Here is a 288,358-nt window from a genome sequence, read left to right on the forward strand (position 1 = left end):
CATTTGGATCTGACGCGAGGCGTGCAACACCCACCCCCCGAGTGCAGCCACTGTGCTCCGTGGGACTGAGGCCAGCAGTGCCCCTGGCTGGGAGGCAGAGCAGGCTGCCCTGCCTGCCTGCACCAGCTTTATAGAATCATAGAATCATTCCAGCTCCAAGAGACCCTCAAGATGATCGAGTCCAACCAAAACCTAACTCTAGTACTAAACCATGTCCCTAAGAACCTCATCTCTATGTCTTTTAAACACCTCCAGGGGTGGTGACTCCACCACTTCCCTGGGCAGCCTGTTCCAACGCCTGACAACCCTTCCTGTGAAGAAATTTTTCCTAATATACAATCTAAACTTCCCCTGGCACAACTTGAGCCCATTTCCTCTTGTCCTATCACTTGTTAGCTGGGAAAAGAGACCAACACCCTTCATGCTACAACCTCCTTTCAGGTAGTTGTAGACAGCAATAAGGTCTCCCCTCAGCTTCCTTTTCTCCAGGCTAAACAGCCCCAGTTCCCTCAGCCGCTCCTCATCAGACTTGTGCTCCAGACCCCTCACCAGCTTTGTTGCCCTTCTCTGAATTCTCTCCAGCACCTCAATGTCTTTCTTGTAGTGAGGGACCCAAAACTGAACACAGGATTTGAAGTGCGGCCTCACCAGTGCTGAGTACAGGAGTACAATCACTTCCCTGTCCTGCTGGCCACACTATTCCTCATGCAAGCCAGGATGCTGTTGGCCTTTTTGGCCACCTGGGCACACTGCTGGCTCATGTTCAGATGCTGTCAATCAACACCCCCAGATCCTTTTCCCCCAGGCAGCTTTCCAGCCACTCTTCCCTGACCCTGTAGCTCTGCCTGGGGTTGTTATGACCCAAGTGCAGGACCTGGCACTTGGCCTTGTTGAACCTCATACAACTGGCATCAGCCCGTTGATCCAGCCGGTCCAGATCCCTCTCTACGGCCATCCTACCCTCCGGCAGATCAACACTCCCACCCAGTTTTGTGTTATCTGCAAATTTACTGAGGGTGCACTCAACCCCCTCATCCAGATCATTGGTAAAGATATTAAACAGAACTGGCCCCAATACTGAGCCCTGGGGAACACCACTCATGACCAGCCACCAACTGTACTTGACTCCATTCACCACAGCTCTCGGGCCCGGCCCTCCAGCCAGGTCTTTACCCAGCAAAAGTATGCCCAACCAGGCCATCAGCAGCCAGCTTCTCCAGAAGAACGCCGTGGGAAACAGTGCCAAAGGCTTTACTGAAGCCTTAGCGCACAACACCACCTTTGTACTCCCAGTGCAGGACAGCTCCCCCGGGAAAACGTCCCTTGCTCGGAACGCGAAGGGAAAACCCGCTCTCAAAGCCCCGGCAGCCGCTGCGCCGCTCCCCTCAGCCCCGCCCACCGGGACTACCGCTCCCGGCGTGCACCGCGTCCTCCCAGCACCACCCGCTTCCGGCGCCGGGTGAGCGGTGGCGGCGCGCGGGCGGTCATGGCGGACACTCCCGAGGCGGCCGCGGCCGGGGCGAAGCAGAAAGAGAAACAAAAACACAAGAACAAAAAGAAAGCAGCGACAGGTGGGGGGCGAGGGTCAGGGTCCGTGCAGGGGTGGCAGCCGAGAAGCCCTCGAGCTGAGGGTTTTCCCCTCCCCTGTGGCCGCGGGCCTGCTGCTCCGTCCCGGCCCGGCCCATGGGTTCCCTCCGGCTGCCTGAAACCAGCGGCGGCCGAGGAGCTTGGCCGCGGTTTGGTGTAAGCGGAGAGGCAGCGTGGGGAGGGCAGGTTGTGTCCCGGCCTGCAGGGCCGGGGTAGGGGAGGGACGGGTGTTGGGTGCGCCGTGTCCGGCCTGGCAGTGCACTGGGTGCTCCCCTCAGCCTGGGGTGTCTTGTTCTTGTGTTATAGCCTATTCAGGACGCGTGTTCTAGTCGTGGAATATTTTTTTTTTTAATAGCTTAAAGAATTAACTTCTCTAATGTCAGAAGAGATACTAAACAGGTTCAACGGAGTATTAAACAAAACTTTGTGTCCCTGCTTTCAGTTATTGTATCTTTTGTTGTGAAATGGAGAGAAGTAACAGTCACTGATGAAAGCGCAGGAAAAAACAGCTTATTTTTTTCTTTTTCTTTTTTTTTAATACTTATAACAGTTGATGAATCTGAACTTCTCACTGTGCCAGATGGATGGAAAGAGCCAGCCTTTACAAGAGAAGATAATCCCAAAGGGCTGCTGGAAGAAAGCAGTTTTGCAACGTTATTCCCCAAGTATAGAGAAGCGTACTTGAAAGAGTGCTGGCCCCTTGTCCAGAAAGCCTTGGATGAACATGTATGCATACTTCCTGATTGTGATATTATGTTTTATCTTTTAGGAGATACAGGTGTTACTTAAGCTTATAAAAGTAGTGCATGTTTCTTTTCTGATGCTGTATTTGTGTATATTTCTGCTGTGCTTGTGTTTAGAATTGGTAGTGTCTTTATTTATCAGCGTTGAAGTCAGTGGGAGTCTGTGTAGCCAGACTTGCAGTTCTTCACCAATATTGTCAGCAAAGCTCTTTGCAGCAGCAGCGTCTCGTCATCCAGACACTGACAACTTTGTTGTGCCAGAATTCAAGGAGATGAGGGAGGTGGTCTTTCGGGCCCTGTGACACATATATTCAGTCTTTTTTGTTTGTGTCTCTGTGTGAGTTTCATGAAGCTGAAAGTTACTTTACAAATTTTGGAAAATGGATCTATATTCAGTGTGTAGTGTTCTGTTTCTTAACTTCTTACTGCCAAAGATGAATTCTGAGGCTCTTATCTAGAGATTGCTTTACTATTTCTTTTCAAATATTGCAGTATGTGAATGCAACACTGGATCTAATTGAAGGAAGCATGACTGTCACTACCACTAAGAAGACTTTTGATCCATATGCAATCATCAGGGCTAGAGATTTAATAAAACTTCTGGCAAGAAGCGTTCCATTTGAACAGGTCTGTATTAAATCCTGGAAGTTTGTATCAAATTCTATCAGAATACTTACAGTACGTTTTCAAAATGTGGGATTTTCAAGTTAGTCAAGTAAAATAAAGTATATTTTTAAGTAAATATATCTGAAAGTGAAGTGAGAATAATAAACTGCAGTATTCTCTTTACCCTTCTGAATAGTACATTTGCATTCAGATTATATTGCTTGCTTCTTGTCTCTTTAGGCAGTTCGTATCCTTCAGGATGATGTTGCATGTGACATCATTAAAATAGGCTCTCTGGTGAGGAAGAGAGACACTTTTATAAAAAGAAGAGGACGACTTCTTGGGCCAAAAGGATCTACTCTGAAGGTATTTCCGATAGGTGCAGTAACCAGAAAATTCTTAGACCTAAATTTGTGCCAGGTCTTCAGTTTACACTTATTTCTTTTTTTTTTTTTTTTTGGTGTAGGCCCTGGAATTGCTAACAAACTGTTATATTATGGTGCAAGGCAACACTGTTTCAGCTCTTGGACCCTTTAGTGGGCTAAAAGAGGTAAGGGAAGGCAGATAAGCAGTTTGGGTGGCGTTCGTCTGTGCCCAGCTCGAGGGCAGACAAGAGGCAAGATCTGGCAACCTCAAGAGTATCTCACTGGCTTTTCAGCTGTGTGTTAGTAAGCTACAGTTACACAAATGTCCATAGTCTTTGCTGGTTAATTTTGTTTAGACTCTCAGATATTTCTGTCTTGGAAGTAAAAAAGTATTTATGAAGTACACTTTTTTTTTTTAAGCAAGAATTTTTGTAATTTCAGTTAAGAGGTGTAAGAGTAGAAATACTGTGGAATTAATGATTTATAACCTGAAGGAACATATAATGGTTTTAGTAACTATGTAGGAGCAGAATGCTTGTTAAAAGCAAGAGTTTCTCGTGACACCATCAAATCCACGGTAATATGGAAGTAATGTTTGTGAGGCATGCTGGAGCATGTTAGAAACCTGAGAGTTATTGATATTTGTGAAGTGCTCTGCCTTCTAGTTAGTCATGTGTATTAGTGTTTTAAATCTGCCTGCTTTGAGGACGGGGGAGGAGGAAGCATGGTAGTATACCTGGTATTCGAATTGATTGGAATATGAAATACTTGCTGAGTTTTCTGTTGTCTTTTTTTTTTGTTGTTAATTAAATACAGGTTAGAAAAGTTGTTCTGGACACCATGAAGAATATACATCCCATATATAATATTAAGGTTAGCATGGTCCACTGTGCATCTTTATTTACAAGAAAATACTGTTTCTTCTCAGAGAGCTGTATGTTAATAATTTACGTTTTGAAAATTTGTGTAGTGTACTTTTTTTTTAAAAAAAAATCTGACTTTGATATTCTCTATTTTACCAGGATATAGAGCCATAATATCCTTAACATTATCTGAGAAAACATCAAAGGAAAATGTAAAAACTTTCCTCCATTCAGTTCTTTGCTTGATATTTGCTCATTTAAACTGGGGCACCTTGTCCAGTGCTTTCTGTCCCCCTTTTGAGACATGTCTATCTGTCTGGTTTGCTGTTTGTAACTAAACCCCTCTACTCGAAGTGAGAGATGGAAGGTTCAGATGTGGCGTATTCACTGCGAGAAAGTTTACTAAATCTTGTAGTTTGGAGCTCTTGGCTACAACTGTAATACTGTTTTTTTAATAACTTATTTGTGACACTCTGAAACTACTGAAGACTTTGATGATCAAGAGGGAATTAGCAAAAGATCCTGAACTGAGATCACAAAGTTGGGAAAGATTTTTGCCCAAATTCAAGCGGAAGAACTTGAAAAAACGGAAGGAGCCAAAGAAGAAAAATACTAAGAAGGAGTACACACCGTTCCCACCTCCGCAGCCAGAAAGCCAGGTCAGCTGAAACTTTATTTGGTTATGCAGGAATATAGCATGACTTGAAATCTCATTCTTGCTAGCAAGAGATTGGGAGGCCTTTTCTGTCAAGTTTTGATTTCCTGATGCTATACATCTGGCTTAAATAGCATAATAATCTAAAGCTTCCCGGTATTTGTCTTGCGCAGATTGATAAAGAATTGGCAAGTGGTGAATACTTCTTGAAAGAAAGACAGAAGAAACGAAAGCGAATGGAAGAGATAAAGGTAAAGTTGTTCTAACCCACTGTTCAGTTAAAAAGCATTTGGCTGCTGACTTGGATTTTTTTTTTGTCCCTTTTGGCCTGCTCTACTGATAATTCACATTTTTATTGATAACTTTAGGCAAAGCAAGCAGATGCAACCAAGAAAAGACAAGAAGAAAGAAATAAAGCTTTTATCCCACCAAAGGAAAAGCCAATTGTGAAAACAAAGAAAGGTAACCATTTTTTTTTCCTGTTCTAAAACCTGCTGTTAATTCCTAGGCTGACTGGTTTTTCAGAGATACAGCTGTAGAAAATAAGGTCATACAAAAAAATCCTAGTGGCTAAATCCATGCCCAGAGTTGCCAGGGACAGTAGAAAGATCATGCAGCCCATAGCTCTGTACCAATAAAATGACAGTGCTCTGTAGAACACTTTCCTGATGGAGATACTGGTGACAGCCGTCTCAATTGGTTGTTCTGACTACAGCAATTTTTGGGTTTCAGTCTTTTAGTGAAGCTGCCATAACTTTAGCATTCAAACGGCTTTTCTGTTAAGAAAAAGAAACCCAAAAGTTAATACTTAAAAACTTAGGTCACAAGCAAGTACTGGTATAAGATGTGGATGGACCACAAGACAGGGACTGGGTGAGCAACGTCCCTCCCACTGTGCGGTTCATGTTTGTGACCACCTGAGGAACCTGAACATGCATAAGTCTATGGGACCTGATGAGATGCACCCCAGAGTCCTGAGGGAATTGGCTGCTGTAGTTGCCAAGCCACTCTCCATGATATTTGAGAGGTCACGGCAGTCAGGTGAAGTCCCTGGGGACTGGAAAAAGGGAAACGTCACACCTATTTTTCAAAAGGGTAGAAAGGAGCACCCCGGGAACTACCAACCTGTCAGCCTCACCTCTGTGCCTGGAAAGATTATGGAGCAGATCCTTCTAGAACAGGGGTGTCAAACTTGTTTTCACCGGGGGCCACATCAGCCTCGCAGTTGCTGTCAAAGGGCAGAATGTAATTTTACGCCTGTATAAATGTAACTACTTACACAGTCCTAAAATTACATTTGACTCTGACAGCAGCTGCGAGGCTGATGTGGCCGCCAGTGAAAATGTGTTTGACACCCCTGTCCTAGGAGCTGTGCTGAGGCACATGGAGGACAGGGAGGTGATTCAGGACAGCCAGCATGGCTTCACCAAGTTCTGCCTGACCAACCTAATGGCCTTCTACAATGAGGTAACTACGTCAGTGGACAAAGGAAGGACAGCACATGTCATCTATCTGGACTTCTGTAAAGTCTTTGACACTGCCTCTTACAACATCCTTCTCTCTAAATTAGAGAGGTATGGTTTTGATGGGTGGACTGTTTATTGGATGAGAAACTGGCCAGATGGTCACACCCAGAGGGTAGCGATCAATGTCACAGTATCTGGATGGACACCAGTGACAACTGGTGTCCCACAGGGATCCGTATTAGGACCAGTACTGTTTAATGTCTTCATCAGTGACATAGACAGTGGGATCACGTGCACCCTCAGCAAGTTTGCAGATGACACCAAGCTGAGTGGTGCAGTTGACACACGTGAGGAACAAGATGCCGTCCAGAGGGACCTGGACAAGCTTGAGAAGTGGGCCCATGTGAACCTCATGAGGCTTAACAAGGCCAAGTGCAAGGTCCTGCACATGGGTTGGGGCAACCCTCATTATCAATACAGGCTGGGGGATGGAGGGATTGAGAGCAGCCCTGTGGAGAGGGACTTGGGGTACTGGTGAATGAAAGATTGGACCCGAGCCAGCAGTGGGTGCTTGCAGCCCAGAAGGCCAATCGTATCTTGGGCTGCATCAAAAGGAGCGTGGCCAGCAGGTCGAGGGAGGTGATTGTGCCCCTTCTGCCTCTCTGGTGAGACCCCACCTGGAGTCCTGTGTGGGGCTCTGGAGCCCTCAGTACAGGAAAGACATGGACCTGTTGGAGAGGGGCCAGAGGAGGCCACCGAGATGATCAGGAGGCTGGAACACCTCTCCTATGAGGACATGTTTCTCAAAATCACATGTTCGTTGATATAGTACTTTTTTGTGATGGCAGTAAATTTTCAATAATCTTGCTATTTACTGTACTGTATCTCAAATACTGTTCTAGCTGCTGTGTGTTTTCACCTGAAATCCTTCAGTCTTCCAAGAATAAATGACAACAATAGTTTGTATGTAGAGAAGGAATGAGATCCAAAGAGAACAGCTGGTACCCAGCTGTAGGAATTAACTGTGTGAGGTAGGAGAGTTAGATCCAAACTTGTGACTTGTCCCATAAGACAAAATACCATCACCTAGAGGAACATAAGAGTAGGTAATTCGTGTTTTTCAGTATTAAGTGTTTAACTTAAGTACTTTGGCACTACCTGTAGAAGTCTCTTATAAAGGTCTTCATGTAGGAGTCAAATATCTGTATCACAGTCTCCCAACCCACCCTTCCTCATCCTTTTTCCAGCAGCTGCTGTTAATGGATGGCCAGGGTGAGAGTGTAAGGATGGGACAGGCACATTTGGGATTTTACCACCTTAGTTACTTGCAGAAAGACAAAATACTATGAAAGCTGCTCTGGCTATACAAACTCAGTAATTAATTTCTTCTCTTCTTACGTGAGATCAACCAAACCAATAGGGTCTATGTCTAAGAGAGTGTGTATGTATTAATTTTGGAGGAGTACATCTGTGGTCTGAGGAGTGGATGATAATGGTTTGTGTATATGCAGAGTGCGGCATCTGTGTTCAAATGCAGTTTTACAGGGTTTTTTATATGAATGTTGTCATTTGACTTCTGCTGAAAGAGCTTTGTGGATAATACGAGTTTCAACAAAAATTATTTTTAGAATAGTTTATAAAATTAGTGAACATAAAACAAGTCTTAACTAATGCCACAGAATGCGGTTTACTCTGTTTACATATGAAGTCATCTTGTTGGTAGTTAAAATTTAGAATAAGTAAAATTCATGTCTGTTACCTGTGTATTTTTTACTATGTAGCCTCCACTGAGAAAAAAATTGATATTGAAGGCATCAAGGAAAAGGTAAAGAATGCAAAGAAGAAGAAATTAGGAGCACTTCCTGTGGAACAAGTCAAGTTAAAAATGGCAGCAGATGAAAAGAAAAAAAAGAAAAAGTAGTAATTCATCACCCAAGATGCTCATTTGTCTTCTACATTAATGAACATTTTCATACTTGGAAGATTTGAGGCTTCTTGGTGTCACTGTAACGTGGACAAGAGAAGACTGGGTAGAAAGATTTTTTTCTCTTTTCATAAGTACATTTTAATAGGTGGACCTGAAGCAGCTGTGCAAAATTGTGAAAGTTGGTGAAGAAAATTTGTGCTGCTGTGTTGTTTGAGAAAGTAAGAGCCTGTACTTGGATAATATCTGTCTGCCTAAAGAGGTTTCATAATAGAAACATTTAGGAGTATGCAAGATGTTAAACATTAGCATCAGAGAACTCAGTGGGAGTTTAAGGTAATTCTGTGAAAGACAACCAGACCACATGCAGCCTCACTTGTGATAACTTTTGCAAAATGGGCAAGATTTATTACTATATTATGCTTTTGTTTCTGTAAAAGCTGATTATTTTTGTGTGTCTTGTCTTGGTGTTAATAAACTATTTTAATACATTGTTCTTAAGTCTTCTAATTACTCATCTGCTGCACAACCTGCATGTTCTTTTCAGTGGCTGAGGCCACTGAGGCATCTCCTGTGTGATCTGATGAGATCCAGGTGGTGACAATTGCCACTTACTTCTTCTGGCCCAGGGCTAAGGGGGGGCTCCCCATCTTCACTCTCCTCCAGTTCTTCAAGAAGGGGGAGAGACATGAGGGTTGGCCTGGGTATACGGTGGGGCCCTGGGTACATGGTGGCCTGGCCACAGGTGGCCGAGCAGCTCATCAACCCGTTCAAGGAGGACTTTGAGATCAAAGTGCTGATTGACCGCAACTTCTGGGTAGCCATGGGGGGGAAATGAGCTGTCCGGGAGGGAGCCAGGCGTCCAGGAGGGACCTGGGTGTCTGGGGGTACCCAGGCATCCAGGAGAGACCCAGGCGTTTTGGAGGGTGAGAAGGGAACCAGTGTGGGGGAACCAAAGTTCAAGGTCACAGTTGTGGGGGGAAAGGTAAAAGCCAAGACATTGGCGGAGGGACAGGAGAATGGATTTGATGTGACACCAGGTGGAACAAAAATGTGACGGAACCAAAATTCAGGGTCACGGGGGTGGGGGAAAGGTAAAGAAAGGGACACTGGGGGAAGAAATTCGATGTTACACAGGGTGGAACCAAAGTTCTGGGTCAGGGGGGTGGAGGGGGAAGTAATAAAGGGGACACCGGGGGGGGAGGAATTTGATGTGACACGGGGCGGAACCGAGATTGGGCAGAACTAAAGTTCGGGGTCACGGGGGTAGGGGGGAACAGTAAAACAGAGGACACGGGGGGGATTCGATGTGACACAGGGCGGGACCAAAGTTCAGGGTCACGGGGATGGGGGGAAGGTAATAGAGGGCACACCGGGGAAGGGATTCGATGTGACACGGGGGGACCCAAAGTTGGGCGGAACTAAAGTTCAGGGTCACGGGGGCGGCGGGGGGGAAGGCAATAGAGGGAACAGCAGGGGAAGGTATTTGATGTGGTCGGAATTAAAGTTGCGCGGAACCAAAGTTCAGGGTCACGGGGGTGGGAAGGTAAAGGAGTGGGCCCCCCGGGGCGGGGGCGAAGCCGGTGGGTGTAACTGGTTTGTGCGGGACTGCGCCCTCCTGTGAGCTGGCGGGTGTTGTTCTCGGGGCAGGTTTGGTTGGTGAGGGTGCACTGCAACGTGCGTGTTCCCCCAGAAACCCAGATCTCAGGTGGCACTGCTGTGCGGGCGCTAGGGACAGCCCGCTGTCTCGGGGACAATAAAACATTCTTCGTGCCGTGTGCGCGCGTGTGTTCCTCCTTTGAAATAAAGACGCGCTGCCCAGTGTTTCTGCATCAGGTATCGCGCCTGCTGGGGTGAGTCCTCCCCGCGGGTCGCGGTCGGTTCCGTCACGTCGCCGAAAAGAAACATTATTTAGGAGCCAGCAATGACTACATGCAATTGCAGCCATTACTTAACGAATGCGACTTAACGCGCGTCCCGAGCCCCGGAAAGGCAAAAGCGCCGAACCCACGCAGCCACGGAGCCCGCGGGCGGAGCCACGGCGCCTAACCGCGAGGAAGGGGCGGGGCCAAGGGGCGGGGCCAGATTGCAGGGGCGGGGCCATGGGGCAGAGCTACAGGGGGGCGGAGTCACGGGGGGGCGGAGTCACGGGGGCGGGGAGTCACGGGGGCGCGGAGTCACCGGGGGCGCGGAGTCACCGAAGGGGCGCGGAGTCACCGAGGGGGGGCGGAGTCACCGAGGGGGGGCGGAGTCACGGGGGGGCGCGGAGTCACGGGGGGGCGGAGTCACGGGGGGGCGGAGTCACGGGGGCGCGGAGTCACCGGGGGCGCGGAGTCACCGAGGGGGGCGGAGTCACCGGGGGGGCGGAGTCACAGGGGGGCGGGGTCACCGGGGGTGCAGGGCTGCAGTGCAGGGGCAGCCCAGGCTTTTCTGGAAGATGCTGCAGGAGTTGGTTGTTCTCAGCCTTTGGTGAAAAGATGAAAACTATACTTCAACGTGGGACTCTCTGCACACTTTCCCCAGCTTCCTCCCTTTAGCCCCAGACACCATCACATTCCCATCAATACTGAGCACATGGGAAGAGAAATAAAGCCCCAAAAAATAACTTCTAGGAATCTGTACCACACCACAGGAATCATGCTGGAAGTGACAGTGACAACAACAGTCAGTAACAGGCTTTATTCAGGGGAGAAATGTCATCCAAAACAGGAACACTCATGCAATTCAAGGCCTTGGGCCAGATCATGTTCTTCCTCCTCTTCTATTGTGCAGATGCACCTTGCCATCTCTTCTCTCGCAAGTCTCTTACCATTCTCAAAATGATCACCACTCCAGAACTGGAGTCCTGCCTTGCAGCACATGGGAAACTCCGCTCTGGGCCCTCCCTTTTCAAGCCACCGGCCGCAGGGGAGCGGTTCCGGTGCCTCAACAGACAGACTTCTTTGGAGGAGACCTTGCCTGGCTTCCAGCTGCTGTTCGGTTGGTGCAAAAGTCATTGTGGTGTTGGACTGTGCTTTTTCAATCATTAGAACTAGGCTCAAGCACATCTTTATTAATCAAAATAGGAACCGTTACAATCAACACAGTTTTGCCAACGAGAAACAACTTTGATTATTCCTGTAGCATAAAAACCCATGCTTGGGGATTCTCTCAATCAGGATTGCTTTGCATCTGGAGAACTGGAAGGGTCGTAGACTTCTTCAAGTCCACCATTATGAATACCAGAAAAGCGAGAATAAGAATTTTAACTTTGATTCCAAGTTTTCAGTCCTAACTTGTATGCAAAGTTTACCAAATTCATAACTATTTGCTACCTGTCTAAAATCTGCTACTACTACTTGAATGACATGACAGCTTTGAGACCTGGAATACTTTCTGATAACTTAAAACTTTCTTTTAAAATTTATTAATAGTTTACAATCATAGAAACATAAACATTTAAACCAAGACTCTTTAAAACAGTTTGCAGAAATCCTACCATCTATGTGAATAAAAAGGGTGTATGTCTGTGTGTTTGGTTTATGAGTAACAAGGTGGACGAATTATTTATATCAGCCTTTTAAGTATAAAATAATCTAGAAGCAGTTCATGCAATATGGACGCAAAGGAGTGCAAGTTCCTTTGGGGTCTCCTGCTACCTTGGATCTCTACTGAGCATCACATGTGGGTCACTGAACACATGATAACACCATTGCCAGATGCTATCAGAGAGCACCAGCCTCAGTTCCTCCAAACAATTACTTATGTAAACATAAATATGCAAGTCGTTACCGTTTCTATACAGTACAGATACAGGTCACAACTTCTCAGCTGTGCAAGTAGTCAATCTGTATACCTGGAAGGATAATGTTCACATCAGAGTTCCATATATTTCTGTGTACAAGGGCACTAACAAAACCTCCTCATTTTCGCCAGTTTGCTCTGATATTTCACAGAGTGCCCGCTGTGCCCTATCACACAAATGTCCGGCAGGTAGGACTCGCTGGGCTGCAGGCCTTTGGTTGTCTCTGTGGTCACTGCTTTCTGGGCGTTCCGACTGTGGAAATATTTACAGAGAACCTTTTCCCATTTTTTCCTTGTATCCGGACCCAAGCACTGGTTCTGCTCTGTTTTCTTCTGCTCTTCATTGTGATTGTCACCCACTTCCCTTTTGCAGATGCAGAATTTGTTTCCATCCTGGGCCCCCAGCCATGCCACCGTGACTGAAGAACATGAGTGGAGTTTGTCAAAGGCTTTGATTCGTGTATTTTTAGGAAGGGAAGGAAACAACTGCTTGTTGGGCTTTGTGGTAGACAGGATCTTCAGCATAGAAACACCTTTTTTGCTTCCTTTCAGCCTAACGAGATACTTAGCTTTTGCTTTTCCTCAAAGCTGGAACTGCCGCACACCCTCCACATTACAGACAAGAGTTTTCCATCTCTTCTCACTTGGATCTGAACAGCATCAAGGCATGAATGAACGGAGAAGGTGACTTTTTCGTGAGATGAAACAGGAGCAAACCATAGAAATTTAGCTTCCTTTCTCTTGATGAACACATCTGTAACTTTGCTATGCTTCAGTTCAACTGTTTTCTGTTTAGCCTCCTCCTTTGTTCTGGCAAAGGTGCCAATATACGTGGTGCTCATGTTGGTGTTTGCCGCAAACATATCAAAGTAGTGCTGTGTGTCGGGCTTCAGGTCAGACACTGTGAAGATGTTCTTGTTCCCGATACAAACTTCATGCAGGTCAACTCTCGGCTTTGAGGATCATTGCCCCTCAAACTTCGATGATTATTTTATTAATATGTAGACTTTAATTGTGCTTTTTAAGTTTAAGACCCACAGCTGAGGCATCTATATAGCTTTAGCATCAAATCCCTATCTGTACTAAAACTTTTAACAGACTTCAGGGAGTCTTGTCTTTCTGTTGTTATGCAGCGCAAAGGCTTTGGATTGTGTTTAGTCTTTTTGTCTTGTTATGGTTGACAGGTCTCAGAGATTGTTGGCTGGGCATTTATTTACTTGAACTGGAAAATCAAGAAAGCCTACTCATATTCCTGAATGCAAGTCAAACCAAAGGATTTGTCTGATTAAGAGTCCGTATCTGACTGGTAACTGGCTGCATGACTCAATGTTAGTACTTTTTGCATCTGTTTTCTCAGATAATATGACTATACAGTTATAAAACTTGTAAAGAATAGAAAACAAAGAGGATTTGGAAGGGTGAAAAAGGGTTTTTTTCGTATTTTCAGAACAGCTTGAACTATTGCAAATTACCTCCTTAAACTGACGTTAGAGTTTACAGACCTGCAAAAAAGTACCCCGAAGGCTGTATTTATATATCAGTGTTTCACAGTTATCATATGGAATTCATGGGCATTTATGTCATAAGATAAACATTGACAACTCAAAGTGGTTTGATTATCAGGAGTTAAATATCTGGATTTTTTAATGTCCTTAAAATGAGACGCAGTAGTTGTTTAGCTTTGACTTTTTGACTTCCAGGCTTTTTTTGTTTGAAGGATAGCGTGTTGTAAAGTTTTGTGATTTTTCCCCTTAAGCCCCAGTGATTTACGGAGTTTTCAATGAAGCTTTTTCTATGGTATTTCCTTAGAGCTGCTGAAGTATACAGTTGGATGACAGTGCTGTGAACGTTTTGAACTTTAAGGGCTCTGTGTTCGTTCTGTTTACTCTCCTGGAGACCAAGCATTGATTAAACTAAGCAGGGGAGAATTCCTGCTGAGCTCGTTTTTGCCCCTGGACACAGCAGCGTGTGCTCTTTTCTCTCCTGCATTTCTCTTTGCAGTGGTAGGATCTAACTGCACATGCGTGCCGTGGGGCAGACACCGTGCTGGGGTGGCAGCCCTGGGCAATAGAGCATACTCAGAATTAGTCCTGCTGCCCGTGTGCCTCTTGCTATCCCATTTTCGGATGGAAAAGATGAGGGGTAATGGGTACAAGTTACTCCTGGGGATATTCTGACTGGACACAAGAGAGAAATTTTTCACAGTGAGAACAATCAGCCATTGGGATAATCTCCCCAGGGAAGTGGTGGATTCCCCAACAAGGGACGTTTTTAAGATTCAGCTGGACAGGGTGCTGGGTCATCTTGTCTATAATGTGCTTTTGCCAAGAAAGGTTGGACCAGATGATCCTTGTGGTCCCTTCCAACCTGGTGTTCTTGATTCTATGGTACATGAAGCCTGAGGCTTTGGTCTTGCACAAAAGAGAGTGGCGAAAAGACAAGGGAGGAGGAAAACAGCCTCTCTCTTTAACAGATAGACCTATGGCCTTGCTTTTGCAATGTGTTTTCGGGGGGTTTTCTTGTCTGTTTTGGTTTTGTTTGTTTGTGGCTTTTGTTTGTTTGTTTTAAACAACCTAATCTACCTAGTTTGGAAGACAGAACTGAGCTTGGCTCTCTCACAAGTAGGCCAGCATGGGTACAGGGACCCTGGTCACTGAAAAGTGGAAAAGAAACTGCTCATCTCCTGTCTGTGAGTGTGATGTCTTGGCTACAGAAGCTCTGGTAGCCAAGAAGCTAAATGTAAAGATATATGAAGAGCAAAGATATATCAAGGTCAAAATTCAGAATTTTGTCCCCAGCTATATTTGCATTTTGAAAAAAGATTTGTTCATGGAATGCTGTGGTTCTGAGATGAGTCTACTGCAAGCAGTTAACTAACTGGAAGAGTAACATGAGAAACTTTGGGTCCCAGTTCCAGTGTTTTCAGTTCAGAACCCTCCAAGCAGTGGGGTTGGGACTGGGTATGCAGAAACACTGACAGCTACCACAGGGGCAAGACTGCAGAAACAAGTGGCGAGGGGAACTTCCCAGCTTCCCGTACAGCACTGTGTGCCTGTGCCGTGCAGTGGGGCAGGGTGCAGAGGCATCTAAACCCGTGTCTGAATAAATACAGATCGCTATGGTCCAGATGTGCGCTTGTGCAGCTCTGCTCCTTCCAGCCTCCTGCTGCTTTCTGCCTGCTCCAGATGTGCAGGTTCTGGGAGACTCAGCCCCTGGCAGCTGTTGAGCCAAAGGCACAACTATGGCCACAGCAGGATTTTATTTGGAGCTTTATGCCATCTTTCCCAGCATTGTGTTTCTCAGCATTGTACAGGTTGGAGCTGAATGTGGAGGTTTTCTTTTGCACCAGTGGTTAAGCTTTAGATCATGTAGCAAATACACAATTGCTGTACATGGGAAGCAGGTAATAATGATTTATTGTTTGAAACAGCATCCAAAAACTCTATGCTCAGAAAAAAAACAAACCAAAACAAAATCAAACAAAACATAAAATCAAAACCAAAATCACAAAAATACCCAAACAAACAAACCAAACCAAACCAAAAAAAAAACAAGAAAAAAGAAAAAAACCAAAAACATATAAAAGAAACAAACCACAAAATATTTCAGTGATAAATAATCATGTGTAAACACAATATCTTGGCACAGGTGATGCGTTTAAAACCAAATTCCAAGGGAAAAGAAGTACCAGTGGCCCCAGTACCCTGCAAGACTGGGAAACACACTGCCTGCCCCAGGATGCAAATGTCAGAGCTCACAGGGGTCCAAAAATTCTTTTAAAAAAAATGCTTAAATGAAAAACCTCTCCAGGCTACTCTGCATCTTGCTGGAAGAGTGACTGAGGAAAGAGTGCAATGGGAACGAGAGGTGCATGACATGCCTGGGGCCTCAGCCACCGCTGCAGCCCTTCCTGAGCAAGTGTGGCAGGCACCTCGGTGTGCTGCCTGGGCAGCATGCTCCCGTACCCACCGGATCCCGTTCACGCCGCTCGGCTTTGAAAACATACACGGATAATTTAAAACCAGTTACTTTACTGGGCAATGAGAAAGTTCTCCTAGCTGCCGCCTGCAACCAAGATGGTATGTCTGTACTTCTAAATCACCTATGGATGCAAACGCTGTCTCTACCAATCTTTTTGTTGACAGTAACTTATCTGCAGGGAAGGGATGAGTTGACTCAAGTGCTCTCGTGGTCTTCTGCATGCGTGTCACTCACTGGCAGATGCTACAGGCCAGCGTTTTGGTAGGAGCCAGGTGGCCAGAATTGTCAGGGTAAGGAGTAACAGCCTTAAAACAATAACGGTGATGCAGTACTTGTCACAAGCAGATCTGTCCCACTCTGGGTACCAGTTAGAATCACCTATGAACAAAACAAGTTACTTGTTTTCAAGTATAACTGCACCAAGGGCAACAAATGGAAGCAGTAATTCTGGTGGTACTTACTAACAACTTTGTCACGTTCTGCATTTTCTGGAGAGAGAAAAGAAGTGCACGTAAGCAGACTTACACGTTGTAAACAATTTGAGTCTAAGCAAAAGGGAATGAAGTGTGAGCCTCAGGATGGGCTCACAAATGCAGCTATAGAAGCTGTGTTTCTTTCCAGGAAGACGCAAAGACCCATTGACTTTGGGAGAGCCCTGCAGTGGTTCTCAGGGCTTTGCTGGGGAGTGCTTGATCACATCGTGTTGATTTGGCCTCAAGTTGTACCAGGGGAGGTTTAGATTGGATATTGGGAAACATTTCTTCATGGAAAGGGTTGTCAGGCATTGGAACAGGCTGCCCAGGGAAGTGGTTGAGTCACCATCCCTGGAGGTGTTTAAAAGACGTATAGACGAGGTTCTTAAGGACATGGTTTAGTGCCAGAGTTTGGTTAATGGTCGGACTCAATGATCTTGAGGATCTCCTCCAACCAAAATGATCCTACGATTTTATGATGCTATGACTTCTCCTCCCACCAGTGGCTGGCGTGGAGAGGACTCACTCCCCCAGGCGTCCTTCCCAAGATCACTTTGGCTTTTGCCCAGTGCTTTGCATTTAAGATCCTTGGCCTGTAGCTAACATTAAACAGTCCCGTGTGTCAGGGACTCTCTCTTGTTCCTGCATTGCTGGTGTTTTAACACCACATTCCTGCTCCATTAGTTGACCTGGGGTGAAGTGCTAGGGAGAAGTGTGACCATACCCTCAGCCCCCCCAGGGATGTCCACAGCACAGTCCCCTCATCTTATTATGGGAATTACAGAAGGTGTCCTCCCTGCCTGACTCCATCCAGCCACTGCAAAGCCAAGTGCAGGAGAATCAGGTGGGCTGCCAGGGGCTCAGGCTGAGCACCATGTCCCTGTGAAGGGCTTTCACATGTCAGCCTGGCTCTCTCCTGGTGCTTAGGGGAAAGCAGATGGCCTGGCTGATGTTCATTGGAGTGAGCAGCTTTGGCAGGGCCATGGCAGCTCTCTTTTCCTGCAGTGCACAGCATGGGCAAGGCTGGCTTGGACCTGCACCAGCTCACACTGCAGATCATGCACCAGGTAGCAAACTGGAACCCCTGGGAGGGGACGTGTATTCCCTTCTGCGCTTCCCATTTCTGCTAGCAGTAACTTCTGGCAGAGATAATGACACCTTAAACTGCAGCCACTATATCTCCTGTATCATACCCTCCAGCACCCAAAGAGCAAACCCCAACCCATCACTCCCTGAGATAGAAAACAGGCTCTTTGTGGCCTCCTCCCCTCTCTTTGTGCATCACTGCTCACTTGGCTTCTGACTGTGGTTTTTCAGACTATATTTAGGAACAAGAGAGTGCTGTGCCTGCCACCTGCCAGTATCTTTAGTGTGCTTTTTCCCTTTCTACAGGTACTTGGGGAGGAGGGCTGGTTGTCTTCTACTTACTACACAACTGGCTGGCACACTGCTCGCCGTTGCAGTTGCTGCACGCTGCTCCCGTCTTGTATGGGTGCCCTGGGTAATTCCCACTGCAAAGGAAAGTAACACTGCTCTCAAACCGCCCTTGGGATGAGAACCTTAATACCTACTGCTAATAAGCTTTTAACCTGGGTTCTGCTTCACTTGCGTTTATAAGGAGATGGGTTTTGGACAGTCCCTGTCTGAGTGCCCTGTGCCCAAGATAGGCAGCAAAGCCGGAGAGGTTGAGTGTAATGGGGCACCCTGTTTAGAAACCTGGAGACAGCAATATTGCTAACCTGGGAATTAAAATAGTCTCAACTCTGGATAATTTGTGTGTGCGGAGACTGTGGGCTCTCAAAACACACATGAATAGACGGACTGATCTAATAAAGTTGCATGCTGTGGGAAGGAAGGGGTAGGACCCAAACTCTGTGAAATATTTGTAGTGAAAAACCTTACGCTGGCCCGTAGTTGCAGATGAAGTGTGCTGCATTGGTCACAGAGAAGTATGCCACCTTGGGACAGAAGTGGACAGCACAGCCAACCTTGTAGCTTGTAGCCCAAACAATCTGCAAAAACAGATGGGTATGCTGGTGACAAAAGCTTTGCTTTAGCATCTGAAGTGTTAGAGAGAAAACCTTCTCTCCTCTGTTTCACAATAACAAATTGGCTGAGGAATACTCCTTTGGCAAGCTTCATGGGGGAAGGCATCAGTGATGGATCTTGAAATCATAGTTTGTTCTGAGAAACGCTGTATTGTTTTGCCCATTTTACCAGATAATTGTAAAAATGACTCTGAAAGAAGGAATAACTGGCTGTAACAGGTAGTTTTCCTTTCTTGCAAAGATGAAGTTCATCTCCTTTGCTTCAAGGTAATCTATTAGCTTTCTGTCTTTTCTGCTGGGGGAGATCAGATCAAATCTGTGCAGAAACAGCTGAATGATCTGCTACAGCTCCAAAGAGGGCTGATTTCCCCTGTGCTAAATCCAGCAGGGAAACATGGGCAGATTGCTGGAAGGCACTGGTGTTTTGGAAGGAGCAGGGAGAAGGAGCATGTCTGGGCTATTTTCCTGCTTTTTAGCATCACAGACATGACTAAGATAATCTAGAGGCAAGCGCATGACACCATCTACTGATTCTCTGTCTACCACTCGGTTCGATCCTGCATCCTATATCCAGCTCAGAGACTGCAGTGCCGTCCAATGCTGCAGTCCTGGAAAAACAAACCCTGTGACAGAGGGGAGATTGGTGCACAGTGGTGCCTGAGGGTGATACAACAGCCGTGATGACTAACTATGTGAGAGATGTAGAGAGATCCTGGCAGCACAGGAGATGAAGAAACACACTTGTACCTCCACCACCTCAAAGGTGAGGCCTGGCCCTTTCTATTTGTGCCAGTTTGGTGCCAGTTCTGGGAAAAGGGGACAATTCTCAGGCTCCTGAGGGTGTTCTCAGTGCAGCAGCAAGGCAGAGGCTCTTTCCTGATGCCAGCCATAGACAACTGGATCCTGAAGGACAGTAAAGGACCAAATCACAGGATCTTCACCATCCCAGGTGGCCACTGGCTGAGGCATATGCTGGGGATGTGGTTCTAGTATCTACAGTAATCAGTAGTTGTACCCAGAGGGAAACTTCTCCATGGCTGGGAAGAGAGAAAAGGAACAAGGGATTCCCTGAAGGTGTTCCCCTTTCATCCCAAAGATGGCTCCCAAAGCTGGCAGCTATACAACTTCTAGCTACAGTCACTACCACTGCTGACTCCAAGTGAGAATAATCTTATTTTCTCATTCTTCCCCATGCAGCTGCCTGGGCTGCTCCTCTACAAACAGTATGGTAAACACCACTGCACCTTAATGCCTGGTGAGGTGTGTTTCACTGCAATTTCCAGATGCTGACTCTTGCCATGTCCTTGTGAGCAAGATCAAAAAGCAACACGCTATCCCCCTCATGGCTCCTGCATCCAAGTATCTTCTCTGCGTACAAGTACCTGCATGTGTTGTTCAGATACCACATCAGCTTCAGCTCATCTCTTCAAGTCCTAAATGCATGTGTATATCTCCACAGAAAATATTAAATAGCCTTAGGCTAAAACCTGATCGCTAGAGCCACTGTTACAAGCCATCCTGCTCTCCCATAGCTGTGGCTATTGACTAGTGCACGGCAGTGGCACTCCTCTCCCTCACTTTTGCCTCTTTGGGAATTGTGGATGGGAAAAATTGCACACGTGATGCTTGCAGAGCTGCAGCCACCTCTTTACATGCCGGTATTTCCTCAGCCCTTGGCATGTGGATGCTGCCTGCCAGAGCTAGAGCCTCGTCCCACCACGCACGGCAGCTCATAGCCATTGCCTTGCCTGGTTTATGGCCATGACTTGGCTAAATCTGACTGCACGATGGCTGTCTTGTTTTCTTCCTGGAAGCAAATTGCAAGTGGCATAAAAATAATAATGCAGTGACTCTTTTCCTCCCTCAAATGGGAACATGAGAGCATCTTGTGCACACAGGCATAAAATAAGACTGCAGCACTTGAAAACCAGTTCATTGAATTGTCAACAGAAATCTAGAGTTTCTGTGTCAAAATGGTAATACCAGTTCATGGTTTAGATGGAGAAATGCAATGCCTACCTGTGTATAGTGGCCGCATACTCCTCTGCACTTCTTGGTGGCATAATCATAGGCGCTGACCTCTTTGTGCCAAGTGGCGATGGCTCCTTGCACAGTAAAAATGGAAAGTGAGCCAGTCCAGAGGTTTTCTCCAACAGCAGTAAATTTGGGGTGAGCCTGCCCTGGTTCTCTGAGGTACGTGTTATGTTTAAACAGGCATTTCTTTGCCCAAGCTTTCGCTGTCTTTGCCAAATCTGGATCCCAGCTCTGCAAAATAAAGGCAACTAAAAATCACTTTGGTATCTTAGCAATGCAGTTATTTAGAGCAATTTTCAGGAGAAGCTGGATCTCAGTATTGTATGTGCTTCAGGTTTGTTTGCTTTTTGCTCCTGCTGAGATATACAGAGTTACATGGTAAATGGACTTGTAGGATCATTTCTGATTTGAAATTAGTTACTCATAAAACTTGAGGAAGCTTTTGAGGTGGTTGGTGATCTTGGCTGACTGGCTGGTTGAACACAGAGAGCTGTATGTCAGTCAAAAATAGTGTTTGGGGTGCAATGTGCATTTCCAGGCTGTGCCAGCCATGAGAGAACGTTAATGTAATTTAAACAGTGAATTTACAGGAAATCTGGAGACTGGAGGGCATGCTTACCTTACCAATCAGACTGGAGTCTTGGGCAGCCTCATGCATGAAGGCCACTGTTTGCAGGTCAGCTCAGAAGCACGCTGGGATTTTTGGGACAGTTTAAACTCAGCCCCTGTGGCAGATGCACTCACTCATTCACGACTGCCCCTTGGTTTGCATCTTTATGTTTAGCGGCTTCAAATGCTAGTATTGAGTTTGCATGTATGGAATCACTCACTTGCTATTCAATCCTACAGAAAGTGGTTATTTAAGCAACTGAGTTGTATAAACGTCTTTTGTTTGCACTGGAGGTGGTGTCTGGTTTTGCTGGATTTTCTTGGGCACACGATGTGATTGAGCAAATACAATATTGTACCTTCCAGAAAATGCAGTACCAGGAGTGTATGGCTCTAGTTCTAATTACACTTTGTGCCATATAAATTAAGTTGTTCAGCACTGCTGAACTACTTTGGATTAGACTTTAAAAAAACAAACAACTTTTTTTTTATTCGTCCTTTTCTATATGGATTAAAATATCTCAGTTGCATCTGCAAACATAGAATCACTAGAGAAATTGTTCTGAACGGATCAGTAATAGTGACTAAGGAAAAGGTGGTTCTTAGTTTTTATGGCTATGCTTTACATAATATAACTTTTTTTGTACCTTAGATAAATCTGAAACAATTTGTGTCTTGTTTGTGTTACCAATAACTAATTAAAAATTGCAAGATCATACCACAATACATCTACAGAGATCTGAAAAGATTTTTGTAACCTATGTCTTTCATTTCTTCCTATGGCTAACATTTGGCGAGGCGGAGGGAGAGGTGTGTATTTGCCCACAAAAACTAACACATAAATAATTTGCCTAGGAACACAGTGTATCCAATATTAAATGTAAACTTGGGGCAGGGCATCTTATTTCAAGTGAGCAGCTGATATTTCCTTAGGTGATAACTTTTAAGGACAATGAACAAAATTGGGCATTGTACAGAAGTTATCTTCCAGTCCCAGCATTACTGCAAGTTAAGAGAGAGGCTGCAGTTCACATCTTGGCAATGCTCCGAGGTCACAAGGAGAAGACCCTGCTGAAGCATGTATGACAGTGGTGGGTGCACCTCAGTGTTTTTCACATTCTGCTTTTTGAGAGTCTGCACCCCTCTTTTCTCCTTCATCCTATAATAGTATTAACAACAAGTCTAAAGTTCCATAAAGCTATACATAATAATAAGCTTAAAGGTAATAAGTTTAAAGGTACTTTCGTTTTTTTGTGTGACTGCTTGAACTGGCTGACTGGTGTAAAAGCAATGTGCAGAAATTGATATTTCAGAATGATCTTTAGTATAACTACAATTATACTCCTTATTTTCTTATGAAACTGCATTTATGCAAATAGGTTGGACTAAACTGCAGAGGGAAAATGTGCAAGACAGGGAGGTTTGCAGATAGATATCATTGCTTTTTGAGAAAAGAGCAATTACACTTTTTTTTTTTACCCATAAACTATTTCTCAGTTTTGGTTTTATAACTGAGTTAGAGAGGGAAAATTGATCACATGATTTGTGAAAAGTGAAGTGAGGCAGCAGTAAGTCAAAGGAGATTGTTGTGAAGCCCTGATTAAGCTGGTGAGACTCTTTCTGCTGGTTTTGAAGAACCTTAGAACAGACCTAAGTGATGCTTTGAGTGAATGGGAAAGGGGTAACATTTGTCAGGTAAAAAAATGTTAGATCAACATTGTCATTTTCTAATAAATGTATTACAAATATAGTTGCTTGGTCTTTGTTACTTGCAGCTAAAGAAGTTGTTGTCTTGTATTTTTATTCAAAAATTCTTTTTCCAAGAGGTGGAAATGCCCTGAGTTCATAGCCTTCATTTTTATTTATCTTGGTGGACAGTTATCTACAGTAAGCAGAAGTTCCCTGTGAAATAAGGAAGTAATCTCCTTTTCCTCATTTTTGAAGTGATAAAGGCCATTCAAAAATGAAGAAATATGCTGTTTTCAGTTCCAATGCTTCTACTTGCATAATAGATACCATCAGGTATTGTACTTCATCCTCTTTTTCCTGAGAGAGATCTAGGGGTTTTGCAGTGTTTTAAAAGGAAGTTATGATTAGTTTAGGGTTTTTGAGGTTAGTTTTTTTTGTTGTCGTTTTGGTTTGGTTTGTTGGGGTTTTTTTGTAATAAACTTTATTTGTTTCTTAACCCATTTTTTCTTCCTCCTTGCCCCAGATTTCAGTTCTTTAACTTTTCAAAAGAAAAAATTAGGCGCAAAATTATCCTAATTTTGGAAGATGCATACTGTTTTTTTAATACATCATAGCAAGATTTGGTTAGCGTGGGGCCAGTGAAGCAATCTAAAAAGCAGTGTCTGGAGCAATATGCAGTGGAAGTACAGTATCCACACTGGAAAGGCTTCCTAACACCAAGCTGAAGAAAGCTGAAGTAAAAGACACATCTAGAAGAGAAACTAAATGGTTTCCTGTCAGGTTGAGCTTGCTCATTGCTCACCTACCCTTCCCTGATCACAGAATCGCAGAATCACAGAATGTTAGGGATTGGAAGGGACCTCGAAAGATCATCTAGTCCAATCCTCCTGCCGGAGCAGGAACACCCAGATGAGGTTACACAGGAAGGTGTCCTGGGCGCTTCTTTTTTAGTGTTTGACAACTAGAAATACAAAATGCACTTTTTAATTTTTTTTGAACTTTCGTTGAGGTGTTGCTAACTATGGATGTGGTTATGTCCTCTTCTGGTGGTGACCATGCAAGATGGTAAGAAAGAGGAGCAAAAGGAGAGAGATGAGAATTAGGACAATTGCTGTGGTCCGTCTGATAGATCTGTGGAGATTATCGCAGGAGGAAACATGGTATCTCAAATATGATAGAAGGTGCAAGAGGCAGCTCCTAAGCTACTGGAACAGAACATCTCACAAATCAGAGATGGGCTTCTCAGCCATAAGCCCAGCTTTGTGCACGCATTTACAGCTTCCTCCTTGATGGGTTTTCCACATGCCACCCCACCGGTGAAATGTGAGGTGGCCGCTTCAGGGATTTGGGTATCATAGAATCATAGAATGTCCTGAGTTGGAAGGGACCCACAAGGATCATCGAGTCCAACTCCTGTCCCTGCACAGGACAACGCCACAGTTCACTCCATGTGTCTGAGGGCACTGTCTAGTCTGTTCTTGAACACTGTCAGGCTTGGGGCCGTGACACCTCCCTGGGGAGCCAGGCTGCCTTTTGCACAGTGGCTGCAGATATTATTGGCCCCTGATGCGACTGGGGAGAAGGCAGGAGGGCAGAGCGGTGCAGGACCTGATGCCTCCAGCACTCGCTCCGGCTGCACTTGTTGCTTTTTGGCTTCCCCTGCAGCCCCAGCACCTGCAACCAGCTGCTCTGTTGGCTCAGTGCCTGAGAGCCTTGCAAAGAAAGCTTAGAGAAAGCTCTCCAGCGTTGTTTGGCAACGGTCTCTGCTTTTGCTGACTTAAGTATGAAAGGTTGTGCTTGGGTCTGCACATAAATTACACCCTGGGCTGTTGAGCTGTGGTGCCTTGGAACGAGGAGGCTTTTCACAGCACAAAACGACAGCGTTAGGTTGAGCATTGAAATCTTGGGTTTCAAATGAGGAAATTAAGCCAGGCAAAAATATACACAGACCCGATTGCATAAAGCCATCTGATAATCAGAGCCTTTTTCTCTGCTTTAAAAAGAAGTCGGTCTTATGACTCCAGGAAGTTAGTTTCTTTTTTCTTCTTTTTTGGCATTTGATCACAAACAATCTTTGAGAATCGTAAACACAATGCTAAACACTTGCACATAAGTCGTGAACATCCCCTTACCATGTAGAGCATGTTGCTGGCTGGTGGATTCACTCCAGACCGGAATCTGTTATGAGTTTTCACACATTCCTCAATAAACTTTGGATCTCCAACATCGGGCAGTGTTGATGGTTGGTAGGAATCAGAGGAACAACAGAACTGCAGTAACACCAGCACACAAGCAAAAAATACGCTCCTCATGATTCTCAGCCTCTCGTCTTCCAGCTTGAAGAGCAGAGTGTTTCGGCTGTACAAAGTGGTTTTGGCTCCACCAGCAGCGTTTTGCTTGGAAGGCTTGTGGGCTGGACTTATCTTAGCCATGGTAACAGAATATGGCTTTAGTCACAGGAAATGAGTCATAATGCAGGAGCGTTGCTCTGAGAATGAGGAAATTAAGCTACAAGTTCACCTCAGAGCTGTGGCAGCTTTGTCTCATTTTTTCTTCTTTAGTTGTGATGGGCAACCTTTTCCTGTCCTGTCCTCTGGGCTTTTTTTTTTTTTTTTCCTTTGGTCCCCATCATCCCATCGATAGCAATCACTATGTATTAAAGTTTGGATAAATTTTCTGCTTTTCTTGAAAATAGCATCACTGTTACCCTGAGCCAAAGTGCTGTGAGAAGCAATTGATTTGAACTATGGCCTTTACTACAGTATGAACAGTCATTTTGGTTGTACATCGAGTTATTGGAGGGTTAAGTTTGGCTGAGAAATGCAATTTAAATATACTGCAGTTATGGATGGGTTTCTCCCGTGATCATATGCTTGTGATATGCGTTGCTATCAATTTCTCCTTCCAAGCTTTAGAAATTCGTAATTAATTCCGTGCAACCCAAGCCCCCAACAGAGCTGGGTGCTATGAAGGTTGGTGCTGTCTCATGCCAGGTGCCCAGCACCTACGCAGCCAGGAGTTGGGAGCTGATGTCCCATGCATCTTGTCTTGGACGTCTGACACTCCTTGCTCAGACCCACCACCATCACCACCTTCTTCTTCACACTGCCATTAACTATCACCTGTCCATCAAGCTCAGACCCTTTCCCACAGTCCCAACCTGGACATCTCTGTGGGAATGAGGTTGGGTTTCTTCTCACTCCAGGTCTCGTTTTAGGAATCTGCATCCTTTGAACACCTGGGTTCCCAGTTGTCACTTCTGCACATGCAGTCCTGTAGTGTTGGGGCTGGTGGCAAGGCCACATTCCGGTTTCTGGTCTGGGTCACATTGTGAGCCTGCAACACTAGCCCTACCACACACACCTTTGGGTCACACACCCACAGCTATTCAAGGGGAGACTGCTTACAGGCGAAAAGTGTCTCTGAGGAAATCGTGGATGAGAAACACTATGTTCACAACTTCACTACAGACCATTTTTTAGAGCAGAATAATGTGGTGGGTTAACCCCTGCCAGCAGCTAAGCACCCACGCAGCCGCTCACTCACTCCCCTTTCCCCAGCAGGAGGAAACAGGACTAAGAAAAGTGAGCAAATTCATGGGTCAGGAAAAAGACAGCTTAATATCTGTGGAAAGAAGGGAAAACAAACAAAACCCCAGTGAATGTCTGATGCCCAGACAGTCTCTGAGCAATGACCACCCTGGAAGGGAGCCCCCCCCACCTTTCTTCTTCCTCTACCCTTTTCTTTTCTTTTCTTTTTTTTTTCTGAACACAATGTTATATGGTATGGAATATCCCTTTGGACAATTTGGGTCAGCTGTCCCAGCTGTGTCCACTTGCCCATCCCCAGCCTACTTGCTGTTGCTACATATAAAAGATGGCACCAGACAAGAATTAACAATTGTGAAATTCAATATATACCTTCTTACATGGTGACATTTTGCAGCATATGACAAAAGCCCAGACTTTTGGGGCTCATTTTTTTTCTGTGGGAAGCCATGCTCCTTCAGATCTGCAATGTGGCTCAGAATTTGAGTCACGGTGTTTTCCAAACATCAGGACTAAGATAAAACAGGAGAAACAGCTTTAAATATTGATAGGGCAGTTATGCATTGCTAATATCAGACAGTATCTCTTAGCTTGAAAGATGTGTTTATTTCCCTTACTAACAAGTGTATATAGGAACAGCAGGATTTGAGGGCGAAATGTCTCTAAAAACAAACTGAATCCATTAACAAATTGGGGTTTTTTTAATGAGGCTGAGATCTTCCATTTCTGAACTTGAATCTGTGCTGGGCCCATTTAATCTTCTCTCTCCTGTTTTTCCTCCCTGCTTCCCCACCCCTCTTGCTCCATCAGCTTTCCCTGCTATTCTTCTAGCTACGGAGGACAAAGCTTAACTCTGAGAGAACAGAATAGTACAGCTGACAATACAGTAACTTTAATGGAGACTAATACACATAGGCTAACTCTAGTAAAGGACAAGCTTTACTCTTTCTGTTCTTAAAAAATAGTACATACTTTGGAGTTAATTCTCCATTACCTGTGGAAAATGATGTCTGGGGTAAATAAAGGTTAATGGAGATGAGCTAATGCTTCTTTTGGATACCGTGTGCCACTTCAGAAATGTTTTGTGATGCTCCAGTTTTCCAGCAGGCTTGTTAGAATATATAGTAATATATAGTCTACGTGGTTGCTCTAGCAATCTACCCCTGTGCTAGAGCTAAGATGCTCTTTCAGATGTAGAAGCGTGTTGCAGCTACTGCCAATAAATTATACGAACTCTATGCACAGTCACTTACGTCTTGCCTTGAGTGAAGAAGGTGCCCTTTCTATGCTGGATAAACATCACAAGGATAATGGAGAGATGACCAAGTGATTTTTTAAATATGTACAATTCTCTGAGAGTAACACAGTGGTAGGATCACTATCAGTATCTTAATTTATCATTTCTCATAAAAAAAGATGTGTGGATACCGCTGTTGTACTAAAAAAGCAGCACCAATACTGAATATCAGAAGCAGTGGCCTTAAAATTGAAACACTAAGACAGTATTGGTCACAAGAGGGACGCGGATGCTCAGCAGGCGGCGTGGGAGGCCTGGGGGGACGGGGCCGTGGTGGCTGGGGCTGGTTATCCCAGTCCGGGTGCCAGTAGGTATAATCTAAAAAACAGTGAAGAAACAGCTGTTAAGACCCATCAAACTTAACCACACTTAGAGGAAAGCAACTAAGAACAATTTGATACATACCTATCAGCCTCTCACGTTCTGTATTTTCTGTAAAGAGATCAGAAGAGGAAATAAATGTGAATATCATTCAGTGGTGGTTCTTAATGTAAAGAGGTAAACCATGGCTGCTGCCTGGCTGATTGCACAATGCAATCAGATCCCCCGCATCCTGCAAGGAGGAAGCCGACCAACAAGAGCAGGTTCCTAACTGGTGTGGGGCTCATATTTTTTATTCAATTAAAAGAGAAACAGAAAAGAAGCAGCTGTATTAGGAAGAATTTGTGTCATGGGGGAGGGAATAGCAATAAAAAACAAAACATAGAATTTATTTAAAATGGATAGACAAACCAAAGTTAAGTAGTTACAGACAGACAAATATAACCATTAAATTTATCACAGAAGTACACCTTTACTAAGAGCTTTGATGCATTTGCAGAATTGCCTACATGCATCCTATTGGAATTGCTGATTTGCCCTGTAGAATATGGTAAAAGAGATTGTAGGATCTAGCACTTAATTTTTAAAAGCTGTCTTCTTCCTCTCCCTCCCCCTAGTCTTTGAGAGGTTTCTATTTTTCCTGTGATGCATCAGTCTGAGACTTCAAGATGAGTCAGCCAGGATATCACAGAAGGAAATAAGAATACCAAATGCTCAATTATTTCTACAGCTGAAGTTATCTAGATCTTGCCTAGTAGAGATCATCCCCATTAAACCTCTGTATAAAATTCATATTTGATTTAAGACATTGTTGCATGTACTTTAATGTCTATTTCTGCCTAATTTGGGACTAGGTGTTGTGACATAAAGGTCCACAGCTCCAAACTGCTGTGGAAAAACAAGCTCTCATAGCTGTATTTAAAAAAATTGCAGAAGTTAGAAATAAGTGTGCTTTTCAGTGTAGTTGTCTTATTGGTTCAGAACTACAGTTTTCTGGAAAATGTGATAGAACATGTAAGCAAGCAAGGAAACAGAAATTAAATATATCATTTCTGCTAGAAAAGAAGAACTGGACGAGGAATTTTTGTTGTGGCTAAAGTTTTACATTTGACTTCCTGATCAGATAAAAGGCAGAAAGTAGTCTAAGTGATACTTCTCTTCATCGGAAACTCTGGCTTCTACCTCTGAGAACCTTCAACACCGAAGTATTTCAATTAATTCCTTCTTATAATATCATTACCAGAGTTTGGTACTGTTGCTGCGTGGTGGGCTACAAACCAACTATGTACTTAGTGCAAATTGACTTGCTGTTATATTTCCACTGATGACTACATCACTTTTATTTCTATGCAATTTGCTTAGTTCATCACTTTGGTCTTACCACAGAGCTTGTCTACACACTTCTCATTACTGCATCCACTACATGGTTGTCCTGCTTTATATGGTTTTCTTGGGTAATTTCCCCTGCAAAGCAGAAGAACAATATTTTATTAGCTCAGTTGTTTGAAAAGCAATTTAAATACATGCTTTCATCAGATTGTTAGAATAATTTATCATGGGAAGCTATTGTGGGGGGGATCCCTTTATCCAAAAACTGATCATCGCAATTGTTTGAAATTTCTTTCAGATCAGATTAAAGCTCTCACTGGCATGAGGTGCAGCTGCCTGGTGACTCTCACCATTTCAAATTAATTAGACTTCTCAGACAATACTGTATTATTCAGTGTAAGCATACAAGAATTTGCCTCTAGTCTCTCATTAGTCACCTGTATTTTAAAAATGAATCTGTAAAAGGTAAATCCAGAAATTGCAAGGTATGAGATAACTAGAGAACTGTCTTCCTTCTATTTCTTCAATTAAAATGTATTGTTTGAAGTTCGGGTGGGGCCACAGAAAGATGTAATCTTTCTCAAGCAGAAATCTTGCACCTTCCCCACTTTTTCTGCAGAGACTGAAATCAAACTAGATCTTATTCCACTGCTCTTGGTTATGCTGAGTACTCTCGGCGAGGATTGGTTTGTGTGCTCTTTTAGGAAGGGACTTTCTGCAGCTCTGACTATGTCCAGCAGCTTCTGCTTTCAACGGCTGGGGGAAGTTTCCCTTGGACTAGTGACATGTAGACAGAGCTGCTTCTGAAATTTTTTATAACTGCCCAAATAATTGTTGATATCTGATAACCAGGTAAATTATAGGATATTTTAAAACAAAACAAACAAGCAAACAAAAAAGCCCCCACAAACACACAGATAAAAAAGCCCTAAACCCCAAATACCATAACTAACTTACGCTGGCCCATAGTTGCAAACAAAATGTGCTGCTTTGAGGAGTCCTGGAAAATTTTCAACCTCATCGCAGAAGTGAACTGCACAGCCAACTTTGTAACTCTCTGCCCAAACAACCTGAAGGGCAAAGGGAATTATGTGATGCACCTGTTCAAGGACTGAAAAAGCAACTGCATTAAGGGAGAAAGGAGAAGAGAAGGATCTTATGCAAGTTTAAAACAGCCAACACAGCAGCAACATCAACAACCCAATGGGCAGTTCAGACAAATGACTGATTGATAGGTGGTTTTGCATTTATTATCTGGCTACCCTGGAAACATGAAATTGTCAGGGAGATAATCCCTTTCCAACATTACTGCAACTAAGATTCGGGCATCCCTGGGGCTTGGAACATTTATTTCCAATCGCATGCAGCGATAAACTGGGGGGTGAAAACCCCTGCTGTAATTGCTATTCCAAAGCAATCTGTTCCAAACTTGGATTTTCTGTGAAACCATTGCATTATAAACCATTGGGCATGTAAGGCTCACCTGGGTGTAGTGACCACAGACGCCACTACAGCGACGGGTGTTGAAATCATAGCTGCTGAATTCATTAAACCAGTCACTGAGAGCTGCGTCCACAGAGAAGATGGTGGCTGTGCCAGTCCAGATGTTTTCTCCAACAGGAGAAAAGGTGGGATGCACCTTCCCCTGCACTTTAAGGTAGATATTGTGCTTAAACTTGCACTTTTTCGCCCATGCTTTGGCAGTCTTAGCTAAAGCAGCATCCCATGACTGTTGAAAAGGAAAAAGACATAATAGAACACGCACTGCAGTGACTTAGCTGAATTACAATGTTTTAAGCAGAAACTTGTAAGGATTCTTTCCCTCTTTGTTGCTTCCTATCCGTTTCTTTCTCTGACTTGACATTTCTACTCCCACAGCAATTTTTTTTCTTCTTTCTCCCTTAGATATTGCAGGACAGGTAGTATGTATCTGCTGTCTTGTGGTATCTGACTTGTTTAAATATTTATAGCTGGATTGCTGTCTTCAAGATGCTGTGCCTGAGAGGAGGTAACTGGGCGAAATCCCCAGCCTTAGAGGGGCTTGAGGGACTTTATGCCCAGGAGCTGTTGGCTGTCCAGGGATTTGCACTTCTCAATTTTCACTAGACTAGATAGGAATTCCGTTCTGCTGGCCAGGATGGAGAAGCAAAGAGTCACAGCTGCTCCCTTCCCCAGCCCCTTCTGCCTCTTTTCTCTTCTCCCTCCTCAGCGTGTGGCTAAAGCAGATAAAAGGTTCATTCATCTCTGCTGGGCTGAGGTGGAACCATTCTCATCCTGAGAGGCACAAGTGATGCTTTTGAGAAACCAGTCTGTGAGACTTGCAGAAAGATTTTATGCCACTGAATGACCAGGCAATAAATTTCAGTACAGAGAAATGTAAGTTAAGGGATGTGAGAAAAAAAAAAAAAAAAGAAAAAGAAAAGAAAAAAAATACTTTATTTTCATAATGACAGGCTTGGAGATGGCTATTATCACTTGTGAATCAATGTTTAGTAGCAGTCTAAAAAGCTAATAAAGTGTGGGGAATTCCTTGAGAAGGAATGGAGAATAAAACCGTATCTATAATTACACCATTGTAGAAGTCCCGTTAAATGGTGTGTGCAGGGCCCCACCTTAAGAAGGGAACACTAGAACTGGAAAGGACAGAGACAACATGAAGATGATGATCCTCAACTATGGAGGACTTTCATAAAGCAACAGAGAGTGCTCTGCAGCTTTGATCAGAGACAACTGGACATCTTCTGTGAAGTAGGTAAATAAGCAGTAATTACTTGCTCCTTCCAATACAGAGACCAGAGACTATCAAACGAAGCTAGGAATTAACAGGTACAAATTAAAAGCAAGGAGGTACTTTCACATGACTTGTGGTTTGGCTGTGCAGCTCTTGCTAGACGATGCTAGGGATGATAAAATCTTGCATGAGCTCAAGGCTGTAAAAAATCATGCAAGAAAAATCCATCAAGAACTTTTTAATACAATGCGACACCTCTGATTCAAGAGGTTTCTGTATATTTGTTGTGCTCTTATTCCAGGCTTGCTGGATGTATGGTCTGAGCAGGTAACATTGCTCTCGTGAGCTAGCATTTTAAATTACACACTGTTTTTTAACATGGCAATAAATTAAAATCTTCCTTTCACAGAAGTGATTCATTTTGTGCATGCGGTTATGCTTTTAACTTCCTTCCCAGCTACACCGTGCTGCTGGAGGGCTCAGAGTAACGACACAAAATGATGGGGGTTACCTCCCTCAGCTCTCTATCTCCCTTTTCCCTTATGTATACCACCGAGCAAGCTGAGACCTATCCATGGCCTCTTCTGATAACCATTATATTTATGGGAAGCTCTGCTTTCCAGCCCAGGCATTAGTATCCCTACTCCCCAAATCCTGCTACAGCAAATGAAGATCAGGTATTTAAACGGATGTCCTGGCAAATCCCTTTATTCAACACATGTTCTAGACTGGAAGAAACAAGGGGAAATGATAGATTTTCAATGAATCCTGTTGTGCACATTGCCTGTTCAGGAGTTTTTTAACACCAAACACCCTCCCTGTATGAAATCTGGACTAACATAAAATAGACTACTATCTCTCTTAGAAAGAGGTAAATGAAATGCTGAGAATTTAACACTATTTTTTGCAATACAGCCCTTTGCTCTGGTTAAAGTTTAGAGTAGCAATCCATGCCTAAACAAGGAATTCCCTTCAAATTATTAAAACTGAACAATACTGTAAAAATTAAAGTCTTTTCTATTTCCTACGAAGAACTAACATATATAATACAAAATCATTGACAGAAAGGGAAAGAAAAGCACAAAGCAAATGAATAATAAGATGGGCTAAATCAGCAGCACAATCTATATTAATTTTCAAACAGATCACGAACGCCTCCTTACCATGCGAAACATATTGCTGGCTGGTGGATTCACTTGGGATCGAAACTTGTTGTGAGCTCTCACACAGTCTTGAATGAACTTTGCATCTTCAATGTCAGGCAAGGGATATTGTGGATAGGCGTAACAGCAAGTGAAGAGATCCAGCAAGAACAACGCAGCAAAGAGAAATGTGATTTTCATAATTCTTCAATGCTTTCAGTACATTTTTTAAAAAGTTTTTAAAAGAGAAATCTCTTAGGTGGAGATAACACTGGCAAGCAGTTCTTTAGAGGTTGTCATTTGGGTGTGGAAGCACTTGAAATTGTCAAAGCAAGAGGAAGTGAAATTGCTTCATAAGGTACAGTTCTATGTGACGTCACAGCTGGTAAACCATGAAACTGGCACCTGCCATGCATATTAGCAAGGAACAACACTCTGGGTATAATTCTGCCTTCTCTTTGAGTGTGCTCCATTCTGGTTGACTGCCAAACCATTCTGCGGTTCTAGGTCTTATCTGAAGAGATGCTGCAGGACAGCTTTCTTAAAACTTGCACCAACCAAAATACAAATCCGCTGTTCAGCAGATTTTTCTATGGTATAGCTTAGTCACACCAGCTCAGTTACAATTATGTTGCAATACCTTGTTTCCATTTCAGAATTACTCTAGGAATAAACAGATTTGAGGAAACTCCATATATTGAAATTTGACCTCACCACAAGCAAAAAAAAAGTTACTGAACGAGCAGCTTGCTGCAGAACAGACCTTCTGACCTGGTTTCGTGTGTAACAAAAGTATGCAAGAGCATGAGAACAACTATAAGTTTTAAGAGCTATGGTCTTGTGACGGAGGTTTAGGTAGGTTTACATGGGTCTTATTCCCCGCTCAGTTTTGCAGGTTAGGCCTTCTCCTGCTGAACACTTGTGGGAAGTACCATTCTCATGTTGCCTTCCCTGTTTGCATATGGCTTTTCCCTCTTAAGTAATACCTTTGATTTGCTTCAGAGTCTTGTAACAATCTGTACACCTGAGATAGGCTGAAGGAGCTGTAACCCTCCAACACCATCACAGCTATACCTATCTAGGCTATTAACAAGAAACATGTTTCTCTGTGTGCATGTGTTTATGGATGTCTATACATTACTAACACTCCACACCCTCCTCTTAGCCCTGCCAGCATTTTTTGACCTATTTCATGACTGTAGGGGCAGCTGTAGAAGGCAACAAAATTGGTGCAGGGTCCTTCTGGTGTTTCGGATCTTTTGGGAAAGAAACAAAAAGTGGGCCTCCAGTTATTCTTGTTGGACAGGCTTAACACAGCTCTTACCAATAAACAGCCCTCAGAGGCAGAAGAGACCTGGACAGAGAGGGAACAGAACAAGTATTATCTTTTCTTCCCCTTTCATTTTATAATTGTTTCCCGTGCTTTGAAACTCTTCTAGTAAAATCACCAATTTTTTCTCTGATAAATTATTTGTTTAAAAAGACCAAGACAAAGTGGGCAGTAGGAGGAGACTGGCCACTTTCTCTTTTTCCATAGGCACAGCAATCTGGGGACAAGATGCTTCTGATCCTGTCATGTCCTTAACGAAAAGATGCATGAGGCACTGGCAGTCATCTCAAACTCGGTCACCTCCTTTGGCAAGTGAAGGAGGTGAAGCTCCCACCCTGACACAACCCCAGCCTTTGGCTTTTACCTTTTCCTCTGTCGGTGGTTGGCCATGGCTCCATCTGCCTCCAAAACATGTATGTGATGGTCACGACCTCACCTACATTTACTAGATCCACCTGATGACTCTGCTTCCTGATGTACCAATAACAATGCCAAGGTCCCTTGTCCAGCAAATGTAGTTTCTGTTCTCTTCCGCTGCCATGTCTCATCCCAGAAGCTGTGTGTGAGTATTGGCAAAGGTGATAGTCCCCTGAGCTGTGGTGGGACATTTTAAAATGTATGGGAGGATGGTCTCTTGCTGGCATTGATGACTGCTGGTCAGGCTGGGATGGTGAAAGGGATCTTGGGAAGGAGGTTTCTTCCTGTGGGTGCTACTACCTTCTGTCCTACCACAGGACTGAGGTTGGTCTCTCCCATCAGCTGCCAGCTCCTGGGCTACAAAGTGCCTTCCACTCCACCATGTGCACTCCTGAAGCCCACAAAGGCCCATCCAGGTGCCACTGGCAGTGTGGCGTGTGTGGAGCACCAGGTAATGGAGCTCTCCTTAGATCAAATCACAACCGATTAGATCATGATGGTGAACAGCCCCATCCTGTGCTACTTATCTGAATGTAGAAGGCCTGTCCACTGATTTCCTTCCTTTGAAAGTCATCTTGCCTCTTTTCTAAACCAAGGCCAACTGGGTTGGGTTTACTGCCAGTTATTACCTTTCTCCAGCTGAATTTGACCTAGAAACTAGAAAATAAGTATGTTTACTCTCTTTTTTTTTTTTTCTAATAATGCCCATGTAATCTATGAGAAACCAAAGCCTTTGATCAGCTAGACAATGTAAAACCATGATTATGTTACAACTACATGCAATTTGCACAAAAAATATAATTACACTAAACCTGCACCATTAATTTAACAATGTGGTGAGCTGGCAGTTATATAGGTGTACAGCTTACATTCTGTGCTTGGAAACTGAATTGAGACCTTTATGAAGGAGGAAATTTTGACATATCCAGGATAGTCCAGGTTATGAGATGCTTTTCTGCAGAGATGACTCTGGCTCCATCTAGTGATTCTATCCATAATTAAAGCAGAAGTCCAGCCTGCTCACAAACATGTATAACTGATTTTTTCACAAAAAGGAAGTTATAATCCTTTGCCAGCATTAATCAGTGGATCTTGTAAAGCAGATGCAAATTAAGCTTTGGGATTTCGATATTATGTATTCGTCTGGACAATACAAGCATTGCCTGTTCCTGCACAGATCTCAAGTAAATTTTAGCACAATAAGCTGGGTATGGCTGGGAAGCTGTACAGCCCAATGATTTTGAAAAAAATCCCCATGTTTACATCGCCCTTTCTCACTTCTCACTTCCTGTTTTCCATTTAACATGAGATTCCTAGTTTTTCCCCAATGTACGATTCAGTCAGAGGACTAAAAGGCTGGTGGACTACAAACAATTACAGAAATCCAAGATGCCTGGGAATCTGTAAAATCACATTTAATATTGTCCTCAAATCAAGTTCCCTACAGACTATTGTTATTTGTGTTGGGGAAAGAATCTGCTTGTCCTTGACTTACTAGGTTGAGCTGAACAAACGGGTGGATCTGCTGGGGGAGTGTTTCTTGTTCTGTCCATGGGATAAGGCAGCTGCAAGATCACTTGGCCTTCCGGGCCTGTGAATAAACTAGTGTTCTGACATGCACGGCTACTTCTATTACACAATCTCACCTCAGGGCAGAAAACAAATTAAATGAAAGGATGGTGGTGGTACTGGATTTCCACAAGATTTATTTTGTATTAAAAACTAAATAACCTTGTAATTATTTTGTAATAATGAAGTTGTAAACAGCCTCACAATTAAGAGGGGAGGCCATCGGTGTGGAGTTGGACTGCAGCTAGTTTTACTGTAGTTTTGGTTAGGGGAATTGGTACAGTGCTGCTTACTGCAACTGTGCCCTTGGCCTAACTGAGCAAAATCATGCTGCACTGCTTGCTGTGTTCTCTGAACAAAGTACCAGGATGCCATACGGACTAAAGCACAAGGTTCTGGTGGCTGTTCTTTCCCCTGTAGTGACTACCCCCTGCCTGTCAAGTGGAATCATGTCTTTATCACACTTTATCACATCTACTTCACCCCCCAAGGACAGCCTTTTTCACACCCTCCCCTCAACCAGAGGGTGAGCGAAGTGTGAAACACTCACCAACCACCCAAAGCAGGTTCCTCTCTTTGGTGATAGCTCTGCTGAAGATTGTGAAGGAGAGATGGACAGGCAGTGGCAATGCTGTGGAAGACAGCAGCCTCTTGAACCATATAAATACCTGAAGGGAGGGTGTACGAAAGACAGAGCCAGGCTCTTTTCAGTGGAGCCCAGTGACAGGACAAGTGGCCACCATGGACACAAACCAGGAGGTTCCCTCTGAACATCAGGGAATACTTTTTTTACTGTGAAGGTAACCAAACACCAATATAGGTTGCCCAGGGAGGTTGTGGAGTCTCCATCCTTGGATGTATTCAGAAGCTGTTTGGAGATAGTCCTGGGCAACCAGGTCCAGGTGGTGCCGCTTGAGCGGGAGGTTAGACCAGATGCCCTCCACGGATCCCTTCCAACAACCTCAATAATTGTGATTCCTTGATGGGGCCAAAGTTTCAGCAGGTTGTGCAGGACAAAGGATTTAGCATCATGTCAACAACACAGATGTAGGAAGCTTGTTATAGAGTACAAATATGTGGCTAGCTGGACAGGATCTCTGGTTATCTTACTTGCCCTTCATACATGATTGAGATTTCCTGAACTTAAATTACTATCATTTACCACATTTGTGTCTTTTTAAATTCAAGGCATTTGAAAAATGAGAAGGCTTTTCTGCTGTCCATTGTAAGCCTGTTTTCACAGGATAACACGAGAAATGGTTAGTAGCAGCAGCATGGAAGTGTTAAAGTTCAAGAACTGCTACAATACTACTGGAATATTATGGAATAATGCACAGGAATCTCTAAGAGAAGATACAACAGACCATTACAGTCCACATCTATGCTGTTTTTAAAAAGGGGATCTTGGAATGAACTATCTTCTCAGCCATTCCTAGATTTCCTCCCCAAGACACCGAATTCGGGGAAATGGGGCAAACTATATGTATTTTGTGTGGACACCACAAGAACAAGCACAGAGGGCAGAAACCTTATAGCACAAATTCAGGAAAGCAGAATGAAAAAATATTTTAATGGAGAGAACACAACTTCATTTATTGCAACAAGATCTGATGGCATCACTATCTGCACATCATTCAGTGTTGCAAACTCTGCACTACTTAGCTCAGGAAAAACACTATATCTCAGATGAAAAGCTTCTATCAGCCTGGCATAAATGTGGCCAGTAGGTTTTAGCTTTGGGAGACTGCAGAGCTCTTTTTCAACTTTGACTTCTCTCCAAAGCACACTCTGGTTGTCACAGTCCTAACTGTAGTGGAGGTACCAAATGACAAGAAGGACAGTTATGCTCAGGCATAGGAATTACTGTGTTAGATATGAATTTCTTCCAGGCTATCTCACAGCTCCAAGTAGAAAAACTTCAGTTTTAATAACTGAATGTAAAAAGGCAGCATCTTAAAATTATGCAATATTAACACACTAAAACTTGAACGAGCTTTATTGTATTTAAATGTTGTATTTCGGGTACTAAGGAAACTTTTTTTTCCTTATAGGCATCTAAAATTTAGCTCCGAAGTAAGCTTTCCAACCCTAAAATGGCATCTAAATAATGATTTTATCTTCAGACATGGTGAATATCAGCAACTTCCAGGTAAACAAACAGGAATAGCTGCTGCTCAGGAACTGACATGCTGCACAATTTTGTATGTAAGAGCCACCTATTTATGGTTTTAGGTATATAATATTAGGCTTCTAGATTTGAGAATGTAATCTAAGTTTTAAATAATAAAACCTGTATTTAAAAAGTCTGTTCTGTGTTTTAGTAATTTTAGAATAGAAAACTTACCGAAGAAATAGCTGTCACAGGCCTAATTTTAAATTAATCTACAATAAAAGTCTATCTTGTCTTGAGACCTCTAAGTTATTTTTATATAAACAATGGAATTATCAGTATAGATTTAGATAATAAATTGGAATGTTTCAGACCTAAATTGTCAATCACACACAGAGAAAGTATAAGACAAATCAGTTCCTAAAGTTAAAATCACAGTAGCTTCCTTTAAGCTCAATTTGCGTCCTAATCATTAAGAAAATAGCAGAATTTGCGGGTTTTTTTATTTGTTCATTTGCAATAATGGTGAAACATTACCTAGCAATAATGAACTTTCATACAGTCATATTGGCATTCACTAGAAAAGACTAAGATACAATCAGGAAAAAATCTAGTTTTTTATACTGGTACGAAAAAAAGCTTCAGATTCTTGTAAAAATTTCGTGTGTCTTTTGGAAAAAGTGAAATTAAAGTATATTAATTGAAGACTTCATGTCTTGCATATAGAAGAGTAAAATCTGTATTGATAAAATGGACTTGAGCAAGTTTCAAGATAAAATTCTGAAAATTTATTATTAAAACTTTAGAACACTTACAAAACAGGAAATATACTATGTGTAAGTAACGGTACATATTCAAACAAGGAATAAAAAACCTTAAAATTAAGCACAAGGTTTAGAGGGACTTCGAAACAAAATACTTAACAATAAATCTAAAGCTTCACATTTTGAATGAGGAACAATAAATGCATTAGATTACAAATACCAAGTTGCACTAACTTAACAAACATCAAAACTTCTGAAGAGCCATCTCTCTGTAAAATCTTCTTACTTTATGCATTTTATTCAGAACATTCTGTCACTCTAGGAAACAGGACTGAGTAGATAATACGCTAGCTTTCTCTCAGCATCTCAATTAAGCAATTGTGATTTCAAATATTGGCTTAGTATGAATAGTAGCAGTTGTTTAATTGACACATACTTTTGTCATTGAATTCCAGGAACAGAGTATGTCATGGTTTGGGGAAATTTGGTATTTAAAAACCAGGCTCCAAACCTTACCAAATACTACCTTTACCTTAATATTTTCCCAATATGGGTTTTATGCAGATATAATTTAACTTTCTTTGGCATGTTGGCTTTCTCTAAGGGGCATAAAATAATATCAACAAAATTACTGTCAAAGGAAGTCGTCTTTAAAGTCATGTCAGTGTGAGTTTTCTGCTTAATTCATTAGCAAGTATCTTTAGAGGACAGTATGTATTTCAAATCCCCTTACGTGGCCACATGGATGTTTGTAAAGTGTTTTTTGATAAAGTAAACGGCTACGAAAGCAAGAAACATCAGCGATATTCTCAAAACTACAACAGCAATACAAGCCTCATCGCACACAACTGTGAATGCCCAAGGGGGGTACCATCTTGAATAATCTATAAATAAGCATATAAGATTATTAGGAATACATACATTTAAAGGAACTGAGGGATATAAGTAGCAGTGTAAAATTGTAATACGTACAGATAATTTTATCACGTTCTGGATTTCCTGGAAAAAGGGAAAAATAAACACTTTTACCAGCCAGCCATGATTTATCTCTCCTTAAATCTTTACTAGCTAGCTAAAACAAACTTATCAGATTTATAGCCAACAAAATTTGAAAAACTCTGAGAATTCCCATTGATAAGCCTTACAAATAAAACAAAAGCTAAAATGTTTTGATAAAAATTTAAAAAAATACTTCATCATCTTAATGTCTCCATAAAGCTATTATTGTATATAACAGTGACATGAACGGGGGAGAGGGACATATTATATAGCCCCTTTATTTTCAGTTTGAAACCTCTATCCTTTGTCTTTCTCAAAATTAAAAATACTGTTTGATATTCAAAATATATGCATGAGCTAGTAAATACTATCAAATTCAATTTTATGGATTGGAATTGGAGAGACTATTTCCTAAATGGACCCAGTATTCCTCGTATCTGTTTTTCAGGAGTGTCTGTTACCTAAAAATTATGACCTACGCGATTGCTGAATGTTTTTAAAGCTATACTAGTATATATATTGAGCAAATATAATAACCAACTGTTGAACAGAAACCACAAGTCTTACTCCCAGTTTATTCAAGGAAACTTAAAAAAATGTTAGAACTCTAGCCATAGAAATCTTCTATTATAGCTTGTGACCTCCCAGCAGGTGGAAGATTTCTGTTCTGGAGCTTTCTGAAGAAAGATGACCTACTGTCTCTTGAAGTTTCCCTCCATCAAAACATGATGCATACTTAGCAATTCATGGCTCTAATTCATTTTCTTGACAAGAACAGAGTTAAAAGAAATACCCCCTTTAACGAATGAATCCTATTCACCATGGGGAAAATGCAGCTGGAGAATTAAATCAGTATGCAATCTCTCTTCCCATAGACTAACCAGGTGAAAAAGACAATGCGCCCCTGATAATAATTCCATTTATAACTATAGCATGAATTACGGACCCAGAATGACTTCCCCACAGTTACTGTGACTGCTTACAGAGTATATCAGCATCAGTGATACTGATGCTCAGATGTAATTTTGCTGTGGCTGTGCGAAAGTCACAAAAGACTCAGTAACTGCAATCTAAATGTTTTAGTTTAAATACACTGATTAGTAGCTCTGCAGGTTCTGAAGGCCTATGAGACTACTCAAGAGTTGCTGCTAAATGCTACTTTGACAAGTTTGTATATAGATGCTGGTTTCTTTGGTATGATTAAGTCAGCAGAGTATCAGAGTGCAGTAGAAACGATACTACAGGTAACTACAACCTGTCTATAATCAAAGACTTCATAATGATCACTGAGGCCCAGATTCAATAAAACATGGACTATCTGTTTGTTTCCTGGATGTACATGGTCTTAAGTACAGTCTTAAATTACTTGTGAATTGGGCCTGAGAGAGCACCACCGAGGAATAAAACAAAGCTTGTAACATTCTTGATCAACTAGGTGGTTGGATTATTTCCTTCTATATATTGCATTTTATATTTGCTTTTACTTACTACACAGGTTATTTTTACAGGTGTCCCCTTTTCCACAATTACTGCATGATCTTCCCTCTATATATGGATTTCTTGGAAAATCGTAACTATGAATGAAAAGTTTCACATATAATTTTCAATTATTTGTTAAATATATTAAAACATTTGATGAAGTAAATACACTGAAAATACAATAAATTGCTGACAATTCATTAAAAGCATCAGAATAATTTTCCTTCATTTTCATTCTTCTGTCCCAGTGAAACAAAGTAACCTTTAAAAGGTAGTATTTTTCTTATGGGAAAATACTTGGGCTTTTTATTCAAATTTTACCTTGGTATATGGACTACTAAAACACAATGTTCTGGATGGAGCTTGATTTTAACTGAGGAAAAATGAGGATTTTAAGGTGGATAATTTAAAAGGCGACACACTCCAAAATAGCTTAAAGCAAACTATTTAGCAAAAAATAAATCTTCTGAGCTACTTACTCTTGAATTATAACTGTGAGAAACAAGACCTTCAGTCCACAAAACGCAAAAGTCTTAAGAGCAAGTATGCGGTCTTAGTGAAGGCAGTTGGATCCTTACATGCTTAAGTATCTCATCCAAGCAGAGCGGAACTGTGTAAGTATTCAGATCAGCCCACAGTAGTTACCACTACACATGCTTAGAAAGGCTCCTTATACATGTAACTGCTGAGAACGATAATGCAGATACCATCATCCTGGCTGCCTATATACTATACTACTAGGTAATGGGAAACACAGTACCCAGTCTGTGCTGCACCCATTAAAAAAGACGAAGTGATGCTGTTTCCCAGCCTAATCTGGGGAACGAGGGCAGATTTAGTCCCCTTAAAGGACTCTGGGCTATTATAGTTACATTTGTCACTCTACTCACCTCCACAGTGGGTACTCCTCAAAGGAGATAATTTACACCAAGACCTGTGATATTTTTTCCAGGATTCTAAGTCTGTATTCACATTCTCTATCATCTACATTTAAAACCAAGAGCTACCCACCAGACATATAGACCTAAGAGTTGGTATAATATTGATGTACAAGATGGAGGGAGAACACCCCCAAACATTACCTGTGACTTACTTGCTACTATTCTTCCTTGAAGTACCTTTCATATACATTTGCCCACAGGTATACTGTTGGCCTAAGTTTTATCCCAGCAGCATCTACAGTGGCATAGTACAACCACATGCCTGGACATGCAGTTCAGGCAGTAATAAACCAGAAGGAGGATCTTCTGATCCCAAGAACTGAACATGAGTTTTGAACATGTCAGAGGAGAGCAGGTGAGAGAGTTGTTTATATGTATATATAAATATCCCAGAAATAAAAAGTTACAGGTTAAATAACTTACCTTTGGGATGATTGCCCATATATACATTCACAGCATGGGTAATTCTAAACAGTAGCCCAGACGGTTACCTTAAAAAGCGTCTCAGAATCCAAGACAAGGAAGACTGAAGGACAAAGCATTGCTTCTAGAAGCTTTGGCAAGAGCATAATGCCTTATAAGGGTATGAGTGGACCCACTGGGTGACTGAGCACATTTCAGTTGCAGGAGTGCAATACAAAGAAGCCACAGGTGTTGCCTGAGTTGCAATTCATCAAGTCTTTCTTGGTATCAAAGGCTTCCACTGTGAGTGATAATTATACTATTACTTCATGCAGTTCATAGTCCACTGTGAAATCCTCTTTGAGAGGACTGATAGAAGTCTCAGCGACAGATCCAGAAAGATGAAAGGTCTTGACTTGTTCTCTGAGAGGCCTCGTTATTACAAGTAAATCTCTCTATCTGTCAATCTACAGACTGGTTAACACCTAGGTTGTAGGGAGCTGCCTCACTGAGAAGGCGGAAGGAATGGGAAAAAAAGGCACTAATTAACTTCTGGAGGGAGGAAAAAAGTCACTCCCACAAGGAACTTCTGTTGGCTTCTGAAGACTACGCTATTTAAATGGAGCAAAATATATGGGAGGCTATCATACGGGCTTTAATTTCACTTGTCTTGCTGGTTTAGGCCATAGAAACAAAAAGACTATCTCCATGAAAAGTGACATTATTGTATTTTACGCTTTACTCTTTAAGAGTAATCATTTAATTTAATTATTCATTACTACTTTTCTATTTGCTTCTGACAGCTAGTGAGTACGGAGCTGACATTTTCCATGGTTTTATAGGTGATTGCCTTTTCCCCCATGTATCACTTCATCTTTACCTACAGTGATTTTCATCTACCACTTTACTGACCAGCCACTTGAGGTCCTCTAACATTGTAACTCTCACAGCTTCTTCAGGAAAAACTGAGTCCTAAAAATGAAAGATACAGTCACCTATCAGGGACTGGATGTCGCCTATCTTTCTAAAGAGGTGGTAGAGACGAGGCAGGTCATATTAATGCAAAGGTACAATACCAAAAAGGTAATGAGATGTTATCTGTATTCCCAAAAGCATAAAAGTATCATGGATTATTATTTTTTTCTTATAACAGAAGACCTGAAAGGCATTGACTGAAGCTGGGACGAGGAGGTCGTTTTTCCACACCTGCTGAAAGCTACAGCAGCACATCTCTTGTTTCAGGGGTGTCATGATCTGCCAAACATTGGCTGTTCCTGCCGAACTGGAAAATATTGGCTGTTCCTGCCAATACCCAGGACCTTAAAGAATCCTCTACTGATGTGAAAAGGTGAAGTGACAGCATTTGGATTGACAGCACTTAAGACTTACAAAATACACGTACTATCTGTACGACAGACCGATAGGGATATGAAAGAAGGTATCTTGCTGTTTCAAGGCATTTTATTCCTTTTAACAGTGTTGGGGTAACCTCAAACACTACAAATCCTAACCTGAAACTGTAAATGCAGCTGTTCTAATGCTGGAAGATGTGAATGTGTCACCATCAACTCACAACAGAAAACAGTTATAAAGTCCTTTGCTCTAAAATAAGTGGAAACTTACAGCTCCAAAACCAGGAGAGGTTTTCCCTTCTGCTAGGCTTAAGACAAAGATCCCTAAGAGTTTCTGTTTTACACAGAAGCGCAAACGAAAGCAACAGTCTGAGTAGAACTGAATAAATCTTCTCAATGACATCTACACTTCATCTGTGATGGTATTTGGTATTTCTAACCACTTTGTAATACAGTCATCCTCCTAATTCTGATATACAACTTCCAAATGTGTGAGAGAAAATTGAGCATGAAGACTTTCAGCTGGGCTATCTGATTTGCGTGAATTAAACTAGTTTCCCTAGAAGTCAATGTATGATTAATTACTCTGGACATCTCAGACATGGATGGTCTCAGCAGCAGACCTTCAGAAAAAGTCTATAGAAAGACTACACTGTAAAACTGCTACACTGAATAAAGTAATTTTGGCAAGGTTGTCCTTAAACTGGTGCATCCTCAACTCTGAAAAGAAACTGCTATCTAGCAGGTAACTGAGCACTAAGGGTCCAAACATCAAGACGGAGTCATGAAGGTCAAGTTGCAAGAGGCTGTACCAGCATCTGGAGTGTGGTGGCAAGGTTAAGGTTTACTTATTTTGCAGACAGTTTAGGAAGGGAAATGGCTGTTAGAAAATGGTCTGTCTGCTCTAACTCCACTTTTTTCTGTGGTGACGTAGAGAATGGCATTCTTGGTATCAAGCCATGGACAGAAGAGCAATGGCATGTTAGACCTCACCTTAGACAGCCATTCAGTTTAGCTACCAGTTCTCCAGCACACCAAACCAACACGGTACCTTGTTGCAGAGTAGAAAAGTCTCAAGTGACGAGGCTTTACAGACCACTGTTGATGTTAATTAATCATTATTCTGCACTGGCAAATGGAAACATTTTAGTTCAGATTTTAAAAAGAAAACAACGACAAAGTTCCACACTCCAGCAAGTTTCCCAATAACAATTTAAGTACAAGCCCGTTTTTTTGGTACAGGAAGAAAGATGAATTTTTTAGTTCAGGCTAATTGAACTCCCTAATAGTGGCCCAGGTTTGCTAGAAAAAAAACCCAACCAACCAATCAACCAGAAAAAATAGCTGTCATGCAAGCTCACAAGCTATGTATGTTTTAAAATGACAAACACCGCTTATGCACATATGCACATGCTTTGTTATGGACTGTGCATTATTATGAGACAAAATGTATTATTTTAAAACTACCTGCCTCCGGGTTTTCAAACTCTTCCTGCTTTAGGAACAGCACTACCTGGGGCAGGTGATTTTTCAGAATATCGATTTAAATGAAAAATCACAAGTTGCAGTTAGCTTTTTCTTGCATCGATCATTTACTGTTTTCTAATGCTTAAATAATGTTTGGTATAATCACAGATATTAAAAGGGAAGAAATGATAATGTGATTTTATTTTACTCAGTTACACAGGAAGGAATAGCAACTGATCTAACAACTGTGCTATTATTCTATCATTTCTAAGGAATAAAAAAATAAATACTGTGTAAAAAGCTGAAGTGCAGTTAAAAATGTATAAAACTTTAAGAGGTTTTCTAGCTCTGGCTGAAGTTGCCTGCAGCAACTTTATAATTTCACAGAATCACAGAAACACAGAATGTTAGGGATTGGAAGAGACCTCGAAAGATCATCTAGTCCAATCCGCCTGCCAGGGCAGGAACACCTAGGTGAGGTTACACAGGAAGGCGTCCAGGCGGGTTTTGAATGTCTCCAGAGAAGGAGAATCCACAACCTCCCTGGGCAGCCTGTTCCAGTGTTCCGTCACCCTCACTGAGAAGAAGTTTCTTCTCAAATTTAAGTGGAACCTCTTGTGTTCCAGCTTGAACCCATTATCCCTTGTCTTACTGTTGGTTGTCACCGAGAAGAGCCTGGCTCCATCCTCGTGACACCCACCCTTTATATATTTATAAACATTAATGAGGTCACCCCTCAGTCTCCTCTTCTCCAAGCTAAAGAGACCCAGCTCCCTCAGCCTTTCCTCATAAGGGAGATGCTCCACTCCCTTCATCATCTTTGTTGCCCTGCGCTGGACTCTCTCCAGCAGTTCCCTATCCTTCTTGAACTGAGGGGCCCAGAACTGGACACAATATTCCAGATGAGGTCTCACCAGGGCAGAGTAGAGGGGAAGGAGAACCTCTCTCGACCTACTAACCACCCCTCTTCTAATACACGCCAGGATGCCATTGGCCTTCTTGGCCACAAGGGGCACAGTGCTGGCTCATGTTCATCCTGCTGTCCACCAGGACCCCCAGGTCCCTTTCCCCTACACTGCTCTCTAATAGGTCATTCCCCAACCTATACCGGAACCTGGGGTTGTTCCTGCCCAGATGCAAGACTCTACATTTTCCCTTGTTATATTTCATTAAATTTTCCCCGCCCAACTCTCTAGCCTGTCCAGATCTCGCTGGATGGCAGCACAGCCCTCTGGCGTGTCAGCCACTCCTCCCAGCTTGGTGTCATCAGCAAACTTGCTGATAGTACACTCAATTCCCTCATCCAAGTCGTTGATGAATACATTGAATAGTATTGGTCCCAGAACTGACCCTTGAGGCACTCCACTAGATACAGGCCTCCAACCAGACTCTGCCCCATTGACCACGACTCTCTGGCTTCTCTCCTTCAGCCAGTTTGCAGTCCACCTCACTAGCCGATCATCCAGTCCACACTTCCTCAGTTTTGCCGTGAGGATGCTGTGGGAGACGGTGTCAAATGCTTTGCTGAAGTCAAGGTAGACCACATCCACTGCTCTGCCATCGTCAATCCACCTTGTTATGTCTTCATAAAAGGCTATGAGGTTGGTCAAACACAACTTCCCCTTGGTGAAGCCATGTTGACTGTCCCTGATGACCCTCTTATCATTGATATGTCTTAAGATGGCACCAAGGATAAGGTGTTCCATCACTTTCCCAGGGATGGAGGTGAGGCTGACCGGTCTATAGTTGCCCGGGTCCTCCTTCTTGCCCTTTTTGAAGACCGGAGTGACATTTGCTTTCTTCTGTTTCATATGAAAAATAAACGAATGACGTGGAGCATGAGCTATGTTTGGTATTTGTTTGCTTAAGATTGGCCCAGAATGTGACTTAGCAGTAAAGTGATTAAAAAACGAAACAAGTACGTGTTCTAATGCTCATGGGTCTCTTGATAACTGAATTAGACAATTGTCATTTTCTCCGATTGCATTTATAAAACTACCAATAAATAAAGAACCCAATCTACTTTCAATGAAACATCATTACAAATGCTTTCATTTTTTTAAACATTTAAACTAGCAACTTACCGTGGTGAATAGTTGCAAATAAAAATTACTGCATCTCGTATTCCTAAAACTTCCTTACATAGAGTAGCAGCACAACCGACTTTATATGAAATGTCCCAAACGACCTAAAAAAAATCGGTTTCAAAATAAATTTAAAACTGCACTCAACAGTAACCTGGTCTAATATCTAGAAAGTTTCCTTATTTTCAGAGATCCTACATATTATTTCCATTTTGCAACATATGATCTTTTTACACATTTAAAAAAATTGCTGGTGACCAAGCCTTTTAAGATGAACTTCTAAATATTCACCCCTCGAGATAAAGTGACCTGTGCTGCACGTTTCCAGAATCTTCTACAGAACAATTTCAGTAGGAGTCACTGACTTTATGATCCAGGGAGAGAGTTCAAGGAACAAAATGGAAATTAGTGGCAACTACCCAACAGCTTGTAACTCAGGTCTATATGAACGGCTCCTCCTGTGTGCTGATTACTACTGTAGACTTCAGTCTGAAAGCTTCAGCATCGCATATTTCAGACTGACAAGCATTATTTGACATGGTTTAGTATCACAGTTTAGGCATCTGCTTTTTCTTGGGAGATTTTTCCTGTACCTTCTGCATATGACTAACCAAACTGTACTGAATTTAGGTAAAAATGTTTAATTGCATACCTAGAACATCTTGTTGATTATACATTCCAGAACTGGAAAACTTAAAGACACACTGGATTATTCCTGGTATTGCCCCAGTACAAAGGGTACAGGCCCCAGACTGACAAACTGATTTGAACATCCCCAAAAGTTCCATCTCCTCAGTTGTAACTGCAAGACGCAGTTATGTTCAGCAGACATAACCTCTCTTAGAAAAGGATGTTAATGTTTAATGTGGTGTTATCTGAATCCTCAATTAAGGACTCATTTAGGAGCCTTTATGTAACAGTTTCACATGCTTTTTGGAGATTCCCACTATTCTGAGATTTCTGCCTAGTGGCTCTCTTAGTAGGTCTGCACAGCCTACCTAGTTAAGATTTGCAAATATTAGCCATTTTCAGTTTTGTGTCTGAGCCTTCAAGACCATGATGGTTCCTGGATCATGCAGGGACTTTGCTTATCAATTTTGATGACATATGTACTTTTACATGTTCATTGCTGTTTAACCCATGTGCTTGGTTTTTCTATTGATTAGTTTCCCTTGTAATCTTGCCTCAAATGCATGAACGTTTTGATACGACTTAACTGTGTAACAAGTAAGCAAGCAATCTTAATCAGGGGAAAGAAAGCTTAGAAGTGAACATCATTCCAAGAGAAATGTGCAAAAACTTACAGAATTTTATGTAGGCAAGGTTGAACAGCAAATTTTAAAATGCTAGGAAGTGTCTTGCTATGGAACTTCTTATAATTTATTGTGCCAGAGAAAAAAGGAAAAATATGTCCCTGAGATATTGTCTTTAGATTTACTGCCCAATAAACAGCAGAACTTAAATCTTCCAGCCTTCATTTTGAGGTTGTTACAGGCAGAACCAAGGGCAGGAAACAAGACTTAACACTTGAGGAGAAATAAATGAGAAAAGACATAACAAGAGGTGCAAAAAGCCCCAAACAGAAAATACTTTGTAAATGACTCTGGGAACTTGAACTATTTTCATTTCACAATCCAAAGTCCACTCAAAAAGAACTTCACAGCTACTGTTTTGTCTGGTAACAGTTTCACTGTAAGTATCCTGCACAGTATTTTGCACAGAAAGTAGTCTAAGTATCTTTGAATACTGAGATTAAAGAGTCACTTTTACTAAACAAGATCTGACTTGACATTAAAATTATCTTCTCAGATTAGTGAAATATTATGTGTTGGGCCATAGATGAAACTAATTCTACTGCAAAGCTTACTTTTAAATCATGAAGATGAATAAATTCATTTAAAATATTAAGTGTTCAAATAAAAGCTTTCTCAGCAGAATTAAGTTTTTCAGAACTATCACTGAGAAATCGGAAATATATCATAAATTGCCTCTTTTGGTGTTGATGCTCTTTTTTCTCCCTTTTTTACAAGATTTGAAAAGAATATAATTTACTTCGGCTAGATTTTCTCCTGTTAAAATTTCTACTAAGGAGTTTCCACATGCATTCTGCAACTACCATGATTATTTCGAAGAGCATCTCCAAACCTACAGAATGCAGAACTGTGTGGTTCTAGAGAACTTGAAATGATTCTTTTATGAAGTTCATGTAGTACTGATACAATGAAACAAGGAGCAAGGCTTTCAGTGAGGCCAATATTGTGGACAAGAAGAATGGATTATTATACAAGAGGTGGACGGGTGCAGGAGTAACCAGCAGTATAACCATCACTTGCGATTACAAAAGACAGGAAGCTCTCAGTCACTAAAAACTATATATACAACTCTCTATTATTTACAGCCCCTACAGATTCATCTGATAAGCACTATACAGGACATTTTATCGAAGATAACTCTTACCTGAAAGTAATGACCACAAACCTTACTACATTTCTGCGTCGAGAAATTATAGTATTTGACCTCATCATAGAACAATTTAATGGCATTAGCAACATGGAATATTTTACGATTTCCAAGCCAAAGAGTCTCTCCAACAGATGTGAAGTTAGGATGGCACTGATGTTTCTTATCTAAGTACGTGTTATGCTGAACAGTGCATTTTTTCCCCCATGCCCTTGCAGTCCTTGCCAAAGCTGCATCCCAGGTCTGCAAAACATGAAAGGCGAAACAGTTGTGCAATGTTAAGTTACAACCGGATCTTAAATAATCAGATACAACCAGTCAGGCAATAAGGTATAGATAGATATCATACACTGGAGTTGCATGAAAACATACTTTCCCTTATTTAGGCAAGCACTCGTTATATTTTCACTGACTTTTCCTGTTACAGCACAGAAATATGAAAAAATTTCATGAGAGAAGTTTTTTCCCCCTTCACTGTTGAAAATTAACTTTGTAAGAGCACTTGCTAGCAATTGAAAAGATTTCTGAAATGCACTTTTATCTTCAGATAAGAAATTAGTGTCACATTAATTAAACATGAAACTTTTTTTGTATTTCTTGTTGTTGATCAAGTCCTTCAGGATTTCTGTTAGGTACATAAAAATTAATCCAAACTAAAAATGCACAGATACTGTAGATTCAGCTGTATAAATATTTTAAGCATTTTCAAGACAGACTCTGGAAACGAATCTTACTTCTTATACAGTAAAGCTTTAAATACACATCAGAGCATTTTACAAAGACAGCTTCATGAAGTAAACATGTCAATGTTTGGCCAGTAACTCAATCTGCTACCTCTTACTTCTTTGCAGTCTGTCACCATTAACACTTCTGAATCCTGAACATGAACGATTTTTGGTATTTGTCTTCCAGTCATGATTGTTTTTCATCAAGTTTCTTCTATCATTAAAGTACCTAGTTTTATCTCCTATGTAAAAGATGCAGTGCTTTAGTGTCTAGGTTTATTGGTGTTCGTACATGTCACTTCAGTCTTAGTCTCTATGTGGATCTTACACTAACTCCACTGGCTGCTGATACCATTTTCTCCCCAAAGGCCTTTAGTATTTTTCTAATGATATTTCTACATGCATACCTTGATTCATATTTTTCCTGGTTTTCTTATTTCTGAGTACTAAAACTCTGTACAGTGTCTTTGACAAGCTTCTTCACTTCCACCCCCTTATCTGCCATTCTGGCTTCAAAACCACCCAAGCAAATGGCATTTTTGCCATCAGTATCCAAATATGTACATGATCCAGAGCATCCTTTAGCTGCTCATGCTCACATTCTCCTCTTGTGGTACAAAGTGGACTAAACATCAAAGATCCACTTTTTCTGCGCCTTCTTCAGTTTTGTTTAACCCTTTCCAGAAAAAAATTTCAAGTGCAACTTGTTTTGGTTATGACAAGCAAAAGATTCTTCCTTGCTACAGAAATCCCCTTCAGCCTCAGTATTGCAGTTTATGCCCTTGCTTTTTATAGAAAGCTTAACTCTTCTGGATCAGTCCTGCTGCTGAATCATTGCTTCTCCCCAAATTCCTTGGGGTGAAATGCAAGCATCAATGGGCTGACACTAACTGTATGAGGTTCAACAAGGCCAAGTGCCAGGTCCTGCACTTGGGTCACAACAACCCCAGGCAGCGCTACAGGCTTGGGGAAGAGTGGCTGGAAAACTGCTTGGTGGAAAAGGATCCAAGGATGTTGGTCGACAGCCAGCTGAACATGACCCAGCAGTATGCCCAGGTGGCCAAAAAGCCCAACAGCATCCTGGCTTGTATCAGCAATAGTGTGGCCAGCAGGACTAGGGAAGTGATCGTCCCCCTGTACTCATCACTGCTGAGGCTGCACCTCGAATCCTGTGTTCAGTTTTGGGCCTCTCACTACAGGAAAGACATTGAGGTGCTGGAGAGAGTTCAGAGAAGGGCAATGAAGCTGGTGAGGGGTCTGGAGCACAAGTCTGATGAGGAGCGGCTGAGGGAACTGGGGCTGTTCAGCCTGGAGAAAAGGAGGCTGAGGGGAGACCTGATCGCTGTCTGCAACTGCCTGAAAGGAGGTTGTAGCATGGAGGGGGTTGGTCTTTTCTCCCAAGTAGCAAGATGAAAACAAATGACCTCAAGTTGTGCCAGAGGAGGTTTAGATTGGACATTAGGAAAAAATTCTTCATGGAAAGGTTGTCAGGCATTGGAACAGGCTGCCCAAGGAAGTGGTGGAGTCACCATCCCTGGAGGTGTTTAGAAGAGACGCAGATGAGGTGCTTAGGGACATGGTTTAGTGGTGGACTTGACAGTGCTACGTTAACATTTGGACTCAATGACTTTAAAGGTTTTTTCCAGCCAGAACAACTCTCGTCTCCAGTTGGCCTGTCCAATGTCCTCCTCCCGCCCACCTGGTGTTTCTAGACTCACCTGCCTACAACTGACTCAACCCACTGCAGCACTTGCCGTCAAACAAACTTTACATTTGACCCCCAACCAGCGATGCCATCCTGGTCGCCCCACCCAGGGCGCCCCGGCCTGCTGTCCCATGCCCCCCGGCAGGGCTCCGGTGCCACCCATGCAGCCCAGTTCCTGTCCCTCCCTCCCTACCATGTAGCGCATGTTGCTGGCAGGCGGCTGCACTCCGGAGCGGAGCTTGTTGTGCGTGCTCACGCACTGCTCGATGAACTTCTTATCCGTGATTTTCGGTAAGGGGGGCAACGGCTTGCTTGCAGCCCCCAGCACCGGCCACAAGGCCAGCGCCGCCACCCACAGCCTCATGGCCTCAGCGGCGGGGACCTGAGGGGTTTCCCGCCCGCCCCGGCCTGTTCCAGAACCTTCTCCGCCAGCGAACCGAGCCCTGCGGCGGCGCGGTGCGAGGAGCCCGCTGGGGGGCGCTGCGCCGCCGGGCGGGGAGCGGCAGCCGCGCGGGCGCCTCTCCCTCCCGCCGGGCGGCGGCTCGTTGGCAGGGAAGCGGCGGCCATGGTGCTGTCGGCGGTGCAGCAGGCGGTGGTCTCGGTGGTGCTGGTGCTCTGCGTCTTCGTCGCCATGCCCAGGATCTTCGGGGGAGGGGGCGGGCGGGCCGGCCGGTCTCCGCGGGGCGGCAAGGCCGGCCCCGGCCATTACGATCCCCGCCAGCACCGCAGAGGTAGGAGCCGTGGCGGGGCCCGAGGCCGCGCCGCCGTTCGGGGTTCCCGGCGGGGGCTGCTCGGAGCTGGCCCTGGCTCGGGCGGGCTTGAGGGCAGCCCACAGGAACGGAGCGGGCTGGGGTGCGGTTGGCGGGGGGCGCGGGTGTTAGTGCTGGAGTGTGTGCTCTGAGCTCCTCGCCTGAACCTTCCCCCTCCCCCGCCCTTGTATATTCTGCTTCTCTAGTTCGTTACTGTTTTGATTTCTATCAGTGTTCTCGTAAGAAAATTACTTTTGAATGCAGGTAACACCCTGTTATTGGAAGCGTATCTTAAGGGGGCAGTTTAGTGAGTCGTGCCTGCAGGGGCACAGTGAGTTACTCCAACAGATGAGTAGCTGTGAGGTGTCACAGAGAGGAAAAAATACACTGCGCCTATTAGAACTGCAACGAGGAAGCCAAGTGTTACTGCTAGGAAGCGGTAGCACAGAATCATATGGGAATTGTCAGGTAGTGTATTGGAAAAAGTCCAAGATGCTCTGCCCTGGTGAGACCACATCTGGAATATTGTGTCCAGTTCTGGGCCCCCCAGTTCAAGAAGGACAGGGAACTGCTGGAGAGAGTCCAGCGCAGGGCAACAAAGATGATGAAGGGAGTGGAGCATCTCCCTTATGAGGAAAGGCTGAGGGAGCTGGGTCTCTTTAGCTTGGAGAAGAGGAGACTGAGGGGTGACCTCATTAATGTTTATAAATATATGAAGGGCGAGTGTCACGGGGATGGAGCCAGGCTCTTCTCAGTGACCACCAATGATAAGACAAGGGGCAGTGGGTACAAACTGTAGCACAGGAGGTTCTACTTAAATGTGAGAAGAAACTTCTTCTCAGTGGGGGTAACAGAACACTGGAACAGGCTGCCCAGGGAGGTTGTGGAGTCTCCTTGTCTGGAGACATTCGAAACCTGCCTGGACACGTTCCTGTGTAACCTCATCTAGGTGTTCCAGCGGTGGGATTGGACCAGATGATCCTTCGAGGTTCCTTCCAATCCCTAACATTCTGTGATTCTGTGAATCACTGAATGGGCTAGAGAGCTTACTGCCTATTAAAGCTGGAGTAGTGTAAATGCATGTATGTTAAGCTATGTCAGTGTAGTCAGCAGAGGATGTAGCTCAAAGTTCAAAGGTCCACTTCCTTCTGGAAAATAAGAGAAAGCCTGCTTTCTTAAGGTAGCGCTGTGATTCCTTGATGGTGCTTTCCAAGGCATTGTAAACCAAGACAGTTGCTGTAATCCTCCAAATTATGTGTCTGTGCTTCTCCCTGGGAGTACGTTTCAAAGGCAGAAAAAGTGAGGCTTGAGCTGCTACCATGTTCTTCCCAGCTGATGTCAAACTTACTGTGCTTCATAAGCTCTAACCTGGCCTGTTTTGCTTGATTAACTTATATGGCAGCTGTCATTTTGTATAGATCAAATTCTTTTAAAACCAAAGCTTAAAAAAAGTAATCCTTTGCATGCCTCTGATTCTACTGATGTATTTTACTGCGTAAAATAAATTTCAGGCAGATTTGCTGTTCTCACCTGTCTGGGTTCTTCTTTTTTCCTGTTTGGCCAGTAACTCACTGCAGTTTCTTTTGTGGGATAAACTTGGTGCAGGACCCTGGACTCTGTTAAGGTTCCTCTGTACTAGGAAGCTGTTGTTTCCCTTGACTGCATTCTTATTTGTATAAGCTGTGGAAGTTTTTCCATCTGTGATATTAGTAAATCTCCTCATTTACATTAAAAACAAAGAACTGAAAGTAAGGAAAAAAAAGAGTGAGTGCAGACTTAAAACTTAGTAATCAATGGGAAACATTCTGAAAGGAGGAAGACTGTATGTGAGCTAAAATGCGATTTCCAGGTTAGTTAGTGCCATTTCAGTAAGTCTAAACGTGCTTGTCTTGAAAGGAGAATGTCTGCCTGAACTTCCATTAAATGATTAAGGTAGCTTGATTTCTGCCTGTATCAGCTAGAGCATTTATTTTTTGCAAAACTGTCCAGTTGCGTTTCGAGTTTCATGGGCAAGCACACAGATAAAAGGTCTACTCCAAATGCACTTTTCAAACTGATTGATAACATGTGGAAGAAGTCGCAGTAACGCCTGACACAACTGCAGAGCTCATAGCAAATGCTGCTATAGTCAGGGTAATCCACGAAAATCTGAAAAACTTTTCTGGCTAACCTGTTTTAGACAATTTAAAACACTGTTCAAGATCTCTTATCACAAAGTACCAACTTAGGTTAGCAGAATTACATTCTGTTTTCTCTTGTATTTGGAAGAAGCAGTAGCCAAATAGTTGGTTCACTGGGAGTTGTAACTTATGTTAATTTTTTCCTCTACCTGATTGTGGCTGTCTCTTGCACACTCCAGGTATCTTACTATAAATTCTTGAAATGCCATTATTTCAGTATTAATTGACAAGGAGTGATTTGTGTAATGGTCTTTTGTTTGGGAGTTTCGGTAGAATGTGAATCTTGTTTTATCCATACTCAGTTCTGATATATTAAATTATGATTAACTAGGTGTTCAAAGGGATTTGAAAGTATAAGTGTAGGCAGTCGGTTGAGATGTCACTGTAAAACTTCACAGCCTTCCAGTCACCCGCTGTCCGTCTCTGCATTCTTTAGCTGATAGCACTGTTTCTCATGTGCATGTCCCATGAACCCCAGATTTAACTACTAAATAACCTAATTCCTAAGTCAGGCAGTGACACTGGCTGTTCTTTCACCTGCTCCCTGTTCTGGCAGGCAAATTACATGCAAAAATACTTCAGACTTCCAAGGTTGCATCTCTTCGCTATTGTGTAATCTTTTCCTGCTAAGTTTTTGATTTGCAGAGGTACAGCACTTCTAAGCCTGTGGGAATATCCACATAACACAGAATTTACTGTCAAAATAACAAAAGCAGCAACACAGCATGTGTAATTCAATATTTTTTTTTCCTGGGACTAGACAATTAAGTTCCTACTTAACTCCTTTCTTTGTTACAGAGGAAAAATAGTAATTTCTAGCTGCTCTCAGCATTATCAATTGTTTCTCAGAGTATGCTTCAAGGCTTAAGTTGTTTCTTGTTACATCCACTTTTCTGTGGTTTGCTGTGGGTGTGCCAATGTCACTGTGAAAGAAGAAACTTAAAGAAACATAGATACTTAGTTTGAGAGTCTTTGCTACCTAGATTTAACTTTGAATTCTGTTAATGGAAGAGGGATTTTTAATTATTTTTTGTAACTTTATCTGGATGCAGGGCTGACCACAGCATCATAGAACAGTGATGAACAATGACAAGACAAAAACAATTTCATTCCAGTTGTGAAACTAGTTGGACTCTTAATTTCCTTTCTAACTTTGTCTTCTTTCTCTGAATTGAATTTTTTAAGGTAGTCCTCAGACAGTTCCTCAAGTTCACCTGAATCCAGGAAATTCTGACAGTTATACTTATCAGAATATTCAGCAGATGAGAAATGCAATGGAAAAAGAGATAAAGAATGAGAGAACAAAGGGAAATGGTAGAGAGTTAGCCTTCACCCTCATGCCGTTGTATGCTCTTGGAGTGGGAGTGTTTGCAGCATACAAATTTCTTAAGGTAAGCCATAAGAAAAGCATTAAATTATTGAAATTAGAAGGAAGTGTAACTTGTTTTTTGTATTTTTTTTTCTTCTTCCAATTCTGAGCCCATGTATGTGGTTGTCCAAAACCCATTTCTTGCTTGGTTTGACTTTGAATGTGAGCTCCAAAACTAAAATTATAGCATATTTGATTCTTCCTTATGAAGGCTTCTGACTTATCTTTTTTTAGGCACTTAAATAAATTAGTATCTTACACTCCTCCTCACCTTGCCCCCACCCTCGAATAAGAATCTGAGAACCTAAAGAGTGCTGTTACCTGAGGCTGTAACTTAAGCCTCACAGGTATTTCTCTTCCTTTTCATTCTTCAGAATGAGATTGAGTATGTGAAGGAGATGGATGATTCCTGCAGAGTAATAGTATTAGGTGAGCAATTAGATAGAAGAGCGAGTAGTCTAGACCTTTTATTTGGACTTCTTACTTGGTCATGCAGATGCAGCTGCAACATAGACTTATCCATGAAATGTGATACTTTTCTACAATTAGTAAATTAAACAACAATTTTAAAATATCAGTCTCGACATGTCTCATTTGTAGTAAGAGATATTATAGCACTTGCAATGCTGAGAGTGCACCTGGAACATTGTTGCTTGCCTTCAGGGAAAAAACCCTTAAAGCTGAACAGCACAGGAGACAGCATTTTCATTTCCATAATCAGTTTCATATTGTCTCCTCCGTGAGAAAAATACAACAGCTTAGCAAGATGAACATAAAGGCTGAGCAGTTTGGTTTTATAAATAGATTTAATTAGGTTGTAAATGAGATTTGAACATCATAAACCTAATATTTTGTGTGTTACAACATTTTACACTTCTGCTTGCGGTACTGAAATGTAAATATTTTTATAATACCATCTTTATTACTTTAAGAAAGAAGTTTTACCTCCTAGTTAATGGTAGGAGACTGGATCAAGTAACCTAGGAGGTTCCTTCTGTCCATTTTTGAAAACTGAAGTCGAAATAGCAACTACTTTTTCTTACAACTTTTGTCAGTCAGGTTGTCATGGATTAAAAGCAGAAGTGTTAGTTTAAGATAGGAAGAAGGCATGGCAGAAAAAAGGTTCCCTTAATGCAGCACATTTTTGTGGTTGCTGTTTAATTTTGGTAAATTTCTAAATGCATTTTTTTTAATACGCAAATAACAATGAAGTTTTTTAATGTGATTGTGTTTGGTAAAGATGAAGTCACATGAAGAAAGTGTCTCCAAAAAGGAAAAAAGTACAGAAGACAAGGCAAAGGAAACAGGTAAGATACCCCTTGAGAACGCATATGTTCACCAAAAATGTGTATTTCCTGCGGGAACAAGCTACGCATTTTTGATGATGCAATCTAGCTAAATGAGAACAATCTTTTAAGTTACTTATGTGCAGTTAGGAACCTACAGAAAAACACTTTGTTATTTTATATATTTGAAACGCTTGAAAACTCCAGATGGTAATATTCTTTAAAACAGCCACAGTAATAATAGTATGTTTCTCTGCCTTTTAATGTCTGATGTTTTTGTCACCTAAGACCCATTCAGTTTTCTTCAGTACAATAGGATGTTTAAAATGGACGTGATACTCTTTAGAATTAATACACTATTTAAAAAGGATATAATGATCTGCTTTAGAATTAAACTGTATTGATGGTGGAACAGTATGGATAAACAATTGTAGAGACTGCTGAATTTCTGGGCCAAATTAGAGAGCTGTCAAAAACATTCACTGTTTATAGAAGAGATACAATAAACAGTACCATCTTTTTCTTTATGATACACAGTACTCTTGACTGTCTGATTGAGTCTATTCTGCATGTGCCAAGAAGTGGGCTTTCCTTTGGAGAAAAAGTTATGGCACATCAAAGTTGAGCTGTTTTCATACTTTTTTGCCCCTTGTATAGATACATTTTTAGTTAATTGAACAACTAGCAGCCTCTTTTAGTGCCTGTCTACACCAGATCTGTAATCAGGTTCAGCAAAGATTTGCTACAGTGCCTGCTCACCATCCTTGCATGTTGCATTCTTCTTTCTTCAATTCAAAGTTTAATAGTACTTCTGGAGGAGTTACTCCTCTCAACTGTACTGCATGAAGCATTGGATATATTTGCAAGGTGTGAGTGGGCAAATTCATTACAGTATGCTAATTAGAAATACACTACTTATACCTCAGGAAGTCTTGTAACTTCACAGTTTTTGATTCTGGAAAGGTGGGAGCCATGTTCTCGCGCAGTTTTTACCAAAGTGTGCTCTGTTTGGGCACTGTTGGAGACAGGTTATTGGATGAGAAGGACTTTTGGTCATACGTAGTAAGGCTTCTGTTCTTACCCCCACCATTGGCTTTTCATATTCTAGAATTTTATAGAGAAAAAAACTTCCTATTTTTGAATCTGCTCAACCAAAAATAAAAATTAATATCCTTTTGGTATTGTAAATACATTTCTTATAATGTTCTGTCTCTCCTGCCCCCTGCTCCCCACTTCCCTCCTTTTTTTTTTGCTTTTGTTTTTTTGTTAGAGCATCAGCTTTTAGAACTGGAACAGCACCTTGCACAGACAGAGAAAATGTTGAATTCTTTATTGACTCAGTTGGATCCACTATCAAACTGGTGAGTTTTTCTAAAACATCTGTTACTGTTTTCTGTAAACTGAATTTCTCCAAAATGTTAACAAAGAGTTCTTAAAATGTTCCTTATATATAGGTAGGGAACAGTGTTTAGGAAACTTCTTTAATTACTTTTTGTTTCTGTAGCGTTTTGCAGGTAATACCTCTTCAGCAATTTGCAGTCTTTTCCACAGGCACCTCCTATCTCTCGTTGACCCAACATATGCAAAAGCTCAGATTTACAATCAAGTTACTATGGCTTAATGATTAATTAGATTTCTGGTAGCAGAAGGAGTTTCTTACTTTTGATACAACTAGAAGACAAAACTAGTTATGAAGGTATAGCAGCTTATTTTTGTGTCTGGAAATGAACCTGTTAAGGGTGTCAAACTGATTTTCACTGGGGACCACATCAGCCTCGCGGTTGCCTTCCAAGCGCCGAATGTAATTTTAGGACTGTATAAATGTAAAATTATATTTGGCCCTTGGAAGGCAACCGCGAGGCTGATGTGGTCCCTGGTGAAAATGAGTTTGACACCCCTGTGTTAAGTGATTGTGTGTGTATCAGGGAAATATGACTTCTCTGTAGTAGTATAACAAGAGAATAAGTAATATAACCTCCTTGTAGTTTTAGAGAAGTTCTTTTCTTAAGAAGCTAAGGCCTTACCCATCTACTGGAAATAAAAATATCCATGCAGTCTGTTTTATGTAGACTGACATCCTTCATGAAGCCTAGTTTAAAACATGCAGAATTTCATGATTGTTCCTCTAGTGTACTGAACTTAATATGTGCTGGAACTATTAAGCACAAATTCACCGACCTATTTGCCTAACCAATTTCTAGTAGTGATGAGGAGGAGAGAGAGTAAACAAAATCTGAAATAAATGAGAAAATCCTCTGAACTGTAACATTCTATGTTAGGCATTGTTTACTTTCGATAATAGTTTCTTTCAGTAGTCATTATTCAACATTGGCCATTGGGGTTCCAATGTTAGAATTCAGTGACTAGATTATTCAGGAGGTGTATGTGATGGGTTGCCCACTTCTCAAGAGACAGTTCTCAAAGAAAAACTTGACGTAAACGTTTTGCTAACTTCACCATGGTATTTATCCATGGAAGGAAATGTTACAATCTTATGCATGATTATGAAGCACTCACTTCCAAGGAAATCTTTCAGCAGTTGACATCTGTCTTTTTTTCTAGTGTTAATGCTTTAGCTTGTGAGCAGAAAGATGAAATAATGACACAGCTTCAATCAATTAGACGACTGATGAAAGAAAGTGGATTGGATAAATCAGAAAACAAGATGAAAGGTACTTGGATTTCCAGCAGGATAGATAACAAAGTAGTTTATATTTTAGAAGATTAAACAGGTCTTACTATGGTAATGTTCATCTCCAACATCTTGGGTAATGTCTGTGGAATTAATTTTATCCTGGAGGAGTACCATTCTTCCTGTTTGAGGTAAATCTAATTTCAAATTTTTGATACGTCATAATTTTTTTTAAGAATAGGTGCTAGAAGACATTGAATTAGGATAGACCACACAGCCACGTTCTGCTTTGTTAAAACTGGCTTCTTGAATGTGAGTTCCTGAGTGGTCTGTTGGTATTGGACTAACTTCAGTCTGAGGAATCCCAGATGGGGACCTCTGAGGCTGTTGAGTAATGTTTGCATAATACACTAAACAGCAAATTGTATGTTGGTTTCAACTGGAGACTTCCAAGAGCTGCATAGTAGCCCAAGAGAAATCTTAAGTGTTAAGAATGTTTAATTAGAAATTTGGGGAGTTTTTGCAGTAGTTGAGTCTTAATAAAAGAGAGAAAACAAAAAAATATATATATATTCTTCTTATAAACTGACCCTGAAATTTGGAGCCTTTCTAGTAATTTAAACTTTGATTTTGATTTTTTTTTCTGTATTATAAGGTGCTAGCCACATTTGTACCGAAAAACTTGAAGATCTCATTCAGTCATTTGCTGAACATTCTCAAGAGAAAGAAATGGATGGCAGAGAAGATGATAGTAATGAAGATTTGCTTGAAGATGTTGATAATGATGACAAAATAGAAGAGCATGAATTATGTGATGAATGTGAAATACTTCAGTTTGGGCCAGATGAGATAGAAGACCAAGAAATGATAAAGAAAGATGCCATTGAATCCGAAGAGATAGGACTGAGGAGACGTAATAGATATGAATGAAATCTACATATGTAAAACTTTCAAAAGTTTATGAAATATTTTTTTCTAATGTTGTATGCACTTTAAACTGTTTTGAATGATGTGCACTGCTATATGCTTTAAAAAGATGGGTGAAATACTGTCTGTGCTCTTATCTGATGGTTCTGTAACTGACTTCAGTGGCAGCAGAATTTTACTCGGGATGTTTACATATTGTTTTCTATTTATTTTTTTCCTATAAAAATACTAGTGCACTCTGTATATAATGCACTGTAATTATATCTGATGCTTCACTAAAATATTAGAATATCTTGTAATTAAGACTATAAGGAATAGATGTTTCGTAAATGTTTTGTAACTAGTAAGCACGGTGCCACTTGAACCGTGACTTTCTTGAGTTAATTAAAGAGCATGCACTGATGAATTTAGCTCTTTGTGGAAAACTTACTTCTGGGAGGAATGAAAAGCAGTGTGGGTTAAGTCTTAGAGATGCATTCATAGTCAAGTTTCTTTGTTTGGAGAGAGAAATTTTGTGACACGATTTTAAAGTAATTATGTCCAAGTTTGCTGTCTCCTCAGGAATACTTGTATAGTTTTGTGTGTCAATTTAAACCTTAATGCATTACAATGGATGACTTGATTTCTTCCCGACCTGTCACTGGTTAAAATCAGCAGCTGCCTAATAATTGATTGATACCCATTAGTACTATATCCCTGTTTCATATTTATTTTAACACAATAGAACCTGGACTTTTGGTTCATTGTAGTACACTTTTTCTTACATTGGTATCAACAGATGTATGGCTATATATCATTGAAGAACTGTGGGGCTTGTGGGTTTCTTTTTTCAATACATTATGCCAACCTCATAGAGGCTTTTGTAGGTCAGTGTTAAGAAAACCTTTTTTATTTTTTACTTTGCCAGACTCATTTTGTCCATACCTTTATTTTCTACTTATTTTTTGTTCACTTAAGGCACATGCCTTTGGAACTGACACCCTTTAATGACAGCAATTACATTAGAGGTAGATCTGACAGAACAATGCTGTTAAATTTTCTGTTTTATAATTGTACAGCTTTTAAGTAGGCCAGTTACAATGCCTGAACTCTTTTGCCATCTTTGTTCCTACAGGAAAATAACACGTAGATTTGTTTTTCTGGGGGAAATGTACTGTAGTTAAAGGGACCAAAACTATTACTGTGTCACTCACTGAAACGGAATGAATTGTTCATTCATGTGTAGAAACATGGTACATCTTTGGTTCTAAAAATGGATCACACAGGCTTGGGAGGAGCAGCATATAGAAATGCATCCTTAGTATCAGTGTATTAGTTTTACAGTAAGTGAGATTTTGCCTAACTGTGGAAAACTAACTGATCAAAAAGTCAGGGTTTTATAAGAGGTGACAGATTTTTTTCCCAAGACAGATAAATCAGAACTGGTACTTGGACACAATTTGATTTTTAAAAATAAGTAGGTCTGAAGTAGGTCTGGTCATTCAGGACAACTGGAACTGTTTAAAAAGAATAGCAATTTCATAGAGGCTGTAGTCTGAGATGACTAGTAAGGGTTAATAAAGTGAACAGAAACTAATTTTCAAGCCTTTGATCAGAAAGAATGAAGGAATAGGAACCAAGTGTGCTGCACTGCCACAGTGTTTGCTGTTTGTGGCTCCATCGCTCGCTCCGGTGTGGGTGCAGTCCCGGAATCATAGACTGTCCTGAGTTGGAAGGGACCCACAAAGATCATCGAGTCCAACTCCTGTCCCTGCATATGACAACCCCACAGTTCACACCATGTGTCTGAGGACATTGTCCAGTCTCTTCTTGAACACTGTCAGGCTTGGGGCCGTGACACCTCCCTGGGGAGCCTGTTCCCGTGCTCCACCACCCTCTGGGTGAAGAACCTTTTCCTAATGTCCAACCTCAACCTCCCCTGGCACATCTTCCTGCTGTTCCCTCGGGTTCTGTCATTGGTGCCCAGAGGGACCTGTCTTCCAGGCGCTGCCACCATTGCTGGTGACATTCTTACCCACAGGACTTCACTGCCTCACCAGCGCTGTGGCTTTCCTGTTCGCTAGCCTTTGGATGCTGCTGCTACCTGAAGCCTTTTAGCTACTTCTGGCTAATTGCTGTATTTCTCACCCAGCGCTGCAGACATTCACCGGGAGCCCTTTCGCTGCTATTTTGAAGTCTCCGATGTCAGCAGGCTGGGTTTGTCTGGAACACGAACCTGTGCGACGCCGAAGCGCCCCGGTGCTCCCAGCAGGTGTGCTCGGGGCCCGCAGAGCACCGGCTGCCGGGGCACGGCTGGCGGACTGGCAGGCGGGCGCGGGGCGGGATGCTCGGGCAGCCGCACCCCCGGCAGGGCACTTCCTCAGGAGGAGCGGGGAACTCGCCTTCCCCGCTCAGCTGAGGCGGAATCTTGCGAAACTTCGGTGCGAAGCCTGGCTCAGATTGGCCCCTCCGCGCCGCTGTAGGGCAGGCGGAGGCAGGGGCGGCGCCGCGGGGCGCAGGCGCGGGCGGGAGCGGCTCCTGCCCGTCGGGCCGCGGGCAGGTAGGGCGCGGGCTGCGCGGCGGGGCGCGGTTGCCATGGAGACGCGCGGGGCCCGGTTGCCATGGAGACGCGCGGGGCCGGGCCCTCCGGTGGGACCCCCTGGGCCCTGCCCCAGTGAGCTCCCGGGAAAACGCAGCGTTTCCGTGGCAATGTCGGAGCCCATCATGTTTATTCCATCTCTTACAGCGTTAATGTTTGTGATAAAGTTATTTCAGTGTGTAAACTCTTAGATACAACACCACTCACTTTTTCCTGTGCCTTCAATTGGGAGGATGCTACATTTCGGTAAGAGCATGAAGTCGTGTGAAGACAGGAGGGAGACCTTATTGCTGTCTACAACTACCTGAAAGGAGGTTGTAGTATGGAGGGTGTTGGTCTCTTCTCCCAAGTAACAAGTGATAGGACAAAAGAAAATGGCCTCACGTTGGACCAGGGGAGGTTTAGATTGGATATTGGGAAAAGTTTCTTCACAGGCTGTCAGGCATTAGAACAGGCTGCGCAGGGCAGCGGTGGAGTCACCATCCCTGGAGGTGTTTAAAAGATGTAGAGAAGAGGCTTTTAAGGACATGGTTTGGTGCTAGAATTAGGTTATGGTTGGACTCAATGATCTTAAGGGTCTCTTCCAACCAAAATGATTCTGTGATTCTTCATTTTAAGCGCTCCAGGGAAGGGGATATGGCTGGGAGGCTGGCGGGTTGGCAAGCTGCTCTGTGGCCAACTCCGAGTAGGCCCTGCAGTTGTGCCGCTGCTTGGTCAAGGAAAGGACACTTGGGAGTTAAAACACATAGTAGATAGAAATGGGGTCAACTTTCGTGGATGGTGATTTGAAAACTGAGCGTCTGACTCCTGGGAACTAAAAGATAGGCTTTTGGTTCAAACCTGTCTGGGCGGAAAGAGAAACCAGCAGAGCAGAAGATGGCATTACTGATAACAAGTCACTGTGGAGCTCTCAAGGCCTGCTGTGTGCCAGGAGGGCTCTTACGTCTCCCTGAAAACGTTTAATCCCAGGGCATGGTGCAGCTGAGAGCCAGGCAGCAGCTGAGAGTGAGGAGTAAAAAAGGCTGGATGTTTTCAAGGGGTAGCAAATCAGTAATGCTGGTATGAGAAGGTATGAAGAAAAAGCATGAGGGAAAGAGGGAGTTAAACTTGAGGCAAAGAGGTGAATTTGAACAGGTATCTGGTTAAGTATTAGTAAGGAAATACTGAAATTAAGAGGTAGTGAAATAGGGAACCCAGCAACATTTCATAGATTGCTGAAGTCAGTACCCACATTACTGGTCATAGTCACATTCTTTCTAATGCAATATTTATTTACAGAACTACTTATATAAAAGATACATTATTTTATTTGTAGCTTTTTTTCCCCAGCTTATTCTGAAGGTTGTCATTGAATTTGCATGGATTTGGAAGTTAGAGGAGTTGCTGCGTCCCATCGAAGGCAGGCTCAGCTGTCATCGATGGGGAATAAACGTCAGGTATGTTAATGGAAAGCTTGTGGTTGTTTTCCTTCTGTATTTTGACATTTTTACAAGTATCTTAATCATACTTCAGAAGGATTTTAGTTTGAGGTTATAATGCATTCTGTAGAGAAGGAAACTTTTGAAGAAATTATTTTTGTCAGAAAGTGATAGTTTAGTACAACAGCTTCTCAAGTGAAGGAGAAAATTTCCAGTAAAAACAGCTGTCCCAAAATAACTGATGTTCTGGGCACTTAGCTAGGATGTGAAGGGCTTGGGAACAAACTAGTGCTTGCAATTAAGTGCAACAGAGACTTGAACCTGTTCTGTGTGCTGCTGGCTCAGACTGTTGGTGAAACTGGTAACAGGTTTTTCCATGTTTTTGTTTTACAAGACAGCAAGAAAGTGAAGCAACTCCTAAACCATAATTTCCAAAGACATGATTTCAAATTAATGTGTAAAATGAATCTCAGCGCTCTGCATTCATTAGGAATATCTGGAAAACAGAATTCCCCTTCATAATAATGTTTTAAGTTAGGTGTGCAACCTTCACAGGATCACTGTAGCGGAAACTTTGAGGTTAACTTTTGAAAGCCTGATGAGTAAAAGCACGATCTTGGGTTCTGAAGGCCATTGTTGTTATTATAGCTAAGATAAATATTGACATTTTTAATAACAGTTGATTTTTCTCACAGAAATTGTGTACTTTAGGCCCATGATGTAAAGTTAATTGGTACTCTTCCCTCAGCCCCCAAGCACCCATTTAACTTCCTTATTTGTTGGATGACCGCATGAGGAATTCTTGGAGTTTGACTGCCAAGTTGCTGTTTTCCTTGTTTGTTTGATTTGGAATGAAAAAAGGACCTTTTGTAAACAATATCACATCAGTTTTATAATGTTACCTTTTAGCCCGTCTCTTAAGAATTAAATACCTGTATACAACAAGCGCATTTGGAGTATTTAGTATATAGGTCAGGGGTGTCAAACTCATTTTCATCAGAGGCCACATCGGCCTCGTGATTGCCTTCAAAGAGACGAATGTAATTTTAGGACTGTATAAATGTAGAAGTAGTGAAAATGAGTTTGACACCCCTGGCTTAGGTTGTAAAAGAAAATAAATGTCCATTGCTCTGTAATCTCTCACCTCTTTTTTTCTTCTCTTTCTTGTGCCTCTCAGTTTTGAAATTTAGACTCCCTAGTCCATCAGATTCTCGGTGGCTTGCAAAAATAAAACATGGATTAAAATTAGGTTGATACTATGTGCTTCATCTCATAAATGTGGACAGTTTTCAGGATGATTTTTTGCTTGCTTTCTTCATGATCGTATGACTTCTGGAAAAGGAATTACATTAAGACTTTAACGTTTAGAATGTGGTATGTTCTTTACCTTATCACGGTTGAAGTAGTACAGAAAAAATGGATGTTTGTGATTTAATGCGCTACATTTAAGTTTTAAGAGTAAGACTGAAGTGTGTTAGATCTCTTAACGGCTTTTAACATATTTGACCACAAGGTGGTGGTATTTAGTATGTGCGACCTTTCCGGAGGGAAACTTTTTTTTTTCTTTTTCTAAACCTGGACAGCCGTTTTTGAGGGCACTAGAGGGTAGTGTTGCTGAACTGTGAGCTGCGTTTTCAGGAGCAGGCGACAAGTGTGTGTGGCAGGAAGGGAATGACAGTTTTGTGACTGCTCTGAAGTCGTGAGAGGTGTTAGGGCACCGCTGAGATAGGATGTCTGCACAGTTCAGACTGTGATGCTGAGATGCTGAGCTGAAGAGGGTGAAAACAAAGATGCTGGCCCTGGTTCAGAACATCCCCAAACAACATTTTGTTCCAGATTGGGAGGCCAGATGGGGGAATTGTTCCAAAGTGCTTTCCCCAGACCAACTGTCTTCCCTAGGGATTTGCTGTTGGCTCTTTTCGGTAGGCCGTAGAGGGGGTAGGTTGAGCTTTGGCTGGAATTTTTTCTTCTTGCTATGCTTTTGCTCAGTTGATTTTGGAGATCTGTGTGGTATACAGCCACGCAAAATTGTGTGAGTACACAAGCTGCCTAGTCATCATCATGTGCTGCTGTACTAAAGCTCATGATACAGTTACAGCAAATCTCAGGGCTTTTTTGGGGTCTGAGTAGCTCCACGTGAGCCAGCTGTCTGTCGCTGTTGTTTTGGTTTGAGGGTTGTCTGAGGGGGTGATTCTCAACAAACAAGGGCCATGTGACCAAAACCCTTGTGAGCAGGGATTCTACAAAGTCTCAGGGACATGGATTATTTTTAGTGCATTATTAACAGCGGACATGGATACTATCTGGATTATGGTTTCTTCATGGCTGGAAATCTTCCTGTCGTGGTCAATAATCAGTCTTTCAGTCTTATGATCTGTAAGAGTCAACTTTCAATGAAAAACTTTTGTTTTGTCCTTTTGTTAGTAGCATTGCAGTCAAATATGTCAAACACATACTTTGAGTCATTGATTTTAAATATTCCAGGGAAGTTGAAAGGGAAAACTGTGTATTTTAATCCTGATCCCTGTAGGTATGTAATAATGTGTCATTCTTTTAGGGTTGGAGACCAGATACACGGGCTAGTCATGGTCCTCGCCCACCAGAGTAAGTCTTCTTCTATTTCTGATCAGTTTGTATAACTGTGCATTATTAATGCAATGCAATCACATCTGTATTGGTATGCAACTTGGTGTTCCAAGAAATTTATCATCATAGGCTTGTTTTCTGTGATTTTATATTTAGAATAGAATTTTTGATGCATTATTTACATTGAAATTAAGTTGATTTACATTTGGTTGAGCTTAATGGTAGAGCTGTATTCAGGGCTTATACCTAGTCTTTCTGGAATATTTTTAATATAGTAGTCTGCAAAAAGAGAAAAACTTTTTCTTTTTTTTTTTTTTTTGCTTTAACTATTAGCCTTCTTTGCAGGTATTACAATAAAAATGATAGAGAAACTGTTGCGAAGGGGTTTTACAAGCAAAGGGAAATTTTGTACAGTGTCTGTAAAATTTAAAACCTTGTAGTTACTTCTGCAGATAGGCAACGTCTGCTATTCTAAGGATTATGTTTGACAGTTTAGTTTGTTGGGTTTTTTGTTAACTGAAATGCCTTAAAGCCAATATATCTCTACATTATTTTACAAGTATGTGTGACCATGGCTTTGGATTGTTCATAATGAAATCAAAGAATATAAATTTCTGTGTACCATCAGTCATTCTTTAATAAAAAAGGACTGAAAATTAAGGACCTCTCTAATTCTAAGAAGTAATCTTGTTATAACAAGATTCCGGAGTATACTTGGAGTAAAGGCAGAAGACATGGAGATGCTTTGATGAATTGGGAGATGTTTTCATTTTGTTAGCACAGTGGAAGCCAAATGTACTTCAGTATTTCATTCTGCTTAATCTCTTCCAAGAAGTTGGGAAGGTTTGCATCCCAAGGAGCTGTTCCTTCCCTGTTGCCTCTCTGGCAACTCTTTATAGAGGGATTTTGCCACAGATCTGCTGTGGAAAACAGGACTAAGGAGTCCCTGATTTATGATCTTGTTGCAGCAGCTCCTGCTGGAGAGTGAAGAGAAGCTGGAGTGGCCGTGCTGGGAGTGAAAAAGGGCCTTGCAGAGGCCCTTTTCAGCTGCCGGGGTGCTCTACGCTTGGGGAAAAGCTCGCTGGCCGGTTTCTGAGCTGAAGCACAAGAGACTATTAGAGGTTTGCCAAGTAGGCTGTCTCCAATTGCAGGGAAACTGTTCCTAGCAGGGAAATTTTTGTGAAGGAGCTGATAATAATAACTAATAGTCAGTTTGCTTTTACTGTAATTTAAAAATAAGAGGAAGTATTACTATTAAATTCCTTTCGACTTCCTGCAGGGTGCCATGCCTAGATCTGGGCAAGCTGGGAGATTCTGATGAAGAGGTAATTATAAATTAATTCTGTCCCGAATAGTTTTTAGAATTCATGTAGTTCAGGAGTTTATAAAAATACCACTGTAAATATAAACCGATTACGATTACTTGTCTTTTTTCTTCTTTTTCTGTAATTTTAGGATGGAGACTCTTATATACCGTACAGTGGAAGTTATCCTCCTACATGCACTCTAGATTCATCTTCAGATTGGAGAAGGTCATTGCAGACACCACATGCACAGCATCGTCAGGCTCAACAGGTCAGTCTGTTTTTACAAATAAGAAGTAATTTAGAAAACCATACTTAGCATTATTATACAAGTTCTCTTTATTTCTTTTGGTTAAACTCATATTTCAAAGTTCTATTGGTCCAGAATAGTTTTGTTGAAGTACTTTTTACTGAGAAACCTCTAGAATATTTTAAAAATCCTATTTTCTTAAATACCTTAGCTCTTTTTTGTTGGTTGATACACTCATCTACTTCATCATACTTATTTTTGAAGAGGTATATTAATAGCTAGCTTTATCAACAATTTGTCGAAGCAACTGAAAAATGTAATACTTTTGAGGTAGTGCGTGACTTTGGTTTATCTTTCTAAACAAAATGGAACTTAGAGAAATAATAAAGATAAGATCAATAGTAGTCAGTAAGCATCTGAAGAAAAAACCATAAATTTACAAACAGTAAGTATTATTCGTATGGAAAGATAGTTACTCATGGTGAAAAGGAGACTTTTGGAGTTACGTGACACTATTTGATAGGGTTTTCCTTAAGTCTCTTGTCTTTGAAACAGAACTGTGATGTTAACTTTCAGAATTAGGTTCAATTTGTCAGAACACTTCTATTGTAAAATTTTTTTATCACATATCAGCTGTTTTTTTCCCTATATGACTTAAGAAACTTGATCATCACTGATCTTAGGTGACTTATAAAGAAAATCACTAGTCCAGATGCCAACATTCTGGTTTATATTACAGTACACCACTGTTAAAGATCTATATTCTCTATAATAAGTTTAAGAATGAATTTAATTACTCAGTTATTTCAATTATTCTATGAATGTAGGAAAACATTTCCTTTGAACTCTTATATCTGAATTAAATTTGAAAAAGTGAATGTGACCATTTTTATTTGATCATTGGTACATATTTAATTTCTCTTTTCCTTTAGTTTAAAAAGGTATCTATAAAATCTTGTCGGAAGAAAATAGAGGTAAAGTAGCTGAAAAAACATACACTGACAAAATAACATTAGCAACTCAGTAGTAGAGTAGTATAGTATATGATCTGAAAATGTAATGTTTTAACTTATTTTGTGTGACAGGAACTAGCTTAATGGAGAGACTATTTTAAATGTGCTGTCATTCCATCAGTAGTTTGAGTGTTTAAAATGTGATAATTAAAGGGAAAATGCTGAAGCACTGCAAACAGGAGTCTTCTGTTTGTAGTCTCTATATATTTGAGAGATTAGATAGCTGGAGCTTTAAACTAATTCAGGAATGCTACCTACACAATTATTTTCTTTCATAATTGTGCACCATACATAATAATGGTAAAAATCTTACTAGTACATTTTTATTTGGTTAGGGTGCAGGAAATATCCTAACTTATCAATGTTATCTCTTTTTGGAAGAATTAGAAAATACGCTGTTTAAAAATCCATTCTTGTAAAAATATTTAACTTATGTAAACCTAAGAAGTACGCTGAGTGTTTTTAAAACAGAAACGTAGCTAGAAAAAAACCCCAACAATTATTAATTTGTACATAACCTATGCCCCTTGAAACAAATAATATAGTGACTTGTGTGGCAGGACTCCAAATTGGCTGGAGCGCAAGAAGAATCTGCCAAGAACATAATTTTGTGTTCCCTATATAACCAAATGGTTTATCAACTTGGAAAAAAATGGGCATTTAAATAAAAACTGAAATGGTTAAGTGTTTTATTTTTTTTAAAGCAATGGACAAAGAATGTAGTACTTCTCAGAATGTCTATGTGCTCAACATAGGTATTTATGCATGTCTTAAGATACAACTGTGACCATGTAACTGCAGAAAGGTTATTTTCCTCTGCACTGCATTGTAAGCATGCACTGCAACTGTACTTGAGTTGCTATACTCTTTTTAGGTCTCTGCCTACAATTTCATCACTTGCTTTACCATTTTGTTGAAATATAACGTTCTTACATATAGTTCTGTCCGGCTGCAGGAAGGCTAATGAAAGGTTGGTGTGGCTCTGTCTGTTTCTCGAGGTCTTTCTCTCTTTCTTCTCTGCTTTCCTTTATATCATTTTACTACCTTTCTGTCTTCATTATGTCTTGAATGCTGAAGTGCTGAATGTGCAGGATTATATCTTCTGTTCACTTACCCTCTTTTGCTCTCCCTCTCTCTCTTTTTGCCTGACTTTTTTCCCCCTTACTTTTTGTGGAGAAGATTTTGAAGCAGTTCTAAAATATTTTAATGTATTCCTCTGAGTGGCCTTTATTTCTGCATTGCTTGCTTCTGGGGTCCTGACTGAACATTCCTTTAGCAAGACATATTCCAGCTTCTTCAGTAAAAGACTGTGTAAGTAAATCTTCCCAAAATAGGTCACTTTGGAAGAATAATTTAAATACAGTCCCTGTCATTCAGGACTTAACCAGTGAAGGGATGTGGATCCTCTTTTGCATGAGAAAGCTGCCCTTTCAAGAACATAAATATTTTGGGATTCTGAGAACCGATTTTCTAGAATGGGACTGTTACACTGTTGTTGAAAGATGAGGTGTGTCAAGTAGAGATGCTAGACAAAGCGATCTTAATTTTGTTAGCATTGAAGGAATATCACTTAAACATTGAAGATGTTAGTTATTCAGGAAGAGAAAGAAGAAAGGGATGTGAAGTTAGGAAGGTACTTAGGTGGCTCCACAGCCTTTTCCACTGATATTGTTCTAGGGAAGGAAGTCTCAGTACGAATACTCATCTGCCATCCACGAATATTAGAACTTCTGATTGAAAAAAATCCATCAGCCCATTTTCAGCCATCCGAAATAAAATGTCAGAATTTCCATCTTATAGGACAGAACCCCTCTATCTTGGCTTCTCTCCTTAAAAGGGATGTAAAACCATTTGGCTGTGTACTTTTTAGATTAAAAGATGGCAACATATGAAGGACTCAGTGAAAATTAAGCCTGGATATACAGTCATATTTGCATTATTTTCTTAATGTGAAGCATAGTGTCAAGAAGTTTCAGAAGTTACACTGGATGGGAATTATAATAGTGCTGCTACCATTCAATAGATCAACCAGAGGCTTTTATATTGATTATTCTTTGCTTTAGCATTCTGTTTTGGAGCAGAAGACAATACCAGAAAATCTGCCATCCCCAGCAGACAGATATAAACTGAAGTATCGTCAGTATGAAGCAGATATGAAGGAAGAATATAAGCAGTATTCTCAGAGAATTGCAGAAAAGAAAAAAGAACACCACCAGTGTCCAGAAGCTTCAATAAAGGTAGCTGGCAAATAAGTAATTGCATTTTTAAATAGCAAATGTATGCTGGTATTTAGTTACAGTCTTTGGAGAGGTTTGCATGTGTGGGTAATTAATTTCTTCCATGTTTTTATCATAAAGAAATAAAAATGTGTGATTTTGGCATCTAATTATGAATAGAAACTAAAATATAGGAAGCTTGTTTCAGTTGTTTCAGAATGAAAAACTGAGGTCCTCTGAGAATCTAAATATGCTTGTATTCTATGATAAGATATGTAACTTTTGTCCTCATAGTGCATCTCTATCCTGAGCATGAAGAATAGCATAGAATCATAGAATAGTTTGGGTTGGAAGGGACCTTCAAAGTTCATCTAGTCCAAACCCCATGCAATGCGCAGGGACGTCTTCAACTAGATCAAGTTGCTTAGAGCCCTGTCCGGCCTGGCCTTGAATGTTTCCAGGTATGGGGCATCTACCACCTCTCTGGGCAACCTGGGCCAGAATTCTACCACCCTCACTGTAAAAAAATATTTCTTCCTCATGTCTGGCCTGAATCTCCCCACTTTTTAGTTTAAAACCATTACCCCTTGTCCTATTGCAACAAGCCCTGCTAAAAAGTCTGTCCTCATCTTTCTTATAGGCCTCTTTCAAGTACTGAAAGGCCTTAATAAGGTCTCCCTAGAGCGTTTTCTTCTCCAGGCTGAACAACCCCAACTCTCTCAGCCTGTTCTCACAGCAGAGCTGTTCCAGCCCTCTGATCACTTCTGTAGCCTCCTTTGGCCCCTCTCCAACAGGTCCATGTCTTTCCTGGACTGAGGGTTCCAAAGTCCGATGCAGGACCCCAGATGGGGTCTCACCAGAGCAGAGTAGAGGGGCAGAATCACCTCCCTTGACCTGCTGGCCACGCTGCTTTTGATGCAGCCCAAGATACAATTGGCCTTCTGAGCTGCAAGCGCACACTGCCAACTCATGTCTCGTCTCTCATCCACCAGTACCCCCAAGTCCTTTTCCACAAGGCTGCTCTCAATTGCTTCATCTCCCAGCCTGTATTGATCCTGGGGGTTGCCCCAACTGAGCTGCAGGAGCTTGCACTTGGCCTTATTGAACCTCATGAGGTTCATATGGGCCCACTTCTCGAGCTTGTCCAGGTCCCTCTGGATGGCATCCCATCCCTCAGGTGTGTCAACTGCACCACTCAGCTTGGTGTCATCTGCAAACTTGCTGAGGATGCATGTTATCCCACTGTCTATGTCATTGATGAAGGTATTAAACAGTACTGGGTTCCAGTGTGGACCCATAAGGGACACCACTTGTTACCGGTGTCCATCCAGATATTGCGTCTTTGACTGCTACTCTCTGGATGCCACCATTCAACCAGTTCCTCATCCATTGAACAGTCCACCCATCAAATCCGTGCCTCTCCAATTTAGAGAGAAGGATGTTGTGGGAAACTGTCTCAAAGGCTTTACAGAAGTCCAGTGAGATGACATCCATAGCCCTTCCTTTGTCCACTGACATAGTTACTCCACCGTAGAAGGCCGCTAGGTTGGTCAGGCAGGACTTGCCCTTGGTGAAGCCATGCTGGCTGTCCCGAATCACCTCCCTGTCCTCCATGTGCCTCAGCACAGCTTCTAGGAGGATCTGTTCCATGATGTTCCCAGGCACAGAGGTGAGGCTGATAAGTTGGTGGTTCCTGAGGTCCTCCTTTATACCCTTTTTAAAAATGGTTGTGATGTTTCCATTTTTCCAGTCACTGGGGGCTTCAGCTGACTGCCATGGCTTTTCACATATCATGGAGAGTGGCTTGGCAACTACATCAGCCAATTCCCTCAGGACTCTGGGATGCATCTCATCAGGTCCCATGGACTTAAGATGTTCAGGTTCTGTAAGTCATCATGAACCAGATCCTCACAGTGGGAGGGACTTTGCTGCCCCAGTCCCTGTCTTGCAGTTCATTTCCCACTTGAGAAGTGTGGGAAGAGAGCTTGCCTGTGAAGACGAGGCAAAGAACCTGTTGAGTACCCCAGCCTTCTCCTCGTCTCTTGTTAGCAGTTTACCAGTCTTGCTCATTGGGAGTGGGGGGGGTGGGCACACGTCCTTTGACCTTCCTTTGCTGGTTGACATACCTGTAGAAGCCCTTATTCTTTGTGTCCCTTGCCAAGTTCAGCTCCGGCTGTGCCTTGGCCTTCCTGACCCCATCTCTGCACAATTGGGCAGTGTCCCTGTACTCTTCCCAGGATCCCTGTCCCTGCTTCCACTGCCTGTGCATTTCCTTCTTGTCCTTTAGTTTGACCAGCAGATCTTGACTCAGCCGTACTAGCCTCTTGCCCTCCTTACCTGATTTCTTACGCCTGGGGGTTGAGAGCTCTTGTGCTCGCTTGAAAGCATCCTTAAAGATCTATCTGCCAGTTCTGTTCTGCTCTTTTGTGCCTGAGGGCAGTTTCCCAGGGGGTCCTGTTGACTAACTCCTTGAAGAGCTAGAGTTTAGCTTTCCTAAAATTCAGGGTTCTGACTTTACTCTTTGCCTGTCCCACACCCATCAGGATTGTGAATTCCACGAGCATGTGACCAGTGCAGCCCAGGCTGCCTCCAATCTTGACATCACCAATTAGTTCTCTTACACTGGTGACCATCAGGTCCAGTATCGCATCCCCCCTGGCAGGGGTGTCTATTACCTGGCTTAAGTATTTATCCTCAATGCACTCCAGGAGTCTCTTGGGTTGTCTACAGCTCGCTGTGCTACTTTGCCGGCAGGTGTTGGGGTGGTTGGAATTCCCTATCAGGACAAGAGCCTGTGAGTGTGATGCTTCCTGTAGCTGGAGTAACAAGGCTTCATCAATAGTCTCCCCCTGATTGATAAGGAAGGCTGATAGCATGTTTCATAGGGAAGAGTTTGCAGCCTAAGAAGATGAGAGACGGCGGGAAGATCTTGGTAAAATTTTATTTCCAAATACAGAAATGCATTCAAGCTCTTTTATTTTTTAAATATAGAAGTATATTAATTATTATTCTATTCAATTATGACTGTATATAGGACTTAAAAAAGGAGAAGCGAAAGATGTTATCTGTACCTTAGAGAACTATTAACACTGAAAATGGAAGGGAATATGGGGTTAAAATAATGAAAGATGTTATCTGTACTTTTTTCTTTGACATTGTGTGAGATCCAGTACAATTGGGCTGCAAAGTTGGACTGCAAGCTCCATTAATTCCGCCAAGTTTCTTTTGTGTTTTTAAATTAAAACTAAGATGCAAACAAGGGAAGATCAGTGGAGAGAAACTGGAAAACAAAGGGATGAAAAAAAGCAATTTTCCTTTTGTTCTGGAAGAGAGAGTGGAGAAGGCTGGCTGCCCAGAGCAGGATACATCATTTTAGGTGTAAGAGAACAGGAAAAAAACGTAAGCAACAGCTGTGAGGTCTGGCTGAATGCCAGACTGTGCTGAGAGTAGGTGACCATTTAAGAATCTTAATGAAAAGTTAAGTATGCAGATGTTGAGGGAACATATTGTGCTCATTGCTTTTCAGAGGAAAGGTTTGTGATGAATAACAATGAGTTTACAGATTTTACTTGCTTAATGTTCAGTAGACTGAAAAGGGAAGGGCTTACATAAGTCAAAGATTATGTTTCACATATTCTATTTATTGTTTTACATGTACTGATAGTTTTAAAGGGGCTTTCTTTGCTTGTAGTCACACTTCTAGTGTTCAGATAAAACTTGGAGAACCTGCAAGTACTTTTAAGAGAACATTCTGTGAGTAAAAGAATTGAGTGAAAAAATAATTCTGTTATTTTGTAAAGCTTATTTTTATGTGTGGTGGCAGTTAAGATTGTCAGTTCTGGAGATTTGTTGTTGTATTACTTTTTTTTTTTTTTTTTAAATGATTCTGCTCTTATGGACCAGTCTGACGCCATCATGTCATTTTGTTTTCCAAGGGCTGGCTCCTTTGTATGCTGTACTGCAAGGCCATCAAAAGGGTATTTACAGGAGCAGCCAAATTAATCTGAAACTGAAGAGATAGGTGGCAAGAGTATACTGGGAGAGAAAAAGCAGGACTGGCTTATTCTGGTGATTCTGGGTTCCAGAAAGAAACTTGCTAAGCATTAAAAGCCATGTGTGTCAGTTCTTAGGAGAGATCTTAATATAATGTTTAGTAGAACAATTTTCTGTGTTAGATAGTGTCACTACCTGATTAAATTAATACATCAAAACCTCTTTAGATTTCAAGATACTTATTATTTTATCTGATTAGTGGAACGTGCAATAACTTTTCTTCTCTGAAAAGAAGCTGCTCCTAGAGGAGCATAGCTAACAAAACCTACTCTTGATTTTTTTTCCCATGTTCCTTCTTTCCTGACTTCTGTAAACATAGTCTCCTTTGTCAGTTTTCTTCATATCCTCCATGTAGGAGATATTTCTGTAATACCCTCAGACTGATTTACAAGTCTGTTTAGACCCAGTTCAGCAGTATGCTTTGGCTTTTTCCTGTCTGGACTGTACTTAACTTATTTGCTGGTCAAAAAGCAGCATCTCTGCAGTGGTGAAATTTGAGCTACATGCTTAATGGCAAATCCACTGCTTTCTCCTGGCTGTTTTTCAGCAGAATACAGAAATGATGAGCTCTTGTCTTCTTTGGAAAGGTACTAACAGTCTGCCTTCTCTGACTTACTACTGATATTTCACAAAGCTTGTAGGAACACAGTATTTTTGAGATTTTATTTCAATATGGTTGAAAGCTGGTAAGTATTCAAGTTACAAGGAAATACAAGATAGTGAGATTTTTAAGTTCAGTTTCTGTTGAAAGCTAGGCTTAAAAAAAATCTTTACTTTTTCTAAATAGCATGAAGTATTAATAGAAGTAGATACTTAAAAGCCTTTTTCTTTCTTCTTTATTTTTAAAGTAAATCATTGAGGAAAATGTGTGCAGTTTCGTTTGTTTATTTTTCTTACAATTAATTAAATTTGATTTATGAAAAGAATGTATTTTTGTGTAGGGTACCCAGCTTGAAGATGGACATAATGATGGTCTTACAGCTCTTGATGAGAAAGCTCTCCTGCAACAGTGCTACACAAGCAAGCCCTATAATACGCAGCACAACATAATGAAATCAGAAGCTGTAAGTATTTTGGCTGGTATTATGCTGTTAACTGTCTAGACTTGCAGAATGACTTCCCAGATGTTCAACTGAAGTTAGGCCTTCGGTGATTTGGTTCTAGTTTTTAATTGCACCCATTGGAATCATGGGAGTTTAAATGTTTGTTTCAATGCAAGCTGAACTAAGCAATCCAGTGAGCATTTTTTTAATCTTATTTGCGATGCTTGTATTTTATGTAGTAATGTATATAAATGAGAATGCAAATTATGAATAATAAACAGAAATATATGCATAAAACTAAGATTAACCGAGTGAGTTGAGTGAACCTGAGTATAGCGTTACATATCCTCTGGTCTCTAGCTTGTACCTGAGCCTTTATTCCATGATCCATAGATTCTATGGTTCTGTCAGCTCTTCCTCTTACTCATTTCTAGAATAAACAGGCTGGTTTCCCTCATTATGTCCTCAAATGGAGTATGTGATGAGAACTGGCTGTGTAAGCTGCATGGGCTCTGATGCTGGTATTAGATCAGGTCAGCCGTGTCTTTGGCTGAGTCTTCAAGCTCCAAGGATGAAGCTTCTACAGCATCTCTAGGCATCATCTTCCTGTGATATACTACTCTCCTTGTGAAGAAGTTCTTCCTATTACCGATACCAAGCCTCCCAAGGCTCAGGTTGAAACCTTGGCCTCCTGTTATACTGTTGGCCACTGTCAAAAAAAATTGGTTCTGTTTTCTTTGTAACTTCCCTTTGGCTGTACGATGTTTTCAGAATGCCCCGTAGCTGCTACTTCTGAAAACTAAACAAACCCAAGCTCCCTTAGCCTCTCCTTTCAGTTGGTTTGGCTCTGATCCTCTGTGAGATCCTTTCCAGATTCCCTTCATCCCTTTTGATTTTGGGAAGGAGGGAAACCTCAAAACCAGAAACAAGTATGGCCTCACTTCCCTTATATAGGCGTACCCAATATGATTCTTGAATTTCTTAAATAGACATGATTTTTACTCTTGTTAGGACTGAACAATAAGAGTCTTGCCCATCTAAGGCTAAGCCTTGAATTTAGGATTATTTACAATTATGGAGAACCTTGAGATTGGCTATTGCATGATTAAGTATTTGTACATACAGAATGATTGCTTTCAAAACTGGGTTTTGAAGGTATGGTTGAGCAGAGTTAGCAATCTAACTTTCTCATGGAATACTAAGCCATGATAAATTTTATGAGATTGTAAAAGTAAACAATAATTTTAATTCATTTTGTTTGCTCATCACTATGCACTGAATTTTGCATCATTGCAAATATTTATTTGATTTCTAGTCTCGTCAAAGTGAATATGGATGTTGTACAACTGAGGTCACTATTCATTTTCATGATAAGAAAATCTTTTAAGAAAGAACTCGAAGAACTTGTGAAGAACTTGAAGAACTTTCTGTTTGTTATTTTTAGGATAAGTTTAAAAATCTATAGTATAGGGTGAAGACAATGGAAAAAAAAGGTTTTGAAGTATCATTACAGTAACTACATAATGCTAAAAGAAATAAGCTGAAAACACTGAGGAAGGTAGCAGTGCAGGACCACAAAATAACAGGTACACTGCAGCTGGCATGCTTTGAAAGGAAGCCAGCAGGCATCTGAGCAAGGTGTCACAGAGACCTTTAGAAGCACTTTTGTTATTGATTAGCACTGATGGTTGCACAGGCTGGCTGTTTCTTTCTAGGAGTATCTCTTGGATTCTCTCAGGTTCAAGCTTCTGATAGTGCTAGAAATGATGCAAAAAAATCAGTAGTAGTAACTACATACATATTAATTCCATTTGGCATACATTGCCTCAATTGCAGGCATTTGATTTTAAGGCATTTAAAAAATTTGCTTAAGAATACACAATGTTAAAATTTTCTTGTACCGTAATCACTACAAAAAACTCCAATGTTAAAACAGAATTTCTCTTTATTTTTCTGTAGTCTGGAATGAAAGTTCCCTTATTCAGGACAGGTTATAGTACATGTGCGATTGCCAATAGATACTGTATCTAATAAAATTAGGGTTTTTGGAAAAAAGGTTAGTTTTCTCTGAATAATCGTATTTTGTGAACCAAGTTGCTACTTTTTAAGCAGTGAGAGTTGCTGCAAGTTCAATGTTTGCATGAGCAGTTTTGTAAATTCATAGTAAAGCTTTTGTCCAAGAGCTGAATGGAAGATGTTCCATGGAAGAGTACATTTAGTGACCTAGTATTCAACTGAAATTCAAGGTGTAAGGTTTCTTTTTTAAAAAAAAGTCAGGTTCTTTTCAGCATGCTAGCTAGTTTGGCTCTGTATGACAGGGTCCATGGGATATGTTGTGTTTTAACAAACACTGCTCTGTATTATCAGTATGTCCTCCTTTACATAATGCTTTTTGATACATCTATTGTGATGGTTAGTGGGCAAAGATTCAGTAATTCGGAATAAAGCATCTGTAGTTCTGATAGGCAGAAAATGAAACATGAAAGCAAACTAAAAAGCCCCGTGTCTCCTGTAATTCAGAAATCTTTTAAGGCTTAAAATCCATTTCGAATAAACACCAACTAGTCTGATGTTACATTATTTATTTGTGGTTTTTTGGTCATGTTGTTTGTTTTTCTGTGGTGTTTTTATTTTGTTGGGTTTTGTTTGATTTTTTTTTTCTTTTTTTTGACGCTAGTGCCAATCACTATTTAGTTGAAGGTTATGAATTATACCCATAACATCTCTGTGGAATTAGGGATTATCCCTTACAGTTACCTGGTGTCTGGGAACCAACTTTCAGTTCTTCTTCAGCCATGGGAAAGCTTGCTCTATCTAGAATTTGGTTTGCGCACAAGAATTGTGTGGGAAAAATAACCAATCAGAAAAATATCTTAATTCTTCAGTTTTAGAATACATACAGAGTTGTCAAAAAGGTTGCATAAACCCCCTCAGTAACAATAATCTCTGTTTTCTTGGGGAAAAACAATCTCTGTTTTTTTTGGGGAAAAAAGATAATTTTCAGTGCAGTGAAAAAGTTCAGGAATCTGGAAGATAAAACAAAGAGAGGTGCTGAGGCCTTCTTGTTTCCAGTGGCTTCCAGGTTGTCCTGGGACATCTTCTTGTGCTTTGGTTTCTCTTTCTGTGAAACAAATGGTGGTCAACACCTGAGCACTTTACAGCGAATGGCACAAAGTTATGGTTGAGAGTTGATCTCATAAAAAGAATAATAAGATCATTTTAAATCCCCTTCCCCCTTAGGATGATCTTTCCTGAAGGGTTTCTCAAATTGGTCTGTCTCAGCAGAAAATTATTGTGGCATGCAGCAAATAATAATTGTGCATTGAGACTAAGTCTTAAAGTAATTTTTTTGACTAAATATTGCTGGAGGTAAAGTTTCATTCTCTGAGTTAGAATCTCTGTCAACCATGAAACCTGAAATAGTGTGAGTTTCTTCAGGCTCTATCGTACTTACAGAATTTATCGGAAACAATGCAGAGATAAGGATGCTCTCTGTCAACAGAAATACTAGAATTCTCATATTTATTGACGACTAATATGCATAGACAATTTTAGTGTGTAGCAGAGAACATTATTTGCCTATTTGTTATGCAAACAGAACTCTCTTCAAAAAGATGGAGGAAAAAAAAGAATTAACTGTGACATAGGTAAGATTGTGACCTCTGAGTGTTGTCTTAAGGGGCAATTTATTATAAGTGTCTGGTGTTATATATTTAACTTGCTCTCAGTCAGTTTTTCATTGCAGGAGGATGTTGCTGCAGAGAGGAGAAAACAGGCTGTAGTAGAACAAGTGATGGTGGATCAGTTATCCAGGTAAGTGAATTTATAATGTAAAATTTCAGTTTTCCCTACAGAAGAATTTAGATCTGTGAGTGTGTGGCTTTTGCCTAGGATAGGTTTTGATCATCTCGTTCCAAGTCTTGTGCAGTCTTATGTGGTGTTATTATTTGCAAAAATTCTTTAAATGAAAAGTCTTTTTAAATTTAAATTTAAAGATCAGTTTAAAGTGCTAGGTGTAAGGTCATTTTTTTTGTGAGAATAATTTTGAATTTTGTACTTGGACCTAATTTAAGGGTTTTACAATAGCACTAATTCTCAGAAATAACCCTCTTGCACCTCAGCAAAATATATGGATAGCTCATGTTACAAATTACACTTCTTCAGTATTTATTTTATTTTCTGAGAATCTTAGTTTTATTAATATTGACACAGCATCCCTCTGGAGTAAATGAGTCTCATACCAATGTTGGACAGGTAGAAAAAAAAGGCACAGTGATGAATCAAGTTGATCAAGATTGTACAGGAAGGCTCTTCTAACTTCATTGCTGTCTCTTTAGCTCTGAGAAGGCATTGCTTCTATGTAGAAAGATCCCTTTTTATGTTAAGGGGGAACAGAAGTAACTTATAGGTAAAGATTAGTATAGTAAAAACATCTTTCCTTATTATTATTCGTGTATACTTGTTCTCATTTTTAACCAGTTGTCTGGTTATGGCAGTATAGGATGGTGTAACCTAGTTTAATATAGTTTAATGTTACCTTACGCTTGCTAAACATCTGTGGGTAGCTCTACAGTATGTTGCATTCTGTACTTAGTTTACAATCTCTGCAGTCATCTCTACCCATATTATAGCCCATCAGATCTTAAGACTTTGAGGTCGAAATGTTGTTACACTTCACCATTTTATTTCTTCTTGATTTCCATTTAACTTCAGTTTAAATGACCTCTATTGTTGAAAAGTCTATTAATGCTTTTACACGCTATTTAAAAGATATCAGGAAAATTGCATGAAGGAAACAAGATTGTACTGAAACACAATGTTAAATTCCAAGTGTCATTGTAGCAGGATTAAAAATACAGAGTGTTCAGTGCAGAAACCCCCAGTTTTCAAAGAAATACTTGTCCCATGTCATACCTCTACAAAAGTGTAAGGAAAGCAGATGATTATGGAAATTATCTTAAAAATGTGCTGGTTGTGTTGAAGTGTTTGAATCCTACTGATGTTGGATTAAACATACAGGTTTGTGCATCTTGGATCATGGATGCTTATTCTGTGCTTAACCTCCTTCAGCTACTTTGCCTTATTTTTTCCATGTATTCCTTCTCCAACTGTACCCTTCTGTTGACAATGTCAAAATAATATTCAGTAGTGCTACAGCTGCATCAAGATGAACTTCTAATTTTAAAAAAATCTCTGTTTATGTTCCAAATATATCTGTGCCAGTACTGCCAAACAAATAGGTATCAGAGAGCAGGATGGTAATTGGGGAAGATTAGTTCAAAACTATTGCATGAAAAAAATCTGTTGAAGGAAACACAAAGGTGTTTTGATGATTTGTTTTGTTTTGTTTTGTTTTTAGTAGAGCCCATTTTGCAGCTCAGTGTAACTGATGTGTACAAAGATGGATCTGCATAGGTTAGAGAGCAAGTTAATAAAACTGTATTAGCCATGCCAAATTATTTTTCCTTCTGATTATGAACCATTTCCGAAGATTTATTTGATATATATAAAATATATGTCTATGTAATATAGATATATCAAATATACTTTGAATAATACATATGTATATTATAAAGTTACTACATAGTAGTGCACTGCTGGACTATTTTTGCATGCATTTGATTTCGAGTAGTTCACTTCAGGATTTTTAAAAACAAACAAAAAAATAAGCCCACAATTTTATGCAAGCTTAATGGATAACTCCAAGATTTTATCGTTATGTTATTCTTGGGTGTTTTCTTTCCTGATTAAGAATATGTATGATCTGAAATTCAAACATACTAATAGTCAGAGGGCTTCTCCCTGCTCTTCCTGGCCAGAGCTGTTATAAGTGACCCAGAGCAATCCACGCGTGCTGATGTTTACAAGGAAGCTCATGGACTTCTGGGACTTGGGACAGCACCAATGCGTTTTAGGAAAAGAACTCTGCATGAAACGAAGTAAGTTTTCTCTAGCGGTCATTTATTTTTTGGAAATACATTTTCTGCTGTATTTTTTATTGTTTTGGGCCCCGCAAAGTCTGTTTGCCTTTCCAGATGTTTTATTTCTGGCTTGAATCCTCCACCAGCTTCATGTGAGGCCTTTTTTGTAGCCTCACAATGCTTATAATTGCCCAGTGGGACCTTTTTATGTGGATCTCTGTGTATAATGATTGATTCATAGAGTTTATAAAACCTGGGAGAACATTCTTAAGCTTATATTGATATCGTTCATCACAGGGTTTTACCAGCCTTTACTGAGCTATTGAATTCTTGCAATCTTGTCATGTCCTTTTAGAGATTCCTATCCTGAGGTGTATAAAATTGCATAAATATGCATCTGTAAATGCTAATGTAGATCTTCACAATATAATCATACTTTTCTTTCATGTTTTGATTTCTTCCGCAATAATTGACCACATTGGTGTTTAAATGTCATTCCTGGCCTGTAAGCATTGAAGTAGTAACTCCAAGGGCTTAAGAAAAACTGAGAAAATGCTGTGATCTATAGAATGAAAGGAATCTGCAGGTCTGAGTTTTGTTCTGTTATTCTTTCTCAACATGCAGGCAAACATCTCTGCTTTGTGCATTTTAACATCCCTCTTTAAAGTCTTTCTCAACAAATTTCATCTTTGTATTCTTACAAAATTAGAAGGCCAACAAAACCAGTTTCGATCTCTTACACACACCACATGGACAAATCTCCATTTCTGGAACCAGTAATATGGGCCAATGTGAAATATCTAGGTGCGTAAAGAAGCCCCATCTTGGGTATTTTTGCAAGAAAACACATTGATTGGTGGATGTAGGATAAGTGGTAGAGGTTTAATTCTTGATATAAGTATGTAAACAAAATATCCCATTCATATCTAAGCCTTCTGCGAACATACTCTCATATTATGTAATTACAGAATACCTTGCACATTACAACTCTGAGTTGCTTTTTAACTCAACTACGAGGGATCATCTCCTCAGCCAGTTGCCAAGGATACCGTATTTGACATTTTTTGCTGTTTTGAAGCAGTTGATTTTTATGTAATGTTTCTCTGTGAGCATATAGGTATCATTAACGTGCTGCATTATTTTCACAGAATAAGGACCAAATCAGGATTAACTGAAAATATGCTCTCTAACAAGCTACGCTTTGATTGTAGAATTATATCGAGGTAATCGCTAGTTTTGTGAAGCTTTTCAGTTCTATGAATTTATGGATGATGATCTTTACCTTCTTGAAATAGTTAATGGCATTGAACATTTCTGTTCCCTATGTTTAGAAAAAAGTATGTGCTGTGTGGATGTATATATATGTATAATACAGGTTTTGGCATGGCTGATGGATAGTGGCCTCACAGTCCCATTGTACAGCGTTAAGATACATCGGGAATGTTACTTTACCATCATACCCATAGGTCCATGCAGGACAGTTACCACAAGGGCTGTGTAAAATAGTGCTCTTAGCCATTACACCTCAGTTGATTAAAAATTAGCCATGTTTTAGCTCGTGGCAACAACCACTGTGGATGGCAAGGATGGCTTAGTGTCTCGTTTGTAGCTCCTTATGTGTTAAACTTGCATTTTTAGGGCATCTTTGAACCTGTTCTGAATTTGAGTAGTGGTGATATGAACATATTCTTCAGCTCAGAAGGTGGCACTTTTCTGAAGCAGTAAGCTGCTTACTTGTTAGACATAGCTGAGGATTCAGCCACATAGATTCATACAGCATAATGAATGCAGTAGTCCTGGTGGAAGCAATCCTTTAGTTAATGAGTGAAAATTACATGGGTATACCAAAACATGAAGTCTTGAAAGGTGTTTTTAACATTATGGAGAATAGAATATTGCAGAAAACTATGTGTCCAAATCCAGAAGTTGAATTCCATTTAGAGAAAGTGGTCGGATACCTCTTCAAAGACAAAGATTGTGCAATATGCAACATTGGAAATAGAATGCATATTCCAAAATAGAAATGTTATTTTTGTTTGGGTTGAATTGGATTTATACAGATGCAAAACCATAAAGGTGCTTTTCAATTTTCTTCCCAGAAATGGTCGTGATGCTTGTAGAGAGTTGATGGGATTTTTTTTTGCATGCGACAGATCCCTTACTGTGTATGAATTTCGACAGTTTGGAAAAAATAGGTAGGATAAGTTACTTTTTAAAAAGGTTTTAGAAAACATTTTCCACTGTATCTAAGATACTTAAATAAATTTAATTGTTTTAATATAGGTTTTTAATTATTTCACAGAACAAATGCCTTGCCTTTCATTCAGAAGGGAGTTTATCAACATCAACGTGGACAAAAGAAGGGAAAAGCTTATGATCTTAGTGATTTCTGTATTGTAAGTGGCATTCTGTTGAATATAAGTCATTTTTCTTGGTGGTTTGGAAGTAACATTTAGATATTCCAGTTGAAAACTGTGATATAGTTTTCAGGGAAGACCAGAAGTCTTTCCCTTTGATAATGTTTTCGAATTAAAGATTTTTCAGGAGTCTGAATTATTTTGCTGTTCCACACTTTAGAGATTCCATTTTTGGGTTCAGATTAAGCTGTAGTTTGTAATTTTCCCACTAGAGGACACAAGACTGCAGACAGTGTAGACCTTTTTGAAGGTAAAACAAACAGTTTGGGAAGAAGAGTCCTGAAGATGAAGTAGACCAAAGTACTTGTTAAAAATTAATAATCTTTTGCAAGGTCTGCTGGCATTTTTGACACAAGACAACGATTACATATTTTTCTAAACGTGAGGAAATTGCAGGTTAATTGGTTTCAACATGAAGTTTGAAAATGTTTACCACCAGCTGTTCAGAGAGAGTTTTTGAAACAATGGCAAAATTCATCTACCAGCTAATCTGATGAGTGACTACAAATCATATTGCATCTTCTATACTGCTCTACTTCTGTACTGGGTTAAGTGTTCCTGGTTTATAAATACTTGAGCAATTTTTCAAGTACAGAGTGTTTTCAATGAGTTCTTCATATCCTCCTGCAAATCTTAAATTTAGAGCAACAACCATGTTTCAATTAAGTATTGAAAGTAAAAAAGACAATATTAGTTTTTTGAGTGTTTTGTCTAATCACCTGCCTAATCCTAACTGTTTACATGTGGCTACGATATCAGAGTTTCCAGGGTGAAACAGATGATTTTATGGTATGGAGGTTGAAGCTAGTTTTCAGTTTGGTGTTTTGTTGTTTTTTTTTTTTGTAATTGTCATGTGTATCTTTGCAACCTGCAGATGGAAATGCGTTCTGAATAAAGATGTGTCTTAAAGCCATCCAGAAAATGTACTGCTACTGAGTTTGATAGCTCTTTGGAATGATGTCCTATCTGTGAATCTCCATAACTGCAAACTGAGTTTTTGTGCTGACATTAAGACACAGAAATCTTTCACAAAGTCCAAATGATTGAAACACTTGCACCACAATACAGTGTCTCTGTCTCCTTCCTAATACATGAGTTTTGGAGGCTTTATAACCTAAGCCTGCATAGATATTACAGTTGGAGCTACTGCTTTTTTTGATTCTTCTCAGAATTCTTTGTTTTCAGTTTGCTGCTTTTCTTTCTCTGCCCGTACCTCTTCTCCCAAACCAAAAAAGCATCTTTAATTTTGCAGAATACATGAGGTGTGTCCTCTGTCCCCAGCTTGGAGGGAAAGGGAATTTGTAATACTCAAAATAGACTATACTGGGTAATAGAGCTCTATACTACTAATAACATGGCTTTATTCAGTATTTGTTAATGAAATCTAGTAATTTTAAAGAATAACTTTATAGTTAAACATTGCAAGAATGATTTGAACTTTGGGAAGGCTACTTTTTAGATGTTTGTTTATCTCAAGTATGATTTTAGGTTATTGAAAATACCTGTGGAGGGCTTTTTCTAGCCTGAGAGAACTTTGCTCTCGTGGAATCAATGTAGCACCTTCTGTGATGCTCTTCTGTGGTCCAGTGAGTTTTGGATCCCATAAGGATGAAGGGAGAAGAAAAATTGAAAAGTAGAGCCTGGCTGAGGGAACAACAATCTATAGTCTCATGTTTCTCAGCTGTAGATTAGGCAACAGTTGGCCCTTTTACTAGACAAACCTCTACATAGAGGATAATGTGTCATCTTGGACCCTGCAGCTTTTTATTTAGTACTAGAAATGCTCTGTTAAGACGATTAACCTTAGCTACATCTCTTCATCATTTCATACCAAGGCTTTTAACAATCATGCTTCTTGAAAGTCTTGCAGAATGTATTTTACAAAATACACAATTATTTGTAGTTCATTGTATCCTTTACCAACAGGGAGCTAACCTAACTTTCCAAAGTGTCGATCATAATCTTCCAGAAAGTGTTAAGTGGAACCCAGTTCTCACCCTTCGTGTGATAAGCATTGATGAAGCAGCTATGGATTTTCTAAAGTAAGTGCAGCTGGTTTTCAAATTACTTTTTCTTCCTTAAGCAAAAAAAGATTTTTTTTCAATAAGAGCTTCTAACATCTTATTAGTTATACTGCTAAAAAACAATATCTGTGTTTAGACTGTTGTTAGGAGAAATTAGTAACAGATCTGGGTGGATGTTCTGTATTTCAGTAACCTTCTAGAATGATAAGGAATAATTTTATAATAAGAGTTAAATAGATTGTGAGTGTCTTATTTACTTTTTCTTTTTTGTAAAGAGCATATACTGAAACTTTTCTTAGGTGATGTAAAACCTTGTATCAGTCATGATAATCTAAGTGTTAGAACACAGGCAGGGGGAGGTTTCTCTTTCTGTTTTTTCTTTTTCATTTTATTTTTCCTTCCTCTTTCTACCCCTCCATTATTTCAGATATTGCCACATGTTGAAGACTTCAGGCACTGGGAAAGAATTTCTGCACTTATTATTTCAAAATAGATTTTAGTAAATTATGTTGTTCCGTAGTCTGAAAGACAGGAATTTCTAAGAACTTTTTCAAATGGTTAGGTGAATGGTTAACCTTTGAGTATGTGTTATTTTTAAGGTAATATTCTCATCTCAGTATCTGTACAGAAGTGAACAGTCTAGGGAATAAAGTGTCTTTCTCTGGGATTTCTGGCTTTATTGTGAGTACGCTGGTTCTTAGCACAAATAAAATCTTGATATAAAATTTATCGCACTTCTGTGTTGCCTGAACACGGAAGTTACTGAAGAGTGTTGGAAAAAGTTTGATTACTCAAATTCTGGTGAGTAGTATTTGCCAATAGCAGATGTTACAAGGTAGAAATTTTCATAAACTTACAGAATCATAGAAAGGGACCTCAAGAGGGTTTCTGGTCCATCCCCCTGCTCAGAGCAGGAATTTACTACAGCAGGTTACTCAGGGCTGCAACTAGTTGGGTTTTTTAATATCTCCAAAGATGGAGACTCTGCAACCTCTGTGAGCAGCCTGTTGTGGTGGTTGATCAGTCTCACAGTACAAAAGTGTTACCTGATGTTCAGAGGGAACCTCCTGTGTTTCAATTTGTGCCTGTTGCGTCCGATCCTGTCACTGGGCTCAGCTGAGCAGAGCCTGTCACAGTCTTCTCTACTCCCTCCCACCAGGTGTTTATGCACACTGATAAGATCCCTCAAGCCTTCTCTTCTCCAGGCTAAACATTTCCAGCTGTCCCAGCCTCTCTTCATGTATCAGTTGCTTCAATCCCTTCTTGACTAGGAACAGCAATAACAGAATCTCAATTAATTATGTTCACTATCTGAAGACTACTTTTGTTAGCACAACTTAACTGACTATTACTTTTCTTTCTGCAAGAGTTTAGACACATGAAGTTTGTTCTCAGTTACAGTAATACTCAACTGAAGGTCCCTGTACTCTGAAAGCTTTGCAAAGGAGCCGTAGTGAGCTAACAGTACATAAAACAGCAAATTCAAATGTAATTGGCTATAGAAATATATAGTTGTATGATACTTAGTGCTAATTGTTCCCTCTCTGCAAGGTTTCCATGAAATAAAACACAATATAGTTTACTTTCAGATAGTTTATTTAAGACGTTTTATATCTCAGAAGCCTATCGTTCTGGTAAACAGCTTTTTCCTTCATTTGTTGCTAAACTTATACCTGTGAAATTTGGAGTTGATCCAATGTTATCTCTGAAGGCTCCAGAAGGAAGACCTGCTCACTGAGTTATAAATTTTGATTTTCTGCTACCTGTGGTGGAACAGATTGTTTCTCTTTTATACTCTCTCTCTGTCTTCTGAAATTTAGTCACTAATAGAAAGTTGGAAGTCTGTCTTTTTCTTCCGAAAGAGGGTGTTATTGAACCTAGTATTCTCTGGTGCAAAACTCTTGAATCGAGTCCTCTTACCTCCATTACTGTACTCGCAGAGAATCCTGCTCAGGTACTGTCCAAAAGGTCTTGTGCAGGTTTTCAGGAGCAGCTCTGCCCTGCTGTCACATGCCGTGAATCTTTAGTTTTACATGTGTGTTAGAGAGAGTATGCTGTCCTCTATAGGTCGTTGTTGACTTTCTAGTTTAGGTGGTTTGACATAGACAAGCCGTTAGGGACTTCAGAATGGGAGATACCCGAAGTGATGATGAAAAGACTTAATAGACAGCAGAGAGGTAAGTCTGGCCTCAGAGAGCAGAAGGAGGAGTACTCCATGGAAAAGCACCGGTGAGCAAGCAGCACAAAGTTGAGAGTAGTGCTTTTCCTTTCGCTTTCCTATTGTGATTATAGGTCTTTTTTTTTTTTCTCCCCTGTTAGGTTCTTCCACAGTATTTTTTTCTCAACTTTTATAATAATTTCTGAGGGGAGTTCCCTTCTCAGAAAGGAGTCGCTTGCCAGACAAAACACAAAAATTTAACCATAATTCCTAGATCATACCTAGGATATGCTGATCCAGTTTTTGATCTATACCCTTGCTATTTCTCTTCCAAAGAGAAATTTGTAGCTACTTCATGTTATTGTTCTATTAGTAACTAAGTGTAGTTGATTTAACAACTCTTCCAGTGGCCTGACCTGAAGATTAGGACTGTCTTGAAATAAATTTCTGGTGATTTTATGCACAGGAGAAATTATCCATGATTAATGGCCTAGTAGAGAAGCTGCTAATGGAATATTGTCAGAAAGGAATTTCTGCATTATCTGCAGCTGTTCAAGGACTTTCGTGTGTGCCATCTCAAACTCAAGCAATTGGATACTGTGCTTATAAGGGTAGTATAAAAATGAAATATAATGTTTAATGTATTTTTACTACAGCTTTTTTGTAGTATTTCATGTAATTTCACCAATCAACACTAATTTTGATTAATTTAGAGCTTCGTCTATGGAATTCAAGCAAGAGTGTTCCAAGCAAGTGGGCGACAACAACAAACTTTTCAAGAAGATTCAAGGTTTGTGTCTACCAGAATCCATTTAATTTTAATTTCTTTATCTTTACAGATCAATGCAAAGAAAAATAATGATGTTATAAACATTTTATTTATATAAGTGATTTTTTTAAAGTTAGATATTTATCAGAATATTATTAGAATCTGATACCAGCATAAATCAATCATAAGAATACTGTCTCCTCTCTTTCTTTAAATAAACACTCTCATTAAAGGTTGTGGAGACAGTACAGAATAATTGTGAATGTAATCAATAAAATGTTAATCTCCATGTTGATGTAATATGAAAAAAATGCTGATCCTATATTAATCTGGCATTAAATTTAAAAAGTTATTGGAAAAATGTACAAACACAATCTCATTTCTTCAGTTATCTTGTGCTAGATACTTCTTTTGGCCATTATTTCTATACATTGATAAGGTTTTTTTAATAGTCTTTAATATTATGCTTATTAAAATGTGAGTGTAATTGAGTAGTACGTTCTGGAATATGTAAATAAATTTACCAGCTTCCTACCTACAGTCTTTAGGACAAAGGCATAGCTTTGTGTTTAAAATTATGGAAAGATTTTTATGCAGTGCTGTGTATTATCTTTGTAACCTGTGGCCAAAAAAACTGTCGAACTGAACAGCTTCCAGTGTGTAGAATATCCACTATTTACTGTCATTAGCTGAACCTGTTTAAAGTAGGCACTCTTTGGTCACTAAAATCTTCTTGGGCATTTACTTTTAGAGAAATTGTTGGAATAATAAATTAGGGATATTTTTTAATCTTCTAGTTATTCAATTTTTCCCCTCACATAATAGACACAAATTGATTTCTCAGTTATCTGACTACATCTGAGGTTTGCTGGTGTGGCCTGAAAGAAGTTTGCAGGTATACATTTCAAGGCATCTTTTAACATACGTCTGAGTTTAAACTTCACTGGAAAAAAACTTAGTTCACTCTCCCCCCCATCTTACTTTATAATTGTAGATACAACTAATTTGAAAATATTCTTATTTTCCTTCTGTGATCTCTTTAAAAGTTTCGTTAGATGTTGCTGTTGCTTTATGTGATTTATACTTGAATGTTGAGTAACTGATAGTTTCATTTTGAACTGACATTCTCTGATCAAGGATAAGGGAGGCTGGATGCGTGGATGTGTCATTTTAACCAGCAGTATCATAAGTAGTTGCGGTTTTCTTCACTTTTATGTCAGCTCCATAGCAAGTGGCCAACTTCAGGTAAACATTGTGTCCTTTATTTCTCTAAATCCTCAGGTATACTCAGAGAGGCCCTAAGTAAAAGAGGAGTTCGGGTTATAACTGGCTTAGGAAAGTATTTCCGACAAGTAGACAAGAACAGAAATGGTTTTCTGTCTCAGGCAGACTTTAAAGAAGCTCTAAAAGTGTTCCATTTGGAAATACCTGAAGGGGTAAGTCTAGCTGAAACTGTAATCATCGGTATTATCTTACTTAAAATAACGGAATCACTTCTTTGCTTAGTTCAATAGCTGTTTTTTGCAAGGTGTTTGGGGGTTTTTGTGTGTTTGTTGTTGTTGTTGGTTGGTTTTGTGGGGTTTTGTGTGGTTTTTTTTTCCTTGTGTTATGTTGGCATTTCTGCATTCAATTCTATGTGAAATTCTTAAAAATAAAAATATAATAAATTTAGAAACATGCAATCTCTTTACAGCATGAAGAAACAAGTGAGATTGCAATATTTTTTCTCTTTTTTTGCCTTTAAAAATAATTTAGATGATGCTATTTATTTGTTTTCTTTATTGTACGTACTATGTTTTAAAAATAGCCCAGATCTATCAGAGCTACAAATAATGTGAATTATGGTCATCAGTGACCGATGATGGCTTGCATTATTTTGATAAATCTTTGGGTCAGTTTGGATTTGGAAGTTGTTTTTTGTGAGAATACTGTAATTTCCTATTATAGCCATTGTTTTATTCTAGGACAGAGTGAAAAACTTTGGCAAAATGTTTTTACATTGCAGGACTTTGAATCCTTATGGCTTATTCTTGATGATGGCAAAACTGATAAGGTTGACTACGGAGAATTTACTCGTGCCATATTTGGAGAAATGAATGAATATAGGAAAGCATTTGTAAGAAAAGTAGGTTTTATTGCAGATATTCTAAGTGTAAATATTTTGCAGTCTGACTGTGGAGTTATTCATCACCCTTTGGTTGTTGTTGTTTTTGGTTGTTGTTTTTCTTAAATTTTACATCTGGTAATTGATTTCTTAAGCTTTCACATCGGTTTATTAAAATAAATGTAAATTAGAGGACTGCATGCGGTTCCATTGTTGAATTAGTTAATTTTGAACTCTGCAACCTAGAATTAATCCTTTATTTTTATGGGTTTGTGCGTATGTGTGCTATTCTTACAGTTCAGTCCAGTGTATAAAGTGTCTGGCACCCTGAAACTATCTCTTCCAGAAGTCTGTTTCCTTATTTTGGCAGGTCACTATATCTATGTGTGGATTTTTTTTCCCTTGGTGTCTGAAATAGGAGGCAATAATACTTGCCTCCTTTGAGACTTAGAGTCATTGTATTTGTGAGACTTCTTATATTTGAAATGCCTTTTGTTCTATGTCTATAACGTAAAGTGGAACCATTTGCAGTATGAAACGCTGATTAAAAACCATATGATGGAGTAGCGACCGGATATCAAGATAAAGAAAAATGACGTATACTTTCATACTTTTAATCATGGAGGATCTGGCTCCCTTAGCCTTCTGTGTCAAGCATGTGTGCTTGAGTAAACTGGAATGGAAATGAAGCTGCCGTTAGCAGTGCTGAGGAGCCTGTGCCGAGGCCTCTGTCAGACTGACGCGCGAATCTCAGTAACTGGGTGAAGCAGCTTAACTTCTGATTGTAAGGATGAGCTGGAAATTTTGGAGAGAAGACAATTTTTATTTTTTGAGTTGGTGGGGGGACCATGTTTGGTGTGAAAGCTGTTGAGATTAAGTAATAGTGAACATCCATAATCCAGAATCTGGTATCTGGTGCCTTACATAAAACAGGTAAGTTGATGCAATCCATTGCACAAGATCTAAAACTATGTCCAAGGTACTTAAGTATATATCATCTTCACATCTCTCCACTTGTTTGTGGTTTCTTTTTCCTTTATATGCTTACATGAAATTCTTTTTCCCTTACAGGCTTATATGAAACTAGATTTCAACAAAACAGGGAGCGTGCCTATGGTAGACATCAGAAAATGTTACTGTGCAAAGAAACATCCTCTAGTATTGGCAGGTAATTCACTTGGACAAAACAAAACAAATGTGTAACTACTGAAGTCATCTTGTTAGCAGAGATACCAGATCCAGAAACTGCAAATACAAACTGTTTTCATATTGGCTTAGGCTTGAGCTGTTAAGGAATTTTTTTTTGTCCTCTGGTGGTCTGTAATGTGTCTATCTGGAACATGACTATAAATAGTAGTGGAGTTCATGTACACCATTTTATACTTACTCTTTATCTAGCTGCAAATACTGCATATATGAGAGGAGTTCCTTTCCTTACCTGTGTAGGACTACTTTTAAACGGTTATTTCTCAGCTTTGGTGTGCAAGTTATCCGTGACACGTATGATATTAGTAATTTTCACTTAGGAGGATACTCTTGTTTTCATATTGCTGTTTTCCATCAAGGTTTCCAAATGACACTGAAATGTACTCAGCACTTGAAGTTCCTTCTGAATAAATTATTCATTTATTTCTGGGACAGGATTATCATCCTTTACAGACGAAATGTTAGTATCTTCGTTATTTTTTCAGGATTCTCAGAAATGTTTAAACTCTACCATTGAAAATGTAGGAGTTTAAATAATTGTGTGTCAGTTTCTAAAATAACATCTGCGTGTACCAAACTAATCATTGTGAGAGTCTCCACAGTGTCCTGACCCTTTCTGTCTTACCTGCAGAATAGAGGACTTTTTTTTGTATTGCCAGTGATTTTAGTGGTAACACATGAAGACACATAGTAGTATAGGGATGTTGCACATACATTTTTTTCCAGTGTTATAATGCTATATTTTTTTCCATTTTTTTCTCAATGCTATGAAGTCCTCTTGAGTATAGTCTTTATGAAGTCACTAGAGTGTATGTGTCAACTGCAGAACACTTTTCAAATGCAAACTTGCATCTTAGGGTTCTCTTAGAGCTTTGAAGTTGTATTACATTAAATGTAGGCTTTATTACAAGATAACTTCTGAATTACCAAAATTTAGTTTATAAATATGTTATTTAGTTTTTGCAGTCTTTAAAAAAAAAAACAACCCTCTTCCTGATCTCATAATTCATTGAAATTGATTGTGGCCTCATGATTCTCTTGATATGTAATGCTACCATATGCTATTAAAGTAAGATGATTTCTGCAGCTGGTATTAAGTGAACCAATGACTTCATTCTGAAATCAGAATATTGAATTTGATCAAGAAAAAAATATTTGCAAGCTAAAATTCAGAAGTTTCTTGCCTGAAATACATTAAATGCTATATGCCTACTGTTCTTGAAAATGTATTTAATGCAAAAAATACACTTTCACAGGCAAAGCTACAGAAGAAGAAATTCAGTCGTCATTTCTAGAAACATTAGGAGAGTCCTGCAGCAATCCCAATGAAGTGTCCTATTCTGAGTTTGAAGGTTACTATGAAGGATTAAGTATTGGAATCATGGATGATGATGATTTTGTTAATATCTTAAGGAATCCTTGGGGAATTTAGTGTGGAAGATAACAAAAATGAAGAGGAGACATTTTTGAAACAAGGAATGAGCTAGGCAAGGGAGGATTTAATGTTAATATGCCTTACTTCACAATTAGTGTCTTAAACTGATTTCAGGGACTGAAAATTTTAGATGATTTCAGAATAATACATGGCTAATTTCATAAAATGTCTGTTGAGCAATGTTAACCACTTCTAGCTGTTCATTCCTTTTCACTTGAAATAATAAAGGCTGTTCCCCTTGCCAAAAGGCATCATTTACTTGATATTAGAATAAAGTGGCCTATTTTAAAATAAGAGAATTCAAATACTAAAATGCATGAAGGAGTATATGCAAGAGAAAATTTAGTTTTATGATGCATTGTGAAAAGCTTCAGATTTGACTGTATAAATATAAATGGTAGCTTTTCTTCAGAGTTTTCTTGTTATAAAAGCAATATGTTTATTCTTATAACGTTCTTTGTCCTGTTTCTTGTGCTGGTACTTAGCCTGAAAGAGGCCAGGTCATCCTTTTCCAATTTGTAGGATGTCTGCAGTACTGAAAATGCAGAAATGTTCACACCAATTAGCCCTTTGGCCTGTTGACCATCTTGACTGATATTTTTCATCTTGGTCAGGCATCCAAAGCTGAGCATCGAATCCCAAATAAGCACACACATGTTTTGTAATGCACGTCTTCCTTTCATATATTTTACCAACTGGTTTTCAAAGCAAATAATTTATATTTAAATATTGGGGGTTTGTACGTGCTATTGCTGCTATTTTTTTTACCTAAAACTTGACAATTATATTCTTTGTGAAACTGCGTTTCCTATCTACTCCAAACATACAAAACAGAAAAGTTTAAAAAAAACCACCTCTGTGACAGCAAAAATTGAACTATGAATTAAAATTATCCTTGCTACTTCAAATGTTCAGTCAGATATGCTTTTCAGTGTAATACATCTTGTTAATTCTGTAAAATTCTTTGTGTTAAGAAATAAAAACAATCATTAATTTTAAATATATAGATATAGTCAGTCTTTGCTTTCAATATACCTGTCACCAAAATTAAATGTATGTTGAACTGCATTTCTTAAACATATGCAAGTAAAATGTATTAGTTTCCTCTGTGCTTGGTTTTGAATTTATAGTCTGCAGTTAACAAAACCTTCCTCTGAGACAGAATTTGTGTTTCACAGGAATTTAAGGGCATTTCTGAAATTAATCCTGAAATGAGGGACTGTAGTCCCTCTGGGGCCGACTGGTTATTCTGGATATAGCACTTTGTTCTAATAGCTTGTGCGTTGTTGTCTTTTGATTGTTTCTGCCTTGTCCTCACTTGTAACTAGAATTGCAGTTTCTGCTCTAAATCCTCAAGTGAAGGATTTTGGGGCTGCGAAAGTCTGCGTGTATTGGTTTATGGAGAAAGGCAAACTCTGTCAATGCTTATTGTAAGCAAGAATTCTGATGTGGCTCACTATGATTTTCTTACAACCCATTCCTTCTGGAATTTCTCTTGCTGGAAAGGTTTTAATTAGTGCTCTTGGAATTGGTGATTCTCAGAAGGGCAACTTAAGCTGTTTTTACAAGGAAATGCTCATTAATGTGTCTGTTCAAATAACTGAAAACTACCAAGTGGCATTTTTATTAGTTTTTCAAAGAATCACCTACCCTGTTTAGAATTATTCACTTAGGAGAATTGCACCAATGTATAAAATAATAGTTCAATTTAATAAATGTGATTGTGAAATGAGGTGTTGACATATTTCTTTTTGCAATGCTTAATATTTTTTTGTGAAGCTTTTAAGAAGATTATTCTACATTATCCAATGGAATGGAAAAATTGCTGACAAGTGGATGTATCCTTAGTGGGCCTGCTTGTCAGCAGAGGCTGCATAGGTCACATCTACAAATTAAGCGTTCTTTATTTTGCTCTTTATCACTAAAATTATGTGCTGTTATAAGAACATCATTTCCATAGCTTTGGTAGTCATGCATTATTTTTTTCTTAATCTGGAGACAGATCCTTAGCAGGAAAGAAAGGTCAGAAATTTCCTGAAAATACAAGTAGGTAGTCTGGTAATTATGTAAAACCTGCTAGGTGTATGATTTCTATTAACTACAAGGTCAGTTATGCACCGGTGGCTGCCTCAAAACATCAAGTATGATGCCTATGATGAATTTTTAATGGAGTTCACAAAAGCAGTTTTCCATCCGCCTGTCTAAACTTAAGATGGTAACAAAGAATTCAAAGTAACTTTAGCCAACAGCTGCCCCACTGTGCTTACAGTTAGTGCAAACCCACAGAATCTGTATTCAAATCAGGGTCTGTAGTGTCTGACTGCTTTTCATTAACAGTGGTCTTAATGCCCTGATTAATTGCATTTCGATTTGCTCTTCTTGTAAACGTTTGATGAATCTTTTTCTTTGATAAATGCTGTGTAGCTTCAAAACTTTCTGGAGGTGTCTACTGGGGCTTGCTGCCTTTAAATGTGTTTCAAACAAAACTTTTTTCTACATTTGCAAACTTTCCCTGAGCTGCCAGTTTTCTGCTTTAGGATGTGTTCTCAGAGAAGCTGGCTGGTTTCTTTCCTGAAACTTGCAGCTTAATAAAACCAGTTGTCTTCACACTGCCCTGACTTACACTTCTGCTGAAAAGTCTTAGCAGCCTGCCCTGATTGAGACCATCAGAAGTGCATTGTGCTACAAACATATTTTGTCCTGTTAGATGCGCACACTCCCAGAAGACAAGTGGAGATTAATGCAGTGATGTAACTCCTCGTTCTCGAGGTCTATGACCACTTCATCAAATGCACAGGCCATGTTAGCTGGAATGTTTAAGAGCATTTTTAAGCAGCAAAATACAGACAGATGTGCAAACCTTTGGTAGATTCACTTTGTCAGCTAATGGAAATACAGAAATCCTCACCTGGGATGATCTTGTTGCTGAGAAGAGGTAATAGTGCCCATTCACACCCACAAACTCATTTCTAGAAGAGTCACTGCCAGCCGATTGAATTTTGTGGATCTCTGGGGCCAGAAAAACAAAAATATTAAAAAAATATCTACCATTGTGTGTTTGTATGGAGGTGCTGTTTAGTTTTGGGGTTGGTTTGTGGTTTTTTGGTCTTATTTTTTTTCTTTTGGGTTTGGTTATTTGGTTTGTTGGTTGGGGTGCTTTTATTTCAGGTTGTGTGGGGTATTCTTGTTTGTTTGGTTTTTTGTTTGGTTGGTTTGGGGTTTTTGTTGTTGTTTTTAATTTTGACTTTTTTTTGGAGTATGCTATCTGTAGATAGTAAAAGAGCAAGCCTAGGACTGATTTCTGATGTGTTGGTCTGTTAAGTCCATAGAAAAACAAAGCAGGTAAGTTTCTGCCAAAACAGGGAAGACAGAAAATCACATGCCTTTTTTTTTTTTTTTTTTTTCCCCTGGATATAACTAAACATTTATCCTTTCTGTCCTTCAAACTCAGCAGCTTAGAGGTTGAGATAATTCTGTACTTGCTTTTCATGTTGTTAACCATCTTGTCTTCAAGAAGCTGAGTCAGAAGGACTCTGTTGTAATCATGAGGCATCTCCAGTGATGAAAGAAGCAAGTAGTATTTCCTTCCAGACCTATTGAGGCTATTTTCACCACAGAGGACTTTTCAAAATATTAAGTGAACTGGAAGGTACTTAGGAAAGAAATGTGGTAGACAGTGCCTACATGATGACCCCATGAAATATTTTGCTTTGTGCTTCCTATACCTTTGTTGCACCCCTTTTTGATTGTGGGGAACTAGAGGCTTAAAGATGATAGTACTCTTCAGAAAAGAGAAAAAAAATGATTCTGTTTATCACAGATTTATTAATGTTTATTATAACATCTGTTGTGTTTACCTGGAATTTATAGTATCTGGGAACCTGTTTTCTGGCTTTTTTTTTTTTCTCTCCTCACTCACATGTTACAGTTTGGATAGAATTAGTTGGATTTGTGCATGGAAACTTCTGTGTTTGTTGCTACTGGCAGAATTCTGTGTGTCTGGCATCCCCAGAGAAGCAGCTTCAAAATAAGAAAAGTAATAACCATTTCTTTATGCCTTTTTTTTTTTTTTTCCAGGATGTATTCTCATGAAAACTGTTTAGTCTTTTAGGATCTTTTGCTGGCTTGTGTGGTTTTTAGCTCTTATCTTCTGACCTTTTGCTGTCATTTCCCCTCCTTGTTTTAGGAGAAAAGAAGAACATGTGAGACTCTGGAAAAGGTAGAAAAAAAGGTATTTAGAAGGTGTGCTGTCTAGGTATCAAACTAGTGAGGATTCTCCCTGTGGAAACTTGACACTGCTTTCGAACTGCCCTTTGAGTAGTCTCAGAGAACCTATTTGGTGGACAAAGACCTGAGAGGTTCTCCTCTCAGGGAGCCCCTCACAAGCTCTGCTGAGATGGACCAACCTCATGGCTGGGAGAGGCGAAGGTGCCTGCGTTGTTCCCAGAGCTGGTGTCTGCTGGGCTCTGGGGTAACTGCTGTAATGATGGGCTCCTTCCATAGCCCTTGTTGGGAGACGCTTGGGAGATCTTGCAGTTACCTATCAGTGTGCCAAGCTAGGGCACAAGGACTGTCTGTCTCGTGGAAAAGCTGCTCTTCATAGCAATTTTTCAAGACCCTTTGCAGCAGGGATTTGTGGGTCTTCTTCCCCATCTTTTCCCCATATTTCTATTTTACGCCATTTCTCACATTTGGTTGTAAGTTGGGAGGGAAACTTGGCAGGAACTGATTAATTCAGGTTCAAAAGGGCTCTATTCTATAGACACCTCCTGGTTTTTCCTATCCAATTTGTAGGATGATTGTTGGTAATTCTGCTCATGTTCTTATTTTGCGTTTTGGCCAAGGTCCTCACAAAACTGGCTTGGTAAGGAGCATGCCATGGATGATACCTGCTTTACACTTCATGTGGGGAAGCCCCAGGCTGTTATAGGGAAGCGCTGGATAAAATCAGTGGAAGCTAGAATAGCAGCTTTGGGGATGGATCTTAAAGCGATATTGCCTTGTCTTACACCCTCTTGTCAAGTAAGTGAACACTTAATGACTCTGACTAATTCTGGAATGATTTGTCTTGGCATGAATTAAATCCTGCACTGGTAAAATTATTCGCATGAAGTAATTTCTTTTGACAATAGTATTTGCCTTGCAGATGCTAGTGATTAACCGCAGGTTTCAGTTGTGAACACTGCCGTTGTTTTCATCCACTCGACATTCTCGAATTCTTTTCCTTTCTCAGTGTTTCCTGACCAAAGGGAAAAGAAAGAGAGGTCACATCAATGCTACAATTTAACTTTAGGTTTTTTTCCTTTAAAACCAGCATTTTTGAAGTGCCCAATATAGCAACACGGTTTAAACCAAGTTATAACATTCTGCTTTTTATGGGTTTAATATGCTTTTGAGAAATATTTGTTCTAGGTATTATTGTTCCATAGATCCAAGTAACCACAGGGAAATAAGCACTGAGAAAAGTTTGTTTGTTTATTCATTAAAACCAAGACAGCAAGAAGGGAATCAGTTGTCAATGCCAGATAATTAACTTTCCATATTCCTGATGTTTCTTTTCTGATACCTTACCCCTTATTTCAGACTACATGATTTCTAAGTTCTCTTTCCAATTTTATCTTGATATGCTTCCAAACTCTCTTCTTTTGGGAACATCCTTCTTGGAAATTAGCTTCTTCAGTAACAGCCATAATGCTAAAGACTCTTCTGAAATAAATCAAAATATGAAGTAACATCCAGCATCAAAAGTCCCTGGAGGAGAGAATAGGAGATGGGACAGACAAAAGCAACTAGTATCTGTGATGACATCACTACTCATTAATATCTTTTGTTCATTCATATCTTTTGACTCTTCCTTCTGGAACACCGGCCATGAAGAAAAGCCTACCCAGTCGTATAGGTCCGTGTGAAAACTCTGTATGTCTTTCACATACAGTCAGAAGAAATCAGTCTGGAAAAGATTTCATGAGCTTATCTACTCCATTATCCTACATTACCTGGGAAAAAAAGTGTGCTTCCTCTCTTCTCGTCTGTGATGGAGACTCAACCATATTGCCAGGTAATCTGTTCTATTGCTTCACTGCACTTCATGTTGGAAGTTGTTCCCTACTGATTAACCTGAATCTTTCTTGCTACAGTTTAAGCCGATGACTCTTTCCACTATCCCATCCTTTCCTTATGCAATAGCTTTGAAAACTATTACTACATCCCCTTTGATCTGAAGTCTGCTAAATACAACTGTTTAGGAAAATTACATTAACTGGGCATGTTTAGTCCATTCTCCTTATTCCCCTGTAAGTTCCAGTTGGTGCTTTTCTTATGTTGAATGTGATGCCCTACGCTAGGCATGATGCTCTGGTTAAATTCTTGCCAGTGAGGTACTTGTTTTACAGATTTTGTCAGTGTGTTTCTCTGGTATCTTTCTGGTTGGTTGTTTTTTCTGGGTGGAAACCTTATGTTTTAAGTATTGCTGAGGTTGTGATGAGTTTTAACCTACAAATTTCCTTCTCGAGAACTGCTTTTTCCTGCATCATTTCCCTTGAGGAACAGTGAAGCTCTGCCACACCATGAGATATGGGGAGATGTTCCTGCTGGAAAACCCGGCCTTGAGTGTCTCAGTTGTGTGGGAGCTTTGTGCTTATGTTTCTTTTCAGATTACTAACATGCTCTCATCAGCTTTACCTGAGACTAGAAGTATTATTTCTTCTTCCTAGCTGTGCTTCATAGGATGTATGTCAGTGAAATTCACAGCTTCAGCATGGAATTTATATAATGGAAAATAGAATAGACCCAAACAGTGCTTTTTAAAATTATTAGTATTTTTTTAAAAGCAGGGGGAGGGTAAAAGGAAGCTGAACCCAAATGTAAGGGGTTTAACAGCAGCTCTTTTCAGACACTGTATGTACATGGTCTCTTATGCAATTAATAAATGTAATGTAATATAATAATATATGCAGGTATTTATTAGAATAGGTTTTATTATTGCTTATTTTTGTTGTCATACAGAAAATCTTTAGTCTCAGCTGAAACATATCTTTATTAGATTTTGATATGTGTACTAATCCCTGCTTCTGTCTGATGTGTAGAAGTGCTGGTAACCACCTTCAGTCTACAGTTATTTTACTGTAATTCCGAAGCCAAACCTTGCCTCTCTTCAACAATGTTCAAGTTGTAAGACTTCAATTATTCCCTGCTGTTCTGTTTTTCCTTCTTTTACTTAAATTAGGCTGTCTCTAACCTGGTGAACTGAAAGGTTTTGTTCAGTAAACATAGCGAAATAGTGCTGTTACCAGCTGAGATTTTTCTTCAGCCCCCTTGTTAACTTACTACTGTATTAATTTCTGCTCCCTCCTCCCCAGTGAATTAACTACCATGTATAATACATAAAATTATGAGCTACCTGTTGCCATGAAGGAGCCGACTATAAGCTTGCTTTAGACACTAGTCAGGATTATGTCAAGATCACTAACTTGTTAGAATTCGTTTTGTCTTAATTGCATTTTTCTCTCACTAAAACGAAAGCAGTAGTAAAAACAAGTAGCTGTATTAGTTCTGAATAATCATGGACTTCAAGCTGTTCCTTTGCACTTTTACTTCAAAGACAGTCTTTTTGATAACTTGTTAGATTGACTTGTGCTCTTGGGCTGTAGAGAGTATTTGATGGCAGCAGTTAATGTAGGCTGTGCATTCATAACTCATATCTATGAGCAGTTTAAAGGTAGAAGAAGATGGTTCTGAGACTTAAGAAACCTACCCAGAATGATAACAACACAGCAGTGCTCAGTTTAGACTGAGTTTTAATTGCCAGGTCCTAACATCTAACCTGACAGAAAATGTTCAGAAGCATCAAACAAAAATTGGAATGATAGATGTCTATTTAGTGATCTAACAAAATGTAATTGGAGTCTGGTGACCTAACTTTGTGCTACTGGAAGTGCCCTATGCCAGTTCTGTACTGTGAAGCTGAATGTCCTGTTGCCAAAACAGCACACGATGATGTTTGTCCTTCAGGAGAGATGATTAACCACAAGCCTTTTTGCCTGCCTGTATTCTTGAACACGTTTTGCCTAAAGGAAGGTCCGGGTGGCTGTAGGATGGGACCTGACACATGGAACCTCCAAAGCAATTTTCAAAATTAATATTCAAAGCCTAAGAAGAGTTATTAAAAAATGTAAATGAACCTGATAAGTAGTCATCTTTTTTTTTTTTTTCTTTCACCAAGATTGGTGTAATATTCACATTAATTATGATACTGTGTGATTTTTAAACTAGAAATTCCTTTTCTGGAGGAGGAGTAGCAATCTTCCAGTCACAGTAGTGGAAGAAGCTTAAAGGTACGCTTGAGATAACAGCTCTGCTCTCAGAGCATCTCTTTTTGCATTTTGTCTTCCACTGTGCCTCTCCTTTTGATGCTGAAACTTTTTGAGCTGGACATTTGTCAGTTAGCGTTTCATTAATGTGTTTTCTAGCTTTGAAGCTCCTGAAAACTGATTGAGCCACGGGCTGAGCTGGGCACTATGCAAACTATTACTTTGGGATATAATCCTTGCCTCAGAAAATGTAAAATCTGAGTTGTAAAAGGTATAAGAGAGAGAAGAGAGAAGGATGGGAGACAGGGAATGTTATGTTAATGATACAAGCAGCTAACATTTACTGTAACCACAAACATCTCAGGTTGCTTCTTGCTTAACAAATATCAATGATAATGATTTGTAGAATGGAAAGATTATAGAAAAGTCAGAGCAAATCTTCATCTCTGCACAGGTTAGCAGGAATGCTCAGGCAGAACTCTAGATGGGTACGAGTTTAAAATACGAGGATTTTCTTTGTTTAGGCAACTTCTGAAGAGAAGATCTTTAGAATCCATTCCTTTTTAGACAAGTCTTTTGAATCTCCCATGTGATACTTCTTGGCTGCATAAAGTTACATAAAACATAATTATTGCATGATATGGGAATGCTTCTCCCATTTTGACAGTCAACATTTACTAAAAAAATGTCATAGGAAAGATTTTGTTGTTGTTGGTTTTGTGTGTGTATTGTTGTCGTTAACCTCCATATTGAGAAAAAGCAGATGAGAACCTGAGTGAAACGGAGTGGCAGTAAGGGATGTCCTGCGTGCCTTGCCAGGAGCTGTCTTGCAGGCTTAAATGGTGTTCCTCGCTACAGCAATGGCAGATTGACTTCTCTCTCTCTGCCAGTCCTGCTAACTGCCGAATTGCCAGCTAAGGAGAAGGCTGAAGGGTACAAAACTGACACCTTGAATTCCCACTGGAGGCTTGCAGTAAGCTCGTGCCCACGCTGCAGGGCGCTCGCTATGATCTTGAAGTGAAAATATCTTCTTAAGGGAGGTATAAAATTCTCAGGTCATTTTAGCTTGCATGCTTTCAGGGTGTTGGGGCATGAAGGTGTTACCGCAACCCAGTCTCAAGAAACAGAGCCACAGGCAGTTGTGGCAAGGTCTCAGTTAGTCACTGATAGGAGTGTGCTATTTAACTTTAAGCAGATGCTTTAGGCACCTCTGTGCTGCTACAATCTTTAGGCTGTCTGCTTATTCTGCAGAAAAAGAAGGGTCTCCCAGACCTTTAAAGGCATGTGTCTTTCTCTTGATGAATATGTAAAAGCATAGGGAAATTACCATAGCTAAACTGACTAGCAAAAGTTAGGAGGGTATTCACTCTTGCTACAGGACACCGATGTTAAAAGTCAATCCCTACTGTAGTTTCTGCAGTTTGGCAGATCAGATCAGTCCAGGACCCAACAACTATCTCTGTTCCAAGTTCCTAATGCAAGAAGTACACAAGCCCTTAGACAAGATGATGAGGTTCTTAAGGACATGGTTTAGAGGTGGACTTGACAGTGCTAAGTTAACGGCTGGACTCGATGATCTTGAACATATTTTCCAACCAAAATGGTTCTATGATTCCAAGGCTGCCCTGTTTCCTCTGGTCCAGACACATCTCTCCATAGTTCCATTTACATCCTGTGTGCACGGGACAGGTATGGGACAGGTACGTGGCCAGCGGTTGGTGTCTTGTTGGCTGTGTGGTACCTGCTTTCCCAAACCCAGGTGTGCTCAGCGAGAGTGGCCCTTAGCAGCATCTGCAGCAACAGCAACCCCTGAGCCCACACCTTCCCCCTGCTGCTCCAAACTAGCCCTTTTCTTCCTTTTAGGAAGGTATAGAGCAACTAGAGCACTGCAGTTCAAAAAACTGGGAAAACATCTCAAGGGTATAAAATGTTGATGAAATGTTTACAAGATTAGCATGGACATGGCATGTTCTTTGACAACTAAGTGTAACAGTCAATGTGATGAAAGTGGTTTTAACTCTGCACTTAAGTATATAAGCTGACTTTTTCAAAGACAGGCGGAGACTCCAAAAATCAACTTGCAGTTTTTCAACTTTATATTATTTTCCTTATACTGAGATGGGCTACTAACTGAGAGTTAGTTAGGCTGTTTCTGCCAAGACTTCTCTACCTCAGCATGACCTTGCATGGATCTTTAAGGTTCCCTGGCACCCTGCCTCTAAGGAGGAAATGCTGACGATGCTGCCAGCAATGGATCTGGTATTTCCCATCTGGCTATCCCCTGTCAGGTAGGGTAACGGTCCAGTTTACAGGTTATAGCAGAAATCCGTGCCAGCACCTCTAACTTTTGCAAGCAAGACTTAAGCACAAGCAGAGGAGATATGCAGTGTTTATCTCTTGAGAATACTGTTCTGTTTCCATGGCAGTAGACAACTCAGTCCAGATTCTGGGCAATCTTGTCTGCAAAGTAGCATGAAAAAAAATTAGGAGAGAAAAACTTGACTGCAGCTGAATGGAGGCAGTCAAAATTAATCAAGCTTGCATACACTGAGATTGAGTCTGCCGTATGAGAATGCATACACTGAGATTGAGTCTGCTGTATGAGACTGCAGACACTATGACAAAACCTCTTTGCTTCCTGCATAGCTAAGGCATCTGATTTAAAATCTGCCTGTGTCAGTCAGTGAGACTCTGCGGGAGACTTCTGCCACTTGCACTCTCAGAGTTTCCTTTCTAACAGGTAAGCTATAGCTGCTCACAATGGGCAGACAAAACCATTGCAAAACATAGTTATTAAACTTGGAATCAATAGCAGAGAATGAACTATTGTGACAAAATCTCTTCCACTGACCGACAGAAGGGTCAACTAAATGGCCGCTGATTCATGAATGCCTCAAAGATCATCAGTGCAAACACCTTCAGAAGATGACCTATTAAAGCAGATCCCTTGCCTTCTTGGGGTAGATATGTTATGGTCTCTTACTAAAAAATAATGAAAATAATGGAGTTTGTTAGCCACAGAAATGAGGAAAATGATAGATATGGTAGGCTCCCAATTAAACTTTGGTGGAGCACAGAAACTAGGTTGAATAATGCCAGAATCATCTGAAAACCCTTATAGTCCTTTTAGTATGTTTTCATTGATTTTGATGGCATGTGAGGGAGGGTTTACTGATTTCCCCGGATAAATCACCATCATATGTGGGTCATATCTCAGAATTGAAGTGATTTTAGGAGAAGATCAGTAAAAGCGAGCATTAAGTGAAACATGCAACTACTCCCAGAAAATTTTAGTAAGCGGACCCTTATTTTAAAAATGTAGACTAGCTGTTCAATAACAGTTGGAATACTGATTGAGGTAGTAGACAGAGTGTGTCCTGGATGATAGATAATATAATTTACCAAAACAAAAATGTAAAGGTGTCTTTTTTTCCCTTGGGTTTCAGATTAAGTCTAACTCAATTTGATAACTTCAGAGACTTAGAAACTGAAGATTGCTTTACGTTTCTTTGTAAGGTTGTTTAGTGGTACTTGTACAGCGCCCCTGTAAATTGGCTGTTCATACAGTCTTTGTAATGAAATAAAAGTCACAGATGTTTCAGAGAAAACTATGTTATAGATCTGGGTTGTATGTTTGTTTGTTTGTTTTGTGGTTTTTTTGTTTTGTTTTGTTTTTTCCTGAAGAGATTGCTAAAATAGATAATAAGGCACCTCTTCCATTTAGATAGATTTAGTTATTTCAGGGCATACTCTTCGGTAGCTGAAGAAAACTCTTTGTCCTGTATCTGTTGATTATTTGTATTATGGGAGTGCTTAAGACTTGCAACAAGATGAGGGCCTCATTATGCTGACACTAACTTTTATTATTGACGTATTGTCAGAAAACTTCAGTCAAAATAAATGAGATGGATAAAGAATAGAAAATTGCAGAAATGTTGGGAGCAGCATTTCCCAAAACGTTCATGAACCTTGTGTTCCTGTGCCAGGAAGCAGAAGCAAGGCCAGAGGAGGCTGGCTCGTCTCTGCTGGCTCAGGTAGCCATGTCGTAAGAGAAGACACGTGGCTTGGGCATTTCCCCATTTTTCCATCTCTCTGCACTTTCTGGTTACAAGTGGAAAGATTTACACTTTTTGAATGATGGAAGCTTATACCCAAGAGCTGTAACTAGTTTGGAGGTACTGTGTTTATTTCCCTGTCCCTCTGGACTCTGTATGGTTGACTAAGTCATTCCAAGACCTTTTTTTTTTTCAGTTTCTGTGTGTATGTAAAGAACCTGGAAGAAGCCCAGTCCATCTATTTACATTCTTCTTGAACTAAAGAGTAAATGCCTGTTGAGGAGCTCAGTACCATTCTCACTCTTTAATCCGTTTTCTTTACAAAGCCACTGTCTTGCTGGCAGGTGACAGTCACTCAGAAGTGGCAAGTTGTGAATGAGAAAAACACATCACTGACCTGTAACTGGAATTGAAGCAAATTTTCAGGATAGATCAAAAATGCATTCCAACTACCTCAGAACTGGGCACTAAAAATCTAAGTATGGACAGAGGCTGAGGCGATGCCTCCTTTTATAAGGGGAATGTAATATCTTGTATCTCTTGAGAAATGTGCATCCCACAAATGTGAATCAGTACTGACAAAGCTACTTGAATGAATTACAGATGGAACAGGTGAGTAATCCTTCTTTCCACCATCTTGCATTGCTAATACCTCTGGCATTAGTAACTGGGGTGAAGCCCAAGGGCACCCCTGGGTCATTAATGAAATAAGCAGTGGCTAGAAGAAGATGCTGGGGTGGCTGACATTTGGGCAAAGGATGTATGGGATCCACTCCTGATTTAGAGGAGAAGTGGAATCGAAAGCAAAGGGTGACGGTTTCTAAGGGTTTGCCCCCTGTGAGAACAGGTACTTCGGGTCTGGAAGTTTATGAGGCTGGTTGGAGGAGGTGACTGACTGGAACGGTTCCACTTGCATTATATGTGTGTTCTTGTAGCATCGTGCGCAGAACAATCCTGAGCTGGGGAATTTTCACTTTATTTATTTCAACCACGCGGGAGGCAAGCGCCGAGGCTCTGGGAGGCGGGGGGCCGCTCACAGCAGGGCAGAGACAGCTGCAAGGGGATGGGGCTGGCACCGGGCAGCCCACAGCCACCTCCCTGCAGGCACCTTCCAGTCCCGCTGCCCAAACCTGTCTGTTTGCACCCAATATGCTTAGTCAGTATGATCGCATTTGAAGGAATGCCTTTTGCCACTGAGGCAATGCTAAGCAGGTTGCTCAACATGGCAGCACTAAGGAGAGCTTTGGAAAACAGGGAAAAGTGGAAGGAATTTGAGAGAGGAGCAGAAAAAGGGACAGGAAAGATGTCTCTGGAGGGAGCTGGAACAAGACAGGCTTGAATGTCTCTGTTGGTGGGAATCTGAGGGACACCCCATGGAAGGAGCCCAGCTCCACCTCAGTGTCCAAAAGAGAATTGGCAGATTCTGTGCTGGAACTGCCTGAACCTGGAAAGGTCAAGGAACGGTGTAACTTGTAGTATCAGAAGCTTGTCAAGAGGGATGCTGCTTTGAAATCGTTTGAGCACCTGTGGGTGGACTGGAGGACCAAGAAGACAATGAGAACATACAAGCTGGTGTGCTCCAGGGTCTCAACTTACAGCGAAAGGAAACATGAGGATTTCTGAGGGAAGGTGCATCTGTGTGGCTCAGAACTGAGAGAGGAGCTGTGTGTGACATGGGGCTGCACTTGGAGTCTACACATGGTAAAATGGTCCAGTTCCAGCTCCACAGCCATGTCACTGCAAACTCCCCTTCCCAACACCCCTTCCTTCTAAAAAGAGAAACTCATAGCCTATTTTAATGTACACAAACCTGTACGCTTTACCCCCTCTCCTCACTCCCAGGGAAGGCTGTGACTCAACCATGTAGCATGGGTTGTGCTGTGGATTACTAATGAGGCAATGCAATTAGCGCTCACCTGGTTTTTCTACTGTGTCATGTGTCTTCTCAGGACACCCCAATCTTGGGTTCCCTAGTTTTTCTTTCCTTGGTAAATATAACGTACAAAGAACTTTTCCATTTTTTTCAATGGGAGAAACCACATTCCTCAGAATTTCACAAAGAATTGAAGAACTGGGGTGAGGGAAGGCGGATGAAGCACACCTGTGTGTACGCAGCATCTCATATAGTGGACTCTTGCTTGCTACTGGGGAACTAACAGTAGACTCATTTCATTACAGTTTTCACATTTTGTCCATTTGTCTTGTCCAGTCTTAGTTTTGTTTATATTTTTCTACAGTAAGACCTTTTTTTCACGAATTCTGTGATATTGATTGAATCAAACTTATATTTCAACTGCATTAACTAAAAATGCAATCATGCTTCAAATTTAAAAATAATGACAACTTTGTGCTGGCTCTGTTTCCAGCCTAGTCCAATTTAACTACATCATGGCTCCTTACAATTGTATTTCATAGACATTTACTTAATCTATTAATTCTTTTTTTTTTTTTTGCAATTTCATAGTAAGATTCTGATTATCATCAATGTACTTCAGTATAATGTGGCTGTCATGGTCTGCAAGATCTATAATGAATTAGTACATCCAGTTGTAAATAGTGGAGATTATTATAAATAATAAGGGAGAACAGAAAAATACGTGAAAGAAATAAATAGAAGCTTAATAAAATTTTTATGACAGTGCATATTTGAAATAATTAGTTCATTTACTTAATCATCAACTAAACTGATAGAAATTGATCATATTTTGGCTGTGTTGAACTGTCTTCAATTACAATTTTCTGTTATAAATTGATTTCTTGTTGTTGTTTCCCAATTATCACATCATATGAAAAATATGAAATGGTGACCTGCACTAGAAAAACTTGGTGGCTTCTGTCTCTCATGTCCTCCTCAGGAAGGTAGATGGTAGCTGGGCAGGTTAACCTTCCCAGGGACCCCTGGTCAACAGGGACAGGGCTCCTCCAGAAGTGATTCAGAGCATGACTGTAACTGGAGTACCCTGCATTTGTCCTCAAACTTGTTTTTCTTTTCCACAAGTCCTTTCTTCCATTTACTCTTTTATTGTCAAACAGCTGGTAACCCAATGACTTTGCATGGCAGCACTCAAGCTTGCAAGAAGAATGATTGCTACTAGTGAGTAAAATAATAATTTGGCTTAGGTTCCTGATAACAGCCTTCACATCCAATTTTATTGCTTTGTTGTTTAAAATAATAGTATAGGACCTTCCCTTTCATAGTACCTTATCCAGCAGGGAAAACTGGTTGTGCATTGCTCAGTGTCACTCAGTTCCTCAAAGAAAATTCCAAATATTGAGCTATAGAAATGTCTCCACTTAACATTTACATGAATATGTTTTAGAGTATGTGTAAATAGTTGTGGTGGGGTTTTTCATGGTTTGTGTTGTTGTTTTTTTGGTGGTGGTGGTGGTGGGTTTGTTTTGTTTTGTTTTTTTCATTTGCAAATATATTTCATGGTAAGACTCACTCAGGAGACACATTTCTCTCTCTTACATGTGTCTCATGCTTCCACATTTACTGGAAGCACTGAGAAGTGCAAGAATTCAGGTCAGTCTCTTCTAGGGAGGAAATGAATTCATAAATGTTACTGCAGTTGGCTATGTAGAATATTGTCATTCAAGAAAATGTCGTCTCTGGAAAGTCAATGTCTAATATAGTTTCATCCTTCATTGAGAAGTCTGACACATGCTGAAAATAAAGGGAAGAGTGACACACAGAGAAATTAATGGCATTATATTTAGGAACAGACATGTTGTAGAATATGGACATTTTGATGTGACTGAAGGGCTATTATATTCTGGAAAAGACCATTCCTTTTCTTACCAAGTGGAAAAAATATTTCTGTGACTTGTTCTTCCCCATGCAATAAAAATCGCCTCATGCTTAAGAAGTCTGAAGTGTAAACAGATTTCTCATAATACATGCTTTTTTTCATGGCATTGGCATTATATGGTATGGCTGTGAATCTTTTCTTTATGAGATGCCATCTTTGTTAGTCTTAGGTTTCTAAGGTTGTTGGGTGGTTTGTGGGTTGTTTTTTTGGGGGAGTGGGTGGGTTTTGGGGGGATTTTGGTTTTGTTGTTGGGTTTTTTGTTTTTTGGGGGTATTTGTTTGTTTGTTTGTTTGTTTGTTTGTTTTGTGGGGGAGAGTGCTCATCTTGTAACTTGAGCACAGATGTGGGACTTGAGCAGACAGCAACAGTTCAGAGGGAAGTCCTGGTGTTCTGTGATGATACAGTTTCTTTTGGTGGCTACTGCCACCCTATGGTTTTCCATAATGGATGAATGCTGTAGAGCTTTAATATGTTGCGTTTCTCCAGAAAACTCTCCTCGTAGGTCAGAGAGAAGAAAATGAATATCCATTTTGTCTTACTCTCCCCTTCTCTATGTCACCTTTTCAGAAAAATTCCCTCCACAAAGAAAAGCAAGTATGGCATGAGCAATGTTGCTTTGGTTTAGGATGGGTGAGACCTTTCCACTGGATTTACAACTACGCAACTGAATATTAATTTTGGCTCCCAGGAATTTTCACTAACTGATTATATCTGCTCGGGCAGGATATATTTTGCCTTTCTTTTAGGAACTTCAAAACATACATCTGGAGAAAGCTTTTGAAACCCATTTCTTAAAGTTGCTGCTGCTTTGGGAGTCTGTGTTTACATCATGGATGCTACATACAGACAGAACTGGGTTAAAGCAATCTGATCTAAGCACAGTGTCCTCTGACCATCACTTCCAGCAGAGCTTTGCCCGCCCAACGCCAGCAAGCGCCCAGCCGAAGGTTCTGACGCGGAACGGCGATGCTTCAGCTACCATTATTCCACTCATTACTTCATGTCAGGCAATACCCTTGGCATGGGGGAAGACTTTTCTTTTGAGGAAGCGGCAAGAGGGATTACCTCTCATTTTGTATGTCCTCTCTCTGGGGCTGGAAGCTGCTTTCCCTTTGACCAACCCAGCTGAAAGGAAGCATCAGTAAAATAGACTGTAGACAATAACCCAGTTGGCTTGGAAGCAGAGACTTTGGCACAGGCATTGGTCTTCCTTATATGTTATTGGGGACTTATGACTTCCATCCACCGTGTGGCCGTCAGCTTCCAACGCACAAAGTATATGGAGGACCAAATGTACCCACTGCACTGTATCTGTTTTTTTCCAGTTGACATGAAACTTGGATCCCCTCTCCTAGAGCCCTCCCTCCCCGACCCCCGGAGGCCAGGACTCCTCCGACTGCTGCCCTGCGCTGGCTCCGGGGGGTCCCCTGGATTCGGGGCGCTCCTCGCCGCCCCTGTCAGCCAGCACCGTGCACATCCCCTGTCCCGCACGGCGAGGCTGCGTGACTCAGGTGCTGCAGACACAGACCTGCCAGGCGAAGGAGCCACTTTTGGGGGGCTGAGCAGCTTGTCTCCGCAGTCACCTGTAGCTAGGCGCTGCTGTGCTTGTGTTCCTCCGAAAAATAGCTGTTCTCAGCCCCGATCCCTTTCCGCACGTTTTCCTTAAGTGAACTAAATTTACATGTAGCAGGGGCGGAGGTGGTGTTGCCTTTTTTCGGAGAGATGTGATATTTGTTTTTGCTGTCGCCTCCCTCCACCCTATAGGGCTGGGAATGGGGGGCTGTGGAGGGGTACGGAGGGACGGCTCCTCTGCCCCCGCCCCGGGGAGGAGCTTCAGCCCCAAATGAGGTGCATTTTCACCTTCGGGCTCGCCTTCCCGAAGAGGCGCTGGGATTACGGCAGCACCGGTCCCCGAGGTGCCCCAACCCGCTGCCCATGGCTCTGCTTCCCGCCTGCGATGCTCGCCCGCAGCCCCGCTGTGGAAAGGCGGCGTCCCCCTTGTAAAATGAAGAGAGTGGCATTTCCGAGCGGGCGGCGGGAGCCGCTTTTACGCCTTTCGGAGTTAAGCATGGAGGGAGGTAAAACAGCTACCTGAAAAAAAAAAAACAAAACCGAACAAACCCAACAACAAGTAGTTCTCGCCTGGCAGAGAGGCAGACACAGCGGCTGGGAATCGGCGTCTGCCGCCACGCACAACCGGAGCCCGCTCGAGAAGCGGAGCTGCTTCCTCTCCTCTGGCAAAGGTAGCGGAGGGGCGGCGGGGGGCAAGAGGGGCTGGCGGGGGGGACCGCGGAGAAACCCCACGGCAGCCCCCGGCGCTGGTTCCACCGGCTCTTCCCCGAGATTCACGCTTGTCTTCACGGTTTATTTGCGAAAGTAGCAAGCCGGGCTCCACACAAAAAGCTTTTCCAAGGGCGTGCCTGCTGCCTGAGCTTGCTGGAGAGCTTGGTATTTCTTCTCCAAAAGCAATCCCTCCCTCACAAAATAGAGGCGGGTGAGGGGGTGAAGGAGAGAAAAACCTCTAATCCTGCTTTTTTTTCCTCTTCGTTAAACTGTGAAGATAATAAAAGATAGATGCCCATTAAATAATTAACCGCGCACTTCCAATTCCATCAGCTCGGTTCACGCAGCCCCGCGAGGGAGAAGGGGGTGGGGACGGTGGCGGATCCGTACGCGGGAGAAGCGGCAGTGCCATTTCGGTAGCCTGCTTTCGGGGGAAGCGGGGAGAGAGCCCGCGGCGGGCAGGCGGTAGAGCCGGCGGTGGGTGCCGAGGGGCCGGCGGCTGGCGGCGGGGCGGGCCGGGAGCGCGGCGAGATCACGGTGGGCGATCGGGGTGGCTGGGGCAGCCGGTGACGGCGAGGAATTGCCCCTCTTTACCCTCCCCCACCCCCTCCCGGTGATGCTTAAGGGGCTTCTCCTCGATTTCTTCTTTCCGTTTGTGTTTAAGGCAGAAGCTCGTTCCCCGCGGACCTGCCCGCGACCGGCTGCCCCCCCTCCCAGCGACCGGTCGCCGCTGCCACCTCCCGCGCCGTCCCCAGTCATGTCCGACCCGGAGCGATGGGGAAGCTCGAGGACAACGAGAGGGTGATCCTCAACGTGGGGGGCACCCGGCACGAGACCTACCGCAGCACCCTGAAGACCCTGCCGGGGACCCGCCTGGCCCTGCTCGCCTGCGAGTCCCAGAGTGAATCTCCGGGCGGCGAGGAGCCACCGCCGCCGTCCCCCCCCAACCCGCCGCCACCGGCGGGCGGCTGCCCGGAGCCCGGCAGCGGCTGTAGCCCCCGGAGCAGCGGCGGCACCAGCGAGTTTTTCTTCGACCGCCACCCGGGGGTCTTCGCCTATGTGCTCAACTACTACCGCACCGGGAAGCTGCACTGCCCCGCCGACGTCTGCGGGCCGCTCTTCGAGGAGGAGCTGGCCTTCTGGGGCATCGACGAGACCGACGTGGAGCCCTGCTGCTGGATGACCTACCGCCAGCACCGCGACGCCGAGGAGGCCCTCGATATCTTCGAGGCGCCCGATCTGCTGACCGGCGAGCCGCCCCCCGACGGCGACGACGACGACCTGGCCGCCAAGAGACTGGGCATCGAGGACGTGGGGACGACCGCCGAGGGCAAAGGCGGACGCTGGCGGCGGCTGCAGCCCCGCGTCTGGGCACTCTTCGAGGATCCCTACTCCTCACGGGCAGCCAGGGTAAGCGCCGCCGGACGGCGCTCCCGCCCGGGGCGGCTGGGGAAGCCGAGGGGCGGCCAGGGGTGCACACGCTATGGTCCCCTGCGTGGGCGGCAGGTGCATTGAGGAGCAGCTCGCCCCACTTGAGGTGGGCGTGTGGAGGTGATGGTTTGGTGGGCCACTGAGTGCGGGTGACATCAGCCCCCAGGGGCAGTGCAGCTTGTCCCTTCTGCATCTGTAAGGGATGTCAGGCAGTGGGGGGGGTGCCACTGTGCCAGCATCTCCGCAGGGGCTGACATGGGAGCTGTGCCCTGAGGAGCCTGCGAAGGATCCACTCTTACCCCACTGGCCTGGGTGGGGTGTGGAGGTGCATTCACTGGGGGGAACCATCTGTGAATGTGGTGAGAGGAGGTGAGTAGGAACAGCCCCAGGGTGCCCTCAACCTTTTTGAGCACCTGCATGGAGCCATCAGAGGTCTTGGGTTTGGGTTGAATTGCAGGAGAGTGACATCAGCCTTTTCCCAGCTTTGCTGTGTCTGCACTGGGAGATGATCCGAGTTCAACAAAGTAAGTGTGACAGGGGGTCACCCTGGTTCTCCCTCCATTGATTTCTCAGGGTGACCCTGACTGACTCTGTGACTGAGGGTATGGGTACAAGGTGGTAAATGATCATACTACATTTCCTTTCTTTAGACAGAGATTTTAGGTTTTGATGTCAAGTCCTTTCTAAGATGATTTGGATTTTAATTCCACCTTTTACTGGCTATTGTGATGTGGGTTTGCCTTTTAACCCAGGGCTTTGGAGCAAACAAATGGTTGTAATTCCTTTGAGAGAAATACACAGCGGTGCCTCAAATTTAACAACAAGAAAAGCAACTACCAGAAAATCCTCCCTACAAGAATAAGAACTTGTAATTGGAAATGTTTGATTATAAAATGATAATAAGCGTTTTGCAGCATATTTACCAGGATTCCCACGAAGTATTCAGAGCTAAGCCTCATCCTGTAGAAAGTGCATTTATGATGGGTGTCATCTTCTGATCAGTTCCACTGATTTCACTGGCAATCTCATAGATGTGAATATAAGCATGTGGCTAAGTGACTTCCTGAATTGTACCCTATGGCCTGATGCAGTTTCTGTGACAGTTTGCAACTTCTCTGAGCACAATGAGGTAAGTTAAGCAGGAAGTAACAGTCCTCATCATTACTGTCACTTGCACCAGCATTGTTTATGTCTTTGAACGTTGCCCACCAATGTGTTTTCCCTTGACAGCTGGCTCCAGCTGATACTTGAAATACGTTTTTAATAAAGGATCGGTTCTGAAGAAAAACTATCAGAAGTGTCTATCTCTGCTTATCAATGACACACCCACATTGCTGGCATCTTAGCTGTCTGAATCCTAAAGCAAATCTGCTGTCAGTTACCTGAGAAAACAGTATTGCATGCAGCGATTGTCCTGCAGGTTGTCTTTCACCTACTGTTTCGTGTAAAGTTGCTGACAATGTCAGATCTGCTGCTTTTAGGATAGGGAATCTTTCCACTCAACTTTTCTGGAGAACTGAGGAATAAGGACTAAATGTTAAATGGAGGATACCAGGAGAAATAGGAAGGTAGGCATGCTGATTACAATTGTGCCCTGGAGTTGTAGCTGTCACTTATGTTTTCAGTCCACTTCGGTCCACTCTTTGACAGAGCCTGTAGGCACTTGCTTTCCAAATTTTACCCCTTTACTAGACCTTCCGAATTGTCAGTGGCTTGCGTAAAGATATTTCAAGTTTGCAAAACGAATGCCGTAATTAATGCTAGAGTAGAAAATTGTAACGTGGCAATATTAATCTCTTAGAAGATAAGATATTTACCTTTTTATAATTTAAAAACTGGCTTTACACATTGTATTCTGATTTCAACCCCCGGCAGCCAGAGTAAGGCAGCATCAGAGCTGTAACAGCAGTGTCTAAATCAGTGTTTTCTTCAAGGCTACTACTTTGTACCTTGATCTTTCAGGTAGTTTTGGCAAGTTTGGCAAGTTTTAAAGCATTAAGTAAATTTGCTTTTAAGGACCAGCATGCACTTAGTAAGCACTCAAACACAGTAATTTAAGGTGATGGTAACCTTAGTTTGGAACTGAGACATTACTGTCAATTCAACATTTTGCCACACCTGAAACAAAGACACTATTTTCTGAGTATTCTGGCAAATGCACTTTTGTTTTGTGTCAGCTGAAATGATGAGTAATTCTAAAAACATCTGAGTGAAATCGTGCCCTTACTGAAATCAAGATAAAACTGTGAACATCAATCTTTGCCTCATAGTGTTAGCTACTGACTCATGTGCCACTTAGATTATGATGAGGCTGCTTAGTGGCAAACTTTCTTAATATCGGTGGTAATTATTTTTCTAGTATTACTGCCTGATTTAACTTCAGCAATGTCTTTTCTGGGAAGCATGATGATGATAAAAATGGGATATTTTCTATTAATGAAAGGGTGCTTAATATTTGTGAATTTTCTTTATCTTAAACTGTGATCTCTAAAAATAGAAATTTATAGAAATTCAAATATAAGTTGCCATGGTAACCTATTGGGGGATAGTGCACGCATAAGATTATTCTAGCAAGACCATCCAGTGATGTTATATAACTAGTGGAACTAGTTTGTTGACAAGAAGGTTTACTTTATTTGAGATTCTTAAAAAAAAAAATTCAATTTTTAGTGTATGTAGTTTGATATTCTGTCAGTGACATCTCCTAAACATTTGGGTTTTTTTTTTGTAAATATAAAATGTAATCCATGTACATACACTTACTTCGAAACCTGCAACCCTTTTCTTTGTTTCTCAAGTTCAGGAGTTAGATCTGAATATTATTTCCGTGTTCATGTTATTGTTTTGGATTTCACAGACTGTGAAATGAAAGAGTACAGTGCTACTCCTTTCACTCCAGGCTTAATAGAATGATCATTCACAAACTGCTATTTGACAGAATGCTATTATGTAGATATGGAAAGCTACTGGCATATAATACTGTCATAGGAGTGGAAGCGTTGGGCAACTAAATCTTTCTGTGCGTTGGTTTAAGCATCTCTGAAACAGACAACTGATTCTTAAACGAACCAAACATGTATTCTGCATTTTACTACTTAATACCTATAAATTATTTTGGTATCCTGTGATGGCTTATAAGTGCAAAGCACTTATTACGATTTACTAAAGTGCAAAGATTTGTCTAAATAGTGCAAGAGGCATAACTGAGCACTGAGTTTAAAAGAATGTCTGCAGATGCCCAGCAGGACCTAGAATGTCCAGTGCTAGTCTTGGATATCATATTTCAAATTAACTAAGCTTTTAAGGCCTTTTACATTTGAATAATAGTTGAAACATGATGCTGTTTAAAGAAGTGATTAGTATTTGTCATTGATTTTTCCTAAGGATTATGGATTGCTCACGTACTTAGTGCAGGAACTAAAAAATGGCCCTGGGATTCACAAAGTTCATCGCTATATATCCTTCACTTTCTGAGAAGACTGTAAATCTGTGACAGAGGAGGGGACGGTGGCTGTGACACTGGGTGGCTCAGCAGTGTGGGAGCCAGTGTGGCCCAGGGCACTCGAGCAGGCGCTGCCTGCGACACCCCTGCCATCCTCAGCAGCTGGAGGCAGGTCACACAGCCCCTCTGCTGCATAGTCTTTATCTACAGGAAAGGTCATGATTACTCAGTTTACAAGGGCAGGATAAAAATTAATTAGCAAGTATTCGTAAAGTTTGCTGTGAGCATTCACTGAAATGCAAACAAAACCACAAAAGCCTTGCAGTTTCGGCATCGAGGTACTTATGCCTTGCAAGTGTTCTTAAAAATACTGATCTAATGCCGCTTCATTGTGACATGAGGAGCTGGACTTGAGCAGTGAGCAGTTATTGTTGGCTGGAAATACGAAGTTCCCATCTACTGCTTTATGTGAAATTATATTGTTGGGGACTCAGTGTCCCGTACCATCTATATCAGTTTTAAACATTCAGTGGGTTTGGTTGTAGGAAGAATCAGCTGAAATGAGTGAGATGGGAGAAAATATGATTTTATAGATCCCCTTGAAAGGCCAAAGCTACAGAAATTGTATCGGAGAGCATTCTTATAAAAGACAACTTATGTTTTTATTTGGTGGCTTGCTTATGTTTTCTCCAGGTACCTAGATACCTGCTGTGTACTATGGTGAATATCTGGAGTAGCTTATATTTTTAGGGCTTTGGCTGTTCATGATGCAAGACAGTTTTTATTTTTGGTGGAAGCAATGCTGCTGGGATAGTCCAGGATGCCATGAATAGAGTGGTGAAGATATATTAATCTCAGAATTTATGTTCGTAGATAAATAGTGAATTGCAAATTTTATTTGGTTTCTTAACAAATAGAAAGACCCTTTAATTTATAAGTTGAAATCTTTATTCTCTGTCTTTTATTCAACAAGGAAAGCATGTATACTTTAGATCTTACCATTTAATAATTTTTGAATTATGCTGGCATCTTCCATCTCAAAATGATACTAAGAAAATAGTAAAGGTTGATAAACAAACTGCAAAGAGGTTATTCCTTTTGCCATGTTGGTAATCAAAGTGCTGAATTTGTTTTTAAGTGGGAAAAGAGTCCATTAGATTAAATTGGTCATTATACTTGAAGCATTTAGCCTGTGGGAGCTGTCATTTTTAAAGAAACAGCAAGATTTGTTCCTGATGTCAAAAATCATATTGCATCAATGTTAGAGATACACATATACTCTGTAGGTTCATGTATACATGGGCTGACTAAATCACATTGTAAGTAATTGTTATTAATTTACTTCTGGCATGCTGACTTTTACAAGTCTTAATTGGAAACTGTAGCTTAATACATGATGTAATCAACAAAAACTAGCTTGATCTACCTTAAATATAGATGCTCTCTGATGGTACTGACATATCGGTGAGGTAAAATCATCAAGATTTCTGCCTCCCAAACTTCTGCCTTTTCCTCTACAGCTGTTCTGCCTGATGCTGCTAGTGTTTCCATGGAAACAAGCCAGCTCTTGGCTTCCTCTTCCCATTGAAAACAGCCTTCTCGCTGTCACTTATTCATCTGGGAAAAGCATTTTGTCACGGCTCTGACATAAATGCCACAGAGATGATCTGTCCTGTCATTTCAGAAATAGATGCTGTTACGTATGTACACATGCACACAGCCAGATTCGTCTTCCAACTACTCCAAAATAATTTGGTCAAGGGACTTAGGCTGAATTTGCTTTGGTGTAACTGGAAGTGGAAATTTGCTGAACACGCACCGCCCAAGATGATAATGGTGTGAGAAGTATTTTTTGGTTGAGAAATCTGGCAGACCGCGTTCCCTTCCTTTATGTGGTTAATACACAATGTGCTATCTGTCACGTTTGTTTACAGCGGTAAAATTCTTAAATGGTTTACTTTGGGGATGAGAACCTACCTTCAAACTGTTTAGGATGGTGATGGGAGGAATAGTTCCCAACTTCTGGTGACTGTCGTATAGGTTTGAATGCTACTGTCAGCTGAGGTATCACATTAGCATGCCATTGTCACTTGATGCAGTCAAGATATGAAAAAAAGTGATGCAAGAAAACTGGTATCTTCGAGGTCTCTGTATTCTTAAAGTGTCTGGTACTTAGTCCAAGGTAAATGTATCAATCAATACCCTGCGAAGAAGTCAGCATTTTTGTTTGTTTTGGTGAATTTGTGTTGAGTCATAACCAAAGAAGTTCAGAACTCGGACTAATCCCAAATCCTTGATTCATTTCCTTCACCGTAGGAACTTTAAGATATTTTAAGGGAAGTTTGTGTAAAACTTGCTTGTGCTTTTCTCCCTCAGTGGACACCGGCAGAAAGTGACTGTTCTCTTCCTATGAAGTTACAATTGGGATAGAAGGATCAGAGAAGAGGAAAGGCATCCTATATAAATTTTTAATATTTTAATAATCTCTTATGAGGTGCTGTCCAGTAGTTTTAAGATGGAAGACACAAGTTCTTCTTTTTATCAAATTCTGTTTCAGTGCTCTTTATTTCTCCAGGGACGACTACTGCTCATCCTGTGATTCAGATTCTTGGCTCATCTTGGCCAAACGCTGTTTCCTTCAGCCACAAACAGATATTTTTTTTTTGTGAATAAAGTAGTTAGGCAAATAAAGTATAGATATGGTAATATTTGGAATATCAGACTATAGGTTGTCATTCTACTTAGTGTATTTCTTACAGTGATATGGTTCCTTTACACATACTCATTCTTTCACAAGCACACATACTTTCCAGTATAAATTAGTAGTTATATAGGAATAAATATTTGTTTTTGAAGCAATATTAAAGAAAGCTGTTCAAGAATTTTATGTGGAGAGAAAACAGGGAAGCTATGTTCACTCCTACTTATGTGTGCTGTTATTCCCGAAGAGCCTTTCTCCTGGTGAAGCATGAGGATATTTTGCACATCAGAAATAATTTAAAGTCTGAACAAAATATACAATTGTGGAAATGTGTATGGACATACTAATATAAACTTAATATTGGCAATATTTATCAACATGATAAAAGGGATTCAAGTTGTAGCGAAGACCTGGTACATTTTCTCCCCTATCTTGACATACACATGTATACATTGATATAGCTAAATGGTAATTTTGTCCAAGAGGGCTGTAGAAGTAGCTGTAGGGAATGAATATGAAACCACACTTTTTTTTCCTTTTTTTTTTAGTTCTACAAAAGTGTTTAATTTACATCTTTGTTGGTACTTTATGATGACTAAAGCACTTTTGAAGGAAAAACTCCACTTCCATCTGTTAATCAGTAGTGTTAAAAATAGAATGCCATTTAATCACATGAAACACAATTTCTTGTGATTTGTGATTTGCTTTACAGAATTTTTGACTGAAGTGGTGACTTGAAGCTTAAAATACAAATGATTCAATTATATATTATAATTATGTGTTGTTTCCCCCCACTCCCCACCTTTAAGTTGAAAATTCTGAGATGTTGCTGTGGTTTTGGTCTTTTTACCAGCAGGTTAATTATTACAGTGGTGTAATAATTCAGTCCTTTCTTGTTACACACAGCCTTTTGTAGTTTCTTAGTGTTTCTAGGTGAACCTTAGATTATGGGTCTTTGATATGCTGCTGCAAAATGCTGTAAGCAGAGAACAGTCTCTCACCCCAGTGCTGAATAATGTGGTAAAGTTCATTAATATGCATTAAATTTACTACACAATATAGTCTAGTCTTATTTCTGCAATAAGTACGGTTTCTTAAGTCTTTACATTTTCATTATGTATAGCATGCAAAATTATTATTATTTTTTTTAACTGTGCCTAGTCTTTGAAAAAGGGGAAATATCCCTTGGAGTTTGTGGGTTTGGTTTTTATAATTTGTAGAGTGCTACCTATATAGCTGTAATCTTCTCTTTAACTGTTTAATCCTTATCCTAAGAGAAATAATTCTCCTTTAGGAATTAATCCCACCACACTAAAATGCTTGCCCACTTTGATAAAAGCACAAGGTTACTCCAACACTAGGGATCTGATAGTACATGGGATTTTAGAGCAATGGAAATCAAATGCTGAGACTCAATTAATGACTGAGAAAATTCTTTTTCAGTGAACTGCATGACGTTCAGTAGAAGGAAAAAGAGGGCTGCAGAACAGGGCTGTGAAATGCTGTGTACACCTTGCTGCACTAATGAGGAGCGCAGGCTGAGCTCCTGACAGGGTTGCAAGGCGACCAGGTCGGTGGCTGCCCCAGCACTGACAGTGGTTAACCATCCCCAGCGTCACCCTGCTGGCCGGTGCTCTGAAGTAGAGGGAAGAGTAATGTCTTCTAGTCATATTTCTATTGGCCTACGTAATTTCTCAGATCATAAATGTTCACAAAATATACTAGGCTTTTATATGCTGTCTACTGTAAGATCGAGGGTAATCAAGTGTGTAGTAATTAGTATTTTGTATAAAGCCTATGCAACAATGGGATTTTTTTGTTTTGTTTTACACTAGTGGTAAAAAATATTACAGGACAACGTAAAGGATATTTTTAAAGTATACAACCATGTGGGTGTAAACTTGCTTTAGTTCTTAGACAATACCAAAGGAGATGCCATCCTTAGTCCTTATTTTTACATAGATATTCAAAAATTCTCTGTACTTTTCAAGCAAGCTGTCTATTTCATCTTCTTAATTGGCACTTGCTAGTCCTTTACCCATATGAATGGGAATTATTTTTAATAGTTGCTTTCAGGAGTATCTTAATTTCCACAGGATAATGATTGTTAGGAATTGAAAAAGCCAACTTAGATGTTTTTTATATCACGCCAAGTGTTATGCAGTTTTTATTTTTGTTTGGTTTTGATTTTTTTTTTTTCCTGACAGTATTTTTGCAGTATTTTAACTTTAATCCAGATAAGGTTTGGAGAAGAATATTATTTGTCTTCTTGGTTTCTGATCACATTTGGAAAAGTTGTTTTCTTGCATTTTCAATTCTAGGTCTGATATCTACCTTCAGTTTTCCATTTGAATTTTAGGATATTATTGATGTGTAAGCACATCTGGATTTCATCTTGAACATTCTTGCATTAGTCTGGGAAATTATTTAAACAAATTACAAAGAAAGTCATCAGGAACTGAGTTTTGTATCTCTACAGTTTCTTGAGGAGGGGAAGCAGAGAGGGAGGTGTTGAGCTCTTCTCCCTGGTGTCCTGTGACCGGCTACGTGGGGATGATTCGAAGTGGCACCGGGAGAGGTTTAGACTGGACATTAAGAAGCATCTCATTACCTAGAGGGTGGTCGAACACTGAAACAGGCTTCCTAGAGTTGTGGTTGATGTCCAAAGCCTGTCAGTGTTTAAGAGAAATTTGGACAATGCCTTAATAACATCCTTTAACTTTTATTCAGCCCTGAATTGCTCAGGTAGTTGGACTAGATGATTGTTGTAGGTCCCTTCCAACTGAAATAGTCCTATTCTGTTCTAAATAAATACATAGGTTCTGGTCTTCCAACATTCTTTTCTCATACAATGGAAAATGAAGTCCTTTTACTGAATAATTATAGTGTTTCGCATTTTCATAGTTTAAAAAATAAAGTGTATATAGTAAATGGCATATAATAAATGACATCAACAGATATTTTTGGGGGTAGAAATCAAGCGATGTAGGATTTTGGTGCAGGTATTGAACATCAGCTCTGCTGTATAATTCATTTTTTGTTCATTAGCTGGTAATACTTCATGATTAAAAAATTGATTTAAACACCTTAGGCATCTCCATCCTTTGGCCAGTAAATTTTATTACTGGCTGTATTCAAGACTATTTGAATACAGTTTTGAATTTGAGGACTGAGACTTTTTGCAGCAGTCTGGAGTTATTTTCCTGTTTGCCTAGGCGATATACCTGTGCCGCTTGGAGAAAGAAATGGTCATGTTTGTCATTTGTCTCCAAAGCATGCACGTGAAGCTGATGTTGCAGTGACCCATGAATGGTCAACAAAATCAGTTTGATGCACTGCAGCTATAGGGTCTCCTTGGTTAGTCATTGCAGATTTTAAGTCGGTGCCTTGATAGCAGAACAAATGAGCTGGGGGAATTAAAAAGGAGAAAGTATTTGATAAATTGGAAAATTACATCTTGGTGGAAAATGAGCCATTATGGACTGAAGCAAAGAACATTTTTTCTTATTTTGGTTTATCACAGTATATCCAGGCAAACCTTAAATCTTGCAAAGGCATTTTGTGTTGCATGTGTGGGGTTTTTTTCAGTGAAGTTCATTGCTTTAAGGATGAAAGATGTTGGTTTTCTTTAAACTGAAGATTTATCTACTTACATTTTTGCTGCAATTGTCACTTCCTTAATCTTAAAGTGAGAACGGAGCTTTAATTTTCTCAAAATGACTTCCCTAATGACTCGGTTTATCACCTTATGGAATCAGCTACTGTAGGCAGGTACAATCTTGCAGCTGGTCTCCACCTCAATCCAGGAGCTGTGACAGCTGCGTCTCCCAAAACTATCTCTGGAGGCTCTCTGGGCTGGTTCTCGCTTACGTTTCTTTACTCTTCAGCCCCACTGCATTGCATTTGGTATCTTGCATGGTCACTGAGCCAAAGACTGGCTATTCTAATACTTCTGAACCAGTGCCTTTTCCAATACTTTTATAACACAATTAACCATTCCGCTATGGTTTGAAGTACAATGATACCTCTCTACTGTTAATACAACATTTTGTAGGCATGTTAGCAGATTTCTTTTAAAGTGTGATGGCATGCATCACTTATTGAAATGAAAACCCAGCAAAATTTCAATGTTTTTGTATTCTCAAAAATTTAAAGACATTTAAATGTGGTATTTGGTAGCAGAAATGTACCCATTAGTCTCTGGAGAAGTGCAGATGTGGTTCACGTTGAATTTGTATTTCATCAGAGCAACCTACTTTGCATTGCAATCCTGACAGATTCATGAGATGAAGGCAATCCTCTTTGAAATAATGTCTACTTTTGTTCAAATAACAGCAGCTAACTTTCTAAAACAGTGTGAGGAAAATTATTAAACTCTTGTCTTGTGCTGCTACATTTTGTGTACTCCTTGGAGATATAGATCAGGAGGTGTGTATTAGTAATTATAATGAACAAACTTATCTTATTTTGCTTGTTTACTGGCAATGCAATTTAAAAATAACAAGGTAATTGTTACAGTTCCCTAATCATACATACCTCCAGAAACCCAAGCCTTGTCTCTGAGTGGGAAAGTCTTGGCAATAGTGGAGGCTAAAGGAAAATGCATGACCTAAATTTTTCATTGCAACTCTACTGCTCAGACAAGTACAGTGTGACAACTGTGTGCACTGCAGAAACAGGGGTGAGAGGTGAGTTTGAGACAAGAGAGGAGAACATTTGTGGTCCCCTTGTTTTCAAACTTCAGGTGGACTTATTATCCATATACATAAATATGAATGCAAGCATTTTTTGTGTGTATATATATACGCATGTATGTTTATAAACACACACACACACACATATAAATTTCTAAACAAAAGCATATATTGATATTCCTAACCTGGAATTATGACAGTTGAGATTTTTTTTTCCCATTTGTCCTTGAAGATTTTAATGAAGAAGGCTGCATCCCAGATCTAATGGCTGAATTCAGTGTTCCTGCTTTTTTTTGTTTAATTCAGCTCCTGCTATAAGTTCAAGTAGACTTTTGTGGACTGTAGAAATATCTTCCTTTATTAGGCTATGATAGATCAATCATACTGGATATACTTATATATTACTATATTCGTTTACAGTATTTTGTTAATCATGTTTGATGAAAGAACTGGCATTCCTTTCTTTATAAATGTTATCTCACTAAAAATAGGAAACACCTGAAGCAGTCATGTAACTAAAGAAATCTTGTTTTCTGTGAATGTATATCTTATGGGTGACTCTCAGGGCCAATTAAACTTTTTTCTGCACTGGGCGTATTACAAAGTCTCCTCTGAGTGCAGATTTGTTGTTATCAGAAAGTTCTGAACTCACGTTACAGCTTTTTCTCACTGAAGGTTTTGGATCTCTCTGTCTAAATGAGCCACTTATTTTCATAGTCCTGTAGAGATTTAATTGTTTTCAAAATCTCTGTCCTTTGATCTAACTTTGTTATAAATGGCCAGTTGGTTCAGAGTTCTTAGATGAGGGATCGGTAAGCCAAGAAGAACAAACCAAACCAAGGTGAAGTTTAAAGTTGCCTTTCACTTGGAAGTCCTGACATCTTAGAATGCATTTTCTCAAGAAAGCGCTTACATTTACACTTGTTACATCAGGAAGCATAACTCTGCTGAAGTAATTTGAACTCAGGAAAAGACAAGAAGAACAAGCAGAGGCTGAAGGGCTGTTGTGATTGGGAGGGGGTTTGACTGATGTAAGGAAATCGTTCCATAATTGAGAGCTCTGTCCTTTATGCAACAAATACTAAATCAAGATGGAAATTGTTTTACAGTGTTTTGTGCAATCACTACTGCATTATGACACTTAATTGTTCCAAAGCAATCCAGTATTTTGTGGCATCCATTTTATGGAAAGCACCTAAAAATGTAAACAAGGAGACTATTATTTCTACGACTTTATTTCAAATATCCTGATACAAGTAATTACATTGCTGCTTTTTTTTTTTTTTTTTTTTTTTGGTAATACAAGTAATTATATGATTATATTGCTTTTATAGAGTTACAAAGAATGGTCTAAAAACCTATAGAAACATCAGCTTCTTCTGATAGATTATCTAGAATTGTGCTGGAACCCTACTGATTTTTACATCATAAAAACTATACATTCCTTATATTATTTTATAAGTCACTTTTAAGTAAATCATGTCTCCCAGAGATGCAGCTTTCCCTTCTTCAGCTGTTGGTAAGACGATATATTAAATACAATTTGATTTCGCAATAATTTTAATCGGGTCATGTTGATAACACATAACATGATTTTTCATCTTTGAAGTGTTGCAACCTCTTCTATTATTCATTCATCTGTATTTTTTTCATCTAGTCATATTTTGAAAGCAAAGGAGGATCAGTTCAAGCCGAGTTCATACATCTGTGCTTCTTGTGGGGAATACTGAATAAAGAGAAGCACAAAACCGTAAAACCAACATTTAAATGGAAAATGGAAAAAGTCATAGTACAGTGAAAGATGTGAATGGTGTAGGGATTGTGTTACAATGAACTCAGTTGGTCAGGCTGGGAGGGACATGGAGTGAAGAGGGCTCAGTGACTAAAGTGTTAGCAGGGAATTCTGGAGATCCAGGTTTATGTCTTCACTGTGACATCTTCTGTGGTTCCCCACAACACTGTGGTTCAACCCATCTGCAAACTGGGAAGGTAAAAACATTCTCTATCTTAGTGTTCCAGCACCTAAAGGGGGCCTACAAGAAAGCCGGAGACGGACTTTTACAGGAACATGTAGTGATAGGACAAGGGATAATGGCTTTAAACTCAAAGAGGGTAGATTTAGATTAGATATAAGGAAGAAATCCTTCACCATGAGGATGGTGAGGCACTGGAACAGGCTGCCCAGAGAAGCTGTGGGTGCCCCATCCCTGGAACTGTTCAAGGCCAGGCTGGATGGAACTTTGAGCAACCTGGTCTAGTGGAAGGTGTCCCAGCCCATGGCCAGGGGGTTGGAACTAGGTGATCTTTAAAGTCTCTTCCAACCAAAGTCATTCTGTGGTTCTATGAAAATAAAATATAACTTAAAAAATTATGCAGTGGTCAAATAATGCCGTTAAAAAAAAAAAAGGGAGGGGATTGTATTTTAGTTGGTGACTGTTAAATGTAGTGCAAAGGAGAGCTTAGGTACTTTTTAAAGCAGGTTGGGGATTATTTTCTGGTTTCTGTGACCAAAGATTTAAGCATATATAATCATCGCATGGTCCTTTTTTTTTTTTTTCTCCGTTGTTCATTGGATCTATGGTGGGAGTAAACTGGGACTGTGTAGCCATTTGGATATATGCAGTAATGAGTATGAGAGGAAATCCTCATAACATATTGATACTTTTTTTTTTTTTTTTTTTTTTTTTTTTTGCAGAGCAGAGTCAGAAGATTGTATTCAGAGAAGGAGGCATATATCCCACACTTGAACAATATGAAAAAAACCAAACCAAACCAAACCAAAACCCCCCAAACCAGAAAAACCTTTGAATTCCGTAGGAAAATGTTTTTTCATTTTGTAAACAGACTGAGACAGGGTCTACATGGGAGAAGGTTGTTCAGTCAAGTTAGTAAAAATTGCTTTGTAGGACCTAAACAGGAGATTGAATTAAGGTGGGCTTTGGCACAGATATGGTTTCTAAAAGGTTTTCCTCCAAAAGTTACTGTTATCATTTCTGAAATAAAAGGTTTCCAGAATTTAATACACCTGAAACAATGCAATTCTCCATCTTTCTTACAGATTGCTGAATGTTTGCAAAGACATTTGGCATTTGGCCTGTGTAGTTAAATTCTGGCACAACAGAGTAGAAAGTCTTAAAACAAGAAATATTGGTCAATCTTTACTGTTGGCTCAGCTACCAATTTGATCTGCAGTATATCAGAAAGATTGTTAAATATTTTCAATGATCTCATGCTGATTCTTGGTTGTGTTCTGTAGCTGCTTTTGAAGTGTAGATTGATGCTGAGCCTTAGACACCAGCTATGGGGGGAATGGTTGAGCTTACAGGCTGTAATTCTGGGAAATACATTTTATCAAACTTAAAAAAAAAGGCAAGATCCCAGAGGAATGCCCGGTGTGAACAATACTTATGGTAGCACTTAATTTTGTATTTCAGGAGCATTTGCACTGGTTAGTGAAAGCTAGTTGCTATTCTTCGCTGCTTTTTAATACATTAATTAGTTGTGCTCAACTATATAGATGACCAGTGTTGGCTAAGCACGTGGCAGTGTTGTAATTGAGTTACTGTAAATTTCGCTAAGAGATTTTTCCAAAGGTACTACCTGTTCCTTAATTCTAAAAGAACACTCATCTTTGTGTCCTGCTTCTCATGTACAAGAACTCTAGCTGTGAGATCTCTCTATAGAGATGACTTAATTCCTCCCTATATAGGTGAATATATTTTCATGAGTAAGATGTTTCACAGTTTATTGTGAAACAAAGCCAAACATTTTGCTAACTTGATCAGAAACCTGAATTGTTCTGTAAGGTGGAAGCCATGGAGAGCGAGAGCCTTGCCATCAAAATTGTTGAAGTGTTTTGAAGATCTGTCTTTACAGATGCCTGAGGGCACCAACAGTATTATTTTGATTTTTCCCTCTTCCCACACTTCCCTTCCCAGTTCAGCATTGCATTACTTTCAAATATCAGGGAAGCTATACTGAATATAATGTGAAATTAATTAATTAATAGTTTAACTGCTGTGTTTCTGCACTGGAAGAAATCTGTCTAGCTATGTCTGGCCAAGATTTGTGGGTGTCCTTGAACCACATGATGATGTTGGCTGTAATAATTCCAAAAGATGGCAGCTGACAATTGTTATCTCTGCCGTGATTGTGGACAGGCAAGGAAGTTCTTTGTTCAGTTAATTGCTTTGGAACAAGGTGCGGGATAAACAAGTGAGCTCAGTTTCTTTTTCTACCTGAAATGAGCATTGCCTTATAGCCTTGACAGGAGAAAGTTGCCTTTTCTCGATTTCTTCTGAGGCTTTTGAGGTTCAAAAACTTCTCTGGTGTGTTGTTATGAGCTGCACAAGGCAGGACTGGATTTCAGTATGATTCCTTACATGGAGTCATGTCCGATCTTGAAGCAATATGCAAGATTTTATTTATGAAAAAAGAGTTCTCTGTATTCCTAGTGGTAATTGCAAATTGTTGGCACGGGTGACTAGTTTGGCCCTGAAAAAGCTGTGAGCTGGTAGCCATGATAAAGAGCTGCAGTGCTTTTTAAACTAAATTTGGCCCTAGGTGTTAAAAGGGTCCCCTTTCATTGCTGTGATATTTATTAGAGTGAAAACCCTAATATCTTAAAATATTTTCAAAACGTATCAAGCTAAATACCTTGTTTTTTTAAAAGACTGGAGTTCATAGTATTGTTCTTTTAAATCAAGGGTATTTGTGTTTGAAAGAAGGACACTGCACTGCCCGCATTAGTCTGGCAATCTCTGAATCAGGAAAGGATTTCTTAGAATATGTAGGGAATCCTGGACAAAATTTGGACTGTCAAATTGATAAGCCAAGTGTGCTAGAGGATTTGAGTGCTCCTATAAATAGGAAACCAATCTGAGAAAAATACATTAAGACATTGAGGAGGGAGGGTCTTAAAGGAAAATATAATCAGGAGACACTGAAGAAAAATGATATATTTGAAATGGCAATTAGATAAAAAGAAAGGTGAAAGGAGAGAAAAGGCTGGTTGAGGAGGGTATTTTTGTTTGAAGAGTACAAAGTAAGGGTCAGGAAATTAGAGACCTTATGTGTAGGTTTTGTTGGTTATAGTTGCTTCTGGGTTTGTTTTATTCTGCTGCCTGGGGAAGAAAAAAATACATGTTAACAGTTTTGTAAGTTGAAAATATTTGCATTTATCATGGTCCTTGGAGATTCTTCAGCTGATTAGAATAAAGAATTGGTGAGGGGAATGGAAAGGAGAAGGACAGAAGGCTCAATACCAATTAGAACAGAGCTATAGTCATCTTAGGCATAATTACCACTTGGTTCTTTAATTTTGAAAAACAATATATAAAATCTTTCCATTTACCATGAATCTCTCTGAAGCTGTATCCAAATGGCAAAAATTCAATGTACCTCTGTAAGTCTGAGAATGTGATCCTGTACATGCATTTGGTTTTTCTTTTTCAAGAGTCAGTAGCTCACAGTCTTGACACTTCTTGTGCATAACCTATCAAAAGTTGTGCTTGTTCTGCAGTATTTGTAGCTTTTTAGATAAGTGAATTTGAAGTTAAATGCCTGGAAAAATGTGACATATATGGCACTGAGGTGTACCTTTGTTATACAAAACAGTGTTAAGTATGTACCTATATGTACTGATATTATGTATATTATAATATGGTGATTTTTAAGAAAACTAAACGCTTTGTTTGTTGTTTGGGTTTTCTTTTTCAGTTCATAGGAAAGTGAAAAACAGGTTATATTAAAGAGAAGAGGCTACTAAGATAAATGTTTAATATTTGAAATTCAGGAAAGCCTCTGAGTAACACAGTGAATTTTTTCCTTTATTTCTAGCTCATTAGCTTTTTACAAAATAGCCTTGAGTAAAATTATCCTAATGGAGGCTATACTATATATTCTGAACTGATGTATTCAAATCAAGACTTTTTCTCCATCTTAAAGCCTTCTTTAGGGCTGTTGTTGGAAGAACACTGCTACCACAACAATAAGGCTGAATCCTAATAAGGCTTTCAAGAACCTTAAATACCAGGTGATGATTCTACTTTTTAAAATAAAGAGAACATTTTAAAGTTATTGAAGGCTAAGAAAAATAGGTGAGCTGTAGTCCATTGTGGGATATTCTTCTGCAAAATTTACATATATGTGATATCAGATAGTAGTGGTTTCTGTTCTTTTGGAAGAGAACCACAGAATGTAGTGTCAAGAATGGCCAATGCCTTGCTCTGCAGAGAGAAGCTGAAGACAACTATAAATGATAGGGAGGAACTTTTTGAAGATTATATCAATTTTTTCTACATTTCCCAGTGCAGGGATTCCCCTTCCTTTAATAGAGGAAAATATTAATTAGAAGCTTAGCAAACATGCTTCCTAAGCCCTTATTTCTCCTTTGTTCTTATTTCATGCTTTTCTTTGGTCAAAAGAAGAAACTGTTCAACAAACCCCTCTTTTTTAAAATTTTTTAATTTAAATTTTTTTTCTCTGCAGAATGGAAAGGACTAATTTTTCTGTCAGACATTGTCTAGAATACAGAAAAGTGATGACCTCTGGAGTCCTAGGCTAGAGCTAATGCCTGGTTTTCAGTGTCTTAAAAGCTATCCAAAGCTTTGCAGTAGAGTACTTTTTATTAGATCATTTTTTGTGATAGATTTATATTATGGCAATAAAATGTTTTTGTGATACGTAGTGTTTACAATTTATAATGTATTTTTATGTACCCAGAAATGAAGACTAGGTAGTTTGCTTCATCATTCAGTTAACATGCCTCTAATTTTGATACTGGTTAAAGAAGTCATGCATGTAAGTAAACTAGAACTGGAAATCCTTTGCTTGACTGTAGAAGTCTTACATTATTTTCAAGGGGAATTTCACAGTGCACTGTTTCTGCTAAGGATTAATACCATAAAAAAGTAGAATCATTGTCCTTGACTGTGTCATCAGTTTTCTGTCCTTAAAGGTAGGGCTTGTTTGGCCTTGAGAAAAGAAGGCTTAGGGGAGACCTCATCACCATGTTCCAGTATTTAAAGAGTGGCTACAGAGAAGATGGAGACTCCCTTTTTACAAGGAGTCACATGGAAAAGATGAGGGGTAATGGGTACAAGTTACTCCTGGGGAGATTCTGACTGGACACAAGAGGGAAATTTTTCACTATGAGAACAATCAGCCATTGGAATAATCTCCCCAGGGAAGCGGTGGATTCCCCAACATTGGCTACTTTTAAGACTCAGCTGGACAAGGAGCTGGGCCATTTTTTCTGGACCATGGTCTTGCCAAGAAAGGTTGGACCAGATGATCCTCGTGGTCCCTTCCAACCTGGTATTCTATGACTCACTGTTAATAGTATTAGCTAATGTTAGTTTGAAATGAAGAATGAGAGACAAAAATGATCAGAAGTGACTTGAAATAAAACACTGTATTGCTTGACCTCTTGGATACATTTTTATTACTGGGTTTAGGAGACTTATTTTGTATCCATTCAATTAAGAAGACTCAAAGGCAGAGATAGAGCAGTAAAAATTGAAAATGAAACTTGGATATTTGTGGTACCTCTTTTCCTGAATTATGAATGATGGAAATTAAAGTGTCAGACAGTCCTGATAAACTGCTTTGTTTGTGTTCATAATCAGACCACTTCATGAAAACTGGAATTATTTTGGAACAAACAGGAAGAAATGGAACAACCAAATATATGAAAATTGGTATGTGTGAATGATGATTTTATGATACCTTTCGTCAGAGGTTCACTTTGGAATGCCTTATTGATACTTGCGTAGAAAGGAAAACTGTGCCTAGATGTGCACAGTCAGACAATTCTAGATCTGCACTAAATTTAGATTTTTCTTAATTTTTTTAAATTCAAGTGTGTGAATCATCATCATCCTTATTCCATACATTTGTTAATTTTTGGAGCAAACTAACTTTCTTTTGGCTTTCCCCTATTTTTCTAATTAACTTGTCTTTCCTCTTTATTTTTTTTCCCATTTACCCATTTCCCATTTCCCATGTTTCTTATTACTTGAGGACTTTCTCAATTTATTTAACCCATTGTTTCTCTGTAGAAAAATTCATCAGCAAGGCTCCATTCCATAAGTGTGGGTCTTTACATCTGTAGAGCTAGTGGTACATCTTATGAGCTTAGATATCTCATCCTGCAAAACAGAATAGGAGGGCAGAGTCGATACCCCTTTTTTCCCCTTTTAGTGGGTAATGTTAAAAAAACCCCAACTCTATAGACTCACAGCTCAGCGTTGTTAAATATAATGGACGACATTCTTCTGTTTTCAAACACGGTCAGACTTATAAACATTAAACTTCAGGGACAACTGTCCCTACTTTTTTGCCATATCTACAGATCCATTATATCTGTATTACAATATCCTCTACACAATTTCTGCTTGAAAAATTCTCAAATGTTGTGGTATATAATTTTTCAGGTAGACCACCAGGAGGTGTAATTCGGAGTACCTAAATTTAGGAATCTAAGTTCCTCATCTTCTTAATAGTTAGAGATATAGGCCTAGATGATTAAAAACAGTGAAGAGAGAGAAATACATTTGGACAGAGTAAATCCCCTTTTCAGTGTTTTATGTATAATTCTGCCGTATATGTGAGTGAAATAGGCACTTGTGTTCTCTATTAGACTGTGGCACATTTGTTTTCATGTAAGCTGTAGTACAGAGAAATAAGCAATGTGAAAAGTAGAAAAAGAATGAATCATAGTTGTGGCCTAAATACAGAATTGTCACTGACTTAACTAAATTGTTTGCTAAAGCTGATTTGCCTAAATCAGTGTAGCAAGCTTGTATGGCTGTGGTTCAATCAGGTAAAGAGTGCCCAATATTCATTTAGCTTAGTTTGGCTTCCAAACCGATTTCCCCGTACTTAACAGAATGCACCAGAGGCTAGCTCCAATGTAAATAAGTCAATTTGCAAAACAGCTTAGCTAAATTGGTGCGATTTCTGTGTGATTTCTGTATAGGCCACTTGTGGTATTAAGGTATTCAGACTTTTGTGACCTGTTCTAGGAAACCACTGCTGTATGCCTAAAGCTATCAGTTTTGCTCCAGAATGATTGATATGTCTAAAATACGCTCGCTTTCAGTATACAATGCTTTTCTTTGAAATTAAAGTGTTTGAGTGAAATCAGATTGAACTGAGACTCGACTACTCAGATACTTGCTTCCAAACCACTCGCTACCTGTGTTTAGTACTATTCTGCTCTTACTCCTTGCCTTGGTCTGTTTCAGCTGTAAATCCTGTATAAGCAGAGACTATTGTTTCCATACGTACACACATATTTGACTTGCGCATTTTTTGGATTGCACGGCAGGAGTCCTGGTATCAGTTAGGGGCTTCCCTAGTTGTTACAGCAATAGAGATAGTAATGAGTTCCCAAAGCAATTTGCTGTCAAGTTTGTGACCTCATCAATAGAGAGCTTGAATTTTTCTGGTTTTTTTTAGGAAGTCAGTGAAATAATCCTAATTCCATTCTAGTATGTCTTATTAATGTTGATGGGAAAGAACTGTGACAGCTGCCAACATACCTTATTGCAATTTATAACATCATATAACCACCAAGGGATATTTTTTTCATTCTTTACATTTGTGCTGAATTTCCTCCTTGGTTGCCATGCACCTCAAACACACAACAGAACTATTACATGCTCGTGGGACATACTGTGGCTGCAGGAGCCCTATTGAGACAGAGCTGTAAATCTGTCACTTCAACATTAGTGATTTCTATTCTCCCCAGCACACCCCAGTTTCTGCCCTTCCAAGCTGGAGAGCAGAGGCTGGGTTGACTGCACTGCATGGGAGGATAGATGTAAGGCTGAGACGTGTTCAGAACCAGCAGAGAAATTCTTGTGGTAAATGGTGGTCTTGTGTTTTTGTGGTAGGTTGCATGCAGGAGGATCGAAGGGTGAAGTCTGTTTGTCCTCTGCTGTGTGAGGCGGTGAGAGCAGTGCCGAAGGCGCTGGCATGGGCAGCTGCCTGAATAGACCTGTGGAGGTCCATGCAGGTGCAGCCTTGTTTTTATCTTTCAGGCCTTGTTTGGTGATAGAATACAAGACACAGCAGAGCATCAGCAACCTTAAAAGCTGTTTTTCTACATGAAACAATAGATGGCAATCACAATCAAAATGCAGGCCAGCATGTTTTCTTTTTAAGAGGTATGTAAATAGTCTCTGTTAGGTGGGAAAGTAAAACACAGGCTCAGCAGGAAGCCTCAGGTGAGGCTGCAGCTGGCACCCACCTGCTCAGCAATGCTGAACTGATGTTCAACTGGAAAGCATGATGTCCCTGTGCAGCATCACGGTAGCTCTGTTTAGTCTGTTTTTACTTTATGAAGCTGCACAAATCCCATAACTGTAAATCTAGTTTTGCTGTTTTAATTTTTGATAGGAGAATAAACTATTGAGATTGAATTTTGGCTGTTGTCATCTTCATTAAATGTCTCCTCTCTGTGCTACATGCCCCTATTCATTCTGAGGGAATGAATGCAGGCCTGTGTGTTGAGTGGGGTAGAAGGTTATACATTGCAGCTTTTATATAATTTACTCAGTCTGTGTCTGCCTATGGAACAGAAACCCCGAACCTTTTCAAGATATTTTTGTCATTGTAGATGATAGACCCATGCTTTCTTGGTTCAGAAATACTTTCATATCTGATATATTGCATTTAAATGCAGAAATTACAGTAAAAGACATCTATTAAAATTGTACAGTTAGCACGCTGAATTAGGGAATACTAAAATTTAGCATTTAGCAGTAACATCATCCTTATGTATGTATTTAAGATGCAAGATCATGACACTGCATGACACTGTTCTCCTGGTCAATGAGGGCTGTTGCTGCCTCCACAGTTTGTACACCAAAGTCCATTGCATTGTATAAACATGCTGGTAGATAGTTATTTGTTTATGATGTCCTTATATTCCTTGAAAATCTTGTAATGAGTGTAATTAATTCAGTATCTAAAGCAAGGATTCTAGTGTGGACTGTGAACTGCATTCATTCGGGACCACTATGTTTTATTTTGTGCTAGGAGGGTTTCCCTTTCTTTGGATTACATCTATTTGACCTCTGTGGGAAGTGAAAATATTCTCGTAACTTCGAAAGATGTTCAGAAGGATGTTATTTTTATATGGTGTATTTGAAAGAAATAGATTCAGAGATTAAATGAAGGATAACATGGTGATGCTGTAAAGACCATCTTGGCTTCCTCATTACATGCTAAGCTACCTTTCCAACACTGCTGTGGGTATCACTGTGATTGGCATCCATCCAAGCTGACTTTCAGTTCAGGATGGCTGACTTATGCAGTGGTCTGACTGGAGAGTTTACTGCAATGTAGTGTAGTGTAGGCTAGAGAACAAATACAGACTTTCTGTCAAAGGCCAAGAGCTCCCTTCTGAATATGGCCAGAATAAACAAGGCAGTATAGAAAAATGGCTTCTGAAGGACAGCTACGATTTAGTTTGTCCAGAAGACTTTCTTTTAACTCCATTTGTTTGACTGCAGTTAATGGCTTTGCGCGTTTCAGAGTCTTGTACTGCACCAGAAAGAGATTGAGTGTTTGACCAAATGCCATCGGAAAGATCATAAACGTGAAGAAAACTTCCTTTAAATTTCAAAACAACAGTTCTTGCCGGTGGGACTCTAACCCAGTAAAGTAATGTGTGGCTGCTGGGTATCACTTCAATGTATTTTGTTTCATTCTTGTATTGTAGTTTCTAGCAAATAGGAAAGGTTGGGAGAACCAGAAGTTTCGCAGCTTTACTGACTGGTAGATGCCTATGTGGTGTGTTACCTCATGCTGATGGATTTCTTCAGTTAAATTTGTTCCTGAATGTAGTAGGATTTATTACATTTTCAAAGGTTTGTAACCACTGTAAGATCTGACTTAGCAGAGAAATTAATGTTTCATGATTTTATCCTCTGAGGACATACAGAATTCCATGGTTTGGCTATTGCAGAGCTTAGGTTTGATTTTGGATCCAAAGTAATGTCTGGAGCCAGGCAAAGTAAACAATAATGTGAAGAGGCATGAGCTTTCTCATTTACGTTAGTGAATGCTGAAGCCAGATTCTGACCATATGAATAGCAACATTATTAACCCGTTATCTGATAAGCACATTAAAACCGCCTTATTTTTCTGGTTATTTATGTAATCCTGTCAAAAAATGTGAAGTCTATTAACTCAAAACCATTGTACCTTAAGGACTGAGACTAAAACCAGATATTCAGGTAGACTGATATCATAATATATGATGTTTTCATTAATTAGAGTTGTGAAATTCTAACATTATGAAGACAACCTTATAGAGCTTATATGACTTCTGTTTTGTAGTTTTTAAGGTTTTGTCTTTTTTTTTTTTTAAATTAAACATGGTCTTATTCTTAGGCACAGAGGCTGTATGTTCAACTGCAGTTGAACAGCTGTATAAATATTTCCAAATAACTCTCTTTCTACAATACCTAGGACATAGGCACAAACACTGAAAAAAACCCAAACCAAACCAACTTGCTAATATTAGCCAGGGTCTTAAACACACAGCAATATGCCTCCCTCCCGAGTTTACCCAAACCTCTGTGGCTTGAGCTTTACCAGCACGCTGCTGCCGTCCTCCTGGTGCACCCTTTCTGAAAGGCTCTTCCAGTGGGGCTAGAAGCAAATTCCCAGCCTGGGGTGAGTTAGCAGCTATCGTCCAGGAACAGGAATAGGCAATGCTGCTTTTCTTCCCAGGGCATCTGCATGAATGGGTGACCCAAACTCATTGCATCTTCCATTTGCTGCATAAGTTCCCACTGAGCATTATCTTCATTGGTTGTCTTGGTCAAATTCTCAGGTGTCCCTAAACTGCTCTGAACTAGTAGAGTGATAACAACATGTTTAGGGAAAGACTGAAAATTAGGAAGGAAGACAGTGACTTATTGTGATCAAATCTTCTGGGTATGGGGGTGTAGCTTTTTTCTTATAACCTCTTGTTCCTGTAAGCATGAGATTTTAATTTTATAAAAAAGAACAGAGATAGAAAGATGTGGACTAATGGAGACAGTCCAGATCACCAAAGTAATCAGAGATTTAGAAATGATAGACTACAGGAAAGAATAAAGGACCTAAGGTTGTTTGTGTTGGGGAACAGGGTACTATAGAAAGACATATGGGATTTCAAATAGGCTGCTACAAAGAAAATAGTAAGCTTTTCCAGTGTCCACACCAGAGAGACCAAAACATAATAAGATTAAAATGGAGGTGGAAAGATTGATTATAGATTTAGTTTAGTTTTAGTTCAGTTCAGTACTTTAGGTAGACCAGAACAGATTCTGATAAGATTGAGCTGAAGCCGCAAACATGAAACAATCAAACCTAACTTTGCTCCTGTCTCCTTGCATCATTCCAAATTCTATGGGGTTGCCAACAGTCTATAGGATTTAAAGTTCAAACTGTATTTCTGTAGCTGGAGAGTTATAAATTAACAAGCAATTGCCTTGGATGAGATCATCTACACTATCCATTCTTGTTTTATGTTTTATTCTTAATTGCAATACTACTCTGTAAGAGTTTTTAAAAGTGGTAGAAATTGTTAATATTGAGGAGATTATATATTTCCTGTCGTAGAATTTTGAGAAATGTGTATTTGCCATTGGATAGTAAAGATTGACTTGTAGAACAGGAGAGTGGCCTCAGATTATAGGTTAAGGCTTTGTGTAGTCCTGATTAATTTTTTGCATGCATTTTTTTTGCTTTTTTTTCTTTGCATGCATTCTTACTCCATGTTGTCATTGTGTGTAGCTGCTAAAAACACCAAGTGAAAAAGTAGCTCCCTGTGACAGGTTTGTTGGGAGCTAAGAGAATTGTGAAGTCAGGCAATGTAGACTGAAGTTATTTTGCATTCATATTGAAATGGTTGTGTAACAATAGTGGGAGGGATGCATTTTAAATTATAAAGAGAGTATTATTCCGTCAGGAAGAGCTGACTGGGAAGTTGGATCATTTTTGCTCTACAGCCCCTGTTTGCAGCCATGAATATCTGCTCTACAGTTTATTGTTGGAGTCATGAAGCAAGCTTAGAGTTTTTTTACAAGTAGACTCTGAAAGGTGATTAAGGAGGTGCCAGATCCTATTGTTTTGGCCACATCAAATCCAGAGTCGTCATTTATGATTTCTGTCAGACAAATCAAGATTTACAAGCTCTTCTACATAAAAGAAGATGTGAGCCAATTTGTACCACTGTATCTGTGCTCCATGTGAAAGAGTTATACAGCTTTATAAATAATCCACTGAGGTATCTAAATAAGTGCATAGAAACATTTGCAGTGTGTGTTTGTGCCAAAAATACTTCATCTTTATAGAGAGACCTATCTTTTTTCATGGAAAATGGTAGCAAGATTTCTACCTGAAGCAGATCTACAAATAGCTTCTGAAAAACTTCTGCAATAACCCCCAAAACCTTGAACTCAACCAGATTTTCTCATACATATATTTTACATTTGTTTAACTGTTTCTTCTTCCAAATTCATCATGCCTTCTGATGTTGTGCCTTCTCATATTTGTGCTTATGCAGATAAGCACCTGTTTAATGGACTTGCATGCTTTTCTGAGTCAGGGCTGTGATTTTTTTTTCCAATAGTGTAAGTTTCGTATGTGGAAGTCCGTTCAAATGCATGAAAAGCAGCTGAAATGCTGGGCGGTATTTATCACTTGGCCAGTAATAAATTTATCCAGACTGCAGCTTAGAGAAGATAGAAAGTATTCATATATTTTGTTGTTGTTTCTGTTGGATAATTTAGATATGGGGAAATAATGGGAAGGGGCAACATTGTTAAGGTGCTGAATTTTTTTAATCAGCTGTTAATTCTGAAACATCATTTTTAGTAGGAATCTCATTAAAAATTAGGAAAAAAAATATAAGATAGGTCTAAATATTTCAAAGTTGAGCAAAAAACCAATTCCCCTGAAAAAACAGAAAAATGTCCATTATGGACCGATCTTTATTAAAAATTAGTATACCGGTGTGTTCCTCAAACCAAGAAGTCTATTATTTTTATCCCTCAAAGGGCCGTTCTTGGTTCGGCATTTAAGGCTTTCTGGGGAAACAAGAAGAAAACAGGCAGAATTTAGAGCTCTCTGTAGGAGTCTTACAATAGCAACATGAAAGAATAAAACACCCTGGATGTGAAACACCCAAAGCAAAACTGAGAGACTGCTCAGGTCACAGAAGTCGGTGCTGTGTGCTCAGGCTGCCCGAGACATGTACCAGCACATCTGAGCCATGTGTGCTCTGACAGCAGTTGTCTGGAGAAGGTTCCTTAATTTCAGAGTAATAGTTGTCCTGTGAGAGGTAAAATGGAAGCCATGGCTCAGCATTTCAGCAGAGGAGATGTGCAAGGAGTTAAAAAAGAAAAAAACCCCAAACTGGTAAGCTTGGTGGTCTGGATGAGTTCATTAAATCTCAGGCCCATGTAGAGGCAAATTTTAGAGGAATGTTGTAGATGAGATTTCCTATAGAAACACAAATATCTTCTATTAAAAGCCTATGTGGATAGAGGTAGTGATCCTTTATGAACATTTCTTGGCTTTTTAATAAAGTTCATTAAGCAGAAATATGTCTCTTCTGCTCATTTTAAAGTTTGGACATTAGACTTAATCGATTCATAAGAAGGCAACATGGGTAATAGGCTGTTATTAATGTGCATAACTTATTAAGGTGAGCTTTGTTCTACTTAATTAATAAGTGAATTGTAATAGAAATGGACCAATTACCAGGAGAAATGGAACAAAGTGTCTTTGTTGACAAGGTATAAATAAATATTATCTATTTAGATTACTTTTAAATTTTATTATAACAAAAAAGCAAGTGGAGAAGGATGATAGAAGCTTCAATGTGAGGAAATCACAATAGTTCACCTCGTTATAACAGCTGCTGTTCTGAACTCATGGAGTACGACTGTATGCAGGCTACTGAGGACTTTTAAAATAAAGTATCATCCTTAGATGCACCACTGGAAAAAAAAAAACAAAACCAACAAAACACTAAAAACACTAAAAGGTGTCTCTGCAGGGGAAATCAGTTGCTTTTGCTCTGCTATTAATATCTGGAATGCCTACTCAAAATTTCTTCTTATATGCTCCTGTAATTTGTTCTGTGATACTTTTACACTGTAAGATGTGCATGCAAATGTTGTTCAAGTGATGCTGAGCTGTTGTACAAATGCGTAGGTTTGTCCCTGGCCCTGTGAGTACCAGTTTTCCTGCAGGGGTTGAGTTATGTAGTGCCAGTGGTGCAGAACTCTTCTGTGGAGTCCCATCTGGCTGGTGTGATGTCAACTTGCAGACCTGTGTGACTATTTCTCCTCTTCTAGAGAATATTGTAGAACTATTCATATGTAGAGAGGGACTTTTCAATACATGGGAGAATTGGGAATGACATCCTATGTGCTGTATCTCTGCACATAATATGAAGCATTTTGCACAGCACTCAGTTTTGACTTGGCTCCGTTGATGAAGCTAATCAGTCCCAATCACATTTGCAAGGTTTAAATGACTGTTTCGCTTTGAAAACTCAAAGCAGGAGAAATGCTATATCAATTAAGTGGTAATTACTCACCAAGATGAAAAAGTTATAAACTAGGCAGAAATTTATACCAGAACTGTTCTTTCCAAGACTAGTTACTGGTTGCAGGAAAATAAGTTTTCGAGGAGAAAAATAAGTTGTACAACTTGCCGGCAGCCTTATACTAATGGAGTTTACTGCCGCTATGTGTGTTCCCTGCAGAAGTACAGGAGTCCTTTTGCATAATTAGGACACAAACGGTATGTTGTGTGAAGGAATAGCCACTAAAAAAATCCTTAATTATATCAAAATTTTGATCTAGCATTATCAGAGTGTGTGTTGGGTTTTTTTTGGTTTTTTTTTTTCAGTCCTTATGCTCAAAGCTGTTTCCCAGTCACTGTAGTATGAGTTGAAATACGAGTTAACTCAGTTCAGTTATCTGTTTGACATGGTAATGAAGATGGGCAGAGTCTGAGATGAAGGCCTTTTGTACAGGAACTTTAGCAGACAAATATTCCCACAGTGTAGGCTGGTTTTATTATTAATATTTTTGCTCATGGGACTGTCAAGGTTAGCTGTCTCCAGCAGATATTTCACCAGGAGTGCTAAGTTCCTTATGCTGCTGGAAGGTTTTCATCTGAGAGATGCAGCAGTGTGTTTCTCTGGCACTCACAATGTTACAGAACTCTTTCCTTTCAGAGCAATGTTGCTAAAGGGGCAAAAATGCTATCATAATGAAAGTGTGCATCTTGAATATTTGAGGTTAAAAAGTTATTTGAATGAATAAAGCAGCAAATAATTCTACCCAAAAAGGGGGGAAAAAAACCCCTGAAGATACCAAACCCACTCTGTTAACTATGTGACTGGATATGCTGATTTCTCAAATCAGCCTCAAGTTTGAGCAGTGCTGAGATTATTTTGGTGGCTATTCAGAAATGGGCACCTTGGCTTCAGTGTGATCATTCAGCTCATGGTCTTCTGCCTGAGGCTTTGAAACATGGTCCTGTGTCCTCTTTTCCTCACTGATTTCTCTGCCTTAGAAAATTGGCCAGGAAAACAGCCAGGTATATCAAATCCATGTGAATGCACTGTAGTGAGGGAGGTGAGGAGTGACTCACACAAGGACCTTTTGGACTGACTCTCCAGAATATGCATCATGATGGGCTTTTTAGGGCAAAAAGAATCTCAAAGTTGTGTTCTATGTTAAGGAGATTTATTTCTTCAGTGGATGAATGGCTATAGTACCTTTAGTGAGGAAAGAGGCATGAAGGGTGGTTACAAAATGCATATGTGCAGTTGAAAGGGTAAAACAGGTACCTCTGCTCTCCCTTCTGCCTGTTTCAGGAGTGAAAAGCAGTTCCAGACAGATTTGTTAGGAGTGATACACTGAATACACTTCATAGCATTTCTAGTACAATGATGAACCAGCTCTCTTTTTGAAAGAATCTGGTTTTATATCAGTGAATATCAATATTTTTTGGACAATAGTGGTTGTTTTTTGTTGCTGTTGTTGTTGTTTTAAGTAGGGATGGTGTTTTGCTCCATATGTAATTTCAGCACGTATCCAAGGCAGCCATTCTTTTGATTATGACCTACTGGCATTATAACTATTTAAAGAATACCAAGCAGTCTTAAGGGCAAGTGGGAGAAGCACTGGAGACATCTTCTAATCCCAGGGAAACCAGGGTGGTCCTTACAGGAAATGGTTATTTGAAGAAGTCTGCTAAGCTAAAGGCACTTCTAGCTTATCTAACTATTTGTGATAGAAAAGAGAACTTGAAAGAGCTTTTTTTAATGTCCATCTCTCCTACATATAAACTCTACTTGTCATAAAACAATGGAAACTAGAATAAGTTTTTTATTTTTCTTAACATCTTTTCTATTTGGGACAGATAGAATAAGGTAAAGAAAACAAAAAGAGATTAAAAACCACATTATTTTAATTCACTCTGTGCTTTCTATCAGTAATATATGTTTCTTACCCACATTTTCAGTGACTTCAAAACAAATTGGCTACTAATAATGGGCATAGAATTTGGCAAATGACTACCCTGTCTCAGCAATAACATTTGTTAAATCTATCTTCTTTTTCTTTTTGCTACAGTATAACAGAGCTAGTAATCTGAATATATTTTCTCTTCAGTGGAGAGTGATAACTACTATAATTATTAATGCAATGCCAGTCACTTAAACATGTGGTATTCAGTATGAATAATGGTCTTTCTTTTAAAACAATTTTCACTCCTACGGTAATAATTTCATTACTTACTTCATGTCATGTTATTATTAAATGGAGTATACCTAAATGCTCTTCAGAAAAGATATTGCTGACACTTTCAAATTAGTTTTAGGTCTAATTAAACTTCCACCATAACAGATCAGGCATTTGGAGAATTCTAAATTATTATTATTTTTTTTAATAGCAGATGAAGTGCCACTGGAACAGAGAGACATAGAAATGCAAGTTGCTGTGACATGATAGGTTTGATCAATCACATGGACCCTTTTTTTCCCTTGTGGAAATGGTAAATGCAGAGTGCCAAGTGTCTCAGGAAACAGCTGAAAATTAAAACTATGACATTTGAATGTGTTGCTGGTCAGATGGGATGCCACAGAGGTTGATGAGGCAAAGCAAGAACATCTGACATGTTGAAGCTGATGAGAGTATTGGAATGGATAAAAGAACAGGAGAAACCCTTTTTTGTAAATTTGTGATATTAATCACTGTACTCAAGGCCAGAGCCTTTTCAGTTTCCATTAGTAGGCAAGGAGTGCAATTAGGTCCAAACAGAGGAGTAATGAATGCCTCCTGTTGATGTTGAGTGAATATTCTGATCTTCCTCATATGCATTTTGAAATTAGTCTTAGGCCTGTGAAATGTGTGAAAAAATACCACACCCAGTGAAATTGCAGGAAGGGTCACATTATGATTCTCATGTTGTATTTGCTTGTGTTCTGAAAAACATGACTTTCTGATTTCACAGAATCACAGAATGCTAGGGAGTGGAAGGAACCTTGAAAGATCATCTAGCCCAATCCCCCCGCTGGAGTAGGAACACCTAGGTGAGGTTACACAGGAAGGTGTGCAGGCGGGTTTTGAATGTCTCCAGAGAAAGAGACTCCACAACCTCCATGGGCAGCCTGTTCCAGTGTTCTGTCACCCTCACTGAGAAGAAGTTTCTTCTCATATTTAAGTGGAACCTCCTGTGTTCCAGTTTGTACCTATTGCCCCTTATCCTGTCATTGGTTGTCACCAAGAAGAGCCTGGCTCCATCTTTGTGACACTCACCCTTTATAAACATTAATGAGGTCACCCCTCAGTCTCCTCTTCTCCAAGCTAAAGAGCCCCAGCTCCCTCAGCCTTTCCTCATAAGGGAGATGCTCCACTCCCTTCAGCATCTTCGTGGCCCTGCGCTGGACTCTCTCCAGCAGTTCCCTGTCCTTCTTGAACTGGGGGGCCCAGAACTGGACACAATATTCCAGATGAGGTCTCACCAGGGCAGAGTAGAGGGGAAGGAGAACCTCTCTCGACCTACTAACCACCCCTCTTCTAATACACCCCAGGATGCCATTGGCCTTCTTGGCCACAAGGGCACAGAGCTGGCTCATGGTCATCCTGCTGTCCACCAGGACCCCCAGGTGCCTTTCCCCTACACTGCTCTCTAACAGGTCATTCCCCAACTTATACTGGTACCTGGGCTTATTCCTGCCCAGATGCAAGACTCTACATTTGCACTTGTTATATTTCATTAAATTTTTCTGTGGTAGTTGTATATTTTAGCTCTGGATCAGACGTATATGCTGAGAACAAATTTACTTTTTCTTCAACACTAAAATGTTTAAGAAGGATACATTTGAGGAGTGAAGTTGTGGATCTAGCTGCATCGCAGTCCTGGAGTTAAGAGAGTATTGTCTGAGTGTCTTCATCCTTCATGCAATGAATAAAACTGTGAACATGCGTGACTTCCTTTATTCCAAAAGAAGAATTAAATGATACTCTGTCTTCCTGTTGCTGAAGTTCTCCATGGCTCAGAGCTGCAGTTTTCAAAGGAGGAAAAACTATGTGCCAAGTTGTATTACATGCCAATAATGTTTCAACTTGTTAAACTGCTTTGCAAATCCTGGCTGACAGATGTCAATAGTCAAATATATCACCCATCTTGTAAATTGCTGTAGACTGGGTTTAATGAATACTGGTGTAGTTCAGTGGAGCAACTCTCATTTATAACACAATAGAAGCGCACTTTTTTTTTTTTTTTTTTTAGTTTTACTGGATGCATCAGAAAACTCTTATTGCTGTTTTGGATTAATTTCTGGATTTCGTTCCTCAGTTTCAGTATTGTTTATCAAGTAGGAAAAAAGTCTCATTTTTTTGTATGTGAGAATTCTGTGACTTTACTTTTGATATTCACATCCTTAATTTTATGCTTGTTGACCAGACATTGAAAACTATTTGCTTCTGTTGGCTACTCCATGGAAAAATGGCTTGAGAGAATATTTTAATTTTGTGAGGGAAAAGGAAATTATGATTTTATATTACAACAAAATAAAGTGCATGAGAGGCAGTTCTTTAAGAGTTTGGCATGAGGTTCTGTTGGGCATATCTGGAAAGATTTATAAATTAATTTAATATAGAAAGGAAGCCAAAATGTAATCCTGTTTCTGGGACTCTGAACAATTCTAGGTTTAGTTTCAACTTCCTGTTAAATGTCACTGTCAAAACTGATGGAAATATTTCCTAGATGTGATTAAAATTTTGATTTCATGCTTTTTCTTGTTAGCTTGATTGTTCCTTGTGAGATTTGATGATACAATGAGTCCTTTGCCATACTATTCTTTTCTCCTTACTTGTAGTTAGAAGTCCAAGCCACATTTATTTTCATTTCCCTCATGTAACAAAGCCCTGTTTACAGTTCTGACCTAGTCAAAAGCATGAAGGTGCTTCTAAGTGGGAGTCAAGCCAAAAGGCTTGTTTATTGGCTTGGTTATTTAGCCTACAACAAGAGCTGAGGTGATGACACGTATACAGAAGATAATAACGTGATCTAATAGATCATCAATGCTTTCAAGAAATTCTAGGAGACTCACAGAATGGTTGAGGTAGGAAGAGGCCTCTGGAGATTGTCTAATCCAACACCCTGCTCAAGCAGGGCCACCTAGAGCCAGTTGCTCAACAATGTGTCCATTTGGGTTTTGAACATCTCCACGGATGGAGACTCCACAACCTCTCTGGGCAACATTTGCCAGTGCTTGAGCATCCTTGTAGTAGAACACATTTTTCTTGCATTTAAATGACATTTCTCATATTCCAATTTGTGCCAGTTCCTCTTGTTCTGTCTCTGGGCACATCTGAGAAGAGTCTTCTCCAAGAATAGTCATGTTAGAAGGTTACTGCATTTTCATTAGTGCATGGGTGAGCCAGGTCCGCCATGAACTTGGTTTGAATCATCACGATGTACCTGCATCAAATTGTGTGGAGAGGCTTAAAGCATTAAGATACAGATCTTCTAGATTATTCTAAGACTGTATAGGAAAACCGTATCCTTAGTATTCCATTTGATGGGGTTTATCAGTGTTGCATTTTGATGAGCTTTCAGTATTTAAAATAAATTACTGCTCATTTGATTAAAAAACTCCAAACATTGATTATACAGGAAGGTAAATTTCTGTTTCAAACGAAACAGCATCTTCTTATTGCGCATGTTCTATTCTGCTGTCTATCAGAAGTCTAGCTCAGTGAATAAAATTAATATGCATTTATAAACCAATCTACTTTTACAGTGTCATTTTTGCTGCCAAAAAAATTGGTAACACAGAATAGGGCCTTAATCATAGAATCGCTTAGGTTGGAAAAGACCTTTAAGATCAGAGTCCAACCGTCAACCTCATATTGCCAAGTTCACCAATAAACCATGTCCCTAAACAACACATCTACATGTCTTACAAAGACCACCAGGGATGGTGACTCCACCCCTTCCCTGTCAGTGCCTGACAACCCTTTCTGGGAAGAAATTTTCCAATCTAAACCTCCCCTGGTGCAACTTGAGGCCATTTCCTCTCATCATACCACTTGCTACTTGGGTGAAGAGACCAACCCCCTCCATGCTACAACCTCCTTTCAGGTAGTTGCAGACAGCGATCAGGTCTCCCCTCAGCCTCCTTTTCTCCAGGCTGAACAGCCCCAGTTCCCTCAGCTGCTCCTCATCAGACTTGTGCTCCAGACCCCTCACCAGCTTCATTGCCCTTCTCTGAACTCTCTCCAGCACCTCAATGTCTTTCTTGTAGTGAGGGCTTGAATGATTGTATTGTTATTTACAGGTGAATATACTGTTTAACATGTACAAGGCAAGCAACTGGGTTTAGTTTTCAGCCAGTGGAAGTGGGGTATCTTACTTTTCAGCAAGGCAGAAAAACAGCACAGAAAAGTCCAGATGTTTACTTCACTCAGGGAAGAATCTTATTAAGCTCACCTACCATGCGAAAGGGCGAGACCATTTTTCTCTGCTAAAACTTGTGTAGCCTTCATGGGCTCATGACTGCATACTCTCTGAGCAATGCATGTGAAATCGCCTGTTTTGCAGCAGCAAATATTTCAATAAATCTCCGTGAAGTACGAGCACAGCACACTAGCAATAGAAACCCAGCTTGGATTAATAAGAAGTGTTTGTGTTTCTTCAGTGCTGAGATATTTCCCCATTATGCAGAAAATTCTAACACTGATTTGAAGTGGACTGGGTTCAGAGACTGCAAGTGATGCTTGCCAAAGCTCACATCACTTGACGTCCTGTGTTTGGTATTCTCTGTGACCTTAGGAAAATCATATTGTCTGCTCAGTTTTTTTCTGTGTGGCATTATTAACTTTTAGCCATCATTCTTCACAGTTTACTGAAACAGTGCTCGAAAGTACGCTCAGCTATCTCAGTGCTACTTGTGGCCTCAAACAATCCAGGGTGTGTCAGTGCTTGCATCATAAGGCATGGTTTTCTGGATGCAACTACACTAAATACGTACTTTCTGCTCTGAAATATGAGTGACGAGGTATGTTAGCAACAAGATTTTATTTTAATTAATTTGTTTTAATGGAAAGCTCTTGAGAGTGAGAGAGATTGGCTTTGGCTCGGGTACAAGGCCTGCATGCTTCCCACGGATTGCTATGTTGCCTCACCCCAGCCTTCCTGGCATCGCCTCTCGTCTGGAAGGCTTTGCATTATAGCGAAAGGATAAAAGGCTGCTATGAGGGCTTTTCTCCTGTGGGTGCTTAGGATAAGAGCAGTAGATTTAATGTCATCTGTACTAAATGTGAAATTTGAATCTGGTTTTGTGGAAAGTAAACAGTTCTGTCATTAAGACATGTAAACACAAGGTTTACTGATTTGGCCAGTTCATGTTCTCTGTCAAAGAAAAAATGTTTATTCATGAAACGGGTCTTCTATAGCTCCAACATCATTATGAATAAAATTCCTGTACTAGTTTTCTAAATAAGTTGAAATCATAGTTTGATTACTACATAAAGAGGAAAAAGGAAGATTATGTAGAAGGCTGGTTTCCAGTATCATTGTCTGCTCATTTTAAGGCTGCAGATTTGTATAAGGACATGATGCTCTGTATGAATAATTTTTTGCTGCCCTAATGGGACATATGTGCCTTGAGGTTATTACTCCTTGAGAAGAACATGCACACTGAGACTGTCCAAGAGTTAAAACAATAGGACATTAGCTTCTGCAGTTGTTATCCTGCAAGAAGTCTGTAGACTTTGCTGGTGGAGAATAATTACAATACTTTTGGGAAGTAAAAGTCCCCTCTCTTCAACATCTGCAGAATATATGATTAGATATCACTGAGCATTGCCTCGGATTATAACCAGTCTGATTGCTGAGCCTGAAAATCTGGTCCTTTAAACTGCCTGCAGTTTGATTATGCCTTTCTGTTAGGACTTCAGCTCCTGAGGGCAGAGGTGTCAGAAGTAGGTTGAAAACTGCCCTTATACTTCAAGATATGCTCCCCTAGGTCTGTTCAGGACAGTATCTTTATGTGTGTATGTGCTGAGGGGGGAATGAAAATTTTCTGTTTACAAAGAAATGTAAACATAACTAAGCACTCCTCGAGTATCTGCTCATCTGGGACCACTTGGGGATCTTCCCTGAAGAGGACAGCCATGGCTCAGAGTGCTCAAGGGAATAATGCTCAGGAAGTATGTGTACAAGGAGAAAACTTATATTCCAGTCTTCCTTCATTTGTCCACAGCCTTTATGCCTTCCAGGTTTTTTATGGGCTCTACTGGGAAGTCAATGCTGTTGTAGGCTAGACTAGGCTTTGCTGGAACTAGAAGAAACCATGCTATCCAAAAACAAAGATTAAAAACTTGTTTAAGGTAGAGCTTGGTAAATTTATGGATGGAACTAGATGACAAGGTTGCTAGAAATTGAACCAATTAGTATTAGTCTGTGGGTGTTCAGCTTGGTGGTATACCCCAAGGAGATGTGATTGATGTTGGCAGTGTTCATTTGTACCATTTTTGTATGAATAGCCGCACACAGCTTACTGGAATTGTGCCCTGACCTTCCATTTTATATCCTGTGTTCTCAGGAGGTGGTGTGGTGCATTTTTGTTTGTTTGTTTGCTTGCTTTTTTCTGTTTAAAGCATACAAGAGTGGCTGCAAGTAAATAGGTAGGAGAAACTGATGAGATCTGCTGATGCTATGAGAAGTAAGTCGTCAATCCCCAGATGGTTTGTCATGTTCACCTGCACAGCCCTGTCACCAGATTTACATCTGGAGGAGGATTCTTACCTGGATTTGGAAGTCAGGGGAGGGTTAGTTACTTGGTTGGTTATCATTTCAATTCCATTGCAAAATTGGCCACTTCCTTGGAGTTTTAGGTCTCTTTAAGACAGAAATGTAATCTTTGGGATTAGAGGTGGTGGTGTTTTGTTTTGTTTTAAATAGAGTGTTGTGAAGTGCTTGTTAGCAGCAATGTGGAGTCACTTCTTTAAAAGTTAAATTAAAATAAGAATCTATTGCCTGTAATAATATTTGCCTACTTGCTCTGTGAGGGATCAGGCTTGATGATGTTGGTAATACGCTCTGTTCTTGTGACAGGGGCTGAGCAACTGAGCCTGGCATTTCCAGCTTCTGAGTGTTTGGTTTTTATGACCGAATTAACACTTTTAGTGTACTTCCTTATGAGTTTAGTATGTAATACAAAATATTGCTTTATGCAAATTGTTTTTTGAAAAATATTGATTAGAAAAGTAACTCATTCTTTTCAATCATAAAAAACCCCAACTTTCACATGTAGGAAATATCTACAAAAATGATACAGAAGGTACTTTTTCCATCAGCATCCAATATTTGTATTTTTTACTCTTGCAGTTTTACCTTGTATCAACGTATTTATCAGGCAGTAATGATTTTGAAAGATGAAGAATTTACCTTTGGTTTTACATTCAAACAAACCAAACTATAAAAGAAACAGGCATCTGCTTCAACAGTTGTTTCATTAGCTACATTCCAGTCACTCATGAAATTAATCCCTCAAAAAATGTTTTTAGTCCTGAGGCAGATCTCTCTCAAAAAGGTGAATCTCTATAAATTAAATTGATTTAATATTCAGTCCTTTTAAAATATTTGCAAATTTACTTTGTGCCAAGATAATACACAAATATTGCACCTTCTTACTCAATAAGTCTTTTATTCAAATATATTAACAGATTTCTGTGTTTAATGAGAAATTTTGAATTTCTGTTGCCAGTACATGGGCTGCATCTGTTATGAAGATTTGATTAATGATTGCTCTTTCATGTACATCAGTGAAGGAATAATTTACCCACATGATATTTGTCAATTGTCTGTGAGCTATAGGAGTGCTTATCATATAAACACATTTTCTCTTTTCAAAAGACATGAAAAACTTCTTCAAAACCTTCTGAATGGAGCACTGGCCCAGTCTGTGTTTGGAAATAAAGCTGTCACCTTCAGAAAGTTTAGAGTATTATCTAATTACCTACCATACTGTCTAACTTCCAACTATAGAACCCCTGCAAACCAACGTCTTCCATGCTGTCAGGGGAGTAGGAGGCAGCATCACAGTAGCTCTTGGGCTGAAAAAGGAGTGTGCTGTGATCTGACCTGAGTTCACAAGGGTTGTACATGCAAATGTCTTGAGATGAATTTCGAGGCTGGTTCTTCTTTGCGGTAGAGATCAATCTGGATATCGATAGGATAACCAGTTTATTGAAAGTATTTACCATATATTGATATGTATTGATAGGTATGGTGAGAAGTGAGGAGTACAGTTTTCTGCTGTGTTCCTTATACAATTGAAATTCTAATCAGAAGATGAAGATATTTAATTCTCTAAGTTTTGCATTCTAAAGGGTTGCTAAACTTTTCTTCTCAGCTTAAATTTCCTCCAGTGTTTTTTTTTTTTCCTTGACTGTATTTATTCTCTTTTAAAGAGATGCTTTCTTTAGTTGCATTTTGCTCTGCTGTCTGACACAAATTCAGCCTTTTTAACAGTGTTTCTGCCTGAATTGGAAAAAAAGAGAACATTCTCCAACCTTCTTTGCCTGTTTTCCATGTCATATAATGCCTTTTGTGAGAAGCATTGGCAAGGAACTTGGGTGCATAAAACTGTGAAATACATGAAAATCCTAAAAGCATCATATAAAAAATTGAATGTCTAAATGTATAAAGCTCACACAGCATATCATCTTACTACATATTTAACATTTTTTCCTGAGCAGTAGGCTGCTCGTGTTGGAAAGTTCATGAATATTTTATTCTGTGAGATGAAAAGTAACCATAGAGCAAACATGCAAGACTTAGACTTACATTTTTTATTTTGTTTATTCCTTTTTTGTTGTTTTGTTTTTGTTTTCATATGGGTGAATCAGCCTTTCATCTCCCACAAACCTTCTAAAATTATTCTCATCAACTTAGTAGCACTCGTTCTTGAGGGCACTCCTCATCAGCTGGAGGTTCCCTTAGTGAAGAACTAAGCTAAGTAGCAGATCATGACTGTTTCTTTAGACTTGGGGCAGTTTATGAAGGAAAAAGAAATAGAACAGAGAGAAAGAAAAAATAGTTCTGAAATGATAATGCTGAATGTAAAAATTAAAGTATGGTTTGAACCCTTCCTCATGCTGGGAACTGTAAGGTTCTGTAACCTTCTGAACTGAGGACAGAAGCAGAAATCTGGGACTTTGGGAAAAGGGATTTTTGACACAGCAACTAGCTGAAGAGAAACCAGCCACCCTATAAGAGGTGTTTGTCTTAGTCTGGTAGTCAGGCTGCTGTAGTGCATCTAGTGAAAAGATGGAAGACAAATATGATTTATAGGTAGAAATTATACCTTTTCTTAGATCAGAAGTCATAGGAAGAAATATGCAAGACTTTGGCTGTGTGAGCCCCTGCTTGGATGAGAAACACAAAAAACAGAGATAGTAAAGGTTGAAGACAGTTGCTATGAATTTAATTATGTAGATCACCTAAACAACTCAGAGAAAATAATTCTTCCTACCTGGGGTGCAGACTGCACTGTTGTTATGGATCACATTGTTTGATCTGGAGAAGACAAGGCTTAGGCTGCTAAAACTTGCTGACATACAGATATTCCTTCAAGTCTATGAGTATGTTAGGGGCAATGCACGATCATTTTTGTCTGGGCAATGATTTTGTTGCCATGCTGGAATTTCTTTTACTGCTTGTTGAAGGGGATCTGTTGAAATTATTATAATGCAGTTTTAAAATATTGTTTTATGGCTCACCCCTACCAAGGACTCTTTAGAGCTTCTGTTGCCCTGTACCCTAATTTTTCCTTTCTTGCGTTTATTTTTTTTTTTTTAAGGTTTTTTCCTCTTTTTTTTTTTAAAGGTTTTTTCCTTCTTTCCTTTTTTTTTAAGTTTTTTTCCTTCCTTCCTTCCTTCCTTCCTTCCTTCCTTCCTTCCTTCCTTCCTTCCTTCCTTCCTTCCTTCCTTCCTTCCTTCCTTCCTTCCTTCCTTCCTTCCTTCCTTCCTTCCTTCCTTCCTCCCTCCCTCCCTCCCTCCCTCCCTTTCCTCCCCTTCCTCCTAAGTCTGCTTAACTTACATCTCACTCTTGTTTTTTCTACATTAATCAGAGTTCTCTTTTCTGTGGCAATATGTTAGGGAAGTTAACTAAACATGCCAGTACATGTTCCCCAGATGTCATATCACATGCATGGCATCTAGAACAGAAGAAAATAAATGATATGTATATATTGTAGTTGAATGCAGCAGAAAGAAAAACCTTCAGCAGCTGCCAAAATTTATTTAGTACAGTTGCTGAAACCAGACAATCATTCTGCAGCTGTAGTACTGAGGTGGCCAGAAGATCTTCTGTAAAGGGCCAGCAACTGAATAACTGTCTTTTTTTAAAAATGGAAATGCTAGTAACTGGTAATCAAATTCCAAAATGGTCCTTTGGAGCAGAATACAGACACAAGAGGACAGCCAAGAGCATCTGAGCAATTCATGGCTAGTGGGAGGGGGCAGAAACCAATGGAAAAGAGGCAGTTGACACCAGCTAAAGATTTGTCATAAGTCCGTGTTTTATTTCTGTAAATCCTAAAATGTACAATAGTATTCTAAGCATTTTATCACTGTAGATCAGAAGAAGGGATAAGCCAAACCACATAGAAAACATGTATAATATCCATAGCTCCTCATTTGAAACTGAGGATTTGAAACACCATTCACTGTATACTTAAGAAAAGTTCAGGATAGTTTGTGACTTGTGTGTAATAAAATGTGTATGTTTATACATACAGCAGTTGGAGGAGAGAAAGTTTTCTCACTGTTTGTTAAAGAGATAATATATTGTTGAACTGTACTGGGACCAGGAAACTGGGAGCCTGCTGCCTTTCTTCCAGTTCACATGGCCTAAAAAGAAAGCTGTACAAACAGGTCTGGGCTTGCCTCCTTTGAAGGGACTTTGCAGATCCATCAATAAAGATGAGCACTTACAAAGATGTAAAGTTACTGCATGTTCCCCTTTCTTGGAAGGGTGGCCATGAGGATTAAGTGCGGTGGCATAACATCGCAAGATGTGCTGGAACTCCCCAAGTCCTTCTTCAGTTTTTAAAGTCCTTATTGCTCTTCTTTTTGCACATAAGATTGAAACTATTGCAAGTCTTCAAAGCCCTTAGGCTTTTCTCTCAACATATGTTTATAACAGTAGAGTACCACTGAGCATTCGCTACTTCATTACATTTGTGCCCCCTAATCAACACTTGACTCTGAAGGTAAAACAGATGGAATTTGTTTGCTCATGAATTATGCAAAATTATAGTTTATTAAGTTCCTGCATTTTAATGGGCAAATGAGCTAGTGGCTATGTAGGTGGGCTGGGTACTACACAGTGTGTAGCTGCATAGATGGACTAAAATTGCTTCAATTCGCTAACTATGCTTTCAATTACACCTGTTCTCCATTGTGGTTTTCAGCTGGAAAATCTGCCATCTGGAGTCGGATCAGGTTTTAAACAACAAAACATGAATAGCTATAAATTTAGACCAAAACACTTTTTCTCAGCTAAAAGAATGTGCTCTTTCATGGAACTTCATAACAGAAACAACTATTTGCTGAGAAATATAACGATAATTAGAAAGTAAGAGTTTCATATGGCATGCAAGTGGATGATGAAAGCTGAAAATGAGGGAAATACATGAGGTGTATTGGCACCACTTTAAGTTTTTCAGACTGCATTTAATCAGAAACTAATTTGGCTTGAAATGTCTGTTTGTTGAAATTCCATTTTTTATGTTCTCAGAGTTGGAATATAAAGCTCCAATGGATCTTTTTTGATTTAAGGGGAATGAACTGGAAATAATAGGAAGCAGCAGATGACAGGTGTGTTATTTGGCCATTGCCTATCTTTATTTATGTTATTCGCAGACAGGAGATGGGCTTCTCATATTTTTTTTTATAGCTAGACAAAGTTTCATAGAAGATTCTTTAAAAATCTTGCTTTTGAAAGACCCAGTTTCATACTACTAGCCCAAAAGTACAAGAAGTTATTTTGTAAGGTATCTGGTAATGTAGAAAAAGGCAATAATTAAGGTAGGAGAATTAATCTTTTAAATTACTCTGAGTTTCTAGTAAGCAAGAAGAGTTTGTGGCCATAGAGATGACATACTAAAAAGAAACTATATGTAAAGAGAGAAATAAGTAGTATGTATTAACAAAATAGTTAGTTAATTTTATAGCTCTTCTTCTTGGTGTGGGAGACTCAAAAACTGAAAAGATGAGCCAAAATATGCCTTTATATACACGAGTGCCAGTGCATTGACCTCAGTGGGATTGCAGAGCTGCAACAAATGCTGGAATGTGGCTGTTAAGATGGAGCCTGAATGACAAACAGCTTCCTGCCCTGCTAAGGGCAAAGGCAGATCCCCTTTTCTGCAGACATCAAAGATGACATTACAGCTACCTGTGTGTTATCACTGAGATGGAGGTTATTATGACCAAAGGATACGAGCCGCAAGGAAGAATTATTTATCCAGTTGTCATTCAGGTCTTCCAAAATGCTTTAGGAAGATATTTAGAGCTAAGATGAAAAGCTTTGCTCTGAAATGAAATAAGGATGCTTATACATTTTTTTTCCTATTGGACTGGTAAGTTGTAGGAGAGGACAAGTAACAAGCAGCTTGGGGAAGAGTGGTAATACTGAGCCAATCTGGTAGCTTCCATAATAGTCAAGGATATATCTTCCCTAACTCTCCAATCACTACTTCGTGGTAATTACTGTTTCCTCTTGCTATTTTTATGCCAGAGAGAGTGATTTTAGGTGTTGATTTTGGTGGTTTGAAAACATTTTTTTTCCCCTTCAAAAGAGGAGTGTTTGCCAATACTGCATGATGCATAAATGATGAGCACTGATGACAGCTGCTCACTCACATTTGTCATCGTTATGTAAACCACCGTCTGTCAGAAATGGGCACTGTCTGAATAAAAAGCAGAAGAGCTCTGCTGAATATCGACCACTGAGCTGGGCTGAGCTACAGCAGGGCTGGAAAGATTGTCTCATTGTAGGCTCAACTTCTTCCTTTTGCATTTGTTGCAGTGATTTTCTTTCAGATTAAATTGAATCATAAAATACCAGGTTGGAAGGGACCACGAAGTTCATCTGGTACAACCTTTCTTGGCAAAATGCACCGTCTAGACGAGATGGCCCAGCACTCTGTCCAACTGAATCTTAAAAGTGTCCAATGTTGGGGAATCCACCACTTCCCTGGGGAGATTATTCCAATGGCTGCTTGTTCTCATAGTGAAAAATTTCCCTCTTGTGTCCAACTGAAATCTTCCCAGGAGTAACTTGTAGACATTACCCTCGTCTTTTCCACATGACTTCTTGTAAAAAAGGAATCTCCATCTTCTTTGTAGTCACCCTTTAAATACCGGAACATGGTGATGAGGTCTTCTCTAAGCCTTCTTTTCTCAAGGCTGAAGAAACCCAGTTCTCTCAGCCTTTCTTCATACGGCAGCTTCCCAGCCCTTTGATCATCTTTGTGGCCCTTGTCTGGACCCTCTCCAGCCTGTCCACATCTTTTTTATATAGCAGGGACCAAAGCTGAACACATCGTGTGCCTTGGCTGGGCGACATGCATGCCTTGTGTCTGGTACTGTGCTCTCAAATAAGAATTCAGAAGAACTAAGCTAATAATGTAAATTGTTTCAAATGTTGCCAGTGACTGTGGTGGCTTTTATATCACATTTGCTGTGAATGGCAGTGTTAAATTTGAGAAAAAAAGTTGGACAACCTGGTTATTGCTTTCCCAGCCATACAGCTCTCAAATTCTGCAGCCAACAGGCTTGGAAATAGGTAATGAAAGACTACTGTGGCCAGAATAGAAGGAAAAGAGTAATGACTAATCTGAAATAGGATGATAGAGCTATTTTCTGCTTTGCAATATAGCATAGTTTGGAAATGTTTATCTGAAGATACATTATTCTTGTCCAGTTAGTAAGAAATTATGTTTGAGAAAATTCCAGTTTAATAACACCTCCCTTATGATAGTTACAAATTGCTATACAAACCTCTTTGTTGTTCAGGTGTTTGTTTTTTTTTTTTTTCCAGATTTATCTCCTTATTTTTATGTTACAGCTACGTTAGCACTAGTTTAAACCCAGCAGGGAAATATTCCACATTAGCCAGTATACACTAATACTGCAGTAATCTCCAGCTGAGACAACTCCTGCAACAAAAAGGGTTTGTGTTGTTCACAGGCCTTGTGTTGCTGTAATGTTGAAAATTATCAGTCAGAATTATTGATACACTATGATCCATGATTAAAAATATATATTGAAAATACCCTTTTTAATTTCAGGAGGAGAGAGCGAGCATATATATTTTTATGTGTATGTATACTTACTTCTAAATGGAAGTAGTAGCACAAGCTACAATAAAATATGAAATAAACACCCTGTTACTGCAAACATCTCTTAATGTTAGCTTAAGGTAGCTAAACAGGCCTTTAATAAGGACCTTCCTCCTAGGTGCCAGATTTCTTGGCTGCTGTGAGTTTGTGAATCCTGCAACAGGGCTCTCCTGTGGTGGTGGAGAGAAGGGGGAAGAGCAGGAGGGAAGAGGAGGGTGACTGAGCTGCATGGTGACTTCCAAAGCATGACACCCAAAGATGCTTCTTGTGGAGGTTAATGGAGGCTACAACTCCCTCAGTCCTTGTGTCCTATAAATCTTAGAGGCATCGCAGAGTGAATGATGCCTCTCTGAACGATGCTGCAGTGCACACACTGGGCAGGAGACAAGAGGGAACTAAATTTTGTGCATGCTGGGAGTTTACCTCTCCATGTTGACAGTGACGCAGTATGATACATCCTGCTCTTGATCACAGTCCATTTAAAATTTGACTAGTGCATTTAGTCAAGACTTGAATAGAAAACAACCATCCATGTAAAAATATTTGTTGTGTGTGTGACTTTTTTTCCCCTGGATTAATAAATTAGCCAGTAAGAGGTTTCATGCAGTTTTGTGATGTTTATTAACTACTATGCAACACTGTACTTTAGAAAAAGTTAACTCTCTTCAATTTTATTAAGCAATAGAACTGAACAGTTTGTGGCCAAATGTGACAAATACAGGAAACAGTCAATTTTAATTATTTTTTTTTTTAGCAAATACTCAACCTATCAGAATGAACAATATTTTTCATTGCAGTTTGCGCTTGGTCTCAGTTACCTGAGATTGCAGATTTTGCACCAAGGAGTTTGGAAGGATTACAGTGCAGGGTTTATAGAGTTGGCTGTCTGGAGCAGAACTGAATGAATGTTTTGTTACGGTGCACACAATCCAGTAATTCCCAGTATCAACACACAGCACTTCCAGTCTGTACACTGTGGTCAGTTCTCTACCACACACCAGCAAACAGCTACAGGTTTTTCCCCAAATCTGGATGCCTCCTTAACCTTCTCTCTGTTTTTAACAAAGTTACACAAAGCCTCCCCTCTTCACTCCTGCATTATTTATGTTTTGCTGCTAAGCCTTTCTTCTAGTTCTTCTTAAACTACTTAGACAGTCTACTTTTTCCAGTTTTTGGCTTCACTAGGAGGCAGAAGGCTAGAAGTCAGCTATGTTTACATTCTCTGTGCTTCCTGCAAACTTTTTTTACTTCTTTCCAAACTCAAGAAATCAGCTTCAAGGAAAAAGGCTACCTGTATTTTTGCCTGTTGGTGACTTGACTCTGACAGTAATTGATCTACACCATCATGAGGAAGAAATTTTTTACAATGAAGGTGGTAAAATACAAGAACAGGTTGCCCAGAGAGGTGGTAGATGCCCCAACCCTGGAAACGTTCAAGGCCAGGCTGGACGGGGCTCTGAGCAACCTGATCTGGTTGAGGACTTCCCTACTTTTTGTGGAGGGTTTGGCTAGATGACCTTTGAAGGTCCGTTCCAACCTAAGCTGTTCTCTGGTTCTATGATTCAATTCTATGACCATATTGGGTGTAATGCATTTTGTGTCTATAGTGTAATGCCTGTGTTTTGCAGTCCCTTTAGTTGTGCTAGCTTAGGGTTTAAGTTTGCACTCAGACTCAAGTTCTGTATTGTCTTTGCTTACTAATTTTGTTTCAAAGGTTGCAGTCCTTTTCTATTGGCATGAGAAAAGAGCCAAACTCCTAGGGATTTTCCCTGGCTGGAACTGGGTTTGTCTGCTTCGTGGAGAACCTTCAACAAAAACATGAGCACAATGGTTCAGACTTTGTAAGATATTCATGAAGTGTCCAGAGTATTTCTAGCCCGTTCAAAGCATTTTTCACTTGCTGTTTGCAGGGAATTTAAGATAAAAAGGTGGAAGAAACAGCTGAAACAGATGTGTAAACCACTTGTGATCTGCTAATGTTATTAGCTGTCCTTGTGTGGCAAATATGCAAGTATCTTCACTTCAACTGATTTTGTCACATTTATAGTTAGGAAAAAAATTATATTTCCAGTATTTAAAATGAATCAATAACATTTATTCTGTTCCAACATTTACAGTGGAGTTTATCTGTTTTCTTTTTATTTTTTCCCTCTTAATTTTCACCTGTGAACTGATTCATAGGATTTGTTAAATCTTTCAGTAGTACGGTGCGTTTGGTCTGCCTATAAGAATTTTTTAATCTTGCATTTGCTGCTGAGATAAAATAAGCAAGGGGAAAAATGGAAAACCGCTTTGCGGAAATGAACCTTATTACAGCTTTGAGGAAATAACACTGTAATTAAAGCTGATATAGACATTTTATTCAAATCCTTTCTCTTCAGCTGTGCATAGCATATTGAAAATAATGTTGCAATAATTTATCATTTTAAAACTCTTCAATAGACTGTTTGTGGAGAGAATTTTTACTTAATTCTGAGAGAGAAAAGAGAGTATTTCTGCTGCTTGTATTCAGACTTCCGTGAACTTTTGAACAGAAAAACTTGGAAACTGGCTTTAAACTTCTATTTCGTGTCGAACTCTGTATACTATTTCCATGGATGTCCCTACATGATGGAATTATGTCTTTTTTTCCTCTCAAGAGCCAGAATATTGGAGTTTGGGTTTTGACATTGATGTATATGATGTTCTGTAATGATTAAATATTTCTTTTTGCAAGAGTAGATGTGGAAAGGGAGCAAACAGAAAGAAAAACATTATTCATAAAACTGACTAGCTTTCAAGTTCTTGCATTGCACTTGTGACTCTACCATCTGGAGGCCTTCCAGATTTGGGAGTTTGGAGGAGAAAAAAAAAAAAAAAGGGTAAATATGAACATACTTGCTCTCATTTCCTCCCATCTCAGCATGATACGTACTACTGAGCTGGAAAAGTCATGAGATCAGACATTTTTGTTTAGATTGCCAGCATGAGAGTACTTGGAAAGAAGAGTTGCATCTTCTTTCTTTCCTTTTTAAGTCAGTACTAGTAAGTCAGTTACATGTCAGTTCTCATTCTCACAGCTTCTCCATCCCTCTCTCAGAAATTGCAGTTTATATTTTTCAATTAGAAAATAAAAAGATAGAACTGACAGATAAAATCTAGAACAGAAGATTTGAAGATTTACTCAGGCATGTTCCATAATTAGCTCTTCCCCTTTTTCTGGTCAGCAATACCTCCAATTATTTTAGTCTTTTCTCATTGTGGCCTTTTTTAATGCCTTCTTTTTATTTAGCAATGATGATAGTTTCTCTAAACACAGAGAATCATTTCAGTTTCTCTGGACAGAATAAGAATCAAAGAAACCTGTAGCTGTTACCTGCAGTTATATTGCTTTTTATTTTTCATTACAAATCTCCTTTTCCAGTTGCTTATATTTTTGTCAAAATCACTTAATACCAGTAGGCACTGGTATAATTTACAGTACACAGAAGGGGAAGTTTATCGAGTAGATCCCTCTGCCTCGCAAAGAGAAACTGTATCTCTAAAAGTTTTATGCTTAAATGAGAAGAAAGTTATATGCATGAAATATAACAAATTTCAAAAATACACAGTAGTTGCAAAGATGAAAATATAGATATTTGAAGAATCTTTTATTTATTTTTTTTTTTTAAGAAGTGCAAATTTACTGATGGCAAGAGGTTGTTATTTTTAGATGGGAAAAGTGGCAAATAGTATTTTCAGTGTTCTTTGTTAGTGTAGGTTCAGAGTTCCCAACTATGGAAAGCATATAACTAGTGGTATGAAACCCTCTTCAAAGTGGCTTGTAAAAACTACATAAGCAGGTGATATTTCATATTATGTCTGAAAACCTTTGATACAAGCCATCTAGGCTGAATTAAGATCCTTTCAGGTGAGGAGAACAGTGACTTTCTGCCTTGTCTTCTGAATCCATACGGAGAGTTTAACTATGAGCTTTTGACTATGAAAATTCATGCTATCTCATCAGGTACCATAGGTAAAATAAAGAAACAAACTTTTTTTTCCCTGTGGCAAACTTTGTTTTTTTTTAATGTATTTTGTTAATGGCAGGAAAAATGGAAGAACAACTACAGCAAAATACTATGCAGCTAAAGGTGTCAACTATGAGGGAACACTTTCCTAACAAATCTACTCTCTGCTTCAGCTTTAATCCCCTCCTGCAATAATATTTTCACAGATGCTTTTCAAGGAGAGCTTTCCCACACTGGTGCTGAGCTGGAGACAAAGCCTGACCACATACCAGACTGGCAACTCTTAACAAGCTCAAATTAGTGAAAGAGTGAGCTCTTGTCATCATCTTCATCTGCATGATGAAATCTGTTAGAGCTCAACAGGTTGTTCTAAAAAAGCCTGTGCATAGCAGCAGCAAACTTATTTTCAGCTCTCAGCGTTGGAGATACACTGAGATTTCTAAGATTGTTCAGAGATAACTATTAATAGCACCATGCACAAAGAAGGTCTCTAATGCTTCAAAGGGATGCACAAAGCCTAGGGGGATGCTCAGACTTACTGCTGCGTGTGATTGCAGAAGGAAGTCATGAGGCTTGCACACTTCAAAAGTCAGGGCATGCAAAAGTTCAAGCAGCCCACGCAAATTCACCTCCCCCCTTCTGCTTGTTCATTACAGTGCATATAATTGCTCAATCAGCTTCATTTCTTCAGGGTGTTTCCTTTAGCGGTTAAAAGATTTGAAGATGTAAATATGAATGAACTTCTTCACCAATGTTTATTGATATTGAGCTTTTTAGCCAAGTAGAAATGCAAGATTTTTGTTTTATTGTTGCTGCTTTGCCTTGACAATCAGTATCTTTTTTTAACTATGACTTTGTCTAGTAAAGATCTCTCTTGTCTATCTAAGCAAGCTTCTGCACTCAAATGCCTATATGGTACATAATTTAATGGTGTTTTGGTCTTTGGGTAGCATTTTTACATGCTGCTGTAACTGAAAGAAAAATTACGTGTGAACAGCACCCTGTCTGCCAATATGTAAATGTAATCTATTAAAGATGTTTTATTTCCATACAGAAAAGAAACATATTTCTTTAAAAACATAGGGCTAATTTGTGGGGATGGAGTCTTAACTTCACGTGTCATTGTTTTCCAGTCCAACAAAATGACTCTGGCATGGTACAGACACATAAAGGCTTAAACCTGGGATAGTTTAAGCCCTCTCTGGAGTGTATGAGGTGAGGTAAAAATATGCTCACCAGGACTATTACAGGTTTAAATTCATGAGCTTTTCCTTTGTGTTGTGGAGGCTGAGGTACACGTGCTGGTTAAAGCAGCGATGTCCTGCAATGGCTATCGTAATATGCCCTTTTTCTTTTCTAAATTAGGCTCTAACAAGGCTAGAATTAAGCCTTTGTATTATTATTATTATTATTATTATTATTATTATTATTATTATTATTATTATTATTACAATAACATTAACAATAACAATAAAAATAACAATAATCTGGTTTCTGTGTTTTCATTGAGAACATCCCGCCTCTTTTAATACATAGACCAGCCTTTGCCTTTGGTTTCAGTGGTGTAGAAGTGTTCTGGATTTGGAGAATGAGGTCTCTAATGAAATAAAGCTAATACATTTTTAAATGTGACCTCAAAAAGAGGGAATGTACGTCATTGTCTTTACCTATGTAGAGTCACGTAGTTTCAATGTAACGGCTCCAAATAGGTGCTTTCGGACATTTACATTTCTTGCAGGCTACTTTATATAAAGTGAAAGGCAATAAACTGGTTAAAAATATTACTGTTACGGATTTTTGTGATAAGGTGAAATAGTCTAAACAGATTTATAGTGACTGAATTGATTTTAGATGTAAGTGGTAGGTGAAATTGATAGATTTGACATGTTCTAATTGCCTCAAGCACTAGCCAGTTAGTAAAGACATCCAGTAACGTTAAATCTGCAAACATGAGCTATATTAAAATACTTGAATTTATGTTCATGAACTATTTTTTCCTCTGCATACTGAGCCAATTTACTTCCAATACCTTTATCACTGATTTGTCAGGTTTTGATGAGACTACTGCACTTTCAGGCTCATTTTTTAAAATCGAGTAGTTATGTTGTTTTTTTCCTGTCTTCCCAAAGAGAGAAATGCTACAACTAGTGGTGAACTGCAATGTTATCAATGAATGAGAGAGAAGGCAGAACATTTTGAAAATGCTAGAAGTTATATTTATGAAGAAGTATTTTAGAGGAAAAAGGAAATAGCTCATCATTAAAGCAAAGAACTAAAAGTGAAGCATGGTCTTTATTCCAGCTCTGGTAGAAGCTTTAGGAAATTATTTAACCTCTTTTTTATGTCGTTATTTCCGTGTCTGTAAAATGGCATGATTAAGGTGTAGAGGAAAGCTAAGCTAATCCAAGGCTGCAAAGAGACCTGTGGATGTGTCAGATAGAAACAACTGCAACTTACTTCAATATGAGAATTTACCTTATTTAAATTAACTTGATTATCATGCTAATTAATTTTTTGTCTAGAGCACAAAGCACACTATCGAGTAGCTCATGTATATCAGAGTAATAGCAGAAAAAAATGGTGGAAGAGCTAGAAATGAATCTCATTTTCACATCATACAACAGAGGCCACTTGGTTAGTCTCTGTTTAGTTTATTCCAACTCTGAAATAATTTTGAATTTCTACCAGGAATATGCAACATGAATAGTTCTCAGGCATTATTTAGAGAAAGGAAATGATAATAGATTTTCAAATAAAGCAAAATCTGGAACTCCTGATTACTTGAACTTGAAAAGCTTATTGAGAAACCCTTGAGTTCAACTAACTTGCACAGGTTTTTGATGGATAGTCTGTCCCTTCCTGGCCATCGTATCTATTTGATTTTGGAAATGCCTCCTCCAGAGGTCTTGTTGCTTGAGGGAACAGAGCACTGAAATTCTTCGGAGGTACTTTGGCTGAGATGGTTGAAACAAAGTGTTTGGCTTTGAAATTTGACTCTGGTTTAATTTCACATTAGAGTGTGAGGTAGAAAGTAAATATGCTTCAATAGAAGTGTCTTCAATTAAGTACTTTTTCTATTGAGAAACAACTTTATGTTTTAAAATATCCATCTCATTAAGATTGAGCATACTATTGGTTTTTATTTACTGTGGATCAGAACACTTATTGTCCCATGATGAAATATTTAAGAGCCAGACTGCGCAAATGAAACAAACAGCTAAAAATAATTGAATAATTAATTAATGAGATGCATTTTACGTACTAAAGTGTCTCTAAGGGTTTATTGCCTTAGTGAAAAGAAAATGAAATTCTGTATGTATTTTCCTGATGGAAAATCAACCAGTAGGAAGATACTGTTTTTGCCATGAGTAACCTTCCAGGGAACAAAGGAGAAAAATCTGAAGCCAAACTGGTTCTTTATTTAAGAAAAAGTACTCAAAGTATCAGGATTAATCTTCTCCTAATTAAATGATAAGCTTTTATCGAGTTAGGTAAATACTGTATATTTGAAAATTTTATCCCTAACATATGGTTTATTATAGCTACTAATTTTGCGATGCTAAAAAATACAGATATGTAAAGCTGGTGAAAAGATGAAGTTATTTGACATCCAGAAGGAAACTCTTTTAACATTTCTTTTCAAGTCTGCAAGAACCTGAGGCACTTGATCACAAGGAAATATATATGAGAGAGGAATGAGCAACCTCTCAAAGTGCAGGCCTTCTGAATACAAAATCCCTGTGTAGATTTCAAGAAGAGGTAGTAACTAAACTGACTCAACCTTTTGATAATATGCCTTTATATGAGAAAGGAAGCCTCATCCCTAGCAGTAACTTTGAATGAGTTTTAGGTTACACAATTCACACCCCTTACACTGTATAGAATAGGAATGTATCAGTACAGAGAATTGGCGCAGCCTCCTGGTGATAAGCAGGGTGAATTGTGCCAAGCTTTTAATTTTTATCCAAGAAAAGATGACGTGAATTTGAATATCAGATCTGCAGTTTTGAGACGGTAATCTCAGTCCTTCACAAGGCATTCCTGCATGTGTATAGTTTGCTATGTCTCAACATTGTCAACACTTAAAGGAAAAAATTATCAGGTGTATCTGACGCTTTTCCCTACGCATTTGTTTTGTTAACATCTTGCATACTTTGTTTGTTGATTCTTACAGTTTTTGCATTGCAACTTCAAAAGCTATTTCAGTGTACTGGCCAGATAAAACAATTGCTTAATAGGTGCAAAAAACTGTCTTATCAGAGCTAAGTAGCTCACTGCAGCTAAGGAAGACTCAAATAAAGATTTGCAGTGTAAGTAATAGACTTAAGATGGTGGTTTTTATAGCTCTCTGACTTAATAAATGCACAATATTTCATTGTCTCTGTTCTTTCAGCTCTTAGAACTGTGGATATTTGTTTCATTTATGTACAAAGTAGTTGGACTAAGTGATTTACATTCTTGTATCTTTAAAGCTAACTGTGCAAAAGAGGGAAATGTCTTAAAAATTTATACTGGAAGAAGTTTAATTACCTAAACTCTAGCTTTAAAAATGTTTATTTCTGTCCTGTTTAGTAGTGACTTGAAAATCATGGATATTTAATTTGAAGAAGAATCAAAACAAGTGAACTTCAAATTGGCTTTTCAAAATGGGAATTTGAAAAGCTGTAGCTCCTGAAAGAAAAAAAAAGTATTATTTGCACATAAAGGTCCTTGTCTCCACATAAAGTTCTTTGTCTGACTAGAACAGTTTCTATTAGCTAGTAATATATTGTTTCTTATACTGAATTTCTTTCGAAAACAATGACTTGAGGGGAAAATCATGCAAGCTAAAATGTTTTGTAGACACCTTGACCCTAAAAATTGTAGTTCTGAAGTGTAGGTGAAACCACACTGATTTTATATTGTGCTGCATTAAACTGTAGAAGACTATCCAGGCAGAAAGGTTTGAAACACCATATACACTATCTAGAATGAATGTGCACAGAAAGTTAGCCGAATGACGATTTAAACTCACAGGCCAGTGCCTATAGCCACAGCCACAGTTTTTCATGTATCTCTAGAGGAATTCAGAAGAAATCCATCAGGAGATGGATTTTCAGCCTCCTCATATTTTTTTTTTTCTCTCTTCTACCACCGTTTAAATACAAAAGTTAAAAGGGGCATATATCTGAGTAACAGTTGTTGGAAATAGAATGCAAGAATTTTTTATGAATGGGAGTGGGATTATTCTTAGCAATTTATGTCAGGCTTGTAAAACATCTTTCACGTACTCATCCAGATCTAGGATAATGGATTCACACTGAGCTTGAAAGAGAACTGGACTTTCGATTATGTTTCTTCCTTTTTTGTACGTAATAGATTGAACAACGTTATGACCCTAGCTCAATAAATGGGATAATTTCCTGTGTTGGAGAATCAGTGACTTCGCTGTGTTTCTGTTAACTTCATAGGGAAACAGGATTTGTTTGGATTTTAAAAGTTTAAGCAACCTGAATTCTAGTAGGAGTTACCAACTCTCCTGGATTCTCCAGGGTGAAGATTCATCTTAGAAAATAAACAGAAATACATACTGAATTGTTTATGGTGCCTCCGAAACCCGTGAAACTTTCACAAAGAACTTCCCTGAGAAAGTCCTCTGCTTATATTGAATAGGGTTCCAATAAAGTCCCATACAGGACCTGATTTAGTTGTGCTTAAACAGTAGGTCAAGCATGACCAGATTTAGTATTAGAGTCTGTACTTGAGTAGGAAACGACATTTAATCAGGTAGCTGAAAGTCTGAAGAACCTTACTGATTTTGATCATGCTTCCCAGAAAACAAAATAAACTGACCTTTGTCCTTAAGACCTTTTGATAGTTCATGTTCTACCCCCCATTGCAACTTACAGGAACTACCCTTGAAGCTCTACACTTGTTTAGCTGACAGAGGCAGGTATGTTCATTGGAATATCACATGCATCTAGTATTATGCACAAACAGATCTATATTCAAACAGACAAGGAGATATATTAGCCTTACCTGGATTTGTACTGTGAAAAAAGATAAACCTACTGTATCTTCTTTCCTACTTTTGTTCTGATTTGGGCTCAGTTTTTGTGGTTCTTCAGCCTCTTTGACCCAAAGCCATCTTGTCACCCAGCATACCCCCACCTGCAGACCTGTGTTTACCAGAAGGTCAGTCACTCTGGTGTGTGCATGACTCCTTAGCTGGAAGAACTTGACATGTTTTCCACCTGAGGTGTAGACTCTATTCTTTCAAAACGAAGCCTATCTGCAGCAAGTAGGGTTTTTTTCAGTTTCTTCTCAGCTGTCTGTTCTCAACACCAGTTATCTGCTAGATCCTTAGTTATCTGCTCGTCATTCCAGCCTCTGCTAACCCCCTCTTCAGGCACTTCTCTTCATCTTTGTTTCACACTATTTATTGCTCTCTCTTCTCCTCTTGTAACTGCATTGTTCACACAACGCACAACATTACAAACATTTTACAGATAACAGGTGTTCCTGAGGTAACTAGTACTACTGCACTTCTGGGTACCGCAAAAAACCGCAAGAACCTTTCAGCAGGTTTACTTTTTTTTTTTTTTTTTGAGAAGAACCAACTCTTTTAAAATATATGAATATTAGGATCTTGGAGATTCTGAAGTTACTACTACAGAGGAAAAAGGGAGTTTTTCATGCTGGAAGTATGATAATTACAGCTGTGGACAAGATTTAAATAATTCTTCCCGGCGAGCCGAGTGGGTACTTCAGGCTGTGTTGAGGCTGAATGATTTCTGCCTGAAGAGATCCTGGATCTGCCAGATCCTCCCAGGACTCCCAGATTTGCATGCCTGGCTTTCTGTCTTGGGGAAACCTTCTGGAGGAGGGAAGAGATGAAACTGTTGCGGGTCTGAGCCTTGACCACAGCACAGTTTCAGAACAAGTCAAAACAAATTCCTGGACCCATGAATGTAGAAAAACTCCCAGCTTCAAGTTGAGCTAAAGCTTTAATAGGCAGGAACATTTTAATAATCAGATGGAGAAGAATTCTTCTTCAATACACCATTAAGCCCGTAAACCAAAGTAGATTTTTTTTTCTGCTGAAAAAAAGTTTTAATTAGGATTTACTTTCATAAAAGTTTTCCGAGGACTGATATTTAGCTGAACTGCGGTCTACTGGGAAAGGGGACAACTGAGTGCTGTCTTGGAGTCCCTTAAGCAAATGTTAATTGTCTATGCTTGATAAGGACAATAAGTGCTGGAGGGGAGATGGTGCCTGAAGCCATTGTGGTGACAAACCTAAGACTGACTAGAACACAAGGAAGGTAACCCTTGGCTAAAGTTAGACTCAAAGTGAGATGTTGCCTGTGAAAATCTGAGCTTAAAGCAAAAATACATGATGTGTGGGATTTCTGCTAGCTAGAAAATCCTTCTAATAAGAAAACAAGGACTGGCAGGATAGTGCTACTTTTAGCACGAATTCTGCTCTAAGGCTTGGGCTTGGGCTATACATGGAACCTGTGACTTTCACTCTCTTCTGTAGATGTTATTTTATTGAGCTGTAAATGTCATGTGCGAATAACCATTTTAATATTTCTGAGGCTGTCTGCCATGCCAAACATTTAGTTCACCTCACTAAGCCTATAGACTATGTAAATTCCATGACACAGATTTATCTCATCTAAATGTCTAAACGTTGATGCTGAATTGGGAAGATCTATTAAAAATGTATGAATGCAGGGTTTATAATTTGCATTTCAGCTGCTTTTGTTCCTAAGAACACACTTTAAAGTTGAATTTCTAGGAATTATTTCATTGAGGATTTATTAGCATCTATGTGCTTCTCTCTGCAGGCTCATCCAGTCTCAGGCCTCTTGAAAAATAATTGGTGTTTCAGAGTGGAGCACTGGTGCAAAAACAAGTACTAGTCAGACAGCCTGAAAAGATGTAGGAATTGAAGCAGCAGAAATATATACAATCAATTTGGGAAAATACTTCAATTATAGTTTTAGTCATAGCCCACACAAAGGTCTGCTTTGGTTATGTTGCTGCTAATGGTAGGAGGCATTAACAACATGAGGTTTCCATGGGTCTAACTATTCGTTGGCCAGGGAGAAAAATCACTTTGAAAATACACAGGATTTCAGTAATCTTAGCTGAGTTTATTGACAATGTTTCTAGTCCGTAGAGAAAATACTGAAGGAATTAGCAAATAATTTTCTCCCCTTGGCCCAGTCTAAAACATGCGCTGTGGAAAAAGACAGGACCATGAACACTTCCATGTGTTAACAACAATCATTTTGTGTTTCTTTTGGAAACAGACATGCAGTGTATCCAACAGGAAACTGAACTGGATCTCTGAGCTCCCAAGTGTACTTCCCCTCTTCAGTATGGCAGAAGAAAAGAGTAACTGACCTTCAGTCATTTATTTGCAGACTAATAAATGAATGTGGAAACCATTCCATGCTTACCTATTGATTTTGAGCATTTCACCCTGAATTCTAATGCACAACATCTGTGTATGTTCCTGTCTGCACTGGTCACTGTAAAGGAACAAAGTTAAAAGTTTCAGCAAATAAATTCTTAAAACTGGTACTTTATTAAAATGTCTATTGTTGGGTTTGTTTGGTTTTTTGTTTTGTTTTGTTTTTTCTTTAACGTCATATGAAGCAGAGAAGCCTCCAGACAAAAGCTGTTTACCTCATGGGCTTTGACATTCAGGATCAGCACTGAGGTTTATGGCACAGGTCCCATGGCAAGTGAGGACTCACAGAAAATTCACTAAAAAGTGAAAGAAAAAGAATTGTAACCCTAGAGTAAAAGTTGTACATGAGCGTCTCTTAGCAACACAGTCCATAAAAGTAAGGAAGCTAATGTTAATATCAGCACCCAAAGTGCGTATCACTCAGATATCATGGCTATACAGAGTAATCCTGAGGGTGAATTAAAAGGCAAAATAGTCCCTGTCTTTATTACTTGGTGACAGGAGAGTTGTGGAATTACTCTTCTTGTTGAGCTTATGTGATCCTGTCTGGAACACAGCAAGCCCCAGAAAGTCCATCTACTAGAAAATGAAAGGAAATGCTAATGCATCCTGCTTCTTTATCATCCATATAAAGCTCAGTTCCTTCTAGTATGTGAGTTGTCTGGTCGTTACTGGTATTCGTATTGCATTTTCCTTTGAGGAGACAGAGGAGAATCTCTGCAGCCGATGAAGAGAAATCATCCTGGACCTAGATTGTGCTTTGCCATTTCCAGTGTTTCTGTGGGTGTGAGTTTGTGAATTTTCCCCGTGCAGCCACTTCTGTTTGGTCCATCATGTCTGCTTCTTTTTGCACTTTTCTTTATGTACCTTTTATGCGCAGAGAAGGACATCTCCAGCAAAGCTTCTCACTTCTCCCAGCTTTTCTCTGTAGAACTGAGTACATCAAACATTTCACGTGTTCCAGGATCAATATCTCATGCCCCGCTGAGGTGCTGTGCCTCTTAAAAATGCTTATTTCTCTCTGCTGTCTATGATGGGAATCTAGATTTAGATGTCTATGGTACAGGCATCTACATTTGATCATTAGTGCTGCCATAATGCTTCATATGCTAGTTGTCTTCTTTTTGGATTCCATTTAAAGTAACCCAGTGATCCACAGAAATTGAGGACTCAGCCATAAGAATAAAGGAGAGAGTAATTTTTCCAGATTTACTATTATAGTATCATTTGATTGACGAGATCTAAGGATGAAAAGGAAGAAATGGATTGGCAGGACTTATTGGTGAAATGCTGTGTTAGAGCACTGTGCAAAGTCTTGTTTTACCTGACTACAGAGCAAGCTGACTTTTATGTAGCTGAGATGCGAATGTCCATAGTGTCAGTTGACGTGTAAACAAGTTCTAGGCCTATCTATGAATTCTATATAATACATACATTTATATTTAGGACTTATAAATTATAATGCATATATATTTACATATGTAATTTTAATGTATCTATTTTATATATAGAGAAAGAACCAGCCACTGTGTATCTGTTTTATTTTCATATAATCTATGCAATCTACTTCCATTCTGCATGAGTAATAAATATTTTGTACCTTTTGAGCATCCAGCTACAGGGCTTAACAGATTAATTGCTGTAATGTAAAATGACTCCACTGTCCCTAAAGATCACGCTCTGTCAAAATTGCAACTAATTAAGGCTTGTTTGCTATCCCAGTTGATGCAAGTAGAAATAACTATACACGAAACTATATTCTTGTAATGAATTAAATAGCATTTTCACTATACTTATTCAGAAATTTCTTCCACGTGTTCATCAAATAGATAGTTATATTCTTCACCTAAAATTTTGAAGCAATTAAGCCATTACTGATTTCATGGATTCAAATTATGTTAGAAAATCTCTGGGGCAGGGACTTGTCACTTCAGTGTGTGAAACTGTGCTCTCATTGCAAATGAAGGTTTTGGTACTACCACAGTTGAGTTAACTGCAGAAGATAGGAATCTTTTAATTTCGTTTATTTAGGAAGTGCATTAAATAATTTATGGAGGGTTCTACTTTGTTTCTTCTGAATACAAAAAATGTTATCAGCACTCTCTAAAAAGCTGGACATTCCCCTTTTTTACTTCCTCATGTACTTCACTAACATGACATGTTAATTTGCATCTTCCTGTGTAATACAGGGGATTGTAAAAGTGTAAGATTCATACATTTGGTTGTTTCTGAAGTAACGTCATTTTCGTGCAGGCTTATTTTTCTTCCTTATGTGAAATATTTCATGTTTATTAGGGAAATAAAAAGCTCTTCTAAATGCAAGAACAGTATATATTAAAACCAGACAAACAAAATGAGTTAAAGCCTAGAAATTGTTTAGGTAACAATCTAGGTTTACATGGCTTTGTATTTGAATGAGTCCCAGTAGTTATGGACAGAAAGAACTTGATACTTAGGTAATTGAGTAGTAGGTTCTGAAGTCTTCTGTACTAAATTGGTGGCAATTCATAACTGTATTTAGAGGAACTGATAACTGCAATATTTATGAGTATTATGCAGTATTTACAAGTCCTTTTTGTCTGCTGAGCAGCAGTCAAATAACAAAATGAACAGATGACTCTCCCAAGCTTCTTAAAAAGATCTCAAGTAGCGGGGGAAATGGCTTATTAAGCCTAACTAATGCTGCCCAAACTACTTCTCTCTTCAGCATAGATTCACATTTGCATGGTGAGGTCATGCAGTTCTTCCTTTGAATAAAACAAACGTGTTCCTGACTGCATCCTGACTCTGGTACATTTACAGTGCTAGCTAGCCCTTGGCAAAATGTCTGTGGCATATGCGTGTTTCGGAGAGCTGCACGCATCAGTTTTATTTGCAGCCTTTCAGGTAACCTTTTCCGGTTATTTGGGGATATGTAGAGGGGAGGAGACAAAACTGACTCCAGGCTGATTGTTGTGGAGCTGCAGAGCACCAGGAACCTTGCAGAAATGAATTGCTGCTGGCCTCAGCAGCTCACACATTTTAAGGGGCTCAGGGAAGGTTTTTCCACCCTCCTCAGCTCAGCCTCTACAGTCCAGGGGACAAGGTGACTCCTGGGGACTGAGTATCCTGACACATAACCCATTCTCTCCAGCTGGGTGACTTTTTCTAGTTGCTGATGAAGGTCTGTGATTAAAAGGCATTAGCTCAGAATGTATAGTTTGTTCTAGAGGTTTGTCTAATGCAATTTGTATAATGTATAATCATCCCTGTCTTGCTTATCTAATATGGGTGGAAAATAACTCAGGTTATGAAATTTGCAAGGGAGGCTCATGGCTGCAACATTTTAAAAATAAAAGTGCTTGGCGATTGTTTATGCTTTTGTTCTCCTTTATGCAAATGGGCTGATAATAAATGAATGCAGTATTTTTTTCTGTAGGCAAACTGAAATCCACATGAAATCCTCTATCCTGTATAACTCTAGCTCATCAGTAAACCCGACTGAATGTTTGTATCTTTGGTTTCTTTTCTGCGGTTTAGCATGGAGATTGGCACTAATTGTTACTGCTGAAATAAATCTGTCACTACCTAATCATACTCTGTCAAATACACTGTTAAAGTAATGTTAGAAGTACTTTGGATGTGGGTGTTTATGTAGAAACTCCCACCTCTACCTTTCAGCATGTTTCACATCCAAGGAGCTCTGTCTCTGCACTGCCTCTGAATAATGAATGCCATGGTGGTGTCTTCCTCTGTTTGCTGGGTTTCTCCTGCCTTTGTATTTTCTGGTACATCCCACCCCCTACCTTGCTGAACAAGCCTTGAAACAGTGTGCTGGGAACCAGGAAACTCTCCAGCTCCTGTGTAGCTGAGCTACGCAATGTGCTGCAGCGTGTACCTCGTGTACTCACTGTGGGGCACTTGGGCTGTAGCTTCTCATGTGTCCACCTGTCTCACGTCATAGAGAGGCACTATTTCTCCTTCCCTTTGACTCAGACACATGCTTAACACCTGCAGCTTCTCTCATCAGATTTGCTGTTACCTGTTGACAAAGGACTGCTTTGATGACAATTTTGATGCTGTCAGGCAAACAACAGCAAGTTTCCTTTTATCTCTGGCGCAATGTAGGTAGATCATCAATAGGAATATCAAATGCATCCTGTTTAAAGATGTTGTGTTGTATCAAACATTAAACATTTCTGTTCATCTAGATTATTTGACTAGGTCAAAATGTGGTCAATGTCATGTCATTTTATGAGTCTATGTTTAATTTCTGTCCTTATTTCCTTTGACAGTAACAAGAAAATCAGTGAAAATGAAGCTGTTTAATGCATTTGTCATCTATGCCATTCAGTGTTACTGATAGATGTGTTTCATACAGACCCACTTTAATTTACTGTGCTGAAATCTACTTTACCTTCTTGTAAACTGTTCTGTTTCACCATAGTGGTGTCCCATCTCATTATTTTTATGTAATAGGTGGTCTTGCTTCATAATGTTTTTGTTAATTTTTCCAAAACGTTGCCAGGGCACAGTTGAAGCTCACTGATCTTCAAAAGTCACCTGGAAATCTTGAAAGAACTTGCATTTTTTCAAATTTTCAGTAAGTCTAGAAATAGCTTGAGAAACAAGATTGTGTCATTAAGGGCTTTGGTGGCAGGTAGAACACAGGAAGATGAAGGGGAGGATGGTCTAACTAACTGTTGAAGTCCTACAGCAGTGGGAACAATTAGGATCCTTTTCAGAAGCACTGCCTTTGCCTTTGGTGGAATTCTGATTTCTTAACTGTTAATACTAGTGGATATTAAAAAAACCCCTACCAATATCTGCTCATCTGTCAGGCCACTGGATGGGGCAGCATTATTTCATACTCAGCTTGCTCCTGTGCACTGCATAAAACTTGTGCTACAGACAATGTTGCTAAATCTTTGGCAAAGTTCTGACTAACCATCCTGTTCCAGAAGCAATCCTTACAGGGGAAGCCCGATGGTACCATTAGTCATTTATGTTGTCTCTTTTCCAGTTCCTTATCAGGTACACACTGATTCCTTTAATATTTCCAGGGAAGCTGCAGTGGAGGATGTGGGAAATGAAGAGGTAAAAGAAGATAGTAAATAGTAAGAAGAGAGTAGTCTTGTGAGGAGAAGATAGTAACTTTGTGAGTACTATCTGTTAATAGATTACCTATACATCTGACTAGTTTGAAATAATACAATGGATATACAGAAACAAAACCATTGCATTGTAAAAGCTGGACATTATTGAGACAGAAGGTTATATGAGGTAGCATCTACAGGAAGAGGCAAGAAAACCCCTCAATTAGTTTTGAATAAGCAATGTGTTTTCCAGATAAAAATACTTATATTTTCAGTAAAATCTAAACATTTTATCTGCTTATGTGTGTGTGAATGTAAGTTAGAAGCAAGGTATTTTTAAACAACTTCCTCTGATTTTTCAGCTACTGAGAAAGATCCTATATTTCTTTTAAAGGATTATTTTAGTTATTTTCAAATGACAAGAGATAAGGTAAGGGAAAGAAGCTATAGCTGTTTTTCCACCGAGGTTTTGGTAATTCCATTGAAGAAATCAGGCAGTGACACATGGAAAGAGAGCCCAGTATACAAATAAATCATTCTTGACATATCCCTTGGGCAGTTGGCTTTCTTATGCTACGCAGTGCACTGGGACGTACTATTATTGTTTCCCATGTGATTATATGTGTGCATATGCTGTCACTTTCCATTGCTGGAATAAGCTGTTTGAGCTGGATTGTTTCTGTGTTTAAGTGTTCCCTCTTTATTCATCAATGGAAAGCTGTTTTGATACAAATTAAGGCCTTACTGAATTTGATTAGCAAGGAAAAATATAGTCTCTCTTTCCTTTCTCCCATCTCCAGCTGTAAAGCTAAGGGAAGTCAACAGCCTCTAAGGTGATACATTAGGTGCTGGAAGTGGTATGAAGTAAAGTGAAAAACGTGCAGCTTTAGTTGTCCATTTCCAAATTGAAGACCTCCAATTTGAATATGTTGAGTGTTGGCAGCTAGCACTGAAACCAAAAGGAGCTGTGTGAGTGTTCATTATCTCCCTGCATCTAGGCCTAGCAAAAGATGCCTTGCATGAAGCAGTGGGAAAGAGAATCGTCTTTTGTGAATCACCATGCGATGCCCCATGTGGTTTTCAGAGAGATTTTGTTTGTGACTTTCTGTCCTTCCATCTCTTCTGCTTAGAGCCTGGCAGTGTGATGATGATGCTTTCACTGTGCTTAGACCTTAATCAGGACTAAGACCTCTGTGACTCCTGATCGCAGTCATATCTGGAGGGAAGAAGAGTCTGTTACATTTGTTTGTTCATGCACCCTCCTCCATCATATCCTTTTTGACAATTATTATTTCTCACAGGCTGTAGGTGCTTGTTGTAGGGCAAACACAGTGTTTACCACCCCTGCCAGTATAGGAATGTAACATGCTCAGTATTTTGCACAGCAGTACTAATAATTCTTTGGCAGATTTATTATCCAGGTAAAGATTACTGAAATACGACTGTTCAGTTTTTTGGTTTTTTTACCGGGTATTTCAGGATGTACGTCTCTGTGGAAAGCCACAGGCTGGCTGCAGTGAGAGCAGGGCGGGTTCCTAATGCAGGACTCCTCTTTGCCCTGGGGCTCGCTGTGTTATTCGTCACTCCTAACCACTAAGACGTGGAGTGGGAGAAGAGAGGAGATTTCATCACCCAGATTCAGGTGTTTCATTAACCAGCCACAGCCAACGTTTTATCTGACAAAGCCATATGTGTGATATTGGCCTGGAGTAGTCCTGTTTCGTCACCAACCCCATATTTTTCTTCCCGCATGATTCCCTTTGCTGTTTTGCCACAAATCTTTGTGCAGCTGTGCTATGAATTGGGTTTGAGAATGGATGACATAATTTTTCGCAGCTTACATCCTTTTTAATTCAGAATGGTGGTGCTTGTCATGAAACCACAGTCAAACTCAGAGGCTAGTCTTCTGAGGAACCTTACGCAGTAACTGGAGAGAAAGAGTGATTCCTTGATAGTGATCCTGTCACTACAGAGGGAACTGGCTGGAAGTTGACTGCTGTGAAAGTGCCTTATAAAATTACATTTTCAGAGGAGGCCTAACTCTAAATTGCCCTCCTTTGTGGATTTAAAGATTGATTTTGTTTTAAGAAGCCTTCCTACGCTCACAGAATATATAGGGTCATGCATTTTTTGCAAACCAAGTTATCAATGCCACGAGTGAAAAATGTTTTCTTTTCTTGCAGTTACCCATTTTACATTCACTGCCGTCTGCTCTTTTTGTGCTTTATGAGAGGAAATAACATGGCTTGAGGCTATTTTATGTTTCCCCTTTAGCAGCTCCACATGCCTGAGACTTCAGAGATTTTCCTCTTCCCCCGGCACTGGAAATGGCCTTTTCTGTCCACAATTAACAGTCACCGTGCTTCAGCTGCAGCTGCTTCAGAGCCTGCTCACTGAGCAGGTGCTTTGGGCAGAGGAGGAGGGAGATGCCGCAGCCTGAGAGACTGCCTTCAAAAGGCACCTAGCACTTCGCTGCTCTGCTTCAATCAAGTTTACTTCAAAGTATCTCTGACGGTTTCTAGCTGTGCAGGCCGTGTTAGTTATCATGCTGTCAGACGTGTGCATTGGATCTGACCCGTTCAAACCTCAGAAGGTTATTTCAGCCTTCTATTATTAAAGTGTTTAAAAATAAACCGTGGCTTTGAGCCGCTGTCCAAGGTGAGGGGATGATGAATGCGCCCTTCCCTGTTGGAAGCACAGCGGAGAGCCCACGGATTCAACTCTCCCCACGTCGACAGAAGGAGGTGAAGAAACCCGTCCAGATTCCTATCTCTTTTCTTCCCCATAATCAATTATCAGACTTTTTGACATGTTATGATATCAGTTGCTGAGAAGGAAGACTGCTTTTGGCTGTATGTGTTGCAGAGGATACACAGGATCCCCCTAGTAAGTGACCCTGCTAGGATCCTACTAAGATGGGTCCATCCTAGTCAATGTTCTTTGGTAACTTCAAATCAGAAAGCAACATTTCTTCTTCTGTCTTAGGGGGTTTTTTTGTTTTGTTTTTTTTTTTTTGTTTTTTTAACCATGGGATCTGTCCTAATATAGTAGAGGCAGAGAGGGAAAATTGTTTCATATAGAAAACTGTTTTAGGATTACAAATATTATTATACCAGAACATATATAACAAGTTTTCCTGGAAATGTGAACTATGCATGTATATATGTCTATATACAGATGGTAATTTGAAATTATTTAGGATATGATGGTGTACATACTCTCCCTTCACATACATGTTATAGAATTTTCAGCAGAGAGGGTATGGGGAAAGAATAGAAACATACTATTTTAACCATTGTGATTTCGTGTGTATTGATGCATTAACAAACGATGTAGAAGAAATTATACAACTTTAAATATAATTCTGCCAAAGCCTTCTACACAGAAAGGTGATTTTATTTTATATCTAACCCCAGGTATGTGTCTTAAGGGACCATTGCATAAATGTATTATATGTTTTCTATAAATAATTATTTCATAGTTTTATTATTTCATAATGAGTATCATAATGAGTCAACTAAGTATGAAATTACAAAACCCAACAATTTCAATACCAGAAAGAAAATGCACAGTCAAAGCAAGTATTTAAACTTCTTCCTTTATTCTTTGTTTACATGGCAAATGGAGCAATAGATAAGTGATATATCCATAAAAGAGTCAAGTAGGATTGAAATTGTGTAAACACCATCTGTTGTCATTTGAAGCTCTCTCTAAATGGTATCTTGTATGTAACCTTCATAGTTAATGCCAGAAATGTTTCCCTGCCTCCTTTAGATTTTATCTTTCATTTATGTTGTCTATCTAACTTCAGTTTCAGCCCCTTACTGGAGTGTATGTTCCTAGACTGGCAACCCTCTACCTCAGTGGTCTCTCGTGTAGGGGATTCCGGTTGGTGTCACAGTATCTTGGCCATGTCACGTCTATGCTGTGAAGCACCCACTGTGGAGTAGAAGCGTTAGTGATGAATTATCTTATTCAACTATAGTAATGTACTCTGAGGGCCAGATGCGAGCACGCAATGGGCATTCATGTAGGCATTTTATGTGCTGAAGTGTGCCCCATATCCTGTGTACTTGTTTCATGGGATGTGCTTTTCACTCATGCCCACAGACTGCTCATTAGATTAACTTTCTAATGACAGTCACTCAGGAACAGCTTATACTGTTAGTTAGACCCTGCTTCTCCATGACAATGCCCCTTTTGCTGTAATTTTTCCTGTTCCTGGCTTTTCTGACCTTCTTTTACTCTTTGCAGTTCCTTGACCATCCTGTTTCATTGAGAAGACATACAAGGACAACATGGTTATGGAGAGGACTGTGTGAAAAACAGATGTTTGCCGAATGTCAGGAAAACAGTTACTTTTCCCCTCTTTCCCCTCACCCCCACCATATTTTAAGAAGGAAGTGCCTGAAGGTGAGGAGAAATAACCTGTCTGACAACAAATAAATTTGGCCTTTTGACTTGCAGAGTTGAAAAGAACTGAGAAGATTCAGGGAGGTCTTTCTCTTGATCATCTTCTTAGCTGTGAACAGTGAAGTACAGAGACTTCTCAGACCTCTTATTGAGTAGTGGAAAGTGAAACAGGGGAAGGAATGCTGGTTTAGTGCTATATGATGAATGTAAGAGGTTTAATGGATTCCTTCCTTTCCATTGGCTCCCTACTGGTTTCGGTGATCAGTCAGAAATGCCACCTTCAACCTCACAAATCCTGGGAAAGGTGAGAATAGGATAATAAAAAGGGGTTGTAAATGTAGTAGCTCTTCATGGGAAATTTGAGCTGAATGTTTCTGATCTTAGTTCATTTAGCATGCTCAAAAAGCCTTCCTGGTGTCTCAAAGGGCAAAAACATGTTTTGCATGTTTATTTTCTGAAGAAAGGAAAGCACCTAGCCTTCTTATATCTATTGATTGCCGTTGAATATTTGTAAGCATGTAGAGACAATCTATACAAGTGAGGTAAAGAAAAGCCTCCCTAGAAAGAGATTTCATGGAATTATGATAAATCTAGGGGAAATTAACTTTACAGTTAAAACGAAAATTAATACCACTAAACTTTAAAACTTTTCAATATCTGAAAGCAAATTTAAGTAAAAACAAACAATGTTGCACCATTGTGCTACGAAAATATAGCCCCAAAATGAAGTCACTTCTAGGTCTCTACAGCAAGCATTTTTACGTTGCAAAATTAAAAACACTGAACAGAAGCATTCTCGATGTTATTTTCTGGCTGATTTTTTCAGATATTGTTTCTAAACACATTTTAACACCATTAAAGATATAGATAATTAATCCACATTTGCCATGCAAAAAGCAAGAAATGAAAGCCATAGCAGTTTAACGGACACATAAACCTGCCTGTCAAGATTCAGGCTGTATTTTAACCTTATTATGTGTCATTCAGGGATATGGGACAAGGAGAGAAAAGCAACTAAATGCTTTAAGAGTTCTGAGAACTCCTGAGACATTAGTTCATAAGTTAGACATCCTTTCCCCTTGAGAGGCTTACAGACTGAATTAAAGGAGAAAACAGAGCCCTTTCTTCCATGATGTACTCTTAATTTTGAAGCAATATGGAAGGGAGTTCATCAGGTACTGAATTTTGCTTTGATTTTCCTCTTTCAAGGCAAGCAACATTTATTGTATTTTCATTTTTATTTTACTTTGCTTTGTCTTGCATCGGTAACTCCATAGGAAGATGCAGCCTGTGTATGCATAGACTGAGGATGTAAAAATAAAAGGCAAACTATCACATATCCTTTTTAATTATATGAAAAACATATTTAAATATTAGAGTATTAAGTTAACTAATGCCTTCAAAGGCTGGCAAAAATATATAATTTTAACTTGAATTTTATTATTTAAATGCTTCTAATTCCTAATTGCTAATAATTCCTAAGCTTTGAAGATTTAAAGAGCTATCTACAATGAATGGTTTACTTCTTTTGAACTTGAATTATTAGTATTTTCTTTCATTTGTTCCAGGACAAAAAAGAGAATATAGATGCTAAAGATGCATGTGCCAGGCAATAAGTCAAAGTTCTCTTTCATATGCTGTAAACCTAGGGGTATAAGTAGATGTTGTTATCAGAAATTCTGAAGGTCAGCAATTTGAAAACTTAATTTTTCACTCCATAGGGACAATATTTCACCTAAAGCCTACATCTAACGCTTATGAATCTGGTCATTTTAGTTTATACTGATCTGCTATTTCTTACATATAAGACTCCATCAAACAACACAGTAATCATCCGTCTGTTGTGGATAGAGGTGACACTTTTCCATTCATCTGTTAATATTTGCCATTGTTAGATCCATATAGTGTCCTATTTAACTGAAACAAGAAATGTAAAGTACGTCACAGCAAAATATATCTAGTTTAGGAAAAGGTAGCAATGGTAGCACATCTAGGAAACAGAAGGTTCGTTGTGAATATTATTGATTCATTCGTCAAATATTATGAAGTGGAATACTAATGAGCTGCCTCAGTCGGCCACTCTGTATCCCAGTTATGTGTATATATTTTGTGAACCTAGTTCATAAAAACATACAAGAGCGTGTTTTTTATAGGACTAGAGTATTGTGCTTTAGGTTTTTTTCTGAATTAGTTTTTCTATGATAACCTGAATAGCTTGTTTTCAGATACAGTAGTTGTAATAGCAACTGTGTAACATATATTTTCAAAGCATCGATATGATGGAGAAAACATGAAGAACCTCTTTGAAAGGGAGAGCTTTTAGCTTTTTTCCCCTCATAAAAGTAGTTGTATGGTCTATAGTTCCTCTTCTTATCTTTGAATTCGGTGACATTTACACAGGGCTGGATTAGGTTTCATTAGTAGCTCAGTAGTCAAAGTAGGAAGTAACCAGATTAAACTGTGTTTGGGTAAACCAGAAAATGTGATGCCAGTATTGGTAAGTTAGACTCATTCTTCTGAAAAGCAGCATAAATGTCAAGTGAGGATACTACACATAGCTGTAGAACCACAGCATAAGAAGGGAGGGAAACTATTAATATCACTCTGTACACCATAATTGTCAGCTTCTCAATTTTTAGCAACATAACAAACTTTCTTCTTGGGCCACAATGTGTTTTTTACAAACATTAACAAATCATCACAGAACACTTCTCCATTTTTACATTTTTTAAAAATTAAGAAACTGACCCTTAATGGTGTTTCTTAATTTGTATTTCAAATATGAGGTTTTGTTCATTGTAGTACTTTGTCACTCTAGTATAGCAGTTCATTTGTAGGCTTTCTATTAACTGATTGTTTTTCCTACACCAGGTTGTATGTCTGTGTTTTAAATAGAAAGGAGTAAGCGGACAGTTATTCAGCCGAATAGAGTGTGTCTGACGGTAAAATTAAGACGGCACATTAATTTCATGACCTGATAAATTTGGAATGTTATTCTTTTAATAAAAATGTTTCCTGATCTGGCTTTAACAATACATTTGAAAAACTCTTTTAAAACCTGCCCTTATATTGCAATACCTTTGAATTCCTGACTTAGCTGAATTCTTTCTTATGACACAATTTTACAGCTACAAATGACCTGAGATGCAACAAGCACAAACTATTCTGTTGTGCTTTAGAATCCGAGATGAGCATTTTGATTTCAAAGTAAAAAAATGTTGTAGACATTCAAGGACATGTAAAAAATGTGATGCCGTCAAATATTTCAGGGGGGAAATAATCTCCTCACTTTGATTTTTTTTTTTAGTGAAATTTTAGAATGCAGTAAACATTCAAAAATTATGAATTTTCTCTCCAAAGTAAAACCTCATATTCAGCATTTCAGACTTTCCTCATGTGATGTGAAACGGATCTGACCAGAATTGCCATCACTATTGAATCTACTGTTTTATGAAATCTACTCTCTACGTATAAAGTATCTACAAGTTGTTTCAATGGTATTAGTATCCTGAGTGCATTAGATGTGAAGATGGGAGGCACCTGCTCGAACATTGGTGTCCACACAGTTCAGTCACGCTGGTCTCCTTTCATAATCAGTGGAGGCAAATGCCCACTTTCATGTCCTGTGGTTCACTTCTAAAGGAGACATCTTTACGGGTCAGATGACTGGTAGCTTAAAATTGCCTGAATCTCTCTGTGGACTATAAAAAGAGACTAGAAGGTAGGAGTTCTATGAGGACACGCTATAAATGTGGGAGAATACATATTTTCTGGAGCTTCAGCTTAAACAGAACAGAGCCCTTAAAATTCCCCAAATGGGGCTGTTCTGGGTAGGGCAGATTTAATACGCATCTCCTGCTACCCAGAAAAATATGAAGAAACACTAGGAAGTCAGCTGGTAATTTTGAGCACCTCCAAGCTCTGGTGACAGATGAGTAAGGCTTTTTACACTGTACTTTTTGTGGGTTTGGGGACTGTAAGTCACATGTGGTGTCTAAGACCTCTAAATTTGGCCTCATGAGCCTGGAACCCCAAAAAAGTGGAGTTTATTAGCTAAGAAGAAATAGAAAATGCATAGGTGTCATTTAAAAAAAAAATGAGCAAGTGATAGATTTTTACCACGAGCTTAATTCCACTAACTTTGATGAGATATTTTTTTAGTCCTACAACAACAAGATGTAAGAAAACATCTTTTAATAAGACCTCTTTGAGATAACTTCCAGCCTGGTCAAGGATTTCATAACACTTTCTATTCAAAGATAATGTGTGCATGACATTTGCATTAAACAGCACATTTTCACAGTATTATATGTGGCTTCAACTGCCCTATCTCAGCACTTGAGAAATATACATCAAAGAGTTTTAAATCCTACCAATCCTACCAGCTCTTTTCCCCCCTTTCTACATAATTAAGTTAATCTTTCAAGGCAAGTCAACACATGTAGTCAATTGGTCACAGGGATTTTTGAGATCATATTTTATATTCCTCTAAAAGGCTAGTAACTACGGTGAAACCTAACTTGGGAAATTTTCTACCTACACTGACAGTTTCTTATTATTAAATTCAAAGTGCATATATGCTGATTGATTTCTGATTAAATCCTTGTCTTCTGGAACACTCCAGATAATTTATATAGACAGTTTCTTTTGCAGTTGAATATTAAGAGAGAATAATCCACTGTGCTACATGCAATTATTTGCAATAATAGTGATTTGATCAGTAATATTTACAGGATCCCAGACACTGGCAACATAAATTGCAATAACGAGCTATTATAGTTAAGTTTGTTATAATTTTCCTCACATTTAGTGGTTCTCATGCATTATTAGTTGAGCTGTGAAATTTATAGTCAGCTTGAGAAACAAACAGCTACCTAGTATGGAGCGTGAAACCTGCTTTTAGTGACTGCTGGCATCTTAACTATGTGCTATTATGCTAAAAAAGTAGCGTATAAAAAGATTACTGATGAAGGAAGAATCTTTAATTTCGAGTTTAACCAAGGCCAAATAGATATTGAGAAGGTCATGTGCAGAAAATTGATTCACTGATAAATGGCATGACCATCCACAGAATGAAATCAGGGACTCTGCATGACTGATTACCAAAAGGGAAAATGCAGTAGAGGCTACGAGATAAAAGATATAATATCATAACAGTGAGAAAATGGTGGGTCAGATGCTGCTCCTGACACACCACTTTGAATCTGGACTAACTTCTGAATTTGCTGAACCAGCTTGAGTTTCTGTTCCCCCTGTTTTTCACTGTCGCAGAGCTATTTCTGCTCAACATTTTCTGGAGGGCACACAGCTATCTGTGTTCATCACCACTTGTTCCTGCATCCCTGTAGGAAAAGCATCCAAGGGAGATGAGCCAGGGGAGGTGGGAGGGATTGTTGTGATTAGGGCTGTTTGCTGACCCTTGGCTTGCAGAAGTACCATGAGCAAGCCTTTCCAGCTGGCACCAGGGGAACAGCTATGATGAAGGACAGATGTTGGACTGTTGCATTCTATGGAATTAGTCCAGGCTCACAGTAACTCAAGTGGCCCATTGTTGACAATGGCACGGCTGTTGTTGCTATGAGAAACCAACCACATATTGGCAAGCGGGAAAGATTTCAGATTAAATATTTATGTCATGTTTATTTACCTTTTCTTTAGGAAAGCAAACAAATTAATTGCCTATGGCATGGTCAGGTTAAAGATAAGAAGCTGTATTTATTTAATTGTTCCTAGTGAAAATATTGTCTCTCTTTATATGTACTCTTAAAACATCCTAAATAGAGGAACTAGCATTCTGTGGAAGTTGCAGAGGAGCCAGTAACAATGGCATATTTTCAGCTACGTATATTTGCCAGGGGAGGATCCCATCTTCTAAACAGCATGTCTTTCCCTCTGTCCTCCGTTGCTGAGCGTACAAGAGCAATTCCCAAAGCTGTTGCACTGACAGAAGGAAACTCTTGTTTAATTTCATGTTCTTCAGCTGTACTAATTGTGATAAGCTCTTTCCTCACAAATTTTCAGTATTAACTCACCACCTGTGGACATGCCTGTGCAATGGTACAAGCCTCTGATCTGATGTATGTATGGTTAGCGGCCTGGGTCTAAACTACACGTCCCATCCTAGTCTGCCTGTGGGAGGTGGCAGCTATTTAGAGAAAACTTGTTTGTGGCATGAGTGACTGCCAAAATGTGTGACTGGCTGTTCTGTTAAATAGGTACTGATGATCAGAGCGAATGTTCTGCCCCTGCCCCATTTTTCCCCAACCAAGCTGCCTACTTGAGGAATCAGGATGCTCCTCTTGGGGGAAACACCACAAATAACTGACTGTAGGTTAGCTCTAAGAAAATGAATTACAGTTATTTGTGGTGCATTTCTATACAGCCATGCTAAGAACAGCTTATTTAAAGGTGCACTGCAGCTCCCACTTGTAGACATGTTTCCTCAGGTAACCTGAATCCTATTTTTCTGTTTCATTCCAATATCTAGCATTGCTTTTGAAGGTCCTGATGGATTCTTCCTTCTTCTTTACTTCATTCTCAGTCTACCAAGTTAAGAAAATAAATAAACTGTTGAAGCCTAGGGTTTATTTCCTCTTTCAGTGATTTTGGGTAAATCTCTGTTACAGTAGTCAAAACATAGAATGGGTTATTACATTTTCTCTGAGCTTTCTCTGGATTAACAACATAGGCTGAAAATGTAAAACATGTAAGAACTGCACAGAATATACAAACATATGCACACAAGAGCACTTACACACCCAGAACTTTAGAAAATTTAAACCTGTGCCTCATGGTGTTCTTATCCATGACAGACTGACTGTCCAAATTACATGTATTGGAGAAACAGGAAATTCAGAAGAAGTGCTCCTTCAGTACTGCATGGTGGCAGCAAGCCTCTGAATGAAATCAAACTGCCTTATTTGCAGGTAACCTATTTAGAAAAAGAATTAGTAGGACACTGAGTTGAAAAAATGTTGTATTTTTCTGTATCCGGTATGTGAGCCTTCCTTTCCCTCCTAACCTGGGAATTCCTCCTGTCTCCTCTGTGAGCTAGTTAGCACATATATGATAAGAAGCTTTCAAATCTAGCCTGAGGTTTAGAGTAGATTCATGCTGAAGATCAAAATGAAGCTTCTAATCAGATGACTGCCATTAATTCAAAACATTTCTGCTGGCATTTCATTGACTTAGGTTGCATCTAAGATGAGAATATTACCAGAGGTTGAATAAGGCTCTGTTTACTTCTTCTTTTGTACTCAGCTACATTATTTGGTGTAATTATTAGTACTATTCTTAGAAATTAGGAGTCCCTTTATGAAACTGAAGTTCGGAAATAGCAACAACTCTTTGCAGTAACCTATAAGTCATTCCAGCTGGTAATCTTAAAAATGGCAGTGTCATAATCTTAGAAGTGCTTTGGGTAAGTTTTATTTTACTGACCTTCTCTGTTACACCAACCTGTCTATACATGCCTGGTTTACAGTGACAACTGAGGACTTTCAATTTGACTGGTTTGGTATATGAAGAGTTGCCGATGACTTGATGCATATATATCGTCCAGATTTAGTTTAAGCAACATTTTTACGATGCCAATAACTTCACAGAGAAATTTAGCAGGCATATAGGAGAAATGGGGCTTTCTCATATACACTTTCCCCATTTTGAACTTAATTTCAAGTTTACTTCTGGGGTAAGTGTGTGAGAGAATATTAATTTATGAGTAACAGACCAGCATCTTGCTGCATGTCTGCATATCTTACAAACCTGGGCACTTTTAAATTACCTGAGCCTTTCCAGATTTCTGTAAAAGAAAGATCTTAAGGTCCCTGTCACAAGCCAAATATTGCATCATGTAACAGTGGATTTCAGAGTTTGCTTTATTGCTTCTCTATAAATTTACTACACCTAGTAGCTGCAGAACAATACAGCAGCAGTCTATGCACATTGAGTGAGTTTACACACACACACACAGGAGACACAGAGTCAGCATCACATTACTAAAATCAATGTGTTTATTCCTGAATCAGCAAGATTCTTAAGCACGTGCCCCATTGAAACCTCTGTGTCTTCACATTGATTTCAAAAGAATTGCACAGTCACCATCTTAAATGGTCTGACATTACCAGGCTGGGTTACATTTTTTTTACTTAATCTCCCATTTCCCTAGTTCTATAACACTGAGTTTGTTTCTGGTCTCAGTTCTAACAGCATGAAACTCCATTGTGTCATACTAAGTTATTCTGGTATTACACCCATGCAGCTGCACTCGTAATCTTGTCTAGTTTGGTGATGATCAGCCACTGAAGGAGTACAAGCCTGAATCAGATTATATTTTTGGAAGAGTGTCATTGATACCAGCTAGCATTGCAGGCAGCCTGGATCTGAATGAAATGAGGGAAAAACATCTTTTCCTGTGCAGGCTGCTCCTGCTCTATCACACAGATGGATGCATCTGTACCACATTAAGTCTTATATAATGGCCTACTGCTTCCCTAGTGCACCTTGTAAGTGCACATTCAACTGATAAATGTTCTTCCCTTGCTCTTGCATGTGGATTGCCTTCTTGCCTTCTATTATCTTTCATGGGCCTAAATTTTCAAATGGGCTGTTTCTGATCTCCGTGTGCATTTGTTGATATGTGTAAATCTTATATGACCATGTCTTGCATCAACTCATTTTATGGATTGTCATTTCTGCAGAAAAAACAAACAAACAAACAAAGCTCCAAATGTTTTAATGTCTGGCTGCATTTACACAGAATTTTGTCTCATTTTACTTTCATAAGGAAGTTTTTCATCTACCCTATATTCTTTCCTTGGAAAGTGCAAGAAACTTGTATGACAAACCAGTTACGGCAATGTCGCATTGTAGCCTTTTTAGCTTCTTGCAATGTGTATATTTCAACAACACAGGACTGTGGAAAACAAATATAGTCATGTTTTCACATAGTACTATTATCAGATAAATAAAATGAACCAAGAAAAATACTTTAACTCAACTGTTATAGGTAGTGACTTTCTATTTTCCTGTTCTGGTTATCCAATGGGGTCATAGTTTGTGACAACAAGTAATGTAATATACCAGCAGTCAGTCCTTCTAGGGTGGGCATGGGTCTATCTACAAATGCACAGAAACCTTCTCAGCTTGCTTCATACTCAGGGATCATTAGCAAGTGGTAGATAAAAAGGAATTTTATGAAAGACATTGGAGTACTTTTTTCTGATCATAGCCAGCATAATTTTTCATAAATTTGAAACAAACTGTTAATGAATATGAAGCTGTGAAACTTAGATTTTCAGACTGTTGCGCATCACTTCATATCTGGAGCATTATATCAGTTAATAGCATGCTAGTAGTTGAAATGTTTAATGAAAACCCTACAAGCGACATGGGCAATAAAACTTTTTTTATCTTTTAAACATAAACCTATACCCAGTGAGCAAAACTCCATCTCAGCTGACTTGACACATAATTCAGATGGGGTCATAAGTGTCCATAACCCTGTTTTTTAGCAAAAGTGCTCTCAAAACCTGTTCCATATCAGTAGTCTTCTAAGAGAAACAATATTTATTGCTTCCCAAATTCTTGCGATCCATAATTTCAGAATCTAGCTTTGAGACTATGTTCCCAGGTTATAATGTGTATCTGTTCCACAAAATGCCTGTTGAGATTCAGCTGAAATTTCAAGGATGAAATCTGAAAAAAAAAAAAAAAGTGAATAATATATAAATGTCTTTTATTTCAGAGAACTTCCCATTGTTGCACTACAATTATCCGTACCTTAAGGATTATCTGTTTCCTACTTATTTACCTTATGAATAAACTACAATAAACTTATGAACAAGAAAGGTCCCAGAGTAAGACGACTTGTGCAATGGCAACTGTTCAACAAGCCCTCTTAATATTGGTAGTGATTTAATTGAGAATTTTCTGAATCCCAGAAAGTTTTTAAAAATTGGACCAAAAGAGAAAGCTGTAACTGGAAGTGTGGGTAGCTGTAAGAGCTTCACTAGGGCATTATATAACCAAAGAAACAGTAGATGAAACGTTAATCAAATGAAAGAAGTTCCAGAAAACTCTGACAGCAAGGCATGAGCTCTGGAAACACTTACATAAAGTTTGCTATAAATCTCATACAGAAATGCAGATAAAATCCCAAGAGTGTCAGATGAAACAGCATGTACAAACTGAGATTTCTACTGTGTTTTATTTTCCATAAAGCTAAAGAGCTTAGTCAGATTCTCGTATTTATATGTTTCCTACAGGAAGCCTGGGCAAACAGCCCTCACTGGGCTAGTCCTATGTTCTGCTTCACTCTCCCTCTTCGGAGTATCCTCAGTTGTCACTGCAGGAGGTCCTCAGTATTTCACAGGATTGAGCCTGAAAAGCTCCATATATATGGTTCTGGTTGAGCTCCAGCCGCTCCTTTTATTACTTTTTTTTTTTTTAATAGAAATAGTATCAGTGCCTGCTCTGCAAAATGAAAAACAAAAAAAACCCCAAAAAACCCCCCAAACCCAAAAACCAACCAACAAACAAAAACACCAAAAAAACCAAACCACACCGAAACCAAAACCCCCCAAAAAGCATCCCACCATTGCTTTGTCTCTTTCTGTGTCTGATTTCTTCTGGAGAGAAGCTGTTGCATTCAGTGAGCATGTGGCCAGGCCATTTGTCTGAGGGCCAGTTTTTGTTCTGGGTTGACAGTGTAGTATTTTTGTAAGCTCCCCTCCCAATCCTCGCTATCACTGCAGCTGCACCTGGCAAGAGGAAGCAACCCACAGTCTAAAAAGCTCATCAGAACAATAATGTCTGCTTCTCTCTTGACAGGTTAATTAATTGCATGCCATTATATTTTGTGTGTGGTTTTGGATGGTTTTGATACTTTTCTTTCAAGTACGTTTCCCAGCAGGGTTTGGAAATGCTGATGCATTGTCTGCCTGTCTGTCACTTCAGATGGTGCTTGATGCAGAAAGAAGAGGTGGAGAGGAAAAGAAAGAGGGAGGGAGAGTATGTTTGGGTGTTACAGTTAGAAAATGTTACCCACTAGGAACTGGGATAAAATCACAGTTACGGATGACTGGAGAAGAAAAATTTCATGAAATTTTGGAGGTTTGAAGTCTGTTGCGTAGCCCTTTGGAAGGCAAGGAAGGGTGGGCTCCACATCAGTCTAAAGCTGTATTTAGGGGCATGCATTGACTCCTTAGGCAATTTAACATGTTTTTCACCTCACATTTGAGGGTCCTAACTCCCAGCTGCTGGCTCCTTTGGTGGGAAACCTCTTTTGTGGGAGAGAGGCAGGGGAGAGCAGAAATTATATTTTCTCTTGAAGAGACTGGAGTTCCTAATGAAAATTTCATGAAGAGTTTTTTTGTGAATAGCTGCAACTTTTCACCTCTTGGATTGCATTATTTTAGAAATTAAAATAACAGCATGCAAATTGCGTGCTAAACTAGGAGAGCTGACCAGATATTATGATTTTTCAAAGTGGAACATTTCCAGAGGTTGTATAACACCCCTTTATGTCCTCCCACCCAGAAATATATTGAGACTTACAGAATGAAGAAGTTTGACAGTTTTCAATGTTCTTGGAAGATCCACTGCCACAGAAAGTTTTAAAAGACACAAGAGCCATATTCATGTATTAAGACTATCTTTTATAGACAGGGTAACATAACAACATTCACATTCAGCATAAAGCAAGATAGTAATGGAAATGTATTCTTTGTAGGCAAGTGTGTAGGTTTGGAGGGCATCTGTCATATGGCCTGAGATGGGAGCTTCGTTTCCACACAAGAATTTGCCAATGAAAGCGCTATGCACTATGCCATCCTTCCAAATGGTCTCAGTAATACAGAAATGTTTTGGAGTTGCTAACGAGTGTTATCAGTCACTGCTTTTGTGTACTGCTGTATGTGGTATCAGTGCAGATAGCGTGCCCCCAATCAAGGGTTCAACTTCACATGAATGCAACAGGCACAACTGGGCATGTTTGGACCCAGAGGTAAAAAGAAAGCAAAGCACAACAGACTTACCCCAAACCCCTGACTTATAACTGGATGTCAATCACTCTATAGGAATTTTTCATTGCGTCGAGGAATAACAGAAAAATGAGAGGTCTGTAGGTCTGGGAAGCAACCATCCTCCTTGAGGCATGTGAGAGACAGCTTATTTCTGTCTGAACTTCAATGATTTTCACCTCTGTTGTATATAAGGAAGCTAGAAATAGTCCTCTTTTTTTGGCACTGGGATGTCTGGGTCAGCATTGTGGCCTTGGAGCTGCCTGCCCTTGCCATGGTGAGATGACATTGAGCTCAGGATCAGGAAGCACTGGAGGCACCTGGAATCCAAAATTCTAGCCCATGCACTTGAGCTGGTTGGATGAAAAATATCCTGGACAGGTGAGTTTCTTTATTATTAATTTTAATTTAGCAAGTAGCATCGCTTTTCATCGGTTTCTTCTAGAGAAGAGGGTGAGTGGATTTGCTGACCGTCGTCACTGCTGCTGTTGTGAAATAAGATTACTGTAGTTTCCTGTAATGCTAAAAATCCCCTTTGTACCAACATTCTTGTGTTTGTTGAGTGGACATGTTGCTCCAAACCTTGGTACCTCATATGAGTCCTGCAGCGTGCTCATCTGACTCCAGTTGCTCCCTGTCTCTCCCTAGGGACCAAACTGATAACTGCACTAAGACACATGCACCAAAGGTGCCTGTTATAAAACTGCAAGTCAAACACGATAATGTATAAGCAATCTGTATTTGAACTGGAAATATCATACATTATAACCATAGCACATATGGTAAACTTAGCAGACATGGTAAACCCTGCTCATTAATTATATTTTTCTGAGCTCTTGAGGGCAGAGGAAATACCTGACTGGCTGGGATAACATTTACATTATAGCCTATCCTTTACTAAATGATGAAGCAGCCTTTTATTTCTAAAACGGAACAGAAAGAAGACCTCTTTCTGCCATGTCCTGCTCCGCATTTGTCAGATCCAGTCTCTTAATGTGTCTCTTGCTCTTCCTTGGTAAAGTAATCCTGCATGTTGCAAGCGATGACTTTATATTGGACTATTTTAGTGAGCATCATCTTCCCTAGTAGCTTCAGTCCAACAAATTGAAGTCCCTCCAAAAAAACCATATCAACTCTATTTGAATAAAGACTGTTATTTTAATGCAGTTATTATAATTTTGAACATCTTAGGGGACAGAGAGTCTTAATGGTTAAGAATTGTTGGTGAGTAACAGTGTTTTTGTTAGGAATTAGGAGGCCGTAAGGAATACAGTTGCCATAAACATCCTGCTAATTTTTTCGTTTTGTTTTCCATTTCCCCAAGCGTTACCAGGGCAAATTTCATTAGACACCAGGGAAGTGGTCTTTCATTCAAATCCTGAAGAAGCAAACCATCTGGAAAATACATGATGAAATGGCTTATTTTCATATTCTACATCTCGAACTGGAGAATAGAGAAGAGCAAGTAGGTGAACTGATGAAAAAGAGCTGAAGAAACAAGGTGAAAATGAAGGCTGAGCCTGCCACTTGACTTCTCTGCTTGTATGCTGTTAAATAAAGTTGTTTTTATTGGCACGCATCATTTTGTCAAGATGTTGTCAGTGATGTGTAAAAAAATAGAACTTATTACCTTTCGAATCAGGACTGCAAAGCCCTAAATAAAAAACACAGAGTTTCCCAAAGCCCAGTTTGTTGCTTCATAAACATCAGCGGTGACCGACCTCTGCTGGTATGTCACATGCATATTTCAGCAGTGACAACACTCGTAAATCCATGTACAAGCAACTTGCTCCTTATTTAAGAGACATACACAGACAGGCATAACCAAGTCTTGAAAGGCATATGCCAGCAGTAAATATCCCATGCAGACTTTAACCAGGAAATAGAAACTGCCAAACGTGCCCCTGTGCAGCATTGTGTGCCACTCCTTTTGCAAATTACATTCACAAACAGTCTCTAACGAGTATAGTCTGGCTGGTAGTGGCAGCAGTGGCAATTCATTCCCCCAGAGTTCCCACTCTGTGTGTAATCAGCAGCAAGATCTGAAGTCATGTCAAAGACCCCCTTTACTGCATGATTTCCTGACTCTCATCTTCACCACAGACACTGCCTCTGGAGAATTGCATTCCCTTAATGCAAAGTTTCCACTGCATGCTACAACCATTGCCTTTCAATGCTGTGAGGATTGTTGTAAAGATACCAAGCCAAACTATAATCAATACAGAGTTATTTTCCTTCAGATAGCTCAAAATTCTAGTTGCACGGAGCAAGAGCTGCCCCAACCAACTCAATGGTGTATTCATTCTGACATATAAATGATAACTAAAGTATACTGGTGGCTGCTTTGCTGCAGGTGAATTTTAACCATCCAAGACATCCAAATGTTTATGATCGGTTTATATTTCTTCTCACACCCCTTTGTGTGGAGAATTTAATCAAAAAGATCCTGGAATGGGTCCACTGTGTGTATTCTGCTATTGATTTTTCAAAAGTAAGCTATTAATGTAAGTTAAAAAATAAATAAATGGGGTTTAGAATCCCAAGGAAAAAGATAAATGTATTTATCTTCTGAATAACTATTATACCTCTGAAAGAGATGTAGTTGTTCTACAAAGCAAAAGTGCAGCAGACAGACAGCAGATTTCGCCAGCAAGTTAAGAAGGTTGCTTCTGAAGCCTGCTGGTTTGGGATGGATGCTCTTGTCCATCTCAGCACCTCATTCTGAAGATCTATGTGCTATGGGGGACTGACAGGTTAGACACAAGAATTCATTCCTTGTTTCTCCTAAGGTCACAAGGCAAAACCCATATGGTTACCCTGTGCTGCTCACAAGCTCCCTCTCATTAGTAACAAGCTCTTGGATAAAGGAATCTTCAGCAGGATGATGGTCTGTGCACGACATCACTGGTATTTGTCGTTGTGCTAATTAGTCCATCCCTGAGTATAAGGATTAGTGTCAGTCCCTAGGGCAAACTGGTGATAAAGCTCTAAGAAAATGTTTAGGCTAAATAAAGTTGGCAATGCAAATGCTTTTAAATAATAGGAATACATTTGAAACGGTGCTATATGTGGCTTCAACGCTAATGCTTGCAATGGTGATAGCTTAGAACATAATCTATGTGTTAAATAAATGTGTAAATTGGATTTGGAAATATTCATGGGGACAGAGGACTGGAGGAGCCTCTTGGGTCTTTCAGTCCAATTCTGCGTTATCACAGGCCCAACGTCATATAATCCTTCTCATAAACTTGTGTAATCTTTTTCATATGCTTAAACATGCTTCTCCCAGAATCTAGTGAAGGGACTTGAACTATCTTTCATCTCAGTTCAAGTGTCTGCTTTGAACAGGGCAGGAATGAAATCTGAATATCAAAGATGTCTGAGTATCCTAATAACTGTCGTACTGGTGGATTTTCTCTTTCTTAAGTTCCCTTTCTCAGTCCAATTGATCTGTTACTTCTGCAGCCCTGGAGACAGGGGTAAATTGAATTATAATGTATTAAAACTGCAAGCAAGCTACGTATAGTTCTTTACCTATCTTTAGGAAACCCTTCAACAAGATTCTGGGCAACTAGTTGACCAATAAGATTTTTTTGCACCATGAAGCCTAAAGATAAATCTGAAAAAACAACGTGTACGTATGAACTACTCTTGTCTGGGGTGATGTGTTCAGTTCCTGAGAGTTTGGATAAGCTTAGCTGACTACTGTTTCAATGAATAATTCACTGTCTCTAAATTTAGCTTTGATCTATGTGATTGTGTTGAGAGCTTGAAATGTACTCACATACATCATGCACAGGAGCTTTAACAGCCTTGCCCTTCCCCCTCTCATAAAAACACCCTTCTAACCTCCAACTGTTCTCCAGGTGCATCAGTCTTTCAGTTGTGCCAGAGTGTTAGAGTACACAGTTCATCAGTTTAGATATCTCAAATATTTTTTTTTTTAATCTTAAAAGACTTTTCAGAGACTCCTGTGAAATAATGGAGAAATTCCAAGGACACTGTCTTGCCTAGTCTAGGAAAAGTTTAAAGCTGAGATGCTGTTTTTATTTCATAGACTGTCCAGTCATTTGTCTATAGAAAGGTATAACTCTTCCTTTGAAGAGGAACTGTTTTAATTTTATTAGATGGTAGATTTGTTTAATTAAGGTCAGCATTTATCCTATGCTCTCTTCTGCTTTCCTGGCATCTAGCTGATGTGGAGGAGGAAGCCTTCAGCCTCAAAGTGTGGCCAGGTTTGGAGGCAGAAATAACATCTTTCATTAGACCAGTAATTCAGTTGGAAAAAGCAGATGAGTTTGCAGGCATGTGTGCCCTTCACTGTCCTCTGCAAAGGGAGAGTATACTGGCATAAAAATCCTGACGAGGTTGTGAGGTGAAGCAGAAAAGATACCTGAGAATGGCTGGACCAGGAGATTATGGGATGGTATCAGTGCTGGAGGAAAAGGAAGACAAAGTTGCTTTTGGAGATGGGAAAAAGGGAGGTGGTTGTGATTTATGTCAGAGAAGAAGGGCTTGAATATCCTCCAGAAATGTGGAGGGAGGTAGAAAGATACAGAGACCAAGACTGGAAGGAAAATTGTTGGCTAAGCAAACAGCCCGGGACAAAGAGCCAGGGTAGCATGTGAAGTGGAGGCTGAGGCTGGAGGGAGACCCAGGAAGATGGGAGGCACCTCAGGTCTGGAGAGAGACCTGCATATGAAAATAAGGAGTGATTGGAGAAACAGGACATGGATATACAAATAATATAAGAACAAGCTGCTCAGAACAAGAAGGAAGGAAAGTCTGGGATCCAGCTGTAAAGCTGAAGAGTAGAGCTGGGATTGAGTAAAGGAGTGTAGGACAGGGAAGAGACAATACCAGGACAGAGGCACACTGGAAATGCAGAAAGGAACAAGTCGTGGCCACAAGGGGAAAAAAAATTCTGCTCCCTAGAGGCTTTTCACATCAGAACCAGGGAGCTTGAGATTGCCAAGTCTTGCATTGTGTGCTGTATCATCAGTTGGTTAAACCAGTCCTGTTGTTGGCTACCCTGCTAGTGCAAATGGCAGAAGAGTTTTGTCTACTGGATTGTAACTGTGACAGTTCTGGTAAGAAACCATAGGATGAAGTTGCTGGGTTCATCATTTGCCTTTATTAAATCTAGATTACTCCACAAAACCTGCTGTGCTGGAAGCTCATCATTAAGACCACCACACCAAGAAACTAAGATTTAGACAATGCCATAGTCTAGGTAGTCTATTACGTGTGTTTTTGTTATCCTCTAACTAATTCATAATCATGAAACAAGAGGAACAGTTAATATCAACTGTATTATGTTACTGTGGGGTAGGTATGAAAAATTAAACTAATGCTGCTTAATTAGCGTAAGGAAGAAAGAGCTTCCAGTCAAAAGAAACCCAGTAATCAGCTCTTTACAGGCTCTACATACACTTTGAAATATCTTGGAAATGGCTCTGTCCCTTCAATTTTTAAGAAGTAGTTTGGCAATTTCTATTCCAGCACTTGCAGTAGAAGTCTTATTATGTTGTACAGGAAAGACATAAGCCCAGGAAACTTGTAAATAATTCCGGTGTGTTTTGATTAGATTGGGGATGACAAAAAACATGTTATATGGTTTGTTTATAAGGCTTCTCTGGTGAAAGATAAGATGGGCTCTATTAGAAATCTTAATGGATGTCAAGCCTCAAAATCATAAAGTTTTCTAAATTCACCCAAATGTAATTCTAAATTAGGCCATCAGACTTGTTTTGAGTGAGAGAAAAAGTAGACATAAATGAGCCTGAGTGCTTAAGTGAGACAGAGATGATAAGGCTGAAAATGTTTCTGTAATTTAATGGACAGGAGATTTATGTACTAGGCAAACTACAGTATAATAGAATTTTCATTAATTTGTCTTTTTAAGAATTTCTCTCTTTTCTCCATTTGTCTGCATGGTTATGAAAGTCTATTAATAATAAATAGTATTATTCTGAAGATTTTTTTTTTCCAGTTTTGACCCATTGAGCCAAATAAAACCTTTTCATGATAAATCAAGTGCAGAAAGAAAGATACTGTCTGTGTAGTATTTCAAGTTGCCAAGTCCCAGAGCCTAATCTCTGCTGTAATGGTGCGAACAGCAGGTAGCCTAAGGAAGGGAAACAAAGCATACAGAGAGGCTAATTTGACTCAGCATGTTAATTTGGCATTGGCTAAAATGGGTCCTTCAAAATCTGCCTTCTTCAGCCCTCATGAGAATTTTAGCTTCTTTTTGGAAGATATTCTCTTAGTAATAAGAAGCCTCTAAATGTCTGATACTAGACCCAGAATATGGACTGAGAACTCCTGTTTTTTTCACCTTTGCCTTAACTCCAGGAAGAGCTTCCGTTGCATTTTTGCAGCCACTAGAAATATTTTGTCTGTTTCAGTGCACAGATTTGTAGCAATGTTTAATGAATGAGTGGCAATGGTTTGCTTATCAGTCTGTGTAACCATGCAGACCTTTTTGATAAATCCTGGTCAAAGTGAGCCTTGCTGGTTCCTTTTTAAAAAATGATTGCTGGAATATAAATGCCAAGTCAGCACAGCTGGTTGTAAAACTTAAAATATTGTTGGGATAGTAACAGTTCAGAAAAATCACAAGTAAAACAAGCTTGATAAATTCACATGGATGGGAAAAGGGAGTTTCTGGAGGTAGCATAATTGCTTTTCAGGCAGTTCTGCTGAGTCTTCAGGAGTGAAAAACAGGTCGTAGGATGTATTTTGTGTGTTGGTGTGACATGTTTGACTTGGATGCTCAAGAGGACAACAAAGTCAGACGAATTTGATTTCTCTAATGGGAAACCATACTGGTCATTTAAAAAATCAGTCATTTTCTTGGAAATAAGACAACCAGGGATGGAGTACATGGGAATGTCCTGGGCAGCAGATCAGTCCTGTCTTGGGAAGACCCACTGCATGAAGAGTGGCCTTGACACTGGAGACACTTGACACTTGACACATCTGGCTTGTGTCAGAAACAGTGTGGCCAGCAGGACTAGGGAAGCGATCATCCCCCTGTGCTTGGCACTGGTGAGGCCTCACCTCGAGGCCTGTTTTCAGTTTTGGGCCCCTCACTACAGGAAAGACACTGAGGTGCTGGAGAGAGTTCAGAGAAGGGCAATGAAGCTGGTGAGGGGCCTGGAGCACAAGTCTGATGAGGAGCGGCTGAGGGAACTGGGGCTGTTCAGCCTGGAGAAAAGGAGGCTGAGGGGAGACCTGATCGCTGTCTACAGCTACCTGAAAGGAGGTTGTAGCATGGAAGGTATCGGTCTCTTCTCCTGAGTAGCAAGTGACAGGATGAAAGGAAATGGCCTCAAGTTGTGCCAGGGGAAGTTTAGACTGGATATTGGGAAACATTTCTTCATGGAAAGGGTTGTCAGGCATTGGAACAGGCTGCCAGGGAAGTGGTTGAGTCGTCATCCCTGGAGGTGTTTAAAAGACGCATAAATGTGGCACTTAGGGACACGGATTAGTGATGGACTTGGCAGTACTAGGTTAACAGTAGGACTCAATGATCTTTTCCAATCTAAATGATTCTATGCTCTTTCCAGTTGCTCAGCAGAGGCAAAGATTTCCATGCTGAGCTACAAAACATGTATCTGTATCAGGGTAGGTTTGTAAATCAGTTTCAAATCCTTTGGGATGATATATGTCGCCTAAATGCAATTAAAATACAGCATAATTTGTAACTCTTGTTTTCTCTATGATCTGCTTTAAAATGTAGATATGCCTAAGAATTGTTGAGTCAGACGCGTCTGGGTTAGACTGGTGTCAGACTGCTGATTTACCTGACAGATGAGTTAGAGTGACTTAACTGTGGACCTGTGTTTCTGAATATGAAAAGTGGCATTCATAACCTCCTCATTGGTGCTCCAGCTGGTAATGAAAGACAATTGCTATGCAAAACTATAACAAATGGGAAAAGAATGAGCAAACCAGAAAACATTTGTGCTCCCACAACTACTACTATAGATGATAGCCATTCTCAGCTGTAGATACTCCCTCACTATGAATCTATGTGTAGTATATTTCTTATAGGCTGTTCTTAAACAGTATACCAATAAAAGTGTATTGATATATAGATTTTTTCATTCAAATGTGACTATGTTTAGAGTTGTAGTAGCAGAATGTTAATGGTTAAACTGAATGCGAAATAATGTTATCATGAAAGAGTACAAATGAGGAGGAACTGTACTGGGGATTTGAAAACAGGAGACTTATCTTTCATATGAAAACCAAAATATTGGTGAGAATTCTACCAACTGTGGCTTGATGTTTGAGAAATTATAATGGATAGAGCTTCTCAGTTAGGATGTTAAAGTTGAGCTGTTAAATCTTTACATAAACATTAGAAAAAATGTTTAATGCTGACATTCCACCTTATTCCCCAGAAGGAGGATGAGTTACAGATTTTGAGAGACATTGCATTGGTATTTTTTTAATGCCTGATACTTCATGTATCGTGTTCTAATTTTTCCCTTGAAGATTAATTTAAAATGTATTTCTTAGTCTTTGGAGAGTGATAATGTGAGAGATTATGATTTATGAGTGTTGAAGAAAACTGATGGTATATTTGCTTTGAGTTTATATTTCAAGTGCCAGTAGTTTAGTTAGTAGCTACGATGATATTTGGTTTCTTACTCATTATACCCAGATGCAATGCATTCAAAAGGCATTACACCATGAAAACATATGTGAGGTTTCCTTTTTTCTTTTTTTTTCTTCCTGTGAAATGATAATTTTCCAAGGGGAGCTTATATCTAAGGAAGAATAGCAACTTTGAGGAAGAGAGGCGTGAAGAGACTGATGATTTGTTTGATTATAACAAGAGCTCATTCTGAAATCACATTATGATTTTAGCAGTCTCTTGATAGCCAGATTAAATTAAACAGAGGGAAAAAATCTGTCATGCTAAAACCATGCATGAGGACATTCTGTCAAATTGAAATTCAGAGATAACTCTGTTTAAAGCTGGAAGTGGTGTCTAATTCTGTGATTTCATTCCAGTGTTAATTGATACTCATTAAAATGAAGCATTCCGTGTACTTTACAAGTATAGTTTCTTTTTCTGCTTAAGTAACATCCATAGTCGAGTCATAGTTTCATTGAATGCCCAAATCCCTCAAATTTATTGGAATTTTTATGGGATTTTTTTTAAGACTTTGGTTTTATATGACTAAGCAGCTATAAAACTAGATTAAAAAAATCGGCATTGCAAGTTAGTTGTGATGGATTAGAAACAGTATGTGACATTGGCTTTGTTTCCTGTTTGACTGAGTCCCATTCCTACAGAACTAGAGGGATTCGGAAAGTAACTGGGGGTTTGAATTCTTGGAAGAATAAAAAAGACTTGTGGAGAATATTACAGGGCAAATATGTGGAAGGTTTACAGGAACAAAGACGTTTATCTCCTGAACCTTGAGAGAAAAAAAGTCAATATCAGATTATAATGTTTATGAGGGGAATATTTAGTTTTCATATAACCACTTATAACTGTCTTATTCTAAGAAATAGTGTTGATCAATGAGTCTTAGAGTACATATGAAGCAAAATTGTAAAATATGGTTTTGTAATAAATATATGTGACTAAATTTTTGCAGTCAATGAGAGTGGATGTTTTTAATGCCTAGATGAGCTTACTTATGTGGTTAGAGGGTTTTAGTAGGAGGAAGAAACTGAATCAGTTATTTTTTCAAATAATTTGTATCATATTCTGAACTATGGAAAGATGAAGCTTAAACTAAGAGATGTGAACAGATGTCACTGAAAATGATTTTTAAATCTCCAAAGTATGGGAATTTATTTTTGATTTTTCAAAATGAGTGTGATATTAAGAAAAACAAATACGGCTTCCCTTTGAAGTATTTTGTCATCCAACAGAAAAGTTACTCTGTTTTGAGGATACTATTTAGCACAAATGGTCTGGTGGGAAAGCAAAGAACTCATGACTCTGGAAATTTCTCCACCCTTGGTTTTGTCAGGAAAAGTTAAGAGTTGTTCAGTAAACTCTTATCTTTTGTAATGAAAGCAGGATTTTGGTTTCAATAGCAGACAAGCTGTCAAAGCTGTTTTAAGAAATAACACAATCTCTTTTCTGTCCCCATCTTCCTATTGTTGTATTTTTAGTCTGAGTGTGATGGGGAGGATTATTTTTTTTTAATTGTTTTAAATTCCAGCAACATGCATGTATCAAGTTTCATAATGTGCATGCAAAGATATTTATTTAAAGCATCATTGTCGTCTTTTTTCTTTAAAGGCACTTCTATACCTGCATTAGAGAATATTAAATGTTGTATTTCCAAGGGCTTATTAAATATTCAGTAGTTTTCTTTTTCTGTAGTCAAACGTGTCAAGGGCAATCCTTCTAAGTTCTGGAATGAAACTCAAATGAACTAACCGAACCTTAAAAGCTGCTATTGAATACTCAGGTTAGAAAATATACTTTATACAGTGAGGGGAGTTGAAGGAGGATGTGTTGAGATCCAACCCCAGAACAAGTTGTATCCAGACAGGATACAGACTCTTTCTGGGAAAATACTGAAATGTTGTGAGAGATTTTTTTCAAAACTTAACCATGAAACCAGAAGTAAGGGGGAATTTGACTACCAGCAATTCACTGTGCATTAGCCTCTTCACTGGTGATGAATACTTGGAGTCTTGGAATACTAAATGATATGTAGAAATAGCCTGTTTTAAGGACTTGGGATGGACAGACAAAGTATATATTAAATATGGAGTAGTATGAGTCTGAACATGTTGTGAATATGAATAAAACACCTGAGTGTGGGGATCAATTTCTGTCTCTGCTGCTGTTTAATTTTGGCTGTGTCTAAGCTGATAAGCCTAAGAACAACTGAAGTCAGACCCTGGCTCCATCACAGGACAACATCAAGTTGTGCAACAAGCCCCATGTCTTGGTTTCCATTGGAGAGGAAACTTGGGTAGGCAGGCTAGATGTGACCACAGCATCCTCCGACCAGGTACATTTTCCTACTGTGAAATCCAGACACAGCCTGTGAGACTGTTCTCAGGTCATCTGCAGCCACTACTTTTAAAGTGGCCTTAATTTCTTAATGCATTTAAAGAGCTAAGCGCAAGGTAAAACATGGCATTGGATGCACAGAATTTCTGTTAATCCACAGACTGCTTAATTTGCAGTCCTAGATTTCATTGTGTTAGGTGGTGTGCAAACTCTGTCCAGAATGTCCTGAGTTTATAGTTTAAAACAAAATGTGACAAGAGACAAAAGGAATGTCTTTTCCCCAAATCAGTGATGTATACGCTATTGTGTGCACGGTGAAATGTGTACATCTCATTGTTTTACATTGCTACAAATGGAAATTGCAGGATCATCAAGAAATCTGTCACCAGATTAATATTTTTTTCTTGTCTTTGTTCTACCCTCTGAAGGATGATTGCCTTTTGGATAACAGAGTAGGATACTCAGCAGATTTTGGAAATGACTGAATGTCTTTTTCCTTTAGGGATAATAAAGCACCATTGAATGTAGGTGCATAGTTAAAAATCTTGAGCTGCTTTGCCAAGTGCTGAGTGCCAAGTGCACTGTGGCCTTTCACAGTGTCAATGTTAAGCAAAGCAGTAATAAATAGCTTGTCAGGCAGTTCTACCTGTAGTTAATCCCTTGGTATTTGGCATGTTTTTAGAAAGGATCTAAACCAGAATGGATTCTCTTTCTGAAATACAGCCCAGAAACAGCTGCTAATTATTTAGATACTAATTGCACCATTGAATGCACATTTAATCCCTATTATGTCTGAGTTGTTGGTAAATTTTAGTTTGTCTAGTTTGAATGTAATTTTCTGTTCTTTTCAGACAAAAAACATTCACAGTTGCCTGAATTCACCGAAGAGGTTGCCCAATATTTTATCTATTAAAAGTTCCCACACAGATTGCAAACTATAGTGCTGACTTAGGTCCAGTGATCCTCAGACTCCCCAGATTTGTTTGCTTTTTCACTCCTTCACTGTGTAGAAAGATGCTGTAGGATGCTCTAGTAGCATCCCAAGTGTCATTCTTTCCCCACTGGTGGCTTAGAATCTGATAAATTTTCTGTCCGTGTTACAGAGAGGTTTTGTAAAGATCTACTGAGATTAATTCACTTATGTAATATAAATCTGATTGTATTTGCTGACTCCAGTTGTCTCACACAAGATTGAGGCTTTTTGGAGTATGTTGGTGTCAGGTGCCAGGGAGAAATGAGTAATGAACGTGCAGAAATTTTGTAGTTAAGGCAAAGGCAGAAAAGCCTGTTTGGTAAAAATCAGCCAGGCAGCATAAGACCGTTTGCTTAGGTCGTGACTAGAAGTTCAGACTGGATGATAAGTGCTCGGTTCAGTTCCTGAGTCAGTCCTTTCTGAAAGATAACAGATTTAGAGCGTTTGAAATTGAGGGGCTTGGTGCAATAACTTTGTTTCATTGATTGAGGAGAAGCCATGAACAAGCTTCAAAACTCTGATATAGGTAGGTATATGGGGGTTTTTGATAGATATATCTTGTGAGTCTGAATATAATAAATTTGCCAGGACTGCGTTGCAAATTTAAACTTGTTTCTCAAAATAAAAGCAATTCTCTCTACCAGTTGTAGAGACAACATTTTGCTGTCTAACTAATGTTCTGTGTTAGAAAAATGTAACCATTCAGTATTGTGCCAGCCCAAATGAACTACTGTGGTGCAGAATACTAAATTTGAGTGCTAATATGAAATTCAATGATTTAAACCTGAAGTACACAAAATCAGTTTTGCTGCAACGTTGTAGCCTGGATTAAAGTGACAAAACAGAGGCATTCTTGCTTACGGCTGCTGTTCTGTCTCCCTTGTATAATAATACTGGCTATAAAATGGCTATTAAGCTGAAAATCTAGAATAACAAACACGTTGATAATATGTTATAAACCCTGGCTAAGGGAGGCATTTAAGCACATCTATTCATGTACCAGCCACTGCTGTTAAAGTGCTAACATGGTGGTACAGTACTGTTGTTTAAAAGAAGTTAGGCATTGTAGCAAAGGAACAACTGCCCTCAAAACACCTTTTCATTCAGTGCGTTTTATTTGGTATAAGAATGTTTATCTCCCCCTCCAGTTGTTTGGCTCAGTGTTAATTCTTATGAGATCCTGTTCTGAATGTTCTGTTTTCCTCAATATTTAACTAGGATGACTGAGTTGAATCAGGCAGTAAATGTTTTTAAGTCCTTAACGATCCTTCGTGAGGGCTGTTTGCAGGTTATTTAACTGTTTTTTTATCTGTTCATGTGCACCTGCTAGAGCTGCATTTGTATTTCCTTATTTGTTCAGATTGTCCTGGATTTTCAACTCTCATCACAGTGAGAGAGGTTCTACTAGGTTTACTCTGAGTCCTGTCTGAGAACATGAGTGGTGGATGGCCGCGAACATAAAAAGCTGTGCAACCAACTCTACTTATAACATGGAAGGCATTTTCTATCAGTGAATATCCTGGTTTGTGAATCATTGAAAATCCAAACAAAATCTTTTCTTTGGATCTGTTCCTAGGACTTTCTGAGGTGCCCTTCAGGCCAGGTGTGAGTTGCTGAACCATAATCTCAAGACCATTAGGGTCAGCGTGGTTTTCCACTCTTCTCTATGTGAGAGGTGGAGAGCCTTAAATTTTGCTGTGGCTGGTATGCATGGGGTCTGTTTGTAAGGTACCTTGCCAACTGAAGGGTATTCAGGTGATTGAGCACAGATTTAAGAATTTGTTGCCACTTTTTGAATGAGTTGCACCCTGTCACGGTGTGTCAAGATATTCCCTGCTCCCACACTCCTGGCCTATGTGTGTGAGCTATCTGCTGCTCTCCTCTGGCCCAGGTACAAAGTTTTATGCATATGAATTTGTGAATCATTTGGGGATGAATCAGTAAAAGATTTACAATGATCACTGGCATTGTCAGTATTAATGTGAAGAGCTGTGTGGTTCTGATGTCTCTTTTCCCTCTTTTTGTTTCAGTTCATCGCCTTTGCCTCTTTATTCTTCATTCTAGTTTCAATCACAACCTTTTGCCTGGAAACGCATGAGGCTTTCAATACTATTATAAATAAAACTGAGCAGGTTGTCAATGGGACAGAAACTGTTCTACAGTACGAAATTGAGACAGATCCTGCCCTGACGTATGTGGAAGGAGTCTGCGTGGTATGGTTTACATTTGAATTTTTAGTACGTGTTATTTTTTCCCCCAACAAACTTGAATTCGTCAAAAACCTCTTGAATATCATTGACTTCGTGGCCATCCTGCCCTTTTACCTAGAAGTGGGCCTGAGTGGGCTCTCGTCCAAAGCTGCTAAGGATGTGCTTGGTTTCCTCAGGGTGGTAAGGTTTGTGAGGATCCTGCGAATCTTCAAGCTCACCCGGCACTTTGTGGGACTCAGGGTGCTGGGCCACACTCTGCGAGCCAGCACCAATGAATTTTTGCTGCTGATAATATTCCTGGCACTCGGTGTTTTGATATTTGCCACCATGATCTACTACGCAGAGCGGGTGGGAGCCCAGCCTAATGACCCATCAGCAAGCGAGCACACACAGTTCAAAAATATCCCTATAGGCTTCTGGTGGGCTGTAGTCACCATGACCACCCTGGGATATGGGGACATGTATCCACGGACTTGGTCAGGCATGCTGGTAGGAGCCCTGTGTGCGCTGGCAGGGGTGCTCACCATAGCCATGCCTGTGCCTGTGATAGTTAACAATTTTGGGATGTACTACTCCCTGGCCATGGCAAAGCAGAAACTGCCGAGGAAGCGGAAGAAGCACATCCCTCCTGCTCCTCAAGCAAGCTCACCCACCTTCTGCAAGACAGACTTGAACATGGCCTGCAATAGCACACAGGGCGACATCTGCCTGGGCAAGGACAACCAGATGATGGAGCACAACAGATCATCAGGTAGGACCCCACTGGAAATGCATGTCCTCTGAAAACACTTTATAGACCAGTATGTTTGGTAGGGATCAGAAAGCAGCCAGTCTTTCTGCCAGGAGAAGAACGTAGCTCCCACCCTTCTCCCCTCCAGTGTTTGCGTGTGTCAGTCTCATAGAGGACAAAATAGGTATAGCAATGTTCCCAAACCTCTATGTAGCTGGTCTATACAGTTTTGCTTGCTCTGTTGAGAATGCTTTCCTGCTGATGATATCAACCTTTTCTTTTGCCTGTTGTTTGTTGCGTCATATGGATGTTTCTTGTTTTTCTGCATGACTGTGACTATTTGAGCAGCCACCGTGTCCCACCCTGTTGGACTCCATGGTGTTTTGCCTCAGTGTCTGTCTCTTGTGTCAGCTTTGCCTGTGTCACATCGTGGCCTGTTAAGCAAGATCCTACAAAGAAGCAGTCATTTAAAAGGGGCAGGTGCTTTACATCAAAAGCCCAGCACTCAAAGGAAATAAGAAGAAATTATCTTTCTAGCTTTCTTTCCATTTGGCATTCTGCTTCCTTGGCTAGAAGAACCTCCTTCGTCTGTGTTAGATGAAACATTGCATGATATTTACTATTAATTGAATGATAATAGCATAGATGATGTAACGTTTGTCAAGAAAAATGAAAATGACAGCCCCTAGCAACATCATTGTTATTAGTGTTGATTTTTATGATTTATATTACCTTATTTGTTAGAGCTCCAGATGGTGGATAAAGAGTATTTTGTGCTAATCACTGTGAAAATGCATGTCTAATGACAGCCTCTGCCCTTCCAAACCACTGCCCCGTATCCCATGTATCTTCAAATTGTAAAATTTACCTCTCAGTATAACTAAAACAAATTCTTTAGCAGCAAAGATTTTTTTTTATTTCTCTAAGTTGTTTATTCTTAAACTAAGCACAATCTAGTTGCAAAGCTCACATACCAGTCATTAGACTCCCGTTGGAAAGCTGCTAAAGAATAACAGCAAAACCAATACGACTGGTGTCATTCGGTAATTGAAATTTATTTTTTAAAAATAAGAGTTTTGAAAATCAGTCTCTGAACAAATCAGTCTTTTATCTGTTGCTCTGTTACTGAATAGCATTTATGTTCAAATAAGCTCGGTTTCAGTCTCCGAGTGAGTGTTCACAAAGTTGACACAGCTTTTTGAACATCCTAAATATATTTAAGAGGATGGAAGCCCTTGAAAGGATTCACACTGAGCACACTGAGGATGGAATATAGTTAGTTTTACAGTGCTTTGACTGATAACGACTTTCAGACAATATCTTTAAAGTGTTAATGCTAACAGCTTTTTCATGCCATCAGGTCCTACTAAAGGTATTCCAGAATGGAGGAGGCTCAGTGTGATCAAGCAAAGAGACACTTTTCTGTGTCTGCAGCTTTATTTACGAAGTGCTATAATCCTTGATGTTAGAGAGAGCAAAATCCTTGCTTTAGAGTATGCAAAAAGGAGCCATTTTAAGGTGTTAACTTTCTCTTCCGTAGTGCCACTGCTCACACCGTGCATTGTAGCTTTGTTTCTGGTAGAGAATGCTATTAGAGTCATGAGGAATTTTGTGCAAAACTTCAAGTCTGAATATAGCCCTTTGCATTAACACTTCAGAAAAACACATGCTCAGGTTTAAATGCAAAGGTAAATCTGAAGTTAATAACATGCCATTACCTCTTGTATGCTGTACTGAGCAGAGATTTTTTTTCTTGAAGTGTGGCCTGAATATGAAATAGTAGATAATTTTAAAAGAGATTCCTTTGGGAGTGCCAAATCAGGAGAGGTGAGAGTTTTGCTGTTTGACAAAATAAACTACACAGACAAAAGACACCATTAATGTTTGGTACTTATGATGAGAAGCCATGCAAGTGTGATAAGTATAGAAATGAAAGCTGAGTGTGTTATTAAACAGGTTTTAGTGCCAAAAGTTGAAAATTTAACCCTTCTGGGGGAGGAGTTGTCTTTAAAATATGCTAAACAACAATTTATAAGCAACAATAACTTACATGACCTCTTGTTTACAAAAAGGATAGCCAAAATAATAAACACTTGTTTGAAGTATCCAAGGCTGACTGTACTCTGAAAAGTTACAGTCCATAATAGGCAACTAACTGAGCCTTGAACTGATTATTTCTTATTTCATGTTAGCTTAGTATAACTTTATATGAGATTTAAAAGAACAGAAAAGTCAAAATATCATTTGTTCTTGAATAAAAAATATATTTTTTGTCATTTTGTACTGATTAATGGTGAACTGAAATCTTGTTTTCTTCTAATGATTTACCTTATAATTATTTTTTGAGTGATGGGAAAACCCAGCATTCAGCATAAGCTCTTTGTGATGTCTCATTTCCTCATTCATTCTTGTCTGTAAATGGGCATGGTGCTTTAACCAGTGTTATCAGGTGAAGACAGTGCAGGAAGTGAGCAGCCACTCTCACCTGGGGAAAGGCTCCCTCCAATCAGACGCTCTAGTACCAGAGACAAAAACAGAAGAGGGGGAACATGTTTCCTACTGACAACAGGTGATTACACGTGTGCTACTGATGGAGGGATCAGGAAAGGTATGGATGTCTTTCATTAGATCATAAAAGGTTACTCAGCAATGTGCTTGTGAAAAGCAAGCTTAGAGTAAAATGTTGTACACAATGCTCTTAGAGGAAACACTGTACTCACAATGTATCTTTTTTTCTTTATTCCTTTATTTCCTTTTAGAAACACTCATCTCCTTTAGCCTTCACAAAAATGTGCTTGATGTTGGACCATCATTTCACTTGTGTCTACATTTGTCTTTTGCCTGTATTGGAAAAGCCTGCAATTCAGACCTCACTTATTCAGCCACTCATCACTCAATACCATTTGTCATTCTAAAAGACTAATTACTTAATAACTTTGTTCTGCACTTAATAACTTAGTAAAAATTACAGCTGAATAAATTACAATTAAAAGGTTGAAATGTCAGAAGTAAGCAACATTTTTGTTCTGAACATGACAGAGCATATAATGAGATTTGGATTTATTTCAAATAACAGTTTGAGTTTATAATGCCACAAAATGCTTCCCCTTTGTAGCACACCACTGATGCTAAAAAGTGACTGTCTACTCCAACTAGAATTCAAATACAATAAACAATGCTTAATCTTGCAAGGTGCTAAAAATGCTTTTCTAGTTACTCAGCCTCTTCAAATCTGATTACTCACTGTTCAGCAGGATTGGATTTCCCAGGCAGAGTTTGCCAAAGCTTCTGTGGCTATATGGATCACCCAGGTGACTGATGGTGGCGCTATCCCTTCAGGCCACATCTGGCTGCAGCTAGAAACCTAACCTCAGGGCATAGACCTCAAATCAGCAATGTCAGTGGTAGTCTTGATGTTTCCTTAGATAAGAATTGCTTTGGTTTCTTGGCAAATCGGGTCATTCTAACAGCTTTCACATGCCTGATTGCCGAAGCACAGCCTTTCACCTCAGAGTTCCTTTGCAGTAGCCATGTGACACTGGACAAACATTTTCAGCTGAGATTTTTCTGCCCTTTTTTTTTTTTTTTTTTTTTTTCCTTCTTGCTTTGTGTATCGCAAACACAGCCATCCCAGCCAGCCATAGACATTAAAAGACGTCTCTTGGGTTATTCTGTGAATGGTCTTTTTACATTTCAAAAGCATGAGCTCAGTAAATTGAACCTGTGAAGGCAGATATGCAACCAGAGTTAAACGTGTATGGTATTTGTAAATAATGTTTAGATTGAATGGGACTTCATTGCAAACATGGTTTTGCACAGATTTAAGACACTTTCCTCTGAGTGTATAGCTCACTGTCTTCTCAATGACTAGGATTATTTACAGTATCTCTACTGGTAAAGGTCCACTCTTGTGAAAAGGTCAGGAACACCTGAATAAGGCAGATTACCAAGGTATCTTGCAAGATAAGGTTCTTGACTTCTTTTAGAAATATTAGTATAAACATTTGAGTGCTGTTCACTTAGCAGCAATCATAATTAGAACAGATCAGAAGTAATAAAAACGTTACCTATTAGCAACTAAAGATGTATTCATATAACAATAAAACATGTTTTATGCTGAGACCAGGTGGACATTTTCAGTCCAAAATCTAGGTTCAATAAAAAAAAGTTTCATAGTTTTTACTAGAAAAATGGGTCTTGAGTTCAGAACTGACAGTTTCTCGATGAGGAATATGCTCTTTGGCTGGCTCTGATGATAACCTTAGTCTAGGCTAGAATGTTTTAGCCACTGACTTTGAAGTTTGTTTTATACAGAGTAGGGAAGTTAGTTCATAAGCAGGAAACATCTTCAAGTAGCATCCAAATGGTCTTGAATACCTGAATTTAATTCAAACATCAAGTCTATTACTTTTTCATTTTATTTTTTCCCTTTCACTGTTTTGGTACATCCTTATTGTTTGGTTCATTCCTTGGTTGGTTCTTTGTTGTGTTCAACGATCATTTATTCTAAGCTTTTTGTGTTCGTAACTTATCTCCATCTCTAAAATGATACTGATTCAGAGGTGATCCAAACCCCACAGAAATACTTGCAAAGTGCCGATTTTGGATCATCTCTCTATTCATTTTGTGTATCTGGTTTTCATTTTTTAGGAGTTCCTGTTTTCTTTATCATCTTTGCCATCTTCCTCTATCAGTTCTTTGTTTTTATCATTACAAAAGTAGAAGGAAAAATATTTTAAAAAATAGTTTCCTAGTTTCTGTATGAAAAAAAAAGCTACCTGATTATTATTTTTTTTTAAGCTTTATGTTTACAGGTGAGGTTAAATATATACACTAGCCTTGTGTTTTCCTTCTATTCCCCTTTTAAGCATGATTCTTTCTAATCTATGTAAATACTGATAGAAAATCAGAAACTGGAGGCTGTTTTGAAATGTATCAGAAGTCTGTGAAGCATCGCAGTCTAGCCTGCCCTTGCAATCTGGAGATAACATTGTACAAAGTTTTAGCAGACATGAGGTTATACATTTCCTCTAAGTATAGTTTTATAGTATGGAATTCTCAGTAGGTAAGAAATATGTTAGTTGTTGTTTCGGGTGAACCTAAGATAGGATTTTTCCTGAAGATACTAAGAACTGTCTGTTAACTGCGTGTTATCTGGACATCTGGAATTTGAGCCAGTAACTGTTTCAATAAGACAAAAAAAAGGCCTGGTGACATTCTGTGTAATGTTTAGCTGTATTGTCACTGACATTTTATAGCTTTTGAAGGAAAAGTCTTAGTATTTTGCTGTAGGCAAATTATACCTGAATGTCTTAACCTGACAAACACTCAGGCACATACTTGTCTCCAAGGAAATAGGCAGTGCCATTGAAATCAATGGGACTTCTCATGCTTGCAGTGAAGCACGTATCTGTGTACTTGAAGAGGGAGGTCCTGTCCGGCTTCATCTTCATTGTATTTCCTTTCTGAATTCTCTCTCCAGACGGATTGATGCTTTTCTTCATAAGTGGGATTATTTGGGTACTATTGAAAATACTTGAGTAATGAGACAGTGAGGCAGTGAATAACAATTTTTTCCCATTGTTTTATAGCATAGCCTCTACACAGTGAACACAATCTACATATCTATAGCAAAAAGTAGGTAGCTAGAGCTCACAGTGTATGTGAATAGAAATGTCTGCAAGTGCAATGTTCCCTCCAAATTGTGAAGCAATATGTGGTTGCCTCACTTAATGATTAATTATTTACTATTTGCATATGTGGATTAATACTGTGTATTTCGAGTCAGCTGGAGAATGAGCGCAAATATGGTGTTTTAAATTTGCCAATCAGGAGGCATTTGCAAATATGTCAAAATCTGCTGTCTTATTATGCTTTAATATTAGCCACAAAGTCTTAGGGTTAATATTTCTGAAGATGGAACTTCTTCCCCATAGTATCGTTCAGTCCTCTGCAGAAACGATTTACAGATACTGTATGAAATTTTATCTGGTTTTTGTTTTATTTATTTTTAAAGAAAAATAATCCTTTGTTAGTGATTTGATTTAGAAGAGATTATGTAATTCTAAGTGTTTTAATAGTCTGTTTTAATGGGGTTTTGATTATGCTTAACCAGACAGCTCACCCAGTAACCGTGTTGGGATTCTCTATTTTGCACCCTGCATAATGCTGCTGAAGCCAACAGAGCAGCACTGAGTGCAAGATTGAATGTGGAAGAGCAGCTCAGACCTCTTGTGTGGTGGTCTGTTTAATTTTCTGGGAAAGAATAGCTACATTAATTTGTAAATAATTTTATTTATGAATATATATCAGTAGTAATGTGTCTCAGCATTGAGTTCTTTTGCAGGCAGATTCTCTGTGAGTCCCAGATAGCTCCTTGGATTACATGACATTGTATTGTTTGTCTTTGTCTGGTTTTTTTTGGCTGAATTCAACTGATGTCTGTGCATTTTCTCATACAAGGCTACGAAAAATCTCGAAGCTTAAACAACATAGCTGGCTTGACAGGCAATGCTCTGCGACTGTCTCCAGTAACATCACCCTACAGCTCACCTTGTCCTCTAAGGCGCTCTCGGTCTCCCATCCCTTCCATCTTGTAAACCAGATGGCATCAATCGGCTACATAGTATTAATTCAAATACTGTTTACCACATATGGGAAATAAATGTAGCATTAACCATAGGCTCCACAAATATGGTATAACTCCTGCATGGTATAACTGTCAGTAGTAAGCAATGCCACTTGGGTAGCTGAAGATTTTTACCTTGGCTTCTAAAGATTACCTAAGGTAGCACTTTTCTTTTTATCTACTATATTGTCCTACTTTCCTGTGGCAATAAAAGGACAGGTAGTGGATGCCGTTGGCCAGTATATTCAATAAATAAGCATATTTTCAGGGAGATTTACTTAAAAAAATGTGCTTCCAATTAATTATCAGTCACTCCATTGAACCTCCATTTCTTGTGACTCTAATCCATTCTGAAGATGTCTGGAATTGTGTCTTGGTTGTGAACAATGTGACTTGAGTCTGCTCATTTGCATGGACCATCCTGTCTCCATCACCTGAGAAGCCGTGTTGCCAATCACGGAGACCACAGAGGGCTCTGGATGTCTGTTCTTACGTTGTACCATCCTGCTGAGATGAAAGCACTGATGAACTGGTCTGCATGTGGGATTGTTTTTCTTTGTTTAACCTTTTTCCTTTATTTTTTAATGATCTACTTGTTTATAAATGGCTTTATTTTGTGATTAACTGACCTTGGTATGAGATTGTCATATCAGAGTTCTGAATGTCTCTGGTTGTTTGCACACAGATAACTGCAAAGAGGTTGTCATTACTGGTTACACGCAAGCAGAAGCCAGATCTCTTTCTTAATGGCTTGGGGAAGGCACAAAACATGCAAGAAAGGTAAACGCCATCCAGACTTGCAATTTTAAGCTAGCAAGTGCTGCTTGGTACTGTAGTAATTTCTCTACCGCAGGGTTCTTCAACATTTTCAAAGGCTGATTACCAAGTAAAACTGAGAAGATTATTGGGGGCTTTTTTTTATACCACTGTAAGAGGGCAGTATTTCTCAAGTTGGGTTTTTGACCAGCCTTATACCTCTGGCTCATGAACTTCAAAAATTTCTTCAGTCAATGTTTTTTGAGGTGCTTTGTCCTATATGTTGTTTGTCTGTCTGTTTTGCAACCTGTCTACTGTATTCTTCATCTGTCTCCATAAAGCACAGAGATACTGTTAAAATGCCCCCCTTTTAAGGTTAACGAAGGACTTTTTTCTCCTTTTCTCTTTTTTCATATGGACTATACTTATGTGTATAGATACAAATATATATATTTTTGAAGTGCAAGTTAGTGTCCTCTAGACTAACTCGTGAGCACTCTGAAGATTTTTTCAAGTGGGATTTAGTAGCAGCTTTACAGTACTGACCGGTTGCCTATTGCATCAATCTTCCTCCTAGCAACAAGCATTCATTACAGTTTTGAAACTGTATCTCCTCTAGTGGCTTTTTCATTCAATATTAACCTCTGTTTATGCAAAAGGACAAATGCAATGGCAGATTTGATGTTCTGGGCTGGTGAGGGAAAATTACCCTGAAATATAGAGTTTTAGAACTATGTGGGGAAGACCATAACAACCTAATTCTTAAGAGATCCTCGATATTTTTGAATAATCCCTGAATGTCATGTTTTATTTTTTTTTGTTAGGAAAAGAAATATAACTTATTGTTGACCATGTAACATGTTCTTCTGTATATAGCCTAGCCCAATAGCATGACCTGCATGTCAGAATTCTTGTACAATAATGTATTTATCAAAGTATACATTTCTGATATTGAGAGATGTACATTGATTTAGTTTTGGTAAAATATTGTCAATAGAGAGATAATTGCAAACAGCTTTTAACAAAGGAATTAATATAATATCTGGTGCTGCTGTTATATTAACTACAGTGTTGTACAGAATTTATCATGGATTTTTGACTGCTGAAAAAGGGACAATGGAATTTAGCCATACCAAGGACTGTACTGGAAAGAGACTGCTGCTGCTGAATGGGCCCTGATAAACAACTCATGCCTTGAGGAGGTCACTGAGACTTCACATGGGAAGTAGAGCTTGTTAAAGAAGACTAGAGACTGCTCGTAATTACTGCTGCCAGAGGAAGGGGTGACTAGTCACTGTTGACGAGTCAGCTGTAAATAAAACGTATGTGCATGGAATATCAGTTTTTATCTATATCAAAGAAAGCTGAATTCAAGTCATCATTGCTAAGGCTCCATGCAAAGACCCACACCCCTGTGTATATTCTTCCTGGTTCCTGCAGTAAGTTGTGCTGTGGATCATACAAAGACACACATTTAATAATGATAGTGATGTAAACTACATCTGTCTTGACTTCTGTCTTAATAATGGTATATTTTGCAAAGGTCACGAATATCAACAGAGTAGGTTTGCATAAGTCCTTGCTTTCTCAGTTTGCCATGATCTATATTTGTATGAATTCTGGTGTACAAGCCAAGTTTTAAGTTTACTTTTCACTTTGATAACAGAAATGTGACTGCAGACAAACATCACTGACTGTTCACAGCACACAGTCTTCTTTCATTGTTACCTCAAACTATAAGCATAAGAAGAAATAAAATTCTGGCAGCAAGACTATTTTGGTTTTATTTTTTATTTTTTAATTCAGTGTTGCAAACTCAACATCGATAAATATAAAAATGTATTAAAATTATATCCTACAAATGTATATTTTACATAAAAGAGATATTCTTGAATTAGTTACTTTCTGTGATTTTTGTGGTAAATGGATCTAGTCTATTCTATGTTTATGAGGCATTGTAGTGTTACGATGTGGTAATTATGTTCTCTCCATCCTATTCAGCGGGAAATTCTCCAGAATCTGTTTTGTCACCCTGGTGTCCCGATTGTAGGGACCTGTCCCAGTTGTGAAACTCTGTATCGTGGAACTTCTGTGAACATGTCAAGGTGCATGCACGATCCTGGTGGAAACCAGTGGAAATGTAATACCTGAATTGGAGAATAAAAGGTAAAAGACCTGGGGAGGAACTTGGAACATAACTTCTAAAGTGGCTCATGCGCTTTCTTTAGCTATACTGGTCTCCTGCCTGCCACTGGCCATCCCAGTTCTCAAACCAGTTTACTGGGGTACATGAGGAGCTAATTCAAAGACTAGCATAAGCTGGCTTCTAAAACAATTTAAAATCATCCTTCTTTTTAATAACCTCATGCAGAAATTGTGATTGGGCTAGATATTGTCAGACTCAAGGCAGTTTTATCGCATCCAGCAGTTTTACTGCATCCTGGTGTGAAGTCAACCAACAGGAGGTGATAAATGGTTGATTAAAACTCCTAATACAATACTGTATTTTGGGCAACCAGTGAAATCCCTGAATACATGAGCAGAGTGTCTGAGAGGGGTGAGGGAGCTAGTACAGCTGTTTACATGATCTGAGAGGCCCTTACCACAGTATTCTGGAAAAGGTGCTAGAATGTAAGAAAGATTCCAGAAAACAGGATGAAGAGGTGTTCAAATTTTGGAAAATATATTATAGTGACATACCATGGAAGCTCAATGTGTCGACTTTGCCCAAAGGTTAAAAGTTGATTGAATTGTGACCTGTGAGCAGTATCCACATGAAGAAGAGTTGTGGTGGTCAACCAGGACAAAGCTCATAGCTAACTGCCACCGTGCAGGTCTGATGTCTGCCCCCTGAGCACCCAGCGGGAGGTGTCTGGCTTTCCTCAGTGCTACATGGAGACAGTGAGGACCCCAAGATGGGGTGCAAACAAGGTGATGTGGGGTGCTGTGCTAGGCTGTAGAAAACACCGGCAGCCAGATGGTGTCTGACATTTTCTACTGTCTCTGAATGGTAAGGAGTTTAAACCTGGATGGACCTCCACTGACAGCGTCTTGAGTCCAGAATGTCCTGATTGCAGCTACTTATTTTTTCCCCTGGAGAACCAAAGCCATGTTTAAATGCTTTCTTTTAAAACACACCTGGAAAACAAGCTGATAGTGAGCTCATTAGCTATTCATGTGTCTTGGGACTACCACTCAAACCTGATTGTTCTAAGAGGAAGAGCTGGCTTAACCACCAGCCCTCGAAGGCTAGCCCCCTCCTGTTCTTCTCCTGCTTCAGGGCCCAAGAAAGGGTGAAAGATTTAACTTTCTCAGAATGAGAAAGACTTTGAACCTAGACTTCAGTCTTCAGGGTAAGGCAGTTCTTACATCTCAGATACTATGTGAAGGATGGACAACACGTTTACATTCACTTCCTCTTTTGGCACCCTTTAAAAATAAGTAGAGTTAATGATCTTTTGTAAAGAGGGTCCTCACAGTGTGATGTGCTTACACAGAGCAGATCTATCTGAGCGCCTGGAGGCCTCCAGCCCTGCAGAAGCAAAACTGTTCCTGGAGGAAGGAGTTTTGGATCGAGGAGGAAGGTGCTTGTGTGAGTGTGGGTATTCTGTGGGTAAAACACTCACCAAGGGGCAGTTGTGGGAATATCTGGGCCTGCTTTAAGAGTCAAAAAACTTACTTAATCCTTGTATAAGTAAGACTTGAGGGTTAGAAGTCAAAACTAGAAAGAGTTAAGCAATGAGTTTAGAAGCAATGCATCCATTAAGACTATTTGCCAGAGGCTTGGTTGCCTGTTAAAGTTGTAAAGTCAAAATGTCAAAAATGAGCATCTTTTTGAAAGATACACTCATGCAACAGCAGGGTTGGTGCAGAGATCAAAATCTGTGATATATTGTGGAGATGAGCACATTGTGAGACCTTTGGACTTTGAATGCAGCTGTTGTTCTTATGGGATCTCCTTCAGCACTGAGAAAACTTTGCTGTTCCAGTGAATGTTGAGACACTGTATTACAAGTGTTATAGGTGTGTACTGTAAACTGGTGCCAGAGTTGCTAAGCAGCATGCAGCTAATGATAATTAATACCGTGCTGTGTGTCGGGGGGCTTTTTCATGTGTGAAACAATTATTGTTCCTAAAAGTTCTCTTACAAAAGGTCTGGATTAAATTAAAACTGTTAAAAGAGAAGGAAATTTAAGGAAGCCTCTGTGCAGATGAGTTATTAAAAACTAGACGGGGAAGGGGCCAATATGAAATGAGCAAACTTACCAGCATATTTCATGTGAAGATATGAATTTTAAAAGTCATGAATGAATTAAACTATATGAAAGAGGAGGACGCTTTATCATCAGAATAAATCACGCAGAAGTCAGATAAAGGAAATTGAAATGGAAAACTGCTACTAGAAAGAGAAAATGAATATATTAATATGCTGTATTACAAGCAGTGGTTTGAACGATTCCATAACAGAGCCTTTGAATATTAACCAAGTGAGAAGAAATTACAAAAAAAAGGCACAAATGTTTCTATCAGGTTCAAGTTATCAGAAATCTTAATATTTTTATAATAGATTATTTTCCCCTTGGAAATAGTTGTTAATTATTTAATTTCTAAAAAAACGAGTTATTTAAAAAAAATGGTGTTTTTTGAAGCTGAGAGTTGGCTTGATCAAATACTGACATCTTAGTGTTAGGCACTGAGTACTGAGCTGGTCTGCCACTACCAGCATTTCCCTCCTACTTAACTGAATATCCGTGAGATACGTTAAAATGACAGAGGTGTCTGATTCTTGGCCCCCGAGATGCAGGTCTGTCATACGTCAGATCCATGAGTAACTCCGTGGTGTACCCTAGTGGGTGTGATCGGTGCAGAGCTCCCAGCTCCACGGCACAACCTGCAGAAGCACCCTGAGCCATGGTCTAAGTGCAGCTTCTCACTGCCTTCTGGCAAAATATGTGTGCTTTCCCTGCCCTATGCAATCTCCTCCCCAAAGCCCAGCCTTCTGTCGCTTGCATTCTTTTCTCATGAGCATGTTGATGAACAGCTGACAGATTTCAGATTCGTACTTTCACAGCTTCACATTCACACATGGCAATATTCTAGCATATTTTAAAAAAAGAAAATGGAGGTGGACAATTTTTGAAAATTTAGCACAAAAATGTTACGCATTTCATTTAACATTTCCTGAATTATTTGCAGGTGGAAGACTGGAGAGCAGTTTAAAACCGGGCCACAGCTAGGCTATACTAAAACTCTCAGGGTATATTCATTCTATATTCTTCATCTGTTTAGAACATCCCTGCATTTTACTATCATATGAAGCTCTCAGTTTTCTTCCCAAATGGGATTTGGAGATAAAATGCTAGAGCAAGTCAGAGAGTACTATTTTAAGTTAAATGTTTTCTCTATAGAATGGTTGTGACTCCTATAGGACTGTAAACAGGAATTGTAATACGAAGAAAAATATATTGCTTGGGAAATACTGAGACTGTAATAGATAGCTGTAATCCATCTTTGTCTTGCAGAATGGTACAGGCACCCTTTCTTTAAAACACGGAAAGCAGACAATTTCGTGTTGGCCTCCTCAAAGCAGCATTAGACCTGCATAAGATAATGAACATAATGAAGAAAGTGAATGTTGTTTCCCTTGACCTTAGGACAGCTTATTTGTAAAAGCAGCAAGATCAGACTTATTTAAGAAGGCTGGCCTTTGCTGTGAAAAAATGCAAAACTCCATCAATGTAGAGAATTATAAACCATAGCCACATTATCCTATTAGGCTGATGCTAAACATAGAACAGATTTTCAGTTTCTTACAGGGATTTCCTTGCTTTGTGACTAAATGCAGCACAAGGGTTTTATGAAAATCTTATTTTCTTCATGCCTATGAATGTTGTTGGTACAATGCAGTGTTTGTCACTCCGAAACTCTTAAAATGATGTCATCGTTTAGTAGCACCTTTTTTTTTTTTTTTTTTTTTTTTTTTTTTTTTTTGCGTATTGACGACATGAAAAACCAGGCTTCTTCTGAACTGGAACACTGAAAAGTGGGGTAGAGGGAGCACTGAAGGACACAGTTTTCTTGAACTCTTATGGAATTGGTCACATGTGACTACAACCACACAGAAATAAAAATAAGCAGCTTTCCCATAAGTGAGAATAGGTCTTGGGAAGTAACTGGTTCATGTTGTGGACATTTCCGGGACATATATCACTAACATCTTAGTATTCAAACGTATTTCAGCTGAAATAATAATGATAATTATGATAACAATTATAATGATGATAATAATAGCAATAAATTAATTGCCTGTGCTTTATCTCAGTGGTCCCTATTTCTGGCTTGAGTACAAGTAGCTATAAGTATATGCAGCCACAGCTTTTATCTGTGCCCTGTTCCCCTTTTCTCCATCCTCCTCCAGTGGCTGCTGCAGCAGAACAGCCTGTGCCAGTGCCCGGGGCTTCAGGCTGCAGCTGGAAGGTCCAGCCTCCTCCCTCAGTACAGAGGTGAGGAGGAGAAGGCGATTGTCACCTCTGCACCCAACTCACCCATGGGGTGTGCAGCAATACCTCCATCCCATGTGTGCCTGGTGCATCCTCCAAGCAAACCACTTGTCTTTCTCCAGAGCTAAAGAAGGTAGATCAAGGACCTGCAGAAAGTGATTTTTACCCATATAGGAGATATACCTCTTTCAGTATAGATCAAATTGATCTCTGTGCCTGTTGACAGAAAAAGTGGCTGGACCTGTCTCCATCCTGGCTCAGAGGCAGAGGCTCAGCACAGAGACAACGTGCCCCTGCCCCAGTGCCTGCTTCTCCAGGTGCTTTACTCGCTCTCGCAGATGTGCCTTGACAAGACTCTTTCATGAACATTTCCCAATCACTTCTCCAGAAACAGTTTCTTTTTCAGCACTTCCGTTCTTCCCAGAGGAGGAAGGGAGTGTGCAATCAGAGGCTGCCCAGGAGGTGGCTCCTACTCAGGTGTACGTAGAACTGACATGTCCCCCCACTGATTCCCAAGCTTTCTTCTATTTTTTTTTTTTTTTTTTCTGTTCCAAGAAATACATCTTTGACTGAAACCGTTCTATCATGTGAGTTCCGGGTGCACTTTAAGAATAAATGCTTCAAAAAGCATTTGGCTATCTGAGAAGCTTTAAGCAGAGTTCATGTTACTACTTTGCTTCTTTTTTCCTTCTGCAGTCTTCTGAACACACTATGTAGGTCATGCCCCTTGGTTTCTTTGCACAAACCTTCACTGCTCTCCATCATCTGCAGCTTTCCTAGCTTCAACCCTGCCCATCCTACGTTCAGGACTTACCCACCTGCCTCCTTTGCCTGCCTCTTCATTACAGTGAAGCTGTAACCTTCACGAGAGCTGCTGGGAAGGGAAGAGGTAAGTGAATTTGGACCTTAATCACAAGAGTAGAGGAGTACAGTACTGTGTATCCCCATGAAGCTGACCAAAACCTGTTAAAGAAGTTGCCTTATGCAGTTTGATCCAGCCTAGTTTAGAATGAATTTGCAATTCTCTGCAGCTCCTTTTGTATGGCCACCACAGTTGAGAACATTAAATTTTGGAAGTACAAAGTGCTGTCTAAAAGCAACACAGCTGTCAGTGAAGAGCAGTTTGCAACTGGAATATGGCCAGTGTCAGGGACACTGCAGAGGGACATGCCAAAAACCAGATGGAGATGATTGCTTAGAGACCAAATTCAGAAATTAGATTTTCCATCCACATATTCACTGAACTATATTGATTTATCAGTCAATATAATGGTACCAAACAGAATGGCTGGAGTGCTGAATATATCATAATTTATCAAAAATAATGACAAATACTGACATGGTTCTTTCTGCCCCTTTTTTAAAGCCTACTGTAATACAAAATTTCCTTCAGACCTGAAAATAAATACAATGAAAATAGGTGCATTAGCTAAATTAATATCATGGAATATACAATCCTCCAAGATAACTATAAGAATTTACTTTAAAAAATGTTTTTATATGCTAGTCTTAGACAAAAGCTGTTCATTAGGTTTTATTCATAGTCCTCGGTACCCTTCAAACAGGGAATAATTTCTAGACTTCTACTGTCTTTATTACTGGGAAGCCTGTTTCATTCATCTGTATTTGAATCTTTAGGCAGTAATTGGTAATTTTTTGATTCAGTCATTCCTGTGTTGCCCGTTACTAGACAAACCGTGTTACATGCTTTGCCCAGATTTCCAGGTGAGATGTTTTGTACATGACTGGCAGGGCAGGCAGACATATGCTTAGTGCCAGAGATGCTCCAGGTTAATGGTCTGTAGTTCAGAGCAGGTCATTGGGGTGATCTCTGGGGCTGGCCTTGCCTCCCCATAAAGTTTCAGCATGCAGAGCTGAGAGGTGCCAGCATCTGTCTATGGCCGGCTCTGGGATTTAATTCCCTGCCTCCCTAAAAATCCCATCCCAGCCTGCTGAGCAGCGTGGACATTCTCTGATGGGCACAGCTCTGGTGTTACACCTGCTTTGCTGACACTCTCTTGGGTCCTGGATCTGATTTCACCCCTGCAGCTGAATGCCTTAGTTGAGACCCAGCAGCATTGCGTGGGGTACATGTAACAGCATCAAACCCTCGTGCTAGACTGTGATCCCTGGCAGAAGTTTTAGCAAGTCAGCTGGAATGTGCTGTCTGACCAAGAATCAGTGTTATGCGACAGCCACAATGCTGCTGGAGCACTGGTCTGTGTCCTCTTGCCCTGAGGATTTAATGAGCGTGTTTTCATCACCGTGGTGGGCTTCCTTTGCGGAGATGTAGGCAAGGAAGCAGAGCTGTGTGGTGAGCACCAAAAACGTTACAACCCTCTCCCCTTTCCCCTCCACCTCTGCATGATAGTCGCATCATCCCAAAAAAGTTCGAATAATGCCACATCTCATTGTTTTATAATATCATGTGCTCAGTATAAACTGTAAATTGTACTGTGTGGCACAATGCGGTGAGAGACAGGGGATCTTCTCCAAATCTCTCTGCAAGAGTGTGCTGTTGGGAGTTCAGCTGTAAGTGATAATGTCATGGACTTTTTTTTTCGGAGATAGAAAAGGAATTTGTGTTTTTGTCCATTGGGCAGGTGGGTGGACTAGGAGGGTCACACCTGTCCCTGAAAGGAGAGATAGGAGACAAATGTGCACTGGATAGTCCCTGTGTCCATGCTCTGGCCTGCCTGGACCAAGATCCAAGGGACTTGTTGGAGATGGAACATGCTGTGAGCAGTCCAAATCAGTCTCAGTGACCAAATCCTGCTGGTCCTCATCCCCCAGAGCTCTGGTTGTGGATGGGGAGTGAGTGAGCTGTGCTGGAGAAGGAGGTAGGCGGCTGCAGGTCAGTGACGAGAGCTGCCACTGGGGCCATGGTACAGGTATGGGGTGGTGCAAGCATCGCTGCCCACTGCGTGTCCTCTCCCACTCACAGCCAGAGGTATCGGGCCCTTTGCCACAAAGCTGTACTTCACTCCTTCCCAGTCCTCACATTTTCTCTTTTAGGGCTTGATCGGGCTCCTACAGACCAAAGGAAAGCACAGAGCATCCCCCAGGATGTGGGCACAGAAAATATTTAGAAAATATTTACTCTTTGCTACCCTGGGTATGGGGAGATCCCCCTCTCCTGGGTGCCATGCAGCCTTCTTCTGCCCCATCTTGCCCCCCTCTGTGCATCCCCAACAGCTGGAAAATGAGAAAACACTGTGCACTTCTGGCCCTGATTAGGTTTTTTTTTCTTCCCTCCCTATCCTGGTTTTGTTGAAAACAAGACCAGTTTCTCTTTCAGTGAATTTGCTTTTCAGCTAAGTTCTTCTAAGTAACTGCACTTTTCTGAGTTTGGCTGCATGTTTTTGCAGACAGAAGCTGATAACATAGCAATGGTATGCAAGGTTACCGATAAAAATGCTCGTCCCATAAGTGAGAGGGGAGTATCTGCAAGGAGGGACAAACAGAACAGGTGACTAAAATTGACCGAGTATTCCATCCCATACACATCATACACCCTATAAAAGTGGGAGATCACGAGGGTTTCGCTCTTTTCGACTATGGCCAGCATCTGAAGAAGACCCTTCCTGTTGTGCTTGCAATCCGAGGCCTGGTTCCAGACCCTGCATCTCTGAATCCAGTTCTGGTTTGCTGCGGAGTCCAGCCCAGGACTTCTGGGTGCCTGCCCTGCAGCTGCTGGAGCAACGCTGCGCTGCCCCAGGAAATTCAAGATTGGTTTTGTATATTTTGTATTATTTTCTCTATTTTATTAGTAGCATTAGTAGAGCATTTTTAACTTTTTCCAACTTGCAAGCCTCTCTCTCTTTTCTTCTTATTGCCTTTCCTTGGTGGGGACGGCTGGGGAAGGGTCGGGAGGGAGAGGGGTAACAGAGAGCATCTGCCATGGTTTATTGTCACCCTACAGTAAACATTGACACTTCCTGATGCTCTATGTAATGTAGTGTCACCATGAAGGTGACACCAAGTACATCTTCCACCACAGCCAGCCCAAAACAGTATGGTCAAGCATAAGGCAATGTTTTTTAAATGGCTCTGTGGGCGAGATCTGGACTCTAGACCCCTAGCGATAAAGTTGTTATGCATTTTGCACAAGGAATTGTATTCCTTTTCTCTGGGATAGAATTAATTTTTTTCATAACAGCTTGTATGGGCTACTTTTTGGATTTGTGACCAAAACAGTGTTGATAACACACTGATGTTTTAGCTATTGCTGAGCAGTGCTTACACAAGATCAATGCATTTTCCATTTCTTACATCACCCTGCCAGCAAGTAGGCTGGGGGTGCAGAAGAAGTTGGGAAGGGACACAGCTGGAACAGCTGAACCAGCTGACCAAAGAGATACTCCATACCGTATGACATCATACTCAGCAGAAAAAACTGAGAGACTGCTGGGGCTGCTGTTGCTCAGGGTCTGGCTGGGCATCAGCCAGCTGGTAGTGATCAGGTTTTGGGGAGTTTTGAACACCTTGCTTTTTTTTTTTTTTTTTGGTTGTTTTTCATTTTACTTATTAAGTAGTCTATATCTCAACCCACGAGTTTTCCTACTTTTACATATTCTGCCAGAACCTGCTTTTGGTTGTGTTTGAGGTGATAGCAGGGCTTGTTTGTTTGCTTGGATGTTTCTGCCTCCAATTACTCAGGATTAAATATCCAATTTAGCTTCTGCATAGGACATTTTTTTTCTTTTTTTTTTTTTTTTTTCTCTTTCAAGACCAACTTGAGGCAGTTTCAAGGAAACATCAAAAGCATGGCAGCTGAAATTGCTGGCTCAGTTTCACAGCTATATGTGGTCTTTAGCTTCATCAGGATTACAAGACCACCAGTGTTTCTGAATTAATTTTACATAACATTAGATAGGTTTCTGTTAACAAGCATCCTAAAATAATACAACTGAACACCTCTCCCCTTGAAGGATTCAAACAGAAAATAAACAAGGGAGGAATTCTGTTTTTTCATTTGCACTGTGGATCTCAGGTAACGGGTTTTATGGACAACAGACTTATTGTCAAATGTGCAAGGAAGGACCTCAGGAGCTCTCCCTCCTACCAGTGTTTGACTTCAGGTCTGTTTTGCTTCAGAAGACCCAGCTCCCCAGAGAAAGGTGGTGCCTGGCTATAGCTGGAATTTTGAGCATGGTCCTGCAAGCTTCTGTGCTGCTGGAGGTCCACACAAGCTCACTCAGGTGGAAACGTCAGGCTAGTCGGTTCTTTAGCTAAGGAAACAACACAGCAACAAGATAAAAGCTGAGAGCCTAGCAGTTAGGACCCTAGGATTCACTGAAACCCATGGCATTTAAGCTCCTAAATATTTCTGTATCTGACATATTGAATGGATCTTCTCTGGACATAGGAAGCAGAGTTAGTCCAACCACTAAGTTGTTGCATTGTCTTAGCTTAAATGCTGAGTGACTGAGTCTCTGTTTCCTTCTTTTTTTTTATGTCTTAAAAAGGGGATATTCCTCATCCACTTCCTCTCAGCCTCGCGTTGACCTTGGGATTAAAAGACGATAAGATAAGAGTTGGAAAAAGCCCTTCCTTGTATGCATGTCAAACACAACTTCTGTGAAGAAGTTGCTTGTCTCTTTGGTCACAGGTCACTCGGGAGGGTGGCTGATGACCTCCCTGACATTGCCACACAATGAGCTGCAGATGAGAAGGCCGCAGATGGAGTTGTGAGCACTGAGGTGCTGCCAGGGCTCAGATGCTCCAGGGACCTCTCGTTCCTCTGTCACGATGCACTGCTGTGCAATAAAATAAAACTCTGCCCCTCAAAAAGGAAATTTTTATTCACCTAATCAGAAATTGCAATGAGTAGTGAATATTTCATGCTGGCAGGACGTCCCTTTTGTGCTTCCTACCTGGGCCATATTGGCAGATTTGGGCCCTTAGATATAACAGGGATGCCTGCCCACAGCTCAATGTCTTTCTACTTCCCTACATTTAGAGCAGAGAGGAGTAAAAGACAAAGAAAGAGCAGCTCCCCCATCACTCGGAGAGTCCCTTGAGGAACTGAGCATGGGGAGCATTACCAGCCTCAAACAGGACATCCTCATTCAACTATGGGTTTCCCTCCCTCAGCTGCTGCTGTTGCTACAGTAAGAGTTTTGCCCCTTCTTGCTTGGACACTTCAGGCCTGCCTTAGTGTTGCTGACCATCTCCACTCTGGTGCTTTCTCTTTGGAGCTGAAAAGGTTGAGCAGGGACGATGCTTTCCCAGTTATAAGGGTCAATTTTTATCTTCAGAAATGCTACCCACATGCAGGAGGTGGATGCAGTAGGAGAGATGGGGTAATCCCTCCTCCTTTCCTTTTGGTGCTCTCTCTAGCTGGAGGTTTGACCTGCCTTTGGCCTGACTTGGATTCCTGTATTGATTACATGGGGATTATGGTGTCTCAACTCTTTTCCTTGAAGCTGCAACGACTAAACCACTTTTTTGTGTATTTGCCTTTTTTTTTTCTTCTTTTTTTTTTTTTTTTTTTTTAATAAAGGGTGCGATCCTGATGTAATCTCGGGATTCAGAACCAGAGATCAAGGACTGAGCATGAGTCCTGGATTCTCAGATGTGCTTAGGTGCATAAGCAAATGAACTGCACATTTCAGAGCTTAGCACTGAATTTTTAGAGCTGTCTGAGCTAGTGTGGTGTGTCATGGGTTTCCATCATGTCATATACAGCTGCCTGGAAAGCATAGGGAAGCCAAAACCCTGCCTGGCAGCTGGCACCACCAGATTAGACTGCTTGGAGCCCCAAGCCAGTGAAGCCATGGTAGGGGACATCTCCTCCCACTGGGGAAAGGCATTTGCAGTTCAGGACGTGCTCTCTCAATGTGTTGACTCTTGGGCAGCACCCCCACAGACTCCATTCCCTCAGCATATGGGCACTTCACAACCAGCCACCAGCTTTAATTCAGACAAATTCATTCTGCCTTTGGAAGACCTCCTCTGTGGACCAGGATTACAAACGAATTTACCAGAACTTTTTCTTTTTTAATTTTATTTTTTACTGGAAAAAACAAGGAAGGGCAGAAAGATTCTATACTTGCAAAACAGTACTGTGCAGCTTTGGAACACTGTTTAATATAATGGTTGTCTAAAAATTACTTTGACAAGGAAATCCCAGGAAAACAACCTAAGGAAGCAAAATTCATGTAATCTAATGGATGTCCATTAGTGCACTTCCTTAGTTTTAGTCTCCTGAGTCTTTCATCAGAAATATTCCTATGTACTGTTTATAAGCAATCAAACTACAATAATAATGAAAGTAATCCTTTTCAGTAATAATCCCAAATAACTGATATTGTATTTTTATCATCTTGATCACACCGAGTTATTTTTTTTCCCTTTAAATAAAAACTAGAAAAAAAAGTTATCTTTTACTTTCTTTTAATATTTGACACTATCAATATATATATGTCTTTCCCTTGTGGAATACAGACACTGCTATACACTAGAGAGATATAGATTTCCCGAACAACTGCTAGCAAGTAAAGAAGCAATAACATGTTTTACTGGGCAATAATGAAAAAGGCAATGACAGCAACCATGTTGTGTGGCTGGTGTCCAGAGTTAAGGTTTCTCAACCTTTTTGCTTCCCTCCCTTGTGTATCAAACACTTAGTGAAAGCCACTATAAGGTGTTATAAACATGAACTCTTTTTAACAAGCTATGATGGCAAGCTGAAATTAGTACATTGCATAAAAAGTCTTCATCAAACTTCCATTTCAACAAAGTTATTTTCAGATGCTGTATGTATTAACCTTTTTGATTGAGACTGTGTTCGGCTGTCATTAATATCACTAAATATTTGCTGAATCTGCTTTAGCTTCTGGGAAAGCTGTTTCTGTTGTGTTAGCCTTGACTCATCAGTTGGGACACATGCGTCGTTCTGAAGAGGAAGAGTGCAGTGCTCCATACATTGGTCCTAGTTTAACTGTGCAGAGGTTCGTAGAATCATTTCGGTTGGAAGAGACCCTCAGGATCATCGAGTCCAAGGTTCACATGCTCCTGCTTGTTGCACCGACCCCCTGCACAGGCTGTATCTGAGCAGACAATGGGTGCTGCAGAGAGATGAGCTCTGCTCTGTTGCAGATGTATGACACACACAAACATTTTTGAAAAAAACCTACAGTAGTCATTAAAATATTCAAACAATCCTAACTGATATGAACACTATTCAAACACTCCTAATTGACACCAATACTGAATGTCTCATATGTCCCTCTATTCAAATCATAGCCAATATTTTTTTAGGGAAGACATTTTTTCCTGCCATGTAGGATTAGAAGCACCTTTTCAAGATAAGGAATTGAAATGTACTGATGAAAGTGGTATTAGTTCTATGAAAACACACAGTGTTTGCCCATCACACACTGACAGAAGGGATGAAAGATGACGGGGGTGCTTATCAGGGCAGGACAGAGAGCCCAGATCAGCTGTATTTGGGGCTATTTCCAGGTCAGGATGTTATGCAGCAATGTTGACAAAGCTGCCTATGCATTCTAGGGGCAAAAAAGAAAAGCCTCAACCATCCGCCTGTGAAAAAGACGATAAAGATTTGCCCAAACCTCAGTGCAGTTTGTTCTCAGAACTTCATAAACAATATCTCATGCAAACTGGCTACATCAAGAGTTCATTTACAGTTTGATGAAAACAAAACTTGGTGCCTCATGGCCAGTGTAGAGAGCCGACACTGTTCCAATGACTGCAAAGTTTGGGGACCAACACAACATACATTAGATCAAGGTCCACCCAGACAGTGTCCCTGCCTTTGGCATGGGATGCTCATGGTTCACTTCCCTCTTTGGCCTCTATCTGTGGATGTGAGAAGATCCACATTGTTGCCATCATACTCATGGTCAGAACAAAGTTGAACTGCAGAAGGAGCAACTAAGAAATAAAGAGAAGTATATGGACAACAACCCTTCATCAGTTTATGTGTTTTTATGTCTCGCTCTGCCTCTCAGCATGGAAACCTTATACAACTATAGCTTTCTTGGCCACTAGAAGAAGGGCGTAAATGGCTTTGACAGAATCAGTCAGACTGATGGGCTGCCCAGATTTCCCATATTCCTCAGCAGCAGCAAGGTAAGTTTAGAAATGTCATATCTCCAGAAACCTCATGTGAAAGTACACACCAGCTTGCAGGTTGGCCTCAAGCACGTTTTTGTTCTAATCCTCAAAACAGCATCAAAATCGCAGCTGCTTTGACATTTTCAAAACAGAGTGGCCTAGTGAAATTTTCTTTTGAAATTGCAAAGACATGAAGAGCATTAATGCAAGATGAAGTAAATATCTATTACTTATAATAGAAGACTGGAGCTAAAGATTAAGAAAAATAGAATTGCAAGAAAAAGCATTAGTGAATGCTGTCATGTGCAGATATCAGAAGCCATCAGTTAATATATAGTGTGCCAAGAGCCAGGCATCTTTGAAGTATGAATGTATCCTCGTGCAGAGCAGGAAAAAAAAAACCAACAAAAAAACCCAGAAAAGATGCAAGAGAAAAATAACATGCTGAGTCTCAAAGTTTTAATGTAATCCACTCATCCAAAGTCTGCCCCTGAGAAGATTAATGTTCTAGAAATATAACTATGAAAGAAAATCTAGATTACTTGTCCAGATTGGAAAATGAAAAACAGTAAAGGAATAAATAAAAAGCTAATAATTCAGGCTAAAAATTCAGCTTGGAAGTTTACCCTTTCTTACTGCTTTTGGGGATATAAACAGATATAGAAAATTATTTCCTGGAATATACCTGGGGAAAAAAATGAGAGATAAATATTTTTTAATGTATTTAGGGTCTATGGATGAAATCTTTGGCATACATTCTGGAGCATATTCTTATTCTTGTAAGGTTGCTCCTGTTCCAAAAATGTTCATATTGATGTCATTAGGGAATACTGCCTAACAAAAGAAAGCAGATCTGAATGTGGCTTATTTTGAGTGTAGGGACCATGGGGTCTGTGAGTGATCCCTGTGGTAATCTGTGATTGATTGTAAGTCACATCCTAGGGTATTTTTCCTTTCATTGGCCCAGGCCCTTAGTGGATTAACATTTCTGGAATAAACATTACTATATGTCAATTGAAAGTTCATTTTTCCACAGCCACATGCATCCACAACTTCGCATTTTGCTTGAAAGGTCAGTGCAGTAAATATTCATTTTCCTTAAATTTGCTTGTTCTTACTGTGATGATTGAAATAGTGCATTGAATTCATGTCGTAATCTGCACAAAGACTGATTTAACTCAAACTGAGGTGCCAGTAAGATTCAACCACAGAAGTATTTGTTTAAAACAAAACCAAACAACTCTTATGGATATGACTGTAATAAATGTATTAAAAAACAAATGACAACAGATCTAGAAAGGAGATTCTGCTAGTTTTTAAAGCTATATTTAAACAAGAAGTCTTTTTTTTCACCAGGTTAAAAAAAATGATGCCTACTTTGCTCCAGGCAGCAAGTTCTTCCCTTTTCTATGCTACCAACATGAGCTGTTTCACTTGACTTGTCTTGTATTTTGGCACATATGACAAACCTTTAGACTTTCCATAATGCCACAGTTCATCTGAGGTCAATCTATAAAGTCTCTGTTTTGCCTCTGAAATGTTTCAATCCCTGAATGACCCTTACATAGCCTTTTAAACGTATTTTTTTCTGTAAGCATTTAGGAATGATGCACCATTCTGTTTCTAGAAACAAAGTCAAAAAACTTCTACTACTGAGAGCTCTCATTGATGCGAAGGGCTGAGAACATGCCCAGGGTAGCGTTCCAGGGGGGTGCTAATTGCTTTAATTTCCTTCTGCCAGCCTCACTCTTAGCTGCACTCACTAGTTGAGCTCTGGCACACTTTTTACCAGACAGTAGAGACAGTCTTGTGGTGGTCCTTTTTCGCTACACTTGAGTTTTGGGTGTCTGTGACCACTGACCCCTTCTTGGACTTCCTACTCACACGTCTGGAGGTGCAGGAGCTAGTCCTGCCCTTTGGAACAGACAATGCTTTGGTCATTTCCTGGTAATACTGGTCTCCTAGAAAATACCTCAGCATTTTTTATCTGATGAGTAAAGGCCTTTGTTATCTGCATGTTTCAGTACTCGGGAAGATGCTGAGCTCCATTTGTACTAAGAGTGTTGTGAATGTTGCCCAGTTCTCCATGGAGAACTTACAGTATATCTACAAACCATGTGTGAGTGCTAAAAGGTCTATCTGGCACTCAAAAGATCTCATAAAATCAGTCAACATGGGTCAATGAGCTGGTTCAGGGGACTTGGATAATGCAGTTACATTTCCTCCAGCACATGATATAATTTTTAAAGCCTCTTACTGTAACTTCTTCTACCCTGTAGTTAATACCATTGTTTTCTGTGGTCATAAAACTTCAGGACTCCTTCAGCTTCATGAGCTTTTGCTTGGACTTTTGCCCCAAGTCCACCAAAAGCCTCTGCCTCTGTAATTGCTGTTACACTGCTGATATGGGCAAGGAGATCAGCCCCAAATGACTCAGTTCTCTACTTAGAGCCTCTGGCATCTTTCCTCACTTGGGAAATTGTAGTGAAGGCATCAGTATGTGTTCCCAGAGATTTTTGTCTTTTAGGGCAATTTTAACCTCTGTATTTTTCCACTATGGATTTTGTCTTTGTTCACAGCACTCCTGACCCTATGTTGCTTCTCAGTTACTCACAGCCAAGGAATCTGGAAGTTGTCTGCTTCATCCTTTAGCTTAAAGTTTTGCCATGCTCATTGTTTAACTAGCTCTGACTCGAAGCAAACTGTTTCTGAGCTTGAATGTGAAAGTCCTTTACACAGTTCGTGTTTCTGCCAGAAACACTTGGTCATGATTGCAGACCACCTAAAAGAATGTCAGGGATAATATCTAAAATCTTCATTCTGAGAAATGATCCCTTTCCAGTAGAGTGGTTAGGTACACTCAAATGCATGCACTTATGTAAGACCCATTGACTTTAGATGCATTTAAACCATGTCTTTAAGTGTCTTAGTGAATCACCTTTATGATCAAAAGACTTCAAAATAGTGCCTTTTGAACAGATAAAGGTCTAGCAAGGTATTTCTGTGAGATGGTGCTTAAAGATTGTTTCCTTTTCTAATTCTTCAGTAAGGTGACTCAGCACCTTCTGATCATTCACAAAAATCTGGTGGAAATGTTCAATCAGTTCAGGAAAATTCTGGCAGCTTCAAAGTGAATCTTTCTTTCAAGGGCAACTGTCACTTCTGCTTACTAATAATCAGACAGCAGGAAAAAAAAAAAAAAAGAAAGAAGCACAAATTAGCCTGGAAATAGCAGTATTAAATGTTTAATGGCTCTGGAGACTGCATTAACCCATAACTTTGGGTTATTCATTAGCATAATTATAGGTACTGTTCCGTCCAACAAGATTTTTTCCTTGGGAAATCTCATATCTTTATACATGGATTATAAAACCCACAGCTCTGGGGTGTTGTTCCATATCACTTTCTGGTCTCAGCTTTAGCTCAGTGTACAGAAAGACTCAGGTACTCACCTGACTTACCCACTCCACTGTCAGCACTTACATCCAACCCCCAGAGCCTCCAAGACACTAGTTAGTGCTGCCTAAGCCCAAAAGGGTGTGTTTTTCCAGCACCAGCAGTAAATCCCCATGGCTGCCCACACAGCTGCCTCAGGCATGCCAGCTGCTTTCCCTGTCTTGAGTGGATCAGCAGGCAGGAGGTTTCAGCCCTTCCCCAGTTTTGCAATGGTGACTTCATGCACTCGGCTCTGGGGATGGAGGTACAGTTGTTAAATCTCGAGGGCAATAAGATGTCTCTATGCACATGAAAGTGGGTCACACACACCCTTGAACCCCCATCCCCCCAGCCTTCCCTGAGCTTCCTTGTCCCCAAATTATGCTTTCGAAATCAGGGCCTTGCAACCTCCATCTGCTTTGATCTTAAAACCTTAGTATGGGTGTAGCATAGAGAATAGCTGATAAGGTAATATTTTAGCAAACACATTAATCAAATATTTATAAATTACAAAATAATTCCCTAGAAAGTCATTGAGCTATTTCACACAAGTGGAGCATTGGTAAATTTTTAAAACACTCAGACCACTCTGAACTACAAATTTCATAAGAACACCTGAGTGACAGCTGGCTTTCACAAAGAGAAATTCAGCTTGGAGAAAAGAAGTGATCAGCAGGCTGGCCTATTTTGGGGAATGGCTGACTGTCTGGCACAGGGGATTCATGGGCATGGAAAGCCTGTTACTTGCAGACAGGCATAAGGGAAACTCACAGGGTCTCAGGTTTGCTGCTGTGATCACTGATCCATCTCTTTCCTGACAAACTTCATTTTTACAGCAGCTAAAAGCTGCTGCTGTGCTTTCTCCACCTTGTACAGAGTGCCCTTCTGAATTAAACCCTCTTCATGGAATACAGTCTCTTAAAAAATTTACTCTTTTTCTGGCATTTATCAAATATCTGTTGACTGAGACCTGCTTTCCTATATACCCCTTCTCAGTTCACTGTGGCAAAGAATGCATTACTATCTTCCTGGTAGCATGTTCTCCTTCTTTCCTCCCTTCTCAGTTTCACTTCCTATCTGTTTGTGATGCTATGCCTCAGGTGAGATCTTGGCTTAGGGTATGCAGGCCAGGACTTGGTTCTGGGAGGTTTCTGGCAGATGCAACCCGGCTGCTCTCCCATGCAGAAAGAGATACACGTCTTGCTTGCAGGATCAGGCTTAGGGTGCAAACTGCTGTTCTTTCCTCTTTCTGGTTTCTGGGGCTTGCAACACACTTTGCAGCACCTTGGGATATACTGTGCAAATGGTAACAGAGGTCTTTAGAAGAGGAGATATGACCTGATGCAAAGGAAGCCTGCAAGGCAGAGCACTTAAATTGGCTTCTCATGCTACTTCTGATTTGCTGGGAGATGTTAGGCTCAGCCTGTTTCCCAGTTCTAATAGCTGCATTAATATTGTAATATGCACTGAGGTCTTTATTAAAGTGAATTTTATGAATATCAAGATGATGATTATTTGGCTCAGCCTCATTCTTCTGAAATGCTTACTCACATGATTTTTTCTTTTCAGAGATTTGAAAGATAATTTGGCTAGATTGTTCCTTTCAAGTAAAGCAATCTCACATTTGCCATGGTTGGATGTGAAGTTGTTCGGTAGTATCATTGCATTACTAGCTCGCCATTCATATTCTCAAAGAACTTCAAAAAGAATGCTTTGATATACTTATGGACTTCTTCCAGCTGGTGTATAGCATATATTGTCTGTGCTTTTGTAGCAAATCATAACTTGGCTTGTGGGATTTTCAGTATTTTATTGACTGCCTGAGGAAGTATACTGAGGGGTGCCTTTGAACAACGTGCAGGAGCTGGATAACAAGATGACAGTCATAAATGGAGTATTTACATTAAGAGCAAAATACCCTGTGCTCACAGAAAGAACTAACCACTTCTAAAATCTACACTTCCTGGTAGCTCCTCTTTAGACTTCTGCAAAGCGAAATGACAGTATGTTGTATCTGAGTTGCTTCTGGCTTCATTTCCCCTTGTTCTCAGCTTCGCAAAGAGTCTTGTTGAAATCCCAGTGATCTGAGCTTAATGCGCCCGCTGGCTCTGCATGGCCAGTGGCACAGTCGTTATCCCCACCAGGTGGTAAAGGGGTTATGAGAACTCTTCTCCTCAGGAGCAAATGGGTAGTACTGGGAAGGGACTCAAGGGGCTTTAGAAACAGTTTTGCCTGGTGAGAAAGCTTAACTTTCCAACCAAAACTGTCTGATGCTGACTCATCAGATGAAAGACACTTGAGGACTGGTATTAGCCTGATGGAGTCTGGCTTTTGCTGTGTCCTCATGAGATAGTGCCCAGCTGTCTGAAAGAGGGATGCAGACAAGTTGCTAACGACACGCTGTGTGTCTCCTGGGGTTCTATATGGAGTGATCATATTTGGTACACAGTGTCATCACTACATGATCCCTCATCTTTGGATGTTCCCCAGTATCTCCTGGCTGTTAGGTAACCTAAGGTGAAACGCTTATATATGAGCAGCATACAGTTGACTTGCTGCTCCGTCAATCCTGCACTGCAGCCAGGCACAGGGTACCACTGCCATAGCTCAGCATGCAGATGAGATCAGGTCATAGGACCTAACTGCTAGACTTTAATCTTTATTTTGAACCTGGGCCCAGAATATGTACAAAACATTCTGACATGCTGGGATCAAGACCAACACTGATAACTGCCAAGTGATGACTGGTGCTTTCTCTGTCACAGAAGTTAAGCTTGTCTATTGTGGGCATGGACCTTTCCTGGTGGCTGAGCCAAGACAGTTGTGCAGGAACCTGACCATCACATGCTCTGATGGTAAGAGCCATTGCTTTGACTGGCTCAAATACAAATATATTAAAAGAACACCCGCATCAGACCAAACTAAAAAAAAAACCTATCAAAACTGAATGTTCCACATGGTCCAGACTTCTACCTCTGGGGCAAAGCTGAGAAGCTAAACAGTGTGTGACTGATTTTGAAGTCCATTGCTTAATGTGCTATGTGTCTGTTGCTCAGATGCTATGGTAATGAACATGTTATAAGAGCTGGCACAGAACAGAATGAGTATGAAAAAATTCAGACATCATGTTGAATTTGCGATTCAGATTGAAGTGCATTAATAATAAATTGAACACATGTATTATATATGGAGGTTCCTATTGAAACATTTCTTCAGGGCAGCTAAATTCTAGTGCCATAGCAGAATGATAATAGTTTTAGAAGAAATGTAGATTACTGTCATTTCTCTTCTAAACTGTGTTGAGTAATAATTATGAACAATAACAGGGCTCACACAGAGTATATCACAGGAAACTCAACCTGCTCTTAAACTCTGCATTCCCACCTCTGGCCACAGAGTCAATTCTTACCAACCTCTTTGGTGAGGGAAGAGTAAAAAATATGCTGCAGGTTACAGGTCAAAAAATCACAAGGAGTATGTCCAATGACTTTAAAGGAAAATCTGTTGATACTGGAATTAAAGACCTCTAACTGAAGTCACATTTTTTGCAGAAACACAACCCACTCATCTTATAAAAAATACATGAAAAAATGGAAGCTTTCTGAATACTCATTTATGAGCTTAAGGATGATGAGTTGCAAGTCATATCCGGAGGGATTCCTCAAAATCCCTCCCTCCCTCCTCCATGAGAAGGCAGAGGGGCATACCAGAGATAGAGACACAACAGCACATGCCCTGATCCCCTCAGACCCTTCAGACCTCTCTCCGTCCAAAACGCTCCATAAAATCCCTTTCCTCCTTCAGAGTGACAGAGTTGGTTTTAATGTGCTCTGTCTGAACCCTGAAAACAGCAGAATTGGTATAAGGAGAAATCTGGTACTCAACAGGGAAAGGGGAGATTTGCTTCTGCTGGAGGGCAAGTGCTGCTGGCTTCTTAGCTAACTTTGAAATCTCCTTCTGAGCACAAAATCTCTTTGTACCTCCTCAGACCTTGTAATTCAGCTCAGGAGCAGGTCAAGTGGCCCTAGAGGCTCTGGGTAGCGGAGTTGCCTCTTCCAGAGATAAAGGTTCCTGTTTCCCCATGAAAGGTGTAGTAGAGGTCCTCACTCCTTATAGAGAGACAAGAGCAGCTTTGCAGTGCCTTTTAGTACTGAACCCAAACTCTGGTCCTTTTCTTTCCACACACAGACTTTTCTGTTGAGAGAGTGCTTGGGGACCCCCAGGGACTGAGTTTGGCCTTGAACATCCCTTCTGCCAAACATGAATATTTCATGCTGGCAGGACGTCCCTTTTGTGCTTCCTACCTGGGCCATATTGGCAGATTTGGGCCCTTAGATATAACAGGGATGCCTGCCCACAGCTCAATGTCTTTCTACTTCCCTACATTTAGAGCAGAGAGGAGTAAAAGACAAAGAAAGAGCAGCTCCCCCATCACTCGGAGAGTCCCTTGAGGAACTGAGCATGGGGAGCATTACCAGCCTCAAACAGGACATCCTCATTCAACTATGGGTTTCCCTCCCTCAGCTGCTGCTGTTGCTACAGTAAGAGTTTTGCCCCTTCTTGCTTGGACACTTCAGGCCTGCCTTAGTGTTGCTGACCATCTCCACTCTGGTGCTTTCTCTTTGGAGCTGAAAAGGTTGAGCAGGGACGATGCTTTCCCAGTTATAAGGGTCAATTTTTATCTTCAGAAATGCTACCCACATGCAGGAGGTGGATGCAGTAGGAGAGATGGGGTAATCCCTCCTCCTTTCCTTTTGGTGCTCTCTCTAGCTGGAGGTTTGACCTGCCTTTGGCCTGACTTGGATTCCTGTATTGATTACATGGGGATTATGGTGTCTCAACTCTTTTCCTTGAAGCTGCAATGACTAAACCACTTTTTTGTGTATTTGCCTTTTTTTTTTCTTTTTTTTTTTTTAATAAAAGGTGTGATCCTGATGTAATCTCGGGATTCAGAACCAGAGATCAAGGACTGAGCATGAGTCCTGGATTCTCAGAGATGCTTAGGTGTATACATTCTTCAGGGGCCTGGGACATAGCACATAACACACCATGCTTTCATGGTCATCTATTTCCAGGTTTTGTTCTACTAACAAACAGTAACGACAGTCAGGGAAGAAAACATTGCTTCAAAATTAAGGAAAGTAAATGACTTAGCTGAAAAACAGAACAAAAACTGTGCTGAACCTTTGCAAAGTTTGTCAGGAGAAAATCACTCAACCTAGAGGTGGGAGAGATTGTCAACATCAGCAGCTCTTGGCTCTACCTTGGCTCTGGTTGTCCAGCTGCAGTGAAACAGTCCCTGTTCCTGTGTTCAGTACTCTGCCATGGAGCTAAGCCTTCAGGATGAGCAAAAATGGTGATAAGGGTCCCACACTGCATTTCCTTTAGTGTTTCAAAAAAAGACTGAGGCACTGGTGTAAGCAATAGCATCCTGACCCAGGAACAGGGTTTGGTAGGGAGTTACATAAATTTCTTGAATGTGAAACAGAAAATAAATACCCAGCCTCCTACAGGCAGTACAAAGAGTTTAATCTTTTCATTTGGGGAAAAAAAAAAAAAAGGTGGGAGTTAAAAGCATTAGGCTTGGAAAGTAGACTGTTACAGCTCAACAGAAGAAGTAGACCTCTTGAACCAAGAGACCAGGAGAGAAAGCCTTTACCGAAGAAGAAAATATGGAGACTCTGTAAACGAAGTCCTAGCAAGATATTGTCACAACTTCAAATAGCTTCTAACAGGTCCTATTAACCTTTGGAAAAAATATTTGCAAGGAGCTTGAAGTTTCTTTCAAAATAAAGCATCCATATTTGACTTACCTAGCACACCAGAAGAATAAACAAAGTACAAGTATGTGACTCAGTAAAGATAACAGAGCAGTGAGAGTTAGAAAAGGCAGAAGAAAGCTGGGTTTCACGTGGCATTTGCATATGAGTGAGGTGTCGGGACTCCCACGCTAGTTGATTGGGAGCTAGTCAGCAGTAAGTGGAGCCTAGAGAATGATTCAGTTCTCTCCAAAGGAAACAAAGGGCATGATTCAAATGTCATTTACAATGCCTTTGAGGAACCTAGACATCTCTGTGGGACTATCAGATATGTCGCAGAAGCTACAGGGGACCTCAGGTCTCCTGTAGTGGCTGCTGAAGGCAAGGCAGTCACACAAGGACATCTCTGATGGCACCAGAAGGTTACATTGAAGCAGTTACATCCATCTGAAAAGGTGCCCTGCAGCCTAGGATCCACTGACTGTCTTTTCTTCACTGGCTATACTGGGAGCTAAGGCACCCAGCTTACATATAACACATGTATTTATGTGCCTGGAGCTGAATCTTGCCAGAAAAGCCTGTCTAGGAAAAGGAGGGGATTCATCCTTACCCAAGACATTGCATACAACCTAAAATATGTACCAGAACTTGAAGTGTTAATAGAAAAAAAAAAAGCCAGGGAGCTGGAGGTGCACTGTGCTATCCATGCCAGGGCAGAGCTGGGGGCAGAGCGTGTGGGGCAGGCAGAGCTCTGAGTGCATGCGGAAACCATGGGACATCTGGAGCACAGGAAGACCAAGAAGCCCCAAGTCATGGAGTTACTTCTTTTAGTCAACTTTCTGCCTCCTCAGCTGGAAGTTATGATTCTCCCAGCCTCAGCCATCCTAAATGCCAGCTATTTAACCTGTTTTATCAGGCATGGAAATGGGCTGTGGGCAGAGTATAGACCAATCCAGTGCCTCAGGTGAGAGTTGTGGATTTCCAGCCAAAGGGTGGTAATTTGTAACATTGCTAACTCTGCTTTTCAGGTTTGGCTAACCAGAACTTGAATGCTCAGGAAGCCTGAGTCAACCTTGGGATGTTCAGTTACACAACTTAGGTATCCCATGCCTTAATTTACTATATCTGTATAAATAGAGATTTTGATCCTGATCTCCTTTGTAAATTGCTTTAAGACGTCATGAGGAAAACTTTCATGTAAAATTCAGGGGTTTTTTTTTAAAAAAAGAGGTAATACCAGTTAGTGCTAGGTCAAATGCAAACTTGCAAAAAACCTGCAAAAAACTGGTGAGCTACTACCTTGTGGAGCACAGTCAAGAGTCCTCATCTTCACTGTCTTCCAGGTGTCAGCATGGGGACACCTTAGATAATAGCATATCTTCTGCAGCCATTTGATTTTGGAAACCATGAACTAATGTTATTTGAATTCCTTTATATGTGGAAGAAGCTGGAGTTAAAACTGAGCTTCTTATGAGATCTGTAGTTTCTGATTTCACAGTGAGACTTCTGGGACCACTTAAAGAAACAAAGTCACAGAAAAACCTCATTTTTTTCATGTCTAGATTGGGAGCTCTCACTCATCTGGGTGCCATTAAGCAGAACACAGACTGTCATGATAAACAGTCCATATTAAAATTTTATGAAGAAAGAGTATTACACATTATTTCATTGACAAGTCACAACAAGCCAGCGGATTTCAAATGTAAAATATGGTTGCCGGTTGAAAACAAATTAGCTGAACTTTTCAAAGTTTATATCTTTCAAGACAGAATCATAACTATAAAGCAAGACAAAACCAGACTTAGTAAAATGAATCACTTTTAACTTCTGAAAAACTCAACAAGTTTTATTTTATAGCTAACAGCAACTATTGGTTTCCAAGCACACATCACAGAAAGGTCACAAACCATACGAAGAGTCATAGCCGAATCCTGTACATTTTGTTCACACTATTTAGGGAACATGGAGATGTAATAGATATATTAACATTAGTATTCCAAGGGGGTTATTTTTCCATCAAGCTTATCTGTTCAGTGAAATTCCAATTGGGAGACCTTGTTCTCTTGCACCAAAATCCATGTGCCCAGTTTTCAACTAGGTACCATTATCCACAACTGGGAGCTGCTTCAGCATGAAGAGAAGCCAAGCCACAGCCTGTCTGGGCTAAGGTTTGTAGGTTGGAGCACCCATGAGATGTGGGCAAGCTGAGCCTTAGTCACTGTGATGGTCACTGCTCTGGCCAAATGTCCTGGCCAGAGGGCTGTTCTCTGCCTGGGGTCTGCAGGGTTCCCTTCTCACAGGCTTCTTATTGCAGAGAGGGCACAGTCAAAGATCTTCACTTGTGCTTCTGTACTTACATTCCCTTCTGTGCAGTCGCTTTTGCACAGCATACATAGCATACAGTCTTTTATCCAGCTGCTGTCCTTTTTGCCAGCTTTGCTGAACACATACATAAGGTGTAGCAATTTATCTGGGAGAGGAAATTTCAAGTTTTCTAGGGTGAAAAGAAACATTTATGAGGGCTGAAGAGAAGGTAGGGAGGGAATTAGGGGTGTTTCTTATATAGCTTATACATGCAACCTACTGAAAACACACTGGTTTTGAGAACCTACTAAGTCAAGTCTAAATAGGAGTGGCTACAAAGTAAATCTTCCCCTTCATTACTCTTCAAGTATTCATCATGCTTATGAAATCTCAGCAAAACCGTCTATGACAAGAAGGAATATGACAGATTGCTTCTGCAGTTTACCAAATTTCAAGTCAAGCTGTGAAATGATGCCTCTGCATTTTAAATCTATGTCAGACTTGGGCAGGTTTCTCGTGACTGAGTTATGGTTCTTGAAACATGACAGTGTTGTAGAACTGTTCTTCTAAATGACAAAATATGACGGAGTTGGCAGTTCTTATTTTGAACTTTATAACCCTCATTTTTGTATTACTTTTCATCTCAGTGCTAAGTTGATTGTTACAGTTGTGTTCCTTTCACCTGTTTCCTCATTCACTTAGTAAGTTTTATCTAGACTTGGTCAAAAATGAAAATAATGGCAATGAAGGCCAACTGATTACAGCCATTTTTCAGTCCTTGTTTTTTAAGCAGCTACTTAAGTCACATTTCATTGCTATCTATTGGAGAAAGTGTTTCACATCAATGAAGGACATAATTATATTCAGTTTCAGCAAAATTTAATTGTGAATTTTGAAGTAAAGGACACCTTAAATATGTTCCTTTCAAGCAAACAACAACCACCACCAAACAAAAAAACCCAAGCAAGTCACCAAGCTTGAACATTGAAAACCAGGAAAGTAAACCAATCCATAATCATGGGTTAAATAATACTAGAAAATGCAAAAGAAAGTGTAATGCCTTGCCCACTTAAGAAGACTTTCCTTAGAGGTAATGGAGACACACACCTCTTGTGGGTAACACACTCCTTCCCTAAGGTAAGAGTCTAAGCTAAACAGGATGATCTGCTTCTACATGTGATTCAATTGAATTTAGAGAGCAGAAATATGTACCTTAGACCAGATGCCTGACTTTTTGATGGTGACAGTTAGGTGTCCAACCTTATTAACCATCACTACAGCTCATTACATACATGGGAAACACCTCAAAACTGAATCAGCCACTCACTACTTACGGCAGTGATACTGAAGACAAGCAGACAATTGCAGAGAGTTTCCCATGCCCACTATACCCAACTGTTTGATCCTGTCATGCACGTTAATCTATCTGTACTGACGAGCTCTTCACATCTTTTAGTGTCTTTATTTTCAGCTCCTGCAGAGAGCTTATTGAAGCAAAATGCCTCTTGTCCTGCTCTACTGAGAAATCAGTCTTGCCAAACTGACTGAAAATGACAATATAAATACCTAAAGAGGTATTAAATGTTTTCCAATAAACTTTTTGAATCATGCAGTCAATGATTTTTTTGAACAAGAATAGAAAGATGACTTTTTGGTAGCAGAAGCAACTTTGCTGTCCAGCATTGAAGTGCAGCCTGGAGTAGTGAAATTGCTCAGTACAAGTTCAGATGTTAAAATTTCCACTATTTTCTTTATCAGCATTCAGAGATTCAGGCTTCTTTACCACTATGTAGTTTTGATGGCACTGTACATAGCATTCAACAGGAATGTCATTAATTGGAGGAGCATATACAACCACATTATTCCCAGAAATAAGCTCTCTTCTGAATATTGTTTTCTATATCCTTAAGCAAGCTAAAGATAAGCAGGTCAGCACCAAGATAAACAAACCTCATGCAAATCCTGGTACCTTCGTTTTATTTCTGTGCATACTTTCCTGCTCCATTTTGGGCTTATGAGAGCATCAACACAGCAAAGAGGTGCTTTCTGACACTTGCACCCTGCAGCTGCTTGTTCCTGTTCCTCTGATGGTGCTTAATGTGCCTGCAGCGCAGTCTGTGGCCATGCGAGCACTGGTCAATCATTTCTGTGCAGAGTCTGATGGCCTGAGTTGTCCTCTGAGGTGTTTGACTTTGCTAAAGGAGCAATCATATATCTTTTCTACTGCCTACTGTCCTGCTGGAATACAACATACATCAGAGAGGAGTGATAACATCTTAAATCATTGTTGTCTATTGCTATATGAAGGTATACCTGAGTACTGGCATTAAATAAGCCAGAATTAATCTATCAGAATCCCAACCATTTTAAAGATGTCTTAAAAAATAGGATCTAAAAACAATAAATGCATTAGTTTATAATTTTTCCCTAGCTATTTAAACACTCATGGATTTTCCAGGTTTTCTCTGCAGCAAGGAAGGCTAGATGATAAAATGCAGTTTGTGGTTATTTGCATGATTTCAGAAGCAGGAATTACCAGAAAACACCTAAAATAATAAGACATAGGATAATGCTGCAACAGAGAGAGGGTCTGTATATTTACCTATATGTTTAGGTTAATAAATAGTAATTGATGACATGTCAGAGGTTTTTATATTGTAAGCTGAAGTGTGTTTCCTTACAAGATAGTATTTTAAGTTTAGATTCCTGAAACATAGCATTTTCTCACATCTTTCATATTGCAGTCAGAAATGTATGTATTTTTCCTGAAGTTCATTATGTTCCAAGGTGATCTGCAAATATTTAACTGATGGTTGCCTGGTCTTTTATTGAAGATGCTTCTGAAATGCTTTGGTGAAATTTCTCCTTTGTTCAGTCTTGAGATTGTGGAAGAACAATTCCAAGTACTTCTTTCTCTAAAAGTAATTTGAGTGTCATTGCCCTAAGGTTCAGCTTCCATCTTCTTTCTCTCTTCTGGAACCAAACTTGCCAACCAGATTACTCTCCACCAAATTAGCTATCTTCACTGCCATCATCAAAACAATCTCTAACAACACAAGAATTTGCTTGTATGCCTCATCTGTCAGAAACAAGATGAGTGAAAACCACAGCAGTAGTCTCTAGAGGAACAGCTCGAAAAGCCATAATTGAATCTGGTTTTAACTCTAGCATACATATTCATTAAGTTTTGATCCATGATATTTAAGTCACTGTTTTTTCCAATGTTCACAATCCTAGTCTCTTTCTCATAAACACAGATTGCTTTCTTACTACTCTAACTCAAAATACTTCTGTATCGGCACTACCACCACATGAGAGAAGATTGTCATGGGGTAGGCTTGGGAGTGGTGTAAAAACCCAGACATTAGGCACAGTTTTTAAATGCAGAGCTAACACAAATTATTTAAATACATTTTCTTTTTCCTGAGTGATGAAACTAAGAACAAATGAGGTTTTTTTCTTCATGCTGAAGCACCATGAAATCATAGAGTGCTCCAATTTAATCAGTATTCAAGCAGAGGAATAGATGGCATCCAATAGGCTAATGCAGGTGTTATTTTAATACTAATATTAATATCAGAAAACAAAATATAAAGGGTTAATGTGCACCATTCATACATTTGATGAAAATAATAAGCTAAAATTCCCTTCCTGATGGTGACCGAAACCCAATATTAACACAAGGCTGATGTCTGGTGTTCACATGCAGCAATTAAGTTCAGTTAATTGCAACTACTTTGAAAAGATTTTTCAGTTTTAGTCTGCATTTTTTTCTCTCTTCTGGTCATGCATCTTCATTTTCTGTTATGGCAGTGTAATTTTTCTGCTATTTTCTTTTCACCTTTGTCTCATCTGTATGACAAGCTGGAAATGTGCATTCCCCAGTGAATGACAGAACTTGTGTTAACCAATGCTTAGAAACTGACTGCAGGCCACACTTGTAGAATGACACAAATTAATATTCCTGCATTTTTTGAGGAGTAAAACACTTTCTAGAGCGGAAACAAATGGCAGGAGCAGCTCTTATTTGATTAAACTAAAGCTGCAGGCTGTAGGACTTCTAAATGCAAATGCTTATTTTGGATCCTGGAAGATCAGCCTAATTGGGGAAGTAGCAACTAAAGCAGATCACCCACTTTTTTTCTCTTGAGCAAAATATATTTTCTGGTCTCTTTCTGAAGAGTGAACAAGGCCGTACAAGAGTGGTATAGCTCTCATATCAGAAAGTGGATCAGAGAGAGCTCTCCTCATGGATTCACAATTATTCATAACTGCAGTGAGGAAACAAAAGCTGGAGAATCAGTAACGTCAAAAATAAAGTGAGTTAATATAGCATTTGCTAAACAATGACAAGCTGTTGGGAAGACTTATCTACAGAGTAACTGAGACATGAGGAGAGAAAATGAAGAAATGTGAGAGAAAAAAGGGATAATAAAGCAAAAAGAAAAACTCACAATGATATGGAAGTATAGTGAAGTTCCTGTGGAGTTTGATGAGAGTAAATGGGCTTTCATGGAAACACACATGGAGGACAGCAGTTTTGAAGATGAAAGGACAATTACTTCAAAATAAATAAAATCAAAAAGACTGAGATAATTAGGAGAAACAAAATCTACACAGGCAAAAAAGCAAGGCAGTGTCAGGAAAGAATTGGCTTTCTACTGAAATCTAGTATTCCTATGTAAAAGCCTGTGTTTTCAAAACTGAAAAAGCTGCTTCTGAATACTACCAAGCAAGCAGTATCCTTATGCCTGATGGCTCAAAAGTTCGCAATTTCAAATTTTTATTTTAGCAGCAAATTTGAAGGGAACACATTAAGAAAATGCCCTTTTATTTTATTACTTTTCACAACTGCGAGGTCTTGTGAGATTTCTGTCCCTCTGTAAAAGAAAATAAAAATAAACTGAAAAGTGTGTAAAATTCTTTATCAATATGATATCAATAATAATAATAACAATACTTATTCTTAATAATACTCATATGGGACTGATAGATTCTGTGATCTCTGTAAAACATTATTTGTAGAAACTGAAGGATAATAAAGATGATATGTAGCAGATGTAACATTTCTGTACATTAATTAATAAATCACTCACTGCAGTGCAGTGCTCTATGATACATTGCTCTATGATATGTGTCAGACCTTTGATATTTTGTCATTGTGCCCTGTTCTTATACAGAAATTATTCTTCTGTGGAATTTAATGTTGCATGTCAGTTAATAAAACACAACTATATGGTTTCCTCTATGGGTATCAAGTGTGTTGTTGTAACTAAAATATGTAACTGAAATATGTAACTGAAATATGACCGCTGTGGAAGACTTTATGCAGAGTGGATTTTAATGTCAGGTAGAATGGTGAAGACCAAGTCAGAAAAAAATTTAAATAAAATAGAAAAATGTCTTCTATTTATTCCATAAGTATTCTCTGCACCAAAATCTGTGGAGTTTGATAATCTACAGAGATCTTTCTTCATTCACTTGATTAACTGGACAGTTAGAATAGGTTGTTATCAAACCTTCCCACCAAGTTCCAGGGCCAGTTGGTTTCCTTCCAGGAGATTACTGATTTCTGCTACCTGTAAATATGGTTACAGTTGCCAGAAAAAGAGTCCCATTAGCAAAGAATTGCCCAATTATTCAGTACAGCTGCTGTGGTAGAAGAAGGCAGTAAGCAGGCTTCAAATGTCATCCTACTTCTCGAGTACCTGCATTGTTCAACAGCTTTTGAATCCTGAACCCTTTGAGGTCCCAAAACTTTTATGTTGGACAATGTTGATGGCCTTTTCCTCCTGATTTGTGTTTTGAAGTTGGCTACAGAAATTCTTGGAACTTCCCAAACCACACACAGAGCAGGAAAATAGATGCACAGGCTGCATGATCACTTAAATAAGCAGCAAAAATAGTAAGGCTTCTAAATTTTTTTTCTAATTTGTGTTTGTTTTGTCTCATTTAAAGCAAGAATTTTCTGCCTTTGTGATGGGGGTTGTCTGTATTCAACCAGCCCACAAATGCATGCCTGGTCTAGTGCTGGAAGAAGGGCCACAGTGTGGGCTGAAGAACCTCTTGAATGGTTGATGTGGCTCCCTTGGCCAAAAGGTTTTAATCAAAGAAAAGCCTCCCAAACTCCATACTGTTGTTCAGACACAGTAGGTGGTTCAACCAGTAGAAGGTAATACTTACTGTAACTATCAGTGTTGTCAGACTCTAACTATGCTGAGGATAAATGCTTCAAAAAAGAAAACATTTCTCATGGCCAAATAAGGCAATTCAGCCAGAACACTGACATAGTTTGCTTTGCTGTTCAACAACCTGACCAATGGCAATATGGAATCATAACATCGAATTACATTGGGCAAGTATTTTTTGATATTTTCTGACACTGTCAGACATATCTCTCCTTTCCAAAAAGAGAACCTTGCACAAAATTGTATCGTCTCTTTGCAGGCAGGCTGTGTCTAGCATAGCAAGCATTACTAGTTTATCTTTTAGTGAATTTTCCTTTCAGCTAAGTTCTTCTAAGTAACTGCACTTTTCTGAAGTTGGCTACATTTTTGTAAACAGAAGCAATGGTATGCAAGGTCACTGATAAATTTTGCATGTCCCATAAGTGAGAGGGGAGTATTTGCAAGGAGGGGCAAACAGAACCGGTGACTAAAATTGGCCGAGTATTCCATCCCATACACGTCATACACCCTATAAAAGTGGGAGATCACGAGAGTCTCGCTCTCTTCGACTATGGCCAGCATCTGAAGAAGACCCTTCCTGTTGTGCTTACGATCCGAGGCCTGGTTCCAGACCCTGCATCTCTGAATCCAGTTCTGGTTTGCTGCAGAGTCCAGCCCAGGACTTCTGGGTGCCTGCCCTGCAGCTGCTGGAGCAACACTGCGCTGCCCCAGGAAATTCAAGATTGGTTTTGTATATTTTGTATTATTTTCTCTATTTTATTAGTAGCATTAGTAAAACATTTTTAACTTTTTCCAACTTGCAAGTCCCTCTCTCTTCCTATTGCCTTTCCTTGGCAGGGAGGGCTGGGGAGGGGGGTAACAGAGAGCATTTGCCATAGCTTATTGTTGCCCTGCAATTAAACGGTGACAGGTAGTAACAGCAGGATATGAACTCACTTTGTTTCTTTAACTATACCAGGTAAAAGCACCCCAGAATAAACATGGAAAATCCTTCCTTTTAACAGAGAATGGAATGGAATCATTTTGATTTAATTATTAAATGTCGTTTCATTACTCTATCTGGGCTTTTCCTTTCTATGTTAGACATGCTGTCTTGAATGCAATTAATTCTAAGTCAAAGTGCTTTGATTTGAAATTTTGGTAAATGAACTTGCCGCCTAACCAAACTTTTAAAACCAAATAAAATAATACATAAGTTTAATAATACTTGACATGGATGAAATTGGTGTTGTTCATTAAAATTCTACTGCTGGAAGTCTTCGGTTGGTTAATTTTAAGTGGTTTTAAGTAGATAAAATGCAATGCAAAATAATGCAATGTCTAGATGAAACAAATATTGTTAAAAACTTCAGGTTTACTATTTTTACTGAAAAGAAGTAGGCAACCAAATACTGCTGAAGTGTTTGAAGCAGGTTGCTGGTGCCAGTTTAGAAACTCAAGCTGGAATGCCAAGGGAGAGAGAGTTAAATTTTCGTTCATGGTTTGTGTACATTTCTAAATATTCATCAATCTACTTGAATTGCAAGTTTCTTACTAAAATTCAATTAAAAAACCCCAAACAAACAAACCAACAAAACCTCAGCTGATATATGCAATAATTATTTACATTGCTAGAATAGAGTTAAAAGTATGGGAAGAAGCCTGTTATGAAGGATTTATGACTTTTTTTCTGTCATCACTGAGTGAATTAAATCCAGCTTGCAGTGTCAGTTTTCCTTAAAAATGGACAGGTCTGTAATGGAGCATTAATGAATGAAGGCACCAGCAGACATGGGCAATGTAAATGAAGTGATGAGAAGGGAAATTCAAATTTGAAAGGCAGATCAATACAGCACTGCGTGAATCTTCTACGCTCTTGTTCCTTCTCCCAGAAATTAAGGTCACTGTCTAACAAGCTGCAATAGTAATTGTTCTGGAGAACTGCACAGTGAAGCCACTTGGTTCCAGCCATATTTTCTAACTCTGAATGGTTTCTTCTCCCAGGAGCAGCAAACACCAGAACAGATTAAAAGTTTCCTTTGATGTGTCTGTGCTTCTATGAGCAACCTGGAAAATTATGTATGGATTTTTTTACTTTGAGACCTTGAGCTGAGGTAGCAGCAGCAGGGAGCTGGTGTACTAGAGCCCAGACTGGTACGCTAAGTATGTTGCCCTAATGTAACCTGGGGCTTCACTTCACTTTTGTATTTCAAACCTGCTCCATAATATTTAATACCCTTGACAAAATGATTGACTCCTTCAGAGGGACATACCTGTGTTCCTCAGCTCCCTCTATCTTTCCATGGAAATCTAGAGGCTTTCAGTCAGATAATTCTTTTTTTTTTTTTCATAAAATGTTAAGGAAAAGAGTATTTTTCATTTATTTCCAAAACTGCAGCAGTGTTGTTATGAAGTACATGGGATTTGGGTGAATCTATTTAGTTGTCAGTTGTTTGTCATTATAGGGTTGTTTAAGTGTTGTGTTAAGTTTTTGCAACAGAAGGTGTTGCATGCAGGTGGAGGCAGGGGGTAGATACGTTGTGCTGAAGTCCTGTAGAGATTATGTGAAGAAGGTAAAAATCAAGATGTAATTACCAGTGCCGGATGAAAAACAACATTCCTCTTTTATAAAATGAAGCAATGCTTTGAATTCTTTTTTACCTTACATTTTCATTGAATCACAGAATGGTTGAGGTTGGAATGGACCTCTGGAGGTCGTCTTCTCCAACCCCCGTGCTCAAGCAGAACCACCTAGAGCTGGTTGCCCAGGACCATCTCTAGATGGCTTTCGAATATCTCCAAGGATTGAGACTCCACAATCTCTGGGCAACCTGTGCCAGCGCTCTGTTACTCTCACAGTAAAAAAGTGTTTCCTGATGTTCAAAGGGAACCTCCTGTGTTTCACTCTGCGCTTGTTGCTTTTTGTCCTGTTACTGGGCACCACTGAGAAGAGTCTGGCTCTGCCCTGTTTACTTACCCCTCATCAGGTATTTACACACATCAACAAGATCCTCCTGAACCTTCTCCTCTTCAGGCTGAACAGCCTCAGCTCTCTCAGTCTTTCCTCATGGGAGAGATGCTTCAGTCCCTTAATTGTCTTTTTGGCCCTTTGTTGTACTCTCTTCAGTAGCTCTATGTCCCTTGTTTACTCAGGAGGCAAGAACTGGACCTGGCACTTGAGGTTTAGTCTCTCCAGTGGTGAGTAGAGGGGAAGGATCACCTCCTTCAATCTGCTGGCAGCACTCCTCCTAATGAAGACCAGGACGCTATTAACTGCCTTTGCAGGAGGGCCGTGTTGCTGACTCATATTCAACTTGGTGTCCACCGTCACCCCCAGCAAAGCTGCTTTCCAGCTGGGTGAAAAGAAGCACATTTTGCAGAAACTCAAATACTTCCTTATCAAAAAAGAATTGACTGGCTTATATTCTTCCAGGGGGAAATGCCAACAGCCTCACTACTGCTTGCTCTTAATGAAAGCACCTTCTTGGAAGCAAAGTCGTGCAGTTGCTTGTGACAGCGGGGCAGAGTGCCGTGGAGAGCCCTTTAAGGTCTCTGTCCCATACATTTCCACCAAAAAAACCATCAATAACAAAAGCTTTCCCTGCTGATGAATTCTTACAGCCTTTTTCTACTGAGTGAGAGTTTCTCCTGGCCTCTTCTTTGATCAGTAGCAGCCCTGAGATCAGGCTGAACACAGGTTTGTTTTTGCTTCTGGCTCATGACTGCTTTAACAATAATCTTCCTTAGCACAGCCTCTGTGCTCTTTCACTTACCCACAGACTTTCATTTTTACTGTACTTCATGGTTGCACTTTGTGTAGCTCACAGAAATGAATGCTATTTTGCTTTAGATTCCTTTGAAGATGATAGAAATATCAACCCCCTTTGAAAGCTACTGCTACCATGGACATCTCTTTATAAAATGCTAGGTATATTAAAGTCTTCCATCATAATGACAACCTGTTTGTATTAGTCAGAAAAGGAAAGGAGATAAATGCTTTTGTCGTAGTAGTTGCTCAGCTGGCACCCAGCACTCAGCACCTCCTCCTGACAGTGTCTCCGCTTGCCTGTCCTTCAGAGTACAGGGTTTCTTCATTATGCTTTCAAAGTCTAAAACAACACATGTTGTTGGCACCTAAGAAACAGCACCAAGGCCCACATATTTAGATATGTTTAAGTGCTTGACTGAGGTTTCCAGGATCTGTCTCTAAATTCTCACACAGCATCTTTAATACCTATGCTACAAAATTCTTTTCAAATGGAGACAAGCACTGCTGTCTGCTCCGGTGCCCCATTCTTAAGCAGTTCTGTCTCTCTGATCACTTACGATTGAAATACAGTAATCAAGGGGTTTACACATGTCAAAGTAAAATCCTAACATGAGAATGAGAAAGCCATACAGTAAGAACAAAAAAAACCCCAAACCAAAACCACCACCACCACCAACAACAAAAAAGGAAACCTGAAGGATTTAAGAAAGAACACATAACAACATGCAGGTCCAAAGGAAAAATACTGGATCCCATGTCTAATCTTCTAACTAGAGCTACAGTTTTTACCACCTTATTTAAATCGTATTTTGGAAGAACTCTGAAAAATAGCTTTTAGCTGCTTGAGTAAATTATTCAAACAGGCAGAGAATTTCTAAGTCGTTTTGTTCAAGCATCAGGGTCATGTGCAAAATACTCCTCTCAAACACATCTCTCTTGTAGGCAAAATTCACGTGTGTCTTGCCTCGCCCCCAGACAAATGCTTTTGCATGAGTCATAGACTGTGGAACTATTAACCCTAATTGAAATGCACATCTAAACTGACACTTAACCCTGTTTTTTTTAAGCAGCACATGAGGCTGTAGGCGATACTGTCTCATTTGGGTAGCACCTTACAGCCTGGGGGCTTTAAAGGCATTTTATTTATATAATGTCTCATTTATTTTGTAAGAATCACACTCTCCCCATCAGTGCTATGATCCTCTTTGGCATAGAAAATATCCAGCAGCTGTTATCAGCCTACAGAAATGCTGTGTAATAAGAAATAAAAAGAGATTGTGCATCTGAGTGAAACCATGGAGTGAATCAAGAAGGAACACCATCAGGGAAAAAAAAAGAAAAAAACCAGTCACTGGACTTCCGCCCTTCACTTGTACAGTCCTGTGGGTCACCAATAGACAGAATCAGATGGGAAAAAAGCAGTCACCAAGTTTCCACCCATGATTTGTGCAGTTCTGCTGGTCACCAGCAGGCGCAGTGCACTAAGGCACAGGAACCACCCTGAGCAATCTCTGTGGGGAACTGTAATTTACATAACCCAAAAAAACTAATGCATAAGCCAAGATTTTGAGAAATGACACATTCTTTGGCTGCTGAATAGAAGGTATTTTTGAAAGGGGTAGAGCCTGTGGGTGTTTTTTCAAAAGCAGATACCTATGAGGGAACACTGATTTCGCCACTTGGGGCAGCTGGTGACAACTACAAGAAACCACAGAGAATAAATTGCAGGAGATAAATTACACAAACCTGTAGAAGTTACACACCTGCTGAAGTGGTTTTCATTTTTTGTTGTTTAAAATATTCTGATCAATATTCTTGTTTGTGTTTGGCTAGGATAACAGCACAGGAGAAACATCAAGACTATTAGTTGGGCCTGCTAGGTGGGCAAAGCTTATTGTAGTTGAAACATTTGACTACCTCAGATGTATAGTGGGATAGATATTTAGAGAACAATAGAGAAAATACTGCTGGTATCTTACAGGTGGGATAATATGTAGGTATAGAGAAATGCAACACATTTTGAATTGCGAAAATTATAGCTCTTGCTAATCGTAAGAGATTTAAGTTACAAAATATAGTATTAAACCTGATGGGAATAACAGAAACTTTACTAAAAACGAGTAAATTTCTCAGGATACATTGTAAGTAAACACGTTGAAAGCCAATTCGTGTGAACTTGCCTTGAAATACCAAAAAGCTGAAAGCTAACTGAACAGCAGTTGGGGTGACAAGCTTTGTGAATTTATCTCTTCAGAAAGAATGGAGCATTTGGAAACAACTCCATTGCCGTTTGTCATTATCAGCTGTAATTGAAATTGGGGCAACTCAACACTTTTCTCTGAAACTGTGAAAGCTGTGTCATCAGGTATTGGGTTAACACAACAGAGAGCCTTAATGTTCACTGACAGGAAAGCTTTGGAGTATTTAATGCCCTCCCTCATCAAAACTCCAGGTTATTAAAAATGACAGTAGAATATGTATATAGGGAGAGAAAGAGACTCAGCCATAGATTTTACATCTTTTTAAGTAGTGCATCCCTTGCAAAGGTCTTCCAGATGCTCTGATACACGTCAGTAGTTTAAGGATTGTGTACCACTCTAGCTTCATTCAAGCATATTCAGCTGACTACAAGAGGACAATAGAATATCTAAACTCTAAGCTGCCAAATAAATTTAACTGTTACATATAAAGACTAGTGATTAAGGAAACACAGAGGTACAATATGTAAATTTTTCAGGTTCTCCAGGCTGAGTTTTTGCAGATTTGAAGAGTGCCTGCTCTAATCTGTATTTCTTGCCTGATGGCAGGGACTTGCAGGAGGGCAAGAGGGCTTGCTGTGAGTCTATAGCCTGCAGACTACAGGTTATTTAACTGGCTTTCCTTTTCTATTATTTTTTTCTATTTAATACTTTTCTTCTTTGCCTGTCAGACTCTTCTGTAAATAACAGCATTCAGGTACGACTACAAAGACTGATACAGAAAGAGACACATGCATTAATTTCAGCATATGGTCTTGAAGGTTATTTAGGATAAGATGGCTGAAGAAGAGGTGTTTAGTCATGTCAGTCACCAAGATCCCCTCCAGAGGCAAGGGAAAGAGTTCATAGTTCAGGAGAGTGAAATCTTCCATCTAAAGAAAAGAGTTTAAAGTTCGTAGGTCACATTGCCCTTCAAGGTGCCTGATTCTCCTCCATCAGCTGTAGAGTAGATCAGTTGACTAGCTTCCATCACATGTCTGAGCTTTTGATGGTTAAGATAATTCCCAGCTGAAATCAGATAATTTCTACATTTGGAGGCCAGAACTGCTTCTGGAGAGAGGGAGAAGCTGGACAGCTGTGATGAGGGAGAGGATTCTTCTCAACTAACAGTGAAAAAAGGTGTGGCCTCTGTGATTTCTTCATGTCAAGAAACAGGAAGCTCCAGAAGCTGGGATGTACAATCCTGAAATACTTCAGAAAGATGGAGTGGATTGTCCTCTGAAGGTGTTATTCTCATCATAAAGAAAAGTATTTTCTGCAGACAAACTTCTAAATGGTTAAAGTGAGCTGGATCTCACTGGTATGACAGCTCAGATTGAAATGAGGTACTGTGTTGGGTGTAGCTGCTGAGGTGCCGGCACCAGGGGAGCTGCAGGTGTGGTGGCCTCTGTGAGAAGAGACAAGGGGCTATCCCGTGCTGCACACAGCTGGTTCCATTTGGCTCCAATGGACCTGCTGCAGGACATGGCTGAGCCTGCCAGTCAAGCTGGTGATGCCTCTGGGAAAACATATTTAAGAAAGGGCAGAATGCTATAGAGAGAGAAGAAGGGAACAAAAATAGTGGGAAAAAGTGGAGGGAACAACGAAGGTCATAGGAGGAGGAGGAGGAGGTGCTCCAGGTAGAATCATAGAACGTCCAGAATTAGAAGGGACCCACAAGGGTCATCAAGTTCAACTCCTGTCCCTGCATATGACAACCCCACAGTTCACACCATGTGTCTGAGGGTGTTGTCCAGTCTCTTCTTGAACACTGTCAGGCTCAGGGCCGTGACACCTCCCTGGGGAGCCTGTTCCCATGCTCCACCAGCCTCTGGGTGAAGAACCTTTTCCTAATGTCCAACCTCAACCTCACCTGGCACATCTTCCTGCCATTCCCTTGGGTTCTGTCACTGGTCACTAAAGAGACCAAAGTCACTGAAAGAGGAAATAAATCCTAGGCTTCAAAAGTTTATATATTTTTCTCAACTTGGTAGACTGAGAATGAAGTAAAGAAGAAGGAAGAATCCACCAGGACCTTCAAAAGCAATGCTAGATATTGGAATGAAACAGAAAAATAGGATTTAGGTTACTTGAGGGAACATGTCTACAAGTGGGAGCTTCAGTGCACATTTAAATGATCTGTTCTTAGCACAGCAGTATAGAAATGCACCACAAATAGCTGTAATCCATTTTCTTAGAGCTGACCTACAGTCAGATGGTTATTTACGGTGTTTCCTCTGGGAAGAGCTTCCTGATTCCTCAAGTAGGCAGCTTGGTTGGGGAAAAATGGGGCATGGGCAGAACATTTGCTCTGATCATCAGTCTGGTCACCAGAGAGAAGAGATCGGTGCTTACTCTTCCTCCTCCCCTTGTGAGGAAGCTGTAGACCACGATGATGTCTCAACTCAGTCTCCTCCAGGCTGAACAAGACAAGTGACTTTAGCTGCTTCCCATATGACTTCCTCTCCAAACCCTTCACCAACTTCATAGCCCTCTTCTGGACACTTTCCAGTAACTTGATATCTTTTTTGTACTGTGGCACCCAGAACTGCACACAGTGCTCCAGGTGGGGCCGCACCAGTGCAGAGCAGAGCAGGACAATCACCTCCCTGCCCAGCTGGCGATGCTGTGCTTGTTGCAGCCCAGGACATGGTTGGTCCTCTTGGCTGCCAGGAACACTGTTGGCTCATGTTCAACTTGCTGTTGACCAGAACACCCAGATCTCTCTCTGCAGAGCTGCTTTCCAGCATCTCGTCCCCCCTGGTTGCTGTGTCCCAGGTGCAAAATCCAGCACTTGCCATTGTTAAACTTCATGCAGCTGGGAATTGCCCAGTTCTCCAATTTGTCCAGATCCCTCTGCAGGGCCTCACTGCCCTTGAGAGTGTCGACAGCTCCTCCCAGTTTTGAGTCATCAGCAAACTTACTTAGTATTCCCTCAGGTCCTGGGTTCAAGTCATTTATGAAGACATTGAAGAGCACTGGCCCTAAGATGGATCCCTGCAGAATCCCTCTAGTGACAAGTCTCCAGCTTGACATGACCCCATTTACTAGAACCCTTTGATCCTGGCCCATCAGCCAGTTACTCACCCACTGCATTGTGTGTTTATCCAGCTGTATGCTGGACATACTACCAGAGCAGATACCCCTTGCAGTTCAAGGAGATCTGTACTGGAGCAGAGGAAAAGTATGAGAAGGAAGGAAGAGCAGAGAGAAACTTCTGTGTACTGACCAAAATACCCTAGATCCATGCTGGTTACAGCAGGAGAGCGTGAAGTGAACCTAGGTCTAAAAAAGTAGGAAGGAAAGGTGTTTTTTTAATGTTTGTCTTTTTGTTTCCCATTACCTGAATTAGTAACTACATTTTTATTTTTGCTGGAAACAAATTAAATTAATTTTCCCAAAGTTGAGTCTGCTCTGGTAGTAATTGGTAAATTAACTCCCTGTGTTTATCTTGACTGATGAGTTTTCTTGCTCTTCTTCTTATTTTCTCCCCCACCTCATGAAGAGATAGAGTGAGTGCCTGGATGGGTGTTTAGGTGTCAGCCAAGGCTAACCCACCATAGGCACATTTACCCTCTATTATTATATATTGACTTCTTGTGCCTTTTCTGGGGAAAAAATAAAGAGACCCTAGTGTACACAGTTGCTTTGAAAAGTACAGCAAAATTCCAAATGCATTATCTAAAACATGGCATATACATTTAATAAGAAAATTCAGATAATGACGTAATATTTCCTTTTCCCAAATAATTCAGGAAGGAAGATTAGAATAGTCTACCAGAAGATGAAATTACTTTAGCAATATCAAAATATTTCCAGATATATGTGTGGAATATGTGCAAACCTATGCTAATGTATGCACAAATGCAAGTGGCTGTCAGATTTGCATTGTAAGCTGAATAATTGAATTTGGAATGTATTTCCATTCAAAATTCTATTTTTCTGAATGTTTCACTTGCTCTGAAGTAGGAGAAGAGCAACAACCATTCCAAAAACTGTATTAAATGAGCTGGATTGTTTGTTTTTGATTTGGGGAGATAAAACGTTCCATTTCAAATTTCACCTTTTCATGAAAGTATGATTACATTAATTTTTACTTGAAAACAGCTTTTCAACATTCTTTTTCAAAAACGTTTAAACTGGTCTTTTCTAGATCACAAGATTTTTTTTTTTCTAAATGAAAGGCTGTCAATACTGACACATACTAAAAACATTTCACTGTGGGTGTGAATACTACTTACCCAGGAAAAGAAATTCTGACTAAAATATTCTGACTGGCAAACCATTTCTCTCAGGCCATCCTTTTCTTTAACTCCTCTTTGGTGGAGAAGGTTTCCTCTTCAGAAACAGATGCAGTAGCCTTCTGCATTGGTGTCACAGCAGACACTTTCTCTGTAGTCACTATGGCCGTGCGGCAAAAGCCGCGTTCATCCTTCATGCTCGCTGTTCAGCTGCCCCTATTGTACTTTCTACCTGGGCTGCCACCAGACTGACAGGGCTGTATTGCTTGTGAGCTCCCTCAACCTTTTCTCACTGAGAATGAGCAAAGTCCCTCTCTCTGCCATCCTCTTAAGTGTTAATCCTGGTATGTGGTTTTGAGATCGGCAACATCTTGCAGAGAGTCACATCATCAGGTGCAAAAGATGTATTTAGCCTATGGGACTGCAGCTTAATAGTGAGGTCTTGCAAATAGTGTGTGAGAACATAATTTTCAAAGCCAAGAAATCATTAGGTTAGGTATAGTTGTAAATGGGTACTCCTGAGAGCAGAAAGCAGTTCTGTAGGCATTAGGGTAGAGTAAAATGGACAAAACTATCTGAGTAGGAGACACAAAATGATTGCATAAGACCCAGCTCAATAACTTTCCTCAAACGTAAATCATACTAAAGTCAAGCTTCTCTTAAAACAAAGTTTTTGGTGGCTCTTTTACATTTCTGCAATGGCTTTTCATTCCTTGTTTTGGGCCAGGACCAACAGAGCTATTCTGAAGTGCCTCAGCAAGCATATGGTTCGTGTACTATTTCCATCATTAACCACCCAGGTGGCAGGGAACGAGGTGCCTGCTTGAAAACATTGCGGGAATGGGATCTCTGTTAGCGACTAAGTGCAGGAGTTTATGACTCAGACTGTGGATGTGCCTCCTTGCCAGCTAATATCTGGACAGAGCTAGACATTGATTGTTATAAGACTGAAGTATCATTTTGACACACATTACCCACCAACTCTCTTCATGACTGGTTATATTTTTGCTTATTAGAGATACCTATTCACAGAACTAAGCACTCATACTGGGCTCTTCCAACTGTGGTTTAAAGTAGTACTGTCATTACAGAGCTGACACGTCGCGAACACCCTGCCAACTTGTTGACAAAAAGAAGGAAACATGTAATTTAATACAGCTGTTTTACTGCAAAAAGTATCAACAACACTTCAGCCTTTTTATTTCAGTCCCGTCAATCAAAAATATCTGATCGACCAGATAAGTTAACATGCCCTGGAAGAATGCCTGTTTTTGACAGGGATTCAGAACATGATGTGACTTTTTTTTCCTTTTTTTCCCCCCTCTATTTTTATTCTCTGTTCCTTTGGCCTGCTCACACTTCTATTTGTTCAGAAGACTGCAGCTCTCCTCATTGACTCCAATGATGAATTCAGAGAAAGTTTTGGGCACACCCTTAGAGCTTTGCAATCTTTGCATGTAAATGAGTCATTTCAGTTTCACAGCAGATCACTATGTACGTATGAAATGAGTTTTCTCTTGAGTGTGAGCATATCAGATAAGTTGTTGAATTATCTTTTAGATATTTGTCCCTTCTCTTACAACAGGAGTGTCAAACTCATTTTCACTGGGAGCCACACCAGCCTTGTGGTTGCCTTCAAAAGGCAGAATGTAATTTTAAGGCTGTATAAATGTAGAAGTAGTTACATTTCTTCCATGTCTGGAGACTAACTGATGATGTTGAGTTTCTAGCCACTCATATTTTTGTAGTACTAATTCCTGAATTAGTAATACCCTAATGCAATATAGCAAATCCTGACTAAACTACCTGTCAGCAAGTAAATAACATATTTATGAGACTCGTAATTTAATTTCTAATTTTCAACGATTTTCAAAAAGGAACTGGAAAAGGGAGTCAGCTAAATTTTGACCTTGCTTACACTGAGTGTAACTATAGGGAATCTGAGATCTTCCTGGTGAACAGGAAGATGTATTATCTATTCAGTGAGAATTCATAGGCTAAGATCTCTTTGCCAATAAATCTTGATACTTGTCTTGCCTAATTCTCTGTGAAGTTAACGCAGAAAATTCTTAAGGCAAAAAAAATGATGGTTTGACTCACTGTAAGTTTTTAATAAGTGATATAGGATGAAGTAATTCAGAAGGAGAAAGAAGGCATTCTACTCTATGCTGTTTTTCATGGGTTCTGTGACAAAGGAATGAAGTGGCATGGTGGGCTCAGGCAAGCTGTGTATTTTTGGCAAGGGCCGATGAATTTTACATTCTGCTTGAGACGGATCTGTCTTGATGTAAAATTTACCATTTCAGCAAAGTATTTCAGTGTCAACAACACTACTAAAAATATAGCATTGTTGTGTGCAGAACACTTGTTAGGGCCAAATTTAGTTGGCCAAGTGTGGCTGGGGAAGAGTCCAAGCGACTTTCTGGAACCCACAGCTCTGTCCAGAACAAGGAGCCAGAATCCAGTTATACAAAAGATATACTTGACAAATATGAGGCAAAGATGCAACTGGCACCGGAAACCATGGCAACAAGTGTGTGCATCTCAAAAGGGCAGGGAATCCAGGAGCAATGTTTAAGCCTAGAATATATGCATGTCTTCTGTATGATGTCCCTGTGGTCTGGGGAACTGTCTTTTTGCAACCTGCAAGATTTCACACTGTGGAACAGTTTAGGAATGTGTTCATTTATTTGAAATATTTCAGATACATAATCATGAGGCAGATATCTACATGGTATAGCTGCACTGAGGTGAAGATAGACAGACAGGACGATGTGCCCCAAATGTGCTTTACAAAATTCCAGCCTAGTAAATCATTAGAATGCCAGATCTGTCCCTGAAATCAGAATTCAGAATCCTCTAGGGTCTGGTTGCACTCTCTCTTGATGGGCTGTGGAGAATTTGTCTAGCTGTTGGTACCAGGCTGAGGTGCAACAGGGCAAATGGTCACCCATTTTGTGCACAGGCTGGTTTCTCTGCACTATAAATGACTTCAGGAGCAGTTGCTGCTCAGTGGATGCTTAAGTGCCTGCCTGAGACTTCTCAAGTGTAAGGAAATTGATTCTTAATCACGCACTTAATTCCACTCATCATCATCATTATTCTAGCAAGGCAAAATTATCATGTTTTAATTAATGGAGCTCTGTATAACATTTGTCAGTGTCTTGCTACTTTTTACTCTCAGAAATATAGATGCAACAGTCTTATTTGGTGGTAGCATTTTGATACCATATTGCATATCAGAGTTAATCACAAAGTCTCTATGCCTTTTATTAACTTCAATGATCTCTGTTGGAATTTTTTGTATAAAGATGATGAGCTGTGTATCTCAAAACATCTGAACACCAAAGTGTTCACTGGTTTATCTGCTTTTGAAAGATTTAACAAGATACTCCAAACACAATAGTTCAAAGAGATGGAAACAAAGTCAATATATGTACTCACACACTATTTTTATTTTTTTCCCTCTAAATTACTGCCGAGGCCCAGAATTTTTAAGATGTTGTTTGATTCCTTAAAATATTTTAAAAATTTAGACTAATGGCTGTAAAATCCAAACTTTTTGTGTTTAAAAAAATGTAACACAAACACCTGAAATTAAAAATAAAGAACAGTTTTCTGTCTTTCTTCTTCTGGTAATATTCAAGCTGATAGATCACCTGAAGATTTCACTCAGTTTAGGTGGGTTAGAAGGTAATCCTTTTACTTAGAAGATCTTAAGTGCATGTTGACATTTCAACTGGTCTATGGATATTTTGTTTCTCTTCCATGTAGGTTCCTAAAGATCTCAGCTACTCCATCACCAAACCCATGTTCATCCTAAAAAGACAATTGATATGCTGTTACTTACCCACCATTATTCTAGCAGCATTGTTGTCCTGCAAAGTATCTGAACACATTCAGAATTAAGTGACTTAAAATTCAGTGCAATATGGATGATTTCAGACAATTTCTAAATGTTTAGGTATGTCTATGCAGCTATTAAGATACAAGTATGCATGTGTTTTATTTTTATTTTCTCACCAAAGAAATCTGATTGGAATTTTTTTAATAAGTTGTCAGTCTTGCTCAGTATATATGTTTGTTCCTGGAGATCTCTGTAGTGCTGCTATCTGTGCCACTCCAACCTAGCTTTTGCTCTTTATAATAGATATCCTGTGTTTTGTCTTTCTGCTGATGGCAGCGAAACATGTCTATCAAGCCAAATTCTGTCCTTTACCATTTCATTATCTTTGAATTTATGTCATGATCGTCAATTCTTCCATTGACTGCCTTCTCAAAGACTGACTGAGAAAATGAAAAGTCCCTGTTTACAGTCTATTCTCTAAAAACAACATGAAAAACCGTGAAAGGCTTGTCCTAAACCCTGTTAGGAAGTCCTTCTCAGCCTGCAGTGTAATAGAAATACTGTCATGAGGTATGTGGAAACTGAATTAAATTATACTTTTACAACAGTAAAACGCCAGTATTTTGTCTGGCAAATTCTGATGGAATAGCAGGTAAAATGCTGGCTCCATTTGAAATCATTTGAAGTTTCACAATAGAGGTCAGCGTGCCCAGCATTTCATTCAAGGGAAAACTATATACTGAGAGGTGTGCCATATGGCTTCAGGACTCCAAACCGATCCATGATGTGGATCGCTCACAGTCATTTTATTCATTTTGGTGATCTGAAAGTAATTTACCACTCAACAAAAATACCCTCTAATATATTTTGTAAAAGTAAAAAGGGGGAATAAATTAATACATTTATTTTTAAAAATAAATTAATTTCACAAACTGTAGGAGAGAGAGGCTGCCTCCTGTCTACCTTCAAAACATTCACTTTGGCTCATGGAACACGAATTCTGAACTTAAACCACTAATCTCGTCTTCTCCTGACACACCTAAATCAGAAGAGTTGCAGCTGCAGAGTGGTCAGCAGACAGAGGGATGGTAGTTGCCTGTGCCTTTCAAGAAGAGTTTCTGCGATCAGTGTGCAGCAGGATTATTGGCAAAACACATCCAGTGTCTGGCTAATTCATAAAACCTACTATAACTGATCAGGTGACCAATTCCATGCTGAAAGAGGAACAACGTTAAAAATTAGGAGAAAATGCTTAAAATAGAAAGTATGAACACATGTCTGCATATAGCTAGACAGATGGTATCTCTTTAAACAGGGCTTATCCATATGGCAAGCTAGTAGATTGAATCTGAATGCTGTATAGGATCCCAGTGGAGCAGACCTCGGATTATTTGACTCAGAGAGTCTATGCTATATATCTCACTTACGCTTCAGATGACAACATAAGCGGTTTTATGCCATCAGCTTCTGGTAGTAGGTGCAAATAATCAAAGAGAGAGGGAGAGATATGAAGAAACATGAACTTAACAGGGAGTTAGGAAACTCTCTGAGTGAGGGTTTGAATAAATACAAAAGAAGAATAGGAAAAAAAGAGACATGCAAACCCCAGTAAAGTAATTTTGATAAACAGCAAAATTTAATAGCTGACTAAGAGAAAATTGCAATTATTGCATGTGCCCAGCTACCTAGCAATAATCTGTTAACTGAAGAGTCCTGTTTTAGGACTGACAGACGACAGAATCCCACTGTACCAAAAAGTCTATGTCAATCTGGGGGAAGGCTGCTAAGGACACAACATTTCTTTAATAAGGTAGGAAGACCATCCAGGTACAGAGGATTTTGGAATCAGAATAAGCACATCTCTCACCTTTTCATCCCTCACAGGAGCTTAAACATTCAGCTCATGTGCTGGTTACTGCTCCTGAGCTGCAAGCTCTTCTCAATGGAGATAGTCCAGGCATAAAGGAGAGGTTGTAATTGAGAATGTATTACCTGCCGTGGCACAGGGATTACACTGCTTGAGCAGAAGGATGCCTGCCCCGCAGTCTTACAGTATGGGAGAACTGTGAAGAAGCCAATTTTATCTATGAAGAAAACTCAAAAGAGGGTTACAGCGTTAATTTCAAACCAGAAAATCTCCATACCCTTTGAAACGTAGTGTAGTGAGGCTATGATGTTTGTAAACGAATGAAGTGAATGTATCAATATGAAATATCTTCATTTTAATCGAAGCTTAATTGCAAGAGGCTGCTGACAAGTTCAATTAATCTAATTTACTTGTTGACATATGAAGTGTTGAGAAATATTACACATTTAAAAAATATTATAAAAGCAAAGAAAATGTAATAATAGAAAGAGCTAGTTTTAATATTTCTTAACTAAATAAGCATGCGTATCTGCATATTGGGTGAAATGCCCAATTACATGTAAATAGTTTATATATTAACACTCCTGAGGACATCCACATTTTCAGTTTGGTTTAACAATCCCTTATTAATCTCTTTTATAGACAATGTCATCTTTGGAACTGGAAAAAGATGAAGGGCTGAGTATGACATTAAAGAACTTCTCAGGAAAAAAAGCGTAGCTGTGCTCACCTGCAAAAACATAGGAAAGGCTGGTGATTTTATAAACTGATGTGCTTTTACTGCTACATGCCACAACTGATGGAACCCATTGAAGTAAGACTAGAATACCAAAGAAACTGAGAACCAACTGAACTTTATTTTGAGGCTTAAATTTGTACTTTCAAATCAAATGTGATGCCTGAACACATCTCATTATTTGCAAACATCCTGTGCTGCAGTAAGACCTGAATATGCAGATAGCTGTACCTATATGCTGTCTTGTGGAGTTCAGTGGCACTTTGAGGGCAATAAGATGTCGATGCAAATTGTGGTACAATACAATTATCAAGGCCTGTCTTCAAAATATTATTAAATTGTTTCTGAGTCATCCCTTGTTTCTTAGTCCTGTACAAGACTAACATGCATGCAGTGGATGGGTTTTCAGTCATTTACCACCCAGGTACAAAATTCCACAAAGTCTGATGAATTTCAGGTTCCATCTATCCCAATTTTTATAATTATTCCCAAATATTTCAGAGGTTTTTTCACATAATTTGGTGTTCTGTGGTCGGAATGTGTGCTGTTGCTAACTATAACTACCAATAATTATTACTAGTAGTCATCAGTGTATTGTTAAGTTTTTCCCCTAATCTTTCCTGTTCACCAGACACGAAAAGCATCTTTGACCTTTCAGTCAGGAATCCATTCAGCTCTTCAGCACAAGAAAAGCTGAGAACGGGCAGTTCTTCCCTTCCCTCATTTATTATCTATAGAAAGAGGATGTAAACTTGTGAATGTATATCAGGCTGGTGAGTCATGCTGATTAGCAGATACTTAGCCAGGTTCATTTGCTTATCCTTAATACTTGTCACATGTCATGCAACAAACTCCGCTGCGCATTACGAAGGATTTGACATCATGGAAGTAATTATTCCAAAATGATTCTGATAGACTAAAAAAAAAAAAAAAGATGAGGCAATTTGGCCCTAAAAACAACTTTCTCTAATGAGAATGTTTCTGGGTCTGCAAATCCATAGTCATGTTTTATTTATAGCCCGACCTATGATTCATCATTAGATTTTCTTTCAGATTTTGGAAGAAAAATTGTTCTTCCATGCACGAGTGTTTTTAGACAACCACAGCTGCTCCTCACTAGCTGCTGTTTCAATAGCAGAAAGCCTAACACCAGCATTCTTATGCATGTTCGCTCCTATCTGCTCGCATTCAAACCCTTTTCACTGCACACAATCAATCCCATTGTAAGGGCTTCAGGCAGCAGCCACCGCAGCCGTCATTTGGCTTGTCAGCAAACCATCCCCTTTTTGTTCCAAAGAGGAACAGCTGATGGGATGAAACTTTGCTGCTGGCTAGGAGTCTTTGAAAGGATGGTGCTGCTCCACCTCTGGTCTCATCTTCTCCTGCAAAAAAACCTGCCTGTGCCAAAATGCCTCTGAAACATTTTAAGGCAATTGTCAGCAGCTCTGCTGGGTAGACAGCAAAGGAATGCAGGATGCTGCAGGGCAGGATTCTGCTCTGGCATCAAGGGCTACAATTTGCATTTTCCTGTGTATTGCTTGCTGGGTTATAAAAGGAGGAATGGTCTAAAGCAATTTGTCATTGAGGAAAATACTTTTGGATGCTTGGTGGTTGCATTTTGCATTTCTGCTCTCCTGTTTTAAAAGCCTGCTTTGCGAATAGGTAGGTTTACAGGTTGTTTAAGAAGAGCTTGAGTTAAATTTTTCTGATAATCCTGTCCCCAAATAAATTTTGTTTATCTCTGCACGCACATATCTCTCCCCTATGGAACTCTCTGGGCTGCAGGGCCAGAGTTTAACAAGAGATGCTTCTGCACTTTCAGATGCCATACCAGGTTATTATCATCCCCATGTTTGCTCTTTCAAGACCTGATCATCTTTGAATTGAGAGAGACCAGAGGCTGTGCCTGAGTTAACAACCAGGTCACTGAATCCGGCATCACTTACTGAGTACCTCTATGACAACCTTGGAGAAATGAGACTACAGCATGTCTGGCATAGTGATACCAAATGGAGCTGTTTTGTTGTCCAACATTCATTCAGCATTAAGTTGGAGGTGACTGTGAATCAAACTTTGACAGATGCTGGTGGGGATGCAGAGGTGGATGAGCGGCCGAGCGGTACTTGTTGCACTTGCAGCACTTCGTGAGTTGAAAACAACTGAAGCTTTATGACTGCAGTCAGCACATCTGGGAAACTCACAGGCTGAGTTTGTAATCTTGGCCTAAGATTGAGCTCTTGTCTCTTATTGTACTGGTAGTTTACTGGTGTCTGGCAGCTTGAATAAGACAGAGAATACTGTAGGGATTAGTTAAGTGGATGACTTTTGATTTTCTGTAAATAGAAAAGGAAAAATTGAGGCCTTTGAGCAGTCCTATAGCTCCAATACAAGGAACCTGCAGGTCTGCTATCAATTTCACTCCTGTGGGCAGCCAGAAGTCTTGTCTTGTTATATATACTCTTTCACAGTATTGTATCCTATAGGCCTAGAGTGCAAACCATCTCATACTGCATACTTTGTCTAGTTCCCATAAATAATAGCATTTATATCCATCAAAGTAGAGCAGCTTCACATGAATTCTATTTTGTTTCATTAAAAAATACACGATCATGCTTATTCACTAAATATATATTTGAACAAAAAACAACAGTTGTCAAAAATTTAAAAAAAAAAATTCCCTGAGAAAAAGAATCACAGAAGAAATACTCACATTGGGATCTCTTTTCTGCTGTTAGTAATCCCATATTCAACGTGTTCGGGAAACAGTTACATGACCCTTCCTAACTGTTCTGTATGTTCTCAGTACAAAATATAAGCATGAGATCTGTACCTCTTACAGTTTGATTTCAGCATAAACAGTTTTTGCATAACTTTACTTCTTGTGCCAAATTTTTATGGATATTTTTGCTTAAATATGCTAAGCAGACAGGTCAGAACTGTCTCTATTTGTTAAACAAATTAGTGTCAGAGATCCTGAAAAATTGCAAGGCAGAAAACAGGAGAATGGCAGTGAGAGAGAAAGAAGGTTAGAAAAATACAATGAAAAGTATTTTGTATGGCAAGAAAACCGTAGACTTGCTAATAAAAAGCTCAGCTTCCCCAAAAAACTCCATGTGGAGGAATTAACTTTAATTTAAAATGTAAGCTCCTCTCTGACTGTCCCACCACAGAAAATATTCTTTCAAATGTGACCTTGGAAATGTTCACCTGATAAGCGGAGTGACTGGGGAACTACTGAGGATCCTTGGCCTCTGTTTAATTTAGGTAAAGATCCACATGTATTTGGATACATAGCTGAAATGCGTCTTTGCCTGATTCATCGCACCTATGCTTTTCTTCTTTTCCATCTCACAAGAAAACCTTTGGGCTATCCTGCTTCTTTGAATGGGCAACCAAGATTCTTAAAATACAAACCACGTCTCTCCATTCCTTCCTCCTTCCTTCCCTCCCTCCATTCCCAGCTCATCCTCGGCCATGCGCAGCTCTCCCATTCTGGATCCGTGCACTATTTGCACCAATGCTACTGTGTGACTGAGCATATATCCAGAGCTCCATGAAAGGCTCTGATCAGCATTCAGTTTACAAAGATAGCCAGGGGTACATAGCCAGGGTAGTCTCTGCCTGAAAATGTATAACTTTTAAAGAAAGTCAATCAGGGAGTGTAGCTTTCATGCTTGTTGTATAAGGAAGTCCTACAGTAATGTTAGACTTAGATGAATAAGAGGGATGATGGAATGGAAAATCCATTTGAGAGAAAGGAAGAAGATGAAGGAACTACAGGGAAAGAATTGATGATTGATGAGACATCACGGGAGAAAAACAGGAAAGAGAACAAAAAAAGAAAAAAGAAACAACAATCGCTGTTGGAGAAATAGCAAATTTGAAAGAGGTAGAAAGACCAAAGAAAAAAGATATAAGGCTTCTGATTGCTCTTTTGGTGGTGGTTGTTCCTTTATTAAAGGCATCAGTACAATATGTTTACATACCAAGCAGCTGTGGTGGTTTAAAACCTTACTGCCTGAGGGCTGCTTATTACCAACTTCTGTTGGAAGTCACCCAGCCCAGCTTACCCCAGCAGAGCAGAGCGGAGCAGAGAGAACAGCAATGGGCACCCCTCTCCTCTTTGGCCATTGGGCAGCCTGGGTTTGACTGCCCGTAATGACAAGCTTAAGCTTAGCTGCCTGACTTCTCACTAAAGCAGACAGGATCCCTGCACACAGTAACTAAAGCAAAAGTGGTTCATGCACACGGTCAATAAAACACAGGCTCCACGCACAGTCATAAGGCTGTAGGTCCAGCAGGTAGGGTCCATGTACACAGTCCCACCAGCTGGCACTGTGGGAATCTCTAGCAGAGGACCAAGAGGTGGTAAAGCGTGTTTTGCACTGCCACAGCTCACTCCCAAAAGCCACAACAACTCAGAGGTTTTTCAGGGAGTCATATATCTGGTCAGGTGAGATGTTCCAGCCACATAAATAAGGTGCTTCTTGACTGGGACCACTTTTCAGGAAGTAACTATACTTTGTATTAACTTATTAAGGGAAAAAAAAAAAAAGGAAAAAGTATGGATTTTTATCCTCTGTTTCTGAAGCACAGGAACATCAAATAAAATTTGTACTGCAGCACAGATGATTCATTTAATGAAGGGTTTCACTCTTTCAGGGTATTTATATGTAATTTCTGTGAAGCTACAGGGGTGAAGAAGTGGGCCTCAACAATTCAGTTGGATTATTGTGTTAAAAATATCCTCTAAAGTGTAATAGAGTTAAGTTACCAGAGGAAAAAAGTAAAAGGATAATTAGACCAAGTACATGCATCACAGTATGATTGGTCTCATAACTTCTCGAAAAAAAATATCATAATTGTACATTTCCTATTTGAAAGTTAATGGATATGCTTCCATTGCCTGGAGCCCTGGTCAAACTTTTCTTCTCCAGAAAATAAAATAAAACTTTCTGAGACTAAACTTGGTGAAAAAAACCCTTTGCATAGTGATTGTTTTTTCCTTAATATAACCAGTTGTATATGGTTAAAGTTAATTTGAATGCACTGATTTGGAAATTACAGCTATTTTAAGAAGTCATCAAAGAGATATTTGAATACAATGTTCTGAGAAGAAAGATATAATCTCACCATTTTTTCATAATATTCTTATTTTCCTCAAAATTTTGCTGAAAGTGGCGGAAAAAGAATTGAGATAGACTATTAGGGCCAAAATTTTCAAATTTTAGCACCTAAAATTAGGTTCCTAACTCCATATTTAAATAGCTAAATATAAGTAGCCTGATTTTCAGAGCTGCTGAGCAATCCCAGCTGCCACTGAAATCAGTGGGAGCTTTGGGTAAATACCAGGTTGCCTATGTAGGCTCATTATCATGTAAAGACTAAATAGATATTGGGACATTATACCAATGTTATTAATAAAGGTTACTGTGGTAGGACTGGGATCTGTAGAAGCGTATAACAACCTCTCAGTGACTTTCAGAGGCCGGAGTCCACCCAGGCCGCTGCTCATGTAGGTACAAACCCTTCCTGAGCCATCTCACCCATTACCTTAAACTACATGCAAGTGGCCCCATGCCACTTTTTAATGGTCTCTAGCAAGTGGGCTGCAACTGCTCTCCCAGAGAAACCATTGCACCAATCACCATTATTATCTAAAGGCTCTTCCTGATGTATAAGCTTGACAGAACCCTTTTCAGGTTCCTCCCAGTCATCCTCTTAGAAATGCAAAGTGCATGTTTCGCTCCTTCCTACCCCGTTCTTGTTGCTTACCCTCAGTTGGCACCACCCACCTGTGTGTGGGTACCAGCACCTCACCCCAACCTGCTGCTGGGATCTGGGGAGCACAGTCCTGAAGCACTCCCTGGCTGTTGATGCTGCCCACCCCATGCATGTTGCCAGACCTGCGAAAAGCGAGCATGTAGCTCTTTGCACCTTCTGGGTATAGCGCCCTCCCTCCCAGAGAGCCCCCAGCTACCTCGCAACTCTGTGTAAGGGCAGCTGGGACTTAGAGCCTTCTGTTTCTTCTGTGCAAGGTGGTACGAGATGATAGCACAGCTCCTGCGCTGCCTACACACCTCAAGACAAAAGAGGCTTTCTTGTACGGGCGCTGCACTGGGAGCTGCACTTTGGGTTTGCATTTTTTGAAGTAACACTGTGTTATGTTATTTGTTCTTCATAATCTCCTCAAGCCCCTTCCTCTACGATAACAGTTGCCTAATGTTTATCTTTACTCCACAGGGCTACAGCAACCTCAGAAGCTTTTCTGAGCTCTCCAAAGAGCCCAGAAGGAGCAGGCGCCCAGCTGCTGGCCTCGCTCTCTCCCTCTCTGCTGAGCTCTGCAGCGACTGGGTACTGCTGATTATGAAATGAAACAAAGGAGAAGCAGCTTCCATTGAACATGCAATTGATGCAAAGATCAAAGCAGAAGCAAACAAAACACAGCTTGAAGGAGAATAGTTCAAGGAATCAAGCGGATGCTTTTTTCCCTTCCTTGTGGTGCAGATGCAGAATGAAGCTTCAAGTCACTGAAGTCAATATCCAACCTGACAGGAGCCAGGATTTCACCTCCAGTGTGGTCTATGTCAAAACTGCTACATTCCTCCTTTTTTTTTTTCCCCCCTCTCTCATTCCACAGTATTTTCACAGCTAGAGGAACTCTGCTTTTTAACGTAGTTCCCAGTCTTTCCTGATGGATCTGCTGTGTGTAAGCCTTGCTTTCCTCAGGCTAGTGACCTTCAAGACTTATGTTTCTCTTTAGCTTCTGGAAGCTCATTTAGCTACCATGGTCTCATCTCGGACCATGACAGTGGATCTGGCAAAAATCTAATCTATGCTTGTTAATATTCTTTTTGATGGTTTACAATTTCACCAGACTTTAGAAGTTTGTGTTCAAATCTTCCATATAAACTGTTTTCTGGATTTTTAAAATTAATACTATTTGCCCTTTTTGGTAAAAGGTCAGAGAAGCACAGTTAATATCTCATGAGGGAAGAAAGGAAAAAAAATACTAATTTGTTTCATGTTAAGAAAAAGAAAATATTAAATTTGCACCCATTGAACTGAGAAGTTTAAATGCCTCCATGCCTGGAGAAGGCAATTCTTGGGGCAAGTGGGGTGAAGAGAAGAGAGACCCCTCTTTTTTTATCGGTGTAATTTTCTGTGTTTTAAGGAAGTGAAGTTTGTACTTCAGTCAGTAGACAAATTTCTGTCCTTAAAGACATCAAATATGAAGAAAAGAGAACTGAATGTTTTCAACTATATTTACAGGCATCACAATGTGAATATTGATGGACAAAGAAGAGGACATAAGTTCTTCTGAAATGCCTGAGTGAATTATAAACCTGAGTGCTACTGACTTTGAATGATGATTTGGGAAGTGTGCCTGGTGTGAGGCAGCACTGGGCAGTCACCCCCGAGCCAGCATCAGGCGGGGTGTCTCAGGCAGGAGGCGGCACCGCTGCACCAGGTCCTGGTGGAGTGTCATGCTCAGGGGATGATACTGTCCCCAGGGCCTGCGGTCATTTCCCCGAATGGAGCTGCCCTGTTAGGAATGCATTTAACAAATCAGCTTCATCTTGGTAAGGGTGACAGGACTCCATGCCACAGTGAATTTCTTGGGACAGACATGCCTGTATGCTCCTGGGTTTGTAATGAGATATTTAGACTAAATGCAGACAAGTAGGTTATGGAATTATCAAAACCACCCAGCCATCTACTAATGTCTTAATATGACCAAGAGCTCTTTGCAGACAGCTCTAAGGCACTTTTGGGGAAATTTCCTACTGAAAACCAACACTGGATGGAATAACTTAGACTGGTAACAGTAAGGCGAGAGGGCAAATTGTGGAGATGTTTAATGAGACAGAGATACAAAAGATCTGGAAGTAGGAAAGTAGGAAGTAGATAGAGGAGGAACAGATAGAAAGGCTATAGCAACAGTAAACAATTAAAGCTTGCATAAATTCTCATGACAAAAACTTGAGCCTGAGAAAACTTACTGGGATGGTGATGGCAAGCAATGTCTCACTTTGTACGGAGACTGCTTTTGTGCAGCACGTAATTCTAAAGATAAAAAAACCCTTGGGCTTCCTATTTTCAGTGGATGGGAATACATCTTCAGCTCACATCTGATCACAGAATATAACGTAAAAGAAATTCCTGCTTGAATCATACCTAAGCACAATCATTTTGTCATCATGTTCTGTAATTGTAGACACCTGCCTCTGTAGATTTCTGAATGGGAAATAAACCTTGATGTATGATAAGAGAGGCTGTCTTCTGAAACCTCTGCATGTAAATATCAGGCAGATCTTGCAGGTCTGTGTTAGTCTCCCTTACTTCAACAAAATGAACAGCAATGGCTTTGCTGCTGTCCTGAAATGTGATGCAGGCTGAAAACCCTCCCTTAAAATGCAGAAAAGGGGTATATGCAGTAAGTTGCCTGCACAGCTGCATCTCCTTATTTCTGAAATCTCACCAAACTGCTGTTGGACCTGCATGTGGACAGTGAAGGGGATTGTATTGCTTCTTGTTCACACCAGTAAAATGTCTACAGCAAAGTTAGTCCGGCTTGATGGTGTTTCATCACAGTCAGATATTTCTCCACCCCTAATGGTCCTTTGAAGCCGATGAGGATTACTCAGAAGAAAATGGAGCTTTGCATGTGACAACTTAGCCTGGAAGATGATATGTCTGTGCCCAGGAAGCTGAGGTCCTGTAGACAGCTGGGAAGAACTGAAGGAGCTTTCTGTGTTTCAGGAGGTTAGTTGGGCTGGGGAAGAAGCCCAAGGAGCAGGGAGCAAGGAACAATGAGAACAAGGCTCCATCTTCAGTGGAAAGTCCATTGCTTGGGCAGTGCTGTCACCCTGGCAGTGACGTGCTTTTCCAGGCTATTTCTCGATACCCCAGTGTGCAGCTGAGTGAGTGAAGCCTGCAGCACATCCTCCTTTGAGACCATAGCCTTGACCTGGGACCGTACGGCATCTGATCAGAATTGGTGATTTTGGATGTGATAACTTCAGAAAGACATCCGTTTTTCCTCTCTGCCTCCCGAGAAGTGATTACACAGTGCTGCCTGAAAATCTGCCTCCTTCTTTAAGAGAAAATTTACCCTTTTCCCAAATGAATAATAGTTATTTTGAAAATTTTTGTTGGAGTATATGGCTGTGAATACCTTCAACCTATTTTTCTGTAAGGATTCTCAAAAGTAGTTTCATTTAATGGACTTTCAGGAATAGTTTTTACTTATGGAGGGAGAAAGAAAACCCACACCCTTAGGCTTTCTTCTTCCCCTCCTTTACCATAATCCAGTCTGGTGTGCACGCTATGATGATCTATACTGTCTGTATGATTCCTCCCTCTTTTCTGATTGCAGCTGCCCCGTCTCCTTTATAGAATTAAAATTTAATTCTGAAATGACATAAAAATGTATAACAATTTGAAATGTAGAATTGCAAAAAAAGCTGCAATTGTTGGCAGTCAAACAGTAATTTTCGTATTTCGAGTAATTTCATTCTTTCCAAATGGCAGGAAAACAATAAAATTCATTGTGTAGGTAACTGCCTCTGGGCACATCTTCTTGAAGAATTAATTTGACTGTCAGATATTTAGAGGTGAATTGTTTTCTACTGTTATTTCTAATGATTATGATAGAGATTACATTTTGATACTGTAAATTATAAGAAAATATCTTGTCTGACAAAAGTCACTCTATTGTTTTGCTGACAATATTCCCGCCATTGCTGCTAGACTGTGTTGCCTCCCCCTCATATTTCTTCATCATCTCTTATGAAAATGTGTTCAAATAGAGTTTCTGCCCTCTCCATTCTTTTGCTGCCCCACCATTAATTTCTCCTTCCCTGTCACAGCCTGTCTCCAATTCTGAGATCTGAAGACTATTATCTGCCTCTCACTCCTTCAGTCCCTGCTATCTCAAGCTTTTTTTCTTCCTTTTCCTTTGTTCTCATTATCTCAGCCTCACCTTCAACTCTGCTGGCTCTTGTCCCACTGCCTGCGAGCATGCTCTTGCATATTGTACATCAAAATAAGGCTTCTGTACTCAACTTGCCCATTTACAATCCTATCTCCATCCTCACCTTTGTTTTCAGTACTCTACGGCCCAGATCCAAAGATCTATTTAGGCTCTTGACTTGTCCTTGAATTCTGAAAAGTATTCTGAACAGACTCCTGCCTCAGTTTTCTTTCCTTAGTTCTCACTATGCCCTTTTAAATTTCCCTTGTACCTTCCCTACTCTTCTGTGACAGCTGAATTCCTTTTTGGGAAATAATATTTATATGTTTTGGTTCTTTATAGAAGGAACGTCAAAGCAGCGGAGCAGGTTGTACTTGTGCTTTCACAGCCTTAGTGTTGTTCCCCTAATGGTGGTTGTTTCCAAGAAGCAGCTGAAAGTTCTTACTAAGTCCACATTGGATCAGTCAGCACAATTAGTTCACAAAAAAAAAAAAAAGGTGAATTTAAGAGTAATTCCCACATTAATTATTCTCTCTCCATCAGCAAGAAACTTTCCCATATTTTAACAATATATATTATGGCCTTCTCAACTCTGCTGTGATTCTCCAGTCAGATAGACTCGTAAGCTGAACAAGCTAACAGGCCAATGACATATGTGACTGCTTCACAATAAGCACATGTCAAAGTTGCTAATAAACTTAGTTGTGTGGAGGCAGTGCCCAGACCACAGATGAGACACGAGCAGCTCAGCACAGAGAACAGAGGCTGATGGAAGGGTCTTTGCCAGCAAGCATGGAAAGACCCTCCTAAACTGAGGGGTTTGTGTTGCCTGAGTAGAGCTGTTGGACCACTTGAAGGCTGTGACACAAATCACAGAGGATCCATAAAGAGGATGTGGGTGTTGCAATGTGTCATACCATGGCATCTTTTAGCTTTGTAGCCACCTAGCAGCACTCACAATTCAGAGCTTAGAAACTCAACTGTAAGGGTACATAAACTGAGATTCACAAAATCCAGCTGCTGTAGAAGGCAATTGGCAAGTGCTATGGAGATGTCAGAGCATTTGAATGTTTTCCCTGCTCTTTAGCCATTCAAGTCACAAGCGCTTGCAGAAAATTACCTTGTCTTTTCCATTCCTTTGGGAGCAACAGTGCTGAACTGTTTGCCGGAGTTAAAAAAAGACAAATGAAAATCCCCTGTTTTAAAAAAATTGACAAGGAGTTAGTTTTTCTTCTTAAAGCTGTCTGTGAGAAACATTAAGACACTTAGCAATAACAAGTAACTGGTGTGTTCACAGAATCAGAGTCACAGGATGGTTGGGTTTGGAATGGACCTCTGGAGATCATCTAGTCCAACCCACCTGCTAAGGTTCAGGTTCACCTAGAGTAGATCCTTAATGACTCCTTGGTGAACATGTGTTTCTGGCTTGTCAGAACCTGGCAGAGGTGCTATAAAGGTCTGAGATCTGCATCTAGATATCTAAGGTCAGTCAGCCAAGGTCCCTTGTTTAGATTCAGCTCACAGGTGTTATCCTCTTAGTTGTGCCTGACAGTATTTTATGTTTCTTAGTTCTGCATATTACCGGTAAATGGCCTGTAACAAATTTTGGAAGGATTCCTGAAATGGAGCAAAACTATAAAATAATTATTGCTCTCAGTACATCCAGTAAGGGCCTGATTTTCCCACTTGGGTTTCAGGAGCTAGAACATCCACAGTATTGCTTTCCAGTGCTCGCTCTTTCCAATGCTGTACACAGAGGCTAATAGCGAATCTGTACCCTCACAGCGTCCTACCTCTAAGCTGACCTCGTTAGTATAAGCTTAGTTAGCTCGTTGGAAATGGCATCCTGTACAACTGGGGAAATTAAAACCACTCATTATTTTAATAATTATCCAGGTACAGTGGTTGATTGTCACATTTTGGAGCCTCTTTACATTTTAGGGGAATGGAAAACTATGCTAGCTTGCATCAATAAAGCATAAAAATATCTTTCTGTCACAGAAATGAAACATAGTAGCAGATAACTTTTTAAGTGATGCCAATAGCTACATTTTCCTTTCAATGATTTAGACTGCATAATGTAATTTGTTTAGCTAGATCACTTACTGCTTGTGTACCCTCTCATATCAACCACAGAACATAGTTTATAATACAACAGAACATAAACCAGAATTCACTCCTTAAAACTTCTCTTATATTATAGTATCACTAGTTTCAGCTGACTTTGGGTGTGAATATATTTGATCCCTTTGATATTAAATGCATGATCTTTAACTAAAATCCAGTGGTATACAGAGCAGGAGCGGAAGAAGGGAGATCCTGTGGTGATGTGATGTAAGACGCAATGATGATGACAGAGGGCACACTGGAATATTTTGTGCCAAAGTCAACACTGAAGTTTCCATTCACAAAGTTCAGCAAAACTCAATTGAATTTTGTAGAGCTGCAGACATGTATTCTATTAGAGTACTATCAGACAAAGATAAACCTTCTTGGTTATTTCTCTTTTGATGATTCTTAGGCTCACTTGCTCCAGACAATAAAGAACTGGAGGGAAAACAAAGTAAAATTAAGTGTAATAACATTGATTCTAATAACCCTCTGCAGAAGAGACACAAACAGATGTAACAGATGGAAACTAGGCACTAAAAGAAGTATTAATTCATCTCCATCAGTATGACTATGAATGCTGAGTGACAACTTTTTTTTTAATTGCAAGTCATTAGTTTCATTATTTTTTGAGGGGAAAAAAAAAAAGAGCACACTGATGGAAATATTTTATATTCCTTTCCCTGTGAAGATCTATCCTTCAGTTATCACAAAGGCTAGCAATACCTCTCTCAGAAGGAGGCACAAACTGAGTTCAGAAACCTGAATCAGAAAACTTTCAGTGATGTAGCAATAAAAGGTGCCCACCTTGCACGTCAGAAAAGTTTAATTTAGAAAGTAAAAAGAAGAGTGGGAAAAGCAAGAAGCAGATCTGAGATGAAAGAATGGAAAATCAAAGTCTTGTCTTTTCTTTTCTTTTCTTTTCTTTTCTTTTCTTTTCTTTTCTTTTCTTTTCTTTTCTTTTCTTTTCTTTTCTTTTCTTTTCTTTTCTTTTCTTTTCTTTTCTTTTCTTTTCTTTTCTTTTCTTTTCTCTTTTCCTTTCTTTTATTTTATTTTATTTTATTTTATTTTATTTTATTTTATTTTATTTTATTTTATTTTATTTTATTTTATTTTATTTTATTTTCTTTGTGTTCTCTCTTGGAGTGTCACGAGAGCCCTCAGGAGGTGGTGATGGTGATCTGGTGCCACGATTCACCCCACTGAGGCTGGGACTGCAGATGCTTTGGAAACATTCCCCTGGCTTCAGGTTGAGCAGTGTTGAGTTTCCTGCCAGGGAGAGGTCTTTGCTGTAATTGTTCATTTCTTTAAATGACAGGCTCAGTCCTTCCTTTGGCTTGGCTGCTGCATAGGACCCCTGTGCAAATACCTGGCAGCTCTACACCCCTCTCCAGAGCTGGTCTCGAGTGTTGAAGAAGCTGGAAGCTTCATGGATGTGCTGGGACCTCCACTGTGGTGGGGTCAGCAAGGTAGGGCTCAGCTGGGTGCTTGTGAAAAACGGAGTCTCCATGACATGTATTTGGCAATGCCCATAGTCTCCCTTGATCTGAAGAAGGAACACTATTCTCACATATGTTTAGTAACTCAATTTTAATGAAGTCTGGAGAACAAAATAGTCTAAGGAAACATGTTTACTTTGCTTAACCTAGCACACAACCGTCATTTTTAACTGGATAGACAGAAAATGTTGCCAAGATCAAACACCATTTCTTCTACTTCTAAATACTGACAGATACACAATACTCAATGTGATTGTATGTATTTATTACTTGAACATCAACAGTATAACTATGCATACAAATATACAAAATAGATACATGCATACATCTTTAAATCTCTGCAGAGACACAAATATACTTAAGATAGGAAAAAGCAGATACCTATTCAAATAATTTTCTTGTATGCTTTTTTTTTTCAGATATTTTCCCCTAAAATAATATCATAAACAATAATAAAAATTTGAATATAGTACAAAAGCGATGGACAATTCAGGCCATGGACAGAAAACAGAATTTTGCCACTCTTTAGTGATATTAAATAAAAAATTATCTCAAAGTTTAGATTTCCTTTTCTTTCTCTTGTGATGAAAACTGATAAAAGTCAATGTGCTTTCCAAAAAACTCCAGATTCATTGGAATCAATAATGTGAAAACTCTCTGTGCAATAATAAATTTGGAAAGTCATTTATTCTTAAGATTGAATTCTTAGACTGCATTGGTAGCAGCATTGAAAGTTCTCACTTTATATGCTTTCCCTGAAAATGGAAAATAAATAACTCTGTGACTAAGCCTTTTTCATCTCTATTGAAACCTCTAAAATCAAACCTTTGAGATACAAATCAGTTACTCTATGGTAACAAGCTCCCACTAACACTCATTGTACCCTCACCCCTTTTACGTGCCACCCCTGACAAACGTGAGGTAACTTCTCTGCCCATGAAGAAAAATGCCTTTACAATTGCCGCACTAGTGCTAATGCTGAGAAGTACTGCTTGAAAGGTGCTGAAATATCTGGGGATCTGGGTTCTGTGCCTGAGAGCTCTACACATTAAGCAGAATGGTGCTGGCATTACTTCGTGTTGCAGCATCCCTATTTTAGGCACTTGGCCCTGCAGCAGCACCCATGGCCCCTGCTGAGCTGGGGTGCCTGCCCCTGCCAGGGGCAGCCAGCATAGGAGTGCAGAGCTGCATTAGCCAGAAAGGAGGAAACATGTGGAGACAAGTGGATCTTAGTATTATACAATATAAGGGCCCTTATTCTGACACTTCATTCAAGATTCATAAGACATGAGGAAATTGGGTTCCTAGGGCTTTTCCTCCAAACTGGTGATGATTCTTTAGGAACTAACAGGTCAGTAGTCATGACAGTGGAACACAGGAGACTGGATTTCCATTAGGGTTCTTTTGTGCATTAGGATTCAGTCTCATGTTTACTGCCTTCCAAAAGCACTCTGTAACCGCAACATCGCAGGCTTCTCTCAGGTTTCCCCTCCTCCTTAATTTCTTCATATATGATGGATTACTTTACATCACGTGTGTGGATGCACTGGAGATGAAAAGCAAGGGGGAAAGGAGCTTTTTATCCTTGTGGTTTGGGCACTCATTTGGAAGTGATGAGACCTGGGCTTCAGTGCCTGCTCCTATTAATGTTTATGAGCTTTATATTTAGTGATGACTGAATAAAAGCATTTTTCAATGCTTCAAAGACAAAATCCTTCAGCACTGAGGTGTTTCTGGGTATACTTAGACCTGTGGGCACCTAAGGATTTCTTTTTTTGGAAAAGAGAGATATCCAGAGCTCCCAAGTACCTTTTTGGTGAGAAATAAATTTATAACACACAATGTTTTGAGCTTTTGGAGTTAAGTTTTGACCTACTCATCCAAAAATAGAACTTGGACTTCTTGGCGCTGACAATCCTCACTCATTAGTGTTTATACCTTTTCCTGTGGGAGAAAACCAAATAGATAAAATACAGACAACGTAACCTTTTGAGCAGCAAGGACCCCCCTTATGATGTACTGTCATTCATTGCATTTTCTGGGATCAAAAGAAAATTGTCATTTATCAAAGAAAGTCACCAAAATGCTTATTTGTGTCCAGCCCTTAGTAAACGCTGGCTCTGATTTGGGATATGTGCTATTTTGGGCACTTTGTTATGTTATTCAATATCCAGAGTTGGTAAAGTACTTGAAAAAGGTGAAGTTTTCACAGATGTACTTTCAGTCCCATAGCATCCAAGGTCACAGGGCTCTCACAAATAGGAGAATGCAGATAAAGAAGAGCTGGCATGTGTCCTAGAAAGATCCTGTTAGTGGACCAAAAGAACAGACTAAATCCATAAGCAGCTGTTTTCTACAGTTAAGAAACTAGGGGTAAATTGAGAGTTCAGCTTTTTTTTTTTTTTAATGGTGGAAGAGGTGAGACAGCAATAAATACTGAGACAGAGATTCTATCCTGTGTGTCCAATAGAGCTGCACAGAGATGGAAGAATGAGAAAGAAATAACAGAAAAGCAGACCTGTATCACAGTATTCCCATGTTTTGATTTCCCCACCATCCTTAAGTCTTCAGATATGGTACTTCTCCTGGCCAGGCTCTGGGGCCAGAGCAGCTGTACATAACACAAGGGATCGTGACATGAACAATTTCTGTACAGAGAAGGGAAAGGACCTGTGACATTTGTGTTACTCCCAGATTGCTACTGTGGAAACTCCCTAATTCACCAACTAATATCTATGACTGCTGGGGAACGCAACATCTGGAGCACCCTGAAGGGCCTCCGAATCATAGAATCATAGAACAGCTTGGGTTGGAAGGGACTTTCAAAGGTCATCTAGTCCAACCCCTGTGCAATGAGCAGGGACATCTTCAACTAGATCAGGTTGCTCAGAGCCCGTCTGCTCTAGCTGCTGATGCTGCAGTCTGCCCTTCTCTAAAGCATTCAATACAAGTAGGCAGGAACCTGCAAAATCTCCTGCAAAAATAGGATAATCTGAACCCATTATTTTGACATTTTTTTTACACCTTGTCTTAAATGAACCTCTTAACAAAGTATTTGTGAAGGCATGCTCTGCCTGGAACGTAAGAATCCAAACCTATGCAAGAGAACTTCTCCAGTGCCCCAATGTAAGTGAGATTTTTACTTCCAGAGACTGAACACCACCATAGGGAGAAACAATCTGCCATTGTAGTAAAGGGTGGATTAAGAAGACCTTTTGGGAACTTTAAAGGTTTTTTCAAACAAAGTGCCTTGGACATTGCAACTCACCTCATTTCTCAGCTGGATAGGCCCTTAGCTTCCTTGCGGATGCTATTGCCCATGGTGGATAAATTATAAACATGGTGAAGTGTAATTGTCTCAGGAGCCAAATTTCATAGCTGTTCTGTACAACAGCAGACTTCAAGCCCTCCTGCAGTGGTGGGAGGGATACACTGTACAGCAAAGGAGTTCAAATCAGTAGGTTTGTGCTAATACTGATGCTTCATCCATTACTTGCTCCATTTCACTTTAATCACTGAGTTTGTTTGACCCAGGATGATGTAGGAGGAGGAATGAAAGAATCCAATTACTACAGTTCTACTCAGCAAAAATGAGAAATAAAAAAAGAAATGGAAAGCTGAGCAAGTGTTTATTTTTAAGTAATACAGTGATGACCTGCCTAATCTGGAAAAGCAGTTAAAAGAGACTCTTTCTGTATTCCTGTAGAAAAACAAACTGCTCAGAATGAGTAAGCATGACCCTGTATCTGTTTTGGAGAATTGCTTATTTTTATCAGTCATTTATTTGTTGTGCTAATGCTCTAAATTGAGTATGGAATAAAATGCTTGTCAGATGCTTGCTTTCTCTGCAGCAAAACTGATAATGGCCTAAATTCTTTTCACACTTCAACCAAATAACACTGACGGAATGCATCCAGAAGTGAGTTAAGGTGTATTCTACCCCTCACAGAAGGAGAAATACTGAAAAATGTATTGTGATGCCAAAAAAACAAGTCTTTTTTAAAGGAAGTTGAAGATCCAAAAGTGGTGCCAACTTCAAAGCTTAAGAAATAATAGTTAGTTAGAACCAAAATCACTGTTAGAAAGAAATTAATAACTAGTTAAACCCCGAGCCTGGTGCATCCTAATGCCTTGTGCAAAAGAAACCCATACATAAAGTGAACTCCAATAAAGTCAATGCTATCAATACGTGTGATGAGTGGCTTATCAGTCCATTAAGTGCTCAGTCTCACACTGCTGTTTACCAGACCCACGACCTAAGGGTTCCTTGTGTCACGACCCAGCACATGTTGCTGTCCTGTGCCATTGAGTTACACTTCTACAACCCTCACTGTCCCAAGTCTCTCTGAACAACAGGAAGGATCCTGATGCTCTTGTTTTTCACATCACTGCGAGCGTATGTAAATAAGCCAGTTCTGAGCCAGAGGCGACTTCATGTTTGCCATCCCCTTTTCTTCCAGCAGTTATTTGACACTTTGGGGTTTGGTTCTGCATCTGTTAAAGATGTAAATGCCACTTGGTTGCTGACCTGGAGGTGTTCCTATCACCTGCCTGGATTTCTTGAAGGCTCACTTTGCAGGCCCAAGGACACAAGGTGTTTGATTAGAGGAATAACATGGAAGGCCAAATCGTAACTATGTAGTAAAATAAAAAACAGTTAGGTGGCCATTAGCAATCTAGAGTTTCCTGAAATTGACAGTTTTTTCCCTATTGCCAGACTGGAGAAGGGATTCATTTTCCTGACACCAATGATGAGGACATCCCTAGACAATGAAGCACAACCTATCAGAGTAGCCCTTTCAGCAAAATCAAGAAACTATCACAATTTTTAGGGTCGGTAGAAGAAATCAGATTTTTCTTGATCACCAGCCAAATTTGGGCACCAAATGAAAGTAGTAGTTTCTTCTTAATGTTGTTAAAACCAAGGCTGGATAAAAGTGAGTTCTCCAGTTGTCAAAATACTTATTTGCTCTTTGTTTTCAAGGTCTGCCTCTTTTACAGCCCAGGAAACACCACCACCGAGCCACAGAGGTGAACTAATACTAAAAATATTTCTCCATCCTGCTTTGCTCCAGCAGTATAACAGGGAACAGAGTATCAGCATATAACAGGCTTATTCCTGTTATCTATTTTGTGTCCGGAGTTCAAAGACATCAAGGCTGCCTTGATGTACAATGATGGCCCATACATTATAACTCACATTTGTGAATGGTGACATAGCTTGCTTGTGCCCTGCACTCACACACACTAATCATTGTCCCATTGATGCTCTAGGCACATGTCTCTGCTAGGCAAGCTGGCGACTGGCCTTGTTTTTTAAATTCCCTTCTCAAATTATTCAAGCTTGTCTGTAGTATCTGTATCAGCATTATCCATGCTTAGCTCACATCTGGGCTCTGTGGAATCAGGCTGCATAACTCTCTTTGTGTTGACACAGGGAGAGTAAAATTCACTGTCTGTCTTTATGAAACATTTTCCACAGTGCTATAGACTGATAGAAAGTTAAATAATACTTGCTTAGGGAAGAAAGTTTCCTTTTTGCAAGAAGAGAGCTTATCTTCTACTGACAGGAAGATGTATATCTAAATCTAGGTATGCCCTTTTTCCTCCCAGCAGCAAGCTGGAATGGTGTGCTTCTTGCTTCTCCATTAGGGACAAAGATACCATCAGCTGAAGTCCGTTCGGGTCCCTGGCTGCCCTTGCATAAGCTCTGGCAGCAGGCGTTATGCAAGGAGTAGGCAAAGGTAGTATTCCCTACAGAAATAAGAAAAACAACAGTGTCTAGGTAGAAGCACAAATATGTGCTTTAATACAGAGCATGTTTCCTTAATGGCCTTAATTATATTCTAAATTATTTGTAGGGTTTTTTTTGCTATTTGTGTTAATTTTCTTATAAGAGACTAACTGTTACTCTGATTTGTTCACATTGATTTAAATTTTTTTTTTTCAGTGCTATCATCCTTTTGCCTAAGGGTAAACTACTGCTGAATATACTTATGTAATTCTCCTGAGGGAAGGATTAAGTTATTGTTTTATTCACACTATTAGAAGACATTACTCTGAAATGGGATGGTTTCAGCTGGAGTGGAGGATGGGTGCTGAAGTTTGGTGTCACGGTTTTCCTTTAGGTACGTCACTCTTTGCAATCCCCTTCAACATGTGCCTGTCTTGCAGGGTGTGCAGCCTGGCCAGTGTAACCCCACGGGGTACACAAGTCCCCAGGAGTCATGGGACACCCATCAACAGCCCTTCGAAACGAGAGTCTCCGTTAATCGTGACACTGGTTTGAGCCAGTGGGAGGAGATCACAGAGAAGGCAAAAGAAAAGTGAAGCGGCAAAGGAAAGGTGAAAGATGGAGAAATAATGTGGTTTTTGTTCACATATGCACATTTAATAATTTGACTTTTAGGAATTTTGCACACTGCTTACTCCATTACTTTATATTTTCAATCAATTTAAAAGTCTGAAAACTTCATTACAACATTCAGTGGCAGGACAGCTTTCCAGTAGCTTGACAGCGGCTGTTTCCTTGGCTAATGAATCTCTCTGTTCACTCACTTGGGCTCATTCCACTGATTCACATGTTGTCTTATAGGGATTCAGTAGCCTCAGGTTATAATTTAATAAAAGATGCTCTGTTTTACTCTCCTCCACTGCTGTTTTTGATGTAGTTATGAAGCCTTCTCGACCAACTTGCTCGTTATCATTTCAGATTCAAATTTCAACCTTAAATGAACATGAAGCACCCAGGGGAAAAAAAAAAAAAAAAAGCAGACCTGATGGACCCTGGTGGACTGTCGCATTCATACAGATCGAGGGAACAGGATTTGGTGTGACTCCTCTCAGCCCTCCCGTGGCTCACTGGCATTTTCTTGCTGCTTTTCTCTGCCTCCTCTCCCATTTGCTCTTATCTTTTGTCTGAAGAAAAGGTGAGTGGGGAGAAGAGCCTTTTCTGAGGCACGAAGAAATAAATGGCACCGAGAGAATGGGAGGAAAGGGAAAGAAAATAATACACCATGGCAACAGCCACATCACTGTAAACCTGATGTTTTCTGAGCATGACAAGAGCTCCCCAGACCCTTCCTTCGTCTGCCTTGTCTGCACACTTCAGGCAGGAGCCCAGAAGCTCTGCCTGCTGCTGCTGGCTCCTGCTGCAGAGGAGCAAGGGCCACGCTGAGGGGCAGGGAGTGCATGTTTCACACACCACAAAGAAAATAGTTCTGCTCGAACCTGCCTCAGAGTGACAGAGACCAGGGCAGGAAAAGAGACAGTTAAGTCACAGTTTTCACATAGGTGAGGTGTCGTCAGCTCTACTGGATGTCTGAGCTGGATTTTGCTCTTTTATGACAAAAGTACTTGAAGTGCACCCCAAAGGTGTGACTTCTTATGAGCCGGACCTCACTCAACATTTTTTGTCAAAGTAGTTGTTCTTGGCCAAATGTTCAAGTGGTGGTCTGTGTCCCTCCCTTAACTTATGATAGAAGTGCATCACACAAGGCACTTGGAAGAAGAAAATTTATCATAAACCATCATACACAAACCCTGAACTTCTCCTCTCCTCACAGGCAACCATGCATCAGATGTTCTGATGAAAAGCCCTGCAGAACATCTCTTCTTCACATCGCTGCCCAAAACACTCCTAGTAGCCTATGGCCAAGTCAGACCTAAAGTATAAGTTAAAAGCCACAGCTATTTTGTGTCACAGGAAAAAGAAAAAATAGAGTGAAGGTCATGTGAGGTGAAATCAAGCAAGACTTAGAAATAGGTCAAGCCCTTGTCTTTAGAGAAAGTCAAAAATAGTCATTGACAATACCAACTGGGGTAAAATTTGCTTCTGACCCTGAACCTGACAATAATAATAAACAAACCACACTGGAAAAATACTCCTGAAGCCTTAATACTGAAGAGTAATCGTGCACCTCATTTTCTCTATCCTATCTCTGTGATGAATCTTCAGTACTTCAGGAAAGGGCAAAAATCTACCCAAAAGCTAGGTATTCAACAGGTAAAGAGCTAGTTTGGCTCCTTTCTCCAGAAATACTAAAGCTTCATTAAATAGTTAATTAACATAACCTAAATATGATGCACATACATGCAGTGAGGAACCAGTATCAAAAAGGGGGTTGTTGCCTGAGCTAATGTGTAAGTAGGACCAGGGACCCATGCGAAACTGTCCAAAATCCTACAACTGTTGAGCATCCTGTCTCAGAGATACTCTTTCCCTGTTTTCCAGCAGGGTTTTAAGTGATCTT

At 39.8% G+C, this 288,358-nt stretch overlaps 7 protein-coding genes and 1 pseudogene across 14 annotated transcripts; 4 read left to right on the top strand and 4 right to left on the bottom strand.

The window, feature by feature from the left end:
- Positions 1 to 1,456: 1,456 nt before the first annotated feature.
- On the top strand, positions 1,457 to 8,705 carry KRR1 (KRR1 small subunit processome component homolog). Its single transcript, XM_065646041.1, has 10 exons — positions 1,457 to 1,571; positions 2,138 to 2,313; positions 2,823 to 2,957; positions 3,177 to 3,302; positions 3,403 to 3,486; positions 4,118 to 4,174; positions 4,653 to 4,823; positions 4,993 to 5,070; positions 5,188 to 5,281; positions 8,067 to 8,705. The coding sequence occupies exons 1-10, from the start codon at positions 1,487 to 1,489 to the stop codon at positions 8,204 to 8,206; spliced, it is 1,146 nt and encodes a 381-aa protein (XP_065502113.1). The 5' UTR covers positions 1,457 to 1,486; the 3' UTR covers positions 8,207 to 8,705.
- Positions 8,706 to 12,097: 3,392 nt separating this feature from the next.
- LOC135986194 (protein NDNF-like) lies at positions 12,098 to 12,978 on the bottom strand (annotated as a pseudogene).
- Positions 12,979 to 15,600: 2,622 nt separating this feature from the next.
- LOC136000398 (glioma pathogenesis-related protein 1-like) lies at positions 15,601 to 25,170 on the bottom strand. The gene is made up of 6 exons (XM_065654181.1): positions 24,959 to 25,170; positions 20,514 to 20,759; positions 18,349 to 18,458; positions 17,875 to 17,957; positions 16,435 to 16,461; positions 15,601 to 16,351 (listed from the first exon to the last, which is right to left on the bottom strand). Exons 1-6 carry the CDS (start codon positions 25,136 to 25,138, stop codon positions 16,200 to 16,202), a joined length of 798 nt encoding a protein of 265 aa, XP_065510253.1. The 5' UTR covers positions 25,139 to 25,170; the 3' UTR covers positions 15,601 to 16,199.
- A 2,601-nt stretch (positions 25,171 to 27,771) lies between these two features.
- LOC136002156 (glioma pathogenesis-related protein 1-like) lies at positions 27,772 to 33,395 on the bottom strand. The gene is made up of 6 exons (XM_065656992.1): positions 33,216 to 33,395; positions 30,805 to 31,050; positions 30,279 to 30,391; positions 29,374 to 29,456; positions 28,077 to 28,103; positions 27,772 to 27,989 (listed from the first exon to the last, which is right to left on the bottom strand). Exons 1-6 carry the CDS (start codon positions 33,393 to 33,395, stop codon positions 27,772 to 27,774), a joined length of 867 nt encoding a protein of 288 aa, XP_065513064.1.
- Positions 33,396 to 40,113: 6,718 nt separating this feature from the next.
- On the bottom strand, positions 40,114 to 53,362 carry LOC135984406 (GLIPR1-like protein 1). The gene is made up of 6 exons (XM_065626688.1): positions 53,192 to 53,362; positions 50,566 to 50,811; positions 48,109 to 48,212; positions 41,872 to 41,957; positions 40,357 to 40,383; positions 40,114 to 40,268 (listed from the first exon to the last, which is right to left on the bottom strand). The coding sequence occupies exons 1-6, from the start codon at positions 53,360 to 53,362 to the stop codon at positions 40,114 to 40,116; spliced, it is 789 nt and encodes a 262-aa protein (XP_065482760.1).
- A 191-nt stretch (positions 53,363 to 53,553) lies between these two features.
- On the top strand, positions 53,554 to 62,848 carry CCDC107 (coiled-coil domain containing 107). The gene is made up of 6 exons (XM_065657553.1): positions 53,554 to 53,729; positions 57,113 to 57,318; positions 58,537 to 58,603; positions 59,853 to 59,943; positions 61,145 to 61,254; positions 61,870 to 62,848. The coding sequence occupies exons 1-6, from the start codon at positions 53,564 to 53,566 to the stop codon at positions 62,142 to 62,144; spliced, it is 915 nt and encodes a 304-aa protein (XP_065513625.1). The 5' UTR covers positions 53,554 to 53,563; the 3' UTR covers positions 62,145 to 62,848.
- Positions 62,849 to 66,057: 3,209 nt separating this feature from the next.
- CAPS2 (calcyphosine 2) lies at positions 66,058 to 97,529 on the top strand. Of its 2 annotated transcripts, XM_065644946.1 has the most exons (17): positions 66,058 to 66,155; positions 68,695 to 68,741; positions 70,003 to 70,048; positions 70,179 to 70,298; positions 73,354 to 73,527; positions 78,501 to 78,623; positions 82,348 to 82,415; positions 84,422 to 84,541; positions 85,672 to 85,746; positions 86,623 to 86,718; positions 86,826 to 86,919; positions 88,867 to 88,982; positions 91,836 to 91,912; positions 93,173 to 93,327; positions 93,897 to 94,016; positions 95,067 to 95,163; positions 96,458 to 97,529. In XM_065644946.1, the coding sequence occupies exons 1-17, from the start codon at positions 66,078 to 66,080 to the stop codon at positions 96,631 to 96,633; spliced, it is 1,782 nt and encodes a 593-aa protein (XP_065501018.1). In that variant the 5' UTR covers positions 66,058 to 66,077; the 3' UTR covers positions 96,634 to 97,529. The 2 variants fall into 2 exon arrangements, with proteins under 2 accessions (XP_065501018.1, XP_065501026.1); XM_065644954.1 differs by lacking the exon at positions 73,354 to 73,527.
- An 18,340-nt stretch (positions 97,530 to 115,869) lies between these two features.
- On the top strand, positions 115,870 to 217,755 carry KCNC2 (potassium voltage-gated channel subfamily C member 2). Of its 7 annotated transcripts, none has more exons than XM_065644085.1 (4): positions 115,870 to 116,505; positions 208,283 to 209,213; positions 211,633 to 211,800; positions 217,646 to 217,755. In XM_065644085.1, exons 1-4 carry the CDS (start codon positions 115,870 to 115,872, stop codon positions 217,753 to 217,755), a joined length of 1,845 nt encoding a protein of 614 aa, XP_065500157.1. The 7 variants fall into 7 exon arrangements, with proteins under 7 accessions (XP_065500157.1, XP_065500183.1, XP_065500148.1 ...); XM_065644111.1 differs by lacking the exon at positions 217,646 to 217,755 and adding an exon at positions 216,506 to 216,567; XM_065644076.1 differs by lacking the exon at positions 217,646 to 217,755 and adding an exon at positions 215,655 to 215,791.
- The last annotated feature ends 70,603 nt before the right edge of the window (positions 217,756 to 288,358 follow it).

Source organism: Caloenas nicobarica, chromosome 1, assembly GCF_036013445.1.
Source record: "Caloenas nicobarica isolate bCalNic1 chromosome 1, bCalNic1.hap1, whole genome shotgun sequence".
In the NCBI taxonomy this organism is placed as follows: Eukaryota; Metazoa; Chordata; class Aves; order Columbiformes; family Columbidae; genus Caloenas; species Caloenas nicobarica.

Coding starts and splice junctions, on each gene's coding strand:
- KRR1 (XM_065646041.1), top strand. CDS start 1,487: ATGGCGGACACTCCCGAGGCGGCCGCGGCCGGGGCGAAGCAGAAAGAG. Junction 1,572..2,137: donor CAAAAAGAAAGCAGCGACAG/GTGGGGGGCGAG, acceptor TACTTATAACAG/TTGATGAATCTGAACTTCTC. Junction 3,303..3,402: donor CAAAAGGATCTACTCTGAAG/GTATTTCCGATA, acceptor TTTTTGGTGTAG/GCCCTGGAATTGCTAACAAA.
- LOC136000398 (XM_065654181.1), bottom strand. CDS start 25,138: ATGAGGAGCGTATTTTTTGCTTGTGTGCTGGTGTTACTGCAGTTCTGT. Junction 18,459..20,513: donor TATGCGGCCACTATACACAG/GTAGGCATTGCA, acceptor CTGTTTTTGCAG/ATTGTTTGGGCTACAAGCTA. Junction 17,958..18,348: donor ATCTGCAACTACGGGCCAGC/GTAAGGTTTTTC, acceptor TTTCCTTTGCAG/TGGGAATTACCCAGGGCACC.
- LOC136002156 (XM_065656992.1), bottom strand. CDS start 33,395: ATGAAAATCACATTTCTCTTTGCTGCGTTGTTCTTGCTGGATCTCTTC. Junction 31,051..33,215: donor CCAGCAATATGTTTCGCATG/GTAAGGAGGCGT, acceptor CCTTTTCAACAG/TCATGGGATGCTGCTTTAGC. Junction 28,104..29,373: donor GTGTGTAGACAAGCTCTGTG/GTAAGACCAAAG, acceptor ATCTCTTTACAG/AAAATACAGAACGTGAGAGG.
- LOC135984406 (XM_065626688.1), bottom strand. CDS start 53,362: ATGAGGCTGTGGGTGGCGGCGCTGGCCTTGTGGCCGGTGCTGGGGGCT. Junction 41,958..48,108: donor ATTTGCAACTATTCACCACG/GTAAGTTGCTAG, acceptor TTTCATTCATAG/TTACGATTTTCCAAGAAATC. Junction 40,269..40,356: donor AGAACGTGATAAAATTATCT/GTACGTATTACA, acceptor GCTTATTTATAG/ATTATTCAAGATGGTACCCC.
- CCDC107 (XM_065657553.1), top strand. CDS start 53,564: ATGGTGCTGTCGGCGGTGCAGCAGGCGGTGGTCTCGGTGGTGCTGGTG. Junction 53,730..57,112: donor TCCCCGCCAGCACCGCAGAG/GTAGGAGCCGTG, acceptor GAATTTTTTAAG/GTAGTCCTCAGACAGTTCCT. Junction 57,319..58,536: donor CAGCATACAAATTTCTTAAG/GTAAGCCATAAG, acceptor TGTTTGGTAAAG/ATGAAGTCACATGAAGAAAG.
- CAPS2 (XM_065644946.1), top strand. CDS start 66,078: ATGGATTTGGAAGTTAGAGGAGTTGCTGCGTCCCATCGAAGGCAGGCT. Junction 66,156..68,694: donor CGATGGGGAATAAACGTCAG/GTATGTTAATGG, acceptor TCATTCTTTTAG/GGTTGGAGACCAGATACACG. Junction 95,164..96,457: donor ACATCCTCTAGTATTGGCAG/GTAATTCACTTG, acceptor ACACTTTCACAG/GCAAAGCTACAGAAGAAGAA.
- KCNC2 (XM_065644076.1), top strand. CDS start 115,870: ATGGGGAAGCTCGAGGACAACGAGAGGGTGATCCTCAACGTGGGGGGC. Junction 116,506..208,282: donor ACTCCTCACGGGCAGCCAGG/GTAAGCGCCGCC, acceptor TTTTTGTTTCAG/TTCATCGCCTTTGCCTCTTT. Junction 209,214..211,632: donor GGAGCACAACAGATCATCAG/GTAGGACCCCAC, acceptor TGCTTTAACCAG/TGTTATCAGGTGAAGACAGT.